Below are 245,286 nucleotides of genomic sequence, written 5' to 3'. Positions count from 1 at the left end.
CCTACTGTCGAGATACAAAAGTAATAAAAAATATATAATTACAATACTTATTTAAAATGCTCATGTTAAAATAACAAATCAATTAACCTATACATAAAAAGGATAAAAATATAAATCAAAATATAAAATTTCAATTAAAATTGTCAAATACAACATTTCTCTAAAATAACAGATTAGTGTAAATTTTAATACTACAAAAAAATTTAAAATTAAAACAATGTGTTTAACAAAACAACAAAAAACATTTTTGTTTTCTTCAACATTTACCTATCTCACAAAATAAGTAATCATGACCGAATATGGTATAAGATCTGTTATAAGATGGCATACATATTGCTTCAGTCACTCATAAATATATGTTTCTGGTACAGTCATTACATCTAATTCTTTAAATTTTCCTTTACAGGAATCTCTAAATTTCAAACCAAGCAGTATCCTAACTATTTTTTTCTGAATAAAAAATTGTTCAGCTTTGATATTTTATCTTCTCAGAAAATTATCCCAAATCTTATAAGTGAGTAGAAGTTTTCCAAATAGACAGTTTCTTCTAATTTTACACCTAAATATGATGATATTACTCTAAAAGAGTAATAAACTGATGTTAGCTCAGCGCATAATTTACCAATCTGTATTTCGAAGTCTAAATTCTGGTCAATATGTATACCCAGAAATTTGGCGTTAGCCACTAAAAATACTTCCCCCTCATATATCTGAACATTCTTTGATATAGTACTGTTGTTCATTTGAGTTTTGAAAATTATATAATTTGTTTTCTCCTAATTCGCTTTCAATCTGTTCATGTTGAACCACATCTGAGGCTTCTCCAAAGTCTCGTTTGCAATACCCATAAGGTTGTTTAAATACGATCCTAAGATCAATATATTCGTACAAATAGTAAAGGACCTATAGTACTGCCATGTGGGATGCCTACAGTAAGAGAGCTCTCCTCGGAGAAGTACTTGACTCCTTGACGTTTTATAACTACTTTTTGCTTACATCCTGTTAAGTAAGATTTTATCCAATAATAAGCCGGTCCCCTAACACCATATTTTTTTAATTTCTCCAGTAAAATTGGATGGTCTAAACTATCAAAAGCTTTTGCCAAATCTAAAAATATTTCTAGAAAAAGATGTTTATTTGTAAACAGCAGTCTCGGTTAATTTTTCCTTTAGATAGCCATGCTGTGCATAACTTCAAAAATTTTGAGAATAGAAAAAGGTCAAATATCTTATAAGTAGACGAGTTCTTCAATAAAATAGCTGCACGGTACGTAAACAACCAGGGAGATGTATCAATATTTAAAAACATTCCTTCTGATTACACCCATTTTCTGTTAAAATAATTTTCAAGAGCTGAATTATATTATGCTCTCAACAATCGCGCTAACACCCCTCCAGGATAAGATGCACTACAATATCCTATGATACAAAATTTGGACCTAAACTGGCTAAAGCTTATCGAACGATATCATTATTATCATGCATATTAAAGACCCTTGCACGGATGATTTAAGACTTAGTTAGAATGGTGGCTAATTTATCAGAATCTTTTATCTACTAATCAACATGGCTTTAAAAAGGGTTACGAAATGTTAGATTCCATAACAAGTCTAGTTGTTTATATTTAGAAAGGAAAGGCTGGTTGGTTTATATACATATCGCAAAATTTTTTTTTGATATGAGATGCATATAAATAATAAAAATTCAATTTTTAAATATAGTTTCATTAACGGATGATAAACGTGTCATTGAATTAAATTATAATTTGATGAATTATCAAATAATTAAATATAAACTTTAACAACTTTCAAAATCCATTCCGTAACAAATTGTATATTTTATATTTATACTTTTATTATTTTGCTTTTCATTTATTGCAAACAGTAAATTAAAATCAAAGTAACATGATCTAATGTTTAGTTTGTACCAAAATTAACAATACCTATTCTAATTATGACGTGGACTTTAATGTATGTATCTAATTTGCCAAGGAACATTTCCGGCATTTACAAAAAAACTTGTAACTTTTCCTGCTTCGCTCTGGCAGTATTGAATGAATGGTTGCTACCTTGATTCCCAATACTATGAGGGGGCTGAATTTCGTTTCTCCATGAACTTGCCACTTGCCAGAAAATTTCCGTTTTCATCTTCCCTATCTTTCCAATTTGGAGTGAGATAAGATTTTGACTTTTCGCGTAGCCAAATATAGAGTGCACAAGCAGCACAAACGATTGCATCTACTGTGTCCAATTTAGTAGGTAAGAATTTTTCAAATATCCGAAATCTGCTTACTAAGATCCTAAAAGCATTTTCTTTTATACGTCTGGCACGTGATAACCTATAGTTAAAAACTTTTTGTTCTACATTGAGATTAACTCCTGGAGATGGTTTCATTCAATGTGGCTTTAATGGGAATGCTGCATCTCCAGCAATACCTACATTATTTGGTAATAATGTAACAAAATTGGTAACAAGTCATCTTCCAGAGATTGGTAAACTGGGCAATTCCTTAAAACGTCTCCATCGTAGGCACTACCTGTTGCGTCCACATCTATGTACGAAAAGCAGTAGTTGTGATCTGCAATAGATAATAATAATTTTGTAAATAAAAAATTGACTTGTATCTGTATTAGAAACCTAAATATAAATGTCATAATTTAATTAGTTTTTTATGGTATTGTTTTTTTATTTCTTTTGTTTCAAAATAACACACAAAATAGTAATTATGCTAGTAATTTATCTAAAAGTCAAGTTGGGCCACATTCATCTTGGTCGGAAAATGAGTCTCAGGTTGAACATCCAAGTACAGCATGTTCTAAAAATGAGTTTAAGCTACTCTACCACTTACACCACCTTCAGTATATGGGTCACCTGTGGAAAAACTGACACCGCCTTTAAAATCTAAACGCATCAAATTATCACAAATGGCCTTAATGATTAAGGATTTAAAAAATATGTAAGAGAACAAAACGATCTTGATATTTTTGGAATGAGTTTTGTATCATTATTAAAAAAGTTATAATAGATGAACTGTAGATACTGAGTCTATACCACTGGTACTATAGATACTGAGTCAATGCAGACTTGCTGATTTACGAGCAAAGACGTTAAATGCTACTAAAAATTCGCAGCTTTCCGAACTGATGCAACAATTTTCCAAATCGATGCAACCTTTTTTTGAAATACTCAATTTTAATGTGATCAAATTCTTAATCAAGCTTCCCACTAGCTGTAAGTTGTTTATTGCCAGAAGGTAGTCCATCCAATACAGCAATTGCTTCGACTTTCATTTTTCACTTCAAGGAAGATAGCAGTGTTTCGTCACCTATTGAAAACCTCGATGAAGTAGAAGAGATTTCTAGTAATCTCATTAAAGTTTCTTTTAATATTACCAATTGTAAATAAAAGCAATAAATACTTTAAAACCTTTCTATTAGAGAATGTAGTTGGTCAAAATTTTCTGACGTAAGTCGTAATTGTACTCTGTGGGATCTTTTACTCCTAGTTGTTGTCGTTTTTTCTTTACTACTTCTTCCTCCAACATATTAGTCAGCTCCTCCCTTAATAGATCGGACATTTCCTTAACACATTTACTTTTCAACAACTGCTTTTGCTCCAACTACATTTTTGCAAGAGTAACACGACACTGACAATAACAACAAACAACTGACTTCACCAAGTAGGAACTGGCGTGCCAGTTACTAGTTTGCGTCAGATACTGGATACGTGTAAACGTGCCTATCCAGCGCTATCTTAGTCAAGCAATGGCATGCCAGTGAGACTGGTGCCAGTTACTGGATACGTGCAAACTTGGCTTAAATAATATTACTATTTTGTTTCATAAATTTACTGCGGATATCATTAACTGTTGTTGACCTGCATTAAACAAGTGTGCATAGAGTAATCGTTTTGCAAATACCTTTTGCAAAATCAAATAATAATCCACATCATTTAAATAAGAATTGTGGTTATGCTTATATTTATTTATTTTATGCATATTTATAAGAAATAATTGGCAATAAAAGAAGCTATCGAAGGCAGTAGAAAAGGTCGTCAAGAGGTAAGCAGGGTGCCATACTGGTGGAGTGCGGACATCAAAAAGCTTAGAGATGAATGCAGAGCCATGAGGAGAAATATAACGACGGCAAGGGGCAGAGCAGGGATAAACCCTGTTGTCTTCGAGAAAATCCAGCAAATCAAAATAGAATACCACGCACGAAAGAGAGAACTCTACAGAAAAATTCGTACAGGAAAAAAGGCACTGAAGAGAACTGTGTGACAAGCTGGATGAGGACATCTTTGGTCAGGGATATAGAATCGCAATGAAAACATTTCATGCGTACCCTCATACGAAATGCCACTAGACAAAAAACTTAAGGTAACAGGAGAGCTTTTTACGTCCGACAGATGACATGGAGTTTGTCATAATTAGTCGAGGCATTAGATGCACTCAAGACAACGATTGAGAGATCAAGACAGGAGGATTATTCCCGAGACAATTCGGATTCTGCAAAGGGAAGAGCACAGTTGACGCAATTAAGAGGTTAATCGAGGCATTGCACAACATTAGGGAAGAACAGCGCTGGTGGGCTCTGCTGCTCTTCTATGTTAGAAGAGTGTACTAACTATGTATATCTTTCTGATAAATGTGATAGCGGAATATCTTTCCGAGAGAAGGATCGTGGTTGGGAAGGACACGCTCATTGACGTAACGGCTGGAGTCCCACAGGGATCGGTCTTGAGTCCGACGCTATGGAACCGACGGTGTCATGAACTGCGAATGCGGAGAAGATATAACCCCCTTCGCTTTTGCTGATGATCTCGTGCTGGTTGTAGTGCGGGACGAGCCGGATCCCCGATTTCGGGTAAGATATACGGGCAACATCGTGAAGTACTGGATGACAGATCACGGACTGGAACTCGCGACAGAGAAGACCGAAGCCATCATTCTGAAGGATAAACGGAAAAGACAAGGGATGGAATTTTAATGTGCAGACGCACAGCTAACATCAAAGAAATGCGTAAAATATCTGGGAGTGACGCTACACCAATATGGTGGATGTGGGGAGCATATACGGGTGGTAGCCCGGAAGACAGCCAAGAGTGCGGCAGCGCTGGAGAGGGCGATGCATAACATTGGGGGACCCAAATCAGAAAGAAGGAGGGCCCTTCACGGTGTTGTGCAGTCAATAATCGTTTACGCGGCACCAGTCTGGAGTGGGAAGGTAGAGATACAAAGCTACAAGGAGCTCATGTTACGAGTGGACAGAACGAGCTCCTCTGCATGTGTTAACAGTAGAAAGGAGACGGTTCTATGGGAGAAGAAAGCATTTGACAACAGCCATAAAAAAAGGAAAGATCAATGGAAAGATGGCAAGAAGAGTGAAACAATACGGAAGATGTTGCCCAGTGTACTAAGATGCTGATTTTGACCTAAGGGACCGGGTGAACTGTGGTCACAGGCGACTGGATTACTTACTCACGCAAGTGCTTATAGGACATGGATGTTTTAGGGCGTATTTTCATAGGTTCAGAAAGACAAATACAGACAAATGCCTATACTGCCAATACTCCAATACTGTTACTTACACAATGGTTGAGTGTAGTAAATAGACAGTGGAGAGAAACTTGTGATTGTATGATAGATGATCGTGAAAAGCACATTAAGTAAGTGTACACAATTACATCCGAGCAGTCACTAAGAAAAAAGCGAAGAAGGATAGAAACAGCAGCCAAACCAACGACAGAGATAAGATCTAGATAAAAGAAGGGAGTGCTCCGAAAGTGTCGTCAGCCGTACAGCGGCCATCCCACTTTCGGAGTACGGTTCGTGCAACAGTCAACTGCGCGCAAGTAGGAGATGATGGTTTTGGATAGTAGGCAGTATAACAGGAAGGCATCCGTTTGCAGGACCTTCTTATAGGGGTAAATGTGCTTAGATGTACTCCTCTACCTTGAATCTAATGGATGGGTTAACCTGTTATGGTTTTTAAAAATTTTCACCCTCAGAAAAAAAAATAAAGGTTCAAGGTTTTATGATAGAGAGTCTGCAACTTTCGAGTTCATCTATAAATTATCGGTCGATCCCAATAATAATTTATTACGTATAATTAAGTTATGATTATATATTTTAATGATTAATTGAATTTCAGTCTTTGTACAATATTTTATGGATAATTAAATATATGGATAATAAAATATTTGCAATAAAAACTTCTCACGCGTATTGAAATTTTTTTAATTTTTTGTATAAATATGTCGCAATTAATTTTGGGACATGTCGAAATATCTATTATGTTCAATTTTACTGATATAGTCCGTTCGCTCAGCTTGGGATTATTTTGAAAGATTCATTGTCGGAAACGTACAAGACACAAATTGCTACCTTTCAGTATTAATAGCTCAAATAAACCTTGGTTGTAGACTTTTTCATCGAAAAAAGAAAAATAATAATGAATAATAGGGGGATATAAAATAAACTTTAGTTTTGATTCATGCAGTTTTATTTTGTTAATAAACTGTATGTGAACGTTTTCTGTTAAAATTGTAATGTTTTTATTAATTCTAATTTATTTATTTATTTATTAAAGGTTCTATTTATAACACTCACAAATTTATTAAAGTCTTTATTTGTACTAATTTATTTTACAATGAATTTATTATAATACGTGCGTTACAATTTAAAAACGCGGCGCGCGATCTTCACATATTAACTGTCTCTCCAAATAAAATGATTCATTTATATACACAAAATGCCGTTATGTAGAAGGATCGATGACCTTCTTCATTAGAACGGGACCCCGTCGAATAGACTGGTTTTTATCCGGCCTGCTTGGAAACCTCGAGTCGTGGATGACTCATCATAAGTCAGGTATAGAGGTTTCTGGTAAATAAGCGCCGAAATGACTAGAACAAAAACAGAATTAGTCATAATATATTTACAGTTCTAAACGCCATAATTATCGTAACAAAATATTCGCTATAAGCACCTATGTTTTGTTGTCTATAGAAAATGTCACACCGAGAGTGCAGTACGGCTAATATAGGAATGCACAATTGCCGGATTTCACGCCTTGTGCTTGGCGATACAAACAGGTCCAAGTGGTAGTCACAGAACCGTGCCCAGATCTCTACGCCGGGCTCTGTTATTTATTATAAAATAATATATTGATAAAATAATTGCCTTCAAGTAGCCAAACAAGAGGCATGAATTTGAATAAAAAGACCTTAAGTTTTTAGCGAGAATTTTATTATAAAACTGTATACTTTATTAAACTAACAAATGTATTTTAAATTACATTTCTTGATAGCTATAAATATACCGGGTGGAACCTCCGGTAACTCGATTTCCGTGCACCCAGCCCAATATCCAAGAAAAACTTTTTCTTTTGTAAGTATGTGAAAAATTATCAGGAATGGGAATATCGAAAAAGCTTTGCACATTTTTTAATCCCGGCGATGTTATTAAAAAAACATGTTGGGCACTTGAATCACTGCGAAATTTTAACACCTACTATGAAATTTTTTTTTGTGGAAATCTGAAGTGCAGTTTTTGTCCTTGTTAAAACATAATGCAGTCTCGCATTTTTTACACACAACATAAGTTTACCTAGTTCCTTGGCATAGCAACCTAGTAGTTTTCAGTGAAACCTTGTGTTATTCCATATGGGATAATGGTTTTCCTTGTCCACACTTGACCAGATGAGCAGGTATAAGGTTTATAGTGTAAGTTATTTAACATTATATTATATTTATACTTTATTAAACTAACAAATATATTTTAAATTACATTTCTTGATAGCTATAAATATACAGGGTGGAACCTCCGGGAACTCGATTTCCGTGCACCCAGCCCAATAACTGAAAAGCCCATACTCTGATTGGACTGGTAAATGCATTTTATTGGTTATACAGTGTAAAATAATCGAGGTTACTCACAGATATTCAATTAATTATACTAAAGTCGTCCTCTACATCCGAGATGTCGGATTCGCTTTCGCTACTCTCCCCTGTGTTCGCGTGTATTATCAATTGGTCTACGTCATCTTGTAGGTTGTCCGCAGTCCTCAACAACATGAGTGACATAATTGCGCCAATTTTGCTGTGTGACGCGTACGAAACCGTCGTCGATCAACTGGCGTACCTCGTCGTTTTTAAAAGTGGTATTATCGGTACCTACATATCGCTTAACTTGGTTCCACACCATTTCTATAGGATTAAATTCGCAGTGATATGGAGGAAGCCTTAAAATATAAACATTATGTTGTGAAGCATACTCATCAAGATGATACTTATCGTATTGATCTTTAAAAGCACGCGCTGCTTCTAATAGCTCAGATTTCAAATTAACACTCCTCGAAAAAAATGTCTTTTTCCACTAGCCATTCCTTGATTGCAGCTTTATTCCAGGAATTGTTAGGGAATCTCTCTTTACGGGAGTGGTACGATGCATTGTCCATTACAATGACATTCCTGCGACCATTATTTGGTAAATTTGATATTAATGTCTCCTTAAACCACGACTCAAAAAATGCGGCATCCATTTCATCGTGATAGTCGCCATCATTTTTCTTTGCCAGAAAAACACGCTGTGTGCCAGGAAGGAAACCTCCTAAAAAACCTGCATGCAATAAAACATATCGTGGACCTCGTTTAGTAGGTGCTTTTAAGTCAGTACTTAAACCTTTGAGAAAAGCATCACGACTGTTTTGTATCGTAGTATCGCACCATTCGTAATTTATAGATTGGCCAACATTAACCCACGATTCGTCCAAATATATGATATTGCAATGGTCTTTTCGCAAACATCGTATAGTTCTCAAATAATTATGGCGCCAATGAATAATACCCTCTCGCTCCACCATGATGCTTCTTCGGCCACGTTTCTTATAAACAAATCCAATATCTTTCAGAAGTCTGTATAAAGTAGAAAGAGACAACGGCTGTATATTCTCATTACCTTGTATAAAGTTATGTATATGCTTTAAGAATGGCGGCAAATTTTTCATGAAAAATTCACAATGAACAATTCTCCGTAGAATACTTCTTACACCCTCGTCATATGTGAATATTCTAGAATTTGATTGACACACTCGTTTTTTACGTTTTTTTGGCGATTTCAACGTTCCACTCTGTTCTTTTTCTTTTTTGAAATTGTAAATGCTTCTTTCGCTAACACCAGTCATCAACGAAGTACGTCTTACAGCAGCACTTACATTAAGTTGTTCCGTATTTTGTAAAAAACACAACACATTTAACACTACTAGTTTAGCGCAAGCGTTAAATAATTCACCGGATTTAAACTTATGAGACTCCATGCTCTCTGTTGAAACTCGGACTAAATTTTGAAGTGTAGTTTCGTTTTCCAAAAGCACTTTCGCTCTAAGGATGGGTAGGGGGTGAAATAGGGAAAGCTTGGAGTTTATCAAATACTAATTATGACAAACAAGTTTATGGCCATATTTAGGTGATTATGTTAATGATGGTAATTTGTAGCAGAAGTTTTACAAAAGACATGAAGACCTATTTATAGAAACAACATAACTGTATTTTTAATATTTTACATACAATAGAAAAAATCTAATTTCTATGAAAGAATTGGAAATTTGAATATTATATATAATATCTATAAATAATATGATTTCCAAGTTTCCAAATTCTTTCCTAGAAATTATGTAGGTTTTTTCTATTTTATGTAAAACATTAAAACTACAGTTATTGTATGTTGTTCTTATAAAGAGGTGTTCAAATGTTACTCTTATGAATATGATTCAATTGTAACAACAAAATCCATAGTTTTCGTTGTCAATAACTCATCAATGCCTTTTTATTCTACTGTATACGTATACATGATATAAAATATTTTACTCGTACTGCCGGCAGATGCATTTTATCCAAGCCGGTCCTGTGAGACAATGAGCCATCAACAGCTGGAGAAAACCGACAATCCTGAGCGTTTATTCTCCATAAGAAAAGCATTGCCGTATCTTACTCGTACTGCACTCTCAGTGTGACATTTTCTTTAGTAATTTCCAGCCACTAGACATTACTACATTATTATACAGTTTCTACTGGGATCAGAGAACCAAGTATAACTTTGTTTTTCGTAGAAGATATTGAATACATCGTTAACATTGTTAATATGAATACATCGAACAATATACAGAGTGGATCACAAGTCTGGAAACGCCTAATACTTATCTCTTTAATGACTGGTCTGAATTATACAAAAATCGGGATTTGCTGATTCTGCAAAACGGAGATTTCAAATTCTATAATTGCAACGTAGCTAGATTTAAAAATTTTCTCATATAATTAGTCTCTTCGGATTTTTAAATACAACACCATGTATTTTGTACATTTATCGAAATATCTACTTTAATACCACTGCAACCCTATACAATACTTTTGATTTTATATGGTCAGGAACATCTTAAAAACATAAAATAGAAGCCTAGAAACTCCTAATCGTCTCAATAAATTTTTTGATTCAAACAATGTAAAAACTAATTAAAATATAATAATTAAAAGTTTACTACATTGCTAAATTCATATCTACCTATTCAAGTGTTCAAAATGTCCTCCATGGTTAGTTTATTAGTATCCTAAACAATGGTAGAATGCGTTATTACATTTCTCCATATTTCTCTAAATATATATGTTCGAATAAGCTGTCTTATTCCTCTTCTTCTTTAATTGTTTATGTGTTTAATAGATTCATCTTTTCGTCCATAATTCGAAATATACTTATGCTTAGATATTTGTAATTCGTACATTGTTTTATTTCTTGTTGCTATTATTCAAGTACCATACTTTGTTGTTATCCGCTTATACACTTGTTTTACGTTTTTTCGGTGTTTATATCTCAGCCCCACTTTTTTGTATTCTTCTATTAATTTTCGCATCATATATTCAGCGTCTTCATAATCTTGCGCAAGTACTATCTGGTTATCTGTAAAGCACAAAAATAAAAATCACTTGTATGAACTTCTGCCAAAAATGCAAACGTCGGACTGATGTGTGACGTCATAAACTTGTGCTTCACTTAGTTTGTTCCCTTTAGATAGGAGTTGTTTATTTATATGTTTAATATCTCTGGAAATATATTTATCTACCTACGAGAACAGTCGGCCACAACAAAAAAAGTAAAAGGTTGTCTCCAAGTAGATACCATATCACCTCACTATCAATACAACGATGGCGGTTGAGGATCTTTTAATTAAGTTTCAATGGTATGTATTTTGTACTTTGGTTATGAAGATGATCTAGTTTAAGTGATTAGTGGTAAGCATGACAATATCTTTGCTGATTGCATGCAGGATAACTTAAACCTAATAACTACCTCGTTGGATCGTCGGATTTCAATAGAAGTTAAGCCAAGATTGCCCCCCTCTTAAAAGATGGTTCCTCCTGGAACCTTGTCTAGACTGGAACTGGAACGGTATGCTGGTATCGGCAACTGGACCCTCTTTTACAACTTCCAGTTGTATAAAAATGACAAGGGACGGTTTTCTCTCCGCACCAGTAACTATGCGGATTGCAACAGACTAACACCTGGACTTCGGTGTCTTTAAAGATCTCCTCCACCATATTTCGGATAACCCTCCAATCTAATTGGCGGCACTCCAACTTTGGGATGGCTAGCTTTTGCATGTCGGACTCTAGTACGTGCTCTCTCAATTGAAGTAAGGCTTCCCATACATCTCGGTAGGTAGGTTGGTCACGGGCAGTGCCTTTTGTTACCAGGTAGAAAAGGTAACGTGATGCATCTTGAAGTTTCACGGTTTTACCGGGAGCTGGCACTTGAAATTGAAGTTCTGCAACTCCACCAAACTTCCTTCGAAAGACGGATGCCAACCCTGGTGCGTCTTTGATACTGGCCGGGATGGTAAGGGCCAGTGAGTAGTCATCCGGAAAAGCGAGTAATTGCCTTTCTTCATTGGGAATGATATATTTTATGCCTTCGAGAGAACTAAAAGATGAAATCAAGGAGAGTAAAATATAACTATGGGTAACACACTAAATTTTTGGGTGTTGATACAGCAACACTGGCGCAGCTTATTGTATCAACACAGTGTGTCAACACTATTATTGTGTCATATAACACAATAAGCCATTGACACTACTTGAAAGTTTAAAACCTTTCCTAATGCGTATGACGTCAATAGAAAGTTATTGCAAACACAGATTTTATTCTTTTATTTTATTCTTTTTTTTTCTTTTATTGTGGCAGCCGTAGCTCAGTGGCTGTGTTACTGGCTTAACAAGCTGGAGGGCCCGGGTTCGAATCCTGACACCGACAAAATTTTCAATTTCTAATTTAACTGAGCTGCCACCGTGCTTCGGAGGGCATGTTAAGCCGTATGTTAGGGGCGCTTGCGCGACCTGACCTTACACGAACTTATTTACTTTATTTTTTTATTTTGACGAATGACATTAAATATTTAAGAATAAGTACCATAACTCATAATACTCGTCGTACAATATGAACGTGCAATTATTAGAAGTAGCTATTTTAGGAGTTGTTAAATACTTTTGCATATTATGGGTATATAAAATACGGAATTTATGCACAATAGATTATTAGGAAATAGTAGATATCCAGTTCTTAACTATCATTATAGAATCTTCAGACAGCAGTTCGAAGTGCTGTATGATCTATTACAAATTGCGTCAAGAATTGTTAATGACAGAGCTTTTGGTATTTTAAAGGGATTTAGCATTTTAACATGTGGAATGAGATGTAAGTTACGTTTTGTTCAAAGAACAATACCTAACAGGTTGTTCAGTTCATTGTAGTTAATAGAGAAAACATGGAAATACTGGGAATAAGAGTGCTGTTGATATTTAAGTGTAGTACTTTTGATTAAAAACTTTTCATTTATAAATACTAATCTATAAGCCATTAGAATTTCAAAAATTAAACCTTTGTTTTATTGTGTTAACCTGTTTATATTGTTAATCCTTTATGTTGGATATCTGTGAAATGGAATACCTAAGTACTCTATTCCACAATATCTGAAGCATGATATTTGTGCATAAAAATTTATTGAAATTAGATACACCTTATACATCTGTTATGAAAATGTCAAATATATTAAATTTAATAAATGAGTTACAAAGATATTCTATGTCTGATCTGTGATTATTAAACACTTTAAAATTATTTAGTAATTACTTATATTTAAATTTATTTTTGGAAACTATTGTAAATATAATAATAATAAATATTATAATATCTCAAGCTTCAATAAAAATGTTCTTTTTAAAATTGATTTGGGTCAAAACATTAATAATCTATATCTGAGTATAAACTTTTATTTGGGATCGATAATTCAAGTGAGTGGCCCATAAAAATAATCTAAATAAAGAGAATGGTTATACCCTTACAAAATGACAATATTTTGCTAAACCATCAAAATAAGGACAGATATTGTAAAAACAGATGAAGAAGCTGTAACATATGTTTTGTATTTACTTAATGGTTGTGCGAGACTCTGACCGAAGTTGATCTTTTCACAAATAAAACCTTTTTGAGAACAAAGGACACAAAGCAAAGGAACACACTTCTCTTTTTGTTGTATCTTGTATCAAATCGCACTATTGCAGTGAATTGCATTGCTCGGGAACACTCAGGGTGTTACGACGGTGTTACTGTGTCATGACACTTTATTGTCGCGGTGTCAATACACATGACGCACCGTAAAGTAACAGCACCAGATCTCTGATCAGCAGAAAAGTGTCATACCACACAGTGTTACACATGCCTAGTAAAATATGTGCAACCTTTTAGGTGTCCTTGGGAAATCTGCGTAAAAATTGAATTTTCTCCTATACCATTTTACGAATAGATAGAGGAGTATTAATTCTATTTTTAAAAATTTTGAAAGATCGTTTTGAGGTCGTTGAAAATCACCTGTGCTTTTTCGTTCATTGTTGTCAAGATTCTCTTTTGTTATGAGTTTCTAAATACTTACCTAATTGGAACGTACTTAGGTATACTCAGAACCTCTCTGTTCATATGGTTCCAGACTATTTTTTTATTGGATTTGCAAGTGTGTCCCCATACGGCCAAGGCGTATGTTAGTGTTAACAAAATTATACAGATTGCCATTATAATCTTTGTATTGAATCTCAGTTTATTCTTCCGACCTATTAATGATGAGTTGATGACGTTAAGCCTAGATATTTGGCTTGATTTGACTATTTGATTTGCGTATCGAATTGGGATAGAACCCCATTTGATCTGCCTCTTCTTTTTTGGGACATAACGATAACGGCCTCTGTTTTCTCAAGGTTGACAGCTATCTTCCACTGTGCACAATAATCTTGTAGTTTGTTAAATGCTTTTTGTAGACGTTTTGTTGTTAGATCTGAATTGGTACTGCTAGCAGCTATCACCTGATTGCCTTAATGTAACCATATTGGTTTATTTTCGTGATGTATTCTGCTAGATGAAGTACCTGAAGTTCACATAAGTGTTCGGATCTGAATCAGAACTGTGCTTTAGGTATTGTTCCGATTTCTTTTAATACTTCTTTCAGCCTAGGTAGTAGTGCTAAGCTAGCTATTGCAGCAAATTTGCTTATTGCTGGGAATAAGCTTATTTGCCGGTCATTCTATGGAAATGTACCATTTCCCCTGTTTTTTCGATCATTATTAAGTGAGCTTCGCTCCATATGCCAGGACGTTAGTACGCTTGACCAACTATCTGACCTCTTCAGGGTAGGCGTGGGTAATACCTATATTGTCCCCTCTTCTTTTTATTTTCCTGTATCTTCTTTTCACTTTTTCTGTTAAGTCTAAATCTTCATCGGGATGATAGTTTTTCCTACATCCTCTTTCTAGCGTATTTTTCATAACTTCCGTTTTGTCTTCTGCTGGGTACACAATTCCATTTTCTCCATGTAAGGATGAAATTGGTTTTTATCTTTTCTTAATATTTTAGATGGCTTCCCGAACATAGCAAATTTATTTGGGTTTAGTTTGCTGGATATAGTTGTCCCAATTTTCGATTCGATGATTTTCTAATTGTTTTTGGACTTCCTTATTTAGCTCAGTAGCAATTCTTTTGTCTTCTTGGTTTCTTGTTCTGTTTGCCCTTCTTCTTTTCCTGTTTTATTTCTTTATTAGTTCTTTTTGTTCGTTGCTGATTTTTCTGAATCTTCCTTTTACTGTTAATGTTTCTTCTTCTATGATGATGACCTCGATAGCATTTTGTATCGTTTTTTCTAGGTTTAGAACACGTCTTTAGTTCTTCTTTTGCTTAGTGTTGTTATTGCACGGATAGTTTCGCTTACTATTCTTTTATAGTTTTACCAACTTGTCCGTTTTTTCTTGTAGGTTTGCAAGCAGTTTTGTTTTTACTGCTCCCAGGGTCAATACAATTGGGTTGTGATTTGATTCACCGCCGTTCATTAAATGTATTTTGTGTTGTTGACCCACGTTTTGTAGAATTGCTATATCCAGGAATGTAGGAAGTCTGTCTTCGCCATGGAAGTATGCAGGTTCTGTTGGTTCTACCACTATGGTGGTTTGTCTATCCTGGAGATAACCACATAATAGTCTCCCGTTATAATTTGTGGTTCTGTTGGACCAATTGGGCGATCTTGCGTTTAGGTCTTCAATGATAATCGTGGGCTCCTGCTTGTCCAAAACTTCGTGTTGAACTTCGTATTGAAATCCGATGATCTATGTGTTTGAAACAAGGACTTTCAATAAATCTTAATAAAGTGACACTTGTCATGTGAATACACACAATTGTTATGGAATACTATGCGTTTATTTCTTCTCCGGACTAACTCTTTGTTTTGGAATTAAACAGAATATATTGACATGTATAAATTTATTATATTAGAGGATGAAAATTACACTCTGTTTGTTATTTCTTAAAACTATGAATATATAAGTTCTGTTATCTACAATTATTTAACGATGTTTCTGGATGGATTTGAGTACAAGAGATTGGACTCAAATATTAATATTAAAATAGCAAATACGGATAGCTTATCGAACAAAGAAATAAGAGAAATAAATTATTATTATTCCATAGATACGAAGTATTAGGTGAATAAACTAGCGAAACTTATTTATTCTAAATAGGAAAATATTTATGAAGAGTATTGATTCTGATTTCTAACAGCAAATAATTATTAGTGATTATACATGAGAACTTTTCATAATTGTAAATAACATATACCAGGTGACTAAAAACTATATAGAAATACATAGATACTTTAATTATCTTACATGTGAGTAGGTAGGTACATTACACCTCCTTTTGTAAGAATGAAAATAATTGTAAAATGAATTTTCATTTAAATGGTATAAAACATTTGTATACATTATTATTTTATTTTAACACATTTAAATAGTTTCTTTTAGTCTCGATAGTCTTTCACTTCGTCTTATCGGTGTAGTCTCTGTGAAACTAGTCTCTTCACACTTTTTGGATTCACTATAATTATTGTCTTTATTATGTTTACAATCTATACTTAAATCTGTCTCATGTACATGTTTTCGTTTACTTTGACATATATTTAGTGTTAAACAATTTGTAATTTGTTGACAACTATGTGACGGATTTCTACGAAATCGTCGGTAAAAATATTTAATTATCCTGTATAAAATATAAAGTAACATACATTTTATCAAAAATAAGATTGCATAAGTGAAATAAGAACTATTTTTTATTGTGTCTGAAAAATTAATATTTGTTTCTGAGGTCATTTTCTCTAAATTATCTAGTTTATGGCTTGCTAAATTTAATGCATCTCGATCGAGATTATTTAATTGTAAGGGAACAAGGTGTAATTTGGATTCATTATTTATCTTAATATCATCACAACAGACTTCTGGAAGGGATAAATCTGGAATGATAGACTGAAAATTACTTTCTTTTGGATTTGAGACAGATATCAAAATAGTTGATCCGGTGTAAGTTTTGCAATTATTCGAAGTAGAAAAAATACCTGTGTTTGAAAGAACAATAGATATTGGCGTACTAGTCTGACAGCTTAAAGTTAAATCTGTTGGTTTGGGTAAAACATATATCCAAGAATTTGGTTTGTTTAATTTATGCCAAATTTCATATTCTGTTTGAATTATACGAGTATCGCAACTAGATGGTATGTTTGTTATTGAAGTTAACAATTCAGTTTCACAAATTGGATTAGTGTGTGTAAATCGGAAAGTATCAGGATTTTTGCAAATAAGTTTTTCTTCATCTAATGAATAACAGTCTTCTAATGTATCAATAGTAACATAAATGTTTCTATTTTCTGAAAGAACAAGATATTTGACAGATGGAAGAATAAAGGTAAGTCTCTTTAATGTTGGATGAATTATAGGAAGAGATATTAGTTTAAAAAGAGAATAAGGAGTATTACTAACCAAAGGTATACTAACCGTAATTAAAATCTTGTTATCAAAATATATATATTTAAGTAAAATGATATCGAAATATTTATGAGCATAATCGATAGTCAATGGAAATGGATAAGTCGATGTACTAGGTAAATGCGTTACCGTTTTAGATAATTCTTGAATTAGTTGCTCAGGTGTTATAACAGAAGGATGAAGGTTATTATTTCTTGCAAATAGAATAACGTTTATTAAAGTAGAATATTCTTGTTGTAATTCTGTTATAAAGAAAGTTAGTAAGGTAAAATGTTCTTCAATTTTTTGTTTTAAATCTAAATTAAAATATTTATTATTCATTTTATCTGTGTAATTGGTAATTGATTCAAAATTTTTATCAAAAATCACTTTGTTTCGGTCTAGATTTGTAATAGAGTTATTAAAATTTGCAATCGTGGCTTTTACTACATGAATTTGTTGTTTTAGTAAATCAAGAAGATGATTTTCGTTACTTTCAGCTTTGTTAATAGCATTATTGAAATTTTCAGCATCATCACTGTCTAAGGTACCGAATAAGGTCCTGAAAACAGATCCAATTGCATTAAATAGAGCGCGTTTTGGTCTAAAATGTTCATGCAGAATTATGTTTTTTAAAGTTTGTTCATCTTGAAAGAGTCTAGGTATGATTTGTCCTAAGAGTTTTAGTGAAGTATCGCATAATCGTAATTCAATAAGAACTGGTTTGTTTTGACACAGTCTTAATGTTTTTTGATAGGTGAGATCTACAAAATTTAATTTGTCTGTAAAAGGTTGTAAAGGAATATGACTTAATATGTTCCAATGAGTTTCAATAAATTGAACATTTTTTATGTGTTCGTAATAGATTCCAGGTGATTTGTTGATAGGAGTATTGGTATATTTCTTGTGAATTTGTTCACTATTTGTCAGCCATATTATTGCATACCTGAAACAAAAGCATGTTTCAATCTATTCATGTGAACTTTTATTGGTTTTTTATTTACTAAAATTGTGCAATTGACAGGAGAATTTATCTCTAGAATTTTATAAGGTCCATTATAATTTTGTGTAAGTTTTTTGGTTTGACCCTTCTTTGTTTGCTCATTTTGGAGATATACTAATTGTCCTTCTAAGAAAACGGTGTCATTAATCTTTTGGTCATAATATTTTTTACTGACTACTTTAGATTCTAATAGATTCGTTTTTGCTAACTCATGAGATTTTCTAAGCTTAAGTGTTAAATTATCTAAATAATCTTCATATGTATATTTGAGTTCTACTGGTCGTATTATACTGCTAGGTAGATTAGGTGTATATCCAAATATTAGTTCATATGGTGTGAATTTGGTTGAAGTATGATTAGTTGTATTATATGAAAACATAGCAAAATCTAGCCATTCGTCCCAATCGGATTGATCAGCTTTAATATAATGTTTAAGGTAGTCTGCTAAAGTAGCGTGACTCCTTTCTAATGCAGCATTTGATTCTGGATGATAAGCAGTACAATTTATATGTCTGATTTTAAAAAGCTTGGCGATTTGAGAAAATAATTTGGAAGTAAAATCTCGGCCTTGATCAGTAACTATTATATCGGGTTTTCCAAACTTGCAAATAAATCCACGAACCAGATTTTCAGCGATAGTCTTGGTTTCATGATTCGGAATTGCATAAGCTTGAGAAAATTTTGTTAAGTCATCTTGTAATGTTAATATGAACTTATTACCTGACTCGGTTAAAGGTAAAGGACCTACTATATCTAAAAATATTTTTTCTAATGGATTTGAGCTTGTTGTTGTTATCTCCATGGGCTTTACGAATTTTTTTCTAACGAGTTTATTTTTCTGACAAGATTCACAGGTTTTTATAAAGTTTTTAATATCATTTTTCATATTATTCCATTTGAAATGTTTTTTTATACGATTGTATGTCCGATGAAAACCAGAGTGTCCAGCCGTAGGACTAGTGTGATTCTCTTGTAATATTGTAGTTATTTCCTCAGGTTCAGGATTTGTTAGTATATCATGATAAATGATAATAGATATATCAGTTTTTCTAAAAATAAATCTAATCATAGATCTAATTTTTCCCCAACTTAATTTATCGTAGCTAAAAGTTATTCTGGGTAGGCAAATTTTTAATATTTTATCGTTTAATAACCAGTCTCTTAATTTTATTAGGGAATTAAATATATCTTCATAAGAGGTATTGTCCCAATAATTATTTTTTATAAATATGTAATAAAAGTTTTTATTTTGATCAGAAATATATATAATGTCATTTAGTCTTGGATTTTTGGCTTTCAATTTTTCTATATGACTGAATTGTTTATTTATTTGTTTCTGAACGATCTCATTAAAATTTAAATCTACGGAAACAAACAATGCTAAATTTTGTGAAAATGATGTAATCTTTTCATTTGTTTCTTTTATATTATCATTTGTTATTAATATAGTTTCGGATTTAGATAAGAACTGTGAATAAGTGTCATTATTTTCTTTACTCATTTTGTTTATTTGTAAGGTGATTGTTGCCGGGTTTTTGTTTTCTTCGCAAATATTTGTTTCAGATATGGTTAAAGGAGGACGACTTAAACAATCAGCATTTTGATTTAATTTACCTGGTTTATAAATAATTTCATAGCTATATTTTTCTAATGCTAATCTCCACCTAACGAGTCTTGATCCGGGATCTTTTACATTAAATAGCCATGTGAGTGGTTTATGATCCGTATAAATGAAAAATTTATTTCCGTACAAATATGGTCTAAAGTGTTTAACACTCCATACAATTGCAAGTAATTCTTTTTCTGTTGTGCTATAGTTTGATTCCGCTTTGTTCAAGGTACGACTAGCATAAGCAATAGGTAAATCATCTGGTACTTTACCTTGAGAAAGTATGGACCCTATTGCATAATTACTAGCATCCGTTGTTAAGACAAAGGGTTTGGTAAAATCTGGATACTGAAGTATTGGTTCTGAACAAAGTATTGATTTCAGGTTCTCAAATGACTGTTGTTGAATGCTTGTCCAATTAAATTCAACATTTTTCCTCAGCAGTTTTGTTAAAGGTTGTGTTAAAGCACTGAAATTTTTTATAAAGCGTCTATAATAACCAGTGAGACCCAAAAAGCTCTTAATATCTTTTTGTGTTCTGGGTATAGGAAAATCTGTAACAGCACATACCTTTTTTTCGTCCGGTTTGACACCAAATTCAGTTATTAAATGTCCTAAATACATTACTTCGCGACGAAAAAATTCGCACTTATCTGGTTGTATTTTTAAGTTGAATGTAGACAATTTTTCGAATACTTCTTTTAATCTTTTATTATGATTTTCTAATGTATCGGCATGAATGACTATATCGTCGAGATAGACAAAACATCTGTAATTTTGTATTCCTGAGAGGACAGTATTCATTAGCCTTTGAAAAATACTGGGAGCATTTTTTAATCCAAATGGCATTCGTGAATATTGATAATGTCCAGACGGAGTTGAGAAAGCAGTCTTTGGAGAATCCTCAGGATCCATTTTGATCTGGTGAAATCCTGATGTTAAATCTATTGTTGAAAAATATTTTGAATGACCCAATTGGTCTAATATATCGACTATATTCGGAAGTGGAAATGAATCTCCTATAGTAATATCATTTAGTCGTCGATAGTCTATAACAATTCGCCATTTCTTCTTTGCTGAAGCATCGGCCTTTTTTGGCACAACCCAAAGGGGCGAATTCCATGGCGAAGTTGATTCTTCGATAATACCTTGATCTAGCATACCTTTTATTTGAGTTTCGACTTCATGTTTGTGTACTTCAGGATACCTGTATGATTTAGTGCTAATAGGTACATTAGAATTTAAAGGAATTTTGCAAGTTATGGCATTTGTACTGGTAAGTTGATCTCCTTCCAGATAAAAGATATGATTGTACTCCTTGCAAATAGAAATTAAAGATGATTTTTCTTCACTATTTAAATGATCTGTTCTCAAGGCATTTTTTAATTTAGCAATTCTGTTAGAATTCGTATTATCTTTATAAGAAGACATTTTTCGTATATTTGCATTGTTTTGTAAATTTGGAATTTTTTCTATTGCTACTTGAATATCGTTTAATTCAACATCCGTTTCAGTAGTGTTTACGATTGAGGTTAAAAAGAAATCATTTTTTACTTTAACAACACTAGGACATAAAAATACACCTTTAAAGATTTCGCGTTCGGGACATAATCCTTCGCTTAATTCATTATTTATTACTTTAATTTGAACAATTGTTTCAGTTCTTGCGGATAGAATAGTTTTATTACTTCTTGAGTTAGAATTAGAGTTTTGATTTAGTATAAGATCGTCTGAACAGGATTTTTCTTCTGAACAGGATTTTGATTTATGATTTCGTGAAGAGTTACAAGTTTTATTTGTGCATATCTCAGTGGATTTTACACATTTTGGACTTGAATTTTCTTTGGATTTAGAGTTAGATTTAGATTGAATTGGATTGGATAGTAGTTCTTCACTACTTAAGGTTATTTGGATATCATTGGTTTCTAAATAAGAATGATCCTCTATGGATTTAGCATCATAAGGAAATATTTCATCGATATTAGAACTTGTCTCGATATTTTGATCTCTCAGAAATTCGTCATTGTCATTGTTTAATGGAGATTTTATATATTCGATTGAAATAGAACAATTTTTAAAGTTTAATTTATTTTCTTTATAATCAATTTGGCATTTATTTATTTCAAAAAAATCGCTACCTAATATACCGTCGAAATGAAGAGGAAAATCGTCTTCTACGACATAGAAAACATGAGTTTGGACAAAATCTTTTATCTTGAAATTTACGTTACAACTACATATAGTTTTATTTGGATTTAAGACATTTTTATCAATGCCTCGTAGAGTAATAGACTTAGAATAAATTTTTGGAATGTTTAGTATTTTTGAATATTTAATTAAAGAAATATCTGCGCCTGTATCGATTAGAAACTTGCAAGAGGATGGATTAGAATTATTTACTAAGGGTAAATCTACATAGGAAGTGACTGAGAAGTTGATGGTTGTGATACGGCCTGAACTGAACGAACTCCTCGAGAATCGACCGTTGGTTGTCGAGGATTCTGGAAGTTTAAAGAATTTGTTGGATTTTTGTTTTTATTGTTAAATTCGCGTTTTCTACATTCTTCTATAACGTGACCTGGTTTTTTGCAGTATCTGCAAAAACGTTGGGAAGTGTTGGTATTTTCTTTTCTTAAGTTTGGAGGAAAATCAGAATTGGAATTTGAATTTGAAGGTTTATAATTTTGATTTTGAGAATTTGACCTTTGAAGATTTGAATTAGGATATTTTGGGTTTTGAAAACTAGAATTTTGAAGATGTCTAACATTTCTATCTGAATTGTTTTTATATCGACAGTTATTTGAGGAATGGTTATTTCGTTTGCAAATATTACAGAATGGTCTGAAAATTTCTTGTCTTGATAACTGTTCTTGTTCTTCGGCAATTGCTATAGCAACAGCTCTTTCTAAGGAATCTGGATTTCGGGCTTTGATTAAAATAGAGAGGTCTTTGTTTAATCCTCTAATAAAGACATTTAGTGCTTGAGTTTTTAAGAGTTTAGTACATGCATTTCTTGCATCTGGAGATAAGTCTGGATCAAGTGTATTTATTAATTTTATATAGCAATTTTCAACTTTATTTGCAAATGACATTACATTTTCACTGGGCATCTGACGTAAGGAATGTAATTCCAATTGCCACTGACCTTCAGTTCGGCGTTCAGAATAAGCATCTAATAAGAAGTCTTTTAAATCTTTCCATTCGTCAAATGTTCTGTTTCTAGTTATGGCCCTAGCTTTATCGGTTAATTTAGTTTCTATAATGGCTAATAAGATGGGTTTGGATTGCGGATTTACTAAATTGTATGCTTTATCACAATTGTCTATGAATTCGTATAATTTTGATTTTGTACCATCAAATCGAATGAGAAGTTTTTCAGCTATTTCAATTGATACTGACATTTTATTTGAATTAGAAGTAGAAGAATTTGAAAGAGAATTTGAGTCGGGAGAAGGTATTTGTTCGTCAAATAAGTTACTTATATCAGGATATAAAGTAGACATACGTTTACAAGATTTTTAAAATATGAGACAGAATTTAAGATAGAATGTACTTACAAGTAGAATATTGTTGTTGGTCGCATAGTCTATTATTCCACGGGTTCACCTCTACTTCCGATGGAACTACAATTGGGTTATGACTGGAACTGGATTTCGAACTGGATGTACTGGACCCCAATGTAATTAGTTGTAGTGGCGATTTTTCCACACTGACAGTTTTTTTTTGAATGATTCCTCGAAGGAAACAAGTCAATTCAAAAATTCCTCAGCTCTCCTTCTATCAGCAATCAGAGGAACTCTGCTACTAATATCCCACGTTCTGACACCAAATTTTGTTATGGAATACTATGCGTTTATTTCTTCTCCGGACTAACTCTTTGTTTTGGAATTAAACAGAATATATTGACATGTATAAATTTATTATATTAGAGGATGAAAATTACACTCTGTTTGTTATTTCTTAAAACTATGAATATATAAGTTCTGTTATCTACAATTATTTAACGATGTTTCTGGATGGATTTGAGTACAAGAGATTGGACTCAAATATTAATATTAAAATAGCAAATACGGATAGCTTATCGAACAAAGAAATAAGAGAAATAAATTATTATTATTCCATAGATACGAAGTATTAGGTGAATAAACTAGCGAAACTTATTTATTCTAAATAGGAAAATATTTATGAAGAGTATTGATTCTGATTTCTAACAGCAAATAATTATTAGTGATTATACATGAGAACTTTTCATAATTGTAAATAACATATACCAGGTGACTAAAAACTATATAGAAATACATAGATACTTTAATTATCTTACATGTGAGTAGGTAGGTACATTACACAATATTAAATTGATAAGATTTTAAAATAATACTTTCCATGGCAAACCAATTTAAAAATATTCTTTCAATATTTTTTTGTAGACCATGATAATAAAAAATAAAAAAATGTGCGGTAAAAATCTCGTAAATAACAAAAATATCGAGGTGTCTTTATCTCACATTCGATAGACACATTCACACATTCGTCTATATTATGATTGCACATTTTTTATGGTAATTATTATTTGATTATTAATTGAATTTATATATTTGTAGTGCATTATATGTAGGTTTTTGTTTATGTAAAATAAAATTATGTTTCCACTAAAAACGTATCAACCTGATTTCAAATGTCCTTAGCTCTCAGTTTATCAGCGCTTAATTCTGGGTCATGTCGAAATATATTTTATGTGTGCTTTTGCTGTCAACTTTGCTTTTCCTAAAAGGTGTTGCTAAAACAAGTATTAAAGAGAAAAAATCTAAAGTATACTCTGCGAATCCCGAGGAAAACGGAATTTATTTTGAGGGCGATATCGTATTACCTGAGATGTCCTTGCGAAACGGCATAGTTGGGGGTATATTTAGATGGGATAGAGGAATCATTCCGTATGAGATAACCGGGAGTTATACTTATAAACAAAAGGAAATTATATATCGCGCATTTGCCACGTTTCATAAATATACATGTATCAAGTAAGTTTATAATTTGTTTAATATTTATAGGCAACATTTTTTACGTTTTAAGAAATCGCTGATAAGTAAAAAGACCAAATACTAAACATTAAAAGTGTATGGCAATCATCAACCACAAATCTATGACAGAATAGACTAACATACAAAATAAATACAAGTAAAACTTGTAGACGGCATAGAAACAGCATGGGAACACCAGAAACTTTTAAATTTCCAAAAATGAAGCTTTCCAGAAGCTTTCCAAATTTCAGCAGCATCTGACAATTCCAACAATTTAAATTGTTGGAAGTGCATTCTCATGATCTTTCTAGTTCTTTACACATAAAAAAAACCTTAATTTTTTTTACATAAGTTTTTATAATAACTTTTTTATATACGTGTATGATTATCACATGTTCTTTTGCTATGCTAATTTTGTTAATTTGTAAACTATACCTATGGTATAATTTCACTATTTGAGAGAGTGAGTCATCGTTTAAAGGCCCAGAAATGCGGAAAGCTGTTTGGAAATCCAGTGACGTACACTTACTGTTGGAACTTTGATTGATCTCCAACAATTGTTCGGGAGAAAGCTTATTAAATTCCTTTCCCCGTGCGTGTACAGTACCAAATATTTTAGGACCATGGACTGTACAAGAGTTTCCTTCGATATAGATAAGCAGACTTCACGGCGATGGTTCAGTATGTGTTTGGTTTTATAGGGGTTTGTACTTAGAGAAAAATAAGCGTAACTAATCGATACTACACATTTAATAACGAGAAAATATTTACAAAGGCACTATTACTAAATAAAGAGTTCGCTTTAATAAATTGTTCATTTTTATACCGGCGTTTTAGGGGCGCGCGACTATAGAGAAAACTAAATGCACTTTTTTACCGCACTTTTGACAGTCTGTCAAATACAGTCTGTCGCATAAGATAAAATTCAACATTTGTGGAAACGAAAAATAAACTGAAATTAATATAAAATGTTGTTTTTACAACACTTACTTTTATTTTAACGTTAATTATATTTTATTTTTCAAATATTAATGTTCGAAATAGGCCACAATATATTTATTTACAAGTTTTTACTGACGTTTCGATCTCTATATCCAAAGACCGCTTTCAAAGATATAAATGGTAGTTAAATTTATTTTATTTGTTTATTATTATATATTTTTATAATCTTATATTGTTTATTTTCTTTTTTTTCTATTTTTAAAAACGGAATAGAGATCGAAACGTCAATGTATTAAACATGTAAATAGATATATTGTGGCTTATGTCCAACCTTCTCCCTAAAAATACAGAATGCCACAAACAAGCAGCTATAGAAAAATAAATATATCTGTCATTTGTGTGTTTGAAAACGGTCTCTTTATAGAGATCGAAACGTCCGTAAATTAAACATTTGAATAAATATATTGTGGCTTATTCCCAACATCGTTTCTAAAAATACAGAACGACAAGCGAAAAGCCATAGAAAATAAATAGTACTATCATTTGTATAATTGAAAACGGTCTCTGGATATAGAGATCGAAACGTCAATAAATAAACATATGAATAAATATTTTGTGGCTCATTCCCTACATTCCCCTAAAAATACAGAATGCCACAAACAAAAAGCTATAAAAAAGAAGTCATTTTGCAGAAAGTTTACTGATGCCAACCGGCTGTCGCGGAAGTTACGCTAAAACGTCTTTTGACGTGACCCGTCCTTAAACAGTTACACAATAAATTTTTTTTTAAACAAATTTTAAGACTTTCCTCACCACCCCAGAGGTATGTCTTGTGGCGCGATACTTTTTTTAAATGGGTGTTCGCCAAGAGCCATATTGTCTTATTAAATAAAATGAACAAAACACTTAAACAGTATAAAACAAAACAAAATAAAATCCTATAAAACAAAATAAAATTCTATAAAAACAAAATAAAAATAATGTTTGATGTGTTTAAACACAAACACTATACACACTTACTATGTTATTCTCGTTTTTTTTTGTTTTTGGTTTTTTTATGCTGATGTTCTTATTAAACTATTAGAAAATATTATTCGCTGTCTAAACATGAAGATGCAGTGCTGCTATCGCTGTCATTATCTTCACCACCTGGTGTAATTATAATTGGCTCTAGTAAAACTTTGATATGAGTGTCAATCTAGTTAGAGCTAAATTTTGAGCATTGATTCTTTGTATGCAATCCCCTTTTCTGTAAGCCATTCTTGAACCCTCCCTTTCAATTTCTTTAATAATCACCTGTTTTTTTCAACTCAAATTAAAGAAAACCATCATCAAGAAACCCTGTATCACTTCCTATATGGGTGACGATTAAACGCCGTCCCTTTCCTGATGGAGCTTTTAATCCTGTATATCAGCCTTCTATAAATGCTTCGCATTTACTTTTGACATTTAAATCTTGCCAAACTTTTCCAACTGTATGACCTTTTCCAACCTTGGTTAATCCAGGTTTCATCCAAATAACAAATTTTGCGTATTTCTTCTAAATATTTTCTTCTCCGCACAATAATTTTATTTTTTTCTAATAGCATACTTTTTCTGTTGAGTTTTACATATCGAAAGTTTATTTCACGCATGGTCCTGGTTCAGAATCTACGAGATATCTTGGGTAAGGAGTCATCGTTTTCGAGCTCTTGAGAAATATTTTTCAGTGTTGGAATTTCATTCGGAAAATAAAATGAATGAATTTTTCGACGTATAATATTCTTTGTCTCGTCATCCAAAACAATGCTTTTCCTACCTCTAGTTTTACCTTTTTCTTGCTTTTTATTTTCCGATGTATTTTTAAGTACACGATAAATACAGCTAACGGATACTTTTGTTAAACTGCTACAAATGTCGACCGCTTGGCTAACATTTAATTTCATTTTTCTGCCGACAATTGCTTTATAAACGTTTCGTATTATTACCTTCTCTTCGGACGTTAACATTTTCCGTCTCTTTGGAATCTTTGGAATCAACATCAGAATTTTGCAGTCTTCTCTTGGAACAACTCGGTTTTTCGTCCAACTCCAATAAAACTCAAACCAAATAATCACAGAATATAACTAAACATTTACTATAAAACGACAAACTATAACACTCGTATTATCAATAACACGTTTTATCAATAACACAAACTTATCGCATAAAATACCCTACTCTCAGATACGCCAATGTAAATAACCTATTGTTGATGGGCACTCGCTCGACAAAAACTAGTTTGACGGTTTTCTGTGGATCTGAATTGAAACGGGGTTCCGTCGCTAATTCCAAAGTTGCCAAACGATTGAAAAATATTGTTTTAAAATATCGATTTTTATTTTATAAATTTAAATATGTAACGAAACGGAACATATAAATAAAATTTATTTCATTACAATTTTGTGCTTAACTTTTACTATTGAAAAGATCAGGTTTTTTTGTATTTTTATGACGGTAATAATCGCTGCATGGAAGAATACAGGTTTTGTATGACCATAATCACTACTTGTGAACAAGAATTCGCTACACTGTTCGACAACTTCTGGTCAAGTCTACTATAGAGAAGCACAAATAAATATACTACTTTATATATTCTGTAATTTCTTATGAGGAAACGCAAATTGCAATCGAGAAAACAGGCAGTTTTCGAGGGCCGCTGTGTACATTTAAATTTGAGGATATTCCGCGTTTAAACTATGATATCACTCTTCTAAATTGAGGGTTTCTACTTTAGTTTCAATTAATTGTTTTATACAACTTTAACTCTAAATGTCCAGTTTCGTAAGCTTTTTCATATTTTTAACATCATTGACTGCTACATGTCTTTGTAATGTAACACACATTTTTAACTTCTCTATGGATGTTTGGTTTCATATTGTTCTTTTTAGATGAACTGATGATGCTTTCTGAGCAGAAAGCGAAACGTCTTCAATAAATAGATGAAGTAGCCACCTTCTTAGTCTTTTATTTCTCCACTTTGACCGAAAAACCCACCACTCTTCGAGTGTACCTTAGTTTATTTTGGATTGACGGTCGTACTCCTTTTCTCTCTTTATATGTATATATATATATATATATATATATATATATATATATATATATATATATATATATATATATATATATATATATATATATATATATATATATATATATATATATATATGACATTAAAAAAAAATTGGTTAAAATGGGTTTACAACTTCAAATTTTATAGAGGTGTTTCCAATCTAAATGGGTCACACTGTATATATATATACAGTGTGACCCATTTAGATTGGAAACACCGCTATAAAATTTGAAGTTGTTAACCCATTTAGATTGGAAACACCGCTATAAAATTTGAAGTTAACCCATTTTAACCAAATTTTTTTTTAATGTCATGCAATAAAAGGTTTATTGCGGGACAAAATATGAAATATTTAGTTAAATTTTCAGGGCATTCTATGATTCTTTTTCTTCGTCGAAAATGGAGAATTTGTATTAGCGATTTTTTTATTAAAAAAATTTCTACGCCACTGGATTTAGGGTGGCCTCAAATAGCTATGACAAAAATTTCATTAAAATATATTTATTAATAACGAAGTTATAACAACTTAAAATTTTAAAACTCACTAAGCTACGAGTCAAAAAAGAACACCCTGTACCAACAGATAACCATAAAACTAATTATTTTTCAAATAATTTTAATAATAAACCACTACTAGACAAAAAATGTTTAAAATAGCATAAACATTTAATGCAAGTAAAGCACTTAAAATCTGTCCCAAACCCTTCTTTCAGTGCGTCACTAATTTTGACATAATATAGGATTTTAAGAATGTCGAGAATTATTGCATGTCATTTTAGTTAAATTTGACAGTTGCAGGATCGTAATCCCTCTTTTTCTAATTAAGAATAATATAATATTTAAAATATTTTTATGACAATAAATACAAAATTAAATTTTCACTGTAAAATGTCTGATAATACTAACCTAGAATGACAATTATTTTATCAGTTGACGTTGTGAAAGTACTGTCAAGATCAAGATCTTCTGCGTCAAATTATATTTATGCTCATCATCGATTGGATATCTATTTATAATAGAGTATTCTAAACTCCAACCAATTATACACCCGTAAGTAGAATTAGCTTTACGATAAATAATTTTCTAAGTTCTATGTATAATAATCACAGACTCACGTTTTTTTCTGTCATTTCTAGCTTAATGTGTTAGAGAGAATTCGATCAACTATGAAGCACTGAAAGAAGGGTTTGGGACGAACTATACATTATTATTAACTTTACATGCTACAACTTAAATCTCAGTTGCCATGACAACGATATTACTGTTTGACATTATTTGTGTCATACAAATTGCAGTGCTAGCATAAATTTATGCATAATATCTGCAAATTATACGTCTTTTGGGAGATAACGATAGAAGTGCCAGGGAAGTTTGTACAATATTTAATGACAGACATGCGGATCTTCCAAATATTAGCTGCGGTACGGTAAAATAAATAGAATATTTAATGAATATGGTGCAGTATCAAAACTAATTTTAAAAAATAACCCATTACAAAGAAGAAGAGAAAATGATCAAATCATTTTAGATCATTTCAGAAATAACCCTAATGCCAGTTTAAGGAATGCCAGTTTATATTTGAATGTGCCTCGAGAGAGTATTCGGCGATGTCTTAAGATAAATAATATTAAACCTTTCAAACCAAAATTCTTACACACATTACAAGAAGGCGACGAAGCAAAACGTTTAGAATATTGTTTATGGGCCCAAGGGGAATATTTAAACAATATAAATTTTCTAAAAAACGTGTTGTTTACCGACGAAACCACTTTCACTACAAATGGAGTGGTATCATCACAGACTTGTCGCTATTGGACAACAGATAATACCCATTGGGTAATAAACTATAAAAGCCAGTATTCTCAAAAAATCAATGTCTGGTGTGGTATACTCAACGAGCGAGTTATTGGTCCTTTCTTTTTTGAAGAAAACTTAAACTCACAGAACTTTTTAGAATTTTTAAACACCGAGTTGTGGGATGCTCTTCATGAGCTTCCAATTAATGAACGATTAAATTTGTATATCCAGTTAGATGGGTGTTCTGTCCATTACGCCAGAACCGTGAAGCAATGGCTAAATGAAAATTTTCCGAATCGTTGGATAGGCCGGGGTAGTCCGTTGATAGATTGGCCACCCAGATCGCCAGATCTCACAATTTTAGACTTCTTTCTCTGGGGAGTTATCAAACAAAAAGTTTACCAAACCCGTGCAAGAGACGTAAACGAACTTCGTGCAAGAATTCGACACGCATGTGCAGAAATTACTCCTCAACAACTAAGAAATGTAATTAGAAATATTCATAAACGCTACGACAAATGTATCCAATTATATGGTGGATTTGTAGAGGCAACTAGGATTTAAACTAAAATTATGTTTCCATGTTTCTGTTAATACAGAGTGTTTTTTTAACGTTAATACAGAGTGTTTTTTTAGTGAGTCTTTAAATTTTAAGTTATCATAAGTTTGTTATTAATAAATATATTTTAATAAAATTTTTGTCATAGCTATTTGAAGCCACTCTTAATCCAGTGGCGTAGAAATTTTTTTAAGAAAAAAATCGCTAATACAAATTCTACATTTTCGACGAAAAAAAAGTATCGTATAATGCCCTGAAAATTTAACTAAACATTTCATATTTTGTCCCGCAATAGACCTTTTATTACATGACATTAAAAAAAATTTGGTTAAAATCGGTTAACAACTTCAAATTTTATAGAGGTGTTTCCAATCTAAATGGGTCACACTATATATATATATATATATATATATATATATATATATATATATATATATATATATATATATGTATACATGTACATACTTTTAATGTTTATATTATATTTAGGTTCATTCCTCGAAGGTTTTATGATGACAATTATATTAACATTACTAATGAGGATCGATATTGTTTTACCTCAACAGGAAGAGTATCAGATGGAGAAGAAATTGTAAATTTGGGTAACCCATGTTTTAAAAAATTCGGAACCACTATACACGAGTTAATGCATAAAATTGGTTTTTGGCATGAACAAAGCAGAACTGACCGAGATGACTTTGTTGACATTTTTAAACAGAATATTCGAAAAGGCAAGTATTTTAAATTATATTTTACATTAAATATTGTATTATTATGTTTAATGAGAACATGTACATGAGGACACATATAAGCTTCCTAGCCTGCCAACCTAGGCTATAGCTCTCTTTTTACTCCATAAATCTAGAAGGCTTGGTTATTCTCCTACCTGATCTAGTTTGAGGTTGAATCTCACTTTCACTACTATCACTTGAACTGCATGATTATGGAAATTGTTATCAAGTTTGTCTGGTGATGTATTTGACATATTTTTATAAGATTCTCTATAGGCAATTCTAAACTAGGATGCAATTCAGGATGAGTATTAAAATGATGTGGGGAAGATTTTATAAACGATGAGTTTCTTCTATATTTATTATTTTCGAAATCCTTTACAGTATATGACCTAGGACCCTCATGTTTATCTGTAATTGATGCGGGCACTCAAACCCTGTCTTTCTTAAGCATTATACTTTTCTACTAAAATGCATTTCTTTCTTTGACCTGTCTATCATAATAATGTTTCCTGTCTACGTTTCCTCTTTAGGTTTGTCCTCTAAGATTTTATTGCATACTGCTAATATTGTTCTTAACAGTCTGTTATTTACCAATTCTGACAGATAAATATTTATTCGTGATAGCGACGAGGTCCTATATTCTAAAAGTGCTAGCTGTACAACATTACCAGAGTCATTACATTTTTTATTTTGCCCTTACAGGTCATATTAAAAAAAAGCTTTCACAACATTTTTTGAATTCACAACTGCTAAATGGCATACTGTCTGCAACAAGACTGCTAGAAATACCATGTGTTGAGAACAGATTTCTGAGTTTATCACCCACTTCCTTTGCTCTTTTACATTCCAATGGAATTAATTCAAGCTAATTGCTGTAGTAGTCGATAACAGTTAAATAATCGTGGCCTGCTAGTTAAATATATCTGCAGCTACTTTTGCAAAAGATATGTCTGGTCTTTCATGTTGCAATGATGGTTCTTTTTGAATATTGTGAGTATATTTTAAGCAAGTTTTGCATTTAGAAACAAATTGTTCTAATTCAGAAGCTAGCTACGGCATTTTTCTAGCTCTAGACTTGGTTTTTTTCTATAACAAAATTTTCTACATGTAATTTTATTAACGTTATAGATCCTAACTTAAATGGTATAAACAGTTTAAAATTATTATATAGAAGATTACCAAAAACATGTTATTTCTTATTTTGTAATACATTCCAACTTCGAGACTTATTTTCCCCTGTTCTGGCCAACCATTTTCACAATTACCTATTACTTGCTTTAAAATCACGTCTTCACCTGTTGCATCTTTAAGTTCACTTATCCTTGCTTAAGAAATAGGTAATTTAATTTCTACAGAGTAAACAATGTCTAACATGTCTGGATCGTCTTTTACTTTATTTCTAATAACAGATCTGGAGAGTAAATCTGCAATGTACATATATTATTTTGTAGGTAAGTAGGTTATTGTGTAGTCATATTTGAGAAATTTTAATTTTAGTGTTTGTAATTTATTGGTAAGTTTACAAATATCTTTGGTGTATATGCTTACAAGTGGCTTATGGTTACTTTTTACAAAACTTCTTTTACCATATATGAAATGATAAAACTTACTTAGACAGAAATTTATTGCAAGATATTCTTTTTCTATCTGTGCCCACTTTATCTTTGTTTCCGTCAAGCTACCGGTTTTTTATTCTGCAACAAGCAAACACCACAATACCATTTTGACTAGCAACGGTTTGAACTTCTATTGGTGAATTTTTATCAAAGATCTGTAAAGTAGGTAGTTAAGCTATAAATATTTTTATTTTTGACAAACATTGTGTATGATCAACAGTCCATAACCATCATCATCATCATTGGTGCTACAGCCCTATAAAAGAGCCTCGACCTTCCCAAGTCTATTACGCCAGTCAGTTCTATCCATTGCCAACTGTTGCCAGTTTGCTGCGCCTATTTGTCTACCATCCTCATCTACACCATCCCTACATCTGAGTTTTGGCCTACCCCTACTTCTACTTTCCACAGGTTGCGACATAAGGATTCTTCTAGGAGGGTTGTTCTGCTGTGATCTTGCCAGATGCCCTGCCCATCTTAGACTTCCTATTTTTATAAAGGATACTACGTCTTTACCACCAAATATATGTTTATATCTGTGATATATCTCGTAGTTGACCTCCTTCTCCAAACACCATTTTCACAGATGCCACCGAATATTCTTCTCAGGATCCTTCATTCAAATATAAGCAGAAGATTTTCATCTGCTTTGGAAATGGCCCATGTCTCCGACCTATATGTCAACACTGGTTGTATAAGGGTTTTGTATATGGTTATTTTTGTTTTTTGGCTTAAGTTTCTGCGTCTCATATGTCTACTCAGTCCAAAATAGCATTTGTTTGCTAGGGTTTTTTTTTTTTTTTTTTTTTTTTTTTTTTTTTTTTTTGGTGGTAAATCTTCTAAAGACCGTACCAGGCCGTGTCCCCGTTAAGGATGACCTGGCCTGAGTTGGATTCAGGGTGGAGGGATCCATCCGCACGCAGTCCCCCCAGAGGAGTCGTGCTCACAGATACACCCATAGCTCCCTGCCTGCCAACTAAAGTCCACCCCCTTTTATACAGGCTACTCATGCGGTAGGTCCTCTTCAGACCGGTGCATCGCATGAATAGCCCATCCCCTCTCTCTCTCTCTCTCTCTTTCGCCCTCTCTCTCACTCTCTTACCTACCTTTGCTGTAGATTCCTCTCCAATATCTCCTTCTTTCTGACAATTTGAGTTACTGCCTCCAATATTGCCTTGTACTCAGTCTCTCCTCTCATTGCTACCTGCATTAGGGTATTTGTACTTACCCTACCTAGCTTTCTGTACAATTCGTTTCTGTCCTCATCAAATCTTCTGCACTCGAATACACAGTGCTCGGCCGTGTCAGCCACTCCACAGTCTGTGCAATTTCCATCCGCAACCTTCCCTATCCTTTCTAGATAGGCCCTGAAGGAGCCGTGCCCTGTTAGGAACTGGGTGAAAAAGTAATTGGTGTCTCTGTCCCCGCACTTCATCCAGTCTGCGATATTTGGAATTAATACCCTCGTCCAGGCCGCTCTATGCTCATTTGTCCATTCTTCCTGCCATTCCGTTATGCTCCTATTCCTGGCTATTATTTTCTCCTGCTCATCCTTCCCGTAGGTTTCTGCCCTTTCTTTCACCATCAAGTGGATGGGTAACACACCCGCGATCACTTGTATGGCCACCGTTGATGTTGTTCTGTATGCACGTGCTACCCTTAGTAGTGCTTTCCTTTGGGCGTTCTCTAGCATTCGTCTATATTTCTTGATGTTAAGCACTTGTTGCCATACCGGTGCCGCGTAAAGTATAGTAGAGTGGACCACTTCCATTAGAATTCTCCTTTTGGCGGTCCCCGGACCCCTCACATTGGGCATTATCCTTGTCAGCGCCGCAGTCCTCACCTCTGCCTTGCTAACGACATATTTCACGTGCTCGCCAAAAGTTCGCCTCGTATCTAGGACTACTCCCAAGTACTTCACTTTTTTGGCAGGTACGATCCTTTCTCCCTCCAGGACAAAAACTATATGGTCTCTGGCCCTCGGACCCTTGAGAATCATAGCTTCAGTTTTCTCGGCCGCTAACATGAGATCTCTGCTTCCCATCCACGTCTTCACTTTGTTGAGGGCTCGATTCCCTCTCTGCATGATTGACCAGTTTTCATCGTGTTCCACCAGCACCACCAGATCATCCGCATATGCTATTGCCTGTACGCCGGTGCCCAGGTCGGTCTCCAAAATCTCGTTGTAAAGAACATTCCAAAGCAATGGCCCCAGTACGGAGCCTTGCGGCACTCCTGTCGTGGTTCTCATAGAGTTACCTCTCGCAATGTTGATGCATCTATCTGTGAAGTAGTTCCTAACCAAATTCTGCAAATAGGAAGATATCCCCAAGTCGCCCAGTAGTCTGACGATAATTTCCCAGCTAGCGCTATTAAAAGCATTTCTTATATCAAGGAAGAAAGCCACCATCCATCTGCTCCTACATATGGATATCTCCCTCTTGATCCTGCTTATAGCCTCTACCGCAGATTTCCCTTTCCTGAACCCATACTGCCGGTCGGATATGCCACCCCTCTCCATTATTTCCCTCTCTAGCCTTGTCTTCACAAGAATCTCAAAGACTTTGCCTAAGGTATTTAACAGGCATATAGGTCTGTACGCCCCGGGCTCCTCTAATTCCTTTCCTGGTTTAGGGATAAGTATGAGATTTGCCGTTTTCAGGTCTCCTGGGAACTCTTGTCTTCTTAGCAGGTTGTTCATAATATCCTGTACCCATTGCACTTTATCCTCAGTGATGGTTTTTATTATCTCGGGTACCACTCTATCCGGTCCAGGCGCTTTTCCTGCTTTGAGCGTTTTGCCAGCTTCCGTCACCTCTTCCCTTGTGAATTCAGTCACCGGTGTCTCTAATTGGAGTGGTATAAATCTTACTTCTTCCCTCTGTGGGAAAAGAGCCTCAGCCAGTTCTTTCCTTCGACTTTCCTCGATCTTAAAGAAGCCTCCTGTCCCTTTAAAACTCTTGACAACTATTCGGTAGGCGTCTCCCCAGATATCATTTTCAAGATTTTCGCAAAGTTCTTTCCAACATCTCCTTTTTTCGCCTTTTATTTCTCGCACCAGCTCTTTCTTCATGGCTTTTAATCTTTCTACCTCCTCTTCCATCACTCGATGCCTCCCTCTGTCCCTCGTGACTTTTCTTCTTAGCTCGATGTAGCCTCTTCTTATTTCTTCAATCCTCTCCGTCCACCAATAGGGACGACTGTTTGTTCTCCTTCCCCGCGGACTGCACCTTTCTGCTATATCTTTTATTTTCTCGTATCCCTCTTCGAAGTTTCGGGCCTCACCTTCCATTCCTTGGATTTCCTCTTTAACTCTTCTTTTGTCAAGATATTTCGACCTGCCTACCTCCCTTGGTTTTGTTACGTTTCCTCTAATTTTAAGCAAAATGTATTTGTGATGAGTGAATATTTCTCCATCCAGAACGTCCCACTCTGCCACCTTTCTACTTATCGGCGTCGTTGCCATTGTGACGTCAATATGTGTCTGACTTTCTCCTCTGACGAAGGTCGCCTTACCGTTGTTGAGTACCACCAAATTTAGAGTCTGGATAATCTCATTCCACATTTCTCCCCTCTCGTCATTCCTTGGCGCCCCCCATGAAATAGACTTTGCATTCAGATCCCCAGCAACGATTAGTCTTTTTTTTCCTACTATGGTTTCTGCTATTTCCTCTACCAGATTCTTATAATCTCCTAGTGGGATATTAGGGGAGATATATGTCGCCACTATTGTGACGTTCCCAAGATCCTGGATCAGAAATCCGGCTTTCCTCTGGCAGGTGTTTACCCCCAGCTCTCTATTTCTAATCTAGACTGCTACATCTTGCCTTTTGTCCGTGATCCAGCCTCCTTGGGCTGTAATATTTTTATTTGGCTCGGACACTATCAGCAGGTCCGCTTTTAATTCCTGTCCCCTGATCCTGAGCAAATCATGTGCCGCCCTACATCTCCCCAAATTCACCTGCACTATTATCAACCCTTTAAATTCATCCCCCGTAGAGTCGAATTTAAAGGCCGAATCTTCCTCCTACCGGCGCACTTGCGCCTCTTCCCCTAGAGTCTCTTTCGGCTACGAGCTTCCTGAACTCAGGACAGTATTCCGAGTCTGTCCTGTGGTCCTCGCTGCAGATTCCACAATGTGGCGCATTGTTGCATTCACTGGCGTTGTGCCCTTCCTCCCAACAGTTCAGACATTTGTCCCTTGCAGCCCTTTCTTTACATTTGTCTCTGGTATGCCCGAAGTGCAGACACGAGTAGCAGCGTATTGGTCGGTATCTGGGTGCCATGACCTTACAATTCACCAGTCCTATCAGGACCTTTCTCTGCCGTATCAGTGCATCAGCTGCTGTTCTACTAGCTTTGACTACTACCGTATCTCCCCCAAACCGTCCCTCTTTCCTATTGCAGATTTCAATTGATGCTCCTCCCTCTCTTGATCCCACAGTGTTTCCCAATGCCCTTATGACTTCCCCATCTTCCAGTGTTTGGTCAACGTCGTGTATTAGCACCAGCTTTTCCTGAACTTTCGAGTTAACATCCAGGCCTGTTTTTGACGCGATCTGAGTCGACAGCTCCGTGATTTTTTCCCTGGGTCCTATCAGCTCCAGACGTAGGTCTCCTTGTGCTGTCTTTCTCATCTTTTTGATGTCTACCCCGCTGTGTTTTACATCCACTTTCTGTCTGACCTCTTTTACCATATCGGCGTACAACTTCTCGCCCCCTTTGATGGTGATGTTTCCTCTTTCTGTCCTTCTTCTGCAATTTGAAACCACCAGTGTAATCTCCGCTTCAATATTCTGCAGGCCATATTCCAGCGCCTTTCTTAGTTCTACCCAGGGCATGTTCTCTCCTACTACGCAATAGAGATGTTGCTCGCTCTTTCCCTTGTTCCCTACCTCCTTTATGGCCTCTACTAAATCCATGGCGCTTGTCAAGCTGTTTAATCCTCCCTGTTCGATCGGGATCGTGTAAGCGGCATTTATGGTTTTTCGGCTCCTTCCTCCCCTCATTTCAGAGGTAAACCAATTTAGGACATAGTTTGTATGATCCTTACCTTGTTCTTTTACTAGTTAATCCAATCCCGTGTGGCTTTGTGTCCACTCCGCGATGTAGTTGTCTACTAATTCGTTTTTCTCTCTTTTATCCAACGCAATTATCACATCTTTGTTTCCTGTTGGGACAATTTCCCTTCTCTCTGCTGTTTTTGTCCTTTTAAAGCCATCCTCCGGCCATTCTTCATTTACATATTTCTCGTATTCTTCCTCGCTCATACCTCTCTCTAAACAAGCGGCAATCTCCCCCTCCATTCTTTTTTTCCTCCTTTCCATGTCCTTTTCTATGTCCTCTATTTCCACTTGGACACTCATGTCCCTTTTCTCTATTGTTTCCATTATGAGGATCTCAGGTTTTTCTTGGTATTTTTCCATTTTGGTCTGTAACGACTTAGACATGTTGTGTAGGGCCGTTATTGCAGTCTTAATTTCAACCTTGGTTTTTACGTGCTCCTTTGCCATGTTGAGGAGTGCCTTCGATTTCTTTAGGACCTCTTCCACCGCCTTTCTTATCGCGCTTAGTTCTTCACTTTCTCTCCTCTCTTCTACAGCCTTAGCTTCTCTTAAGTCGTCCATATTCTTACTCTTTTGCTCTTCGGTCCCTGCCTTTTTTCCGATTATCCCGTTCTCTCCCAAGCTATCAGTCCTCGCAGGTGATTCACCTATGGAGTCTCTTCTTCCCAAAATCTCCGATTCTCTCTGTTCATCAAACTGTTTCCACCCCGTGTCCTCGTGCCGGTCGTCATCGTTCTCCTTGTGTTTTTCTCGTTTCGTATCCATGTATGTTCCCACGTGTCGGGAAGAATAAAGGTCCAGCTGGACAGTGCTCCCTTATCCAGCTAAGGCATTTATCGCCCCGGGAGGGTGCCAGGTATCCCGGGGGCACCGTTTGCGACTGCTTTCCGCGCAGCCATTCATCCCTTGGTCACGGTGGCTCACGAGCCGGGATTGCGGGTTTTTTATCGAGGTGCGCTCCTCTTGATTTGCCTCGGTTTTCTCCGGTAGCAGTGGCAGCAACGCTCGTATACCGCCTGGTGTTCCTCAGTGTAGCTGCTTACCCTACACTGTGGGGAGAAAGGATAATGGATGGATAAGAAGTGGGTGATGCTATCTGATTGTACTCGGAGTTCAGGTCTGATGTATTTTGGATATTTTGGTCGTTGACCATTTGGTGACTGTGATTTATGCCGTAGACATGGAGGGTGGCAGTGAGGGCCTGAGGGCCTTCAAATTTTTGTCAGGGATTAATACAATCAGATGAAGGATTTTGGGTGGGGGGAGAAGGCGCAGCAATTGGGAATGATTGCTGCGCCTTTCAGCGTCCGGCGGCGGAGTCCGGCGACCACCCGGTGCACCGACGCCGGACGCTAATTTGGACTGTTCTTGGTTTCATTGGTCGTGCTCCCCTCACATTAATAGAGACCAAGACCAATTACTCGGCCTTCCACCACGTCGAGGTCATTCCACAGTCCCGGAAGGTGTTTGCTAGGGTTACTCTTTGCTTGATTTCTTCCATCGTGACGTTCTCCTTGGTGATCAGGGAGCCTAAGTATGTGAATTTGTCCATCCACCACTTCAAAGGTAGAATTATTAACCGTGAATTGGTGGCCGATGTTTCTGGCTCTATTGTTGGGTGTTGATGCCATTATCTTAGTTTTATCTTCATTTACTTGCAGGCCCATATTTTTGAGGCGTTTGACAAGGTGGTATACATTTCTTTTAGCTTGCGTGTTGTGCGGGCAACTAGGTCGACATCATCTGCATATGCCAAAATTTGGGATGATTTATTAAAAATGTTTTCTCTGTTGTCTATTTGGACATCCCTGACCGCCTTTTCCAGAGCTATGTTGAAAAGGAGACACGCCAGCGCATCTCCCTGTCGTAGCCCAACATGCGTTTCAAATGCCTGTGATTGTTCGCCCTGTATTTCGACTTTGCAAACAACTTTACGCATTGTAGCCTTAACCAATCTTATCAGTTTATCGGGGATGTGGAATTCATCCATGGCTTCATACAATTTATTTCTTAGGACACTATCATAGGCCGATTTGAAGTCTACGAAAAGATGGTATGTGTCGATATTGAATTCATTGGTTTTTTCCAGTATTTGCCTTAGCACAAAGATCTGGTCTGTTGTTGATCGACCAGGCCTAAAACCACTTTGATATTCGCCAAGAAGCTCCTCTGAATATGCACTCAGGCGACCATATAAAATACTCTAAAATATTTTGTATGCTGTATTAAGGAGGGTTATTCCCCTATAGTTTATGCATTCTAATTCATCGCCCTTTTTGTGTAGCGGGCAAACGATCCCAATACACCACTCTTCTGGGATTTGTTCCTAATTCCAGGCTCTCAGTATGATTTTATATATATATGATTAGTCAGAGTAGCACCTCCACATTTAATAAGTTCCGCGGGTATACTATCACTTCCTGGAGATTTATTAGTCCATAACCAGTGAACAATATTTTTTATTCGATTTCTTAGAGGTGTAAGAATATCTGAAAGATTAGGCAGGAATTTAGTTAAATAATTTATCTTCCCTAATATCTTTAAGAGTTCATTTTTATTTTTAGGTTCTTCAAGGTGTACTATGGCCTGAACATACTGAGGGTCTGGTTTAACTCCACTTTCAGAGAATATTTGACCTACATAACTAACCTCTTTTACTTTTAATTGCACTTTTTTATCATTCAATTTTATTCCATACTGTCCAGCTCTTTCTACCACTTCAGCAAGAATCTTATCATGTTCTGCTTCATTTTCACCTGGAATAATAAAATCATCAAAATGGTGTTATAAATGTAGAATATTTTGTACTGTCTCTATCCAACTAAATATGGTAAAATCCTTATTTTAAATCTAAAACATTTATGGAATAGATAGAATAGAATACTTTCTTTCACCTTAGTTTTGACCCTAATTCTTTTATGGTAGAGGGAATAGATGAGAACAAACATACATATTTAAATGTAAATGATCTAAATACAACATTAACTTATAGTACATCCACTAATAATTTTCCAACATAAACATGTCTTATTCTGGTATCAAAGAGACCGCCTTTCAAATCAAGGTTGTCAGACATATTTCCTAAAATTCCTAAGGTTATATTTAAAAAATATTCTCTATTTTCTATTCGTTATTATTCAATTGCTAGTCAACGAACGACACTCTTAAAAAATAATATGAACTTATTCTCAAAAATATATATATAAATTAATTAACTAGGTACTAATATTTCCATGGACTCTTCACTAATGAATTAAAGCAACCGTGAACTTTGTATATATTACTTATATTCTAAGTAATTTTCGAATATTGGCAACATTGTAGTCTGGAGAGAATTTGAACGTTCGACGTTGCCCTGTTGGTGAATTTAGCGGTAATACTTTTATAGATATAATGATCGACTTTTAAGAAATCAGACAACTTTTAAGAATCCAAGTTCTCAAAAACGGTTTCAAGAATTGTATTATTTTTTTCCAAATTTCATTGATTTTATACCTTACCTGGAAACATGAAAAATTGCAGATATATTAATAATGGTATTAAGGTTATATTCACTAATTTTAAACTCATGCATTATGGCAACAGCGCGAAGCGCAAACCAATAAATTCTAATGAACACCTGTTGTCTGCTATGCGATACCCTAAAATATTTCCTATTGCAGAGGCGGAGGCTTATAAGGTATAGGTAATATAAGTTATAAGTAATATTATATTTTTCTAGGATGGCATTTTTTAAGATGCATCAACTTCTGTGTTATCAATAAATAATGACAATTATGTTAATGACAGCTCTGAATTAAAAAATAAAGATTTGCACGTACAATCCCAAAGAATAGTTTTAAATATGTATGAGTGATTGAAAAAAGAAAATATTGGGATGGCTGATAATGCAATTGTTTCGAGAATTCATGTATTAAAAAAATCGGGTATAAGACGATATATACAATTATTAAATTAGGCACAGTTACAGATCATTCCTTAAAACGAAAGCGACCAAATAAAAAATTGGGTAGGATTGACACTGCTGCAAAAGACGTTATTCAGCGAACAGTTTACAATTTTACAGGCACACTGACGATTCTTTTCAGTCCTTCTAATTAATTTCTTTACAGCTATCGCGATGCATCTTGAACACTAGTATTCATTATTATACAGTGTGTCGCATTTAAGATGAAGACAACTCTATATATCAGCTACTAAAATACATACAGATTTGACATTTTGCACAGTCATACATGTTGTTAGTGCACATTTTTTTAAGATAGTCATCTGAAATTTAAATTTTAAACGCGGCTTACTGCGAATCCACAAACAGGGTAAATTTTCGATATTTTGCTTCGCGTTAGAGAAATCGGAAAAACTTATTTGGAAAAGTTGTTCCACTTATTGTAAACGCACATACCAAATTTCATGACAAAATTCGCAATTTTAGTTTTTCAGTATTATTTGTAATCTCGATCCTAAATCTACAATTGGCTGTCTAAAGATGCATCTCGGGACAGCCAACTGTCCGTTTTAGAATCCTGACTACAATTGAAGAGCTTATTTCCAAAGTGTCTTACATCCATATAATGAAATCCATGAAATTACAGATTTTCATACAAATTTAACATACAAATTATACAATTTTACAATTTTCATATGCACTTTTAAATGGTAAATAAGAAGTTGTTTTAGTTGTTTGTTTTTTAAAGTTTAAAAAAAGAAAATTTAAAAAATCGAAATTTTGGATTTAAGACACTGGAAATAAGCTCTTCAATTAATGAAAAAAGTAAAAGTGCGAATTTTGACATAAAACTTTGTTATGTGGGGTTAAAATAATATTTGGAACATCTTTTCCAAATAACTTTTTCAGATATCTCTAACTCGAAGCAAAATATTGAAGATTCACCCTGTTTGTGCATTAACAGTAGGCCGTGTTTAAAAATTAAATTTCACTTGACTATCTTAATTGCTGGATAGACAATGTTTTAAAATTTTCTGACAGAATGAGCCATTATTTACAGATAATTGTAAAAAAATATTATGGTTTATGTAAAAACTAAATAATAAGTCCAATATTCTTATAAATCACTAAAATTAACAAGCTTTAATTTGAAAGAATTAATTTGTTATTTATTCGGTGTTGTGAGCCCGCTCCCATTTGAAAAAAAAACTGATTCTGTCCTTTGAAGAGTCCTATTCAAAAATGCCCCGTTTAAACAAATCGAAGGTTGAAGGGTGCCGGACATTTTTGCCGGAAACAATTCAAATTCAAAAGATCACCTTTTTCTGCTACGGAAAATATTGCTCCGATTTCTCACCAAAATCAATGTTGATACTTTAGTTTAGATACTCTTGAATCTCAAAAATACTCATTTACATATTTTTCAAGCCTCGAAAATGCATATTAGGTATCGCATTTTTCGGATTTTAAATCGCTTATATCTCCAAAACTATTAACTTTTGAGAAAAATGACATAGATCTTATTTAGAGTCACCCAAAAACCTAAAAAATATTTTTTGGAGCACAAAAGGTGATATTTTGAATTTGTTTAAAAAATTGTTTAAACAATTTCTGCCCAAAAATTGAGAAATTTTCCTGAATATAATTATGTAAAAATTAATAAAAATTATATGATTTTTCTTGAAATATGCATTTGATAACTGATCCCTTTTCTTAATTTCCACGCCAATGGTCGGCATCGACATCAAAGAACCTCAAAAGCCGACGCTTGGCAAATTGACAATGGAAAAAGTATACCATCATATTTTCTATATCTACTAAATAATTAACCCATTCTGTTTGTTCATCCATTTTCACTATTATATCCCTGTTTTCAAGGTCATCAAGGGCTAATTTTAATTTTGGTTTTATTCTTTTGGACCCTCCTACAAGGACTTACTAACATGTTAGCATTATTTTTTAAAATAATCTAATATTTGAAGGATGCCTTACCAGTGCTTTGAAAAATATCTTTGTTCTGAGTTATAAATTTACTGCGTTCACTTTTATTATCATTTATCTCATCTATCTTTTTTATCAAACCTAACTTGACACATGAATTAAGGCTTAAAATTGGCATACTGTCGACATCGACCAAGACAAACCTGATATTATAGAATTCACCTTTTATTAAGCGTTTTAAGATTACTTGACCTATGGTATTTAACTTATTGTGTACCATGTATAAATTCCTTATAACTTTCAAATATTTAAGGTATAAAATTTTTTTAGCACGCTCCTGGCTATGCATAAAATTCTTTTTAAAAGTTGTTTACAAAAACGTGTTTGCGACGCATTCAAGAGAACTGCGTAATAAAATAATTCATATTTTAGGTTTTAAAAGAGATGGTATACCACCTACAGCTGCGTCATAACTATCACGTGCATGTGCAACCTCATAAACTCTTTGATTAGTACTAACAGACCTAGAGGCTACTCCGGCATTAGTTAAATTAGGAAACTTGCATGCTACCTGGACATGATTTTTTGGTTTATGACATATTTTGCATATTTTCTTGGATCATGTCTCACACATTTTAAACAATTGTAATCTTGATTGTTAGTTATTTGCACCTATATTCCTTACAGCACGATTTTTAAAACTGTTATTTCTTCTGCTTCTTAGCTGTTAATTTCCATTTCTTTCAATTCAAACTTGCTTACTTCGGCTGTTTTACAGTGAGTCACTGCTTGAGTCAACTTCAAATTTAGAATTCTTAATAATCTCTCTTACATTGTGTGGCAATACCACTCACTATTTTATCACGGACAAGTGAATCTTCTAGAATTCCAAGTGAATCTTCTAGTATTCCTAACTTACATAGCTTGGCTAACATTTTAATGTCTGTCAGGAAACTGTCACATTCTTCATCTTCACATGGACTTCTGTTAAAGAATATATCTAACATATATTTCGTTCCGAAGTGCAATACTCCTCATCTGCTTGTATTACTTTATCTTACTTTTTCTTTTACATCAATAAACTTTAACGTTCTGAAAATGTCTTGAGCGTCTTTGCCAGCTAAATTAAAGAAAATTGCAATTTTGGTTTCGATATCTTTGTTACACGGTCCAGTTGCCGTTAGATAGTTAGAGAAACTACTCATAAACTTCTCATAATTTTGACTGATATGCTGATCAACAACACCTTTTGGTGCCTTGGCAGACTCCATTTCATAGATTCGTTACAACTGGATTCACATTTTTAGGGTTCTTATAGACCTGACATCATCTATTATTATGTTTAATGAGAACATGTGCATAAAGACACATATAAGCTTTTATATTTTATTTGTGGTACTTGACAACATCTAACTTGATGTGATCTAGTCAACCTGTTGACTGACTGATGACATGTCTGCCTTCACTGCTAGTGCTGCTAACCTAAGCTATATCATACAATATACATACATGTTTAATACCAGCCTTTAAGCATAGTATCATACATCCTCATTAACTTAGCTCACGAAGCATATGCTTACCTTCTCTGTCACTTATTTAATAGCCGGAGTGATAAACCTGCTTTTATGCGAGAAAAGCAGCAATGTCCATTCTGTCAGACGGCTGCAAACAACGTATTATCCAAAATGGGTGGCTGAATACAAACTTAATAACGCAAATGAGAAGTGCGGTGTTTTAACTGCCGATAAATCCCACGATAGAAAATTTTGGTAAAAAACGAAACATATAATGAAGGTTGCTAATAAAAGAAAGATTTATCAAAAAGAAATAGAAAATGTCCAACTCATTGAACATGACAGGAATATATGAGGCAACAAGAAAGGAAAAAGCTTAAAGACCCTTAACCCAGTTTAAATAGTCACGATATATCTTTTAAAAACTTCATAAAGTAACAACAGATCAATTAGCTTACTAACTCTTCCTAAACGAAACACTGAACTAAAATTCATAGAAATAAAAGGAATAATTAAGTAAAAGTCTCAATTTGAAATAAATTATCTCCAGCTATCTTTTATTATTAAAGAACAAAACCAAACAAATGGCTCAATGAAGAATAGCAAAGTCAGCCTGTGTGTGAAATAATTAAAAAAATTGTGCATATTCGCCAATACCTGGATCCTTTAGGGCTCTTTAACAATTAATAGAACAGCGATAGCTAAAAGTAATTTTAGCCGGGTAAGGACCCAGACTGACCCAAAACCATCGACTAATCTTTCTCCTATGCATGTTTCCAAGGTATACGAAAGACTCGTCGGCCAGGATCTCATACTAAAATAGTTTGGTTCAGATTAGGTAAATCATGCACCTGTTAAATTCTCAGCTTCATAGGATATATACAAAAGGAATACGAAAATAAACGAAATAAATAACAAGGTTTGCAGTGTTCGACCTGAGTGCCGCCTGCGATACAGTGAATCACAGAAAGTTGTTAAGAAATGAGGTTACTTATCAGACCACCTAGTAAAATAATATATATTTCTGCATTGTTTCCAAATATCACTTTCTATCTATTGATCATATTGTCATATCATATTGTAGTGAAAACATGTTTACTCTAGATCATAATTTTTCAATTTTTAGCCATAGCAATTCAATTTATGAAGCATTAAAGTATTTTAAGAATTCCAATGACAACTCCATAATAATTGCATCTGATTCTTTGTCGGTTCTTATAACCATTGTGACTATATCTTTTTCTAGCAAAAGCACAAATATTTACATCCTTCTAATAAAAAAAAATTATTTTTGAATTAGGTACATCAGGAACAAAGAACAGTTAGATTTTTGTGGATTAGAGCTCACATACGGCTTGAGCATAATGAGTATGTAGATATATTAGCTAAGAAAGCCATTGATTCTGGTACGAAAACAGATTATAAGCTTTGCATACCAGATGTATTTTTAACAATCAAGAATATTGTAAACAATCAGTGGAAACAAGAATATTATGAATATAGTCAACACTCTAACTTACAATATGCACTCATACAACCATCGAGCAAAAAGATAAAAGAGGGAATCTTATCGTTATGAAAAGGCGACCAAAAAAGTGGCCTCTGATGGCGGACATATCCGGAAATGCGAATGCGCCAAATTTAAATTTTCCGACACTTATTAACAGTAGCTATAAAATAGTTTTCAGAATGTGTCTTAGACGAGAAAATTTTAATTAAATATTAACGATAACAGTCTAAAATGTGAAACAATTGTTAAAAAACTTCAATATAAATAAGATTTCATGTGACAGTTGGGACACATAATAACATAACCCAACTAAATTTGATTTCTTAAACAAGGAAAGACTCTCTTTCCTTGTTTAATTTGGCCTCTCAAGATGGCACTTCCTGTCTAACAATATTTTTGCCCCCACTACCTTTACATTCCCTCTTTTGTCTTTTTGCTCGATGCATACAACTCACAATCCCGAGTGAATTTTGGTTTAAAAATTACATCTATTATCAGAATCAGGACACGCATGTTATCCGGCTCATCTGGCAATACTTAAAATTGTAAATTCCAATTTATGTGGTTTGTCAAAAAGAAGCAGATTTAAACCATTTTTTCTTTGAATGTACAAAATATATACAACAAACTGACGACTTAATAAAAAATTTATTCAAACATAAAATCTTTCCACCCTATAACATTTGTTACCTTTTGTCATTAAATAACAAGATTGTATATAACTACTTACAGAATTTATTTCGAAAAGTAACCTCAATTTGTAAGCCCAGTTAAAATAGTAACCTTTGTTTTATCCCATTTGTTTTAAACCTACTATCCGTGACCCAGTCTAGTTTATGTTTTAATTTAATGTCTTGATGGGTCCCTAGACGAAAAGCGAGTAACCATGTTTGTTCCTTTACTGATAACCAAATATGCATTGCGATAATTTTCTTTTCTTTGCTTTGGGAAGAACCGAAAAAAGTTGTGAGTGGCTGAATGGAAAATGACTATGCAAAAAAAAGAAAAATATCATATTGCCTCCTTATGACAAATTAGCTGTTATATTTATATCTTTTTTAAGCCTTTTTTTAACATACAACTTTTTAAATTATTTTCAATTGTTATAAAAAACAGAACTAATATACATACGTACATTGTTTTTTTAGGAATGGAATCTAATTTTGACAGAAAAATTAAAGATATTAATTTTAATCAACTGTATGATTATGCATCTGTAATGCATTATTCTCCTAAAGCGTTTTCTAAAAACGGTAAAAACACAATAGTGCCAAAGGTAAGTGATCTATTAGTCCATTGAAATTTTTTATGTCTTAGCGTGCATTTCCTAGAGGACGCAATTTTATTTTTGTAGTTATACCTACTTCTATACGCACGGTCGGCGTTGGAAATTTGCATGAGAGTGAATCTGTGAAACCATTACATATGTAAGATAATGAGTAAGAGAGAGAGAGAGAAGATATATTTTCTCTCTCTTCCTCTCTCGAGAATAAAAATGTTCCTTTTGTATATATATTTAATATTATATATTATATAATATTGTATATATAATATTATATATAATATAATATGTATTAATATTATTATTTATGTGATATGTTTTGTATTATTTAAAATTAAACCTTTATAATACTTATTTTAGGCTTTTGTATTTTCAAAATAATCACTGTTTTACCGAACTGTCAATTTTAAAATTCGTTAATGTCATGTCTAATTGGCAAATCCTTTACGTATTTGGTTCATACGCTGGTGGTTGTGAGTTCGAATCCCAATTATGAATTTCCTTTTTTATTTTTGAAATATTTAAAAACCTCACGTTAATCTTATTAAATATATGTAATAAACGCAAAAAACATGAATTTTAAAATAAAATGAAAATTTACAACATAATCCGAGTTGTTGGGTTTTTATTTTTATCTTCGTAAAGTAAGTTATAAATGTATATTGGCAGTTTTAAATACTTATGAATATTACATTTTCATTTATATTGTATTATTATATTGAATTATCTTGCAGTGTATTTATTGTATTGTAATTTTTATATTAATCAAAAACAAAATAAACAATGAATTTTACTGCAGAGTATGTGTAAATTTTTTTTTTTTGCATTCAACTCCTTTTATACATGTATAAAAATAAAAATATATATATTTTCATTAAAATATTGATACAATCCTTCATTTACTATACTCCTATTACAGGTCAAATGTTTATATACAGCAAACGATGCACCATATACCTATATAACTAATTCTTTTTCTCTTTCTGCTCTCTCTTACCTATAGCATTACATATGTAATGATTGTGCAGATTGACTCCTATATAAATTTTTAACGGCGAACGCGTGTATAGAGTTATAACTTCTACCGGCAGTCCCACTGGACTTCCACACCCGTTTTTATTTTGATTTGTTGAGAGAGTAAGTATAAACTTAAGTTCAAGTTTGTGGGCTCACCACCCTTGTCCGCCAGTCACTATCTTGGAAAAAGGAGGGAAAGGATTTTCACGCTGTATCTCGTAAACTAGTAACTCTACAAAAAATTTTATTAAAGATTATTTGTAGCGAATTAAATGGTTTATTACTTTTAATCGTAAAATGGAAAATAAAAAAGTTATAAACAAAAATAACTAAAAATTTTCTTTTGGTCCTTATAACTTTTCTCTGGTAATTTTACAATAAAATGACATTTAAGCATTATCATAGAGGCTTTTTTATGTAATAATTTTCACTACGAATTTGTTTTATTTAATTAATGTCTCTGGATTTTACAGGGCTTCGAAGTTGGCCGGGTTCTTTCTCGCTGGAATATGGGGTCTAAAGGGTTTTTGATCTGTATCTCGTAAACTATGGTTCGTTTTTTAACCAGGAGGAGTAAACTAAAAAGACAGATTCACACCCAAGAAAGTTACTAGAAAAGTCACCAAACACATCTTCTTTTTTGGTTGATTATCTCGGCCTTGCTTTAATCCAGTAATCAGTACCCGACAACCCCATACGTCGATTCTAACCTAACTTTGTTTGTTTTTGCAAGGTTTATGCACAGTATAGACAACACAGTATACTCTGGTTTATGTTTGAATATTAATTTTTATATATATTTTTTTGTTTTTCTAATTAATGTTGGCTTGTTATGAAGAAGTTGAATAATTTTTCATAATTTATATTATATATATATATATATATATATATATATATATATATATATATATATATATATATATATATATATATATATATGATTTCTTGAGTCTATGGTATTTAATTATAATTTAGAGAATATTTTGATCGGGAGAGTCAATAATGTTACAGATCTAAGTATGGTTTTTCACAGAAATGTGTCTTTTAATTTGCAAACAGATCTCATATGCAACAAAGCTATGAAATGGCTTGGTTCCATTAAAAGATAACAGAAATTTTTGTAGGATTGCATCTCTAAAAACTTACACTTTTATCTGCTCTCAAGTTGAAAATTCAACCCTGTTTTGTTTTCCATTTACTCAAGCATGTATCAAAAGGGAGAGAGTTAAAAGATTTCTGAAATACTGTTCTTTTAAACTGCATTGACCATATTCTTATTCTGGTGTGATCAATTTCTTGAATCTAGTTTTTTTTCTTACCAGAAGAGTTAACTTTGACTTAATCACTATTTTTAAGCTTAATAATCCAATCTCCTTAATTGCTTCAGCTAATTTGTTTTACATATTCCTTCCCTTTCACTGCTATAGAATTTATGTTTTCATGTTTCTCATCACAGAGTTAATTGTGGTTCAAGTATAGGTGTGGTCCGACTTCTCATGCATGCTAATCAGTGACCTCATTAGATAGATTTGTTTTTATGCATTAATATCTTTAGGTTCTATTTGAAGCACTAAAATGCAAAATGATACTTTGTATAAATAAGTGTGTACTTGCAATTTCTTTAATGCTGGATTCTTGTTTAATTTTGACAGTGGGTTTGTTCCATTTGCTATCAATAAATAAAATTTACTAAAAAATACTGGATTTCTGTGAGATAATCAACAAATTTAATCTATTATGGTTACATCCTAGCATAATTTTGCATTTTTTTTGTGATCATCTACAATCAGGAAGAACAAAACCAACTGTATCAATACAGCATAAAGGTACGAATACCAAAACCAAAGTCTACAGGCTATGCCAATGATGCGAGTAACTAAAACACAACATTAATTTACTTAAGTTCTTTTATTGTGATGAAAACAAAATGAAAATGCTTCCCAACAAGTATACACTAAGTTTAAAAGATAGTTGCCGTTTTTCTTATGATAATTAGATATAAATAACATACATTTATAAATTTATAAACATTTTAAACTATAGTTAGTATAAATACCATCTAGAAAAATATCACATTAAATACTTTTCGCATGTCATCAAGTCAAAGTTATTCCAACTTAAAGAGTCAGACATCGATTTAAATATTAAAGGAAAATAATATTCAGTGCATAATATATATTCGAGATGTATGTAAAAATAAAAATTTAATAATTTTATTAGTCTTCCAAAATATCCTCACCATTTATGTCTTGGTGAGGTTTATGAACAACTACACCATTTTGAATTTCTTCATTTAGTTTTTCGGCAAAAACAATCATTTGAGCAAGAAAGTTTTGTTTTTGGTCAGCAATTCAATGTATAAACCATTATTTGAATAATTTCACCTAAAAAATAACTATGATAAGACATTCATAATATAGACAATAAATCAATCATCCTATAAACAGTAAGATAAACAATCTATAGTACAATTATGCTATGCAATATTTGTTGCAATGAATCTGCTTATATGTAAAGTAAAAAATATTCCGTTTTTTTTCTTTTCTTCACTTTTCCATGTTCTTATATCTGTTGATCCAAAATACTTGACAACATTCGAATAGAGTATACAATTAAAAACTTAAAAATTTATTTTTTTAATAATTTACTATTTATGAGATCATTACTTATTATACTCATCATCAAACATACCAAGTATAATATCTTTAAATTAGAATGGTGAAATGTAAGTACATGATACTTAAAATGAAAATATTTGTACACTGGTATGTTTGCAAAAACATGTCACACAAAGACTGTTCTACTTATGTCTATAAATAGGAAAAATATTTTGATCAAACAAGAAGGGTGCAATTACAATCATTTCTCATTAGCACCTAAAATTAGCACATTAATTTAGTAAGTCTTGATTTTAACAATAACTATTCTGCAAAATTCATCATCCATTCTGCGCTGGCTGCATTCCAATCCTATAATTCTGTGACCGTCATAGCAGAAGACATTGATATTCTTGTCTTGCTCACGGCATTAGAATTGGAGCAGTCCAATGTTGTGTGCCCAAAGTATTAAATTTTTTTAAACCTTCAAAAGGGTGTAAGTCGCGTCAATTATACTGTAGTTTAAGTTTTATATACAGCGACGGTATTGCAGAGAATTTGCTGTTTTTCCATGCTTTCTTAGGATGCAACACACAAGATTGGCATACTTAAATTCATCAAACTTTTATAGAAACATCCTGAGTTTTTAGCGAAACAGTATTATATCTCAGTGAGAAAACCTAGCCATATCTGCTCACTGTCGTTGGCGAACGTTTTTTCGTCTCTTGATATGATGGAAATAAAGGTGATTCTCTACCAGCATGATATGCAAACGATTTGACAAGACAGTAATCAAAATTACATTTAAATTATCATCGCTTCCGCCAACACAAGACGCAGCTCATTTACACAGTGTTAGAGTTTGTCACCAGGAAATACTCCCATTCTGAAGAGTGGGACTGGAAAAAGCATGAAAAAATTTGGATACCAATCAAAACCTTCAAAACTCCAGCATCCCCTGAACTTCTGAAATTAATTTTCTGCAGATGCAAGGGAAACTGAGAAAGTATGTGTGCTTGTCAACGAGTAGGCCTCAAATGCTCTGCAGTGTGCCTTAATTGTTTTCGTGAACATGCAGTGACAACATGGAAATATTAAAATTAATCGAAAAATTCAAAGAATTCGAAGACGAATTACCCACAATGACGCCAATTCTAATTTCTGTTCTTTCGCAAAAATTCACCTTCGATACTGAACTAGTCCTGAATCGTAGCCTGGCCATCAAAGAAAATAAAAAACATTAGCTGGAAAACAACTTTTTAAATATATAATTATGCTCAATATTATCTCGCCTGGAAATTGTCAGTGAGTTAAGCCTAATGGGGATACCACTTAAAAAAAATGCGCCTCCAGACTCTACCTTATAGGTGGTCGAGAAAAAGGTCGATAATAAACTAATAATACCATAGAAATGTTACCAAAATAATAAATTATATAAATAAAAAATATATAGTAAAAAACTAAGCCTAATAGTTTATATTTATCCTATTTTTATGAGTATTCAAGAACCCAGTTAACTTCGGATAGCTGCAAAACCCAGTGAAATTAATGAAATTAAACAAATTTGTAGTGAAAATGATTCGTTGAAAACCCTCTATGATATTGCTCTAATGTATTTTTATTGTGAAATAACCAGGAAAAAAGTTATAAGGCCCAAAAGAAAATTTGTTCAAAAATTTGTTTTTAGTTATTTTTGTTAATAACTTTTTATTCCATTATAAAAATGTTTTGTAGGGTTGCTAATTTACGACCCATTGCCTCCTTTTTTAAGATGATGGTCGGGGGACAAGGGTGGTGAACCCAAAAAACTTAAGCTTAAGCTTCTACTAAGCACTATCAAACAGGGAAAAAAATTGCGTCCTCTTTAAAATTTAATTTCAATGCAACTTTTTAATGGATTATATATGTTACGAGCAAAGCGCGAAATTGGACAATCCTAGCGTTGTACGGAAATTATTATCCACTTCTAGCATTGTACCCCCAAACTGTACAATGTCCGAAATAATCAAAATAATTGTCAAAACGCTCATCGGTTCGAATCGATTATTATTGACAAGCGACACACTAAATCAAAAATCGAATCGAAGAAGAAATTGTTCTACAATAGAGATTGTTAGTGAAACATTTCAAAGCTTCAAGAGATAGATACATCACTATAATATAAGGAAGATGTTTGTGAAACATCTTAGATTTTCAAGAGATATGTATGATAATTTAAAATAATTTAATTCTACGAATCCAAAAGTCAAAAACGCTGGTTAATTATGGATTTATAACCTCAATTGATGTTTGTTTGTCGTTAATAATAAATGGGGAATAATCGTAAAAATCGAATTGAATCGATATCTGATATATTATTTTAAACTTTGACGCATGGCTACTTATTGAAATTCGAACATTGTACAGCAATTCTTTTATACAAAGTCCGCCGATTATATATATTTCGGAGATTGTACAGTAAAGGGGTACAATGCTAGAAGTGGACAAGATTGTTTGTACAATGCTAGGATTGTCCAATTTCGGACATTGCTCGTAACATATGTAAATATTGAGTAGTAAAAATTGATGTCATTGTAAAGTTGTCATTCTGTAACGTCTCTTTCATTTTTAAACTTATAATTTTTTCTAAAGTTATGTAATGATAAAAGAACGTAATGCTAGGTCAAGATTACTACGTTAACAATTCTACTGATCCGAATAAACTTCATGTCGACTCTGACAAATACAATAATTGATTAATTGTCTTTTTTGTTCTTCATGACAATTTATGAAAATAACCAGGTTTTTTCTAATGCTATGGGGTCGATCAAAGCGTGTGTTCATTAAATGTTGCGAGACGTGTGTTTATTTACTTGTGAATGTTAATGCCAGATGAATATTGACCTGTCGGTTCAATCGCTTTTGACTTAATTCCAGAGTAAATAATCTAAACACAACTAAATGTAGCCATAATGTGTCTCCAAAAATCTATTAGTTGGTACGAATCGGTAGAAAAATATTTGAAGAATGTTTGTTTACATGAAGACACTCTTCTTTACGAGTAGAATTTATCGGATGTTTTTAATTTCGATAGCCCACATCCATGCATAGTAGTGTGATCTATTAAGCAACTATGTTTCTTTTAATAAAAAACAGTGATTGTCTTGAGTGTTGATGTTTTACCACAGATGATTTTTTACAGTGACCAAATCTTCTTGTATTTAGTCAAACGAGTATTTAAATTACGTTTTGTTGTTCCAGTAGGTACTAAACAATAACTGCAGGGAATGCGGTACATTCCTGGAGTAGATAACGGTTCTCTTGAATCTTTGACCGATCGTAGACGTTCTTGTATAGTCGTTGTTGATTTAAAAATAAACTTAAAGTGATGCTTATCTAAGATTTTTCCGACTAGACCTGTAGCATCTTTATTACACGTCAAGAAATCTTTTCCTTTTGGTTCTTGTTGTTAATTGATATTGTGGTTGACTCTTTTTGGACATATAGATAGAACTCTTGATTGACTCTTGGAATATAACTTTTCCGTCCCATCGTTTTTTCTTAATGTTTTAATTCTGCTTTAAAATATTTCGATTCACATATGTTAATAAATTAGTGCAATTTTTAAAACTCTCACGTTTACTCTAAAAACTTTTTTTTATTCTAAAAAATATTTTATCTTTTGTCCATGACTTAATCGCTGAGACGGCTTTTTTGTTTTCTCATGATATATATGATATCCCTGGCCAAACAAGCCATAGTAGGAAATTGATTCTGGTTGTCTTTCCACCAAAAGAAAAGGTTCTCTAACTTCTCATTCTTCTGCTAGATATGGATACAGTTCGTCGTCAAGCTGCACTCTTTTCTTGTATAGTGACAAAATTTTGAGATCTTTCTCGCCACTAGAGGACCCGGAAGAAGATCCAACTTCCTTGTTGCTTCCAGGTTAAGGCAATTTTTTGCATATTTTCAATATAATTCTCTGAGTTTTTTCTACGTTTCTTGTTTCAAGGAACGGTTTCATTCCGATAAATCGAAAGATATGCAGTACACCCAATTCATTTAATTGCAGTATTTGATATTATTCCTTGCTGCTATAAAAGAGTTTTTCAGATTAAATTCCTCGACATTTTTTTGGTCTTGAAAAAAGAAGAAGAGAAGAGAGCTTGAAATAGTGTGTAAGTATGTAAATTTTTTACAGTTTTTTTTAAAAACTGTCCTTCTATTGATTTTAGTAAATCCCAATCTGCTTCTTGGATTCTGAATGGTATTGATTTTGAATTACATTTTTCAAACCTTTACCTTTACCATTAACCTGATTGGTTACATTCCCGAGAGGGGGAACCTGTAACCCTAGAGAGCGCGTCCTAAGGTGGCGGATAGGGGAATGCCCTCACCGGCCTGTTTGCAGCTAGGCCGGCGGGTAGGTGGGAAATAAAATACCACCCGCGGACCAACAGGTGGGGTAGATAGGACTCCTAAGCCGTAGAAAAGGCAACTTATCTAAGAGAAGGATACTCTGATTTAAAACCCTGGTCCTCCAAGTTGGGGGTTGAGGCATCGGGCCAACTCCTCGATACTCGGAAAAAATGATCAAAGGTTAAAAATTTCAGCAAAAAGCCTTGGAATTCGGACGGATTAAACTATAAACGAAATTCGCAAAGAAAATGGATTATAAATTTGGGTGCTTGGAACATACAAGGAATAAGGACAAAACAGGAGGAGGTCTTCCGTGAACTGAGTAAAATGAAACTAGACATCTGTGTATTAACTGAAGTAAAGAAAAAAGGAAGAGGAAATCATGGCAAGAAATAGATGAAAGAATTATCATCATGGAAATTAAGAAAAATGGTCATGAAATAGTGGTAATTGGAACATATGCACCTACGGATGACTCAAGGGTTGACAGCAAGGAAGAGTACTTTAACAAGTTAACAACTGTTCTAGCCACAATTAATAAGAAGAAAGAAATTTGGATCTTAGGTGATCTTAATGCAAGACCTGGAAAGAGCTCCAACAGTGAAATAATAGGGAGATATGGAGAAGACATTCTGAACGACAATGGTAAAAAATTAATAGATTTTTGCGAGGCACATTCTTTAAAAATATTAAATGGTTTCTTCCCCCATAAGAATATACACAAATTTACATGGACACAGCCTACCAGGAATTTAAAATCAATAATTGACTATTTCATTCAGCGTAAAGATTCTAAACTAAAAACGAAGGACGTGAAGGTGTTTAGAGAGCCAGAATGTGGAAGTGACCACCATATGATTATTGCAAAAGTAATGGTGACATTTAAGAGAGAACAATCAAGTCACAAAAATGATGAAGTAACAGACATAGGAACAACCATAGAAAACATAAAATTTAACCTGGAAAGCTTTAAACAAGATTCGAAAAAGTTCTTATATAAAATTAGAATAGCCCAGAAAATAAAAAATATAGAAACAAAGGACTTAGACCCTGAAAGTCTGTATGAGGTAATTAAAAAATATATTCATGAAGCGGCAAATGAAGCACTGGGAAAAGTTGAAAATCGGAAAAAAAGAAAACCTGAATGGTTGTCAACGGAACTAGAAGAGAAAGTTCTCAAGAAAAAACAAGCATATCACATATGGCTTCAATCCAAAGATCCTCAAGACAGAGAAATATACGCTAAATGGAATAGAGAAGTTAAAAAAGACGTAGATAAGGCAAAAAATATAAACTGGGAGGCTAAGTGTGATGAACTGGACAGATTTATGGGTGGAACAAAAGTGGGAGATTGGAGAGATAGGAAAAGATGGAGGCTGAAATGCGGGAAGCGGCAATCGCCGTAGGACCCCCGTTATATGATGATGATTGATTTTGAATTACTGACAGAAGAAAATAAGGAAACGAAAGTTCTTGTATTTATCACGTTCACTGTTAGATTCAAAGGTATCATCATCTGGTGGTGTCGCCTTAATGTCAGGTGATAATTTATTTAAAGGACCTAAATCAAAACAAGTTTTTGCATACCAGGTGTGTATAGTAATAAATAAAAGAAAATGCCGAAAACATTTTAAAATTTTCTGTTGTTTTGGTTTAAATGTACCAATTATGTTTCATCAATATGAATTATTAAAACAGAAAAACTTTTAATTTTTATAAAGATGTATACGTTGCAAACATAATGCAAGTACGTGTATAAATTGATTTAATAAATCATTCCGAAAATAATAAAAGTTTCGTTTTTGTCCGACTTTGAAGTCCCGCAACACAAAGCGCCAGTCCAGTCCCGTGTCCCGTCCCGCAAAAAATCACTGTCCCGTCCTGCAGTAAAAGTCACTCTCCCATCCCGCGTCCCGTTTCCCACCGCGTGAAAACATGCGGGGCAAAGTGCAATTGCAGATACATACAGCGAGAATCATACAGTATCGAAATATTTCAATTTCATTTTTTGTTCGTTAAGTCTAAGTATGAATCTATTTTGGACTTATTTTTTTTTATTTTAATTATTCTGGTTTGTAGGATATATCATTTATAAAAAAAATGGGTCAACGACGCGGATTAACGAAGAGAGATATAACTAAAATAAATCTTATGTATAATTGTCCTGAAAGGACCAACGCCATTCATGGCAACAGAAATATCTATTTTGCAGGAAAAAATGAATATAGAAATTATTTATATTCTAATAATTATTAAAACTGTTTTATTTAATTGAGATTACTATTAAAGTTTTATACAAATTTTGTTTTTACTTCTGAATCTTAGGGGATAATATATACATGGTGTCTCAACGAACATTTGTACCCCTAAAACTGGACAAAATAATTATTTTGACAAAAATCGACAACCCGGTCGATCTTTATATTTAGTGGGACCAATTTTACCAAAAAAAAGAATTCTTGGAATTTTAACCCTGTGCTGGGGCTTGCAACCTCACACAATTTTATAAATAGAGAAATAAATATTTTTCGATTGTCATTTATACACTAAATTGTAAATTAGCAATATACTAATAGTTCATTTTTTGTTAAATCAAGACAGATTTCAATTTTTCAAAAATGATTTAAAATTGTGTTTGCTCGTTTGCAGCGTTTTCTATCCCAAATAATTTTCCGCGTACAAAAGTTTTGAAGACCAAAAACAATTTGCTAAAAATTGACATCGTTATGATTAGCAGATTTTTCGTGTATAATAATGTCAGCTCATCGGAATTCCACGATGTTGAAATTGTTTAAGTTATATTACATATCTTAAAGTTCAGTGCACTGTACCCTTCAAAAACTAAACTAAACTCGTTGCTAACCTGGTGGAATTCGGTGCGATCATATTTATGGGGACTATACTAAAACAATTTTTAATTAAAGGTGATTACTTGGCAACATCGCACTTACCGAAGCTCTTAACGATATCTTTTCAACGAAATCATATTCCACTGATCAATTTTGCAGAGGCGTACCAAAAAAAGGTAAATTAAAAGTAAAGGTAAAGGCGTAATTTATTTAAACACATAAGTAATAACCTAAAAATTAAATCTAAGATCGATATAATTATTAAATTATTATGTGTCTTTTGACAGGTATATTATAGTTGTCTAACAAATTAAAGTAAAATTGTATTCTTATTAGAGAGTACCTAATACAGAACTTCAAAAAACAGAAAACTTTGAAAAATACTTATTTTTTCATTAGGCTAAACAAGCTGAAATTTTAACATTCGATCTTGTCATTGCACATAATTCTCTATAGAATTTCTGAGTGCTGTAAACGTTATATACAGGGTGGTCCTTAAGTAATTGTACAAAAAGAAACAGTAGATTCTACACTTTAAAATATTACGATTTAAGCCAAATTGCTTTAATAAAATGTTGATATTAAGAAAGATACAGGGTGTTAAATTGCAAAATTAAAATTTTATTTTTGGCTATAACTTTTATGTTTGTAAACATTTATGTATAAAAATTTACAACTGGGTACTTTTAAATATGAGAAATTTTAATTTGATGCACACTTTAATGTAACTGATACAGGGCGCTACTTATGCCACATATCTGGTATAAATTTGCACTTATCTTTTTTGTTCTATAAGTTACCTGTACTTGGGATAAAAAATATGAAAGATACATTATTTTAACAAAAAAAGGTATACTTGTTAATATTTTCAAAACTCAACAGTTTTCGAGATAATCGCATTTTAAAAATCAGCTGTATAATTCTGATCTAAGGCAATTACTCCAGGCAACGAAGAAAAAATAGACAAAAACATTAATACTTCTGAATTTTTCGTATAAAATACCTTTAACTAAAGTTCATAATTAACGAAATATTAAATAAAATAAATATATCAGCAGGATAATTAATACTAGAATTTGACAAAATAACAGAATAATGGAATTTTACATCAAACATTTTACGTTTTATGTTAAATTAAAGTCATAAGAAAAACATTTTGTTTACAAACCAAATTAAGAAATAGTTAAACTAAATAACATAACTTTTTGTCAAAGTAAGTGTTAGATATGTCCACCATTTTCTTTAATTCATTTGTCAATATATTCAATAAAAGATCGTCTCATATTAAATAGCATCATTGGTTCTAAAGAAACTGCTGCAGTATTTATTTCTTCCCATAGTTGGTTGCGAATGTTTATGGGATTCTTATAGACACGTTGTTTTAATGCGCCACATACACCAAAATCAAGCGGATTAAATTCGGGGCTAGGTGGTGGCTATAATGTATAATGGATGAATATATTATTTTGGATACATATCGAAATCTTATGGTATATTATGAAACTACATCTTATTTGTTGCAGAAGTTAAATAATGTATTAAACTGTGATGTATCTCGTTCATTGGTTACTTATATACACACGGAATAACCTATTGATGACATTACTTATTTATATGATTACGTTACAGCTTACGAGTAACAATAATTACATTTCGAACAAATGGACTATTATGATTTACTAACGAACTAATATTATGCTGAAATAAATTGCCTGTGTGTTTACTCTATTTATAACAATATCGATTATTAGGACAATGATGATGTTTTTGTAAAAATGCTGAATCTTTCAAAATGGATTTGTAGCAAAAGTATTATGAAACAGGACACATATGTGTTATTCAATACCTGTGCTCTAGTTTCTATTTGTCCTAATAAAAATGGGTAAACAATTTACGTAGTGAACAATAAGTATTCTTTTCGCATTTTTTATGAATTAAATAATTATATCAATATCTCACCACATTGCCAAGGAATATGACTACCACGACCAATCCAAAGTTCTGAAAATTGTATTTAAGTATGTTCTAACTGCTTTCTCTCTAGAATGTGGTGTACCATTTTGCATAAACCTCATATTTTGGGTTGTTAGCATTTTACAATAGAGAAAAAGTAATACAACGCCATTATAAAAACTTAAGAAGCGATAGCAAAGGGAAATTGTAAACATGATGACGGCCAACGTCTGAATACGGACACGGCACCTAAAGAAGAAGATGAAATATATTTTCTCCAGTAAGACATTTAGCACGCATAACAAAGCATTTTGTGATGTAACATTATCATCTTTGAGTTGTTTTAATAAGAATAAACTATGAATTATGCTTATCTACAGGTATTCAGTGCTTTACCGCACAAATATCAAACTAAGAATTATTGTGCAGCTGACTTATAAAATGCATTTATCTCGAAAACGGTTGAATTTTCAGGTTACTAACAAGTATACCTTTTCTTTGTAAAAATAATGTATCTTTAATATTGTTTAACACAAATAGAGCTAATTTAAATTTTAATATAGAGCAAAAAAGTTAAGAGCAAATTTATGCCACACATGTAGCATATGTGGTGCCCTTTATTAGTTACAGTAAAGTAAGTGTAAAATTATAATTTATCCTACTCAAAAGCATTCAACTGTAAATTTTTCGCCAAAAATATTTACTAACGTAAAAGTTATAGCAAAAAATTAAATTTTAAATTTCTACTTTAACACCCTGTATCTTTCTTAATATCAACATTTTATTAAAGCAAGTTGGCTTAAATCCTAATATTTTAAAATGTAGAATCTACGGTTTCTGTTTGTACAATTACTTAACGACCACCCTGTATACATTTTTAACTTAATTTGAAAGTTTCCTTGTGTTTATTTGTTTATATAGATATAAAAATATATTATGAAGTCCATATAAATTAAAATGAAGTAAGCTAAACTATTATCATGTGAATGCGTGTACCTATATAGTAGTGCATTTGTTTATTTCAGTAAATTCTCGAAATATGAAATGATGATGGCACTAACTACTAAAGAGTTAATAGCTTTGTTAGAAGAAGACTCAGATTGTGAAAATGCTGATTTACTTAATGTGGTTTATTTGCCGCCGAGATTAGATTAGAAAGTTTCTGATGTAGAAGACATTGATGATAATATTATTTGTGAAGAATCAATAAAATAGGATATTGCAGGTACATATAAATACAACTGATTAGGAATTCTGACGATTCTGATTAAGAGATTCCTTTGAACCACATATAAAACGTCCAAAAAAAAACCAGGCAAAATAGTAAATCCAAATTTGTCTCAAGTTGTAACAACAGATACTCCTTCGTGCTCAGTAGTAATTCAACATCAGTCTGATTGATATTTAGATAATTAAAAGCCACTCATGAAAGCAAGTCATATATTGAAGTTTTTTCACTCTTTTTTGATAAAAAAGTAATTGAGAGCATTCTATATTTTACAAATATTTATGCATCGCAAAATAACCGTCACTAATAATCTGATTCACACTCTGCTTCAAGTTGATATGCATTGATCAAAGGATGAGGATAAAGAGGTGCACATTATAAGAGAACGCATGAGCTGACATAGATTTATATTTATACTTTATAATAGCGAAGAAACCGCTATAATACATTAGTGTCAAACTTAGTACATGGACGTCAATCTAAATTTGCTTCACCAGATGAAACCAGATTCGACAATATTGACCACATTACAAAAAGAGCCGAAGTGCAAGAATGTAGGATGTGCAAAAGTAATACTATTTATTTATGTAAAAGGTGTAGAATGCATCTACACTCCAAACGTTTCCAAAATTTTCACCTCAAAATTTAATTTACATTTAGGATACAATATGTTCCTTTATTAAAAATTGTACTGTTTTCCTTGAAAATGAGAAAAAAATCTTTTTGTTTGTAAATTAGTCTTAATTTATGTGTTTTTAATTCAATCTAATAAATTAATTGTCAAATTTCTCTTTGTATATTGAGCCGCAGTTAATGGGTTAATACTATATAAAGAATAAACTTGCCTCAAATTTACTTTACTTACCTCAAAACTATTTGAAAGTTAATAATAAAGTCCATTTAATAAATATATTCCCAAGAAATAGAACACACTACGCCTATGCACATATAAATGAATATGCGGAACGAATAAACTAAAATATCATATTTCTCTCATTCCCATTCTTTCTAATAACGTAAATATATATAGAGCAGCAAAATATTGATAAGTTTACCGATCTTTCAAACCATTCAATGAAATTGTCTCACTATACACATAGTGAATCGCATTATTTACGAGGGCAAATTTTATGTGAATTATCTTACTCTTTCACTTATTTACATGGGCGAAGCATACACAATAAAAATGACCCAGGTAAATATTTACTATTGACATTTTACTTGGTTTCCGCTACCGTTTAGTTCAATTTGTAGATTAGTCACCTTTAATTGAAAATTGCCCGACTATAGCCGGTATATTTTGATTGCACTAGTTCACAGACCACTTGATTTGTGCACTAGTTTTTGGCTTCTCGGCATCACACGATGGTGAGAAGCAGCTAAAGACACAGTCGTGCTCTCCACATTGCGCATGAATCAAAATATTTACAACGTTGTCGTGTTGTATCACATTGACATCGCCTGGAAATCTAAAATGTTAGCTGATTGATTACTTACTTAATTTCAGGAACAAAAACACATTTCTCAGTACGAAGTTTATTGCTGATAAAAGTATTAATCTATATCGGCATGTAAGTAATATTTATTTAATTTTGCTAAATCATTTTTCACTTTGTTATTTAATCACTTTAAATTTAAATTTAATAATCGCACACATATAATATTGGCATATTTGCTATATATTCTGTACCAGACAGCACCCTAATACGGGTTATTACATTTTCAGCATTTAGTTTACCATGTACCGTTGACCTGAAGATGCATAGCAAATTATAGTATGCAAAACGTAGAATAAATCGATTGTGAATAAGTCATATTCTTATTTATTTTTACCTATTTGCAATGGACTTACACAGGCAATATATTTAAGATTTTCATAATTATTAACTTTTTTAGAATTAGAAAGAACTTTTTAATGCGATTTAATGTCTCGTGTCTGTGTCACAATGTATTATTTAAATGTCTGTTCAATTTTCTTTGCAAAGTAAATAATTTTTGGCAATATTTACACATTACCGCCATAGTCACCAAGTTTAAAATTATTAAACAAAAACAATCACACAATACTGCACAATAAAGACAAAGTACAAAAAGCAGTCTGTACACCTACACCTCAAACAGAATAATATTCGAAAACTCGAATTCGTCTGTCAACAACTAAATTGATAAATATCAAACTATCTCGGAAATGGCAACATTGGAAACCACTCCTGTGCAAAACAGGGAGCATGACTGTGACTCTAGCCGTTCGTCACGACCATCGAGTTAGAATCTATGGAGAGGGCATCACGTGAATAAAAACGACCTCACTTCGGCCATATTGTTAAGATTGTTTTGACACTTTTGACAGATCGTATATATTTGTTTACGTTTGTTGTTTTTCGAATATTTTTAGTTTTATAATACTTTTATAGAAACTGTAATAATAAATACTTCAGAGAATAAATTAACAGTATTTGACTGTATTAATTTATCTTTATGTATAATATATCTTGTTTTTAGTGTTTACCGCGGGATAAATAAATCATAGTTTATTAAAAATGTATTGCAATTTTTTTAGATTATGATTAAATCTTCTGAATAACTAGTCATATTTTTATAGTAGTTTTAATATTATTGAGTCCGGCCATGACCCCAAAGCCATATTGGTATCATCGTTAGCCACGCCTACCTACGCCGTTTTTAATACACACGTTAATATGCTCATAGCTTCTCCATAGATTCTAACTCGATGTTCACGACCGTGTGTCAGTGCGGGCCCGGCACGGTCACGTGAGACCTGGCTTTAATGATGTCATTAAGCAATTATTAAAAAATATTAAATTTTTAATAAAACTTTCAAGAATATTATTAAATTTCGTTAAGACAAAATATATAATATTTTATTTAATAAAATATTGTCCAAAGCCTCAGTTTCGTATAAAAGCTTTGTATAGTGAATATCATAAAATTAGTTTAGCAGTGGTTAATAAAATGTTTCCTCCAAACTTCTCAAAATCAGCTGTAAACTTAACGTTAGTAACTCATGGATTAACTGCAGTAGCTCATTGGTAAACATTGGAAAGAACTCTTGGATCTGATCATTATATTATTTCCGTTAAATTAAATATTGATGTACCTTCTACCATTGTCTACCCAACAAGGAAATAGAGATTAGAGAAGGCCAACTGGGAATTATTTCAAAGCATTCTTGAAATGGAATTAAAGATTGTTGTATACTCTGATAACTGTCATGAAATTGCACTTACTTTGGAAAGAGCAATCAACATATGCGTCAAAGCTTCTATTTCAGAAAACATACCCTTCATTCCCAAATATAGACAAAAATCTATTTGGTGGGATGATGAATGTGTCACACAGTTACAGTTTAAGAAGAATGCGCTTAAATTGTACAAAACCTCATCCACTCTGAATAACTTTCTCGAATACAAAAAGATAAAATCTACAACTTAAAAAATGTTTAAACAGAAAGCCAGAAGCATACGGATTCATTTTTGTTCCAGTCTTAGCTCCAGTTGCTCATCAACTCAAATATGGAAGATGGTGAACAAATTGAACAACAAAAACACAAACATTAAACGTGCTACCCCTTCAGTTGCAGAAGATATTCTAGAGAAGGTATGTCCACCTTTTGTTGACAAACATATCCCTCACCCAGGTACACTTATAGAAGAACATTATTTACTAAAAGAAATAACATCATCCGAACTAGAATATGCTATTAAGATATCCAAAAACATAGCCCCAGGTCCAGATCAGATTTCGTATATTATGTTAAAAAAATTAGTATGCTGGCCAAAAGATTACTACTGCATATTTATAACTGCTTCCTAATCTTGCAAACTGGAATACTTCCTTACAAATTTAATGATGGCTTGGTTATATTAATTCTAAAACCGGGAAAAATAGAGATCTTTCAGATTCATATCGACCGATTACATTGTTGTCATGCATTTTTAAAACATTTGAAAGAATTCTAAAATTGGTTACAAACAAGGCTGTGTTCGACGGATGCAGTCGTTTGTCTGACGACAGATGTTCAAATTGTCTTTTTTAATTCCATGACAACAAGTGAATTGTATATCGACATAAAAAGTGCTTATGACAATATTGATTTAAATATACTGTGTACTAAACTTCTGTTTTTTAAAGTTCCAAAATCTATGGCATATTTACTATCAAATTTATATAAAGACAGAAACGTATCGATGCGAGTAGGTCATAATATCATAGGACCAATGATCACATCAAAAGGCATTCCACAGGGAGCTGTTTTAAGTCCACTACTTTTTAATCTGTACACATATGATTTGCACAGTTTATGGTCTCCCAACATTAGTTGTTTACAATTTGTTGATGATATTGTCATCTATTCACAGAAGAAAACGTACATCGAATGTACTACTGAGCTAAAACATATAATATACAACTGTGATAGCTGGATTTTGTTAAATGGCTTTACTATTTTGTACCAAAAGTGTGTTGTAGTATTTTTTTCTAGAAAACACCCTATTAAAGATGTCACTCTATCCTTACAGGGTAATGCCATACTAATTGTTTCAGAATTCAAATACCTTGGTGTAATACTTGACAGAAAACTGCTTTGGACTCAACATATTAACTACATTACCGATTCGAACTTCGTACAATTAGGACGTTAATAATTTGCTCCGTTTATACACAGAACCAACCGGTTTTCGATTTAGTTGGGTTTTTAGTTTAGGTGTTTGTAAATAAACATATACATTTAAAGTTATACAGTTTGTTTTAAAAGACTCCCCTAATGGGGGAGTCTAGTGACCCTAGGACTTGTGCGGGTGTGTTTTTGATAAACAAAGAGATCAGTGCAGTTGAAAATCAAATTCATATTAGTAACGTAGAAATGGACACGGATATAAACTCATTAAAAGGCAATCAAAACATGGGAGAAAAAACTTCTGATAAATCACACACAAACGAAACTCGTCTGTTCAATATTTTGTCAGATAAGTATAATTTTAATATTGTTCATGTTTATATAGAAAGTATCAACAATGACAATCTAGGACGTTTACATCCCTTATCAATTGGCCATATCCTACATAAAAAATTAAAAGTGCCAAATATAATTGAAATAAAGAGTATTGGTAGAAATAGGATTAAAGTTATATTAAAAAATTTAAAGGATGCAAACGACTTAGTACAAAATTGTAATTTAAAAAATGAAAATCTAAGAGCTTATATACCGAATCATCTGTTGGAAGTAAAGGGTGTTGTACGAGGTGTAGATACACAGTTTGATATGGATTACTTGTGTGAAAACATTGAATCGACAGCAAAAGTACTACAAATTAGGAGAATGCACCGCAGAGTAGAAGAAAATAATGAGATAAAATATAAACCTAAACAAATGATTATTGTCACATTCGAAGGAAATATTTTACCTGGACAAATATCTATTAACAGAGTCTTTTTTCCAGTTGAACAGTTTGTTGGTCGTGTAACACAATGTTACAATTGTTTGAAGTTTGGGCATGTATCCAAACAATGTAAAAGCACTTCTTCCTCATGCATTAACTGTGGTTCAGAAAAAAATCAAAATCACAAATGTGAACAAAAAGATAAATTCTGCATACATTGTAAAACCAGTGGACATGTATCTATAGATAAAAATGCCCTTATTATGACAACCAAAAGAAAATTAAAAACATTATGTTTAATTATAAAGTTTCATACACTGAAGCAAAATCTTTTAGTGAGTCTTCTTTTGCCGGCTTTACAGGGAATAACAAATTCTCACTTCTGACTAACCTTGATGAAAATTTTCCTTCTTTAACTGCAAATCAACAATCTCCTTCATCCGAACCTATTTGGCCAAGAAAACATCGTTTACAAAATAATATGTCTCTAAGTCAACCTAGTACATCTAGGAATATAGATCATTTTGAAAGCACTAGAAAGAAACGTAAAGCAGGATCTCCTATCACGTTATCTCCCACTCAACCTCCTTTATTTCCTTTTCAATTTGGTCCATCTAAATCACTATCATCCAATCCACATAAAACAAATACTAATGATATCGAATTTATTAAAAATAACTTGTTTAAATCTTTATTTACATATTTTGATAATTTTTTTAATAAAATACAAACTATCGATGATATAAAAAATATAAATAACGAAACTCTTAAGCATGATATTAGTCTAGTATTGGAGGATACTTTTACAAATAAATAATTTTCTTGAAGATTATGCAATGGAATGCACGTTCTGTAATATCTAATAAAAATTCTTTTATCCAATTTTTATCAGAAGAAAATGCAGATATTGTTTTATTGAGCGAAACTTGGTTTAAAAAAAATGTAGTGTACAACTTTAAAGGTTATAATCTCATCCGGAAAGATCGTGATGATGGCTATAGTGGAGTAGCTATTCTAGTTAAAAATACTCTCAATTTTAAAGAAATAAATATCCTTAGCAATTTTAATGATGAAATTCTAGTTTGTGGATGCGCGGTAAATTGTGGGAAAAATTCGATTAATTTTTTATCAATTTATCGAGCACCAAAAACTAAAACTAAAACAGATGATTGGGTTAAAGTTTTTTCTCAAGTAAAAGCTCCCCTTATAATAGGTGGAGACATGAATGCACATAATGTATTATGGGGATCTAAAAAAAGTGATAATATTGGAAAGCAACTAGAGATGGTTGCAGATAATCTAGAGTTAGTAATATTAAATACTGGTGGACCTACATGTTTAAATCGGCCTGGTGTTAATGATTCTATGTTAGATGTTACTTTCAGTTCTTCAGATATTGCAAAAAAAATTACATGGTCTGTTTTCTTAGATACACTTGGTTCGAACCATTACCCTGTTTTAATAACAGTTGCCAACGCCTCCCATTTAAATGAAAAAATTTTACCTAAAAGTAAATGGAATATTAAAAAAGCAAACTGGAAACTGTATACAGATGTTGTAGACTCTCTCTTTGAGAATAATATGGAATTTGAAAACACTGGCGAAAAGTATTGCTTTCTTATTAATAGCATAAATGAGGCTGCAGAAAAGGCGATACCTGCTTTTAAACCTTTCACTAGCAAAAATCATCTTCCGCCTCCTTGGTGGGATAATGAATGTAGTAATGTTGTGAATAACAGAAGACAAGCTATTAAATTATATAAGAAATCTCCTACAATGGCCAATTACATACAATGTCAAAAACTCGTATCAGAAGCCAAAATATTTCTAAAAAATAAAGCCAAAAAGAGCTGGATTGATTGGTGCTCAAAGTTGAATAAAAATATACCATCAGCAAGCTTATGGAATCAAGCTAGAAAATTAAACAGAAAACCAATTTCTTCTATAAAATGTTTTGACGATTCCTTAGAAGAACAATTTTTCGATCAAATTGCTCCACCGTCTGTAAAAAATTGCAAAACTTTTGAATATTCTTTCAATAAGCAATATCATTTTTTGTTAGAATCTTTTAGTACATTAGAATTGGAATTTGCCTTAAAAAATCGAAATAGTACTAGTCCAGGTTTAGATAATATTAAATATCCAATGTTACTATATCTTTCCAAAAGTGCCAAAATTTTACTATTGGAAATATTTAATGATATAATCATGAATAATTCAGTAATAGCTCAATTTCAAGATGTAATCATTATCCCCATACTCAAACAAGGGAAAGATCCTAATTCCGTTCACTCATATAGACCTATCTCACTTATGTCTTGTGTACTGAAAACTTTGGAACGGATGATTAAACATAGATTGGAATGGTGGTTGGATAAAAAGAAGTTACTTCCAGATTTGCAGTTTGGATACAGAAAGGGCTGTGGTACCATAGATGCACTTGCCACATTGGTAACGGACATTCAGAACTCCTTCTCAAGTAATATTTATTTACCGACAATAGTATTAGATATAGAAGGAGCATATGATAGTGTTTGTCTCGATATTTTAATGGAAAAATTAATAAAAAATTTTCATATACCACCACAATTGGTAAACACTATTCTTAACTTTTATTCGTGCAGAAAAATTTACCTGAGAACAAACAATAATAAACTTATAGGTCCTCGTTATAATAAACAGGGACTACCGCAGGGATCAGTTTTAAGCCCTCTATTGTTTAATATCTATACTGCAGATTTGCATAACATTTCCATTAAAAATCTCAGCTTTAAAATGATACAGTATGCTGATGACTTTCTTATGTATTCTTCTACCAAAAAATACGATAACTGCATTCAAACTTTAGAAAAAATACATGATAGATCCAAAAATTGGTTCAAACACAATGGGTTTGAAATTGCATCAAGTAAATCAAGTATTACTATTTTCACTCGACACAATATCCCAAAACTAAATCAGATAAAATTGAATGGGTATGATTTTAATTTCAGTTCTTCAATTAAATATTTGGGAATGATTCTCGATCGCAAGTTAACTTGGAAACTTCACGTTGAGTTTATGTTGGATAGATGTAAGAAGGGTCTAAATTTCCTCAAATCAATTACAAAAACATGGTGGGGTGCAGATGTGGAAACGTCTTTGCTTTTCTTCCGATCTTATATTAGATCAATTATCGATTATGGATGCATATTATATGGTTCAGCAAGTAAACATATTCTGAAAACAATAGATGTGTTTCAAAACGCAGCATTGCGTATTTGTTTGGGTGCCATGAAATCGACGCCTATTAATGCTCTACATGTGGAAGCTCTAGAAAATCCCTTGGGCTATAGAAGAGAATACCTTAGTCAAAAGTTTGTTATTAATATACAAAATCGAAACACTACTCTCTACTCAAATATCAGAAAACTGAACGAAGAAGATTTAACTAATCGATATTGGAGACTTAAGAACTCACCTCCACTTTGTGAGGCTTTTAGAAACCTGACAAATTTTGATTATGACTTCAAATCAGAGGATAATCTTCACATCGAACATTTTTATTCGTGCTTGCAACCCATTACTGTGATACAACCGAATTACCATGTAAATTCTTCTGTTAGCTCGAATATTTTGAGGTCCTGTTTATCTAGTCTGTCAGACTCTTTAGTTATTTATACGGATGCCTCAAAGTCTATGTTTGGTACTGGGTGTGCTTTCTACATTCCATCAACTAATACAGAAAAACTTTGTCGACTAAATCCTAGTTTTACAATCTTTAGTGCTGAAGCGGTAGCAATATATGAAGCATTAAGATACTTTGAAAACACTCAGAATACATCTGTTACAATAGTATCTGACTCATTGTCTGTTATGTTAGCCATTGAAACTTTAAGTTTTCCTAGTAACAACTCAAATATATATGTCTTTCAAATTAAAAAACTTGTTTATGACCTTTATAAAAACCGAAGAGTTGTTCATTTTGTGTGGGTTAAAGCACATATAGGTCTTAAATACAACGAACATGTTGACCTATTAGCTAAAAAGGCCATTGATACCGGAACGCAAGCTGATCACCAAATCTGTAGACAAGACGCCTTAACAATAATTAAAAATAATATCAATAGTAAATGGAAACAATCTTGGCATATATATAGTACGCAGTCTTCCTCGCAATATGCTTCTATACAGCCTTTAATCCCAAGTGATTATTGGTTTAAAAATTATTCCGTTCCACGAAGGTATATAACATCTATAATTAGAATAAAATTTGGACACGCCTGCTATCCTAGTCATCTGTCCAAACTAAAAATTGTAAATTCAAATTTATGTCCAGACTGTCAAAAAGAAGGTGATCTAGATCACATTTTCTTCGAATGTAAAAAATACACAAAACAAACTGAAGATCTAATAAAAAATTTAGTCAACATCAAAATTTTTCCTCCGTACAATATGTGCTATCTGCTATCTCTAAATATAAGAGCTGTAAATGAATGTTTGATGGAATTTATTTGCAAAAGTAAGCTTAATATTTAACTGTAATTAGAATCCTAACCTCTGTTTTACCCCATTTGTTATTACCTTTTATCCGTGACCCAATCTAGTTTGTCTTAAAAGCAATGTCTTGATGGGTCCCTAGACGAGAAACGAGTGTCCATGTTTTATCTTTATCCTATCCTTAATAATAATTTTAATGCTTAAAATTTGTAATGCTACTTAAGTTTGTAATTTATATTATCTTTTTATTCTTTCTGGGTAGAAAATTTTCATGTTGTGACTGGCTGTATGGCACTTGCCTATGCCATTAAAACAAAAAAAAAAAAACATATTAACTACACAAGTAGTCGCTGCGAAAAAGGTATTAATTTACTTCAAATGCTCTGTAAAAGATCAAATTAAAGGGATGCCGATCAAAATATTGCATTTAATTTTTATCGAACTTATACTTTACTTTACTTTACTTAATCAGTAGAACCCATTTGTACCTTTCGGTGTTGGGCCTTCGAACTTATATAAGACCTATTATAGATTATGAATGCTTGGTATATGTTTGTTTGTTTGGTATACAATTTAAAGCTTCGAAAATTGTGTTGGGGTTAATGAAAAGTGCTTTAAATGAAGCCACACTGGTTCTAGCCGCTGAAAAAACACTCTCATTACGCACAGAGTACCTGGCGAGCAAATACTTTCTAATCCAACATTATCGGTGCACCTATAATGCTAAAATAATTAATAAATTAAATACAGCCGATTAAACAACTACAATCTTCTAAAAAAAGAATTCCCTACCACTGCTAAAGCATTTGTAACTTGCAATGGACTTAAGTTAATAAATTCTCCTTATAAAAATATTTTGGAATGGTTGGACATACCACCCTGACAAGTGTTGTTTGTACAAACATTATTATTCCTAAATACCAAACTGAATTTTGTCATAATACTCTCAAGGAGATCTTAAGTAACTGTTCAGATTAGATTGCAATCTATAGAGATGGGTCAAAAATAGTAACATGTACAACCATTGCTTACTTTGTACCAAAAATGAAGACTAAAAAAAGCATTTACTTTAAATAATCAATCCAGCATCTTTTCTGCTGAAGCATGTGCTATATATAAAGTCCTTGAATGGTTTTGTAAAAACCAGTGGAACAAAATTGTCGTGTGCACTGATTCATTATCAGTATTAAATGCATTATAAAACTTTAAAGTCACAATTAACAGCAAGATATTCAAACTAAAAATATTTCAACAATTAGTAAAATTATCAGGTTTATCCTATGATGTTAAATTCGTATGGATTAAGGGACATTCAGACATATTGGGTAATAGTATTGGGGATTTAATAGCTATAGATAAATTCACATTCAGATGGCAGCGTTCCAGAGATAGGCCTGTACTTTCTATATGCCAGAAATAACTACATTGTTGTCAGTTTTTAATCGTACCTACAATCGTACGTTATGGGCCGGCTCCTATAAAAGAATTATAATTTCGTAAATATTTATGAATGTGAAACGGAAAAATACTACATTTTTTTAATTATGTAATTTTTCTGTTGGTATTTTAAAAATAGAAAGTTATATTTCGGAAATCTTGTCTTTTCGGAATTATATCGTCTGTTCAAAATTGTTTACAATTCGTGGAAATGAAATAATTATTTGTATAATCCGTTTTTGATCTTAATGTCCTTTTAATGACACACTTTCTCTACCTGCATTTACAGTTACAAACATTAAAAAATAATTTAGAATTAAAAAAATATACCTATTTATAAATTCAAAATTATTGTCTAATGCCAGCAATTATAAATTCAGGTAAATACTTGAGAGTCATTAAAAGAATTTTCAGTTGATATCAGACGTTTGTGTCGTGTCAGTGTCAAAATGGCCGCGAGTGTAATAAAATTCAAAAACGGTAATTTGTTAAATAGTGAATGCAAAAAAATAGTGTTAAATGTTTTTAACTATTTATCAAACAGTAATAATGATAAAAGTGTATCAACAATAGTGCGGGAAGTTTCTGCTATGACTGGAGTCTCTGAGCGAACGATATTCCGATATAGAAGTGAAAGTAAAAATGGTCCACTCGTAACTCCTATAAGAAAAAAAAGAACCGGTTATTTGAATAGTCGTGAGAATAGATATGATGAAGCAACTCGGTCTAGAATAAGACAAGTAGTGCACGGTTTTTTTATGGACAATATTCCTCCAACCATTGACGTAGTACTAGAAAAAATTAAGCAAATGGAGCATCTTCCGAATTTTTCCAAGAGTACGTTGAGAAGACTATTGCACGACATGGGTTTTATATATGGCAAACAAGGTAGAAATTCAATATTAATAGAAAAACAAGAAATAGTCGCTTGGAGGCGTCACTATCTCCGGGAAATAAAGAAACTGAGGAACGAAGGAGCCAATATCATTTATATGGACGAATCATGGGTTAATACTGGAATAACCAATGGGCAAGTATGGCAAGATACAACAATAAAAAATAGCCGACAGGCTTTCGTAAATGGACTTACCACAGGTTTAAAAATTCCGACCGGAAAAGGACCAAGATTTGTTTTAGTCCATGCAGGAAACAAAGACGGATTTGTTGAAGGTGCTGACATCACTTTTCTTGCCAATAAAGGTGCTGAAGATTACCATGAAGAGATGGACGGAGATCTATTTGAAAAATGGTTTGAAGAGATGTTAATACCGAATCTCCCAAAAAATAAAAAGAATGTCATTATCTTGGACAATGCATCTTATCACTCTAGGAAATTAAATTTTCCCAAACAATATTGGGTGAAACGTCAAATTAAGGAGTGGCTCTATGAAAAGGACATTTATTTTAAAGAAGATTACTTAAAAAATGAACTTCTGGAAACTGCTAATGTATTTAAAAATATTTATGACAAATACAAAATTGATTGTATTGGTGAAAAATACAGGAATCACAGTGACTAACAATGCCGCGTAGATGTACATATCTTAAGACTTCCGCCTTATCACTGTGAACTGAACCCAATAGAAATGGTGTGGAGTGAAGTGAAACGGTACGTGTCCTCTAAGAATTCAAGTTTCAAACAAAACGACGTTAAAACATTGATTTATGAAGGTTATGATAAAGTACAGAACAATGGACATTGGAAAAATTACGTCAACCATGTTATAAAATTGGAGAATAATTTTTGGACAGTAGACAACATTCAAGATGACATTGAACCTATTAGAATTTCATTAAACGATGACTCTGAAGATGAACTAGATTATGAAAATGAAGATGATTGAAAATTGTTTTTCGGGGGTATTCTTTTCTCAGTAAAGGTAATAAAATATTTAGTTGATCTGGTTGAAATGTAGCACACTTAAATAACTCATTAATCGACATAATTTCAAGTAGTTATATTAGACGTCATTATGCAAAAAATAAAGTTATGAACATTTAATAAATTAGTGCACAATTGAGGCCCCTAGAACACAAGGGGTATAAGTGCCAAAAACAAAGTTTTGAAAAATCTTTGTTCAAAGTTCGATATAAATTTAAAAACCTAGATAGCACTTTTTCAGTTTTCAGCATGTTTTCAATGACATGTAATTTTTGATGGTGTTATTGTTGTTAATGTAGAAAGTTTGAAGCCAAAAGTACGTGCCTGTTGTTAGATATCACTTGCTAAGTGATAAGCAACTGCACTTACACCCTTGTGTTCTAGGGGCCTCAATTAGGGGTTTTTTGCAATTATCTCAGTCACTTGTTTATGTATTTTAATTTACAAACTAAAAAATTAAAAAACTGTTTAAGATCTGCAACATTTATTTGAAACATTTTTCCCTAAAATGCACGAGGAACAAAATAGGCAAAAAAATGATTTTTTCCAAACTTCATCTTTCTTTAAAAAATAAACAAAGCAAAATTGGCTGTAATTCTTCAAGGAATTATCATCAGTTATCCCTTATCTACCGTTTAGAACATTAAAAAACCTGTAGAATATTTTTCATATTTTTTTCCCTATTAACTGCGGTATTATGTATAAAAGCATTGTAGGAATTATTACCATTTATTTCATTCACGAATTTTCTATTAACAACTTTAGCTTACCTAAACATATCTTAGTTTACCGTGAGTTTGGCCCTGCTTATTTTACAAAAGTAGCAAAACTTACAATGGCAGTAGAATTGGCAACGCTGTTATCCTATATCCGTACACTGCCATCTCAACGTGACTTTATCTATAGAAATCCACTAAAGCACCCACATATCGTCGCCGTGGATGTGAAGATAGCTAACCAACAAAAGTCAGTTTCGAGATAATGAGCATTTTAGATTACCATGACAGGAAAAAATACATTTTAGCTTATAAGTTTCCTGTTCATTGAAGTATTCCTAAATTTTTTTTAGGATTTATCAAACAAAGTGTTACCTACTTTGTACTAAACCAAACATTGATAAAACATTGATTTATATGAGAGTAGAAGGGTTTCGTTCACTTAGCTCCATTCACCACTAGATAACTTTTCACGAGTCATACTGTTTTTTGTTGTGTGAAAAGATCTAATTCTACGAAATTAAATAATACAAGGTGATATTATGCTTAAAATGTTTGATTTTGGATACAAAAATAACACAAAAGTATGAGAAATTTAATTTAGGTTTTAGTCTTAGTGGCTGGGATAGTACCTGACCTACAAAGATCTTGTAGATCTTTTAATTTCTTAGGCTCTAAAGGTTTCTTCCTAAAGCAGAAGGATACAGTTTCGGAACCTCACTGAAAACATTGTTGTCAACTCGAGTGTTTCTACGAATGCACAATTGTTTGAAGTCTACCTGACTAAGTTGTGTTTTATAGAAGATTATATCAAGGCGTTTTTTTCTATATTGTAGCCATTTGATATTCAGCCACTTCATAACATCGCCATCGACTGTCTTCATTTTGTTAATAATTAATTTTTCGCTGTAAGTTTTAAAATCTATCTAATCTTAAAAATGGCTGTAATCTAATTCCTTAACGACGTATAGAGGGTGATTTACTTTGGCTGTTCTTGCCACTGTGTACCACCCGTCAGGCACATATTTATTTTTCGTCCCCTACTTTCAATCACAGAATGAACGCTGTCGCATTCCATTTCGGAATGTCGGGATTCCATGAACTTTTGATTAATAATGTGTAAATTATCAAAAGAAGACAAAGCTTTTATAAATATTGCAGATAAAATGGAATTTCTATTTAGACCTGTTGCAGTATCAGAATAAAATGGTACTTCACTCACTTCAGATGGTATTGTTCTGAAGCTATTTTCTTGTGGCATTTTAAATTAATTACTATTTACTAAATAGTATTTACTAATACTATTTACTAAATAGTAATTAATTTAAATTAAATAAGTAAATAGTAATTCACTTCAGATGGTAGCTCAGAAAGCATGTTCCATACGCATGTAGCTACTTCTGATGATCCTTTTGTACCATTCAATTCATGGCACATGTAGTTAATGACAACAGTAGTTTTGAGATTATACACAGTAAAATTGTAGGCTTTTAGTTTCCATTTATAATATAATTGCCCCATTTCTAATTGGGGAGTCAGTAAAAGCTTTTCCATATCCATAGTGAAGGTGCTGAAAGTATTATCAATTTTAGCACTATCTTTGTCAATTTTCTTATGCTCTCTAGCCTCCTTCTTTCGAAGTTAATGTAGATTGTATTCATCTTGAGGTTTTTCTTTTTCGTCTTCGGTTTTATTTGCGAATTGTATGCAAAAGCTACATTGGTCTTTTTTTGGTTTGTGGAAACCATAGTTAAATTCGGTGCTGAATTTATGTTTATAATAATAAAACGACACTGAATCTTCCTGATACTCTTCGCAGTATTTTAAATAATCCTGGTAAAGTCGTTTTTCAGACAAACCAGAAGGTAAGTATTTTCTCTTGGTTGAACTTCGACAATAGTGAGAATTAATCACCGGTAATGATTTGATGTGATTACGTACTACCTCCTTTTGATTATCTGGAATTTTTGTTAGGGGGAACTTTTCGACCTCTCTTGTCCTCCTCTATGATACCTGACGACTTTGACTTTTTTAACGCCGTTTTAACTTTTTTTTCCAGATATATCAAATGTTCCCAGAAAAAACTTTTTACATACTTGGATGTTCTCGTCGTCCAACCTCGTACTTTTAACTATTTTTTACTATTTTATTGAAACACTACTTATTGTAAAACTACCGATTTAAATAAACGTATATATTATATATATATATATATATATATATATATATATATATATATATATATATATATATATATATATATATATATATATATATATATTAATGTGATATTAAAAGTCAGAGGTGCGCCAAACAATTAATTAGCTAATTAATTAATTAATTAAACTTATTTAAATGATGCAATTATGATTTTATCACACTATTTAATTCTCTTATCTCAGGGTTATATTCTTGCTTCAATATCTATGCTTTACATATGATAGGTAAGGTCTAAGGAATATCGGAATAATAGTCATATATGATACAAAATTATATATTGAAATAAAATTTACACTCAAATATCTTAAACAAAAAATATCTCATACAATGATTATCAAAATTTTGTTCTACGTACGTGAACCTTTAAAAATTAATGTTATATACTATATAATTTAAAATTTCAAATCAAAATTGTTGTTTTATATCTCCTGATAGATATTTCTATCTTTTCTGAAGCAATTAAAAGAAAAAACTTTGTTGATAAAGAAAAACTGACGAATAAAAAAAAACTATCTCACTGAAGATGAGTTGTCCAAATCCTTGTTCCTTGTAGCCTACACTATCTATTCTTCGCAGTTCCCTAGGTAATCAGCAATCTTACAACAAATTATTGCGAGCCTCTCGTCTTCAATGATCTCCTTCAGATGCACGTATCGTTCAAAAGACGCTAGCCTCTTCTCCTCTCGATAAACTGAATCTCTCGTTCAGGCCTGAACAGTGACTCTTGGAATATATAAGTAGAAAAGTATGACTTACAATATTTTACTGAATCAGCTTCCGTCAGGATACACTTAGTCCACGAAAACTCACTTCTAATGTTTACTATCACTTGGGAACCACCAAAGAACAAAGACTGTTCATATTGCACCCTTGGAAAACAACTGATTCTATTTTCTCCCTCAAAAATCCAGCTAAACTCTCATTCCTACATAGCTATCTCTTTTTCAATGTCCTCCAATCAGAGTTCCTAATACTTCCCACCATCTACCATTTAGATGACAAACAACAATTTTACCTACAATTATAAATTTCCTACAAACTATTAACATGCTAATCGGTTTCTAAAAATTCTTAAGAACTAACGGAGAAATATAATTTCTAAATTCTACCCTATTGTCTTTATTCACTGTACAAGTCCATTTGGAAAACCCGGTCGTATTGTTCAATTCACTACGTTCACTCAAATATATTTTACAAAGAAAACAATTTATGCATATCTTAAATTTTGTTTACTACAGGTAATCCAAAGATACTGGACTTTCATTTCTTTGAAATATCTTTCATAGTTTATCAGTTGAAATATTTTGAATTATTATATTTTATAATTTTATAATATAATATATTAAGAGCAAACCAATAATATTTTTAATTTTACATAGCATAACAACATATATATATATATATATATATATATATATATATATATATATATATATATATATATATATATATATATATATATATAACGAGTTTATTATAGCTGCCGTCGTTTCTCGCAACCTAGCTTCCAACGCTTGCGATCGTTCCAGTCATCTACTTGTAGACCCCTATCTTCCATTGCATCTTTTACTTCTTGTCTCCACGATCTTCTTGGTCTTCCCTTTTTCCTGCGGTTGGTGGGGATCCACTGTAACATTCTCTTTGGCCATCGTTGATCATTCATCCTTTCTACACGGCCATACCATTTCAGCCTTTTGCATTCTATAGTTTCCAGGACGTCAATGTCTATGCCCATACGTTCTCTGATTTCAGTATTCCTTACTCTATCTCTTCTAGTGAGTTGGCAACATCTTCTCCAATAATTCATTTTCATTGCTTTTATTTTGGATGCATCATTTTTATTTATTACCCAAAGCTCTGAACCATATGTAGCAATGCTTTCTATGATACTTTTGTATATCCTAATTTTTGTGTTTCGGGTGATGTGGTTATTCCAAAGTATAGCTTCCTAGTTCTAAGTGCTTTCCTTCACCTCCCACTACTACATACTCTGTTTTTGATGGAATAATTGATAAGCCCCACTTAGTATATTCTTCATCTATTTTTCGTAACATGTAGTGGATATCATCTTGATCTTCTGCAAGTATTACTTGGTCATCAGCAAAATGCAAGCTGTACAGTGTATGGTCTCTAATTTTAACACCCATAGGTTCACATTTTCCTTTCCCAAATTCCAAACCCCCCCCCCCCCAAATAAATCCTAAAGAGTGTAGGTGCAATGCAGAAGCCTTGGCGAAGTCCTTTGGTCACTTTTATCTTTTTTGTCACTTTTTGTCCAATTTTTATTACACTCGTCATATCATCGTACAACTCCCTTACAGCATTAATGTAAATCGGTGGAATATTCTTGTCTTCTAGCACCTGCCATAGCTTGGCTAATGGGACACTGTCATACGCTTTTTGAAGATCAATAAATACCATATGTGTCTCCATATTATGTTTCAAACGCTTTTCTATTGTTTATTTTAGGCAGAACACATTGTCTATACAAGAACGACCAGTACGAAAGCCACTCTGATCTTCAGCGTCTTCCCAGCAATCTTCAATTCGGCTTTTAATTATCTTCCCGGAGACTCTACAGATTGAGTTAGTTACACTCAATCAGTTATTATTAGATAAATAATTTACCTGTCTCAACTTCATGTGTAGTCGTCAGTAAATTCGTTTTCGAATTAACCATCTCCACCATTAATTTTCCACGTGATGAATACGACGTTGTACGTTTTTAGTTTGATTAAATTTTTCTTTGCAACAAGATTTTACACTCAAATCAATGTACCCAATCAGAAATATTATTATCATCTACAGATCGTACACATACACTCACTTGTCTGAAACCTAAGCTCAATTCCATAAAAATTGTATATAAATTATCTTACGATTATAACTACTCCCAGACAAAGAAGCTTTCAAATAAAATAAATTTAATACTTGTTACAATCATGAGTACCGTGAGACTTTGCTGTAACAGCAAACCCCAGCTAACTGTATTGCTAATAATTTATCGGTCTGTTGTTATTTGCAGACTAAGCTTAAGCGTCTGACAGCTCTGTTCACCACTGAAAATATGTTCAGTACCCGGTGGTGGTAAGTGGCATAGATCACTTCACTCAAAAAAATAAGGATTGCGAATTCACTTAGCGTCCTTTCACACTTTACAATATAAACCATTTGAAACAACATATTCACTTAGATCTCTTCACTACAATATGAAATCTTTCTTTCTGATTGCGATGCTGCAGTTAGCTCATTTTTAAGAAAATGTGGGTTAGCTCTCTTCACATCCAAGACGACGATATATTGATTGAAGAATTTAACACATGTGATCTTCTTGCATATGTAAAACAGCGTATTAAATTTAAATGTGATAGACGTTGGATTCAATTAGGTAAAACTATAGGCACTAATTTGTTTAAATTACAACCAACAGTGGCTGCGAACCAATTTTACAAAGTTGTTGCACTAAGTAAAAATACAGTGTTAACTAACTGATTTTTTCCGAAGCATCTACATAAAATCGGAGTTCTCCCAACAGACAGATGTGAGTGTGGATCTAGTATAGCTGATCTAAATCACATATTCTTTCACTGTCTCTTAAGGTGGGTACACATATGCTCCGAATACCGTCTCGAACCCCGTCGCGTACAGCGACGCGATCAACAGAAGTTCGCGACGTTGTTACAGGGGGCATTGAAATAAGTAACGAACCGAACACCGCTTCGTACTTTGTACCAAACATTTTAGCGTTCCAGCAGTAATTGAGTTGAATTTGCATGTGCAAGATGCAAGATTTTCTCTCCTTAATCCAGATAGAAGATTGGTCATTTTTTTTACACTCATCCACTGTAATTTGCATTTTAGAAGCAATATCTTCTCATGCATCGTTTTTTTTTTATTTTATTGTAGTATCTGGGATTATTTGTATCCCATAATATCTCTTTTTCCCAATAATTTTCGATTAAGAGTAAACTATTCTCTTCCGCCCATTCCATCTTGATGCACTCAACTTTAAAAACACCTTCAACCTTCAAAATAACAGACTGACTATTTTGAATGACTGGAGATTCGATAAAAGATTCGCAAGCTAGTCCAAACATGAATTCGCGGTGTACATTGTCGCGCTCAAATTTCTTTTGATGCGAAGGCATTTTACCGACAACCGATGGATCGCTTCGATGTACGTTGTTGACGCGTCGAGGTACGGTACGCGGTTGCATGACTCCGTCCACACTTGAGAACGCGACGGGGTTCGAGACGGCATTCGGAGCATATGTGTACCCACCTTTACATGTCAACACAAGTACGCGGCTGCTTTAAGAACTATGGTATTTCTGCAAAAAAATTAAATTAATGGTGTAAATGAATTTGATCGTTTGAATGGATATTTTCTGTGTATGTATACCCATGTGTTGCCCACCTATCTAACCGAGGTTTATGTCTTGTGTGTTATTATTAAGTCGCTCTGATAAACACCTGAGCGTGAAAAGTGTCCTCCCTGTACAATCTTGAATAAATGAATACTAATATTTGTATGTAATTACGTGGCTAAAGGTTCTAAACCAAGGCTAAAATACAAAAAAGGTTAAAATGTGGTTTCTTAATTATTCTACACTGGTTGTTTTACTTTTTGGTAGACACACTCTGGTGAAGTTAGCCTGCGGGCTAGGTCTTGATCATCTAAAAGTTCCAACACTTGCCTGTTTGTATGGTTGTGGAGTCGGTTTTCGTGAACCTTGGCAAATCTTCTTCATTTAAGTTGAACTAAAATAAATTCATAATATTTCGATTAAAAAAATTATTGTATTTATAGTTTCAATGAAAAAAAAAATACTATTCCAATTTCTTCGCAAAGGGTGCTTTTTATAAGAGTAGAAATTATGTGCTAAAAAAATAAAACAATAAAGAAATCTAAATTTAACATCACTGTGTAATTAAATAATTCCAAATTTCTTGAATAATTTACAATTATATGATTTTTTTATAATATAAGTAGTTTTCCCTAATAACCAACGCTACATGTCCAATTTTGAAGTGGACGGTAAATATAAACTAAATCCAAATTTTCATGCAAATCAGTAGAGACAAAGCATTCAGTGACATTGATTTAATTATAACAATTCTAGGGAGTGAGATTTAGGGCTAACACTGTGATCAAATCTTAAAATATGTTGTTTCATGTTAATTGTCATGCATTCACTTCATTAAAACATGATTTAAATCAATTAAGCGCTTTAATTTACAATTATACGATTTTTTCGAATAGGGGTAGTTTTCACCCCTAAAAAATATAAAACAACCAACGGCACACAAGTCCAAAAATAAAGTGGATGATAAGCAGACCCCAAATTCAAATTTTCATGCAATTCGGTGGTGACATGAAAAATTACACAATATCGCCGTATTTCACGTTCATTTACTGGTCTAAATTGGTAATTGCTTTTTTATATCCCATTACGTTAATAACTTTTAAATATCACTTTAACGATACTAAAACCTGATTGTTTTAATATAATCTCATGTTCAATTATATTTTTTTGCTCAAGGCGCCAAGGTTCAGTCCACCATAAACGTTTAGAGACTTTCCCTTACGATCCCTTTCCACAATATTTAAATACAGAAAAGGCTAAAAGGTCGGGTTCGTTCGGAAAAATATTCCCATGAGATTTTTTTGCCTACCTACTCACTTTCTTAAGATGCCCGAAAATAAGATTCAAGAGGTCGTTTAGGCGAAATGTTGTACAATTTTTTTAGGGTTTTTGTATGTTTTTGGTTTTCTCTAAAGCTAAAGTTGATCCTTTTCGAGTTATAAATACTTTTAAAACTAAAAAAACGCAAAGTCTTGATTTTCAAGTCATATTTCTGACATCATTAAGTACCTAAATTCAAGTTTAAGTCTTTTTCTATCAGATCCCGATGAACATTCGAGGTTTTATTTTAAAACCTTGTTTTCTAATTGTTAATAAAGCGCATATTGCAAGGCGGGCGCTCATTTATATAATGAGAATTGAAACCAGCTAAAAATTTGTGCCATAGATCTTGTTGCTCTCTCTTATACACGCCACAGCCCGAGCGCCCGTCCTGTTGAAAATTGATAGAACAAGGTTTGAACTTGAATTTAGGCCCTTGGTGAATTCAAAAATACCATATTTTAGTTGTGTTTTTGAGCGTTGTAAATCGTAATTTTTTGTTTTTTTTTCAGTTTTAAATTGTGTATCACTCGAAAACGATCAAGTTTACAGAAAAATTACTAAAAATTGGGAATATCGTGGGAATATTTTTCCAAACGAACCCAAGCTTTTTGCATTGTATAAATTGTTTTAATTTAATCTTTTTTTTTTTTTGGAAAGGCGCCCAGGTTCAGTTCACCTCAACAGTTCAGAGATTTTCCCTTACGATTCCTATTTACTTAAATAAGAATACAACACTTACCAATATATTTGAAATAAAAGTTTCCTTTTTTTATTTAATAAACTATGATCACTATTATCACAAATGATCACTAATTGTTTTATAATGAGCTCGTCTTGAATGTGTGTTTACACTACAAAGTTTCGAATAATACTGAAATGGAAAAGTATAAAAATTAATAAAAGAGGTGTTCTATTGGTATCATCGTTCTAACGAACAATGTAGAAATCACTTACCTCAAAAACACCTCCAAAAGTTCTCTTGGTGTTATAGATGATCTCCAAAATGGATCTTGTCTCTTCAATTTGTCTTAAAGTTTCAGTTCCAATTAATAGAACGTGTACATGTACATTCTAAAACATTCATACTATGTCGCTTCCTCGCACTTTATATAAGGTAGCAGTAAAGGGCATTGAGAACCCACATTTTTCTTTTATTTCTGCGATGAATTATTTTCCTGCCATTTTCTTCCATATCCTACTAAACCCTTTTAATACCTTAAAATTTTCTCCGCGTGATAAAGGTTCAGAAAATGAGCTGCTGTCGCTTCACAAAGAATCCTGAGACCGACACTTCCTTGTGTTGATGGGATCGGGTCCGGTCATCTGATGTCTGCCCTTTATAATGTCATTAATAAATTACCAAATATAAAATTTTTCCTAAAAATTCCAAAAATGTTTATAAATTTCGATGGGACAAAATATTTAATACTTTATTTAATAACAAAATATTGTACAAAATCTCAGTTTGATATAAAAGTTTTACATCGTTACAGAAAGTAATACAGCAGTGCTAAAAACACGGTTTCTTAATTATTCTACACTGGTTATTTTTACAGAATGAAAATAGTCTTTTATAAATTTCTAAAATAAAAAATAAAAAAAAATTGCTGCGTCTATCTTCTTTTTATCTGATGTGTTTTTGTAAAAAAATGACCACATTTCAATCTGAATCTTAATCTAATAAGAACAGGGAAATATAAATTCACATATTAACTTCTTCCAGTTTTCTTAGCTCATATAACTCATATCACCATAGCAAAGTGGACTAACATCCTCTATTTTTAAAGTAATGTTTTTTGGGCAACTTCTTAGCTTGAATCAAAATTAATTGAGTTGGATTAATTTAGCCTATTAATATCTGGTTTAAACTTAAATATATCTTTCGACTACTATATTTTTTTGGAAGTAAACCACTATAATTGTAAGTACAACCACATATTAAAATAGAGAAAAAAATTTAACCAAAAAACTAGCTCCAGTATAGCAAACATAATATTTACGATTAGGTTATATGTATTTATTTGCAATTACTGTTATTTGTTATCAGAAAATTTAGTAGTATAATATAAAATATGTCACAAGAAAGCATCTTTACAACAATATTAAACACGTACTCATACACAAAGAAATAACTGACAAAATCCTTTGGAAATTTAACAAATAATAAAGGTAAAAAGGTTGCAAAAAAAGAATCAATTAATTGATTATTAACACTAAAAATCACCAGATTGTTCACGACAAATGGAAAAACCGTAACAAATAAACGTATTAACAAATAATCGAATAAATCACTAAAGACAATTATTCAGAAGTACTAAATATTTGTTATTATGGTATACAGATTAATTAAGATATTCAGTATTAAACTCAATACTCAAATTAAATGACAATAATCAATTACGCCCCTCGATCATGAATCAGAACAGCAAAATGAAATTAATCAATTGGTGTGAATATCCTTTTACTATACAGGGTGGGCAAACGAAAACGAAAGATAGTCGTTATCAGGACTTGTGTCAATCATTATGAAACTTTCAGGAACCCTACTACCCCAGTCAAGGAAGAAGAGAAGCTGAGAAAACCTTATACAGATATTTGAAGCTTCTAAATAATATAAGAGGGGTGACTGATAAAAAATCCGTGAAGACGTACCTACAGCTAATAAAAAGGAAAAAAAAAATTTTTCTGTAGACCATAAAAAGTTTTTTTTATGTGGTTTTCCAAATTAAAATACATAAATAATTGATCGAGATAATTGGAAAAAGTCCTTATATTTGTAGTAATTTATAAATGTTCATAACTTTGCTTTTTGTATAATGACAGGTTGTAATCTCGGAAAACTTTTTTGGATGGTGCTAGAAAGGTCACCAATGGAGACACTGCGAACGGCAGCTAGATGGTTAGTAGAGAGCGAGTCGGGTGTTAGAAACTAGCTTTTGGAACCGGGAATGGATCCAACAGAAGAAATAATAAAGATAAGACAAGATAAGATAGATTAGAAAAGACAGAAATATAGATAACAAGAGAGATAGGTAAAATTACCAAAGATAAGAGAAAATAAGAAAAAGGATGCCACTTAACTTTTTAAGGTTACAAGAGAAAATTTAGAAACCTTAGAAACGAAAAGAGATAAGGAGAGATAATTAGGTTCTGGGACCAAATACAAGAAAAGGTATTAACAGTTAATTATTGAATAACGGTAGTCAACACACTAAAAAAACAAATAATAAATAATATGTTCGGTGGAATTCGTCCACCTACTTACCTACAAACATATATACAGCCCGATCTTTCCCCTGGTCGAAGATATCGTGGTAGTTAAATATTTTGATTAGCAAATATTCAGATATACTCGATTATCAGGATACTTGTTAGGAGTAGATAAATAAAATTCAGTAGGTAAACAAAACAAAATATATTTAATAACTGAATCACCAATAACACGGATTATGTTGTAAATTCCAAAAACAAGAAATACAAATAAATCTACCGTAACATGTAAAAAAATGCAAAATCCTTTAATATAATAGACATAGATACATGCACATATAACTAAAATATAACGTTAAGAAGAACTTGATGTTTTAAAAATATTCCAAAGAGTAGATCATATAAATATCTCTCCTTGTCTCTCTATGTTTTAGGTTTATCTCGAGATAATTGGCTTTAAAAGTCATAATTTATAGCAAATACAAAATAATACTAAAGTAATTTATAAAAAAGTTGCAGAAGTACAGAGACAAGATTATAAAAATCGGTTCTACCAAAAATTAAAATAAGGACTTGGTTCACAAGAAGCTACTCACACAGCTTTTATTTAAATAATGAATGTTAGTAATTAATATTTGTTAATGAAAAGATGTGAAAGTTAATGAAAGTTCTGAAAAGTGCAATTGATGAAATCGTTGGTCCTTAGAGGAATTTATTGCATCGGTCGTTAGGTTTAACCACCGATCAGGAAAATGTTGTCGAAAATAGCCCGTATCTACTTTGGAGATAATTGGAGCTAATATTAATATTAAGACCACTTACAGTAACTCTGAATGATGTTGCCTCTTAAGTCGCACTGAATTTAAACTGTACTCAACTTTAGTATCAAACACTGAAGTTAATTTGTGTACCCCGGAGGTAAAGGACACTATGTCCATTTTTATCGAAATTTAGATTATTGCACTTTTGAATATAAGTTTTCTGGCTCTACACATAGGTAAACCATACTATGTCCAGAGACAATTTTACGGCAAGTTACCGACTTTTTAATAAACACCAAGTCCACTTCCAGTCAGAGGTAAACAACACCATGTGGACTTGGTGTTGTTTACCTCTACTATATGTCGCTCACTGGATGCAATAGTGGCACATCTCAAATTTTTACTCTTTTGAGTTTTAATACTTAAAATACCTAGCTTTTGAAGCTCTACCTTCTAAAAATACTGGCATATACATAGCTCTCTCATTCCCCGGTAGATAGCGCAAATGACGTTATTGACTTTCGCGCATTTTTGCCACATCTGAGGAGCAACACCGGCTCAACAGTTTAGTACGTCGACAACCCTCTAGAAGTGCACAAGGTGAGAGCGTGCAATAGTGGCATATTGATTTAGTTGGGTAAGTTTTAACAATTATCATAATTTTATTGTGACAATAATGGCACTTTTAAAAGTGCCGCTATTGCATGTGTATATTTATATTAATAAAGATTTATTTGTGAAGCATCTTCAATAATTGTGCCATTAATGCTAATATTTTTAGAGACTTACTGTTTACAAAGTAGATATTTATAAATTGTGCCACTATTGACAATGAAATTTAAATAACTTTTGACAAAATTTTAGTAACTTTGTTTTAGTAATTACTATTTAATACATTCATTTTGCATAATATCTTATTTCTTACTGTAAACAAAATCACACCTCAAAGCCAAACAGGGTCGTACTTTTTTACACAATTTAGAAATTTAAATGATACTGTGAAGTTTAGTGAAGCATGCGTGTTTAAAGTTGAAAGAGATAATTTGGATCAATTTTACTATAAGACATCATTCGGTCAGTCTGAATATAGAGCTGTTAGTATTAAACCAAGAAAAAATGTGCGAACAAACAACACTGCCTCTCTGAATTTTAGAAACATAAAATTAGAATGTGCTTACAAAGCGCCTCTAGAGATACCCAAAAGAAAATATGAAGACCTAATCGAATTATTGCGGACCAATGCTATTAAAAAGTGCCATGCACATTTTTACAACAGTCTCAAACCCTGTAAAGAATAATAATCAACCGCAACAAACTTTGCGTTGTTGTGTTGAGATTTTTCCTATTTAAACAGAACAAGAATGCACTATTTTTATATTGTGTTTGTTTTATTACCTTTTTTGCAAACTATAACTTTAATGTATTGTCGCACACTTAAAAGCTGTAACAGTGTGTTCAAAATAAGTTAAAAACATATTTTAAAGGGTTGATTTAGTTGTTATCCAAAAATATTTTTAGGTAGTATTTTTCTTTTATAGCTATAGTTGTAGCTTTTTGTTTTTTATTTACTATACTAAAAGAAACTTATGCAGTCATTTTTTTCAAAATAATTAGGTTTTTTATTGTTAGAGTTTGTTTCTTTTCATTTTTCTAGAAATAGTGTATTATTACAGAAACAAGTAATATTTTGTCGAATAAAAATCCCAATAAAAGCATTTTTTATTTATTTTTATATTCTTCGTCTTCAATTTGTTACTTATTTTAATAACTATTTTAAAGAAAATATAAATGGCAATAATGGCACATTTTCAATAATTTAATTTTTTTTCTTAAAAATAAAAACAAAAAAAATAATTTTTTATCATTTTACATGTAATTTTTTATAAATAACAAGATATGAGAAAAATATTTACAACTGACATAAAAATATTCACGAAAATCTCAATTTACTATTTTTAAATTACAAAACTTTAATTTCCCACAAAGTCTAATTTATTAGATGTGCCATTATTGCATCCAGTGAGCGATGTGTGCACCGTCATTTACCATCCGGACATAGTGTTATGTACCCTTGTACACTTACCGTCATATAAAAATGGTACACTTTTTTTCCCAATGTATCACAGATAACGGAATTGCACGTAATCTAAATAAAAAAATAACGTTCAAAAATGTGTTTAGATAAATATTATTTTTATTATTAACAACAAAAAACGGTATCTATTACATTTAATAACCAGAGAGATGGTTGAGTTAATGTCCAAAATGTTTGAAGAATTTTTTAATAATGGAGATATGACAAAATACTATTATTTCAGCAGTTTCGAATTATAATACATATATGTATTTAAATTCCACACTTGTTCACTGTAAAAGTTATTCATTTTGTATTAATTTCAAATTTAATTTTTAATTTTTCCAGTGTGTTTTATTTATTCTAGTATGCCACAACTCAATACAGTTTTGTGCTACACTTTACGAGAAACGAATGACAGCTCTCGATTTGAAATTAAACATAATAATTTAAAATCATGTCTAAATTTTTTATTTTTTAACATTATTTTTGAATTAAAATATTTTCATAAATTATAATAAAACACGATTCAAGTCCTTCTTTTAGCTGGTTTGATATAATATATTCGTTATAAGAAAGAAGTAGACGAAAATAAAAATTTGTTTGGAGATGAAGATTCGGATATTGATAAAATCTATGAGCCTCTAAGTGGTGAAAGCTCAGAATCGGACGACAATGATATCAGACGTATAAGTAAACCAGCGAAAACAAAGGTAAAAGAGAAAGCTATTATTACTTCTACGATTAGTGGGACACTAAAAAAAAATCTTCTTCAGGACGATTTATCCCTAAGCAGTGATGCAGGCAATTTCAATGAACATAATGAAGTTTTTTTAGAAGAAGAGAAAAGTGTTGAGAAAAGTGTTGGGAAAAGAAGTGAGAAAGGTACAAGATATAACTAAGTGCAAACAAAAAGGTAAAAAACTTGTAGTAAATGAACAAAATTTTGCCTGTAATGTTCGCAAACGAAAAATAGCTGGTGGGAAAGAGTATCTCAGTAAAAGAGGCAAAGACATGCCTGCAAAAATGTTAAAGCCTCCTAATGCTCTGAAAGATTGCCAGAATACGAAAAACAAAAAAATTTTCAACTCATACTGGACTGAGACAAACGTTTCAGATCTTAAAAAGCAATTTATCTTCTCATGTATCGACATCCAACCTACTATTCGATCAATACAAAAAGATCTAAATTCTAACAAATCTAAGAATAATACACTACACTACCATTTTACTGTAGTAGTAAATATGTTGAAAAAAATTGAGCCAGGAGGTTTAATAAAAGCTGATCAAAGAGGTAGACACACGCCAACCAATAAAACTCCTTCCGAAACCATAAATAGTATACATCAACATATTAAATTATTCCCAAAATACGAGAGTCATTATTCCAGAGAAAGGAGTAAGAGAGATTATCTGGGCACAGAACTTACAATAGAAAAGATGTATCAACTGTATATTGATGAATGCAATGAAAGACATGTAGATCCAAAGCTCAGAGCAAAAAAGTGGTTGTACGCATAAAGACTTCAAGTTGTCGTTTAAACCGCCCGAGACATTTGCGATACATGCAGTACATTCACCGCTCAATTAAAAAATAATCTTACTGCAGATGAACTAACCAGTGTACAGGCTGATCATGATGCTCACCTAATTGAATCTAAAACTCGGTATAACTTAAAACAATTGGACTTTATAATAGCTAAAGAGTCACCAAAATACAAAGTACTATCTGGTGATTTGCAAAAATGTTTGCCTTCACCACTAACAAACAATTGTATTAGTTTCTACAAAAGGAAGCTTTGGACATTAAATTTTACATTACATGATGCCAGTGATTCTTCTGTACAATGTATAATGTGGGACGAATCGAAAGGGGCCCGAGGTGCAAATGAAATTGCCTCGTCAATTTTGAAATGGGCTAACAATACAATTCCAGGTAGTCAAGTAGAGGACATCACTCTTTGGACCAATAACTACTATGGACAAAATAAAAATATAAGTATTATAATGTGCTATTTTTGGATACGGCAAATAAAGACGATCACTCAAAAGTTTTTACTGAAAGGGCACACACATATGAAAGCAGACACTGTTTATGCTTTAATCGAAAGAAAAAGAAAGAAACTCTCCAATTTGGCGATTTTAACACCATGGGACTGGCAACAACTAGTTATGCAAACATCACGTAAATACACAGTGCACAATACGGAACTTGCAGATTTCAAAAACTTCAAAAGGCTGTTCGATAAGAAATTGTCATCTAACCCTCATTTTGTAAGTAGAAAAAAAATGTTAATAAAGACCCTGTTCTACTGTCAACATGTGTTTTTCTACAAGTCCAACAAGAACACATTGAAAAGTTCTTTTATAAGACCGATTTCAATAATCAAAATATGTATGAAGTGGACTTCATGAGGTATCGAAGACAGCAAGTAACGTTTCCAGCCCAATTAAATCAAGTCTCAGTAATCCCATTACCAATCACAAAACAAAAGTACAATTACTTAATTACACTACAGTCTTTTGTTCCGTCAGTTTGTCATGCGTTTTATCAAAATTTAACACATAGCGATGTAGCCACAAACGATTACCCACAAGAAAATGAAGATGATATGGAGCATCTTTAACAATTTTGAAACTTGTCGTCTATAATTTTACTTAATTATTATAAGATTATAATATTTACCTCTAATAAAATAATAGTATAGGCTGTTTAATGTGTTTGTATTGTTTATTTCGTAAAGACCTTAACATGCAATGTCACATTATTTAAAAAAGTTGTTAGAGGTAAACAATACTATGTCCAACTACATATTTAAAAAAAAAATTAAATAATGAACGGTAAACCTCAGGTATATAACACTTCATGGAATGAAAAACGATTATACACACCACAATAATAATATATTAATCTTGGTTAAATATAAGAAACATTTGAGTATTTACTGATTACAAATTTAAAAAATTTTAAAACTGCTCTCCTGAAAAAGTAAGAAAATGGACATATAGTATATTTGAAGAGTAAGCTGGAGTAAATTCTCAGAATACTAATCTTCGCACCTCGAAATACATAGGCGTGCACATCTAACTAAAACGTAATCTTAAAACAAAAGTTCGCGTTAAATTTATTTGGATATTTAGAACAAAGTAATTAATCCAATCCAATACTGGTTTAAAATAAAAAGATATACATAAAAAGAATAAAAATTGTATTATTTGTGAAACATACAGTTAATATAAAATAATAAAATACAATAAATTATACTGAAATGTAAAATACATACACAAAAACTGTAAGTTTTTATATATTCCTATTAATAAATAATAATATTCTTAATACTAATAATATTGGAAATAAGAATGAAAATTATATTAGCAACAAAAAATAAACAATGAAGTTGTCGGCAATTAGTTCAAATGTAAAATAAACTTCTGAGCTACAGTTTAAAGTTAAGCTTCCTCATATTCTGTTTCAGACGAAGTGTTATCCGATCCGGGATGAATTATGATAGGTTCTATACTGCTATCTATTATATGATCAAGCTCCCACATATTTTTCTCAATATCCATAACGTGATTAATACATTTTTGCCAATGTTCAGTCGTTACTTCGCATATTGATTTATGAAAAAGAATAGTAACATCTGACAATTTAAAAGTTGTATTATTTCGAGCAACGTTACTTTTAACTTCGGCCCATAGTAATTCAATCGGATTTAGCTCGCAATGATACGGTGGTAGCCGAAGTATTTCAATTCCTCGTTTTTTGGCTATTTCCTCAATGACATATTTTTTATAATTTTGTTTATTAATTTTAGCAAGCTCTAATAATTCTGTTTTTGTCATTGTATCGTCAAAGATTAAATTCTTAGAAGTTAACCACATTGAAATTTCATCATTCCTCCATTGAGTAGTTGGTAAACGTTCAACTAATCTAGAGTGGTAACTTGCACTGTCCATCACAATAACTGAATTTTTAGGTATGAATTCAATCATCTGTTCGAAATATTCTTCAATAGTTTTGTCTTTTCAAACTCTCCATACAGTATGCCCTTCATTAACCCACGTTTCATCTAAATAATAAATGTTCTTATTTTCTGTCCTCATTTTTTTTTATTTTTCTGAGGTAGTCTCGTCTCTAACACACAATTTCTTCGGAATCGATAAGCATTGACGGTCTGCCCACTTTTTCATACTTAAAGTTTAACTCAGCAGACCAATACGAATTAAATTCCAGTGTCGAAAATTACACTGATAATTTTAAAATACATAAAAACAACGTAGAAAAAAACATTTTGGAATTCGACGGACATGAGATTCACAGCCTTAACGTTCCTTTTTCCTTCATAGAACTTGCTGAAGCCTTAAACTCTTCTAAAGATTCAAGCCCAGGACCAGACGGTATCCCCTTAGCATTTCTACTACATCTACCAGACAATGGAAAAAATTTATTACTAGACCTTTATAATTTTATCTGGAGTAACCAGGTTTTCCCATCAACTTGGTCCGAAGCAATAATACTACCACTTCTTAAACCTGAGAAATCCCGGACATCACCTGAGTCATATCGACCAATATCTTTAACCAATATTATATGTAAAGTGTTAGAGAAAATGGTAAATAAAAGGCTGAGATGGTATTTAGAACAACAAAAACTCCTTATTCCACAACAAAGCGGATTTAGGCAAAATAGATCCACTATAGATAACCTAATAGACTTAGAGTCAGGAATACATGAAGCATTTGCAAATAAGCAAGATTGTATTGCAGTTTTTTTTTGATATTAATAAAGCTTATGATACTGTCTGGCGATACAATATCATATCAAAATTGCAGAATTGGAATATCAGAGGCAATATGTTAAAATTTATTTCCAATTTTCTTCATTCTCGCAGCTTCATAGCTCAATCAGACAACGTTAACTCAGATAAAAAAGTTCAAAAGAACGGAGTACCACAAGGATCAGTTATAAGCTCAACCCTTTTTCTAATAGGCATAAACGACATACTTCAACAATGCTCACCGATTGTTAAAGGAAGATTATACGCTGATGACTTAGTTTTATTCGCCAAAGGAAAAAACTCTTCATCTATTCAAAAACATTTACAACAAACAATTAATCAGTTAGAATTATGGTCTAGGACTATCGGATTACAATTTTCACCAACAAAAACTAAATGTATTTTATTTACACGAAAAAATAACACTCCAACTCCACATCTAAAGCTATATAATCAAACCCTTAGTTTCACAAATAATATCAGATTTTTAGGTATGGTTTTCGACCAAAAGCTCACCTGGAAAAAACATACAGAAGAACTTAAAAAATCATGCCAAGCAGGACTAAATTTTATGAAAACTATTTCCAGCAAAAACTGGGGAGCAGATCAAAATACGCTATTACATGTATATAAATCTTTAATTAGATCCAAACTCGACTATGGTGCGATAGTTTATTCATCAAGTAAAATATCAGTATTGAAAACATTAGAAACTGTTCAAAACACAGCTCTACGAATAGCTACAGGTGCGTTTCGAACGACACCAGTTGAAAGTTTACAATGCTTAACAGGAGAACCACCACTAAGTTTACGATGCAAATACCTTTCTCTCTCATATGCTTCTAAAATAGCTAGTAATAAAGAACACCCTACTGATACCAATACGTTCACAGATCGATTTCAAGACACTTTCTCTACAACAAGACTAGATCCACCATTTTACGAAAGAGTTAGAAGAAACCTTCATGACCTACATCTTAAATTTCCTGAAATTCTCCCAACAAATTTCCTAACTTCTCCACCTTGGTTAATACCAATTCCCAAGATTAATACTAACCTTAGTATATATATAAAACGTGAGACTATAACAGACCTGATCAAACAATCATTCTTAACAGAAATGGAAACTTATAAAAATCACTATAAGATATACACTGACGCATCCAAATCTTCAGACGGTGTTGGTGCAGCAATTCTTACACCCAATACATCCTTAAAATTTAAATTCAAGCCCATTACTTCGTCATATACTGCGGAGTTGTTTGCAATATTACAAGCACTTATCCACATAAAAGAGTCGAAACAGTCCCCGTCTCTCATAATAACCGATTCACTAAGCTCACTTCACACTATCAAACGTTTATATACCAATAATCCAATTGCCTCACATATCAAATCAGAAATAGAGATTCTAAATAATAATAAGATCACTGTTGACTTCATGTTTGTTCCATCACATTCAGGTATACAAGGAAATGAAGAAGCAGATGAACTAGCACGCTTAGCATCCTTCAGCCAGGACTCCATTCTTATTAATGAGGTTTGTTCAGATGACTTTAAGTCAGAAATAAAACATAAAGTGTTAAGTGCGTGGCAAAATAAGTGGAGTTCATCACAAAATAAACTCAAGGAAATCAAACAATTAGTGAAACCGTGGCTCCAACCCACAGCGAATAGACACGACCAAGTGAGAATAACACGTTTGCGACTAGGACACAGTAACTTTACACATAAACACCTCTTTACGCGAACTGAGCCGCCAATGTGTGAAAATTGTCAAGCAACACTCTCCGTGAAGCATATACTAACTCAGTGCAAAACATATGAAGCAGCAAGAAAGAAGCACACTATCCCAAATAATATTAAGGAAGCCTTAGGAAAAAACATGAACGTTAAAAACACAATCAGTTATCTTAAAGACTCAGGACTATATCAATTATTGTAATTTTTTCTAACTTTACCCGTATTATATTTTTTAGGTCGCTAATAACCCTGGTGGTTACAGCGTAAATAAATAAAAAAAGTTTGTCTCTACCGGTAATGGCTTGTAAAACTTTATCTAAAGTTGGTATTTGTTTGTTAAAAGAAATGAGTGGACCATTCTACGAATTGCATTTTTGAAAAATTCATCCACATTCACTTTCGACAATTTTGGTCTTCCAGGTCTCGGTTTGGGTGGCGTTATACCAGCTGATTTTTCTTCTTTTAAAATGTTATATCCAGTTGATTTTGAATATCCCATTACTTTAGACGAAACTTCAACTATACTATCAACAGTACTGGAAGGATTGTGTTGCTTAAAATAATTGTAGACGTTAAGGATAACACTCTTTTCGTTAAGTGATAAATGATTCAACTTTATTTTTTTAACTGATGTATAATCACACGTTTAATTCCATATTCTATAAACTCACTATTCACTCTTGCAAAAAACAACTGTGTCAGATCTCTTCACTCGCTTATAATTGACTAAACAAAAATTTTCTGATATTAATGAATTACTATTTAAAGACCATTAAACATTTTATTAATCATTGGTTTTCCAAACAAAATCGAAATTTATACTATTTAAGATAGCGTTCACATTTATCAGAAACCATCTTTCGCTAATCGACTTTTTCTATCTAAACTATCAAAAGACCATTAACTAAATACCTATGTATTTTAAGAGTTTCTTTATTTCTTGTTATTTAATGGTTATTATCATAACGACAAAAATAGCCATAAATAACGTTACTAAAATAAACAGATTTATATAAATATAATATGCTTTGAAAATGGTTTAAATATTTAACAAACCGAAACAAATAATGTAATACCCTTAAAGTACGTCTATGACCAGCTGAAAAAATCCTAGCCTACACAGTTCTAACAATAGCAGGTATTTAAATTTAACGATAGTCCATGTGATATGGAAAAATTTCTATCTAAATAGTCAAACCCAACGTAAAATAAGCTAAAATATTGACGTTGTACGAAAAGCACACGTACTAAAATTTGCTTAACAATTTAGTTTTTTTTTCTGAGAATTTACTCCAGCTTATTCTTCAAATATACTATAGTGTCCTTTACCTCCGAGGTACCGATTTATAATGTATATTTAATCTACTCGGGTGTTAGATTAAATTACTTGAGCTACAATAGAAGTGTATATACGCACTTATAGATAAATTCCCAGAGAAACAAATACGTCCAAACTCTTAGACAACGCTACTAAAAGTCAGTCTAATCTGTTAGACTACCCAACGAAAAGTGATCCTCTTTTTTTCAAATTGGACAAACTATCTCCTATAGTCGGACAATTTTCAATTAAAGGTAACTAATCTACAAATTGAACTAAACGGTAGCGGCAACCATGTAAAATGTCAGCAGTAAATTCTTACCGGGTCATTTTTATTTTGTATGCTTCGCCCACGTAAATAAGTGAAAAAGTAAGAAAATTTGCTCCCGTAACAATATAGATTGGTGCGATTCACGAGTGTATAGTGAGACAATTTCATTGAATAGTTTGAAACATCGGTAAACATAGGAGAAATATGATATTTTAGTTTATTTAATCAACATTTCTTATGTACATAGGCGTAGTGTGTTCTATTTTGGGAATATATTTATTAAATAAACTTTATTATTAACTTAAAATATATTCTTTATATAGTATTAACCCATTAACGGCCGTTCAATATACAAAGAGAAATTTGAGAATTAATTTATTAGATTGGATTAATAACACACAAATTAAGACTAATTTACAAACAAAAAGTGAAAATTTTCGAAACATTCAGGGTGTAGATGCATTCTACACCTTTTACATAAATAAATAGTATTACTTTTGCACACCCTACATTATTGCACTATCGTTTTTTTTTGTAATGTGGACAATATTGTCGAATCTGGTTTCATCTGGAAAAGCAAATTTAGATTGGCATCCACGTACTAAGTTTAACACTGATGTAACGTTTTCTTTACTATTATAAACTATAAATATAAATCTATGTCGGCTCATGTTTTCTCTTATAATGTGAACTTCTTTATCCTCATCCTTTGACCAATGCATATCAACTTGAAGCAGAGTATGAACCAGATACTATACATGTGCTAATAATTTTTTTTAAAACTATGTTATTCATTTTAAAATCGTGACGGCTATTCTGCAATTCATACCTATTTGTAAAATATAGAATGCTCTCAATTACTTTTTTATCAAAAAAGAGTGAAAAAACTTCAATATATGACTTGCCTCCAAGGTTGGCTTTTATATCGTCTAAATATCAATCAGACTGATGTTGAATTTGGATTTACTATTTTTGCCTGGTTTTTTCTTTTGACGTTTTATCTGTGATTCAGAGGAATATCATAATAAGAATCGTCAGAATTTCCAATCACTTGTATTTTATATGTACCTGCAATATCCGATTTTATTAATTATTCACAAATAATATTATCATCAATGTCTTTTAATTCAGAAATTTTCTAATCTAATCTCGGCGACAAATAAACCACATTAAATAAGTTAGCATTTTCACAATCTGAGTCTTCTTCTAAGAAAGCTATTAACTCTTTAGTAGTTAGTGCCATCTTCATTTCATATTTCAAGAATTTACTAAAATAAACAAATGCACTACTTCGTGTATACACGCATATATATATATATGCATAAATATACACGCATTCACATGATAATAGTTTAGCTTACTTCATTTTAATTTATATGAACTTCATAATATATTTTTATATTTATATAAACAAATAAACAAAAGGAAACTTTCAAATTAAGTTATATATATATATATATATATATATATATATATATATATATATATATATATATATATATATATATATCGTTTACAGCACACAGCAATTTTATAAATAGAGAATGATGTGTAATGACGAGATCGTATGTTAAAATTTTAGATTGTTTAGTCTAATAAAAAAATAGGATTTTCGATAACTTGATAACGAGTTGACCATTATAAATGATGGTTCAGCAACCTTGTTTCAGCTTCCCAACAATATTATCAGTGCTGTTGATTTAACAATCGTGAGTAGCAATCTGGCTTTATGTACCAAAAAATCTGGACTGCGGCAATAGTAGGTAACCATTTTCCCACATACATAAAAATCAACGATATTGAACTATCAGATACAACTTTTGTAAAAAATTCTAAAATGATCAACTGGTTTATCCTCTTGCATACTAAAAACTTTAGAAATCATTATAAAAAATAGAATAGATTGGTTTTTAAAACATAATCTCGTTTTCAAAAATACTCAGGCAGGTTTCAGAAGAGGTAGAGGAACTGCCAACAATTTAGCCCTCCTTCATACCTTCATTTCAGAAGCCTTTGAATCTTCCCATTCAGTCCTTGCCGTCTTCATTGATATTAAATAGCATATAATAATGTGAATATATTTAAACTTTACAATAAATTACAAAATTTCAATGTCCCTTGTCCTATAATTAATATTATTTTTAAAATTTTGAAAAACAGGATTTTATATACTAGATCCAATAACGGTGACTTTTTGGGCCCGTCTGTAGCAACTAAAGGTTTACCCCAGAGTTTACCTTTAAGTCTTATCTTATTTCATATATACATATTGGATCTATTTTCCATTCTTCCTAAAGATATGCTATATTAATGGATATGCTTACGATTTGGTTTTATATGTTAAAGGAGCAGTTATCCAACAAATAGTTAATAAAGTTAATATGGCATTATACAATGTACAGAAATGGTTGTGAGAACATGGCCTAATATGGCTCAAGTGGGACAAACATGTTGATAATATTTTAGTTAAAACAAAGCAAAATATTAATATTTTACGTGAAATTTGCAGAGTATGGTGGAGTGCAGACCCTAGGACTCTTTTAATAGTCTTTAATGCTTTAATAAGATCTCACTTAGACTATGGTCCATTCTTATTCAGACCTATATCTCGGAAATGTATTAATAAACTTAACACAGTAATTTTTGAAGGCTTAAGAATTTCTTTAGGTTGTATGAAATCTACCCCTCACTTGGCTTTGCTAGCAGAACCGCGTAATATATTTTAAAACATGGGAGGTTAATATTAGCTACTAAATTTTTAAGTAAGATCGTTAATATCAAAAACCATCGTTTGAATTTATCCCTTGTTGACTTACGGAATAAACAAACCTAATTTTTATAATGAAGAACATTCCTTACTTAGTTTCAACACTAGAATGCTTTTTTCCATATTTTAACAAAATATATTGCCCATAGTATGAGATGGATTTTGATCCAGTAAAAACACTAAATTGCAAAATAACAAAGAATTAATATATGATTAGAGAACAATTTTCAATATTTACTGAAAAATATATCAATGATTTTACTTTCATTTATACGGATGTCTCAAAAAATTGTAGCAAAGTAGGTTTTGGCATTTATATTCCTAGTATCAATTACAAATTTTCATCCAGACTACCTGATGAACTGTGCATATGCAAAGCAGAAAATATGGCTATATATCAAGCAGTTAATTTGTCCATTAATAGACAGATCAATAAAGTTATTATCTTTTCCGATTCTCTTAGTGCAATTTCTAAAATTAATAATAGTAATAATTCTGCTTCGGTATATTATTGGTGCCTTAAAACAAAAAATCTTATTTCACCTGCAAATAGAAACGGGTTAAAAATACTTATCTCATGCATACCGGGTCATTCCGATATATCGGGCAACCTACAAGCTGACACACTGGCCAAAATAGGGAGAGATCTTAATATTTCTTTGAATATGAAATTAGATTCCCAAGACTTGTTACCCATAATTAAGAATAAAATTAAAATCAAATTCAAAAACACTTGGAAAACTTTAATTAGCAAAAAATAGTATCAGTATTACAGAGTAAAAAATATTTTTCCTAATAAGACATGGTTTCAAAACTTTTCATATAAAGATAGGAGACACATTACTATTATAAGAATGTGGACCCGTTATTGTTTAACAAGTCAACATCTTTTCAAACTAAATTTGGTGGACAACCCTTACTATCAATGTGGCCTAATAGAGAACCTAAATTATATATTTTTTGAATGTCCCGTAAGGATCATTCCGGGTTTTGACCTATACACAAAATTCATTTATATGTATGAATTATAATTCACCAATTATAATTACTATATATTCATTCCATTTTAAATAAACTTACTGAAGAATCAGTCAGCATTTTGATAAAATTCCGTTCAATTAATAAATTAAATTTATAATCGACAATGCTCAATATCTTTTGTAGTGTTTACTAAAATAACCTGATTCTTTTAATACCTTTTCCTACTGATTTACTAACCTTTTCAAACTGATTTTTAATAACGAATTAAATAAAATGTTCCAGTTTTTTAAAATATAGGTACCTTAAAAATTATTAAAGAGTGCTAAATATCAACCAGATCTACCAAATAGTGTATAAGTTATTCAATTTATTTATCCCGGAGAGTGACTCTACAAGTATTTTGTAAATTCCAATAGATTTTTTGAGGCTTTATTTTTAGGGTATATTAAAAAAAACTTAAACATTTTATTACCTTTTTTATTAAAAACCAGTTTAAATAAGAACTTTTTTTATTTATATTACTTTTGATATTTTTTATGCCACATGCTTATTAGTAGATTCAATAAAAACCTGGTGAAAAATACACTTTCAAAAAAAACCCTTATATGACCAATAAGCACCAAGGCAGCTTTCTTGAAATCATATTTATATTGTTTATTAACATTAAAACTGTGTACTGTGATCATTTCTATAGATATGATAGCTAGGAAATTTGGTATTTATTTTTATTGTTAACTTTGTTTCTTGTAAAGCTATGATATCTAGTTCGAGTGAACTGATAGCATACTGAAGACTGTTGTCATTTTTGTGAACATTGTTGCGAAATTCTTCATTTGTTCGTTGAAACACGCATCACGTTTCTCTGCGTCATTATGTACCTTTTCGGTTTCTTTCTCTTTTGTAGCATGCACGCTCTTGTTAGCAGAAGCATTCAGAAGTGTGTGTGGTTGGAGCGTTGGTAGTTATACTTCTTATTATTTTAAGAGTGTTATTTGTTTTTGTTTTTGGCACTTTAGAGCAGCCCCTGTAATTTATGAAGTGCGTTTCACTACATTTTATATATTTGAGGTCTTTTGTCTTTTTGATATTCGCTGCTTTGGTGCTCCTCTCCGCATTTTACAAACTTGAAGAACAGGGGGAGATTTTTCCTGTCGAATCTTTTAGCAATCATATTTGCCTTTGCCTTGTAGTTCCTCCATAATACTTTTTGGGTCTGTGGATTCGTGTAGGCTTCTGATTACCAGTCTTTTGGTTTTTTTTTTAATCAATTTGATCTTTTACGTTGTATTTGTCTAATGTTTTGGCTAGATTGCAAATCATGGCTAGATAGTCCCCTCTATCGTTAGTTTATATAACGATTAACCTTCCTGATTTGGCAAACTTATTTGTGGATATTACTCCATTTTCTGCTGCCTTTTGTACTTAGGATTTTCTGGCTCTCACCAATAGACTTTAGTATTATTAATGGCGGTTTTGTCTTCGTGGCTTTGTCCTTCTGCGTGTATGTTTGGTTTAACGTGTTCTTATCCTTGATTTGTGTCTTGGTTGGGTTCTTTCCTATTTTTTGTTTTTACAAAGTTTTGGCTGCGGTGGCTGCGAAAGTTTGTTCGTTTCTCTCGGTCTTGTCGGTTCCTGCTCCTTTTCTAATCTTTTTTGGATTCTCTAGTTTTTTTGGTTTGAATCGTCCCTCCAGCTTCGTTTGCGTCGGTTTCCATCGTAAATTTGCTAGTAGTAGGCTGCTCGTCTTGTCTAAAAACAGTTTCTTTCACCATTTTTTCGATCGTTGTCGGCTTTTCTTTTACTGGTTTTCCTTTTTTTTTTGCTCCTCTGCTTTTTGGCTATTCACAACCATCTCCGATATAGAAAGGGGGTTGATTTATTGTTACAAGAAACTGTCTTGTCAGCATTTGATTTTTTTTCTTCCTTTCCCTGATTATTTTCTACAGCTCGACCATTTGTGCTTAAACGGTATCAATTCTTTTGCCTTAATAATGATGTATATGTTCTCCTGCTACATTCTCTTAATCTGCTCGACCAGATTATTCACTAATCGGGCTATTCTGCTGAGTTGCAGAGCATTTTCAATAAACTATTTATATGTAATATATTTCTATATAAGGTTCTCTTTTATGGGACAGAAAAAACAAACAATTTCTAAAGTGCATATTCTTACAGTACTAATATGGAATGCATTAAATATCAGTTAATTGCAGTAATAATTTTATTATGTATATAGTTTGATTATAAACATTTATGTTTAATTAAAATCTTAACTAGGATAACATTGTATGAATAGTGTGTAGGTTAATGTTTAAGTAAAAGCAAGCTATATTGGCAAATAAAAACATTTTTCCAGAATTTAAGAATCTCTAATTTTGAGTTTATAAAAAAAATTATTTTTATTTCTGGAACATGTCAAAATATATTTTACATATAGTTTTATTGATTACTTTGATTTTCGTTAAGGATATTGTTAATAAAACCGTTAAAAAAGCTTCAGCGAATTATACGAATCCTGAGGAAAACGAAGAGTTTTATGAGGGCGACATCTTAATACCTGAGAGCTCATTGCGAAACGGCATAGTTGGGGAGACATTTAGGTGGGATAAAGGAATTATTCCGTATGTAATAGCTGGAAATTTTACTGCTGAACAAATAAAAATTATTCATCGTGCATTCGCCACATTCCATGAATACACATGCATCAAGTAAGTTTAAAATTGATTTAAATTTTTTTCGCCATAAGTTGCCAGTTAGGAATTACTATTTCTAAATTTTTTAATATTGTACAAAAGCTCTTTTCTTGTGGCATCTTAATGCAATTACTATTTTTATTGGGAATAAACCACAATTTAAGTTTAAAATTTTGTTCTTGTTACTTATTGACACATTCTTCTAATAATTTCATTCGTATTGTCAATTTACACATATATTATACATTTTAAAGATTTATTGTAAGATAGTTCATTGGATTACATGAAATCAACTTTAACTTGAGAATATCTGTCATAAAAATCATAGCATGTGATTGGTCTTTAAAAAGACAACCACATGTAATGATGGCAATAAAATTCTGCTGTAAGTTATTTAATAGCAAGTCATGAGGAAAAAACCAGAAAAAAACCTCATAATACTGTCCCGACATGTCCAAACAAGTATTGGGTCTTACATTTAGTTTACTCTCAATAAATACTAAACTCTGCTTTTATATGTGTTATTTAAAAACATAAATGATGTATCCTCGATATGTTATTGACTTACTAATAATGGTATTTTCTTTTTATTGATTTCCTCTGTCAGTAACTAGATCCTACTGCATTCTTCCGAGGAATTTGCGATGCAATTGGTCTCATTTAGCATAATTAAAGCGGCTTCTTTGATTTTTTTAATAAGCTAATTATTATCAATTGCATCGCAAATTCCTCGGGAGAATGCAGTAGGATATGTGTTCCATATTATTAGAGAAAATCAATAAAAAAATACCGCTATTAGTAAGTCAATAACTAGAATTAGACAAAAATGCAAAATACACATATTGCATATTTTATGCAAATATCTGGATATTTTGCATACATATTTATACAAAAAATTTCATACAATGCATAAGAGTTAATTTATTATTCTTGGTATTTTTTAAATTCTTAAAATTATAGTTAATTATAGTTAATATAATTCCTCAATATTCTGTTACAATAATTATTAAGAAAACACGGAAATATATTCTTTTATTGTCGATATATTTCAACTCGAATAAATCGAGTTTTTTTGTCTCGTCCGACTCCCGCTAAAACAGGCTACTTATTTTAATATTCAACACACTTTGATATTATTTTACCGCCAATTCTCCTCTTCTCAATATAAAAAGTTTTCATTTTTACGACCACAACTGCCAACCGGCTCGCTAATTCGTTACAAAAAATAAATTTTTTTATAACGAATGTTACGGTCAAGGATAGTTATCCATTGTCATGTATTGATGACACCATAGATGCTGTGACTAGAGCGAAATGGTTTTCAGCATTAGATTTGAAAAGTGAATATTGGCAAGTCGAAATAGGTTCAGCATACAAAGCCAAGAAAGTGATTTTGACTAGCTAAGGTTTATGGTAATTCACTGCTCTAGCCTTTGGTCTTTGTAATGCCTCGGTCACCTTTGAACGTTTGATGGAGACAGTGTTGAGGGGATTACATTGGAAGATTCGTCTCATCTACTATGACGATGTAATCGTTTATAGCCCAACTTATTTTAATAAAAATATCCATTTATTTTATGTCTAAATTTATACATATGTCTAAATTTATACATATGTATATATATATATATATATATATATATATATATTTTATCTCGAGCTTTCAATTGTGTTTACAATTATTTTTAAGAGCTGCTAAAAAATACAAAATATCTTAAAAAGTGGAACTAGAAAAAAAAATTATAATAACTCTAAACTAATAAATTGGTGCTAAACATATTTCAAAAAACTTATCTAAAAATTTTCTTATCTAATAGGTAAATGTTTCTCTTAAACTTTGTAATATAATTTTTAAAAACTTTTTTAACACAAAAACAATTAAATTAAAAAAAAAAAAAATAGAATAGCGACAAACATTCTTTAACAGGTATATGGAAAATTAAATCAAAATGTGATATTTTACTGGTTTTATAAATAAACTATAAAAAATAATATAATTATAAATTTTAATTTTCGAAATTTTGAATATCGTCTAGCTATGATGACTTTGTTGGTTGCTATACGGAATAGCTGTGTTGACGTCTTTCTAAACCATGCTCTCAGGTTAGCAAGCCACGATATTTTTCTTCATTCTGGGGCTCTTTTTCCTTTAATTTTACCTTGCAAAGTGCATTGGAGTAGCGTATATCTGCCTTGATTTCTCATTATACGTCCCAAGTACTGTAGCTTATGGCCCTTCACGGTGTTGACTAAACTATAGAAATTATTGTTAATAATAACAGAATTTGTATTTTTGGCAAAAGTTTAGAAATTACATCAATATTTTACTTACTTTGAACATCAATTTAAGAGCGTAGGCGCAAAATTTCGGGCCAATGCTTTTTAAATGCATTCATTTTTTTCGAATCCTGTGAAAACTAATAAATATTTCTTAAAAATTTAAACTCAGAATGAAAGAATACATTATTACCGAGGACCGAAAGTCCCTAAAAACTTCTATAATGTTTATTTTAATAAGTTACAGGGGTAAAAAAAAGAGAAAATTTAGTGTGATTTTTAATTTCAAATAACTCATTCAAAAAAACTTTTTGTTTATTCTAAGGGACTTTCGGCCCTCGGTAATAATGTAATCTTTCATTCTGCGTTTAAATTTTTCAAAAATATTTGTTAGTTTTTTCAGAATTCGAAAAAAAATGAATGCATTTAAAAAGCATTGGCCCGAAATTTTGCGCCTACGCTCTTAAATAAAACATTTTAGTGTCTCGTATACAATAAATTATTTATTTAAAGCAGTTTATAAATTTTGTTTTATTCTATGTTATAAAATATGTATAAGTATTTTTTAGGTTCATACCGAGAAGTCCTAACGATCAATATTATATCAATATTACTGATGAGATTAAATCGTACTGTTTTTCCTTCATAGGAAGGCAATTGTACAGAAAACAAACCGTAAATCTTGGAAATCGATGTTTTAAAAAATTAGGAACCACGATACACGAGTTAATGCATGCAGTTGGTTTTTGGCATGAACAAAGCAGAACTGACAGGGATAAATTTGTTGACGTTGTGAGAAGGAATATTAAAAAAGGCAAGTATCCAAGTTTAGTATCGTTTCTATCTTGGACCTCATCATACATAAATTATATATATATATATATATATATATATATATATATATATATATATATATATATATATATATATATATATATATATATATATATATATATGTATATATATATATATATATGTATATATATATATATATATATATATATATATATATATATATATATATAATATAAATTTAGTATTTCTTGGATTTAGGTTCAATAAAATATATGTTACATGTTGAACTAGATTTTAATTTCCATTGCAATCAACGTTTCGGCAAGAAACCCTTGCCTTTGTCAAGATTCAAAACGTAAAACGGGACATAGACATTAATGAACTGACCAGGGTTCATTAAGGTCAATTCATTAATGTCTGTGTCCCGTTTTACGTTTTGAATCTTGACAAAGGCAATGGTTTCCTGCCGAAAAGTTGATTGTAATGGAAATTAAAATCTAGTTCCACATGTAACACCAAGAAATACTAAATTTATATTAAATATAGTACGGTTCAAGAAACTCAAATTTAATATATATATATATATAGTAAACTCTTAAATATTGGGGAAATCTGCAAGAAAGACTCTAATGTGTATCAATTGTTTCGCCGAACGTTTTCGCCAAAGAGAATTAATTTGGCTTCTTCAGGGCTGAAAGAGAATAAATTATAATTAGCTACCATATATTATCTATTAAAACATTATTGATCTTACCGTAACTTAGAATTGTAGAGTTCGAATATTAAAAAACTTTGCTAGTAACATAGTGGTGTTTTTTGTTACTATGTGCAAAAAAAGTTTTTTATAAGGTTCGAAACGTATGGTAGCTTTGAGCTTGACACGTAAAGGCTTACCCAAGGTTAATCGAAAAACCCAATGTAACTACATTTAAAAGGAGGTAATTCTTTGAATTGTCGGCAATAACTAAATTTTTGATTTTCAGACAGTTAAAAGTGAGGTTCTGTTTGAGCCAGAACGCAAGCGCTGACAACTTCATTAGTTCGTATGAATCTTTATGTCGTTAAGGTTCATTGGTAAGAAACGAATGAATTTAAATCCCAGTAAAGGGAAATATTATTTTGATTTTCTTTATTTAATTATATTATATTGTTCATGTACTATTGAATCTTATTGAGATGTATCTAAGAAAAGCAAGGGAATGTTATATCTTTTTTATACATAGTAACAAAAAACACCACTATGTTACTAGCAAAGTTTTTTAATATTCTAACTCTACAATTCTAAGTTACGGTAAGATCAATAATGTTTTAATAGATAATATATGGTAGCTAATTATAATTTATTCTCTTTCAGCCCTGAAGAAGCCAAATTAATTCTCTTTGGCGAAAACGTTCGGCGAAACAATTGATACACATTAGAGTCTTTCTTGCAGATTTCCCCAATATTTAAGAGTTTACTATTTAACTAATCTGCAAAGATTAAATTTCTTTTCTATATATATATATATATATATATATATATATATATATATATATATATATATATATATATACGTCAGTCCAATATAAACTAAGGAACACTCGAAAAGTGGTGGGTTTTTCGGTCAAAGTGGAGAAATAAAAGACAAAGAAGGTGGCTACTTCATCAATTTATTGAAGACGTTTCGCTTCTTAATCAAGAACCATCATCAGTTCATCTAAAAAGAACAATATGAAAAACCAAACATCCATGGAAAAGTTATTATAAGTGGGTTACCTTAAAAAGATATATAGCAGTCAAAGATATAAAATGTGTAAAGAAGCTTATGATAATGGACATTAAATATTATGTTATATAGACAATTAATTGAAATGAATAGAGTTTACAAATTAACTCAACTCAGCACAGCAAAAGACATGTGGTAATGGTACATGTATATAAAAAAATTATGTGAAAAAACTTAAGTAAAACACATTAATTTATAGAGAACCAAAAAGATCATATGATACACTTCCAACAATATATAATTATTTAAATTTGATTTTAACTTTAGGTAACATTATTAAAATTGAATTATAGATATTTAAAAAAATATATAATGAAGTTACCACTCTTAAGCTTCTCAGTCGCTGTCGGTGAAATGCGACAGGAATTTACGAGAAAAGACAGTAACCTTAAGGTCAAAAATTTGACAGAACAGCAAGGTATTTTTTAAAAAGTTAATGTTGTGGCAGAATAGCCAACAACAGGTGAAGATTGATTCAACCTTCATCAGTCCAAGGTTCATACATTTTGAACTGAGAATAATATAGATTCTATGAATGTATTTTATTATTATATTTTATTAAATTATTTGAGCAGAAACAATTATTTAAATATGTAAAAGTAACATTGACAAAATAATCTATAAAATGTAAGTTGAATAAATCTTAGTAAGTAAAGTAAGAAATTATTTTATTTTATTTGAAATTATTTAATATGAAAATATGATAGAAACTACACCTTATGGGACAATTTTTAAAGTTAACAACATATCAAGCCTAATTCTGCAATATTAATGCATGATAAATTTGGCTTAAGTTACTAATGTCCGTTCTCTTATTGAGAGCGTTAGGGTGTTTAAGTATTGAACACATTTCCAAAAACTGTCTTTTAACGATATTGCGTTCATTGCCAAGAATCTTAACTTCATTAAAGTCCACTTTGTGTTTAGTGTTAATAGCATGCTGGGCAAGAGCACAAGTATGCTTAGATAAGTTGATATCACTGCGGTGAGTCGTAAGACGCCCTCTCAGTGATCTTCCTGTCTGCCCGATGTAGCATGAGTCACACTCAGCACAAAGTATGTGATAGATGACATTTACTTGTTCCAGAAGGGACAAGGGTGTTTAAGTTTTAGAAAACAAATTCCTGACAGTCTTAGCATTTTTAACTCCAATTCTAACCGGTACATTTTTCTGTTTGTACAGTTTAATAAGTTTTTTAGTAACTTGAGGAAAATAAGGTAGAGATGAGTAATAGGTGGTTGGAGTCCCAAGTACAGTATTAGGCAGAACAGTGTTATTAATTGAATTATTTGATATTATTCTAAGTTGGTCACCATTGGGCATGTCATTTAAAGAGGAAACATAACTCTGTGCATAAAGGTATTTATTAATGAAGGATAAAGGATACTAATTTTCAATTAGAATATTTCTAAGTTATTGGAGGGATTCCCTTCGATTAACCGGATGTGTCAGTCTATTCAGCCTACAGCTCAAAGCTTTAATTAGGTTTACTTTATATTTGTAAGGATGACAAGAATGGTAGTTGAGAAAACTATTAGAGGCCATTGGTTTCTTATACCAACTTGTGGTTAAGGTGTTATCTCCCATTCTAATGACACGCATGTCTAAGAAGGGAATAATATTAGTGGTAGGGTCATCAAGTTCAGCAGTGAACTGTAAGTGAGGATCAAACTCGTCGAACAACGACAAGGTGGCCTGTATCTTGTCTGGAGGTAAAGCTAATAATAGGTCATCAACATACCGCTTAATAAAAGGGATTTGAAAATCTAAAAGACCCACACGGTCAGATACTAAATAATCCAGTACAAAATTAACTAGGATGGGAGAGATTGAGGAACCCATAGGTGTCCCAAAAATTTGAAGATAATATTTGTCATCAAAGACCAAAAAATTAGTGTCAAATACAAATAGGAGATCACAAGGTGTATTACTCGGGAAAAAGTGATGGATCACATGACAAATATAAAACCATAAATATATTAATAAAAACAAAAATCAGAGAAGCGAAAGAAAAAAAAAGCAAGGGAAAGATGCGAAGAAATTGAGACTCTGCAGTCAAAGTACGATAGTCACAATGTACATTGTGACTATCGTACCAACAATCTCGTCTCTCAGTCTCGTTCCAACCTGTGCTGGAGACGGTCGCATAAATTTGTTTTTCTAGTACAAAAATATCTATTATTATAGTAACCAGTTCTTATTGGAAACTATATCGTTAATTACTAATATTAATTATAAGTGTTCTAAAAACGCAAACAAAATAAAACAAGTGCTATTTCCAAACTCCAAATACCGGCAAATAAAAGTCATAGGCGTATCATAAATAATTGATCGTGATGTATAAAATATTTAATCGTGATACAGGATGGACATAGACAATCCGTTCTTAAATTCAAACAAAGTGAGCAGATCTCCACCGAGAAGTTCAACTTCAGAAAAACACATTGCTAATCTGCAAATAACTACCACGCAACAACCATCGAGCAACAGAACCTTGTCTAGCGAACAACAAAGCAATGAAAATTGCTCAACAAATATACTACTCCAAGAGACAAAGTCAACTGAGAATCAACATGAACAACCAGGTAACTCTTTTCTTTCTAATCATGCTTCTTCTTCTTCTTATCTACCATCACAAATATACATCGCTAATCCACAAGATCGCCAAGAAAACCAAGATCAAGAATGGAAAACTGTTCAAGCCCACAAACGAGCAATAAATGACAGCCCTGGAGATGATAAACAACTAAAACAAACAATAATGAGCGATTACTGGCTCAAAGCACCCACACCAACGTCTAATAGATTTGCTAGCTGAGATAAAGTACCTGATGAGACCAACCAAACCAGAACTGATGCAGTTAAAGAAAGTATTCAACCCCCACCCATATTTGTTTCAGATGTAGGTGATATACAACCTCTTCAACAATTGTTAGAAACAATATCCCCTCTGGGATATTCCATCAAATGTCTCTATAACGACCAAGTAAAGATCCAGCCCTCAACTCCTGCATATTACCGAAACATAACCAAAGCACTAAATGAGAAAAAAACACATTATTACACCTACCAAACAAAGGAAGAAAGAACATTCCGAGTTGTGCTTCGTAATATGCATCAGACAGCAGATAAAGACGCTTTAGTACATGAGCTAGGATTAATGGGACACGAAGTAACCAACATAGCTAATATATAAAGCCAAATAATAAAGACATATATGATGTGAGAGCACTCCAGAACATGATTGTGTCCTTCGAACCACCATATCCTAAACGTCAGGTTCCCCAATGTACCAAATGTCAACGCTACGGTCACACACAAAAATTCTGCCATATGCCTCCAAGATGCGTAAAGTGTGCAAGTAATCATCTTACTTTACACCGTCCACGAAAAGAACGCAGCAATAACGTAAAATGTGTACTTTGTATGGGAAACCATCCGGCCAACTATAAGGGCTGCAGCGTATACAAACAAATACAAAAAGAAAAATTCCCCCAACTCAAAAAGAATCAAGAGACCCACAGAACAGACACCTATGAAACCAATAGTCAAAGAGTAACCCCTGGTATTTCTTACGCTCAAAAAACTTCAGGAAATAGTCAAGCGGATGAAATCACAAATCAACAAACTAATGTCGGCTCAAACCATTCAACGAAAATTGCCAACCTTAAAAAACTGATGACAAAACTAGTAGAGAGAATGGACACTATGCTTAATCTTCTTATGACTATGATTTCCAAAATGAACTAATGCAACACAGACTTAAAATAGCCGTCTGGAACTCAAATGGCCTAACGAACCACATCCAAGAAATAAAAATTTTCCTCGACGAGAAGAAAATTGATGTTATGCTTGTATCAGAAGCTCATCTAACAGACAAAAACTATATCAAAATTCCAAAATACATTGTCCACTACACAAAACATCCAAATGACAAGCCACACGGTGGCACAGCTATCATTATCAAATCTAATATAAAACACCATGAGTTAAATAAGTTCAGTGAAAAATACCTGTAATCAACTAGCATTGTCATCGAAGACTGGCTGGGCAACCTTACCTTATCTGCGGTCTACTGTCCTCCTGGTCAACCAATCAACGAAAACAACTTTAGGACCTATTTCAGTTCTCTTGGACACAAATTCATAGCAGGAGGAGACTTTAACTGTAAGCATCATCACTGGGGCTCTAGGGTAATTACAACAAGGGGTAGACAACTGCTGAAGTCAATAACAGGAAACAACCTACAACACATATCTACAGGAGAACCAACTTATTGGCCTACAGATCCAAATAAAACACCAGATCTCTTAGACTTTTGTGTGATTAAAGGTATCTCTCTTAACTATTTAGCAATAGAATCATGCTGGGACCTCTCTTCAGATCATTCTCCCATTCTAATTGACCTAGACTCCAAAATCATAGTCAGAAATAAGCCTCCAGTCCTAAAAAATAATCAAACAAATTGGAAAATATTCCGAAGCGCACTAGCAGAACAAATACCAACGAACTTGCCACTTAAAACAGAATTACAAATTGAAAATGCGGTACAACAACTTACTACCTCCATACAAAAGGCAGGTTGGATTTCTACTCCTGAACAAACAACATGGAAGGAAAGCATAAACTGTTCGCAAAGTGCAAAAAACCTGATCGATGAGAAAAGAAAAAGTGGCAAAACACACACGTTCCTATTGACAAACAAAATTTAAACAGAATTACCCGAAGACTTAAAAATCTATTAAAAGAAGAGAAAAACAGGGGGATCCAAACTTACTTAGAAAATTTGACTCCGTCCAAAGACACCAATTATTCTCTATGAAAGGCGACGAGAAAGGTAAAAGGTCCACAAGACGCCATACCTCCTCTAAAAAATATCAAAGGTAAATGGGCAAGAACAGACACAGAAAAATCTGAGACATTCGCTGAACATCTTCTACAGTATTTAGTCCATTTAACAGAGTAGTGCCATTAGAACAAGAAGAACCATTTAATTCTTTTCTTGAGGCTCCATATCAAATGGAACTACCAATCACCAAGTTTAATATTAAAGAAGTAAAACAGATAATAAAGAATGAGATACAACCCAATAAGGCTCCGGGATTCGACCTCATAACGGGTAAGATCCTCCGGGAACTAACCAATGACTGTTACAGAATAATCACTATGATCTTCAATGCTATGCTTAGTCTGCATTACTTCCCTCTGCAATGGAAAGTGGCACAGATTATACTCATTCAAAAACCTGGTAAAGATCCAAAAGATGTCAACTCATACCGACCGATTAGTCTACTCCCAGTCATCTCTAAGGTCTTCGAAAAACTTCTGCTACGAAAAATCAAACCAATATTGGACGAAAAGTGCCTCATACCTGACCATCAATTCGATTTTCGTAACCAACATGGTACAATCGAACAAGTTCACAGACTATGCACAACAATAAGAAGTAGTCTCGAGAACAAGCAATACTGTACTGCAGCCTTTTTAGACGCCTCTCAAGCTTTTGACAAGGTGTGGCATACAGGACTTCTGTACAAATTAAAGAAAAATTTACCTTACCCTTACTTTAAACTGCTTCAATCATACCTTACAGAAAGGAGATATCTGGTAAAATATAGTGAAGCCTATACAAAACTCCACCCCATCCTATCTGGTGTACCTCAGGGTAGTGTGCTCGGACCGATTCTGTACCTGATATATACGGCAGACTTGCCAATAAGCAATAACCTAATGCTTGCAACATTCGCAGATGATACTGCTTTCTTGGCCTCTCATAGCAACCCAATAATAGCATCAGAGAGACTGCAACTACATCTGAACAAAACAAATGAATGGCTTAAACTCTGGAGAATTAGAGTAAACCCCTCAAAATCCACACAAATTACATTTACTCTAAGAAGAGGTACATGTCCACAAGTTAACCTCAATGGACATCCTTTGCCCCAAAAGAATGACGTAAAATACCTAGGTATTCACCTTGACAAACGTCTAACTTGGACCAAACATATATGGACGAAAAGGCTTCAATTGGGAATTTTATATAGAAAACTTTACTGGATGTTAGGAAAAAACTCTCACCTATCGATTGACAACAAGCTGCTGATATACAATACAATAATAAAACCCATTTTGACATATGGCTCAGAGCTCTGGGGTTCAGCTAGCAAATCTAATATTATGATAATACAAAGATTCCAATCCAAAACTCTGAGAACAATCGCTAATGCACCTTGGTATATCCAGAATGATGCAATACATAGAAATCTTCAGGTACTAACAGTCTCTGAAGAGTGCAAAAAATCTTCTGAACAATATCAAAACAGGTTGCGGGTGTATCTTAATACCCTGGCACACAATCTTCTCAACAACCAACAAGCGAAGAGATTGAAGCGACATGACCCCTTGGACCTACCTCACCGATCCTGACAGAGCCTACAGCAGTGTGTATGTGCGCATCCTACCGGTAAACAGCCAATTTGTGTCATGATGATTTGGTCACTGGACCTTACATCTCTCTGTCATGTAAAGACAAAAAATTTGACTTATTGTTTTCACTGCAAAACAGATTGTAAAAATCTTAAATGTTAATAAAAAAAAACAATGTACATAGGAAAGTTAAAGAACTCACAGGGGGACTAAGACGAAGGCAGAAAGAAAATATAACTGATTCTGACGGACACATCATCTTGAACAAATAGAGTATAATAAGAATGTGAAAAGAATATTTATAAAAGCTATTTGAAGATCAAAGAGATAACACCTTTGAGCTAGAAAAAGAGGTAAATGATGGACCAAAAATATTACAGCAAGAAATTTACTCCGCAATAATACAGTTAAAGGATGGCAAAGCGACAGGCCCTGATAATTCTATTCTATAAGATATTCAACAACATATACAACTCTGGAGAAATACCAACAGAATGGCTGAAATCTGAGTTTATTGCACTTCCAAAAAACCAGGAACCAAAGAATGCAAAGATTACCATACTATAAACCTCATGAGTCATTTCCTAAAATTGTTCCTAAAGATAATTCATAAGAGAATCTACAAGCAGTGTGAAAGTTAAATGTTTCCCAACCAGTTCGGGTTCACAAATGCTGTTGGTACTAGAGAGGCTTTGTTCTCAGTACAAGTCTTATTCCAGAGATGCAGAGACGTCAACTGCGACGTGTACGCATGTCTGGTTGATTACGAGCAAACGTTTGATCGAGTACAGCACGCCAAGTTTGATTAAAATACTAAAAGAAACAGGAATTAACAATCAAGATCTAAAAATAATTAGAAATCTTTACTGGAATCAGACAGCAAATCTCAGAGTTGATGGTAAACACACTGACTATGTGAAAATCATGCGTGGAGTGAGGCAAGGCTGTATTTTGTCTCTTCCAATCTTAAATCTGTACTCTGAAAGAATATGTATCGAAGCTTTGCACGAAACTGAAAAAGGTATTCTACTAAATGGTTACCGGCTAAACAACATCAGATATGCAGATGACACCATAGTATTTGCGGACAACTTAAAAGACCTACAAGTTCTTATGAAAAAAATCACGTATTAGAGTCAAAAAAATGGATTCAATATAAACGTTAAGAAGACAAAGCTTATGATAATTAGCAAGAAAAGGATAACAGAAGGTCAGCTCTACGTCAACCAATCCCCTGTAGAAAGAGTGACTTACTACAACTACCTCGGCATCATAAGAAATGAAGAATGGACCAACAACCAGGAGATTAGAGCACGCATCGGCAAAGCTAGATCCACCTTCAATCGGATGGGGACCTTCTTCAAGAGTCACAACCTCTCTCTTGATATAAAAGTAAGAATACTGCGTTGCTACGTCTTCTCTGTCATTTTTTATGGTGTTGAATCGTGGACCTTGAACAAAGATATGTGCAGAAAACTGGAATCATTTGAGATGTGGCTATATCGGAGAATGCTTAAGATCCCGTGTACTAACCGAGTCACAAATGAGGAGGTCCTCAGAAGAATGAATGAATGAATGAATGAAGTACCGAGAGGTACTGACCACCATCAAATCTCGAAAGTTACAGTTCTTCGGACATATTATACGAAATAAATCCAGATATGCTCTCCTTCAAGCCTGCAAGGAAAAATATTTGGAAAACAAGGTCCAGGAAGAAGAAGAATATCTTGGTTAAAGAATCTCAGAATCTGGTTCAATACAACATCTGTGCAGCTTGTTCGCTCTGCTGTAGATAAGATAGAGATTGCCATAATGATCGCCAACATTTGTAACAGATAGGACATCAAAAAGATTAGCACATAACATAATACTTGTATTTATAATAAACTCATACCATTTTCTGCAAAACCTATCGGAAATAAAGAAAAATTCTAATAATATAATAGTCATTTTTGACACTACAAACCAAACTGAATATATCAGCTATAATGGAGCTATTGGGACTATGCACAGACACCTAGTTTCAACTAGATGATGATGAGTATATTAATGACAATAAGGATACAGGCTATGCAACCAAAGTCTACAGAAAACTAACCCTTACCAAAAGATATTTAAATTATCATTCAAACCATAACATAAACATCAAAAAGGGAATTAACAAATTACTATATGACAGAGCCCAAAAACACCTGCTCCAATAAAAATGTATTTCAGGAAACAAAATCTGCTAACAAAGGTTTGAAAAAAAATGATTATTCATTGCCATTTATAAACAAGGAATTTCAGAAGATGACAAAAAAAGGATACAACATAAAACCATAAGCAATTTAGAAATGCTCACAAAAAAAATTCTTCTTTTTCTTTTCGTATGTTAGGCCTTAAGACCTATTATTTCCGGTCTGATTTAGCAGTATTTGCGATTTTGACTGCCAGCTATCTTGCAATCTTTTAGGCGGTATGCCTTGTGATCTTTTACCTTCTGGTTTTTCATCTCTTACTATTCGGGCAAGTCTCTCTTATCCCATTCTGTTAATGTGTTGGTTTCAGTCTCGTCTTCTTTGGCATTCCCATCTGACGACATCATGTACTTTATACATTTCTGATTTGTGTATTAAGGAGTCAGTCTTTTAAAGTTTTACCTGCTATCGCTGTCAGTATTTTCATCTCTGTTATTCTTAAGACTTTCTTTGTAATTGTTATTTCTGCTCTTGTTTTTATAGCATAGGTTAATATAGGTCGTACACAAGTCTTATATATGCGTGTTTTTTCTTCTCTCCTTATGTTCTTATTTCTCCATATCACGTCTTATAGGCATCCTGATACGTGCGCTGCTTTATTAGATTGTATGCGGGTTCACTGGCTCACTGGCTCCCTAGCAATAACGAGGGACTTTGTTTTTAGTGCTAATATTTTCAGGTTAAACATTTCTGCGTTAGCTTTCAAAGCGTGGACCATTCGTTATAGGTCATCTTCATTATTTAATATTATTAATGCGTCATCTACGTAGCATAGAATCTTTATTGCTCTGTTGCCCATTTTGTACCCTGTTCCTGACTTTTTAACGTTTTTCATTAGTTTGTCCATTATGAAGGTAAACAATAAAGGGCTCAAGCTATCACCCTATCTTATACTTGATATATCGCTGTTATAGTCTCTCTCTGTAAAATATCAATCGCACTTGTAATCTAATACATACAAGGTTTTAGTGAGGTCGATGAAACACACGAATGCAGGCGTATTAAATTCTACTGCTTGCTCTCCTATTTGTCTTATTATGAATATAGCATCGACAGTTGATCTGTTACACCGAAACCCTTGTTGTTCTGTGCATATCTGATACTTTCAATTATTTTCTCAGCAAGTACATATCAAAGGGAGCTATGAAATAGTAGAAATAATATTAAAAAAAATTGGCTAGTCTGCTCATAGTTGGATGATATGTGGCGATTTAAAAGTAACATGTATGCTTCTTTGTCAGCAAGGTGGTTTTACCAAATTTCATTATTTCTTGTGCGAATGGAACAGTAGAGCTGCGGATTAAAATTGGTACAGAAAGAACTGGCCCGTAAGGGAGTCTTTAAAACTCAGTGAGATGAACATTCTTCGCAAAAATCTTGTAGATCCTAAAAACATTCGTCTACCACCTCTACACATAAAGTTGGGCCTCATGCAACAGTTTATAAAGGCATTGCCTAAAGCTAGGCCTAGACATATATCTAGATAGATGTTTCAAGAAATATCTTTGCCAAAAGCTCCCAAACCTTTTAGAAGCCAAACTTAAAGAAGGCGTCTTTGTAGGACCCGACATTCTAAAAATGATGTTCGACGTTAACTTTAAACCACCATGACCATAAATGAGAAAGAAGCATGGGTATCGTTCAAACAAGTTGTTATAAAATTCTTAGAAAATGCAAAACACCCAGAATATGGTACTATTGTAGATAAGATGTTAAAGAAGTTTAAAAGATTAGGATGTTTGATGAGTCTAAAAGTTCACTTTTTGAACAGTTATCTTGATTACTTACCGAAACATTTGGGGAAATCTCGGGAACCATCCCGAGAAGCGGGATGAGCGTTTTCGCCAGGATATTAAATTAAAGAAAAAACGCTACCAGGGGCGATGGAACACCAACATGATAAAGGGTCACTTCACCAAGACGCTTCACAAACGACTTATCGCAGAAAAAGCTACGCAAAAAGCTTCTAAGAAAAAAGAGAATGGAAATATAAACCAATCTCTCTGACTAGTGAAACCTATATTAATACACTATAAATTTAACTAACCTACTCTAAATAAAAATCAAAATTGTGATTTAATATAGCATTTCAATAATTTTATTATAATAAAGCAGGTTGCTCAAAAACCATGTGTGATACAAAAAAAATAAGACGAGGTTTGATTACAGCACGTAAAAATTGATAAAAATCAACTATTGAAGTTAAAAAAGTTTTCAACTAAAATTTGTTGTTGGCCTGTGTTATTTGTCACTTTCCTCCGATTTCATAATAAGTTTACAGTTTGGATTTTTTTTTTCTAAACCTCTGCCTAATAATCGATCCCCGACATGTGCTTATTATATCCATCTATCTCACAGGGTCTTTGTTTTTCGATACCATGCCTATTTTTAACAGTAATCATTCTTGGCTTGTACGCTGTAGTTATCATATACACATCTCGTTTGTCTTGCCACTTGCTAACATATAAGCTAACATTTTTTTTTTTCTCCAGATATGTTCACCTTTTCTAAGTTTTTTCTTTACAACAACTGCAGGGTTGCCTACTCTATTAGACCTTAGTGTCCCAGTAGAGTGGGTTTTGTGTGTTAATAATTTAGATGACAATGTTACACTATTGTAAAAATTATCCATAAAGACATGATGACCCTTGTTAACGTAGGGTTCCAGTAATCGTAAAACAAGCTGTTCAGTTTTGGAATTCTCGCATGATTTTTTCTTTCCCCTCGGTGAATTACGGTCACGACCCTGATAAACTTCTGTATTTAAAATATATCCATCATGGGTAGTAAGTTCATAGAACTTTATCCCGTACTTTGCCTTTTTGTTTTTGATATACTGTTTAAAAATGAGTCTGCCTTTAAATAGCAACATTGACTCATCCAGCGCTAATGTTTCACATAGCGAATAGACAGAATTACTATTTTTTATCACCATATCCAATAGCGTTCTTACTTTATGAAGTCGATCTTTTGTATCATATACCTCAGGCGTAGCATTGAAACATCGAAGTATTTGTTCAAATCTACGCCCACTTAACGTATGTAAGAACACTGGGTGATAATATAAAGAAGAGTAGGTAAACAACTTTCTTATAACTGGTATTTTCACCATACTTTGCAAAAGACACAATCCAATAAATTTATTCATTTCAGTTTCTGTAACTGGATGAAAGCTCCGCGATCGGCTACTTCTAGTTTTGGGGCGATTTATTGCTACAAGTTTTTCACCGTAACTGTTCGTACTTGTAATTAAAAAATTCGTAACATCATCATTCCATATTTTTTGGAAAACTTCTATGGGTGACATACTCTCTATTTCAATAATTTTAATGCCGCTTTGACTGATATCAAAATTAAAATTGGGAACTTCGGATTGCACCTCCTCCCAAGTGTCTTCAGTCGCAAGTTTTTTTGTTAAATTAATGTTTTTCTCACCTCTGCTTCCAGGGGTTGCTCCGTCCCCAAAATTTTTTGTGAAATTTGAGATTTGCTCACCATTGTCTTCAGGGTTTTCGTCTTCATCTTCTAGGATCTCATCATTTCCAGACACACTCTCATTTAATGAATAGGATGAATTGGATGAATCGGGCACATAATTTTCATCATTACTACATTCTCCATCATCACTGTAGGGTTCAGATTCTGATGTATCTTCATTTACATCACCGTCAATTTCGTCAAACCAACGCAATAACTTTTGTTCTTCAGCAGCATCCATTATTAAATATGCAAGTGAAAATAACACTCAAGTTTAGTTGCTCACTAACTATATTGATTAAATGTTCGAAGTGATGACTACTAGTGTCAGTAAAAAATATAATTATCTAATTAAACCATTTAAATAAATAAATTTTAAGCGATTAAAAATTTAAATAGACAAATAAATACATAAATTGAAAACAAAATCCGATCAGGGAACTGAAACGTTAAATAATTAATTTATTTTAAAATCTTTGCATTATTTTCAACAAAATATTTGATAAACATTTCATATTGTTTTTGCATTAACTTTTTTAGGTATGGAAAATAATTTTCATAAAACTCGAAACGATGTTAATTTTGGTCAACCTTATGATTATGAATCCATATTGCATTATAATCCTAAAGCATTTACCACAAACGGTAATTACACAATAGTTCCAAAGGTAAGGAATCAACATATATATTGATAAGTAAAAATTAAAGCACAGAATACACCACCCAACAAGAAGCGAAACGAAGGGCTTTTTCGCAATCCAAATTTCTGTGAGAATCCGCCATGTTCTAAATAGTTTATCTGTCAACCTATAAAAACTGAAGTTTGTTTACGAATTGAGAAGAAGAAGGCAGCGCTTTCTCGGCCGCCTTTCGCCTTTAGTTATTAGTAACAGTCGATGTATGATTGGTGACGGCTAACGATAGAAAAAATTGTAAATTTTGTGCTGATTTTTTTCTTTGTTGTTTACATTTTGCCGCAATGGAAGAAGCTAGTGAAGGAGCGTCTTGTGGGTTTGTGAACAATGTAAAACGCTGTATTTGTATTTTGTGTTGTTTATTAAAAAAAAAGGATTTTTAAGTCGAAGTTATCAAGAGAAACTGGACATTATGAAGTCTAGTAGGTCAATGAATCCCAATTTTCTTCTTCATGTTCCGCTCCTATCGGAGATTGGAAATCATTCTGGCAATCTTGGATTTTACCCTGCATTATATTTCTTAGTAGTTCGTATTTTTCACCTCTCATGATGTGCCCCAAGTATTCCAATTTCCTGATTTTTATGGAATTTAAAACTTTGCATAGTTTTCCTAGTTGTTCGAGAACTTGTTCGTTTGTTTTGCGATCCATCCGTGATATTTTCAAAATACGTCAGTAACACCACATTTCGAATGCTTCTAGGTTTTTAATGTTGGATTTTTTAAGTGTCCAAGCTTCAACCCCATACAAAAGAGTAGAGAAAATATAACATCGAAGCATTCTTATTCGGAGCAATATATTGATATCGCGATTACAAAAAAGTTTTCTCATTCTATTAAAAGTTGACCGTGCAATTTCAATGCAGCATCTTATTTCCTTTGTCTGATCAGTATCTTCTGTGATCCATGTTCCAAGGTATTTGTACGAAGATATTTGTTCAATTTCTGTATTATCTAGTACTAGCTTAACTTTGATGTTTTGTGATTTTGTAAATATCATGCCCCTGAAGACGATCTAGGGATCGAAAGTACTTGGGCAAGATTAAATTAAACTGTGCTCGATATATGCCTTTTATTTGATCAAAGTTCATTTATCTGAGCATTCAACCTTATATTTATATATTTAGTTGTTCAGCAAGGTGTTGCAGTTCTTCTAGTGTTCAGCATATCTTATGTTATTAAGTGGCTCATCATTTATTATAAGGCCCTCACTGACTTCGGCAAGCGTTAATTCTGAGATGGCTTCACTGTATAAATTGAATAACAAGGGTGATAAAATACACCCTTGGCGGACCCCACGGCGAATCTGGACATCTTCGGTTAGTTCGTTTTCAACTTTCACTTTTGCTGTCTGGTTCCAATAGAGGTTACATATGATTCTAATGTCTCTACTGTCTATGTTTTTATTTAATAAAATTTCTTTAAGGCGATTAGGCTGCACTCTGTCAAATACCTTCTCAAAATCAATGAAACAGGCATATACTTCCTGATTTATATCTAAGCATCTCTGCGAAAGAACACTTACTGCAAACAGTGCATCTCGTGTTCCCAGTCCGTTCCTAAATCCCATTTGTGTATTACTTATGCCTTCATCTAATTTCTTATGTATTCTATTGTGAATTACTTTTAAAAACAATTTCAAGACATGACTCATTAAGGCTATGGTGCGATGTTCATTGCACTCCTTTGCATTGGCTTTTTTGGGTAGCAGTATGAATGTTGATTGGAGCCACTCTTTGGGTATTATACCTATTCTATATATGATATTGAATAGATTCAAAAGAAGATCAATAGATTCAGTATTCACAATTTTGAGTAATTCGATAGGAACTTCATCGGGCCAGGGAGATTTATCATCATCCCGATAATTAGAGACAAAAGTTAAAAAATCGGCTGAAAAAAAAAGAAATTAACATGGTTTTTATGAGAAGTATGAATACCTCGTTTACTTTTTAATACAAGCGAAAAAATACATTGAAACTAAGTTGGCATTACAGATTTAAATAATTTTAGCAAAAGCATAAAACGATATGTTAATAGTAAGGGCCATTTAAGTTCTACAATTAAAGAAAAAACAGCCGTGACATGTCGTGTTAAACATAGTTTGAACAATCATTTGAAAATAAGCCACGTACTTCACAATGAAAGGGTATAAAAATAGAGATCTGTTAAAACGATTAATTGTTGTTTTTTGGGAGAGTATGAATTAAGTTTTAGGAATTATAATGAAACAAGTGAATCAGTAAATCAAGGAAATTATATAGACCTTTTAAATTAAAAAAAAATAAATGATGAGACTCTAAAAAATCATTTTATTAATTTGACAGTTTTCCGAGGTACCTCAAACAAAATTCAAAACGATTTAGTTTTGACCACTGCTGACATTGCAATTGATCCCATTAAAAATAAGATTAAATTGCACTTTATATCAATTGCACTTGATACAATTAACATCATACGTATAACTATTTTTTGTCAGTTATCCATTGTGCGATATGTGGTTGCTGGCATTCCTCAAGAGCGATTATTTGAGTTTTTATACATAACTAACGATCGAACTACAGAAAATGTTTAAAGTTGTTTGTTGTACTATTTCGAAGTTGGAATATGATACCAAGCTTGTCGCCCAGAGCTATGATGGTGCTGAGGTAATGGCTGGTCAGTAAGAAGGTCTTCAAGCGAAAGTAAAGGAAAAATTTAAACTCACACTCAATTTGGTTTTATCTAGAGGCATGGAAAATATTAAATATGTTAAACCTTTTTTTTCGAACTACAATAAACGGTTGTTTAGTAGTAAAGAAAGAAACCGTTATGGGCCCAACGTTATTCAAAATTTTCGGAGATTGGAAATTCTTTACATGATAGTGTTATTGCTGCTAAGGGCTATTTCCATTGGCATAAAGGAAATGTCGATTTTAATTTTTTGCTTAATCTTTTTGTAGAGATTTTTCCTGTTACTGATATTTTATTTGGCATTTTGCAGACGAAGTCACATGAAGTGGCATTTTGTATAAGGCAAATTGATGACTTTCAAAATACGATAATTAAAAAACGAGAGTAGTTTAAAAATATTTGGAATAAACCTGAAAATATGGTGTCAGAATTAGAAAATATGGTGTTAAATTGTAGAAATGTGCAATTTTGCTCACGTAAGTGTCTTTTATGGAACAACTGGCATTAGTGATAAAGACATACCCAGGAATCGGTTGAATTTTTTAAACACTACTGGTTTAAATAAGGTGCTCTGTGAAGTGGTCAAGTTGTGTGAATTATTACTGATCATTCCAGCAACAAGTGCATCAGTCGAATGAAGTTTTTTATTATTAAAACACATTAAAATTTTTACAAGAAATTCAGTAAGCAAAGACAGACTTTCCAAGTTAAACCTATTATCCATTGAAAAAGAGTGCATTAAACAATTATCGGAAAACCCAAAATTTAACGACGATGTTATAGACAAACTTGTATGATATTGTTGAAAGTTGTGTGTTGTGGAAAATTCTTCGGAATATAAAAATAATTTTAAATAACACTCTTTTTTTTAAGTTTAAAGAAACCAACGTTTTTACAGGTAATTTTGTATAGTTTTTGTTTTTAGTCCTTATAAGTTAACAGGTAGTAATTGTACAAAAAAGGGTGTATAATGTGAAATTATTAATATAATTTCAAGGGTTGGAGGTAAATAAGGGTTGGAGTAGGGTGTTGATTTTAAAATTGAGGTGGAAAATGATAGGAATTAATATTGAAATGTGAAAAATTGAACATACTGGTTGCAGGCGGGAAGAGTTACGCCACTGGGATAGGGCATCAAATAGTTACTTCGATAACGAACGCAAACCGGTGTACATTAGAGACATTGTTGTAAAAAAAGATATAACTAAGAACTATTTAAAATCTAGTGAAAATACAGTCTAAAGAAATTATATATTTATCTGAAAGCACCACTATTGGTTAAGCACCACCTACTGGTCAACATAGCTACTTTTTTTTGTTGACCTAAGGTATTCGCCATTGTGAATGGGGTGAATACCTAATGGCGAATGCCTAACAGTTCGAGCAAGAGAATCTTTGCCTGGGAGTAATTTGATGACCTTTACCAGAGGCCGAAGGAGTGGGGTAGTCTCTTTATCTTTAATTAGTACAACATTACCCATCTTTAAAGGACCAGTAGCGATGTTCCAACTACTTCCGATTACTTCCAATACCCTTCGAGATATGTTGAAAGAGGGAGAGCCGTTTCTGTGGATTTCTGAGATCTCTGGTTCTGGTGGACTTGTGAGCCTTTTTCCTACAAGGAATTAGCCAGGCGTTAAGACTGATAATGATTTGGGCAATTTTGAGAGCTGAGTGATAGGTCTTTAGGAATAGGATTTGATAGGAATTTAAAATGGCATCGATTTAATAAATTATTGTATAAAAAACTTCAAAAGGTAAAACGAAGACAAGAACAAGACGATAAAGATGGTATTTGGCACCTTTAATCCCTACCTCATGCAACCTAAATTGAGAAGGGTTACGAGCCACTCCAAATTTAAAACGAATAGAGTTCTCAGACTATATTCGTGTTAAATTAACTCCGCCTGACGATAAATTTTTTTAAGGAGGAGAATAAAAGCATCAGCTGTTAAACCGGTGACAATTTCGATATGTACACATATTGTTATACCCTTATTGAATAGCTTCCCTTTACGAAAATTTCATCGCACGCCACTGTACAAAACAAAACAAGACTCCAGATTAACACAAAATAACTTAACAGAAAGTAAATATTAGAAACTCAGAAGTCCAACTTGAAATCAGTAAATAATAAATAAAGAGATCTCTATAAGAAGTGAAACATTACAAATATCCTGGAAAATATGGAAAAAAGTGGAAACTACAGAAATTCTTTAATATACACTCTCCATACTCTTTTCAATTAAATATTATAAGAAAAAATATTTTAAATAATCCATGAATCCATTATAGATCAGTGGCTTCAAAATGGGATTCAAAGCCGATAAGTAATTAGCAAAATATAAATACAGTAGAATATACATAAAGATTTGAGATACACTGATTTATATTCCAGAACATCAATTCGGCTTCCGAGACAAACACGGAGCCATAGAACAAGTGCATAGGCTAGTCAACAAAATAAACAAGGATTTTAACGCCAAAAGATACTGTTCTGTTGCTTTCCTTGACATATCTCAGGCTTTTAACGAGGTATGGCACCTAGGACTACAAATAAAATTATAAAAGCTCCTACCTTATCCTCACTTCCAGCTCTTAAAATCCTACATAGAAAATAGACACTTCCTGGTGAAGCACGGTACCGAGCGCACTAAGATATATCCTATTCACTCAGGCATCCCACAAGGCAGCGTTCTCGGCCCAATTCTATATCTTTTCAACAGCATCAAGAAATTTTCAATCAACTCTAAATAGAATTCAGCAATGGATGAAAGTATGGCGCATCAAATCTAATGGAACTAAGTCAATACATGTTACATTCACGCTACGTAGAGAAACATGCCCCCCTGTATATATTTATAATTGTCTAATTCCTCAATCCGAGGACGCCAAATATCTTGGCATGCACTTGGATCGTCGTCTAATTTGGAAAACACATATTTTTAACAAACGAAAACAGCTTGGACTTAAATTGAGACATATGTATTGGATTATTGGACGCAATTCAAAACTATCTTTGGATAACAAAATTTTACTCTACAAGTCCATCCTCAAGCCCATATGGACTTATGGGATTCAGCTTTGGGGCACTGTTAGCGTCTCCAATACAAACATCTTATAGAGATTCCAAAACAAAATGCTGCGTGCCATAGTCAATGCGCCATACTATGTATCCAACGAGGTGATTCAACACGACATCCCCCTAGAATCCGTGAAAGAAGCCATACAACGTTTTAGTGCTAAATACTGTGAACGAGTGCTAGTGCATCCTAATGCTTTTGCTCGACTCGACAACTAAATGTGCGGAACGTCTTTGAAGTGCGTAGACTAAAACGGCAATTACCGTCCGACTTGTCCAACTGAACATAATAAGTGTACTCAAACTAATAAAATTTTAATTTTAGGATTGTAAAGAGGTTATTCACTGGAGTAACTCTCTACATGTCTGCATTTTTTACCATAACAAATGATTAATGCCTAATAGGCAGATTGTTGTACTTAATGTAGTTAATAAAAAAATAATTCATATATATATATATATATATATATATATATATATATATATATATATATATATATATATATATATATATATGTTAGATCACTAATCACGTATTTGACTTTTTAAAAAAAGAACTTTATTTGTTACAAATTAAATATTAAATAATAGTACAAAATTAAATTAATTTAAAATGACTACAATAACTGGACTGGTCGAAGTTGCAGCTAAGAGTGATTCCGGCATCTGAGAATGGTAATTTATAGGTTTGGTATGAAGTGCTGAATTGCTGTTCTCATGAATGTTGGCCAACGGTTCGTACAAAGTTCTAATGCGTGCTCAGCGGTTTCTATGGGAATGGGATGATGAAATCTGAAGTCGGCGAACTTAAGCTAGTTCAAGGTTAATATTTTCTCATATAACATATATATATATATATATATATATATATATATATATATATATATATATATATATATATTATATCAAGAGGCCTACGGATGGCCTAATGCAGAAAGGAATTAAATATTTAAATTTATACTGTAATGGCATGTCTCGTAAATAGAAAAACAAAAAACAAAATAGGTATATCGATGGAAGGCAACCGTACGGTTCTTCATATGTTTTTCCGATACCCAATTTTTATTTTTCGCAGTCTGTCCATAGGTTTTCCTCTATTTTTTTATCTCCCAATTGATGCCTTCTCTCCAACTAAGATGAAGTCTTCCTCTTTTCCTTCTACCATAACGTTGCCATATTAGGATTTGTTTTTAAAGTCGATTTCCCTGCCGAACGTCTCAAGAAATCCATTTCCATTGCCTAAGGTTTTTACTTATATCAATATTTTATCTGCCATACTTCACTGTTTTAGACGATTATAACTTTTATAATTGTGTTATCCTACGTTTGTTACTATTTGTTATTGATTGGTCTCAAAGTATATTATTTGGAAGGAATTCCTTTTTTGGCCTAGCTGTTACTTTCTTATATCGTTCCGTCTACATTCTCTTCTTTAGATGATGATCATACTTAAGTAATTATATGTGTCGCAATGTCTGATAATTTCTCTAATGCGAGGTCCTGCTGTATCCTACTAATACACATACAATCTGTCTCCAATACTTCCAATAGTTTATTTTGTGGAATACTGTCATTTATCTTTCAGTAAAGTCTACATACAGTAAATGTACTTCGGGTTAATGGCAATTTTTTTTCAATAATGTATGTAAGGCAGAATAAATGGTCAATAGTTGATCTACCTGCCCAGAATTCCGCTTGTTCTTTGGCTGCTATATTTTAGTCATTTTCTATTGTACCTTTAATCACTTTTTGGAGTTGTTGCTCGGACACCGTCGTTGTCAATATCAGTGAACTACCTGCTAAGAGAACACCCCCTTAACCGTGAATTACCGGCCGGATCGCCCTTTAATCTCGCCAATTATCATTCTGTATTATCTTCTCGCTTGCTCCTGGGCACCATGTCTCCCTTCGGGTCGCCTTCCTTCTTGTTCCTTTTTCTCCAACGTTCTCTTTACATAGCTCTGAAATTTTCTCAGTGCCCGATATTTCACAGTACATGCACTTGTCATTTTTTGTCTTTGCCAATCTGTAAAGGTATGCTCTAAAGCAACCATGTCATGTGATCATCTGCGTCAGGAAGTAGTTCAAACTCCGATGCTCGCAGTCCATTCATTTTCTCAAATTAGGATTCAGCGACTTCGTCCACTGTGACACCCTTCTCATTTTGTCCCATTTCTCTTTCCACACCCTAATGTACCTCCTCCTTTCTTCTTTTTTTAACGTTCTGCTCTTTCTCTTTCCATTACTAGCACGTGCATCGGAATACACACGGTGAGAACTTCCAGCGCCTCAACAGAGACTGTTATGTATGCACATGCCACCCTTAATAGACTCTTCTTATCTGCTCGGATGAGCTGCTTTCTGCACGCCTTTGTTAAAACCCCAGATAGGCGCCGTAGCGTAGAAAATGCTCGATTGACAGAATGAAGGGCTTTCCTTCTCGCCTCACGCATTACTTTAGAACCATTCTCTTTCCTGCACATTTAAGTGTTATCCCGTCCCTTTTCCTTGATATCTTAAGAAATATATAGCCTCTGTCTTAACCGCAGCTAGTTCTAGATCATACATTTTGATCCATTTTTCGGCTTAGTCGCATGTATGCTGTGCACGGAAGATCAGATCCTCCCCGTCTTGCGCGACTACCAGCATAGCGAGGACATCCGCAAGTATGAAAAGGGTGACACCCTCTCCGCATTGTTGGTTCACAACTCCGGCATATACCAAGTTCCACAGCGTGGGTCCTAAGACCGACCCCTGCGGTACTCCAGCCGTTACGTCAATCACCACTCCTTTTTCTACCACATTTTTCTTTCCTCTCTGAGTCGGAGACCAAATTCATCAAGTACCTCGGACATCTTCTCTCTCGTAAAACTTTCATTACCTCTTTCCATTTTAACATGTTGAAAGCATTTCGGACGTCAAAAAACAATAGGATCGCCCACCTCTGGTTAATCCCCACATCACGCAACTCCCGGAAAACTTTCATCACCGCATCCACCCGTGATCCTGTTCTTTATGAAACCGTACTGCCTGGGTGACAGTCCGCAGCCCCCCTGGCGCTTCAATGACTGTGTCTATTCGCCATCTTCGAAGCCTCTCGTATAATTTACCTATGCACGAAGCCGAAGCTGGTGAGCGCATTCTCGTATCGATCAACTGGGGGCTTCAGAGCCCCCACCCCCGCAGAAACATTTTTCTTTTGCCTTCTGTAATTTTTTGTTGTTATAAAACTATATTAACTTTTCTATTTCATAAAAATTAATATAAATTTATTTGTTTAATTTAAAAAAATATTTGTTAAATTGTTAATGACTTCACTGTTTAGCTCGTCAATACATATTTTGAGTAAATATATATTTTTTTTTAATTTACAATGAATTTGGTTTGTAGGATAAAACACTAATAAGAAACATGGGCCAACGAATAGGATTGTCGAAGATTGACATAGCTAAAATAAATCTTATGTATAACTGTCCTGAGAAAACAAGAGAAATTCTCCATAGACCCGCAAAATTTTTTGTTGCAAGAGGAAAGGAATAACTAAGGCAATACATTGGTTTTGAAACTGATATACTTATACAAATACTGGAATTTAGTAATTATATATAATTATATTAGGTATATAGCATTTTAGAGTTAAAGCGTTTTGCTACTTAAATTTAATTGAAATACTTTTACATTGAACATATCTCGTATATTTTTTGATCTTTTTATAATATATTAAATTCCAAATATAACTGTTAAACCGGGCTTAGTATCTTTATTTAATTAAATGCTTAAATTATATTGTTCGTTCTTTTGATAGTATTTAAGATAATTTTGAAGTTTTTGTATAATTTTAAGACATTACACACTCTCGGGATTTATTTTCTTTATAATGTTTTTGAGATATGCTCATAAAAATAATCTCATGGTAATAAATAAGAGTATCCTTCTTGCCGCTCAATTTAACCACTTCTTCCTATAGGTACTAGAGGGTTCAGAACAGAAGTGAATCAAGTTCACTTTATCTACATTTGAGCTACAGAGGTTTAAAGTTAAAACTTCATAACAAAATTACCCGTTAACATTTTTAAAAGGTAACATTTAAGAAGGTCAAGAAGTAACTTAGACATTTTCATTGCTTTTATTGGCCACATTTGATGCAATAACCCCAAAAAAAATGCAAAAATGTTGACTTGGTTCAAATATATTCTGAAGAATTTTAGGAAGATAATGAACAAACTCCAAGTGTTGTTAATACACTTAATTTTTACATCTACTTCGAGATCATATTAAAAATATTTAAACAAAATATCACTTTTTAGGTGAAAGAAAACGGTAATTGACATAAAAAACGAATCGTCACCGTCGGTATCATTTCCTTTAGTCGCTTCGTTGTCCTGGGTTTGATGAGTTGGCTGATTCCCTGAAAGATTTCTGAAGTATCCATGTTAAATATGTAAGGTAGCAGAGAAAACATGTCCTCCTTTTTTTTAAACTCATTTGTCTTCTGGTTGGGTAAAGCTGATCCTGTTGTACAGTTAACAAGGTCTGCACAACAAGTCTTCCAGGCCGTGTTTTACTTGTCTTTTTCGAGATGTCCAAGTTTCGAAAACTAGAAATTTTACTGAAAGATTTGTTTATTTTTATTTGGAAAGGTACTTCTTTTTTAAAATTAATTTGCCTACCTTCAGTGTCCTTTTCCTGTTTGTGATTAAATCTCCGAGGGATTTTGTGCTCAAAAAATTCTTCTCGTTTGTAGTTTTTCAACTTCAAACTAAGGCCTTTTAAATTTTACAGTTTTAATGATGTACCAGTCATCAGTCACAATGATGGCTTCTGATGTTTCTTGGCTGCTCTCTCTATTATACCGAACTCAGTATCATTGGGAAGGAATGAGTGGCCTGGTATCATAAATTTGAAATCAATTGTTTCCACATCCAACAGAGAATTCTAAACAAATTTCAGTAGAGTAAGGCTAGTTTTTACATTCCTATTTTGCCCAGCGCATGAGTCAGAAAACATAACAATGTATTCGAGTGTTCTGGCATTTTGATACAAATGTTTCCTAAGGCATGAAACCAGATCTTCAGAACCCCTTCCACTATTAGTCTCATCCCAGACGTGCATATAGGCAGTGTTGTTATTAAAACAATGAATGCCAAGTTGTAGATAGAAATATTTCTCTTATAGTAGGCTATTGAAGTTAGGAGTTTGGGAAAAGTCAATGCCTTTTGAAGGACAAATATGCAAATATATTTATCCTGCAGAGCTTCCGCAGCATATTTCTTCAGTTCTGCGCGCGCTTGTTCTGCTCGCCTTAAGTGCAGTTCTCTTTCTTTCTTTATGTCGGCTTTTTTTTTCATCAGTTTCAGCACGGATTTTTTTTTAAATAACTTGTCACCGTTGCTGTAAGTGTTTTTTGAAGGAGGTTTAAAGTGCAAGGACAATTTTTGGCTAAAGACTTGGTAGTGATATTTTCACAGGATTTCTGTTATCACTTTCACATTTCTCTTTGTATAAATCATACATTTTTTTAATATTCAAATCTGTACTAAAGTATCTTTTCTTTTCATTGTCCTTTCTTGTATAGTGGCTTTGGTAGCAGGTAAATTACTTTATATGGCCAACAACATCTGAGTCGTTAATTTTACGTAACGCTGCTTTTTCCCTTGCGTCAATAACGGAAGTAACTTCTGTTTTATTTAAACATTTGTATAATCTTCCCCAAGTTATGTGTAACATGGTAAGAAAGTAGGTCTTACAAAACTCTCAGCTGATTATTATGTTTATCTGGAATAACGTACTGATATATCTTTGATTTTGCTTCTCCTATCTTCGCTTATCTTCGAAATATCTTCGCTTGCGTTACCTTATTACTGCGAGATGTGTACTCTTTACCGCTGTTTTGATACAACTTCCTTTTTGTTAACTTTCCAGTTTTCAGGCGCTTTCTTTCTCGAGAAATCTTTTAATTTTCCCAATCTGAATGGACAGGGGGAAAAATTATGTTGCTGTTAGCTGTATCCGCGACAGGTACGATGTCACCTGGAGCTCCTTAAAACAAATTAAATTGTAAAAAATATTTTCCCATACAAAACATATCTATAAGATAGTCAAGAGAAACAAATAGACAAAACTTTTTGTTTGTAAATATCTTGCACAGTAACTAATTTATTTTAAACATTTGATTTCATCGTTCGCTGTCATCAAGCATTAAAATATTCTTTTTTAGGCTTTAGGCATAGTTAAAAACTTATTGTAACAATATTTCAGGGATCTAAATACCTTTCTCTCTTAATGTACTGGGTTAAGTCAAATCATGAAAAATGTTTTCGGTTAGAAGGCTCTAGGGTGGACAGCTCCGATTTGCCTTCCAACTTTACCGGCAGAACAGTCTTGGTATTGTCAGACGAAGTATCATCCTTTAAAAGAATATATCAAATTAGATGTTTACTACAATAAGTCAGAATGTGATACACGTTTCGACCAATATCAAACACTTTGAGTAGCAATGCTAAACTAAACTATAGCAACATTGTATTTACCTGTATTAAATTCACCTAGCAACTACTTTTCAGCTGATCTAGATGAAATGTTTATCGCATAATACAACTAGTCAACAAAAATAATTTGTAATCAACTGTCAAAAGCTATAACTAAAGGTTTTAAAGCACGTCAACACTGAACTGTACACATTAAACTAACACTACCTGAACCAGGTTCAGTGGTATTCTGACAGAAAATATCAATCTGTCAGTAAACACCAGAACTTACTGCTGCCTAGCGGATATGATTAGAATTAGAACTTGGTTCATTATTAAATGACTATTTCACTCATCTTAAAATTTTTACATAATCTGACCAATCACAAACCAAATACAGCTTGTGTTATCGCGAAAACACCAACTGTCTTTCAATTCTGATTGGTCGTTTGACGTTTGCCAAAAAAATTATTGTAGCTGTATACGTCAAAATGAGTCGTTTCGGTGGTACTTCAAACGAAGTTATAAACCAAAACATTGAAGAAAATATACCGAGTAACACAAGAAAATCTAAATCTTATATATGGAGACAATTTATGATGTTCTGTGTGGATCGCAACTACAAATTAGATGCAGAAAATAACAACGAAAGACTAACCTCCTTCCTCTCATTCTACTGAATTTTTGACCTATCACTTTGTTCATGAAATAGTCTAATAAAATACCACTCGTGATTTAATTTAGCTTATAAGTCTGTCTTTAGACAGACTTATCGCGAAAATTGAATCACTAGTGGTATTACTATTGAAAAGTTACCTAGTTGGTGCATGTTATAGCGTTGTTAACTTGTAAATGACAAAAGTGAACTTGGTTCACTTCTATTCTGAACCCTCCAGTGGTAAAACTTAGTTTCAATAATATGGAACAACAGCATTAAAATGTAGGGACAAACTATTTTAATAAATTCAAACTATGTAATGGTCTTACAAATCTAAATAAGTTGAAATCGGTCAAAATTGTCTCTCATAAAAAATGAATCAATATCAATATCAGAATCATCTGATATTTCTTATTATTTTAAGCGAATTTATAAAAACCAACCTATGAAACTCGTAAATTCTTAAATAATAAAATTGAAATTATTTGTTTTAAAGAGCAACTTGTACTAGCTGTATGGTGTTTTGTGGATTATCTCAGCGAGGTCTAATTCTTTTTTTAAGCATATTCCACAAGTGCTCTATAGGGTTAAGGTCGGATGAGCATACAAGTCACTACATAATAATCTTCTGCTTTAAGGAAGACTGTAGTGACTCTGCTGGTATGTGGAGGCGCATTATCATGCATGAAAATTAAATTTTTTCCCATTGCACTTTTTTAGAGTCTAGGTAGAGGTTTTAGAACCAAATTAATATACTTTTGAGCTATTAAAGTTGGTTGAATGGAAATTAAAGAAGTTTTTTCACCGACCATATTACTTCCCCAGAACATAACACTTTCTTCTTTAGGTCTGTGAACAGATGTGGCCGTTTCCATTCTTGTTTGTCTTCCACCCCTTTAAGTACACGAATTCACCAGTCATATAATTTTACACAAATCCTGGTTTCGTCTGAAAATAGCACATTTTGCCAATTTACAATGTTCCAGTTTTGGTATCGAAGACCAATTTAGGCGATCAATCTTGTGCTGTCTGGTTTATTCAGGAATCCGTAACTGTCTACTGATGTATAATCCTTGGGCACAAAGTCTTCTTCTTATCGTTTTAACTGAATCACTTACGTCTGTACCTTCCAAAAGCTGCTTTTGGAGTTGCAAGTGACAAATTGTTGGGTCTCTTCTAACTACTGGGACAATAAAACGATCATGACAAGCCGTTGTTACTTTTTGGCGAGTTTATCTTGGTCTATTCTTAAGCGTTCCTAACTCCTGATACATTGCATAGGTTTTTGACACAAAGTCCTGTGTTACGCCTACCACTGTAGCTATGTCCCTATGAGACATTCATTGCTCTACAAGACCAATAATCTTTCCTCTTTGCATATCCGTTAACCCCACATAAGACATATTTTTCTTTTTGAAAGCCCAAGTTAGTTTATTTATTTTCGTTCAATTTACAATTAAAACAAATATTCTATACCGTGCCGGACAGTATTATCTGATTTGTTTATTTTCAATAAAAACCTTTATTCTTCGCAACAATAAAAAGTTTTTTCAAAAGAAATAAATATTAGTTTGAAATACATGGTGATTCCATATAAGTTTGGTTGTGTGTATGTACATATTCTAAAAAATTGCATAAAATACATTCTTATCTTAATATACAAAAAACATTATGTTGCTACAATCATCTAATAAATCAGGCTTTTTGCTTGTTAAGGACGAAAAAAGTTTACTCTTATTGAGTACCATCATTGTATCACCCTAACTAAAGCAATCTCTATTTCACAAGCCATGCTATTAGAATTAGCAACGTTACAATCGCAGCTTAAGAAGGCCGATCTGCTGACTTCTCCTTGTGGTACAATATAGACATTTTTACTTACATTTATAATTGCATTATACTCTGAAAACCTGGCAACTGTTATATCTAGCGCACATATACAGGTGATACAAAGCAGGTCCAATTGCACATCCCTAGGAGACATTAGTACATCCCCAGGAGACAAAGAAAACAAATATACCAACAAACATACATTTGGGAAATATACCGATAGAAAAGGTTGATAAATACAAATACCTAGGAACCTGGATTTCAGACAATATTGATCAAACAACTGAAATAAGAGCAAGGATAGAAATAGCAAGAAATGCGTTTGTAAAAATGAAAACAATTCTCTGCAACAAAGACCTTAGATTAGAACTGAGAGTAAGAGCACTGAGATGCTATGTGTTTTCGATAGTGCAATATGGACTTGAAAGCTAGACATTAAAGCAAGAACACATAAATAAGTTACAGTCCTTTGAAATGTGGTGTTACAGGAGGATGCTTAGAATAACATGGACACAGAAGAAAACTAACACGGAAGTAATTAACTAACACTTGCGAGAAATGGGCAAAATATGCGAAATAATAAACACAATAAAAATAAGAAAACTACAATATCTGGGACACGTAATGAGGGGACAGCGATATGAACTGCTAAGGCTGATAATACAGGGAAAGATAAGAGGAGGAAGGAGTATAGGAAGAAGGAGAGGGTCATGGTTGAAGAATTTAAGCGACTGGTTTAAATGCAGTTCTATAGAACTCTTCAGAGTAGCAGTAGATATGAAAAAGATAGTGATGATGATATTCAACCTCCGATCGGGAGACGGCACTTAAAGAAGAAGAAGGAGACATCACTGATACTCCGTGGTTCATTCCAAACACAGATATTTGTAGGGACTTGAAGATTGAAACAGTGAAGCAAATTATTGTTAAAAGCAGTGATAAATATTTTAAACGACTGGAAAAACACTATAACGAGTTAGCAGTAAATTTATTGGACAGCTCCACAGACAACATTCGAACTCCTCTTGACTTACCATTTAGAAAATAGGTGTCTAGACTTAGTTTTAGTTATAAGTAATAAACTTACTAGGATTTAATAGTCATTGGACTAAAACTCGTACTTACATATTATGCTCGTTCAACAAAAATGTTGTGTTACTTGTTTGTATGTAACATATTGTATTTTAAAACAAATAAAAAAAAATAATACCCTGCATGGGCACATATCTGATTATTCGTTAAAAACTACCTATCACCTCTCTTGAAGATCTTGTCACTTGCAAGTAATTTGTACTTCCTATTTTTCATTAATTGATTGTTAACACTTGGTGGATCAAGTCCTTGTTCGAGCTGGATATTTGTACTTTCATCTAAAATGTAATCCTTAATCATCAACCTAGTGTTACAATAATTATGTTTATTACCTTAATTATCAGAACATTATCAGAATCAGAAGAACAAAACGGATTCAGAGCAGGACGATCCACAATAGATAGTATTTTCTGCTTATCCCAAATACTCGAGAAAAGAACACTGAGATCTCGAGAAATGCATTTACTTTTAGTAGATTTAACAAAAGCCTATGACACCGTGCCTGTTGCGAAATTGTGGGAAGTATTGGAGAAAATCAGTATTAGCGTTCCACTAATCGACGCTATTAAAGATCTATATAACAACACAATATCAAAAGTAAAAATGGGAAATAAGGTTTCCAATGGTTTTCAGGTAACAAACTGAAGCAAGGTTGTTCTTTATCTCCCATACTATTCAATATATATATATATCGACGAAGCACTCAGGCACTGGAAAAAGAAGTGTAAAGGGATGGGGCTGTCTATTGGGGATGAAAAGTTATACACGTTGCACTATGCAGATGACCAGGTAGTTATTGCCCAAGATAAGGAAGACCTGGAGTATATGGCTAGAAAACTAATGAAAGAGTACAAAAAATGGGGCCTGAAAGTAAATTTACAAAAAACGCAATATCTTTGCGTAGGAGGAGAAATACTGCAGATGACCTCGACTTAGAAGACGGGAAAATTAAGAAATGTGATCAATGTATATATTTGGGGGTAAAACTAACAAAGACAGGAAGAACTGATGAAGCCATCAAAGACAGAATAAACAAAGAGAAACGAGTTATAGATGCATTGAATTCAGTACAGGCAGAAAAATATAAGACCGGAAACAAAAAAAAGAATATATAATACCATATTGAAACCAGTAATCGTCTATGGCTCAGAAGTATGGCAGTTATCACAAAAACTTAAAGGTAACCCATTGGCAGTTGAAATGGATTTTTGGAGGAGACTATGACTACTTCTACTAGCTTTTAATCGGGTGCTTTTGATAAATAAGTTGCAACCTGTCGCAAAATCAATCGTACGCGATCCATTCTCATTGGAATTGCCATTTAGGTTATGTATTCCTGTCACTGGTATTACTTTGCCTACTTTTTTATTTAACTCGCATAATATTATTTTGATGTCATGATTAGGACCTTATTTTTACGATACAGATTTTTTCAATAATTGTTTTAAATAAATACTTTGTTATATCCACTTAATGTGGAACTAGTACAAAACCGTAAGGACATAGGTCTAGTTGATAATTTAGATAAAACTAAAGCTCTAATACAAACAAGAAAACAAACAATATTAAAAAATTTGACAATACACGACGTAAATATCTCACATACCTGAAATTATAGATAACTAAGGACGGCATCGAGGAGGAGGCAATACAGAGAAGGATAATGCTTGTTAACAGGGCATACGCAGATGTCTTAGATCCAAAGACATCCATAGGAAAGTAATGTTCAACAAAAATAGGAAAGTAAAGTTTAGTTCAGAAATCATGACAGAAAACCTTCTTCTTCTTCTTTTTCTTTTTTTTTATGTAAACACGACTCTGTCTGTGTTTCAATCAGTAAGTTGTTCCATCGTTTTCGTGCTCTTCCTACTGATGATCTTTCTATTAGGGGACCGTCTCTTGCCGTCTTTACTACTCTAACTGTTGTCATTCGGCGTATATGATGGTTCCATTCTACTCTTCTATTTCTAACTCAGTTCTTGATGTTTTCCACCTTGCATCTATGTTGTATATCTGCCCTTCTGGCTCTGTCCCATAGTGTCTTACCGCCAATTTTTTAAGTATGTTCATCTCTGCTGTTACTAACATCCGTTTTCTTCTCTTTGTGTCAGGTCATGATTCTCCCGCGTATGTCATTATTGGTCTGATGGTTTTGTAAATTCTGCCTTTCATTTCTTTCCCGATATTTTTATTTTTCCACATTGTTTCATTCAGGCAACCTGAGGCTCTCCGTGCTCTATTCAGTTGATCTTCCACCTCAGTCTCGAGCTTTCCGTAGCTAGATAATGTAATGCCTAGATATTTAAACTACATTTTAGTAAATTTGCTATTATAACCATGCATAGTGTCTTTTTCAGTTCTTACTTTTGTATTATTTCATCCTTAAACAGGTTGAACAATACAGAACTTAGGTAATCTCTCTGTTTAATCCCATTGTCAGCTTCAATAGTGTCGGTTACTTCTTCTACTTTTTCTTTTATTGTGTTGTTTTGGTAGATATTTTCGATCATTTTGATTATTCCTAGAGGTATCTCTCTTGCTTACAATAAGTGAATGACGTCCTTTAATTTAACCCTATCAAATGTCTTCTTTATATCCACAAAACATAGATATGCTGGTTTGTTTTAATCTAATGATTACTCTTGCACTTGCCTTATTATAAATATATCGTCAGTGCATGATCTTTCCGACCTAAAACCTATAGTGTTGAGAGAAAACCTATAAAGCCGTATTAGTACTTTTAAAATAAAAATATCAACAAGGATATTAGGACCCATTTGCGAAAATGGTACGTAAAGACTTAGGTTTAACCAGATGTTATATCAATAATTTAAGAAGCTCCACAGCAAAGAACCAACAAAGATTGCGATGGGAAGGAACAGAACACCTAATAGAACGATTAATGGAACTATAGTGGGACGTTGAACAGTACGAAGACGAGCGAAGAGGTGAATAGACGAAGAAATAACCGATGCTAAAGATATATTGAGGGTGGATAACTGAAGGAAAGTAGCCGAGGAAAGGGATACTTGGAGTCGGATGCTAGAGAAGACCAGGGCCTGACTTGAGCTGTAGTGCCATTTGAGAAAAAGGATTAAAGTTCAATGACTCTGATTGGATTCTTTCAGTTATTACACACCCACATCATTTCTCATGTCGGGTTTGATGCCTAAATCACAACATTACGTACTTACCAACGTGTATTATTCCTGACCTTGTCCATCTTATTGCTTGAATGGCTTTTACGTCATACATATTTCAGTTCTTTTAGTTATTTTATCGCTCTTGTAGCGATACCAGGTCAGTACCAATGTAACACATTCAATCTTAGTAAGAAAAGACTAGTTTTGTTACACGAAAAACTCTAATTGAATCATTTATTATTAAAAGGGGGTAAGGGCCATTTTCTACTTTTCAAGAAACATATGAAATACCTTTTATTCTGTTTTACTTTATTATAACATTTTTCTTATATTCATCGTCATGTCTCACACCTCTCTTTCTGTGTTTTACTTTGGCTTGTTCACTATTTAAATTTTATCTATTTTTAGTTTTTTAGAGAAGGGTTTTTACTATAACTCGAAACAGTAGCAAATTACACTTACTCCCTTTCAAAAATAAACGATTAGTTTAGTCAAAAATAAACCAAAACATATTCAAATACTTAAATATTTAATTTCTCGAGAAACTTTTAGTTTTTTACATTATCGCAATAATATAACCATCTAAAAAGTAAATTATTTTAAAGTAATGCCAGTTATCATTTGGCTCATCACATCATCCTATTAAAAAATAAGAGTGGTTGTATATTTTTATGTTTAATTTAATTTTTACCGCTGCCTAATAATGTATGAATGGTATGTAGGTTTTTGTTTAAATAATAGCAATTTATATTTTCAATAAATTTTTATATCCAGTATTGGATTCTTTATCTTTTAGTTTATATGCAAAGATTTATTGTGGGATATGTCGAAATATATATTGCATGTGGTTTTATTTGTAGCTGTGCTTCTCATTGAGGATATTGCTAACAAAAGCGTTAAAAAATCAATATCTGATGTAAATTATAAGAGTCCAGAAGAAAATGACGACTATTTTGAAGGTGACATCATATTACCACAGGATTCACTGCGAAACGGCCGAACTGGGGACACATATAGATGGGACCAAGGAATAATTCCATTTCAAATGACTGAAAACGTTACTGTTGAACAAAGGGAAAAGATTTATCAAGCATTTGCCACATTTCATAAATATACATGTATAAAGTAAGTTTAAAATTTATTTAATATTTATTGGTAATAAATAAATCTATTCATCTATCTAATCAGCCAATAACATCGATCTTTGGACATAGGCATTTTTCCACATTTTCCTCCCCGCATTTTTTTAGAGTTTTTTATCTGGCACCACATGCACCACCTCTCTCCAGAATGTTCTTTTATGTCATCTAACCACATAAGTTGTGGTCTCCCTTTTTGACGTTTATAATTCCAAGGTCTCCAATGTATATTTATTTTAGTCCATCGGTCATTCTTCGGTCTTAGGGTATGCCCAGTGGTCGCTCCTGGTGGATGACCTGAAATCGCTCCTTGACGCACAGGGGGTAAAAGTGCAGTACTATGTGGATGATTTAGTAATTATGGTAAGACGAAAACACAGTAATATTCTATCCAGCACCGTCCAAAGATTAATAAATATCCTTACTAGGTGGCGTGATAGGGAACACCTCTCTGTCACTCTTAATAAAACAGTAGTATGTAGTCAGTTTGGCAAGGAAGCGGAACCTAGATAAAATCTGAATGCCTGCTCTATATGGAGACAGTGCGGTGTCTTGATGGATGGCTTCATTGGTTATGAACCATGGAACTCCTAGTATTGTTTTTAATATTATGGATTGAAATATTTGTATTATTTCAATAATGGAATGTGCGGCAGTTCCCCGTAATTCTAGTCCATTAGTCCAAATTGTCTTCAGGATGGATTTGTAGATTAATATTTTATTTTCACTTGATAGTTTTGATTTTCTGCCTATAAACCAATACATGTTCGTGGTATTCCTTTACCGTTTAAGGTTAGAGTCGGACATGTTTCCTTACGCGTGGTAAATGTTAGATTTAGTGATTTGTTTTCATTTAGTTTAACTCTCCATTTTGTCACCCATTGCTGTATTTTATTCAAATTATTTTATAGGATTTTTGAGGCTATTTTGGGAATTTTGTTAGATGCTAGTATTATTGTTACGTCATGAGTGTCCCGCAGTTATTTTCCGATTCGGATTCGAAAAATACAAAATTAAATTTCTAGTACAAAAAAATTACTTTCCTATTAGTGTGGCTTTAAAGTTTTATTTTAATACAGTTTGCTTTGGTGGTACAAATTCGACTAAGTATATCTACGCAATTCTAATATTATTAATATGATGCACGATACTCCCTACATTTTCAGACGAAAAAGTCGTAAAATTTAATTGCCTCACACTAGCACTCAGCTGGAAAGACTATAGGCTGATTAGTATTTTTTTAAACAAACATAATAAGTAGTTACTTGACATTCTCCCACCTTGAGAAATTTGACATAATTTTTCAAAAAATGTAAAATAAAGGAGTTTTTTCACCATCCGGCCACAACGTGTATATCTTTCATTTAAGTCGGGTGCTCTGATTTTTTCCCTCCCGCACTCTTTTCACTTGGTTCTTCTCAAATCAGAGTCGACAAACGTTTTCTTGAGGTAACCTTTCTGAAATCATCTCACTTCCACAGCGTAGAGTATTACCTTGGACATTCTCGCCAGTAATAACTGCCTCGACGACTTTCACCGGATAAAGCCTTTGTAACGTTCTCACAAGTTGTCCTTGTGAAGTCGCAAGATGAACTAACCGTACCTGGTCATCCCTTCAAGGTATAAGTTCAAAACCTTTTCCTAAGGGCCATTGAAGACGCTTGATGTTGTCATTGCCGACTAAAACGACATCCCCGATAGACACTTTATACACCTTCGTCTTTTTCGTTCCTGATTTGAGTTGAGCCAGATATACATCACGAAATCTTTTTCGCTAATTATTTTTCAACTCTTGTAAATGCCGTATTTTGCGTGTGAAAAAATTCTGCTCTAGCAAATTGCAATCCAGCAACTCGTATTTGACTTGTTCCTGTAAAAACATACTTGGGTCAGTGCGGTTAAATCAGTAGGATCATCCGAAAGATACGTTAACGAGCTGACTATACTCTTAAAATCACACAATAATGTCAATAAGTCTTCATAATTGAGAGACGCTCGACCTAAAACTTTTCGCAAAAGTTCTTTCACAAAACCTACTAATCGCTCCCAAAATCCAACCCACAATGCAGCTGTAGGGGGATTAAAACGCCACTTAATACGTTATGTAGAACTATATTCCGCGATAGTATTTCAGTCCAATTGCTTAAACGCATTCTCGATTCCCGTAAAATTTGTTCCGTTGTCACTATAAACTATTCTCGGGCGTCCTCGCCTTACAACAAAGTGAAGAAAGGCTTGAATAAAGGCATTTGTTGACAACGAGGTAACGAGTTCTGGATGAACTGCACGATAAACGGCACAAGTGAACAAACAAACCAATGCTTTCTCGTCCGATTTCAAGTATCTTTACTTGAAATCCACTCCGGAAATTTAAAAAATTGTAGCATCCCGTCTATCAACCGAAAACGAAGGCGTTTGTACTTCGAACGATTTCCCTTCTTGTCTCTTGCATACAATACATTCTTTTAAAATGGACCGCACAATCCGTCTACACCCTTAAGTTCAAGATTTTTAGCGGAGCAAACTAAGTAGTCCTTGTGTGGCTACATGACAAGAGCTTTTGTGTAGGCTCAAAATTACCTTACGTAGTATAAAATGTTCACCCGGAAGTAAGACGGGCAGATGAAAATCTTTCGTGTCAAGTCTCTCAGTAACGCGAGTTTTTAAAGTCCAAATTCATCGACAAACGTGTTTAGCGAGGAAATTCGTTTCGTATCTAAACCGAACTCTTCGTTCTGCACTGGCTTCAATATAAATATTTCGGCTTTATTGATCTCCTCGGCAATCAATTCACCTGTATGTTTTTCGTTTGAATTTCTTGCATTATAACAAAATTGTAGCGCCCAAGCTATCATTCTTAAACTGTAGTTTAATACTACAATTTTATGTACTGAGAAAAGTAATGCAGATGCCAGTCGTCTGACGTCATATTCAATAGTGACGAACTGGCTTTTTTCTTCTTGTCGGTACAGACTTCTTCTTCATCAACTTCTACATTTTGTTGGAGCCATCATTTTCTTTTCTATACAACCATTCCGGGCCTTCCCACCATCGAGATTCAAACAGTTGCCGGTTGAAGATGGGCAGGATTGAGAGTACATATTTCTAACGCTCAGGATTGGCTAAATTTTTAATCTCCTGGGCTCTATTTAAAACAAAAACAGACCAGTCATCCTTACGTTGAATCCAAGAAAGAACAGTAGTGGAACCACTCTAAAAATAAGACTCAACATATTGAGGAAATTGTCTTTTTCCTGACTGATAAAGTCTAGCACCAATAGTGGCTGCCAACAGTTCCAGTCTAGGTATAGAAATCTTCCTTAAGAAGGCCACACGACTCTTAACTGCTACAAGGAAAATTGAGACATCATCATACCGAACAACTCTTAAAAATACTACAGCTGTATAAGCTTTCTTACTTGCATCTGAAAACGTATGCAAGGTCCAATGATCAGCTTCCATGGGTCCAGCCTGAATCCAACGTGAAATCTCAATACTCGACAGTTCAGGAAGATGAGTAACCCAATTACAAAATTCTTCAACCATATCCCATGAATCCACTGGACCCACTGGAGCATCCCATCCCTGGCGCTTCTCCCAAAGTTTATGTAGCAATAATTTGGGGAATAGAGATACTGGACAGGTAAAACCAACAGAGTCAAATATACTCTGAGCTATAAAAAGCATCAGTCTCTTAGTTATGGGACGTTTCTATTGCATTCCTTGAAAAGTTTCACTATTGATTTTCAGAGATGTTCAGAGCGACGCGCTGATTGGGGAATTTTTTAAATAAACATATTAAGTAGTTACTCGGCAAAAGTGACTGTGGTGATATTTGTATCTGTTGGTAGATCAGCAATGAATATAACGTATAATATGGGTCCTAGGACGCTTCCTTTGGGCTTCCCAGCGAGAATTTGTTGTATGCTTGTATATTTATTCTCATCCTTTACCTGGAACTTTCTGTTGGTGATATAGGACTTTAAAATTATATAGAAATGTGTTTGTAAATTCTGTTTTAGTTTACATAAGTTAAATGCCTGGCTTATGTCCAGGAATACCGCTGAACAGTATCTATGATTTTCAAAGTCTTCATTGATTCTCTCTACACCTCTACGTATCTGTTGTATTGTGTTGTTGTTTTATGAACCCAAATCGGTGTGATGATATTAGTTTTTTTGTTTTCTAGTGTTGGCATTAGCCTAGTAAATGTCAGCTTTTCAAAAACTTTAAAAACGACTGGAAGAAGACTAATAGAACGGTAGGACTGTACATTTTCTGGCTCTTTTTCTGGCTTTAGTATTATTTTATACGTGCTAACAATTCCATTGTGGTCGGAAATAACTTAAGCTCATTATGGAGTTAAATAACTGTGTCAGAAATTGGAAGCCTTTCTCTAAAAGTTTCTGCAGAGTTTTGCCAGTAATAAGGTCTATGCTGGGGACTTTTTGCATCGATGTTGTGTTGTATAGTATTTTTTACTTCATTTTTGCGAATCTTTTTTCAAGAAGTATCAGTTGATAAGATTTTGCGAGTACTAAAATAAGCTTGTAACGTAAGCAAAATATTTACTTATGTACACATACAATCTAGGCCCTTCTGCTCGTGTTGGAAAGAGGTTGGATGTGTTTCTTTCAAAATTCTTATACAAGCTGTTTGTACTATCTTTAAAATTAAAATTAATTGGGCACCATTCCTTAATAGTTTACTCTAGTAAGGAAACGAGCTCAGACAAAGAAATAAAATGAAAAGTTTAAAACAAAGCTAACCTTTATTATTTTGTAAAAAACAAAAAATGATTAAAATGTTCTATGTTAAAAGGTTACATCATCCCAGAAAAGAAATAAACAGTCTATGTTTAGGTATCAAATTACAAATTTCGAAATCCGTTCACATAAAAAAATATATTTATATATTATATAGATATTTATTGTAATTAAAACATCAATAATAAATCACTTCACTGTTATTAAGTTCATAGATATTCTTCACTGTTCAATAAAAAAATATATAAAATTGATACAACCTGAATTATCCAAATGCTTGTAGGCTTGTAAAAAAGATATAATTTTTACCAACTAGGTACTCAGGCTGGGATTTCAGAACGTTTAATCTATCAGGAGAAACATAATATCCACCATAAAAATATATAGGATTGAGCGGCTAAGCAAACGGAATATTCTTCTTGGTTTCAGAACACATACCATAAATACATAGCTATTTAGATAACCCCGGGCCAATAAACATAGTTCTGGTAAATATTAGGGCTTACGGTAAGGGTCTAAAATAAATATTTATTTTAAAATATAAAAGAGAAAAGGAATTTTTCGGCTTACCTCGTCAAGAAACCACTCAAACAAAATTTCGTCCTATCTGTTAGACGTTCAAAGAGAGAAAGGGAGATGAATGGTGGGGAGTTTAAAAACGCTCGAATTTTGAAGCCAAGGTCGGAGCTATTAGGAACTGCGGCCGGAAGATGGCGTGAGCAACATTGATGTGAATATTTACTAGGAATTATAATTATAAATTTTTGAAACTTTGAAAAATAATTTGAAACTTTTGAAACGGTTACAATCTTTTCTTCAATTTGTAGAGTATTTACATTTATTTATTTATGGAGTATTTTACGTCTTTTGGCGTAAAAACTTCGTTAAGGTGGGTTGCAAATGTTTAGGCTCTTTTTAGTGGACTTTTCGCCCAGTTCCTGTTTCTTTTCGCCCATAGTGGTGGGATTATATAGTTCAGCCTTCGTAAGGTTGTTGTAGCCTTATTTAGGTTAGAGTGGCTTGGGTTGTATCTAGTTTTTATAAGTATTCCTAAAAAAATGCATTTTTTTTCTGCCATTACTAGTTTTTAGTTTTTTTTTTAGTTTTTAGTTTTTAGTTTTTAGTTTGTAGGTTTGTACTCGTAAGTAATGGTGTTGAATTTCATGCTGCTCCCTGTACAACTGTATTAAAATGTGCTACTTCATGTTAGATCTGTCTATCCGTCTTTAGTGGACTGTGTAAATTGATTTGATTGTTTACTTGATATCTAAAATAACTCCAATTTGTTTTATTGTTGTGTACTATGGAGCTCTTTTCTGTTGCTAATATGTTTTTACTTACGGTTATGATAACTGGTAAATGTCTCCTAACAATATTTCATCATCATCATCATCAATGGCGCTACAACTCTTCGTGAGTCTTTGCCGCGTTTACTATTGCCTTCCATGTTTGTCGGTCGTGTGCCAGTAATTCCCATTGTCGCACTCCCATTTTCTCTAGATCTTCTTTGCCTGCATCTTTCCACTTTTTTCTAGGCCGCTCTACAGACCTTCTTCCCTCTGGCCTTTCCCAGAACACATTGTTTCTAAGGCGATTGTCGTTACTGCCTATCACATGCCCTGCCCATCTGAGTCTATTGGCCTTTATATATCTGACTAGATTTTCTCTCCCGAATAGAGACTCTAGCTCGTTATTGTATCTGCCCCTCCATTCGTTTGTCACGCTATATCTGCAAGGGCCATATATCATTCGAAAAATTTTACGTTCCCACACCAGCAATTTATTTATTTCTCTTTTTGTTAACGTCCATGTTTCGCTTCCATACGCGACTGCTGGTCGTATTATGGTCTTATATATCCGAATTTTTGTTCCTCGTGAAAGAAGTTTTGACTTCATTAGATGTTGCATTGCAAAGAAAGATCTGTTTCCTGCCATTATTCTCGTTTTAACTTCTCGCTCTAATTTATTGTCATTTGTGATTGTTGCTCCTAGATATTTATATTCTTTAACCACTTCGAAGTTGTGATCATTTAGAGTAATGTTTTGCCTTATTCGCCGTCGTTCTTGTTTTGATACGACTATGCATTTTGTTTTGTCTTCATTTATTTTTAGACCGATGTTTAATGCAGCTTCTTGAAAGCTCGAGAAAATATCCTTAATTTCTAATGTTGATTGTGCTACTGCGTCTACGTCATCGGCAAAGGCGACTATGATTTTTGCTCCCCGAGTAGTTATGTCTGGTTTGATTTTTGGACATATTTTTCGCATGACATATTCTAAGGCCAGGTTAAACAATAATGGGGACAACGGATCTCCCTATCTCAGTCCAGAATTTACCCAGAAAGCATTTGATATTTCTCCCCCTATTCTAACTTGTGCAAAAGAGTTACTTACACATATTTGTGTTACCGCAGCTAGTTTCTTGGGTAACAATATTTGTCAAATAAAACTCGCGTAGAACAATCATCAATCTATGGATTTAAAATAAACATGACACTTCTTTTATATCTGCCTAAATAAAATAAAGCTGTGATATTATTTCATACATCACAGAGATAATCCAGTTCTACAACAACACAAAAGGGGGAGTGGATAGTTTGGATCACTTATTCTACTTATTAAAGAACAAGAATTAAAAGGCCTATGGCTATTTTTTATCAATTGATAACCAGAATAATCGTACAAGATTTCGATTTATTAAAGAATTAGATACTGATCTAATAACACCACATATAAGACGATGATTAACCAACTATCATTTGCCGACAGAGTTAAGGTCAATAATTAGTTCAATTTTAAAAGAATCAAATTCAGTAGTGACGATTCCTGCTGCCGATAATATAATTATAATATATTATAATAATATAATACTGCCGTCACCAGTTGAGGGTTAAAAGTATACAATAATAGGATGGCAGTTGCAACACCATGTATTATAGATTGTAAAACTTAGTTATCGACTGTGATAGCTCTTTCTTTGGCCATTATTATTTCGCTATTTTGAAGATTATGAGGCATAAGACTATTTTATTTAGATAGATACATAATTATATTAGATAGAGAATGTAGGAGTCTTTATTATTCTTTCACAGATAATTCTTTAGTTGTTCTTAAATGTGTTTTAAACCATGTTTCGTTGAGATAAACTATTGGGCGATTTTCAGAACAGTATTATCTTATTGTAGTTATACACTCTTAATATCATATTTGTATTCTATGACATTTCATAATAACTCTCATTTTGCAGTTTGTGCGATATAGGAAACCAATACTTTTCCAAAATTCTCCACAGACTTGTAGACTGCAGCTTAATTCGATTTCGTCAATATTGAGTCGTTGTTTAAAAGTTTTTTTAAAAGTTTTTAATATAGTTATTCGTTGCTCTTCATATATGGTATAAACTTTTCTTCTTATTAAGTATTCGTCAATACAATTCAATCAAGTCCTGTTTTAAGTAAGGTATATAAGGCAAGCGAGAATTGGCTTGTTGCTAAACCAAATTTTACATTATTACATAATTCATTTTTTCTCTGATCGTCATGCGAAAAAGATCGAAATCCTAACGTTAAATTTATTGCAGTATTGTCAAATATCTAAATATTTTTTTGAATCGGAACGGGTAAATTTTAGACTAAAAATGGAAAGTTAAGGATTCCCTCCACGAGAAATTATTTTTTAAATGTTCAAGTTTACTACAGAACAAGCTAATTCTGATACACTATTGGTAAATCTGAAAAAAATACATAAATATGTGGGTTATTTTACAGGTAATTAACTTAATAATAAATCAAACATAATGCGTCATTATGAAACATCATTATACATTAATATACAATTAATATTATTGAATTTAATTATTCAATTTGCCTTATTGGTCATTATTTTTAACTCTTAGAAGCAATGAATGCTATTTTTATTTTAAATAAGAAAAATTTAACTTCAGACAATCAACAATTATATATTATTTACAAACGCGAGCTTAGAGAGTCAATAAGGAGGCCGGGAAATAAAAAATGGTAGCTCAACTACAAATAAGTTCTATTTTCCGTCTCAAAAAACAAAGAGTATCCAAAAGCTTGTTACGTTGGTCTGTTATAAATTTTTACCTAAGAAAAAATTATCCCGAAAGTTAAATAACTACATACAAAGTTTGTAGAAGATATGTGTTACACAGGTAGTAGAGAAACTTTCAGAAACGAGATTCCTTATATTCGCTCCGTGCGTGACCATGGTAGGGGTACCTTGAAACGATGCCAGCGTGCGTAGCGGCGAAATATGACAAAATTGGCCCTACCTTTTTACGCATAAATTTTATCAAAAATGTGTGCAAATACATATTGCGTATTTAATTGTGCTAATTATAGCAAAAATAGTAAGTGTAGTTTTTATAGGTTCCCAAAGATTATATATAAATTAGAGAAAAGAAAAAGATGGATCCGTGCTATTAATATGAAAAAGTAAATATCACATTACTTCATTTTTATGCAATTAAAATAGGAAGAATTTAAATAATTTACCTTAAATGATATTTTATAAGGCTTCAAGCTAACTGCAGAGTGCCTGATGACTTTAGCTTTTATATTATAACTTTTACTATTAGGTACTGTTTTCAAACATATGCTCTTTCACGTGAAAAACTTGATTTGTCAGTACTAGATTTTTCCCTTTCTTTTCCGTTTGTGGTTGAAAAGATATATTATGATGAATTTTGAGAAACCCAGTTTTTAATACTACATTTATTTTGTACATAAACTAAAAAAATATAATTAAAAAGTTAATTATTAATAACTGTCAATTTCGCATGTATTTAATAATGTCAAACATATGTCATATGTTTAATCTGAAAATTGGTAGGTCCAAAAGTGTCAGATGAAAGCGGTAGGTGTCGCGTCAGTCACGCACGGAGCGAATAGGATTTCGTTGGAAGCAAACCAAAAATAATAGATACATCGTAATGAAAAAGCACGATGCACACAAGTGAAAATTAGATTATCTTTGAAAAATTAAACAATTTCGTAGAGAAAACCGAACGCCAGCTTCGAAATGACAAGGATTAATTATTTTTGTCGCTAATTAGAATATAGTAGTTCGTTATTCGTATTTGAGGAGAAAATCAAAATTTAAAGCCAGTGATTATTATGCTGATGTGAACTTCGATAATAACTACAAGTGGCTTGTGGATTATACAACTGTACATAATACAATGAACCATGCCGTAATAAACAAGGTGATAACCATTTAACTTCTACATCTAAAATGGCAGATATGAAACTATTGCTTCGGAAAGAAATATGGGATACATTGATAAATTGCCTCATCGAGAGTTATACTGGTTGATTAAGGTGCATAAAACTCGATTTGTTAACTATTTAATTAATCATATTATTAGAAGTTTTAGACAAAAGATAACTGACACCCTACAATCCGGATCTGAATCTGATTAAACTGGTTTGGGCTGCACTTAAAAATTTTGTTGGCTAAAGAAATTTCAGCTTCAAATTAAATTACGATATGTAATTGACTTGGTACATTTCCTGTTAAAACATTTTAAAAATGTGATAAATTCGTTTCAATTTAGGATACCTTTATGTCAAAAGAGCCTTTACTTATGCAGTGTTTGATCAAATTATAATTGACCTGGCTAACGACTTAGCAAACAGTGATTCTGATGGAAAGCTTTATGGACCTGATGGATATTGTAGGGACTAATTTAAACTCAACCACAGCCTTTGAACAAATATTGCCTAAAATAATAATATTTATTTTTTTTTTGTAATTTTAATATTGTGTAATATTCACTTGTATTAAGAAATTGCTATAGAATGGGAATGGGTCGTTGGTGTACCAATATAGCAAACTATGAAATGTACTTTAATGCACCAATGTAACAAAAAAAAAAAAGAAACTATGAAGGTAATGGAATGTAGTGTTGGGATATTTATTTAACTGTTGTCTTTATTCAATGTATAATGTCTTTATTAAAAGTTTCTTATTTTAATTTATTAAAAAGCACGATAACTTATATTAATTTATTTAACTACTCAATAATACATAATTTATTGTTAAGTTGTTCGAAATCATCGGTCTCCTCTACGGCTATGGTCTGAAGCACATCTAAGGCATCTCCTCGAAGAGCGATAGTCAGGTTTACCGCCTTTTCTTTTTCAGACCATCCATTTGCTCTTGCGGCTGATTCGAACTGTTTCATGTAGTTGTTCCATGACGATTTTCCATCGAAAGTTGGAACTTTCACATGGACAGAACCTCCACTTCCTTCAAATTTCGGCCGTGTTTCCAACTTACATTTCGTCTCGTCTTCTTTTGTCTCTACTGTAATTGGATTGTTTCCTCTCTCTGCCGTCCCTGTTTCCTCCATCTTCCTTTCGATCTCTTTCATCTTTTCTTCGAAGGCCAACTTATCGGCAGCAACTTGATTTTTTAACGAAGATATTCTATCGTCCAGGGCAGACATCTCAGAAGTGACTTTAGAGATTTCCGAAGAGATGTTAGCAGAAACTTTACTTTCCAGGGACGAATTCTCGTTAGAAACTTTGTTTTCTAATGACGCGATGTCACCAGAAACTTTGGCTACATCAGAAGAAACTTTCGAAATATCGTCAGAAACTTTGTACTCTAATGATGCGATGTCACCAGAAACTTTGTTCTCTAATGATGCGATGTCACCGGAAACTTTGTTCTCTAATGATGCGATGTCACCAGAAACTTTCGAAATAGACGAGAGGACAGCATCTTCAAATATATAAGTCTCTGGATCTAGTCCTTCTTCTAGCAAAGCGTTCTTTAGTCGTTGGACTAACTCAGCCTTTTTTCCGGTAGAAGCTAATTCTCTGTCTTCGAGATGTCTTCTTAAATTAGTCACTGTCAGCTCATAAATCGTCGTCATTTTCACAATTTACAAATATTCAGTTATTTATTATGTAATATATATGTTATGTAATTTATTTTCGCAATTTATCTTAAGTATTCCACTATTCTGACACCATTTGTTGGGATATTTATTTAACTGTTGTCTTTATTCAATTTATAATGTCTTTATTAAAAGGTTCTTATTTTAATCTATTAAAAAGCATGATAACTTATATTAATTTATTTAACTACTCAATAATACATAATTTATTTTATACGAACGCTACAATTAAAAATCGCGGGCGCGAGTCTTCAGATTTAACTGACCCCTTCAATGAAAAATCCATTATTATATATGAAAACACAACTGGCCTAGAATTCAGGAGAATCCTCTGATTTAGACTAGAAGGTCAACCCGGGTCATCGTTTCGACCTTTTCTTTCCGGTAAATTTTCTGCCAGCCGCTAGAATTATCTGGTACAATCTACAACATAACAGAATTAGTCATAATATATTTACGGTTATTTTAGGCCAGGATATTTATCGTAACATTGCCCCCCTCTTAAAAGATGGTTCCTCCTGGAACCTTGTCGGGACTGGAACCGGAACTGTATGCTGGTATCGGCAACTGGACCCTCTTTTACAACTTCCAGTTGTATAAAAATGACAAGGGACGGTTTTCTCTCCGCACCAGTAACTATGCGGATTGCAACAGACTAACACCTGGACTTCGGTGTCTTTGAAGATCTCCTTCACCATATTTCGGATAACCCTCCAATCTAATTGGCGGCACTCCAACTTTGGCATGGCTAACTTTTGCACGTCGGACTCTAGTACGTGCTCTCTCAATTGAAGTAAGGCTTCCCATACATCTCGGTAGGTGGGTTGGTCACGGGCAGTGTCTTTTGTTACCAGGTAGAAAAGGTAACGTGATACATCTTGGAGTTTCAAGGTTTTACCGGGAGCTGGCACCTAGCATTGAAGTTCTGCAACTCGACTAAACTTCTTTCGAAAGACGGATGCCAACCCTGGTGCGTCTTTGATACTGGCCGGGATGGTAAGGGCCAGCGAGTAGTCATCGGGGAGCGCGAGTAGATCTTGCTTTTCTTCAGTGGTAACACCATGTCTTGCTTTACCGGTACCTCCATAGGCACCCATGAATTCCTCAAACGTGAGGTCAGACACGTCTTGGATTTGGTTTACTTCCACTTCTTCATCTACGTCGTGGTCACCTTCGAAAGACGCCAGCCGGTTATGGTGTACTATCATCGGCTTTCCCCTCGGAATCTTGCTTATTCGGTAGATGACATCGTTGATCTTCTCCATAATTAGGTATGGGCCTTCCCAAAACTGCTGCAATTTGGGAGAACAACCTTTTCGCTTCTTGGGATTATACAGCCATACTTTGTCGTTCTTCTTAAAGCAACCTTTTTCAGCTTGTGTATCGTACCGTTTCTTCATTCGGTCGCTAGCGATCTGAAGGTGGGAACGGACCAACTCATGTACACCGTCCATTCTTCTTCGTAATTCGATCACATAATCTTCACTTGCTAGATCTTCTCCAGGTCGACACCCAAACTCTAGATCACAAGGTAGTCGCATTTCGCGTCCGAATAGGACTCTGGCTAGTGTCTGGCCTGTTGATTCGTTAACAGCAGATCTGTAGGCCATTGTGAAGAACGGAAGGTATTGGTCCCAGTCTCGCTGATGATCGGACACCATCTTTGTCAAATACTTGCCGACTGTCCTATTCATCCGTTCTATCATACCATCAGATTGCGGATGATATGCTGTAGTTCTTGTTTTCTTCATGCCTAGTCTATCACATATTCCTTGGAATAGATCGCTTTCGAAGTTCCTGCCTTGGTCACTATGTATCTCCAAAGGCACTCCAAATCGGCTGATATATTCTTGGATTAACTTATCTGCAACGGTGGCGGCCTTCTGGTCTGGAAGTGCGTAAATCTCGACCCACTTAGTAAAGTAATCCATTACTACCAACATGTACTTGCCTCCATTTTCACTTTCTGGAAATGGCCCAGCAATGTCCAAAGCTATTCTTTCAAACGGGCTTCCAACATTATATTGTCTCATAGGAGCTCTCCTTTTTCGGTAAGGCCCGTTACTCGTAGCACAAATAGTACATTTCTTACACCAGTCTTTTACATCGTCGGAACTGTTTATCCAATAAAACCGTTCCCGAATTCGCTGAAGGGTTTTCTTTACACCAAAATGCCCTCCCGATGGACTGTCGTGTAACTGACGAAGTACTTCCATCATACAGATCTTCCATCATTACAGATCACCAACTGTCTTCTCTTCTCTGAACCGTCATCATTTTCCAGGACTCGTTTGAGCAAGCCATCTTCGATGATAAATGAGTCCCACTGGGCCCAATACGTCTTAACTACTGAGCATAGGTTTGATATTTCCTGCCAAGATCGACGGTTTTCCTCTTTCCATTTTCGGATTTTCTGTATAACTGGATCTCTGTCTTGTTCTTCTCTGATCTTAGTAGGCGTCCAGTCGTCGTTGACAATCGTCGTTCTTAACACTGCTGCTTCCTTGGATTCCGTTTTGTTGCAGTGGGAACATTCTGCTGGACATGGAATTCGAGAAAGAGAGTCAGCGTTTCTGTGGCTAACTCCGGCCCGGTGCTCAATCTTAAAATCCTATTCTTGGAGTTGTTCGATCCATCTGGCTATCTGACCCTCTGGATTCTTAAACTGCATCAACCATTTAAGGGCGGCATGGTCGGTTCGGATTAAAAACTTCCTTCCATAGAGGTATTGATAGAAGTGCTCTACTGATTTCACTACTGCCAGAAGTTCTCTTCTCGTGACGCAATAATTCCGCTCAGGTTTTGAAAGAACTTTACTAAAATATCCGAGGACTCGTTCCTGTCCTCCTTGAATCTGAGACAGCACTCCTCCAATTCCCACATTACTTGCATCCGTATTTAAGATGAACTCTCCTTCTGGCAGTGGATACCCTAAAATTGGTGCTGTTATTAGATGTTTTTTTAAGGTCTCAAAGGCATTTTGGCAGTCTGTATCCCAGCGGTATTTTCTTGTTTCCTCCGTAAGTCGCGTTAATGGCTTAGCGATATCTGCAAACTTCTTAATAAACCTTCGGTAGTAAGTACATAGTCCAAGAAAACTTCTCACTTGGTGTTTGTCAGTTGGTTTTGGCCATTCCTTAATGGAATCGATTTTTCCCTTATCCACGGCCACTCCTTCTTTACTGACTATATGACCCAGATAATTGACTTTACCTTGAAATAGCTGGCACTTCTTGGGGTTTAGCATCAATTGGGCAGCTTTAAGTCGATTAAAAACGTTTTCTAAATTCCTCAAATGATCTTCAAACGTCTCCCCCAAGACGATTATGTCATCTAAATAAACCAGGCATGTTTTCCAAGATAACCCTCTTAACACATTTTCCATAAGCCTCTCAAATGTCGCAGGAGCATTACAGAGTCCAAATGGCATAACGTTGAATTGCCACAATCCAAATCCTGTGGTGAAGGCTGTCTTTTCTTTATCTACTGGGTCCATTTCTACCTGCCAGTATCCAGACTTCAAATCCAAAGTAGAAAACAATTTACTTCCAGCCAATGTGTCCAATGTGTCATCGATCCGAGGCAGAGGATAACTATCTTTCTTGGTAACGTTGTTCAGCAAACGGTAATCCACACAGAACCTCGTCGTTCCGTCTTTCTTCTAAACCAGGACCACCGGAGAGACCCATGGGCTCGTAGAAGGTTCTATCACCCCGTCTTTCTTCATTTCCTGAACAATCGTTTCAGCTTCCTCTCATTTCGCCTGTGGTAATCGTCGAGCTGTTTGACGAATTGGCCTAGCATTACCAGTATCAATTTTATGCTTAACAACGGTAGTTCTTCCCGTCTTTCCTCCTTTCGGTACGAAAATATCACGATACTGCCGAAGAAATTCCCTTAATTTCCTTTTCTCCATCTGATTTAGAGACTGTCCTGCAACTGCAACCATTTTGTCGAATTTGTCGTTGGAATTATCAGATGTTGTCGCCTGACGGATTATGGATGTCACAGGTACACAAGTTACTTTTGTCTCCTTCTTTATGGTCACTGGGTAGTCGTTGACATTGATAAGTCTCACAGGAATTTCTTTAGCCGAAGTCACCAATTCCTTTCCAATTATGATTCCACGGCCAACCTCATCGTCGTGGTTCCAAGGCTCCATCATAACAGGTGTCTACAATTCCCTGTAGTCGCGCTACTATGATCGTTTCGCTTCTTGCAGGCACGACTGTATCTTCTGTAATGGCTGCTTGCACAGTGTTGTCATTATGTGGATGAAGAAATACCTCCTCGTTGCCAACTTTGATTACCTTATTCTTAAAATCCAATTGGAATCCATGCATATTCATTACGTCCATTCCTAATATAACATCCTCTTCGATGTCAGCAACTATAACAGTATGGACGAACTTTTCTGCTCCAATTGCCAATTGTACCTGGATTTTCAGTTTTTACAGTTTTAACAGTTTTTACAGTTTTTTTTTTTCAGTTAACAGTTTCAGATTTAACAGTTTCTTTCGGCTGTTTATAACTGTTGGGCGTATAATGGTTCTGGTCGCTCCGGTATCCACCAACAACGTATGTATTTTACCATTTATTTCTCCATCTACATATACACTATCTTTACGACATTTCAAAGAAGCTATTAGTATAAGAGGGTCTTTGGAAGAATTCCGGGTCGGAGCTGCCCCCCTAAGGCTGACCCGTTCTAGTTTTCCTGATGGTGAGTTTCTTGATTTGCGTCGTACCTAGGGTATATACAGGAGCTTCGTACGTGTCCTATTTCGCCACAATTCCAGCATCTGATGGTCTTCGTTTTCTTATATGTCATGCTTTTCATCATATTAACGAGCTGGTCAAGTTTATCTTCATCTCCTTCCTCTTTTACAGTCCTAATTTTACTGTACCCGCCAGAGGCCTGCGTAGCTGACTCGTATTCGAGGGCGGCGGATAAGACATCAACCAGCGTCTTGTGACGAGCTAATTGCAGTGTTCTCTGCATTTCATGATCACGAAGACCATCAATAAACGTTTGAACGGCCAATTTTTCCATCATGTCTTCGGGAGCTGTTGGATAAGCGTATCGTACTAATCTGGCAATATCTACCTCGTATTCTTGAAGAGCCTCATCTTTCTTCTGTCTACGATTTTTAAGCTGTGACTGATATACATGTTCCAAATGTTCGTGGCCATATCGCATATTTAGCCTCTTCTTGAGTTGTTCGAAATCATCGGTCTCCTCTACGGCTATGGTCTGAAGCACATCTAAGGCATCTCCTCGAAGAGCGATAGTCAGGTTTACCGCCTTTTCTTTTTCAGACCATCCATTTGCTCTTGCGGCTGATTCGAACTGTTTCATGTAGTTGTTCCATGACGATTTTCCATCGAAAGTTGGGACTTTCACATGGACAGAACCTCCACTTCCTTCAAATTTCGGCCGTGTTTCCAACTTACATTTCGTCTCGTCTTCTTTTGTCTCTACTGTAATTGGATTGTTTCCTCTCTCTGCCGTCCCTGTTTCCTCCATCTTCCTTTCGATCTCTTTCATCTTTTCTTCGAAGGCCAACTTATTGGCAGCAACTTGATTTTTTAACGAAGATATTCTATCGTCCAGGGCAGACATCTCAGAAGTGACTTTAGAGATTTCCGAAGAGATGTTAGCAGAAACTTTACTTTCCAGGGACGAAATCTCGTTAGAAACTTTGTTTTCTAATGACGCGATGTCACCAGAAACTTTGGCTACATCAGAAGAAACTTTCGAAATATCGTCAGAAACTTTGTACTCTAATGATGCGATGTCACCAGAAACTTTGTTCTCTAATGATGCGATGTCACCGGAAACTTTGTTCTCTAATGATGCGATGTCACCAGAAACTTTCGAAATAGACGAGAGGACAGCATCTTCAAATATATAAGTCTCTGGATCTAGTCCTTCTTCTAGCAAAGCGTTCTTTAGTCGTTGGACTAACTCAGCCTTTTTTCCGGTAGAAGCAAATTCTCTGTCTTCGAGATGTCTTCTTAAATTAGTCACTGTCAGCTCATAAATCGTCGTCATTTTCACAATTTACAAATATTCAGTTATTTATTATGTAATATATATGTTATGTAATTTATTTTCGCAATTTATCTTAAGTATTCCACTATTCTGACACCATTTGTTGGGATATTTATTTAACTGTTGTCTTTATTCAATTTATAATGTCTTTATTAAAAGGTTCTTATTTTAATCTATTAAAAAGCACGATAACTTATATTAATTTATTTAACTACTCAATAATACATAATTTATTTTATACGAACGCTACAATTAAAATCGCGGGCGCGAGTCTTCAGATTTAACTGACCCCTTCAATGAAAAATCCATTATTATATATGAAAACACAACTGGCCTAGAATTCAGGAGGATCCTCTGATTTAGACTAGAAGGTCAACCCGGGTCATCGTTTCGACATTTTCTTTCAGGTAAATTTTCTGCCAGCCGCTAGAATTATCTGGTACAATCTACAACATAACAGAATTAGTCATAATATATTGACGGTTATTTTAGGTCAGGATATTTATCGTAACAGTAGCAATGTCATGAAAATGTGTAAATATAATAAAATAGGAACATAGAAATGTAACAAAATTGAAGATTGGCTAACAGGCTATGTTGAAGAATGACTACTTAATAGTTAAGGAAGGATTCGGCCAATTTGCATGTCCTTCAGAGACAGTTAAATAAGAATAAATGTGGAAAATACATAAAAATGTATAAATTAATAAAAATATGAATAATGAAATAAGGAAGTTGCTCTAATCATAGTATGAGCGGCAGAAAAATATCAACAGATACTTCTCAAATTATATTATACTGCTGTAAGGGTTGTTCAATTGTTGAAAGCAAACAAAGGTACTAATAAAACATCTAGTATGCACAACCCAATTTAATCACTACTTAACTTTAACAATATTTATACAGCCAAACTAGTTTAATAATAGTAATGAAATCTTAAATTTATATACATACAACGCCAAACTTCCCCGTAATAATGAATCCCTGGCTTTAAATTGTAATGATTACACAAACGAAAAGAGTAAAAAAACTAACGATGAACAAATAGTTAAGTAACGTTTTAGTAAGTTTTAGTAACTAGAAAGAGTATTTCTGTAACTTTGGCGTTGGATCTAAGAAATATCAGCAAGTAAAATGGAGATCCTACTTTAACTGTTAAAAGTCTTTAAAGTTAAAATAATTATGACACTATTGTAATAATTATAAGAAATAATATAATAAAAAATCGGTTGCCTGTAAAGTCGGTTTTACGAGCGAAGATTTTACGTGACAACGTCGTTTTCTCCGTAGAATATTTATTGATATGAATATTATTAAATTGCACAATAGGAACAAGGAATTGAATGACATTAATAATTTACTTAACACTATCAACATTTGTCAATAGTATGACATAACCTATAAACTCAGTTTCTCAACTTTTGTCTTAATCTAACAATTAATCAATCAATCATAGTTTACGATAATGAAATATTAGTGTACAATTATTTACCTTTATTGTTGTAGTTGTTGTAAATGACGAATCTAAGCACTCCACATTTTCACTACAGACACAGCTGACGATACTTTAACCACACGTGTGAACTTGTATTATGACGCTTTCTCGGTTTTCCAACGCCAAGAACGCTCGAGAAAGACAGAGACACAAGCACGCACCGATTCAACGCGCCTAATTCTCTAGTGCTGTGCGCGCAGCGGACCGATCATGTTTGAGTGGGAGAGAGACGCAAGGCATTCGCCGGTCCGGCGGGCCTCTCTCTCGTTCGGTGACTCATCGTAACAGACGTGAGCGGGCGTTACACTTTTTCATGAGTGACTCCGAGCCACAACCTAATTTAAGACGTTGTCACATCAAAAACAAAACAAAAAAATATTTGTGAGAAAGAATTCTGAATTGAAGCAGTTGACTGGTTTGCCCGATATAGACACCTTTACAGTTAATACATGGTATCTCGTAAACAATATGTGATTTTTTGAGTTTTGGAGTTGTGTTTTTAATTAAGAGAAATATTTATTTAAAAGGTTATTGCCTTGCTGCCTTTGTGAGCCACTGTTATGTTATGTTTGGCTAAAAAAATTTTTAGTTTTTCGGATAAACCTTTTATATATGGAAGAGTTGTATACGTAGTCTTGATAAGTTTATTGTTATTTGTATTTTTGTAAAATTTATTAAGTTTTGATTTGCAAATAGTTTCGGTTAGATGTTCGAGATATGCATTATTTTTGCTTTTTTTTTATTGCAATTGGTCGGTATTTTGGATCTGTTAGTTTTATAGATTTATTAGCAAGGCTTATAATTACAGACTTTTTATGGGAGAATGGATGATGAGATTTGTAGTCGAGATATCGGGAGACTAATCGGGAGACTATGTTTCTTTTGTAAACTACATGGTTATATATATATATATATATATATATATATATATATATATATATATATTTAATTTGATATTATCTATTTAGATTCAGACGTGAAAAGCCTGATGATAAATATCATATCAACATTATAAACGAAAAAAAGAAGGTCTGTGCTTCCTCCGTAGGAAGGCAACCTGCTGGAACACAAAACGTAACGCTGGGAGACAAGTGCCGTTTGGGGAACATTATACATGAATTCATGCACGTAATTGGTTTTTGGCATGAACAAAGCAGAAAGGATAGAGACCAACACGTTAACATTATACACGATAATATATTAGAAGGCAAGTATTAATTTTTAATTACAAATATTTTTATTTATATATTATATATTCATATATACATATATATATATATATATATATATATATATATATATATATATATATATATATATATATATATATATATATATATATATACAGTAAGCCGCATGCTTGTAGACACACGGGCAGATTGAGCTGGTACAGTCCTGAGCCCTTCCCCTTGTTGCACTGTTACGCAGAGAAGTAAATAGTTCATAAAAGTAAATAAACAAAAACCGGTTTTGTTAGTTTAATTGACCATTAGGCTCACTGTACTGCCCTCATAAGCTAAAAAGCCCTATCTCCAAAGAACAAAATTTTCAGGAGACAAGGAAAACCAATTTTTTCTCCAGCATCACAATTTTGATATTTTTAAATGAATTTAATGTGTAAATGGTTTTGTTTCAATGTTCAAATTATGTTTTTAACGCTAACATAAGAATATTTAAATTTTTTAGGAGAAAAGTGGATTTAGGGCTTTTTATTTTAAAGTTGGATGCTGACATATCAGATTCTAAGAAGCTCTAACTCCCTCGTATAGGCAGTTAAAGCTAAATTAACTAATTTTATACATACTAAACATAAGAGGTTTATTACAAATACAACTTATGTTTTTAAGAACTGTGTAATATCTAAAAATGAATAAAAAATTTGAAGTTATGAAATAATTTAAAACTAAATAACATAAGGGAAAAATTGGTTTTGTGACTCATTCAGCGTCAGTCAGTGTTTAATAAATCTGGCTCCTCTGACTCTTGAATTGTTAACCAAAATCCAGGGCAATTAGATGGAATAAGAGGGTACAATTGTTCAACTATTTCTTTTTTCTTAGCTTTATTAAATCCTTCACTCCTTTAGTTTTCTCAGGCATCGGAAAGTTCTTAATATATTTAGCTTGTAAGAAATTTAGTACTTTGGTATTAGATTCTTGGTAGTCAGTGGATTATAGTAGATTTGTATTGCCTCGCTTAGCTATTACTTTTACAATGTCTGTAAGATACGGAACGCTATCGTTGCCACAATGCTTAAGTTTTGGCTTTAAAGTGTAGTCTTTCCAATCGAAAAGATCCTCACCACTAAGCTCCTCTGTTTCCACTTTCCCTAAGTTTGCTTCCTGAACACACTTAACAAAATCTTAGTAATCGTACACTTTTCCACTATGCTTCATAGCTAATTCTACCTGATGATGAAAGGAGTTAGCAGCCATAAAAGTGTGACCTGGTTCGAAATAAAAAATATTAATGGCGTCGACAGAAATCTCCGGACAATAATTGACAATATACACCAAAAAAGTAAAGAAAGTCCAGTTTTTATTTTGTGCTGAGCAATTGTCGAGCCATATACAAATATGTTTTACATCTCTGAAATGGTAAAAAAACTAGTAAAAGGCATTTAGGATGTCTTCCCTTTTTCTTCCACTTACTGCCTCATGCCACAATAGCGCGAGAGGTTTGGTCTTACGTTAAGTACCAATAGGTACAAAACTTTTATTAAATACTACCATTCTTCGAGTAAACACGACTTCTTTAAAGGAATCCATGCGTGGCAACATAATGACTTTTTTAAGAACAGCACAAAAGAACATGGTGTCATTGGAAGACTGTAGTTTTGTATGCTCTTTATATAATTGTCTTAATTCTGTAGCTTTTGCAATATGGCTCTTCCAACGGACGCAAACCAAACAATCTGATGATAAGTTTCCCTAACTGTGGTCTTTATTATGTTCTTTAAACTTGAAGCACATGCCACATTCTTCATGACCGAGTTTCGTGAATGATATATTGAGTTCATTAGCAACTTTTCTGTATAAATCATAAGAACAGTCACAAAAGTTTTCACTTTGTCCAAAGTCATCATACATCTTTTGAATGGTCACATCATTTGGGAGATATCGGCGATTTGGTGCATGTTCTCTTCTGTAATGAGCAATACTTGAGTTGTAACTCTCTATATGATTTCGAATGACACTTCTGTCCATTTTCGTATAATTAGAATGCTTTCCCCTTTTGTCGGTCACACCTGACGCCGTACCTGTGACATTTATCACCACAAGGATCGCGCGTGGGATGATCTTCTTTCTACTTCTTTATTCTGTTTCGTACTTTTTCTTTTAAAGTTGTACTTGTTTTCTTCTAAATCTAACTACTGTTCTTTTTCTTGAGGTTTTTCATTATGATTTACACTATTGTTTGCAGTTTCTATTTCTCTTTGTACTCGATCATTTTGATCTTGAAAATTTTGGTTTAAATTTGATGAATTAAAAACTTCTAATGTCGTGTCAATGCACTGTTTTTGTGCTTCGAATTGTCTATTTTCTGTTAGTATTTCTTCTTGTATAACCGTGTTATTTAAAGTTTCTACTTCACTGCGGACTGGAACATTTTGAGATGGAGTAAATACCTGAAGTGTTGTGTAAATTAACGTATTTTCTTTTTCCTCGTTACATTTTGAAGAATTCTGTTCTGGATTATTTAAATGTTTCGCAGGTTGCAGAAAATTTAAGGAGTCCATATCTTCTTCAATCACTGGATAAGCAGGTATTATTTCGGTTTCAAATTGAGCCTCTATAGTTAAGGAAGTTGCACTATCATCTGCCATTGGTTGCGGATCCTTTTTTAAGTTGGATTCAGTTTTATTGTTTTAATCTTAATGTTTAAAATTAAAAACAAACTGCTTGTGTGGCATAAATAAAAGGCAGTTCTTAACTTCTATTTCATTTTAATTTAACCCAAGCATGTTGTAGCAAATATTATTTATGTTTGAGAACCACTGAGAGAAGGAAGTCAGGAAGAGTCGTTAGTGGGCATTAGTACTTAAGCTACCCTCAACACAAAAGATGGATTAGGCTAAGTAGTAAGAAGTGACGTTTATTTTAATACAAGTTTGCAAAGAAGTATGGCATCGATGTTGTGAATTTACCCTGTACAGACTAGTCACATTGAGACAATCTATAGTAGACACACGGGTACCTCATCGCCAGACATATTTGATGTACTGGGCTAATCCGGCCTGTTCTCACATGTGACTTTCAGCCGTCGCTCACAGATGGCGGCGCATGGTGTTTAATTTGTGACTGATTTCTGCTAAGAAGGACGTGGGAAGCGAAAATATTTAAAATTGTTTTTCGATACAATTTTTTTTGTATTATTCATTGTATATTTGTTGAATTAGGTTTTTAATTTGAAAGAATTTCGTTGTTTTTGTTGCAAGAAATAAACACATCAGAAAGCTTATTTTCATATTCTTTTGATAAATTACCGTAAAACGGGGTGAATAGAAACAGTGGGGTGAATAGAAACAAAACTTTATTTATATTATGCAATTTATTTCGTACATAACTATGGATAAATAGTGGCAACCATTATTTTTTTATGTTGCTACACTTTAGGCTAAAAGGAAAATAATGTTTTGTTTGGTTGGCAGCACTGGTTCCCGTTTGTTTGTCTTGTTGACATTTACCACGCGATTCTTGTGTTTTTTTTTATCCACTTAGAACTTTCCAGGTAAGTCAGAATACGTAGTGTTCTTAAAAGTAAATAGCTGCACAAAACATAGTTTAATTATTCATACAAAAGATTACGGCTTACTTTAAGCTTTAACTTTAACGATACTATTTCAAAAACCATTTATATTTTTTAGGTTATGTTTTCAGAATTTATGGGGTAAATAGAAACGCATAATTTTTACTGGTTCTATTCACCCCACAAGAAAATTGTAATACTAAATCACATTTATACTAGATAAAATACATATTGTGTGTTATATATTTATGTTAGACACTTAAATGGCATAGCTGTTTTGTTTCAGGGCCCTGTAAAATGCCAAGAAAGTACAAACCGGTGGTTGGAGGGGGCTACAAAAAGCACTATCCAAAAATAATCGAAAATGCATTTTCTGACTTACAGAAGGGACTAAACCTTCGGAAGTCTGCTGAGAAACATGGTTTGCATTTTAGTATTATATATCGGCACTTGAAAAGAGGCCTCAATGTAAAGAAACATGGTGGTCAGACAGCTTTATCTTTCGAAGAAGAACAACTGTTTGTTGAAAGGCTAAAGATATGTGGCGAATGGGGCTATCCTATTGACACTTCAACTCTACGACTCCTTATAAAAGATTTCTTATACCGAAGAGGGAAAGAAGTTAAGAGGTTTAAAGATAACCTTCCTGGCCGTGACGAACTGACAAATGAATTAAAGGATGTGCCCTTATCTAATATTGTTAACTATGATGAGCCGAACCTAAGTGATGACCCTGGTAAACGAAAGGTCATTACACGTAGAGGGACAAAATATCCAGAAAGGATCATAAACTCATTAAAGGCATCTACGTCTGTGATGTTGCTCTGTTGCTCTTCCATACCTGAAAAAACAAACGGGTCGAAAATTTCTGATTGGGGACAATTTGTCTTCCCATTTATCAGTTAAATCTGTGAAGTTGTGTAAAGACAATGCTATCAATTTTATTTTTCTCCCAGCTAACTCCACCCATCTGACACAACCTCTGGACGTGGCATTTTTTCGGCCATTGAAAGCAACATGGCGACAGATTCTCGAAGAGTGGAAAAAGGGCCCAGGAAGAGCGGAAGCAACTGTTTCTAAGGATAAATTTCCAATGTCATTGAAAAAGTTGTGTGATTCATTTAAGAAAGAAAATGTGATCGCCGGTTTTAAGAAGTGCGGTATAGCGCCTCTAAATAGGAACAAACTGCTGTGTATGCTTCCACAAATTATTGATGAAGAGGAAAACCAAAATCCCAAAAACATTCAGAAGAACCACGAAGCTGTTGACAATAGTTTCAAAGAGCTCCTTCATAGTCTTAGAGAAGATCAGACTCCTAAGATAAGGAAAAAGAGAACCAAAGTTAATGTGAAACCCGGCAAAAGTATCAGTGTTGAGGACTTTGTCGACGGCGATGAGAACATAAATCCCCAAACTTCACTTGCTAGTGACCAAAACCCATGTTCCTCCAAACAGGTTCAGCCAAATAAAAGCCGAAAGCGTGTGGAGTTATCATCAGAAGATGAAGATGACTTGTCAGTGCAGGATACTGACTCTTCAGATGCCCCTGATCTAGATGAAAGTACTGACAAGGCCTCAGGCGAAAACCTCGTCATCAATGAAGATGACTACATGTTAGTCAAAGTTTATGGTAAAAAAAAACATCTTTTAGATGTTATATAATGCAAAGTTGCTTTTCTTGAAGATGACGGTTTCGTTGGAATATTTTTGAAAAGAGTGCAACAAACTAATAAGTTTACCATAACTGAAGAAGAATCACTTGTATCCAGAAACGACGTCATCCTAAAACTATACTCCCCAGTATTTTCCTCAAGTACGCGATTTAAAGACATGATATTTTTCGAAGATGATCTGTCTAATTTCACAATTTATTAATCATTATTTAATCTTATTATTTGTTTACTTACAGTTATGTAATTTCTTTTGTTTGTATAGCTACCTACTTAAATAAATCATTATGTTGAGGTATTTATCCATTTATAAATTAAAAATACCATATTTAACTGCTTGTATTCACCCCCAATTCCTTTCAATAGAAACAAACATAAAATTAAAGTACTGTTTCTATTCACCCCCCTTTGAGGGGTGAATAGAAACACCATGTTTTAATTTTTTTTCTTTAAAACAAAATAAATTTAAAAAATTTAAATACTATAAACAAATAGGTCTAAATAGAAACCTGTGTTTGGACAAAAAATTGTGTATATAGAACAACTACAAATATAAAAAATTTTAAACCAAAGTTGAAAATTGTTTCTATTCACCCCGTTTTACGGTACTTATTGTAATGTACTAGAAAATAATAATATACCACCCCGAAAATATGTTTTGTTTAATAAAATAATATAAAGTAGGACACATATTTTACAATGCAAACTTTTGAATTATAATACAAATACAAATAATCGACCTACACTGCCCTCATAAGCTAAAAGGCCCTAACTCCAACTTTTTGTAAATGTCTTTTATATGCATTAATGAATCGGCGTATAAAAATACACCTATAAATGTCATTAGAAAGCCTTAATTAAATCCATCAAAATGACGAGTTATTGTGAAATATATATTGGCCCTAAATCAAGTTTGGTGTCATTTTTGTTACAAGAAAGCCCTATGTAGCGAAAAAGAACTAAAAGTACCCCAAATCCACAAAAATTTGTATCTAGGGTCTTTTTTCTTTAAATTACGCCTATGCATACGGAATTAAGGCCGTCTACTGTGAAATACCGCGGAATAGTTTTTGGAGTTAGGGTATTCTTTCATTAAATGTTATGGCATGACTGGCTGTTTTGACGTGGCTTTTGCAAGTTTCATTGTCATTAATTGTTTGACGCTGACAAGTACTACTTCTTTCGTTTGTGGATTTAATTGTGTTTAGTTGTAATTTTAAGATCCCGTTTTCCCAAGAAGATATAATATCCATTTTGTTTTCCACATCATTTAATCAGGTAAGTTTATTCATATTATGTATTTAAAGATATTCAGTTATCAGTAAATTTGTACCTACGTTAACCTCAAAATGTAATAGTCTAGGTTCTTGAATCTAATTTTTATTGACCAATTTCGACACAGTTTAAAAGTTGCTTGCTCAAAAATTGAAAACATAATATATATAGTAAAAACAGAAGATGAAACTTCTAAAATTACAGTTAAAAAAAAATGGGAAAAACTAACTTTATAAAAAAAATTTATTAAATGAACATCACACAAACACTAAAATATTTTAACAGAAATTAAAATTGCGTTTCTATTTCTTACTTTAAAAAATTTAATAGTATTAGATTATCTTCCTGTCAGTTTGGATTAAGAATTTTAAAGAATTTGTTTATCTTTTGTATATTCTTTATGTTTAGTTTTTGTATTAGTAACAGTAGTAGCAGTAGTGGGCGGATCAATAAGAATTTTGACACTTTAAAGAGTTGTAGCAATGATACCTAGACGTAATTTATCAAGAGGAGCTTTAATGCTATCGATGTTGTCTGAACAAAATCAACAACTCAATGATAGTCTCAATAAGACTGAATCCAGCTTAAAAAAGGATCCGCAAGCAATGGCAGATGATAGTGCAACTTCCTTAACTATAGAGGCTCAATTTGAAACCGAAATAATACCTGCTTCTCCAGTGATTGAAGGCGATATGGACTCCTTAAATTTTCTGCAACCTGCGAAACATTTAAATAATCCAGAACAGAATTCTTCAAAATGTAACGAGGAAAAAGAAAATACGTTAATTTACACAACACTTCAGGTATTCACTCCATCTCAAAATGTTCCAGTCCGCAGTGAAGTAGAAACTTTAAATAACACGGTTATACAAGAAGAAATACTAACAGAAAATAGACAATTCGAAGCACAACAACAGTTCATTGACACAACATTAGAAGTTTTTAATTCATCAAATATAAACAAAAAATTTCAAGACGGAAATGATCCAGTACAAAGAGAAATAGAAACTGCAAACAATAGTGTAAATCATAATGAAAAACCTCAAGAAAAAGAACAGTAGTTAGATTTAGAACAAGAACCAGATAGAGAAAATAAAGAACTTGGTATTACATAAAGTGGAACTAAAAGGATACGGAAGAAAACAAGTACAACTTTAAAAGAAAAAGTACGAAACAGAATAAAGAAGTAGAAAGAAGATCATCCCACGCGCTATCTTTGTGGTGATAAATGTCACGGGTACGGCGTCAGGTGTAACCGGCAAAAGGGGAAAGCATTCTAATTATACGAAAATGGACAGAAGTGTCATTCGAAATCATATAGAGAATTACAACCCAAGTATTGCTCATTACAGCAGAGAACATGCACCAAATCGCCGATATCTCCCAAATGATGTGACCATTCAAAGGATGTTTGATGACTTTAGACGAACTGAAAACTTTTGTGACTGTTCTTACGATTTATACAGAAAAGTTGTTAATGAACTCAATATATCATTCACGAAACTCAATCATGAAGAATGTGGCATGTGCTTCAAGTTTAAAGAACATAATAAAGACCACAGTCAGGACAACTTATCATCAGATTGTTTGGTTTACGTCCGTTGGAAGAGCCATATTGTAAAAGCTACAGAATCAAGACAATTATATAAAGAGGGCCGGGTTCGAATCCCGGCACCGACAAAATTTTCAATTTCTAATTTAACTGAGCTACCACCGTGCTTCGGAGGGCACGTAAAGCCGTCGGTCCCGGCTACGAAAGTAGTCGTTAAGTCATGTTAGGGGCGCTTGCGCGACCTGAAAACCCAAACACTAGACTTTAGCCAGAAGGTTACACGAACTTTACTTTTTTTACTATTAAAAACCAATAATGTATAGTATTATGTAAAATTATTAGCAAACGATATTTGTAAATTACATAAAATTGTACGTGAGGACTTGTTGAGAACTCCTGGTTTATTCCATTTATTTTAAAAGATAGACAATAGAGAACGCCATCGCTCACTGGATAAAACTGGCAACGTCTTGGCGAAATTTCCATAAGGTTAGCATTGCATATCCTACTATCTACAGATTAGTCATTTTAAGACGATGTATAGCGTTGCGCGTACTGTATATATATATATATATATATATATATATATATATATATATATATATATATATATATATATATATATATATATATATATATAGTGAGGTACAAAATTCTGGAAACGCCTAATTATCTCTTAATTGGATGGTCCAAATTGTACAAAAACCGGGATACGCCTATTTTATAATATGAGGATTTCAAATTTGATGCTAGTGTAATAATAAATTAATAATGTTATGATGAGGTGCCTTTTAGGCTTTGTTAAATGAATGCATTTTAAATTCACTGTATTATTTGATTTATTGTGTTTATACTTACGGATACTAACTGGGCACAAATGTAAACAATAACAGCTTATTGACTAGCGTGATTCACAGCTTCCAATATACCATAATACTACAATGATTCTGCTTCTACACTGTATCATACGTATTAATATGCAAAAACTCCTGACCACCCAATATTAGCTTATGTTTATATTTATGTACAGCGGCCACTTTCGAGGGTCAACAATATTTTTAACCCAGGTTATCAACGTTTTTTGTGTGTAATATTTAAGGCTGAATTACCTTCATACACTTGCAATGTTGCCAGATTAACCATTTTTCTGATATCATTAGTCATTATGGTTTTTTATATACAGCATTCTGTACATTGTATTATTGGAATCCTCACTTAAATACCAGTTTAACTATATATAACACCTGGTGTTTTATCTAGTCACAAAGGTCTTAAATAAATAAAACTTCTCAGTAACAAACAGATTTAAAGTAATTTAGTATATATAGAATGCTGTAATTTTTACATTAATTAAAAAATTTACAATAGCTTGTCGTTTATTCAAAGTTTTGGATAATAAATTGTAGTAATAACTAAAGCTGACATTATGTTTTGTCTGTTTTTAAAATGGGCTACATCTTATAGTGAAATTTTTCAATTTGTTCAACGATTCTTTCCCAAACTACTCTTCTGTCGATACATTCTTACGCGGAACTGCAAAAATAAATGATGTAGGTTATTCTTTAGTCTTGCATGTATTACATAGGAATTCATTTAAACCCTACAAAATCCAGTTGTTGCAAGAATTAAATGAAGATGACTACGATCGAAGATTACAGTTTAGTAAGGTAATAATGAATAAAATTGTATTTGATGAGAACTTCGTAAACAAAATATGTTTTTCTGACAAAATAATATTTACACTGAATGGGAATATAAATGTCAAAAATTTAAGGTACTGGAGTGAGATAAATCCACACTGGATACGTGAAAAGCATACTCAAAGAGCACAGAAACTAAATATATGGTCGGGTATAGTGGGTACTTAGTTAATTAACCCGTTTTTTAAACAAGAAAATTTAACAAGCGACAATGAAATGCTACTTGGAAATGAAATTGTACCGGCCCTGCAAAAAAAGTTCGGAGCTAATTTTAATGAAATATGGTTTCAGCAAGATGCATCTCCGGCTCATTAGGTAATATACCTGCCTCCTTGTTTACCCGATTTGAATCCTAAAGATTATTTTTATTGAAGATACTTAAAAAGTAGAATATATAAAACTAAACCAGTAAGTGTTGCAGGGTTAAGTCAAAGAATTATCTCGATAAATCCGTATTAATTTCTAGAGAGACATGAAGAAATGTAATAGACGCATTCTATCATCGTTTAGGATACCGTCAAATTAACGACGAAAGATATTTTGAACACTTGATTACGTAGATATTAATTCAGCAATGTAAGAAACTTTTAATCGTTCAAATTTAGTTGTACATAGTTTGCATCAAAAAATTTATTGATACAATCAGGCGTCTCTAGGATTTTTTTTATTTTATCTTTTTATAATGTTCCTGGCTACATAAAATCGAAAGTATCGTATACGGTTGAACTGGTAATAAGGTGAAGATTTTAATAAAGGTAGTATATGTATATATATACATATATATATATATATATATATATATATATATAATATATATATAATATATATATATATATATATATATATAATATTTATATATATATATATATATATATATATATATATATATATATATATATATATATATATTGTAATGTATTTAAAATACCAAAGTAACTAATAATTTCAGATAAATGGTAAATCTGACAACATTGCAAGCATCAAATTTGAAATCTTTATATTGCAGAATAGAAGTATTCTGACTTTTGTATAATTTGGACTATCTATTTAGGAGATAATTAGGCGGTTCCAGACTTTTGCTCCACTCTTTATATATAAATTAGATTATTATATAAAATATATTTGAACTTTATATATTTAACTTTACTTATAGCTTGAACTTTGTAATTTTTGTGCACTACCAAATATTTTAGTTATTACAATAACCTAAAAAGCTAAAATAGAATGAAAAAGTTAAGCAGCCACTCTTGTTGATTTTCCCTATAATGTATGGATATATTTGTCCAGATTCGTATTCATTCTTTGCTTTGGTTTCATTAACAGGTTGGAATCTATTACTTTAACGTTACTTTTTAAGTATTTCCATAAAAATCAAGGGATGGTAAACCTGGTGACATGGAGACGATTTTGTTGATCCCCTTGATATACCCATCGATTTAGGATGACATATAAGTACTTTTTCACCAAGATAACGTATGGTGCAGGCCCAACATTTTGTTCTTGCTACAAATTACTTCTGTTATTTTTCGTAGTTAGTAAAATTATCAATCATGAAATAATAATAATTGTTCTTTAAAAATATAATTTAGCTGTTTAAGAAACATTTAAGTCAGTATCTACATACACATATACAGTAAGTAAATTCAAGCAACCCGAGGGTTGCTCCCTCTGCCGGCAAATGGCTAAATAAATATACTCTAAAAGATAATATATGTATTTCAAATGTACCCATTTAACTAAAAACCAAGCATTAAACCAATTAAAACAACCATAGACAATTATAGAGCCCTCAACTTATCGAACAATTATTTTGGAAGCTGCTAAAAACATAAAGTAATTCAAAATCAAATAATATATTGTGAATTAATTATAGATTTTTTTGTTTTAAAGTAGATTATAATGCCTATATTACAATAGTGCTAGTGTAGGTAGTAATTGTGAAGAATATTATGCAAAAAATATAATGTTAACAAAATGTGATATTTTGAAATTGTCACGTGATACTTTAAAACTTGAAAGCATGGACATTAAAGCAAGTGCATCTGAATAATTTGACCGTCTTTGAATTTTGTTGTAAGAATTCTACGAACATCATGGACTCAAAGAATGTCAAGCGCAGAAGTTACTAGAAGAACAGGAAATGAAGCTGAAATAATATTGACTATCAAAAGAAGAACACTTGAGTACTTAGCCCATGTTATGAGAAAGCAAAGATATTCATTATTGCAGCTTATTATGCAAGGCAAAATTCGCGGAAAGCGAAATGTGGGAAGACGAAGAATATCGTGGCTTAAGAACTTGAGGGAATGGTTAGAATGTTGTAGTGCAGAACTATTTAGAGCGGTAGTCAACAGGGTCCGCATAGCCATGATGAGTTTCAACCTTCGACAGAGATGGAACTTATAGAAGAAAAAGACTTAAAAACAAAATAAATGTGGTAAGTGATACCAAGCTAGAAGTCTTAGATGATTTAGTAGTAATAATATATATATATATATATATATATATATATATATATATATATATATATATATATATATATATATATATATATTGTCATACTTTTTCTTTCCCAACCAAAGAAAAATAAATAAAATATCCATCGGAATAAAATTTTAAGAAATCATTATAAACAAAAATGTATATATTAATTTAAGATAAGATTTAGTGTAGATAAGAATAGAAATTTGTTTGGCAAACGACCTGTTTCCGTTGCAAACAAAATTATCAAAAAACCTTTGTTTAGAATTAGAAGACATTTTACCTGCAAGTTAATAATCTTTTCATTGTTTGTATAGTCGAGTATTAAATGACCATATTTTAATCTTTTGAAATATGTATAAATGATGTATTGAAAAAAAAACCAATTTTAAAGTAAGCTATTTAGTTTTCTCTGAAACCGAAATTAGGCTTTTCCAAAATCATGATAAACACAATTTAAGCTTTTTGATTGGACGGTCGTTTTTAAAATGGGAATTTGGTGAGTCGATCATGAGAGAGGAGAAGTTAGTCATATTTTGGTCATCGAAAGGAAACAGTCGTGTGTCTCAAGATAGGGTGTGGTTCGTGAGTTTGGATACCGGCGTAACGAAAAGAAGTGAATAGTTTGAAGAAGGAGATAACAAGTAGATTAAAAGAGGTCCTTGTATCTACCGTGGGAATTTTATAAAGTATATGTGAAAGTATTCTTACGGCATCAAGTTGACAAAAGGAGGTCCTGGTGTCATAAATAAGTAGCGGAGTTTGGAGAAGTGAATCAGGTGTTTTTTGTGTAGTCTGAAGGAGGTTTGCAGAGACGTAAAGAAGGAGCCGAGGTGCCAAAGAGGGGAGATCACATCTTTGAGGAGACTGGACTTTTCTGGGTATGTTCCAACATACAACTCAAGAAGAAAATAAACTGTAAGTGTTTGTACAATTGAATTTTATATCTGTGAAGGATCGTTTCGACATCATGGTCATTAGCATTCAAATTTAAGAATTGAGGTTTTGTTAGGCTAATCAAAAGTTTAAAGTTTTGTGGTTTGTTTTTTTTAAGTAAAGAAAATTTTAAGTAAAATTGGTTTTTCACGAAATATAAATGTATGTAGCTTTATAATCTTAGTATCATAATAATTTGATTTATTTTCTTGTATGCTGATTGATAAGATAACGACAAAATTTAATAATTGTTTTATTCGTTCATATAAAATAAAGAAACGTAAATCTTTGTAATATAATATATTTGTATTATTATCCTTTCTTCTCTCCCGATAAAAGACAACTAGAAAATCTTTTGAATCCATCGAACACAGGTAATATAAGAATTATTTTACTTTTGATAACAGATAAGCTATAATTTTTTTATTGGCTCAATAAACTAAGTTTGAACTCAAAATAAACAATCATAACAATATATATATATATATATATATATATATATATATATATATATATATATATATATATATATATATATATATATATATATAATATATATATGTATGTGCTATTAATAGTAAAAACAGGAACGATAGAGTCATTAGTTGACTATATTTTATATAGGTCATGGTTGTGTACTAGTTTAAATGGGGTCATGATTGAATACTTATGTATAACAGAGATTGTGGATTTTAAGTGCCCAATCAGCTATGAGAGTGTCCCTGTAATAGGTTTTAGTGAAAACCAAAGTAATGTTACTTATTTAATTTGGGAAGATAATATGTTAAAGAAAGTCATCCCTATTACACGCAAATGCAGTGCCAAATGTATGTAGCAGGTATAAGTTCGTGTGACTTATTTATATTTTCGCCTATTCCAAATGATACTGAGTTATTACTCAGCGCAATAACGTATTTTTAAAACAAGTAATAATTTTTGCTGGAAAATTTTACTTTAAGCAATTTTTGCTTACTCTTAAACAAAAAAGTGTATACTGATAAAAATATAGTAAATAAAATTTAAAAAAAATTATTTATCAATAATTGTTATTTTCAAAGCTCACAGGAAAACTTAATAATTATTGTTTTTTTGTCCCTGTATTTTTACAATGTACAACGTAAAAACTCCTTTAATATTAGAGACATGATTATTTGGATAAGTAAGTGCTACTTGCTACACTGTTTTAAATTGTTTACCATCCATTTGACAGTAAGGATATGGCCGCATTGGGTGCTACTACTTACCTTCTATCCCCCTATGATAAACACATAGAAAACGTTGTTACATGTCTAGGCGCCAAGTCATCGCAATGGTCAAGCCCATGGTACAAAGAATAGCAGTTATGATATTGTGCAGGCCACTCCCCTACTGTCGACGTAGTAATGAGAGTTGCCGCCATTGTAATACATCTGTTTATAATGGGAATTTTATCAATGTTTTAACTTTTGACGTCTTTAATAAGCTTGTAGAAGATTTTATAGTGTTTTTGTGAGAGTTAAGTTGATTTGTAGACTTTTTAGTAAAAAAGAATTATTATTAAGAATATTTTCAACTCTCTATACGAGTTTTTTGAGTGATAGTGGCTTTGTAGGTATACTTACTTGATATGGACAACATTTTGGTCTTTTAGAAACCTTAAATAAGGTATGATTAATTATTATTGAGTATTTAATATTCAACCATACTTATACCCATCTTGTATTTTTTAGGGGGGTTTTGCGAGGAATAGTTTATAACCTAAACATATGCGTTGTGCAGTAGCTAGTTGTTTAAGTGATAATCAGACAAAAGCTGCCGATAAATCTGTTAGGTTTTATAGTTTTCCCAAGGACTCGGTAGTGGAAAAACTGTGGGTTATTGCTTGTTGCCCTAAAGACAAATTTAATACTAAAACTTTAAGGATTTGTTCCAAACACTTCAAGCCGGAAGACTTTAACAGAAATTTGCAGCATGAATTGCTGCAATATGAATCAAATAACGGACCCAAGCTGAAATGTGATGCGATTTCTTCTCTTCATCTACCACAATCAAAATGCTTATCCATAAATCAACTTAAAAGGCAGGAAAGATCTTCTAAAAGGGAGTCAAAGAGGATTGTGGAACAGATAATTACACAATCTAGGTAAACCGAGTAAGGCGGTCTAAGGAAACCTCCAGAAGAATTGGTGGCAAAAATTCATGAACTTAATATTATTTTTAATAATTTCAATGGGTCTGAACATCAATTAAAATCAGGCAAAAATTATTTACCACGAATAATTGACTTATCGGAGAACATTGAATATGACTATAAAATCAAACATCTTTTCTTCCGGTCTCGAATGTATTTCAGAATTAAGAAATTAAACCTAAAACTTAAAGAAGATATAAGAAATAAAAGAAAATTAATAAAAATTGTAACTTAAAACTTTGTGTTTGATTTGTTTTCCGATTTTAGTGCAGATAATTAATGATCAATTATTTTCTTCTGTTCACGTTTAGACGAAGACTTTTTTCCTTCTCGATTCTGGCGCCAAATAAGACAATACAATCAAAAGCTGGCTCGTAAAATTTACGAAGATTACCTTTCTAGGATTAAAAAGCGAAAAACACAAAAAAACTCATTTTTCACTCAAAAAAACTTAAGACTAAAAAAATTTATTTTACAGATTTATTTATTTTTTTTTCACTGTATTATTATTTTTTTTAATCAAAATAAAATACCTACATTTCAATAAATCCGGAATAGTTTAATAGAAACTCTATTAATCCATTAAAATGATTTTTTATTGCCAATTAAATATTAATTGTGTTCTGATTGCTAACGTTCTTACGGGGAATATTTAAAATTACTCTCATTGTGACGTAATGCGCGAACTCGTCCCAATTTCTCTCTCGGGAGTATCATACCCTCTCTTGTCTTGGTTATAAATTTGTTCCGTTTTTGTTTGTTTTTTGATAGGTAACATGAGAACAAGCGGAATTTGACATTTCGATAGAGCTACTTACGATTTTATCTAGATTTTAAATATTAGCAAGCAGTTGTATCCATCGATGGTAGACATCGTACCCTACTATGATCTAGAAGGATGTACTGAAGAGTTAGGGTCAGCGTCTGTTTGACTTAAATACTTCCTAAAGTCAATCGGTTCGTAAATTTTTGTGAACAGATATAGGCCAGGAACTAATAAGAGAATCGGCCACGAGAATTGACTTAATGACAATAATAAAGAAATAAGGTTTTTCTTAGATTTTGACTACAAAAACAATGCCACATGAAAAACTAGAAAATAAAAAAAGAAGAATGAAATAATTTAGTGTTCAAAATTTAGAATAACAGTTTAAAAGATATTAATAGATTCCTTTTTGAACGGCTATATAAAAGGACGAAGCCAATTGTTATTAATATACTAAAATTGGTATGAAATTATTAACTAATACTGTTTTAAATTATTATTTTATAGGAAGCCGTAGGAATTTTGAGAAAATAATCGATAACAATTTTGGCCAATATTATGATTATGAATCCATTATGCACTATCATTCTAGAGCATTTACCAAAAACAATAATAATACAATAGTTCCAAAGGTAAGATATATAAGGTAAGGTGGGGCACATTGAAACGAAAAATATTACTTAGACTAGAAACTTAACCCTCTAAGCGGTATGACCGTCTGTAGACGGTGTTCACTTTTTTCGAAACAGCTTTCTTATCGAATGCTACGAACTAACCGGTGCACGGCGGGGCGGTGGATCGCACAGAGGTGTGAAAAAATCAAATAGACTGTAACGATTGTAGTGACAGTAAAAACTGTAACGACTGTAACGAAAATAAAATAAAATAAAATAAAATAAAATAAAATAAAATAAAATAAAATAAAATAAAATAAAATAAAATAAAATAAAATAAAATAAAATAAAATAAAATAAAATAAAATAAAATAAAATAAAATAAAATAAAATAAAATAAAATAAAATAAAATAAAATAAAATAAAATAAAATAAAATAAAATAAAATAAAATAAAATAAAATAAAATAAAATAAAATAAAATAAAATAAAATAAAATAAAATAAAATAAAATAAAATAAAATAAAATAAAATAAAATAAAATAAACTAAAATAAAATAAAATAAAATAAAATAAAATAAAATAAAATAAAATAAAATAAAACAAAATAAAATAAAATAAAATAAAAAAATAAGAAAAAAATAAAATAAAATAAAATAAAATAAAATAAAATAAAATAAAATAAAATAAAATAATATAATATAAAATAAAATAAAATAAAATAAAATAAAATAAAATAAATAAATTAAAACCATTGCTCCTTGTTTAGACGATAAAAAGCTATGCTTCCCTTTCCTCCGTCACTTTTGGACTGCCACATCCCGTTTTTCTACTTAAATACAAAATTGTAAATCCTTTAAAAATAGTTTAGTTGGTTTTGTTTTATTTTTAATGACTTTACATGTGCACATTGATCAGCATTTGAACAATCATTGCTGTCCTGTTTAGCAGGTATAAGCAGTTGCTTTTACTCGTAGTCATCCGTCAAAATAGGTGTACAAATTATTGTAATCTAAAAGTGAAAAAGTGGTTTATAACGTCATATTTTGTTAAAAAAATTACTGTAAGTACATCATAATATTATAATATATTTTTGGAATATATTATTGGTTTTAGAATAATGATTAAAGTAGCTATAATTTTTAACATTAAGGTCAATTCAAACAAATCAGTCACGTCACAGTTTCGGCGCCGAACCGGCACCGTCACGTCACAGAACTAGTCGTTTCTTTTGTTCGGACTTACCCGGAATACATCATTTGTCGGCGACCAATCTGTTAAAAAGATGGCAAGATTTTCGAATGAAGAAACAACAGTAATTGCTAGACGTTTAGATGAAGAAGTATGTTTTTTTTATATAGTGAAATAAATATATTAAAGAGAAGTTCATTACCTTTTTTTCATTTCTTCTCTGATTTCCTTCCATATATTATTTTTTAAATTATTAACGTACATGAATTTTGCATGCAACAAATTACATAAAACCTTATATTTTCACACACATTTTCCTAATTGTTCTTCGTTAATTTTATTTTGTTTATTTGTACAGCCCGATATCTTTCCGGCAAAACCAAAAATATCGTCGCGGAGATTATAAAATAGGTCGGACGTTAGACGAGCGAAACCTGTCTGTTTGGAAATTGTTCGACAACGGATAAATATGAACGCAGGCGGTATATTTCTATTAAAGAATATTTTTATGACGGATTGTTCAGTTCGACTCCAAAACTGTGACGTAACGGGACTGATGTGTTTGAATCGACCTTTATAATTGATGACCGTCTAAAGACGGTCATAACGGTTTACTTCAAGTTGTTTTTTGTAACCGTATTTTTTGAAGCAAAATTATTTTTCATTTTGTTTTTGCAGATGAATGTCAGTTGATAAATTTGGCCATAAATATGGATCGCCAGTGTATAAAAAAAAGTCATAATCTGACACTGATGGTTATTTTGATAGAGATGATAGTGACGGAAATCCCGACTTTCGTCCTGAAGACTCGTTACAACCCAAATATGACATGATTACCATGTCCGTTGTATCTCATTGTCTGAAGGAAATGGATGCTGCAAATTCCACGGAAGACTTTATAAATGCTGAATTTAAGCAGTGTTGATGAAAAAGCTGTTCAATTAACATCATATCCCATTATGATTACCATGCAGCACCGATCTGTATCAACGAATGTCACGAAAAAGGCTTTGTATTTGCTTAAATCTCTGATCTAAATAGAGCAGTTTGTTATTACAAAAAAAGCAGTACATTGACGTGGACTGTCCGCAGATCATCAAAGAATACAACAGTCATATGAGTGGTGTTGATCCTATGGACGGTCTAATGGGCAGGTACCACATTCGACTGAAGACTCGAAATCCCATGTTACGGATATTTTGCCACCTAATTGACATGGCAGTAACCAATGCCTATCTTTTGCCTGCAAATATGCACCAATCCGTGCTGTAGGAAGACCCTCGAATCGGACGACCCAACCAAACCCAATATTTCTAGGACTGGAATAAAGTCGCTTCGTCCACCACATAATTGCGATATGACGGTATAGATGATGATCCAGGTATGCATGACAAAACCGGAAAGAGAAGGTGCAAATATTTTAAGAAGTTTAATACTCACGTGTATTGTATGAAATGCAATCTAAAAAAACTGCTTCTATGACTTCCATCATGGATAGTTCACTATTTTTTATATTTTGTATAGTTTTACTTTCTTATTTTTATATTCTCTTACATTTTTGTTTTTATTTCAACAATAAAAATAATTTGTTTAGCCTTTCTATTCAAATAACACCTCTTCTAATTTTTTACATCTAAACGTTTATGACTGTCTAGAGACGGTTTACCTTCTTTCTCATCTTGAGGCCAAACTATAATAAATAATGACTAGAGACGGTTTACCTTCTTTCTCATCTTGAGGCCAAACTATAATTAATATTAAAAAACAGAAATCAACGTGAAATTAGTTCTAACACTCAAATTAACCTAATTATAAATTATCAGATATTTTGAGCAATTAAAAAAAACGGTTAGAGAGTTAAGTATTACTATTTATAATATTTTTTTAGTAGGGTTGTATATTTGTATATATTGGGCATATCTTATTGGTTTTAAATCTGAAAAAAGTAAAAACCTGATTTTTGATTATTATTTTTTTAAATCGTATATTTTGTTTTATTGTGCACCCTTTCGTGGGGTAGTATGAAACAAAGTAACGAGCACAGTGAAACATTAGGAATTTTCTAATACCAAAGTGAAGTGAGTTTTAAAACTAAAAATATTTATTATAAAATATGACTACAAATACAGATACATAGAAATATCTACCTATATATTAACATACATCTAAATTTAAGAATGACGTTTCAAAAATTAGAAAAGTCTGTATTCTTTTGGTCCCTTGTTTGTGTTCTGGATTAGGTAATATTAATTAAACATAATTAATATTAACGTAAGCATCTTGGGGGTAGAAAAAGCTTGAGCCACTTTAACACTTTGTCTTAAAAATTAAATATATACATTACCTTTGCCATTTTTTTTTAGTCAATATAATAATCAAAGCCAATATAATAAATTTTTTTCTGATCTGTAAATTCAACCAATACAAATTCATTAAATTTTAGCAACTCTACTGGACAACATTGTTCTGTTCTATATCGTCATTGTTAAATTACCCTCCACTTGAGGAAGTAGCAGATCATTTATCAAGTAAATCTTCTTCTAGATTCTTGGACAAATAATTTTTTTGTTTCTTCTTTTTTCTTCTTGTTTCTTCTTTTTTTCAGCAGCTTCAGCAGCTTCGCGTACTGCGTTCTCAATTAGATTTTTTTGTCAGAAATATCCATTGTTACCAGGCTTCTTCCAGATTTTCTTTTTTCCTACTCGCCTTTCTAGGGCCAACTTTTGGATACCATTTGAATTCCGCAGGACTTATAAAAGTTTGTTTATCAATTGTTTTTATCAACTTGTGTACTTTTCAAAACATCTTGAAATTTATTTAGTGAAGACTCTTTTAGAGATTTTTTTATATAATACCCAACCTCAATAATTGTTTTATATCCCCACGTAACTGAAGTAGCTGCTGCTGACTTCGGCATCAATACGACAGCAATACTATCTGCCCTCTTCAGTCGTTGTTGGAATGGTAGTATTTTGATTTGCTTCATATACACAACCAGCAATGTTATATTTTAAGAAAACCGTTCATGCATTTTATTTTTGTCAAGAATCTACGGCAGCAGCATAATATGTTTTGAATGAAACATAATATGGAAATCAAGTAGTTAAAATTTTACATTGCAATGGGGGACTATTGTTATATCATTTTCTTTAGCTAGATTTATGACTTAAATGCATAAATATGTCTGTGTATGTACCTACCCACTTTTAGTTGCCAATGGCGAAATCTAAGAATAAAGCAAAAAGTAAAAATCCTTATTTCTACTTATTCGAAATCAAAATTAAAATTTTTACTTAAATCTATGCCTTTTACGATTTACTTTCACGTTTGTGTCTTTAGTAAGTTATTTTATTATTAGTTTCTCTTTGGGAAAGATTTGATTTCACGTTTAGGGCTTCGTACTCAGTCACTCTGATGAGTCCTGAAAGGACGAAATACGTATTGCCGAATTGTAGAGGCAGTATACGTGAAATCAAATATTAACTATCTTTGCTATATCTCTGTTTACTCGTATTTTAAGTATTAGAAGCTAGTTGAAAGGTTCTTGTTTAGATATAATGTGGAATGCAATTTTAGATTTCCTATGTTGGTCCACTCATCGTCTATTTGCTTTGTAAATCCTAGAAGGCACAGGTTTAAATAATAATTTGAATTTTGGTTTTAAACAAGAAGAATTCTTCGAATTTTTACTTTTTGCTTTATTCTTAGATGTCGCCTTTTGCGTCTTTAGGAACTTATTTCATTGACGGAAAAGATTTGATTTCACGTTGAGGGCTTCTTACTAAGTCGCTCTGATGAGTCCTAAAAGGGCGAAATGTACTATATATTTCACTATACGTGAAATCAAATCTTAAATGTCTTTTCTACATTAAAAATAATGTCTCGTGTTTGAAATCCTAAACATTAATTTTTCACTGAACTTTCCATTTTAAGTCCAAAATGTGTACGTTTCACTTTACTATAAAGAAATATTTAAATACTTGACAACTCTGCAGTGAATTTAAAATTAGTAGTAAACGGAACCATATCTTCCAACCAAGTATCTTCCTCCAAAAACAATTGTATATCTGTTAAACATAGCAAACGCAATACTAAGATACTGGCTCCTCCCAAATAGTTGCAAGGAAACCAATGTAATCATGATAACAAAAGCCAGGAAAGAATGACATATTTCCGCAAAATTACAGGGCGATTAGCTTACTTCCAGCAGTCAGTAAGATATTAAAGCGGGTCATCCAAACCAGACTCCAACAGAGACAGACAGGCTAGGGTTAATCCCAGAAGCACAACTTAAATTTAATAACAGAAGAGATAACCCATAAGAAACGCAAACAATGCAAGACAGACCCATCGAATGGCAAAACGAAACTAAATACCTAGGAGCTACAAAGGATCAAGTTCCAGCATTCACACCATATGTTAATGCGACAGTCCAGAAAATAGCAATGGTCAGAGCCGTAATAAGAGAACTCACGGAAGGAAGAAGCAAATTTGCTATGAAACAAAATTAAAACTAATAAATAGCATCATACTACTAATAATTACAAATATATCCCTTGAATGGGGACACACAAGTCCCAGTAACAAAAAGAAGATTCAAGCAGCACCCAACAACTGCCTTAGACGAGCTGCAAACGTGGCCAGATACGTCGGTGAACGGTTCCTATGTAGAAACCTAAAACAAATAAGGGTACTGGATATAATGGAGGAAAAAGCCAGAACAAAATTCGCTGAATTAAAAGACCACCCAAACCGAATTCTGCGAGAGATATTAAGGTATAATGTGTACCATAAATGGAAGCACAGAAGACCCAAACAGAAAACATTAACAAACATATAATAAATAATTGACTAATGTTGATTTTATATGTTACAGACAGCCCACAAAAATCTACAAAAAACACAAAAAGCGGTTTTTGCCATCAAAAAAATTCATAAAACACTAATCAACGAAGAAGAGAAGCCCACATGCTCGAGTGCCGAGTCACCGAGCTGGGCGTAATCAAGAGCGATGACCCGAAGTCCGAGGAAGCAATACAGATCGATGATAAGTCACTAAAAATAGCGGAAATAGAGCGTCTTACGCTGGCCTGCATTGTTCGGGGTAGGCCTTGTACCCAAGACTCCCGTATGACAAGCACTTTGCTAATGCGAGAGCCTCTATATCACATCAGAGCGCTATGGGGGAGAGTGGATAGTCTGGAGTCCATTGGGGCGGGGTAGAGTGATTCTTGATTACACATAATTAATTGTATCACCCTAATGCTATACTTAAGAGGTAAAACAAGTTTTTCAGCCTGGTTTAAAGAATTGCTTATTTATAATACATTACACTCATTTCTGATTACCTAAAAGTTTTCTGTTACTGTTCTGCGTCACGTAGTTCTTCACTACATTACTCTCCCCTTTATTATTAGGTTCATCAATTTCCTCTTTATGTTATGGGAAAGGTCCAATATTATCTTTATCATCTGCGGTATTTAGATCCAAGAAACACATGTAATGCACCGAAGGAATGAACGGTAGCAGATCGATCATGTCTTGCTTTTTCACTAGCCAACAGCTCTTGTTGATGGATAAAGTTTTTCGTATGGCACATTCTTTAGAGCCTTCCTTTTCTTTTAGTCGATTTTATGTTTAGGATATTAAAATTAACCATATTCTGCAATATTCACTTGTACAATATTACGTAAGCATTATCTCTTTGTAGTGTGATCTATTGAATTTTCAACCAATTCACAGGACTGTTGTCAGTGCTTTTTTCCTCTTGCTACTATTTCTCTATAAATTAATAGTTGAAAAATCTTTATTTGTCATTTTTGTTTACAATGAACCTTTATTTATTTCTACACTTGATGCTGCCACGATGTCATGCCGGTCTTTTGATCTATGACCTCAATACTTTAAATAAATCTCATTAATGCCAAACATATATTCATGTTGCAATTTTGAACTCCCAGAGATATCGCTTTAAATAGTTCTCTCTTTGTCAACCATTTTCCATCCACTCCTGAATGTAGGTCTCTCCCAATTACTTACATCTTTCTCTATCTTGCGCCAAGCTAATCCACAGTTTGCCTGCCACTGCTCTTATGTCATCTACCCTTTTTTTTTTGAGGTCTACGTGACCTGCCCAGCGCCATTTCATTTTTGTAATTTCTTCCGCAATATCCATAATCTTCGTTCTACGTCTTATCTCGGCGTTTCTAATCTTGTCTCTCAGTGATATTCCAAGCATGATTCGTTCCATTGCTCTTTGCGTTGTTTCTAATTTTTTAGCAGATTTTTTGGTAAGGGCTACTGTCTCCAAGCCGTAGGTACAAACTGTTAGTATGCATGTGTTATACACCTTTTTCTTTAAGTTTACAGGCATGGAGGTGTTTTTCAAGATATATGCTAGTTTGCCGAAAGCGCCCCATGCCAGTTGTGTTCTTCTTTTAACTTCAGCGTGGTTTAACTTGATTTGGTTTTTCTAGTTTGATGACATGACCTAGATATACATAATGTTCAAAATTTTCCATGGTATAATTTTGTATTGTTATGTTTGTCTGGTGTCGGCTCAGTATTTTTGCTGTAGTTGATTTTTAAGCCTACTGCTCCTGAAACTGCTTTTAATTGTTGTAACATATCATTTAGTTCTTGGATATTATCGGCTATTAAAACTATGTCTTCTGCGAATCTCACGTGGTTTAAGTATGATCCGTCGACGTTGATACCCTTGTTGTTCCATTCTAGTTTCTTAAAAACGTCTTCTAGAGCAAGAGTAAATAGTTTAGGAGAGATGGTGTCTTCTTGTCTCACTCCCCATTGTTGTCTTATGGAATTAGTTTTTGTGCTTTCGGCCAGCTTTATCTGCATGGTGGCATTTTCATATATGTTTTTAATTATGTTAGTGTATCTTGAATCTAAACGTACATTTTCTAAAGATTCAAGCACTGCCCATAATTCGATGGAATCGAATGCTTTATAGAAATCGATGAACTCCATATGAATTGGAACATTATACTCGGGGTATTTTTCTATCAGTGTTCTTATGGTGTGCAAGTGGTCTACGGTACTAAAATGTTTTCTGAATCCAGCCTGCTCAATAGGTTGATAGAAATCGAGCTTATGTGTTAGGCGGTTGGTTATGATTTTAGTTAGTAATTGATACAGATGTGATAGCAAGGATTGGTCGGTAATTCTCGATGTTTGCTTTGTCTCCTTTCTTGAATAGTAAAATGACTTTGGAGTTGTACCATTCTTAAGGAATCTTTCCTTCATCAATTACTATATTAAATAAAATATTTTTTTAAATAATTACATGCTTTTGATTATTTGCATTAAGTGTCGAGTGCATTATTAGGTGTAAAGAAGTATATTTTGAGCCTCTTTTGGCTGTGGTTTTATTCCACACATAAAAATATCCAGATTCTTTTGTAAATCGTGTACCACGAAATTGTAGCAGTAGAGGTTTCATTTGTAGTAGGCACTTAAAACTATTATTACTGGGAAGGGTAAAGCTTTTTGCAAATCCATCTTTCATGCAATCTCTGTCTAATTCAGCCTTCCTTAGGTGAAGTTCATAATTCTTTTTGAGTATTCGCTTATCTTCTATTATTCATTTATATTATTATCTTATTTATTCTACAGAAAATGGGAAAACAACTATTGGGAAAATATATTTCAGAATAGTGAACTCACAACAGTTTAAAGTGTTTTACTGGACATTACTGACTCAGATATCATCATCATTATCAGTGGTACTACAGCCCTCTTTGAGCCTCGACCTTCCCCAGTCTATTTCGCCAGTCGTTTTTGTTTATCGCCAACTGTTTTATTTGGCGTTTCTAGGTCTATCTCTGTTATGTGAACTAGTGGCCACAATTTTGATTTTTGGGAAAACACGGTAAAAAGCATCTTCTTTGAGTCCTTGCGTGGTGCTTTTGATCAAATCCAAATCATTATCGTAAGCTATGATCTGCGTTGATTTATTAATGATAGTTGTTATTACAATTCTTATTAGTGTATGGGGAGTGTTAAGTTTATTCATGACTTCATATAATTATTAGACTTAAAGTCCACAAATAAATGAAACGTATCAATAATTAATTCATTGGATTTTTCCTAAGATTTGACATATCCCAAAAATCTAATCAATTGCTGACCTATCTGGCCTAAAACCGCTTTGCTATGCACTAAGGATTCTTCCATGTTTGTACTTAAACGGTTGTATAGGGTTTTGGAGAATATTTTGTCCTTTTTGTGCAGTGGACACATAATTCCAGTGCACCATCAGTTTTTCCTCCTTTCTGAGTTCTTTGTATGTTTGCTTCTTATCTTGTGTTCTTCTTTATTGCATACGTTTATTATGCATTATTTTGTCTTTTACTGATATATTTACATTCATCATAAAACCAACCGTTGCGTGGAATGGGTCTTTCTGGTTCTAGGATGCCATGACCCGATTCCTTAATTGTTCCTCTACATATATCCCATTGCTCGCTATCTGATACTCAGATATCACCTCTATAAAATAAGCAAAGTGCACAGAGCAATATGCAAATTCTGATAAAATTTGGTGTCTCCCAAAATATACCCTATAAAGAATGGGATATTCTTCTTTTATTTTTAGTCTGTTTAACATGTCATATTTATTTAATTTTCTTTAAATCCGTGTTAATTTTCTGATTCAGTAATAATACTAGTGTTGCCCAAAATCGGTCTTGGTCTTGCAGTCTTGGTCTTGTTCTTGCGTTTTCGCAAGACCAAGACCAAGACCAAGACCGCCTAATTTTAGCAAGACCAAGACCAAGACTGACCGTGCAAGATTTACACAAGAACAAGACTAAGCCTGCGAGACTCTTGCGTCTTGCAATTAGGACGGAGTGTCGTTTTAGCGAGTATTGTAGTTCGGGTATATGCTTAAATACTCTATGAGACGCAAAAAAATATGTAATAACAATTTAAAAAACTGGACTTATGCGCATTACGAACAATACCATAAACATACATCAAAGTCATCAATCAAAATATTCATTAAAAACAACACATTTGACACGTGCTCAGAGATCATAATTACAATGTAAAAATAAAATATTTTGTACATTCTTTTCCAGCATACGACTTCTTCGCTCTGAAATTAATTGTCCAGATTTATAGTCGCCCTCTAATCATAAAATAATCTTGCATTGATACGTCGACAGTAATATCGTATCGAAATTTTTTAAAAATATGTCACCTTAGCTATAAAAAATATAACACTTATTATTACGGACACCCACTTAATAATTCAATTTTTTCCCATTATAATTTAGTTAGGAGGAATCTAAATAAACAAATCTTATCGGCCTAAGACTAAACATTGTTTCTGCTGAGTGTGCGATGAGATCATTCGGTTAAACCAAATTTGCTGAAAGAGCGCGATAATATTCAAAAGTTTATTAATAACAGGTAATGTAGCTTACCGTGTAAACAAAATACCGAAATATTTAGAATAACGAAGTAACGATATATAATTCTCGGTTTGTTATTAGATACTTAGGGTATTGAATAGTAACGGACATTTATAGTAGTAGGTACTTTTTCGACATCACTAAACTTCATTTGACAAGTTTACAATTTGACATGGGGGACAAAGATTCAAATAGTATTAAAATAGTCGGAGTAGTGAGCGTTGGAATTATAGATATAAAAGACCTAAAAGCAAATTTGATGAGTTTTTCGAAATAATTTATGCATCTCAAATTGCTTTGTTTGGATTGTGCCTACATAGAAAGGTTAAAATGAAAATGAAAAACAGAAACACTTCAGGTGTAAGGAAGCATCTAATATATTTTCACAAAAAATAATTACAAATATTTCTTCCTGAAAAACCAAAATTCTGGTTCCTAAAAAAATATTCCTACTACTTTATTTTGGTAAATTAATGTATTTATTAAGTAGATACAGTCTATCCCAAACCCTTCTTTCAGTGCGTCACTAATTTTGACGTCATATAGGATTTTAAGAATGTCGAGAATCATTGCATGAAATTTTAGTTAAATCTGACAGTTGAAGGATTGTAATCGGCTAAATGTGAAAAGGTTATTTTTTGAAAATGTGCAGTAAAAATTTTAGGAATCCAATTTTTTTTTTAATTTACATATTAGAGGTCCCGTCCTGTATAAAAAATTTTATTGTGCATTATATTGGAACGGCAGTTTGTCATAATTCCTATTCTATACATTCCAAGGAAAGTGTTTAATTAGCTAAGATTTATTTATGTTTTTTTTAAACGTATGTTTAAATGTATTTAAACTACTAATATGAATATTTTTTAGAATAATTTAAAACTTACTTCACGAACGGCAGAAACTGGTAATAAAGTTGTCCCAGCCTCTTTTTCTAATTCAAAATAATTTAATAATTTTAATATTAGTCTTTGTTAATTCTTGGTATATCTCGGCATATTTAAAATATTTTTATGACAATAAATACAAAATTAAATTTTCACTGTAAAATGTCTGAAAATACTATCCTGGAATGACAATTATCATTTTATCAGTTGACATTGTCAAAGTACTGTCACTATCGAGACCATCTGCGTCAAATTATATTTATGCGCATCATTGATTGGATATCTATTTAGCGTATTCTAAACTCCAACCAATTATATATCCGTAAGTAGAATTCGCTTTAATATGCAAATACCCGTGAACGATATATAATTTTCCAAGTTCTATGTATAATAATCACAGACTCACGTTTTTTTCTGTCACTTCTAGCTTAATGCGTTAGAGAGAATTCGATAAACTGTGACGCACTGAAAGAAGGGTTTGGGATGAACTATATCTCCTTAATTTAAAATAACTTCTTTTGATTATCATTGCTTTCTTACCTATTCTTTATTTTTTCAAGTTAGTTTTTTATATAAAAGTAGAGCTAAGATTGTTAATAACATTTATGTTGCTTTAATAAGTGGATTATAGTTTGTTATCTTATCACCTAAAGAATATGTGCCCTTGATACCTGTATTTGGATTTTTGCCACGTACCAATCTTTTTTAAGATTTCCATTTCATATATGGTGGAGGTCCATCAATACTTTTCTAGACAGAAAATGTTCTTTAAAATACAGTCAAGTTTATGTCATTAATTTGGTTTTTTTGTGTTTTAACCATGTTTGATTGACTTTCATGGGGCATGGTAGATAGCTGGGTTAGTTAGAGCATAGGCACGAATCGCTTAGATCGTGGGTTCAAACTTCCCTAGTAACGTTTAATAAATAGCAATAGGCTAATGGGTAACTGCAAGACTTGCAAGACTCTTGCTGCAAGACCAAAACCAAGACCAAGACCGGGAGTGCAATACCAAGACCAAGACCAAGACCAGGTGTATTGGCGCAAGACCAAGACAAAGACTATCTAAGTCTCGTCTTGCTCTTGCATTTGGGCAACACTAAATAATACTATCATAAAGTAGTCAATTTACACTTTCTACTTTATTTACTGTAAAGCTAACTGGCTGAATGTAATTTGATCGTTTTGCGTAAATAGCATAAGTCAATCAGATTAAAAAGTAATTTTCAACTCTGATCACGTCGTTTTCGTTTCGGATACTATTAATTCTTTTGGGAGCTTTGTATTTGTAACAATATGATTCATGACAAATTATTTTATAAACTAGACCTAATTTAACAAAAAGGACAGTTAAGATTTGATTTCACGTGTAGTGCCTCTGTATATTCACTTATCTGTATTTCATCCAAGCAGGAATCATCAGAGCGACTGGTACAGAAGCTCTAAACGTGAAAACAAATCTTTTCCGTCAAAATAAGCAACAATAAAATAGCTTCAATTTGGCTTTGTCTATAGAAATCTTCGGATTTCTACCTTCGAGATTTAGATCTAATTTATTGTAAGTATTATAAGCAGACATGTTATATTGTATTGTTACAATGTAAAGTTTTTTCTTTAATTTTAATAAGTCTGATTTGCAGGATACATCATTCCTTAAGAAGATGGGCCAGCGAAGAGGATTGACGAAGACAGATATAACTAAAATAAATCTTATGTATAATTGTCCTGAAAAAACAAAGGCAATTATTGACAGTCCTAGAAAATTTTTCGTTGCAAGAATAAAGGAAAGCAGAAGATATTTACACCATAACCACTAATTAAATTTGTTCTGAAAAACTAGTTCAATTAATTTTGATATTAAAGATTAATCAGAAATACACCAGATTCACTATTATTTCTAAATAACCTATGAGATATATGCTATAAGTCATGGGATGGGGGGAGGAGCACTCGTGTCACGCAGTAGTACGGCGGAGTCTATAGCAAGCAGCACATTGGGACGCAGGTGACACAGGTGACGCAGTGCAGAGCAGGTTACACAGGTCAGAAAATATACGTGTCACGCAGTGTGAGAGCATATTTGGAAGCAGTCTTCTTGAAAATTTTGAGGTGCGAATATCAAATATATTATATGAACATAGAAAGAGAATTTTATAATTTAAATAATGGCGTTATTTCTGGACAGTTCCGAATCAGAGTCAGACACAGAATTTGAAAAATCAGTTTTATTATTCAACATGTCAAAGAGAAAAAAATCATTTTGGAAAAGCAACTGTATGAAAAAGAATGGGGAATCTACACTATCATCTGAATTCTCTGAGTCTCGTTATTTAAATTATTTTCGGTTAAGCAGAAAACAAGTTGATGAAGTACATAATATAATAGAAAATAGTATTTATTCAGATGGTTGTAATGCCCAAAAACCAATAGGAACCAAAGAAAAACTAGCTGTTTTTTTATGGTATTATTTTTATGTTTTATTAAAAAATACAAAAATATCATTTTAAACAATCATAATTCTATACTCTATAATTTTCCACAAAATTACGAATATTTCCGGTATTAGCGATTTGAGGAGATGTCTCAGCAACAACCTGGGGGTGAGTGTAGTAGATGAATAATTACTGGTGCTTCTAGAGTTGTAATCATTTGAGCATAAAAAAGAGTTGTTGGGAATAGGAGCTAGAGGATTATTACAATGTTGATTCTCAGTATGCTGGCTACTGTGACTGGAAGAGGTGTTGACGAGTAAGAGGGCTGCTGAATAATGGGTATTAACATATGCACCTGTAAAAACTCTTTGTTCACTATGAGTGTAGTTTTCTTGACTGGGATCCTGAATTTCTAGATATGCAGCTTCCAGCTGCGATATAGCTTGAAACACATCATTTCTTGTACGATGTTGAAATTTAGGAGGCGTTTTTTTGGTTATTTTGTACATCGACATATAAAAATGATAGAGATCATCATCCAAAGGCTTCTGTGCTGCTCGTTCAACTGCTCTTTCTTCGGCCCTTTTTTGACGTTGCGTAATTGACTGCTTTATCACTTCCTGTATATCATCATTTTTAAGTTTCTTATTTTTAGCTGATTTGGTTGTGATTAATTGGTCTTAAGTTGCCTTACGTTTGGCATTTTCTTTTTCGTTATTTATTTGTATAACAATACCAGACGTAGACGGCTCATTAACAATGTCATTTTTAACACTCTCGATTTCTGAGGTATCATGTCAATTGTCGCTGGTCACCTCGTCAAAAATTTCACCGTCTGGATCAACTATGGAGTCTTCCTGTTGTGGGTCTTCATCTTCACATTCTTCTTGTAAATTACCTTCACGTGATCTGTTGGACATTTATGGAATCAAAAAATCCATCTGTTTTTGAAATTTCCATTTTTTTATGATGACAGAAGCAGCTCCGCTTTTTCGACACTTTTTCCCAAGCAGCCCACTTGGGAAAAGAATGATGAGAAAAACTTTGGGTCTTCCACAGTCGACTTTATTTGGTACAGCTGAAGTGCATTTACCATACGTTTTTGTGGGCGATAAGGCCTTTCCGCTAACAGAAAATTTGATGCGACCTTATCCGAGACAAAGCGTTATTGGTAATAGTAATCTTGAAAATAAAATATTTAACTTTTATTGGTTTTCTCAGGATTCATTTCTCAGGATGCAATGAATGCATTTAAAACACATTTAACATTTTGACGGGCGACATTTTGCGCCTATGCCCTTAACAATAACGTAGTTATGTACCTACTTACTGTTCTGATATAATTAATATAATTAAAAGTATTTGTTTAACCTACCGCTTTTTAAATTTAGCTTTTTTTCCTATTTCATTCCATAATTCATCCTTTAATTTTGCTTTTAAATAATTGGGATCGTTGGTATCGTAAGGAATTGTTTGACTTCTCACCAATTCGATTATTTGTTCATTCATTTCGAATATAACCACACCAAATTTTACTAGAAATTAACAAACTGCTCTGCACGTGGCACAGGAATCTGTGTCCGGACGACTGCGCTGGCAGGTTTTCTTAAACACAGTTCTGTGCTGCCCTGCCCTGCATTCCAATTCGCGCGGGGTAATGTAATTGTACGGAAAACAGAAACCTGTGCTGTCCTACGCTGTGTTGCCTGCGTCACCTGCGTCTCAATGTGCGGCGCGCCTATACCTCGACAAGAAATTGGGGAGGATGACCCATAAATGTAAATTAATCTACTTATTGTACCCAGGTAAAAAACGAATCCGTCATTTTACATAAGAAAATGAAAATAATATCAATTCACATTTTGATAGTTCTTCGTACATTTTAATAGGTAATATGCAGTTCTTTACAATGAGCCAGCTGTAACAACAGGCGTATTCACGATACATTTTAGCAAATTGAAATTTGGTCAGCACAAATTATCTGAATTCTTAATTCTTTAGATTTATCAGTGGCGTTTTAGATTTATCAGATAAGTGCTAAACCAGTTCTATTTCTAAGCGAAATCTTTAGGCGTTTAAGCCAAGAAAAACTACGTTCTGCTGTTGCTGGACTAACTGGCAGTGTAATTAATATTTGCAGAAATATTCTGATATTTGGATATATACGAATATCGCAGTTTTTTAATACTTCTAAAATAGAACCAGGAAGTTTTCCATTATTTTGCAGGACTCTTTTCCACTTTTGAATCCACAGTGAAAACTCTTGATCAACTGTGGAATATGCAGTGGATGGTCCAATAATATCCTGAAACGTGTCAACAATTTTTTTAATGCAACTTTATCTTCTGGTATGTTATCAGTTTTAGGTAAAACAACTCATAAATAGATTCATAACTTTCGATGAAAGTCGTTCTTCTAAATCAGTTAAGTTATTGTGTAAAAGGGTAAATAAATAGATCTTCGGAAATATTTTTCGAAGAGCTAGCAGGTTAGTTTTGAGGACAGGTTTAACGAGAAACTATACAAGGCATCTTCAATTCAATGTTTAGTTGTTCAGCTATTTCATTTACTTCATAGTAAAGTTTGCTAAAAACAGATTTATCATTTGATCTTTTATTTTGAAGACTGCATTTAGAGTACTTTAAGGCCTCAGTAGCCTTCTTCAAATCTAATTTTGGTGACTGAAGAAGATGACTAAGTGATACAGTTGTACCTAAAACATAACTAAGACAAACTAGTGAAATGAGAAATTCTGGGCTCTTAGTAGTTTGCATTAATTAAAATGCATCAGATGACATTTTACTGCCCTTCCACGTAAAAATTGTTTCAAAAGCGTTGTATATTTTGATGACTGATTCACCCTAGAACTGAAGATGACCTTCATGCCTTTCAACCCAATGAGTTTCACAAATACCTTGGACAGCAGCCCCCAGTTCCTTTATTTGTATTCACAACAATATTCACTTTGATATTTATTATCAATAACTTATAAATTGTAGCACACACTCTTAACAATTATAATACATATTCAAATTACAAACAACCAATTCGTAGACAAAACTGAAGATAAGAAATACCTAATCAAAAATAAAAATGTGCTGATTTCGTGCAAAAAGTCATGTCCTGTACGTTGAATAAGCAATAATGTGTGGGCGGTAATTCTATCTCATCGATAATCGAACGATTCTCTGGCACTCAAATATCGAATTGACAAAATTTAAAAATCGCGTAACTCTGAATTTACAGAAGTCGGGGTAGCGTTAGTCGAGGTATTACTGTATTCAGAATTGTTGATTTTTTTGAAGAGCAATATAAAAAGGCTCACCCCTAGAATAAACGAGTTTGAATCATTTTAACTATTGACTTCCTGCTTATAGAGTTGATGGGTTTTAAATTATTTTTTTTAGGATTCTTTGATTGATATTTAATTTTGTTTGGGAGGGGGGCGGTCATGACACCCGTGATATCCCCTTGGATCTGCCACTGGTTATCAGCGACATAACTACTGTAACTACTGGAATAATTACATTAAGAGTGGATGGTGTGTTTCCGAGTTGTGTTGGCTGAAGTGAGTAGGCCGCTTTTCTTTGGTTGCAAGGGTCGTACATTACACATTTTTCTACCCCACCAACCCGTGTAGCCAACGTGGTGGTATATGGCTAAAACCTCTAAAAATCAAAATTTTCGATTTTAACAGAGACTTGGAAGGTACCCCAGGTGGGTAGGAACTTTATTCCACAATCCCACAAAAAAAGATGAAAAACTCTACGAACTAGAAGAGAAATTGGGGAACATGAACTGGGACATATTTATACTAGGAGAAGTTAAAAGAAGAGGTGGAGGGTATGTAGATACATATTCAGGCAACAGGCTCTACTACAAAGGTAAAGAAGATTATACATACGGTGGAGTAGGTTTCTTAATCAACAAGAAGAGAAAATCACAAATTCAAATTTTTCATAGCATCTCGGACAGGGTTACAAACCAGAATAAAGATTGTTTAGGTTTATGCTTCAACTGAAAAAGCAACAGTTGATGAAATAAATATTTTTACGAAAAAAGCTAAAGAAAACAACAAAGAATCTAAAATAACAATAATGGGAGATTTTAACACCAAAATTGGACAAAAAATTGAAGACTACGAAAACAAGATTGGAAGTTTCGGATTTGCACAAGAAACGCAAGAGGAGAAAAACTAATGGAATTCCTGGAAGAAGAAAACATGATGTATGCTATAAATGCCTTTTACAAAAAGAAACCCAACAGAAAGTGGATATGGATCGCACCTAACGGAACTACCAAAAATGAAATAGAGTATTTTCCCTCACACAACAAAATAATATTTAAAGACGTCACAACAATAAACAACATAATAACTGGTAGTGACAATAGTATGGTTAGAGCGAAAATAAATATTAACATGAAAGAAAAGGGAAAAAGGATCTTTAAAAAAACAACGCGGATAGATGCCTTTAAAGTAAAAACACATGAAAAGGAATTCTGAAAGGTCTAAGCAAAATTAAATTCTTTACATAATCAAGACCAAATTGATGAAATTAATAAAAATCTAAATAAAAACCTTCTCGAAGCCGGACTACAGCTCCAGGACACGACGGTATAATTTTCAAGCTCGTAAAAACAAGAAATACAGTAACAATCTCTATACTAAAAGAGCTATTTAATAGCAAAGACCCTAAAGACTGGAACGAGAGTCTAGTAGTACTCTTACACAAAAAATGAGATAAATATGACTTAAAGAATTATAGACCTATATCGTTGCTCAGTCATGTATACAAACTGTTTATGGAAATTATTAACAATCGGTTGACTTACAAAATGGATAATTACCAACCACTTGAACAGGCTGGCTTTCGCATAGGATATAGTACATCAGACCATCTGCTGACAATGAGAATACTGATAGAGAAGGAAAATGAGTACGAACACCAACTACCCGTATTTCTTGCCTTCATAGACTATGAAAAGCATTTTATAGTATCGAGATGTGGGCTATAGAACAAGCTATTAATAATTGTAGAAAAAATTCGAGATATAGGCAACTAATACATAATAGATATAAAAACGCAACTATGATAGCACAACCAGACGCAAATACAAATCCCATCCCCATTAAGAAAGGAGTTATACAAGGCGACGTAATATCTCTAAAGCTTTTTAATCTAGCCCTAGAAGACGTCTTTAAAACTACAAATTGGTCAACATATGGCATCAACGTTAATGGCAACAAGTTAAACCTCGCGAAAAACTCGCGAGCAGCTCCCAATATGTCGGCCTTAAAATAAATATAACAAAAACGAAAACAATGGTCAACACAGACGATCCCAGACGTATAACTATAAATGGCAGTAAGATAGAACAAGTCCACGAATATATTTACCTAGGCCAAATTCTGAAACTTGACAAAGAAAACCAAAGTGCGGAAATCACTAAAAGAGCAAGACTGATATATGCAGTATTTCAAAAACTCAGTTGGATATTGATGAACCGCAAAATACCTCAGTACTTAAGGAGCGAAATGTTTATCCAATGTATCATGACATATGGATGTCAAACCTAGCCCCTAACCAAGGCAAATACGAATAAACTAGCCACAACAGAAAGAACAATGAAAAGAGCAATGATAGGTATACGACTGTCAGATAAAAAGAGGAATGACTGGTTAAGATCAAAAACAAAAGTTGAGGATATCACAACAAAAATTGCCAAACTCAAATGAAGCTTCGCAGGTCTCTATGCTAGCCAAAAAGTCCAACGGTGGAACGCCACAAGACAACATTGGAGACCTTACAACGGTATACGACCAAGAGGAAGACCACAGGTGAGATGGGTGGACGACATCAAAAAAATAGCCGGAGATAGAAAATAAAATAGTAGAACAACAAAATGGTAAAAAAAAAAACGATTTGAAAAATCAAATCGTACAACAAAACAATTTAAAAACTGATTTAGAAAATAAATTAATACAACACCATAACGATTTAAAACAACAACAAAACGATTTAAAATATAATTCAGAAAGACAAATAGTTGATTTAGAAAGAAAAATTTGGCTATATAATAGTACTGTCTTCAAAACAAAATTGTTCACTAATAGTATGTATTGGAAAATATTGCACTGAAAACACGACGTAGGTCCGATGTCTTCAAATGTAGAGACAAGACTGGAATCTACCAAAAATCTGCCAAAAATTAATATTTTTTGTGATTGATCCGAAAAAACTAAAACAACTTTGACAGTTATTTTGACTAATAATGTTTAGTCTATTTTATTTAGGTACTAAGAAAAATCTATGATTTCTGTTTAATTTACTTTATTTCGTTTACAAAAATACAAAAGTAACGTAAACAATGAAAAATAAAATGGAGGCAAGTATTACAAAGCGTGTTTATAAATTAGTGAAACAATGAATAAACTTTGAACATGCATTTTTTGCAATAATTTAAATATTTAACAGTTTTTTTAATATGTAGGTTACTTCCTATTGTTTCTAACAGCTTCTTTTGGTGCCTACGCAATAAAACTTAAACTGTATACTTTTGACACCAAATTCTTACTACATTTTGATAAAAATATTTTCTGTGAGCTTTTTTAATCAGTTTTTAAGTATAAAAGGGAGAAAAATAACAAGGAAAATTTAGTTGCTTATAAAAATTAAGCTTTGGTTGTAGTTGCTGCAGGTTCTTCCGGGACAGGTGCAATGGTTGGAATTTCTGGGTATTCTAATTTGGCTCCTTCTTCACAGCTAAATTGTGGACAGCAGTAAGGGAACTGTGCAGTTTTGTTGGTTTTTTCTGAAATAAAAAATGAATATTACCAAATGATACATATCATTTTTTTTTAAGAAAAATTCTAGTAATGTATACAATATATTAGGTACTTTACAAAGGACACCGCACAAACCTTATGAAAAAATGCATTCGGTTAAATCTTTCCTAACTTTGCGATATTGTAGTACTCTATGTGTCGAACAAGTCTCCATGGGCACAAGATCCGAAAACCAAAACTTGAGGGCGCTTAAGTTTATCAAAGTTGTTATTTACTGCAATAATTAAATGGCGTTAGCTCGTTCCTGCAGATGATACTAAGTACTGTGTTTAAGTAATGTATATGTTTATACTGTAAGTAATGACTTTAGGAATGTAATCAGCGAAGGTATTTACTCTCTCCTTGAGATTAATTATAAAACTCACTTGGAGGTCAAGATGGCTTCTTCATCAAAATCAGCATTTCTCTTTATATTAGAGCTATACATTTTTTCAAAGATGTATCACAAGATTTGGTTAAGACATATATGGCTTTTTGGGATCACTATTTCCAAATTAGTGCTCATTTAATCTCAAATCGAGTTCGAAGACATTTTAAGGTTTATCTGAAGTAACTTGAAAGTCATCTCAATGTTAGATTGAGAATAAATAAAATCATAAAATGTATACGTTAGTCATGCGAATTGCTCGTTATCCGTATGGCGTTCCTGGTATTATTATAGAGACTTCTCGGAATACCTTTTAAGACGGTCCAAACACATTTACGTATCATCAAGACTAGACGTATTGCCTGGTATTTTGCACTCGTATGTTGTTACAATATCGACTAAATCCCGTCCCCTTCTTCTGCCTCTGTTATCCCCGCAGAACTACCATAAGACATTACTACACGGGAGAGGGGGGATCTAACTATTGATCTTTTTTAATGTTGTCAAAGTCTTTGCTTCCCTTCTTCTAACTGTCTCTATTTTCAGCTTGCCTCATTTTAATTCAGCGAAGATTCTGGAGGACTTACATCACGAATCTGCTACTATGGTCTCTGGTCGCATTTCTCCTACTATGGTCTCTGGTCGAATTTTTTGTTTGATAACTGCTTGCAGAGTATTGCGCTGCAAGTTGAAATAAGAACACACGAAGAACACGTGGTCCGCGTCTTTACTGACCCAGTATAAGACGGGCACTATGGAGAATCATCATGTTTAAGACGATAAAGATATGCTCGAAAGCATCCATGTCCTGAAAGCATCTGCTTCAGATAGTAGTTTACCTTTTTATGTTTGCGGTTCAGCCAAACATTCATGTATGCTATAAGATAATGCGTCCACCTGCCCATTGTTGCACTTCAATTGCCATCGACGCATGATGTTTTTCCGTTCTCTACTAAGTTTATCTAGCACATGTAATAGTAGTTGACTCTCTTTCTCGATAAAGGGTCTTCCAATCTTCTGCTAGCATTTCAATAATTAGCATCCCGGCAAGAACGTATATTGCGTCCTCAGATACTTTGTGGAATGCGCTGGCAACTCTTTAAGTGCTTAGGCGATATACTGATGCGACCTGCCTCCGTGATTCCTGGCTTCCGAGGTTGTCAGCCCAAATTAATATTCCATATATTAATACTGATGTGACTTCTTCTTCTTCTAAAGATGCCTAACTTCTAGTGGTGTTGGCGACCACAGAGACCTATCTTATTCTATTCACAGTAGCTCGAAGTCGATCAGTTGACGTTAGACCAGTCTATTTCCTAAGATTAGCCAGCCAGGATATACGTCTACGTGTTGTAGAATCGACTGTAGAAGTCGCTATTTACTATTACGAATAATGTGGTGGAAGTTTGCCAATTTTCTGTTCTTTGCGATGTTAATATTTTCTTTTATGGCATTTTCTGTAAGACTTTACCTTTCTACTCCTAGCTTTCTAATTCTTGTTACCACTGACGACAATGTGTGGAGAATAGTGGAATGTGGAGAAGACGATACAACTTCGAACTTTATAAATATACCAGGAACCAGATATCGTCAAGCATATTAATATAGGACGTCTGAGGCGGATAGGGAATTCAATGTGGATAGAACAAAATGACCCAGCTAGAAAAACGTCCCTTGATAGACCCGTTAGTCAGAGTGGGAATACGTGGTTGGCGGAGGAAGCCGATGGATAGGGACGACTGGAGAGAAATTCTTGACGAGGCTAGGACACAAGTAGGGTCGTAAAGCCTAAATAATGATGATGACTGACAACAATACCGTCCTGCTTTGTTTTAGGCTACCTACATTCGACATTAGCCGTGACAAGGCTGCTTTTATGACTGACGCTTTACCACTGAAATGCTTCACTTGATGCTTAAAGCTGAGTCTGGTATTAAACAGCACTTCAAAGTACCGAAAAAATGGTTTTGGTGTGACTTCACGTTCTACAATGCTCAGAGGTACGGTTTCCAATTGTTTCCAACTAGTAATAAGCACTGCCTTAGTTTTGTGCTTCGCTGGTTTTAATAAACTGTGTTCATCCACTTGCAAATTCTCTCGAAGATGATATCGAACGTGAGATTTATTTCCTCAAGGTGCTTTGCGACGATCAGCACAACTACGTCATCGGCATATGCTGCCAGCCTAGCATCCCTTGGTAATCTTTGGAGTCCTGTTGTACTCTTCCAGTGATTTTATATTTCTTCGGTCCAGACTTTGTGTCATACTTCAAAAGTTGATCAGTAAAGTAGTTACTATTCTCCTTAGATATGTCGGTACCCTCATTTCGGTTAAAGCTCGCATAATGCAATCCAGTTGGTGGAGTTGAAAGTATATTTCATAACCAATGTGGCTACCAGACAGTACTTTTTTGTACCACTCTTTCATCTGGTCTCTACGATCACCTTCTTAGCTATGTTAACGCCAAGATTAATCGCTGCTAGTGTTGAGTGCCCTTTTCGAAAACTATAATAATTGCTGTTGAGCAACGCCAGCGGTTTAACTGCTGCTTCGATTCTTTGGGATGACCTTCAGGTTACTTCAGATACACCTTAAAATGTCTTTGAACTCGATTTGACAGAGATTAAATGACCACTAATTCGGAAACATCGATCCCAAAAATCCTTTTATGTTTTAGGTAAATCTTGTATGAGATCTTTGAAAAAATGTAGACCTCTCTTACGTAGAAAAAATGCTGATTTTCGTGAAGAAACCATTTTGACCTCCAAATGATCTTTAGAATCAATCTCAAATACAGAGTAAATACCTCCGCTGATTACATGCTGAAAGTTCAATTATATTTGTAAAAGTGATCTTTGTAAAAAATGCTCCCAAGTTTTGGTTGTTGAGTATTGTGCCAATTTTGTTCATAAGGTTTATGCGGGGTGCTTTATTTCTATAAATATTAAAGTATGGCAAATATTGTAATGGTTGATTTAATAAAAAAATTGGTGAAGAAAGTCATTGTGATGTCACATGTATATAAAATATAATATTCGAATTTCATTGTTAAATATTTAATTTTAAATTTGATAAATATTAATCGGGGATTAAATGAAGGTCCTATATGTATTTAGCCTTTTTGTACATCAGCCTAACACGATTTTTGTATCAACTAGCATTACTCTATTTGAAATCTTGAATGCCGCAATCTGGCTAAGGTAATCAGCTTTGTATAGATTTGTATGAACCAACTTTGTATGTTTTTCCATTTTTGCATAAACGACACTTCTGATTTTCTAACTTGCCTATCTTAGTCAAGTAATACTTCAGATAGTGAGAAGGCTTGATGTTAATTTAATCCCTTTTAATTTAATTTAACTTCACAATCTTTTTGTTTGTCTATGAACAATTATGTATTTGGTCAGTGAGGTTTTTGGATTTCCAGGTATATAAAATGTGGGTACTCCTTATTTTGTCCAATTGTCCTGGGAAAATTATTGCTAGTGTCTCGTTTAAATCAATGACCACTATAACACTCAAAATAACATGCATTTCTGCTATCTAGGCGACAATGGTATGCTCTTGTTTGATGTGCATAAAATTTATTTTTATTTTAACTTTTGTATTAGGAATTATCTTTGTCTTATCCACAATTTGTATTGCCTCTTATACCTCTTGTAATATTATTGATTTCCAAAAAAAGCAATAACTCTTTAATTAATGCCTAAATTATCATTCAAAGACATCAAAAAAACCCTCTTAAACTATTAAATAAATCAAAATACTAAACAAAACAAAAATATAATGTAATTTTTGGATCCTGAATTCCTCTTCAATTAAAAATTTTACTTTTCTTTATCTAAATATATCATTTATTGAACAATACATACCTTCGTCAAGTTTGCATTTGGGATTAGCCAAAGGAAGTGGTCCACAATCTTCTACCAATTCCAATAGACGTGGTGGTTTGTCTTCCGAAACAACGCAGGTTGAGCGACCGCAGAATGGTGTAAGGTCCCATGCTTTACCTGGTTCAACTGTTGCGCATTTGGTGGAGGCAAAGCACATTCCAGGGAAATCTAAAATACAATAGTTTAAAGTTAGTAATGTGTTTTTAAAACTCGAAGAATGAAGTTAACAGAAAACTTAATAGATGTAATATACACGATTTCCAAATAATAATGATACTATAGTAATATTTCCAGCACATTATATTAAATATGTGTTTATATATCATATAAATTCTCAAGCAACTAATCTAATACTTAGTCTTTTATGGCAGGCAATGTGAAAAAAGGCCAACAGATCCCGTTATTTAAAAAAAGTTACCCTATGTAAACGGCTTAACTAACAGTATAAAATATTAAGCTGCTGAGTGGATTTCCTAATATAAAAATAACTAAATACAACAGCATATCCAATTACAGCTTATTCTCAAAGCTTAAAGACTAGACAACTTCTCTAAATCAGAGTCATTTCATTTACCAACTTTTTTGTCTCGAATGTCATGGGCAGTACATAGGGCAAACATCGCAGTAATTAAAACAAAGAATAGCGCACCACAAAAGTGACAGAAAAACAAAGAAAAATTCTTGAGCAATAACACATAAACTGAACAGGCCACATATTTAATTTATCAGATGTCAAAATCTTGGATACAAAAAACAACTATAAAAAATGACTATTTCTCGAAATGTACCACCTCAACATAAACAAAAAGTCAATTAATATACAGACACTTGCAAGTTAAGCGACATGTAATGACGGACCTAATGACACATGTAAAAAACAGACCGAAATCAGTGCTACCTTGTATGTAGAATAACATGTGTCTCTCGGATATAATTTAATCAGAAATAATTTAACACAATCCCGTAATGTTTTAGAACATACTTGCACGATCAATAAATTAAGAAGAATATGATAATAATTAATATTTTTTTAAAATGTTCGCACTTAATTTTATTATTAGAAACTGCCAAGGGTATCAAGATAGAAAATTCTTTATTAAGATGACTAAAAAGTTACATAATATCTTATAGTTATAAATATCCAAAAGGATATAGATACAATTTTATTATTATAATTTAACTGGTTTTTCAGTATTCTAATTTAGTTCAAGTTGACAACATTTGCAAAAATTTGAATCATTTATGAATAATTCATGAAGTCATATATAAAGAGACTAATATTATCGATATTTTACCTACAGATCTAATTCTTTTAGAATATAAAGAGTCAGAATATATATTTACTTCTTCGTTGAACTAGTTACAAAAATAAATAACATAATATGTCTATATGTAATAGAGCTGCTAAAAGAGAAGAAAACCAGCACGAACATCATAAAAATATTACTTGGCTTAAATGTAAATAATACCACACAACCTAAAGCAGAATCAACAAATAATTTAACCACACCCTAGTGGCAAATTAAACAAAGACACAGTTTTGAGTCCATTACGTTTTAATTTATTAATATTTTTTAGATGACATATCTTCTTGTAGTGCCTATCCGTTTCATTTGTATCATGAAATAGACCTGCGGTCACCATATTAAACCAAGTTCTTATATTATGGAGATCCGTCGTTTTCCTGAACTTTTCTTGCCAAAGACTTTACCTTTCCCAAAATAACAGAAACAACCACATCTACCATTATTTCCGATAATATGTCCGATGTTCCGATAATATGTATGTGATAATATGTAAGTATTTTTTATTGTGATAAGCACTTCCCGTACTTTTCCCATTCTGTGGAGAACATCATAACTACATTCGATCAATCTTTGTCTGTAACACTTCATCTCAAAAGCCTCCAGCTTCTTTGTAGATATCCTTGATGGAGCCCAGGATTCTACAAAACAATTCTACTGTAAACCTGCATCGATAAATTCCGGATAAATACGTAGATCGTATATACGATAAAGCTATCCCGTTAGTATACCGCACTCTCCTTACTTAATTCCAACTTCCTAACCCCGGAAAGGGCGAGATTGGTTTTTGCTGTTTCCTAATCTCATTTCTCTTTTTCTTCACATATTATAATGATAAAAACACTTAAACGATAGGAAAAGGACATCCCAACCACCATTTATCCTCATTCTCTTTGCCCTTTATCCCTATGCGGGGTCAGCTTCCCTAATTACATTTCTCCATAAATCTTGGATCCATATTATTACCCTTTACCGACTTGACCAGCCTAAGCATTTCCCTCCGGTCGTTTTTGGCCTTCCCCTCCTACTACTTCCAGGAACCCGAAAATCAGCAATTCTTCGTATTAGGTGATTAACGTCCCCACGTTGAACATGATTAAAATATTTTAACCTATGCTCTCTTATCTCGGCAATAATTGGTGCCACCCTTAGACTTCCCCTGACATACTCATTTCTAATTTTATACTTTTTTGCCACTCATATATCTAAGCATTTTTATTTCCGCTACATGCATTCGTTATTTCTCCTTCTTTTTAACTGCCTTATATCCTATTCCGTATATCATAGCTGGAAGTATGTCTGTTTTATAGAATTATTCCTTAAGCTTGATTGGAATATTTCTGACACACAACACACCACTCGCTTAATTCCACTTCATCCATCCAACCCTAATTCTACTGCATACATCTTCATCTATTCCACCATTACTCTGTAACACCGATCCTAGGTACTTAAATTTATTACTTTTTACAATCATTTCATTATCTAAATATATTATTCTATTTTACTGACTCCAGCTTTAAATAAACATTCCAAATACTCTGTTTTTGTAGTACTTAGTTATAAACCTTTTTTCTCAAGGGCTTGTCTCCACTGTTTTAGTTTTTATTCCAAGTCGCTTTCATTATTTCCTACTAACACTTCCTCATTAACATGTATTAAGCTTCTTTATGTGCCGTCTTCTACCGAAGGTTGGCGACCATCAAACGATAGGTTTCTCTGTTGCATTAAGCACCACGCAATATTTCCCTGTAGTTGCGCTGTTATTTTTTCCAGAAGTAATGAGAATAAATAAGGACTAAGCAGCGAGCCTTGGTGCAATCCTACTTTCACATGAAATTAATCAGTCTCTCTCACACCTGTCCTAACACTAGTTGTTACTCCCATATACATGTTTCTCACAATCTTTGCATATTTACCGGGGACTCCTTTCTTATTGAGTGCCCATCACAGAATCTCCCGAGAAACTATCACATGCTTTCTCAAGATCAATAAATACTGTATGAGTGTTTGTTTTTTATTCCTGTATTTTTCCATCAACTGCATTATAATGAAAATTGCGTATGTTGTTGATCTTCCTTGCATAAAGCCAAACTGTTTATCAGATATTTCGATTTCTTCACGTATTCTTCTATCAATTACTTTTTCCCATCTCAATAGATCTCAATACGAAGGAAAATGACATCACAATAGATGGCTGAAAAATAAACAACCTACGTTTTGCAGATGGCGCAGTCTTCCTTGCAAATAGTCAAGAAGAGTTAATTGATCTCATACGACTTGTTGAAAACAAAAGTCAAATATTTGGTCAGCAGTTAAACATATCAAAGACAAAGATTAGATAGTGGATAGACTACATAACAATCATCCACATATTATAACCACGATCGATTGATTTGAGGTTGTGAACTCATATTTAATTTATATCTGGGATCATTGATCACAAACACGGGATCACTACAGGGAGAAATAAAACATAGACAATATCTAGCAAAAGTCGCCGTGGGAAAGATGGCCAAAATATGAAAGGAGTCTAAAATTTCACGAATTCTAAAAATGATGTTCATCCAGTGCTTAATATTTCCAATACTGACATACGGATTTGAATCTTCGACACTACGACAAGCGGAAAGAATAAAAATAGACGCCACTAAAATGTTCTGTTGGAAAGGAATGTTACGAATTTCGTGGACCTACCACAGGACAAATAATTTAATTCTAAATGAACTAAAAGTCAACAAACGTTTATCCAGCAAAGTCCATCTCCAACAATTAGAATACTTTGGACATTTTATAAGGTCAAACATAGAAAATATGGAAAAACTTATCCAAGGAACAGTAGAAGGCCGAAGACCGCGAAGAGGATCCCTAACATGACCGATCTATCAAATTACAGGAATATGCAAACGACCTATGCATAAGTTAAAAGAAATGACCAAAGACAGAGATCTTTAGGGACGGACAATATACGACATCACGATGTCCACTACACTCCCTCCAGGGGGTCACGATTGAAGAGAGAGGATCTCATTACATAATCATACCTATTCGCCCTGAAGAAATAGCTGCAACTATTTCTTCATCAACCTGTAGTAAAAAAATCCCCTATTACTATTTTTTTTTGTAATATATGGTTTCACTTTAAACGCTTTCGTAACTGCTAAGCAGCTTCTCTCTTTTCCGATTTAGAAAGTCACCTCGGACAACACACCACATATGCTGCGCTCTAACAAAGTCACAACACTTTACTAGAACGGACTTGAACTATGCAAAAAAAAAGCGAAACAATAAGACATAAAGGCAAGGATTAAGACATTAATAAAAATAAAAAATAAAGTGGAATGGACATATTAACAGATATTAAGAAGGAAGTGTGGTGAAATTCCTCGTGATAAATCAGTAGTAGGGTACCGGAAAATGGAAAGAGGTGGAATGGTGGCTTAAGAACTAGCAGCTCAGGTTGGGAAGATAAAATAGCCAATTTCTCAATAAAAATAAAAATCAAAAATTATTAAGAAGAAACATACTTTGACATATTCTCTGGTCCTGAAAAACCTTCCTACCATAATAACAAAAATCGTTGTAATAAAGAAATGTTTACAGATTTTCTATTTACTAAAACATAAAAGAATAACCTGATTACAAAATATCATTTTAATTACGGATATTAATCTGTAAGGGGAAATGGTAACAAAAAGCAGCATTGAGTAACCGGTGAATTACGAAAGCTACTGTCTACTATTAAATTGCTTTAATTTCTCGATTGGTAGATTCATGGTATATATAAAGATAGTGTTCTTTGTCAAAATATTACATAAGTTCAGGTAATACTGCTACTAATGTCTATTTGCCATATTAAACATATGGTGGTGTATAATATAATCGTAAAAGTTGTATTATGTATCTCGAATTATAATGTTTTCAATTTCTGGTTTTGTTATATAATAGATAAAAATGTTAAAAATTAATAGATGTAAATTTTAAAATCAATTGGTACATTTTAATTTAATTTTGATTTGTATTTTAAGAATTCAATTAAAATTGTGGTTAACTCCCATTAAATAGTTTAGATAAGAATTTGTGCACATACGTAAAAGATGCTAATTACTAGAGCTCATTTAGAAACTGACAGTAAGGAAAATATAATATACATTTTGAGAGCTGTGAAGAAGCTTCAACAGAATGAAATGAAAATTGTTTTCTTGTGTCAGGTTACCTACTAAACATTTTATACTTTAAAAATAAACTAATGGAAATGAAGATTTAAGAACAGAGACAAGAAATAAAATAAAGGCATAAAGACAAACACGTGTAAACAAACCAAAATAGCACAGTGGAAGTGGAGGAAGCACAAAAAAAGAAAAGCTGCAGGCATGGACGGCATGTCAAATGAAGTAATAAAATATTGCGGAACAATGATGACAGATCAATTAGCACAGATCATCAACAAAATATTACAACACAATACCCAAATAATGGAAAATAATCGTACTAATCCTGATGTTTAAAAATATGACAAAAAAGAACCGGAAAACTATGGAGGAAACAATCTATTAAACACCACGCTGAAACTAACGAAAAAAATTTTTAACCAAATTAATAAACGAGAGAATATCACTTGAGGATGAACAACAGCGGTTTCAAAGTAAAAGGTTATGTACAAACGTAGTATGTATTATAAGGAAAATCACGGAAAAGGTACTCTAAAATACAACCGATCAGTGTTTCTTTGCTTGATTGACCTAAAGAAAGCCTTTCACAGAGCAAAGCTGAAGGACGTTATTCACCTTTTATACAATAGACAAATATACAGACAGATATATACAAGAAAAACAGATAGACACCTGATAGAGGAAATAAACACAGATACAGGTAGGCAAAGGCAGGGAGACTCCTTGAGCTATCTTCTCTTAAATTTCATAATGGATGAAATAACTAAAACTGTGAAGATAGGTAAATGTTATAAGATGGCAAATAAAGAAATCACGGTCCTCTACTAAGGAGACGATGTCATACTAACAGCAGGAAATGAGAACGACACACAAAGATTGTATTGCATTACATTAGTCATCAGTAAAGAACTGACCAGATGTTAAATAGAAATTGACGGAAGCAACGTTGAACATATTATGGAAATCAACTATTGGTGATGTAGAAACAGAGGTAGAAAACAAATATAAAAATCCAATAGAACAGTAGGATGTCAGAATACATTATGCAGGAGCAAACAATCTAGGATGGAAACTAAGACAAGAATTTATAAAGCGGCTATAAGACCAACAATGACATACACGGGAGAATTAGATCTGATACATCCAAAACACAAAGGATGCTAGAGATAAAAGAAATGCGAATACTAAGAAGAATCACGGGAACTACACTGAAGGATCAAAAAAGGAGTGACAAAATCACAACAGAATAGGAAGAGACAATGGAGCAAGCATATATACAGATGAACAGACGACAGAGAGCCATAATAGCAAGAGACACCTAGCCGTTGCGGTGTGTAGAAAAAATATGGGTCGACCACGTAAAAGATGGAGTGACAATATAACCTGAAGGAACAATCCAAAAAATAGGCAGAATTGCCTTATAAGAAAAAAGAAGACAAAGAAAATAAACCACAATGATTGTATTAAAATACATGTTTTTTTGTTTTAACATTTCGATTTCCACTCCGGAAATCGTTCTCAAAATATAAAATTAAAAAAATATTCATCATCATTATCATCATCTTTGACTCGAAAATCCTCTGCGGACTTTCAAAGGCTGTTTCCCTTTTTTCATTTGCTATAGAATCCTTAGTAACCAACATGAATTTGGTTTTACCTTCGTTGCTGACTAGATCGACCTGTTTCGCCGCCGCTTTCAATTCTAGGAAATATTGCTTAACATCTTGTTTGTTCCTTCGTATTATGTCAATGTCATCAGCATATGCTTTGATTTGAACAGTTTGTCGATACAAATCAGCTAAGATTTGTATCGACAAACTGTTCTCTTTCCTGTGTCTCAAACTGCCTTTTCCAAGGCAATGTTAAATAGGAGGCAAGCCAGGGTACTCGAAGTGCATTTGCAAATGAGGCAAAATGCACTTCGAGTAATGAAGAACAATAAATCCCCAGTGAAGACAGGGTAATGACCGAAAGCCTAAAACTAGGAGGAAATAAGCTCTTACTGACACTTGCTAAACTGTTCAATAAATGTCTGTGCGAAGCGATTACACCGACGCAGTGGAACAACGAGGAAATAATCTTACTCCATAAGAAGGGAGATATCAGCGACCTTAGAAACTACCGCCCCATTAGCTTGTTGTCACAAGTATATAAACTATTTACAAGAGTTATTACCAACAGGCTAGGAAGTAAGTTGGATTTCTATCAGCCAAGAGAGCAAGCAAGTTTTAGAGCAGGATATGGCACGAATGATCATTTACAAGTAATTAAGAACTTAATAGAAAAGAGTGTTGAATATAACAAGCCATTAGTCATGATATTTGTTGACTACGAAAAAGCTTTCGACACAATAAGTCATCAAAAGATGTTAAAAGCCTTAACAGAGTGCCGTATAGATCATCGCTATATAAACATGATAAAATACATCTATCAAAATGGGACAGCAAGTGTGAAACTGGCAGATAAAAAGACCAACGTATTTAAAATAAAACGGGGAGTGTAACAGGGAGACACAATTTCTCCAAAATTGTTTACAACATTATTAGAGCATATGTTTAAGAACGCAAATCTGAGTGAAAAAGGAATTAATGTCAATGGAGAAATGCTTAGTCATTTGAGGTTTGCTGACGATAGTGTCTTTTTTGCTGACAGAATCGATGATGCAGTATCGCAACTGGAGAAACTATACCTAGCCTCCCTACAAGTAGGATTAAAAATCAACCACACAAAAACACAAATCATGACAAATCTTGTGTTAAGCGAAAAGATTTCAGTAAATGGCATGCATATTGAAGAAACCACCTCATATAAGTACTTAGGACATGAGATACGCATAGGAAGAGATAGGCAAGCTAAGCTATGTTCTTAAATCAGAACTGCCTATGTGTCTTAAAAGAAAAGTCTTTAATCAGTGCGTTTTGCCAGTACTTACATATGGTGCAGAGACATTAACACTAACCAAGAAAGTAAGAAATAAAATTTGTGTTACCCAAAGAGCCATGGAACGATCGATGTTAGGCATTTCTCGTAGGGATCGGATCACGAACAAGGAAATAAGACGGAGAACAGGAGTGACAGATGCCATAGAAAGAATTATGACCCTTAAGTGGAACTGGGCGGGGCACATAGCTAGAATGTCGGATAACAGATGGACACAGCGAATAATACAGTGGAGACCGAGACAAGAAGCACATCGAAGTAGAGGTCGTCCACCAACAAGATGGTCTGATGACATAAAACGGATCGACAAAAATTGGATGCAAACAGCACAAAACAGAAATACACAGAAAAGACTGAGGGAGACCTATATCCAGCAGTGGATAGATCCGGGTTAAATGATGATGAAGCCAGGGCACCCCCTTGTCTTAGTCCATCCTTTATCTCAAAGGAATGAGAATTCTCCTCCTGTATCCTAACACTGGCTTTTAAGTTAGACATTGTTATTCTCGTTAATTGGATAAGTTTTTCTAGTATACCAAACTCAGGCATTAATTGGTATAGTATTGTTCTCTTGACACTGTCTTATGCGGCCAAGTCGACGAATAGGTGATGGTTTCAATGTTAAATTATAATTTTTTTTAGAGAATCTGTCTTATTGAATAAATCTGGTTAATATTAGATTTTTTTGAAGTGAATCCGGCTTTTTATTTTCCCACTATACCCACTGTGTAAACATGTAGCCTTTCGTAGAGAATATTTGCTAGTGTTTTGTAAGCAGTTGTTAATAGGGTTATACCTCTGTAGTTGTCGCACTGGAACTAATTGCTTTTTTTTATTATTTACTGGTAGGAAGGTAGTAAAACTGAAATGAAAACAGTCATCGGGCAAGGAAAACGCTACAGATGGTCAAAAAAGAATATAGAATGTGGCCTACAAGAGGAACTGAAAACAACCACCAACCATCACCTGAAAACAATACATACATAATCTCTTTGATGACAGTACTAGAGTGGACGCTGTCCTGGTAACACCCGAGTCAATATTATCTATATCAGAGGAAGAAATTTCCATAGCTATAAAACAGTTAAAAGACGGGAAAGCTCTAGACCCCGATAAAATTCAGGCACAACTGCTAAAGCTACTTGACGAAAAATATTTCTCAAGCTTGCCTCCAATCGATATTTATGGCTTTACCTAAAAAGCAAAACGCAAAAAAAAATGTGAGTATTATCAAAAAATTAATCTTCTGGACCATCTCATTCTTAAGGCATTCTTAAAAATCATGCACAGGAGACTATATAAACTAATAAACCACAAAGCAGTTCAATCGCAGTTTGGTTTTAGAGAAGCACTAGGTACAAAGGATGCACTATTCGATATCCAAGTATTGCTACAATACTGCAGGAATTTCTGTACAGAGATACATGCATGCTTTATATGTGCTCGAATGCGTTAGACATAAAAAATTTGAAGACATTCTTAAAAGAGTATGCGTACCAGATCCAGAGCTTCAAATCATTATAAATTTGTATTGGAATCAGTCAGTGGACTTAAATGATGATAGGAAATTGTAAGAAACTATGGATGTTAAACACGAAGTACGACAAAGGTGTATTTTATCACCATTATTATTTAATATTTGCTCTGAGTAATTCTTCGAGGAGGCACTGCATGAGACGTATGAAGGCATTTTAGTAAGATGATACAGTCATATTTTCTGATAGTCTAGAAGCTTTATAACTTAAGACTAGATCTTAATACTGAGGAAACTTAATAAATAAGGATCAGCAAAAATAACGCACCAACCGAAAGACTAGAAATAAACCGGAAACAAATAGAAACAATTAAACCATATACTTATCTAAGAACCAATGTTTGTTATTGAACCAGTTAATGCTAAACGGAAAAACTTGAAAAGATGTAGAAATGAAAAAAAAAAATAGAAATGCCCTCATACGGATGCAGCAATTATTTAAGAGTGGAGACTTTAATCTCAATAGCAAAATACGTTTACTTAGATGCTGTGTATTTTCAAAATACATGGATTCTTAGATTCGTACTTCTATACAGAGCAGAAGTATTTACACTGACTAGAGGTATCAGTTAAGAAGCTTAAGGCATCTGAAATGAGGCTGAATAGACGTATTTGAAGAACATCTTCAGTGGACTATACTTCGTAGAATGAATATACAACCTGAAAGTATTCTAAAGGCACGTAAATTGTAGTAGATAGTTGGGACATATTATGCGCAACAACGAACGCTGTGGACGCTTACAGCTGATCTAATAATGAAAAGTAATGGGAAAAAAAGGTCCCGGATGCAGACGGATCTCCTGTCTTAAAAATTTACGCAAATGATTTTCTATGACAACTACTATTAGACTATTTCGAGCAGAGGTGGATAAGTTATAAGTGGAGTATGATGATTGTCAATATCCGAAACGGACAGACACCGAAAGAAGACCAAGTTGACAGACTTAAAGAAGATAACAGGAAACTGAATTTAAATAAGTGGACATAAATAGCTAAATAATAATGATGACGTTATTTTTATAGCTTCGTTGCATTTTATCTATTACATAGTTTATTAAACTCTGGGCTATGTTTGCAACACTGTATTTATAGGTCAAGTAACAATATCTAAATAACAGTAGAAATTCGTTCAATTACGTGACTAGATTTCCTTAACAAATCGCAGTAATAATTATTTTTATTTATCATCTACTCCAGTCTAATTTACTTCAATTATGTGTCTTAATTAGTGGCGTGCAGTTTTTTTTTGTAACTTTTTATACGCTGTATTGATAATTACACGCCCTTCTTATTTTAAAGTGTGATCAAAAGATGATTTAATATTATTTTTTAACAAATATAAAAGTTAATTTTTATCAGAGTGCATCTTTTAATTAGATATACAAATAGATGTATCAGACATTCACTTTTCCATTATCGACTATAGAAAGTGACTAAAAAACGAAAAGAAAAAACGATTGCACCCAGTACCCATTCACTTTCTGGTCTACACAACTGGTCTTCGACGAGTTAAATTATAAGGGCCTTGATTCACTTTCGCCAACTTTTACTTAAATTTTAATAGGTAACACACCGTATGTGCATCACAACTGTATATGGCACACTTATTTTTTAACAGTAGTATTTTAATACCTTTAACATTTATGCATGCGATTTTACATGCAAATTGTGTTGCAATTTTTTGCCGTCCAACGTAACAGTTGGCAGGGAGAAAGTAGAGAGGATTTGTTGTAGGTGTGTCTGAAATCAGTTGAGTTTTATTTACTACCAGCCAAACGATGTTTCGTGTCACACCCTTCAATGTTACCCAATATTAATGATATCACGTATACTTATGCATTTAGTGGATCTCGTCAATTCCATAGACGCACAAATATATTACTTATTTTACATTGAAAAAATCAGTTTATAAAAAAAAAATTTAAACTTTGTCTCGCTTTATATCTATATTCGGCTTGTTTTTAAAGCTCTATTTCTTATTTTCTACGGACTTCTATATTATAAGTTTGCAAAATTAAATACTTTTGCAAAATGCAAAAAGAAAAACAACAGTAAAACATTTAACTCCAGTTTTGAATGTCTTTCTCTTTTAAGCCCTTCTTCATCTTATCAAGCCATCTTTTTCTAGGTCTTATTTACCAACTATGTCTCAATTTCTTTGGTACCCATTCGATATTCATTCTTTCCACATGATCTTGGCTACTTTGGCTATTGAAAGTGCCCCATATAAATTCATTACCTCAGTATTAGTTCTTTTTCTGTCAAAGTCTCCTTTGCCGTCTCCTAGAATTCTTCCTAAAATGTTTCTTTCCCATAAGATAATGTTTTCCTCTTCTACTTAGGTTAAAGTCTAAGTCTACCCAATATGTAACACCCAGCACTGTCTCATAGATATGCAATTTTGATTTCCTTGAAACATCCTTTGATGTAAATATCTTATGTAACGCACCAGCTTTTTTATTTCTTATTTGTAATTTTATTGTGTTGTATAATATTATATAATAAAAGCACAAATAGAATAGGCTAGGAACATGTACAATAAACTGAAGCAAATTATTTATAGCCAAAAACTAAGCTTGGACATCCGAATTAGAGTTATTAAATGCTACCTTTGGTCAGACTTTCTGTATGGAGTTAAATCTTGGACAATAAAATTAAATAGCAAGAGATGGCTGAAAGTCTTTTAAATGTGGCTTTATCATGTCATGGCTTCGCAATATCATAACTTGGACGGGCATGAACGTTTAACAATTACTAAGAGTGACTCATAGAATAGAGAACATTTTCACGTAGTGATCGCAAACCTCCAGTAATGGAGAGCACAGAAGAAAAAGAAGAATTTTTTTGTTAGTTCATGTTCTTCTTTTCCATTTTCAGATAAGTGTAATTTCTAACTAGTTTGAATTTTGTTTTATTTCCAGCTTTTCCTATCAACAATTCTTCTGCTTCATTTTTACCGTATTGTATTATTGTTGTTTTCAACAATTTTGACTCCTGTTCATTAATGTTCAAGTTTACTTTTTCTACGGTGAATTAAAAAGTAGTGCATATTTCTTTTACTATGTCCCTGGATCTTGCTAGAATTACGGCTATTTCTCATTATCCATTCAAGAATTATGTTGAACAGAGTCGTAAACAGGTGATTTCCTTGTTTTAATCCTAGTTTTGTTTCGAAACATTTTGACTGTTTCCCGTCATACATGATCCTTATCACAATGTTCCTTATTGAGTACCATAGGAATCTCTAAAGTCTATGAGGCCACTTGTAAGAGTATCATATTATGTTCCTAACACATCCTCTCTATTTGCCTTAACGAAGATGTGGTCAGTAACTGACATCACTTTTCTAAACCTTAGAATAGGAAAAGACAATCAAATCTTTGAGACTAAGCGCCGTATAGGTTTGGGTCTGCATTTGTTAAGATGCGACATATTTAAAACGAACACTACCGATTTGCTTAAAAAAAATTACAACGAATGCCAAACATTGTCTAAAAAATCTGGTAGTAAATTAAGAATATCCTGAAGAGCAAAAATCCCAAAAAGTGAAAAATCTGTTAGTAAATTAAGAGTAAATCAAAGGGCAGTGCAGGGGATAACAAGAAGAGATATAATACCAAACAGGATAGTAAGAAAAAGGACTAAAACAACAGTTGTCATAGAAAATATTACACAAGACAACTGGAGATTGGTTGGCTATACAGCTCGTTTAAATGATAAAAGGTGGACCTATTGACTCATAGAATGGAGACCTAGAAAAAAACAAGAGGTATCGAGATAGACCAACAATAAGATGGATAGACAATTTATGAAAAATAAAAGCAGGAAATTGGACGCAAAAGCACAGTGGAAGAGGATAGAGGAGATCTATGTCCAAAGGTGGATGCAAGAGTTTCACAGATAATCTGCATTCGTGTGATTGCTTGTATACAATAACTAACAGTTTTTAAATTTTAGTGATATTTTTTCACTTTTTTGTACAAATCCACCCATCTTTAATTCATTGAATAAAAATTATGCATTTATTTTAAAAATATATGTAGTATTATTTAATACTTCAATTGGAATGTAAATTTCCATAATTTATTACTATTATCAGCAATTATTGTATAAATATATATATTTATACAGTGTAGAAATATATAAATTATATAAAGAATTTATAAAAATTACCTTCACCTTGACACTAGAACATTCTCTTTGAAAACCTTTCGCTGGAAATTTTAAATATCGTAAATTTAGTACCCGGAGATTCTTTTTTAAATTATGAGTTTTTATCTGTTTGTTAAATATAGAATTAAATTTATAATTTATATTAATATCTTTTTCTTCTTGAAGTGTTGTATGTATTACTCCACATTGTTACGTTAGCTATTACATTAGCGATCGTTAACTTATTAAAGACCCGTTTACACGGGTAGAATAATGATGCAAGTACTTGGTAGAGTAGAGTAACTCTACCCGTAAAAACGCTCAGCGCAGTAGAGTAGCAAGTAGAGTGCATAGTACGTGGTAGAGTAGAGTGACTAGCAACATGTGGCAAAGTAACTCTATTCTACTACCACCCCCACCGCCAAAATATCCACTCGCCTGCGCACTCTACCCATGGAGCGCGGTCAATTCTGGTAGAGTAGAGTAGGTAGGAGAGTACATAGGGACGCTGTCATTCCGTCTGGAGTTGTGTTTTGTGTAAATAGTGAAAATTAAGTTCACCGAAGATGAACTTCATTTCACTTTCACTTTAAAACTTGTAGAGATGTATGGCGAATACCAGTGTTTATGGAATTTAGGTAGTGTACACTACAGAAATAAAAGTATGAGACAAGCTGCGGAGGATGAAATCGTCGAAAGAATGGCAAAAGGGAGCTTTGGAGTAAACGAGCTCAAGCAAAAAATTAAGAATATAAGGTGCACTTATAATCAAGAATGTTTAAAAATACAAAAATCAAAAAATTGGGGTTTAGGTTCAGCCGATGTATACGTTCCGAACGTGAAATGGTTCACTCCTATGGAAGCAATCATGAAAGGTGCAAAAAGAAACAAGAAAACTGAAGGCTCACGGGCAAGTTACAGGTTTTTATTACTTGTTAATAAAAAATACAATAAGAAATAAAAAATGTATTCTTATCAAGATAAAAGAGCTGAGGCCCCGTGTGTATTCCTTCTTTTAAGCCACTCTCTCATCCACTCTTTTCTTTGTTACAAAACGACCTCAGTTACAAATGCATTTGCAACAGTAGCTAAACAATTTTGAATCAATTTTCTTTTTCTTGAATTCATTTTGTACTAAACAAACACCTACTTCACAGTATACTAGCATAAGTACTATACTTGTTACTCTCCTCGTGTGAACGGTATCAAGCCATTTTTGGTAGAGTAGCGAGTAGAGTCGACTCTACTCGCTACTCTACTCTCCTCACAACTCTACTCGTGTAAACAAGTCTTGATCCCGGCAAATATAATCGATCCTTTGTGCGAAATTAATACATTTAATTGCAAATTTTGCGCTTCCACGTAATGCGCAATATTGTTGTAGTTCATGCTTCCATAGAAAAGCTCTGGAAACACATATCACTTTATTATTCAGGTTTTAAGATTCAGATTTATATCTTTACAAATAATTGTTGTACTTAAAAAATGTTCTTGATTAGATAATGTGACAATGAATTTATTTTGCAGCCCAGTAAGTTTTATTGTCAATTCTTTGAGGTGAATGAGCGGTAACTTGTCTGCCGCTATTAATAATTTGATGTTAGCTCTATTACTTCTATTACTATTACTCAACATTTTTACGTTTTTGTTAACGTCTTTTTGTTTTTTGGTATTATTTTTTGTGTGCCTGCTTTTCTTTAGATAATTGCTAATAGTGTTTTTATTTTTTTTATATTTCTGCACTTGTCTAGTTAGATTTTCTCCATTTATTTCTTGAACATCTTTTTTTCATTTGCTTATATTCTCAATATTTGTTTTTTAGTCTTTGGGAAATTCTAAGTTTAATTTTTTTTGTTCTTTATAGGTTTATTTTCTTCTATTTTTTACTTAATTTGACAACAAATAGGTAGGTTACGATTAGAAGTTTCTGGTTGTGTGTTATCTTTTCCTAACAATTTTCTGTGATCTACTAGGTGCATATTCTGCGTTATTGCATATTAAAAAAGTACTTATTATGCACGTATTATTCTATATGCAGAATTCTTCAAATTTACCCCTTCTGTCTTTTTTAACTACTAGAGTACATAAGCTTTATTGACCGTCTTATCATTCAGTACACCACTAGCAGTAGTCAGTACCAACATTACAGTTAGACATTAATATTACGTGCCTTTAATATTGTTAAATAATGGATTATAACATGTAAGCTGTTGTTGAATCTCATGAAATACAAGAAGGGTAATATAGACAGTAGAAGGATCATTTTTCTTTCCTTTTTTTTTCAATAAAACTTGCTGAATTTTGGTGAGTTGCACATTTACTTCTACGATGCCATCTACTGTTTCACTTGATTATATACTATTTATACTCATTTAAAAATTATACTTGTTAGGAATCAAGTAACAGAACTTTAACTACCTTAATGACAATGACCTCTATTGCTAATTTATTTAAAAGTTAAGCTGTTGTAAGTTGTCGTTTGTAGTACAAATATCACGTGTAGGCATACTCATGAAAGGCATTGTTTAAAATCAAACTTGCTGAAACAACGAGAACAATATAAAACGGGAAATTGTACATTCTAAATAAAAGAGTTGATACAGATCAGAGACCCAATCAAATCCACCAAAGCGGAACATGTGGTTCTCTAGTATGTTATTTTTAGTGATAGTTTATTTGGCAGTCCCGTAACCGTTATTTTGTAATAAAATTTTATAATTAAGCTATTTAATGCTACAAATGTTACAGTTCGAAAAGTTAAAAATTACACCAATTATCTCCATATTAAATATTGAATAATCGTTGTAATGAGCCCAAACTTTCTACTCTTTATACAATCAAATTAACAATATTAGCAGTAAATTTGAATAAAAAGCTGTTAAGATGTTGATTAATATTTTTAATATTCTTATCTAGATAATTAATACAGGAAGGAGAACTGAGTTGGAAATTTGAAGAGTTCATAAAACAAGATATAAAATCTTGGAGCGACGAATTAATCTTTGACTATAAAGGTTTTTTCATTTCCTAAGTGGAACAAAAGCCCATTTTGTAGTGCAAAATTGGAGAAATGTACAAAAATCCTATTTTCATCGTTTTTTAGCTTTTCAAAAAAGCTTACAAATGTGGTACGGTCCGCATCAGTTTATTTACCAAGTGTACATGTAACAAGCCACTAAATATTTGGACAAAAACCCTTAAAACGGTACAACATTTGTTATTTGGTACATTTTTGTTAAAAAGATGTTGTGATGTTACAGTTTTTAACATACTCTGCATGGCAACGTAAGACTCCCAATGTTGCTTGCTTCTGACCCTGAGACAATGTCTCTGTATGGGCTCTAGATGGCAGAACCAAAAGCTTCTGTGATACCTACGGTGAAGGTGAACGACCAGGCATTGGGGTATACGATATCATACAATTACACAACCCCTTGTAAAACACCTGATTTAAACAACCAAAAACAAACTAATTTAAAACAAATAAAAATAGAAATATTATATGTATGAGAATAGACAGATTTTGTTTCAATTATTTCTTTTGAATAAGTATGTATGTATATTTTATACATATAATATTAACATACTAATTTGGTGACTCTATATAGTGCTGAAAACATCGTCAGACAGATAAAAGCTAATCGAATAAGATGGGCTGGTCATGTGGTAAGATCAGAGGAAGACAGTGTGCTAAAGACAGTGTTTTTTGAGAGACCAGACGGTAGAAGATCAGTAGACCGTCCCAGAAAAAAATGGAAGAATGATGTTGAAGCCGATTTGCCCAAGATTGCGGTACAACAATCGAAAATGGAAACGCAAGATCATAGAAGATGGAGGGCTATAATGGATGTAAAGAAGAGTCACCCCGAGTTGTAAAACCAGTCAAGAAGAAGAAGAAGAAATAAGTATGTGAACATAACAATTTTTTTTGTCACTGAATTTATTTGTCACACTTATTTTATTAATTATTATCAAAAATATTCCCCATAAAAAATTTCCAATTGGAAAATTTTGTTTCATTGGTAATTTTAAATACTGAGTTTTTGACTTTATTTTTAAGTTTAATTATTTTCAAATATTCTACTAAATGTACTAGTTTTTTTTATATTTATAATAATTTTTTTTATTTTAAATCAATAGTATGGTTAGTTTAACATCTTAAATTGTACTGTAATTAAATATTGACACAATAATTGAAACTGGTTCTTCGGATGGGGAGCTGGCTCTGTGTTTAACTTAACCATTTAATGTTTTATAAGAGATGTTATGTACACTCAAACTTCACTTTCTATTTAATTTTTGTGACTCTGAAAATACTTTCTTCTAACATCTTTTACACTGAGTATTATATTTTTTAAAGGTAATAACAATAATTGTTATTAAAATTATATATTTTTAACGTGACGGAAATTTTTTAGCAAAATAATGTGACCTTGAGATTAAAATCTGCTTTAGGATTAAAATATCCATAATTTTATAGATTCTTTTTTATTCTTGATATCCATCAACAATTTGCGCAATAATTCCAATCCATGAGGCCATATGGAAATCACTTTATCTACATAACTCCACCATACTTTTAGTTTTAAATATTGTTTGTAAATAATGTTTTTTTTTTTTTCAAATTCTTCAGCACTGTTTACAAGCTTGCAACAGTGCTGCCGTGGCCTGTCTGTCCAATGAAAAAGTTTTTGTCATTGGTGAGTTTTGAATAACGCAAGACAGAATCAATATTGATAATCTTCACATTGAAACGTTGCGAAAGAGTGTAGGAAACAAATGGATGAGGAAATGGAGAACTTGGAGACGGGGGAAAATAAGTAGGAATTGTGGACAAAATGTAGAAACATAATAACTGTAAAGCCAACGGAAATTTTAACCAAACCAGTTAAAGAATATGAATGGTCTGACAAGAGGTGCCAAGAAGCAACAGATAACAAAAGTAGAGCATACTGGACCCTAAGAAGAGAAGAAAAGGTCGTGTACAGAAGCAATATTCGTTATAAAGCAAATTACTGAGAAATCACTAGAGTACTGGACGAAAGATCTGTGTCGAGCACTGGACTAAGTAACGCAAGCTTATATGTAGCAGTGTATGAAATAAAGGGTTACGATGCCAAGCATTGGACGTTCCATTAGTGAATAGAAGAAGGTGACGTGAGACGAAAAAAAAACAGATAACCTGACGAAAAGAGACGAAAAAAAGAAATGACTCGACTTGTCAGTGAGCTTGACGTCACTTGAACACCTGAGCAGGTGCAAACATCAAAGGATGCCGCTTTCTCCCACAATCGGTAAAATTTTTCCAGTCCCAATCGGCGCAACCTCTACTAGAAAAATTTTAGGAAAAGCAGTTAGAAGCATAAAATGGCTAAGAAATCAAAACGAAACTCGAAAGTTTTACAGGAATCTAAACAAAATGAGTAAAGGGTTTAAGCCAAGAATAAGAAGCTGTAAAGATGGAGACGGAAATAATCTAAGTGACACGGACTCAATCTTAAACATATGGGTTGAATTTTTTGACGCAAAATTTAATGGTCATCATATCGAAGAAGCAGATAACACCCTAGCAGATTCAAATGATTGGAATCTATATAATCCAAACGAAAGAACATCTACAACTGAAGAGTGGCTGCCCAAAACAGTGAGCACTATAAGAATGGTAGCGACGCCCTGGTACAAACACTGCATAAAATTTAACTTCTTGTCTGGCAAAATAAGATCATGTCCTGTGAATGGTCTAAAGGAGTGATATGTCCGTTACATAAAAAAGAAAATCAGTTCCAGTGTGCCAACTACAGAGATATAACCCTGTTAACAACTGCTTACAAAATAATAGCAAATATTATCTACTAAAGGCTACAAGTTTACACAGTGGGCATAGTTGGAAAATACTAGGTCGAATTTACTCCAAAAAAATCAACAATTGACCAGATTTAATTAATAAGACAGATCCTCAAGAAAACATTATATTTAACATTAAAACCCATCACCTATTCGTCGACTTCAAGGCCGCATACGACAGTGTCAAGTAAACAGTACTATACTAATGAATGCTTGGGTTTAGCATTCCAGAAAAACTTATCCGATTAACGAGAATGACAATGTCTAATTTAAAAGCCAGTGTTAGGATACAGGGAGAAAATTCTCGATCCTTTAAGATAAAGAATGGACTCAGGCAAGGGGATGCCCTGGCTTGACTATATTGCCTTGGCAAAGGCAGTCCGAGACACACGAATTAGAGACGGTGGTACTATTTATAATAGATCGATGCAAATTTTAGCAAACGCTAGTGACATTGTCATGATAGGGCATAGCAAGCGAGATAAGTACTTTAATATTTCCTTGAATTAAAAACGGCGACGAAACGGGTTGATCTAGTCATCAAAGAAGACAAAACCAAGTACATGTTGGTTACTACATATCCTATAGCAAATAAGGAAGTGGAAACAGTCTTTGGAGGTCATACCTTTGAACGTGTTAACAGCTTTGCATACCTTAGCTTGCTTGTGACTACCAAAACGAGTAAAGAAATTAAAAGACGAATAAACCTTAAAAATAGGGAATACTATGGACCCCAAAAACGATTCCACTTAAATATCCAATGAAAAACTAAAATTGTTATATACAAAACACTGATAAGGTCGATCCTCACACATGGAGCGGGGACCTGGACACGAACGCAGAAGAATGAAAGGCTCTTGGGAATATTCGAGTGTAAGATACTCCGCAAAATATTTGGAGCTATAAACGATCAAGGGCAGTGGCGCAAAAGATCTAATTTCGAATTATACTAACTCTTTAATAAATCAGATGTCGTAATGTTCATTAAAACACAGCGACTTAGATAGGCTGGACACATAATACGAATGCCTGACAATATGATTACTAAAAATCTAACGACAGGAACACCTATAGGAAGAAGAAGCAGAGGCCGACCACGAATTTGGTAGTTAGATAAAGTTAAGACCAACTGGGATAGATGGCGATTCGTCGCCAGAACAGAATGGAAATCGTTGCAAATCTTAGAGCAGGCCAGGATCCACAGAAGATTGTCGAGCCAAAGATGATGATAATAAGTTTTGAATTCAAGTCTCAATCATCTGTGTGAAAAACTGAATAGAAGGATAGATGTACTATTCATTGCTTGTTGATGTAATTATGCACATAAGTATATACGCAGTAATTAATTAAATAAAAACTTTCAGTCGTGGGACTGAAAGAGAAGAAAAGTTCCTAAAAAGCATTCAATCCATCTAGACCTAAGTGTAATATTAAACTTGCGGGAAAACAAGACCCAAAATTCATTATTCCATAATAAAAATCCTAAATAAAGCTAACACAAGCGAGATCTTTCAAAATTGTCTTTATTCGGTCAAGTTTAATTTTCAAATTTTTGCCCCCTTATTTTTTTTTTCGCCAAAAAATAGCGCCATCTAGCCGGCTTTAATTCTGTCTTAATAAGATCATAGGGAGTTCGACCTTTAGGTTATTTAATAGAACTCTTTTTCAACAACAAAAACAAGATACCGCCAATCAAATATGTTTATTTTATACTGATGGGTAACCTATTATTTAAAATATCGATGCATTTCGTATGTTTACAATAAATATATTTTCAAATTATTGACATTTCATAAAGCCAGACAGGACCTAGTTCTTAAATGTATAATTATTAAACTCGTCTAATCAAATGAATTAAAAAAATTTAATATAATCACACGCTACTAGTTTCTTCTATTCTAGTCTTGTTCAGAATATCCTGTTAATTTAGCAATGTAAACCACCTAGCCCACGTACAAGAATCGCTTTTGTAACGTTAATAGTTTGACTAGGTAGGTTGGTGGAATATTTAGATTAAAAAACGTGGAGTCATTCAAGTAAACAATAGCAATTCAGAAAACTTTCGTAATGCAAAATTTAACTTGAACTACTTCCTTTTCATCCTTCACATTTAGTTCACTAAGTGTAAAAATTGTGTAGAAAATGAGATCACCTTAATTTACTACACAATGAAGGTTATGCGACACACATTTCAAAACGCAGAACATGAAATCTACATAAAAATAGGTGCATATAAACATACATGAGAAACTAGTATAAATGCCTACTCCATTTCAAAGTCAAGAGAGACACAATTATTATGTTATTAAGTAAAAAATGCTGGGTAAGTACGTGTTATTACGTTAAGAATGCAGAAATTTATTAAAAAAAAAAGAATATATTATAAAAAACACCAGATACAAACTATTTAAGCAGTTTATTTGAATTCGCTATATTGTTACTTAAACTTTATAAACGTCATTAAAAACTTACCTATAAGATATTTTTTAAACAAAAGAAAATCATAATAAGGTTCTGAAACTGTTTTCTTATGGCATGTCTAAGTTCAATATTGTGTTTTTATGGAGCTAAGCCACAACTGTTTTTTTAACTAAAAATTTGACGTTTCTTTACTTCTCATTGAATGTCTGTATTTTGTTAAATATTTTCCATGCAGTTTTTAATTTAAATCTGCTTAAAATAAATATATGATTACTAGAAACGAATTGATCGGGAGAATCAATGTAAAGAAGCGCTATTTCGTGACGCTACCCGTGACTCCTTCTTGTGGCGCAAGTTCCGTGACGCCCGCCTCAGAATTTTACCGTAAAAAAGTAATACAACACCATTAAAGAAGCTATGCTTTAAAATGCAGTTTAAAAATAATCGAGGCTTTCGAACTCTGGTTATATCAAGAGTATTAAAAATATCATGAAATGAAGAAGTACTGGAGAGAGACGGTAAAGAAACACAACTTTCCACCACTATACAAATAAAAAACTTCAATACCGTGAAGTAATAAACGTGAAGAGGGGACCAAAATATAAAATTTTGAGACTTATAATACAGATTCAAGGAGGAATATCTGTTGGCCTAAGGCAGAATTCTTGGCCTAAATGCGAAAGTACATCCACAAAAAGTTACAAAATAAAACAGATTTTACAACTTTTTTGTCTGTATTTGTTTCTAAAATCAGTAATTTGCAAGATATGGCCACTGTTTTATATGACAAACTAAAATAATACAATATTAATTTTCACAAATACCTATCAAGTTTATAATTCGAGTATTCAAATTGTTGTCACTGTCAAATCGTGTTCTCACTTTGGACAATAGTTTGACAGTTATTATGAACAAAAGTTGTGATTTAATTAATTTGATTGATAATTTTTCAACTGTTCTAACAACCATTCAAATTTCATCATTTTGTGTCATGTGGAACAATTTCACCCAATCATGTCAACATTAGACTGATAATTGCATTCAGTGCAATTTTCAATCCCTATGACAACACGATCGAGTTTGACAACTTCGTCCAAATAAATTTCAAAATGTCACGTTTCGGCAATGAGAATGTTCAAAGTATAAATGCGCTAATCAAAGAAAAAATTCCCAGAAATACAACCTACAGTCACAAATATATTTGGGGAATATTCATGGAATTTTGCTGCGGACGAGAATATGAGTTGAATGAACATAGAAGCTTAGAAGAATTGGCGTTGATACTAAAAGATTGGGCCGTCAATATGAGAAAAAAAAAACGGGGACGAATTAAAAGAGGCAACGGTGAAGACAATGTGGAACGTTTCGTGCAAACTATTGCAAGAAAAGTACTATAATGACTATAATATTATGATTGACCCGTTTAACAATATAGTGTTTAAACCAGCCCGAGATGCCCGCGATGCAATCAGGAAGAAACTACAAGCAGATCCATGTAAACATAAGGCCAGTTCAGTTTCGTTAAATTGGTGTGAAATTAACAAAATAATATTGCCTTGGGATGAAGATACCCCTGAAAGTCTTATGCGTAAATTTTACTATATTGCTGCTGTAGAATTAGCGTGGCGAGGAGGAGAGGCAGTTGCTTGTCTGGTGGATTTTTTTCAAATCGAGAAAAATAACGATGATGTAATGAATGCAAAACCTTTATAAACTAGGTTTTAATATACAAGAAATTAGCATCGTTTTGTTTGAATGAATAACATGACAATTACATATGACAGTAACTAAAACTAAGATAATAAATGACAAACACAGTTCACAGACCACAGGACAGATGACACTCCAACAAATCGCATTGAATACAATTCGGTATTCAGTAAAACGTGCCAAGGTGGTTCTAAAAGCTGTGCAAGTAGTAAATGGTTGGTTATCAATAGTGAGAGACAAAGATGCCCGGTACGTCTTTTTCATAAACTCATATCAAAACGAGGCGACAATATTACCTCACCACGACTGTTCTTAAAACCAAATCGACACTGGAAAAATGAAACTGACAAATGGTACGATAATGTTCCTGTTGGAAGAAATACAATAAATGGATGGACTAAATCTTCTGCTGAAGCAATTGGCTTGAATGTAAAGGAGAAAAAGATAACAAATCACTCGAATAGATCAACTGCTGTTAGCGAATTAGCAAAAAGTGGTGTAGAAGTACAACAATTGCTAAAAATTATTGGTCATGGCAATCAGAATTCTATAAAACCATACTTGACTCTCGATCAAGAACATCACAACAAGATTATAAATATTATGCGTGGTAATAGATCTTCTATAGTAGAGAACAGCAACGAATCTAATGTTAACTTAAATTTTAATAATTGTACTTTCACTAACTGTACTTTTAATAAATAAATGTTTCGTTATGTAAGTTATGATTTTTTTTTTCGAAAAATTATCCGCCGAATATCCCTCGGGCATTGATGAATGCCTCATAATTTCATGACAAATTTCTCAAGCTCGTTGCTTGGTAACAGCACTCAGCCTTCGGCTTCGTGCTGTTACCAAGGAACGAGCTTTCGATTGTCATGAAATTATCTCGTCTGTTATCAATGTCCTAGGGATAATACTACTGAAAATGAATAATTACGGTTTTTCTGAAATGGCAGATATGCACTTAGTCTTAGGTAAGAAAAACAACTACTGAAATGTTGATCATAGCTACAATTTTTTTAATTTTTTAATTCGGTGAATGTCAAGGAAACGGTGCAACAAGACATGTATATAAGCACTCTTATTTTATTCTCTAAAAATCGTGGTATAATTTTATAATTTATGACCAATTTTTTTGTGAGATCCGTATATATTTAAATGGGTAAAAGTATGAATATACACTTAAACCCCATAGCCACTTTAATTACATTTTAATCAATGGTTCGATACTAACAGAACTAGTGAATTCAGTTTTCGCGTAAAGGTTAATAGATCAGTGTAACCAGTTTTTAAACTTTTATATTTGCAATATCTGACATTTAAAATTCTTTGAGTTTAGGGCGTGGCTATAATCGAAATCAATGTTATTTAAAATATTAAGTGAGTCAACTCTTATGTAATATATATTTAACAATTATTATTCTGTGTTAGCGTTGAATACGTCAGAACTCTTTCTCAGACTGCTAATTGGCAAATTCAACCAAAAAAGGATGGTGACGAGCATTATTATTACCGAAAGGATTTCCTCATGATCTTCTGATATGATTATTAAATCAATAGCTTATTGTTATGCACATACATATAGCAGTTATATCTTAAAATTTATTGTTTACTGACATGGTGTAAATTACCTAAGCCAACAATTAATAATTATATGCGAGTGAAAGACGATTTTAATTAGCAATCGAAATTAGTAAAGGATACATAAGTAACATGAAAGGTTTACGTTATATTTTTTCGAAAGTAGGCTTTTTGGGATTACAGTGTCTTTTTTAAGTGTTTAGATCTTTCTTTTTTAAATCTTAAGAATTCTAATTATAAGTTATTTTCAATAAAGCCAGGCGGTCGCCGCAGAAAGAATGCTCAAACCATAAATCTAGAATATTTACTTTTACAATAATGTGTTAGAAACATTACAAGGCTGTTTGTAAAACTTTTTTTCTGATAATCAAATTTTGAATAAAATGTTCAACAAATACAAAAACAACTAAAGTTACGAACCAAAACTCCACCACGAGAAAAAAAAGTATCTCACAGCTTTTAGCCAACTAAAATCCCACAAACATGTAACTAAAATCTTGATATTAACAAGGTGGCCACTCAAAATACTCCACCCTAATATTTGGCAATATTTACTGGATTTTGTGAAAATGCTGGAAAAAGGTCGATTTTAATTCCAATGCATCATCTTTTAACTATATAGACACTTACCATTTGTCAAACTCTTCCCTTCCAGTACCACAAACCTTAATTTTAAATAGGGAATAGACCATGTGTGGCACATTATTTGAAAGGGTACTTAACTGGAAAATCAGACATCCATGATTTTTTTTTATATATTAATTCCGTTCTTGCGAAAAAGTATCAACCTATTAAAAGTTTCTCTTAGAAAACTCGCCGAAAAAACGGAACGCCTATGTTTTGCTAGTGGTAATGCAAAGTTTTTTTGTCACGTTAAAATCTATTTCAAATTTCGTGTACAAACTTCCCCCGTTTCTTCTTGTTTCTTGCTAATTTCTTGATTAGCTCTCCGCTGACTCATCATTTGTCTAGGATGGAGGATATTTTATCATCTCACATCTTTATGGACCTCCCTTTAGTCTTTTAAAGTTTCTGCTCCGTTTGCGTAATTTTTTCCCTGCTCTTTCTTGATTCATTCGAACAATGCAGCCATACCATCACAGCTGAGCTTTTTTAATTATTTTATTTCTTTTCAATTCATTCTACCTAAACACGTTCTTTTATTACCTCATACCGAATGCTCTCCATCTCGGTATACCCTGTACTATTCTTTAGTACTAAATCTCCATGTTTTTTAGTTTTAATCTACCGGTGAGCGTCCAGCTTTCATTTCCAAGGGTTAAGATCGGTACATATAGTGTGTTGTATATGCTTACCTTAACTTTTTAAGATACTTTCTTTTTGAATATAAACGTACTTTTAATTGTGTGATCTATTTGGGCAGCACTTGCTATTCTTTTATTTATTTCTACTTCTTGGGAACCTCCATTCTCTAATTGGACTACTAAATATTTAAAGGTTTCGACTTGTTCAAATTTTATTTTTGTACGTTTTTCTGTTTTTTTCATAAATCATATCTGTTCTATTTTCATCGATCATCAGATTATGTTTCAAAAGTTTCTCACTGTATGTTTGAATGTTCCTCTTGAGTAACTCCTCGTTTTTTTTCAAATAGAACTGGATCGTTTTCAAATATACATAATTTCATCCAATGCAATGTTAAACAAGACGAACACAGATTGTTCCTTGTCTTAGTCCATCATTGACTTTAAATTCTTTTGATTCGATTTATCTATTCTCAGTCTGTTCCTTGTGTCCTTGTATATACTCATAATGACTTTCCTGAGTTTAGTGTAAGAAGGTGTGACTTTTGGTTATAATTATCGCGATGTCTAGATATCATAACCGCCTACGCAGCGCAACAGCGTGTATTGTGTATGGTTCATTGTTAAAAAAAAAAAAAAATAAGTCTATATCGTTCGAAAGTGGACGGTTTTGTCAGCGAAATTTTGACAATTATAAGAGGAAACTAAATAAACAACAAAGTATGTTGATACTTCAACAGTGTCTTATTATCTGTTCTTTAAACTCTTGTCGATTTCTATCCACGGGGTTATATCTATATCTATATTTTTAGATCTACAAAAGCCTGGTTCAATTCCGTACTTTAATGTCGTGTTTTCTGTATTAGCTACTTGAGAGTGAACTGCTCCAGTTTGTTGTCTACTTCTTTTAAGAGCACTCTTTCATATACTTTGGACGGTATTTTTGGGTGGGTGACATCTCTATAATACTACAGTTTTGATTGTCACTTTTTCTTAAAATGAGTAGGATAACCACTACTTTCCAGTCTTTTGGTATCTTGCTCTCATCCCATGTCTTGTTACGTACTTTCAGAAGCATTTCATTTTCTTTTTCATCCATACGTTTAAGCATTTCGCTCTTATTTTATCTTAGCTAGTTGCGGTTAGATAGAGTTGAGACCGACTTACGGATACTAAAAATCAGAAGATGGCAACACGTCACCAGAAACCGAAAAGTATGGCGACGAATCTTAAAGCAGGCCAGGATCCACAGAGGATTGTCCAGCCAAAGATGATGATGATGATAATAATGAGTTGTGTTTCCTGTCTTTTGGTGACATATTATTTCTCTTATTTTATCTCTTTTCATTTCGATTCTATTTAGATTCTTATGTGCATATTCTTCAATATTATCTATTTTATTGTATGCATCTTTTTGGGTTAATAGATTTTGAAAATATTCTGTCTATCTATCTATAATACTTTCCTTCTCGCAGAGACCGTTTTTGTTTTTTATTTGTTTTGGCATTTGTTGCCTTTTCTCTGCCCTTAAATTTCTTACAGTTTTGTAGAATATTTTTTGGTTGGTGTTACAGTCTTTTTCAGTTTTATTACCAAAGTCCTCCCAGGTTTTCCTTTTTGCTTCTAACACCATGTCTTTCACTTTTGTTCACATCTGCTGGTATTTTTAACACTCTACTGCGATTTGGTTCTTAGGTAGTTACTACACGCCAACTTCTTTATTTTTACCTCTTCTTTTACTTCACTACTCCTCTAACTTGTGCACTTCTTATTTTTATCGATTCTCGACATTCCGTAGATTTGCTAATCGTAATTACTTATGAACAATTGCCGAATTAAATTATTCACTGGTCCAAGCTCTAATTTGTCATTTATCTGCGAGAAAAGTATTAGAATATTCACAAGGAAACTAAATTCCTGTAGCTGGGCTGTATACCATGTATCACAAGAAAAATATTTAAAAATTCCTTTATAAAAGGTATATATTAATAATATATACCTTTTATAAAGGAATTTTTAAATAAATTAGAATATTGTTCATAATTAAAATCGTAACAATGATGAAAACTCCGGAAAACATGGAACCGGATATAGTAATTTTTTTATTTAGAAAATTTTGCAGAAAATGTTTTTTAAATGCATAATAATATAATTTTCCTTAATTTATTTATGCGATTCGTAATTTTCCTCAATTTAAATGCAATTTTTTTAGTAGATACAACTATTTTAATTTATTTATGCGGTTTGTACAGGATGTTCTAAGTTCAATGGTCTGTATCAATAATTACAATGCGATATTTTCAATTGTAATTTACATGTATATTATCAATTTTATTAGCCTTATTTAATTAATTTATTATAGTGACACTAGTCCACTAAAAAAATCTGAAACGTTTAAAACATTTCTATCTGATTTGTATATCCTATTTTGTAACATTTAAAATAATATATCTCACAGACGGTTTATAGAAATCCTACGGTTCTTTCTTAATTTATGTGCCGCAACGAATTTGTTGGAAAAAAAAATTTTCAAAAAATTTGCCAAAATCCGTGTGAACTTAATGCCTTTAATGTCGTTTTGGAGATTGGATTTCTTGTTCTTCTTATAGTTCCTTCTCCTATCGGAGTTTGGCTATCATCACAGCTATCCGTACCTTATGGCGGCTGCTCTGAAAAGATCTACTGAGCTGCAATTATACCACTCTCTTAGGTTTCTTAGCCAGGAAATTCTTCGTCTTCCTATGGATCTTTTACCCTTAATTTTACCTTGCATTATGAGCCTTAATATCTCATATTTCGCCTCTCTGGTAATGTGGCCTAAATATTCCAGCTTTCTTGTTTTGATGTGCTTTATGACCTCGCAATCCTTTTGTAGCCTTCTTAACACTTTTGCATTGGTAACTCGTTGGGTCCATGGTATTTTCACAAATCTTCTATACCACCACATCTCAAATGATTCCAACTTCTTTATATTATCAACTTTTAGTGTCCAGCTTTCCATTCCATACAACAAAGTCGAGAACACGTAGCATCTTAAGGCTCTTATCCTCAGCTCCAGAGGAAGGTCTCGATTAACAAACATTGTTTTCATTTTTATAAATGCTTGTCTTGCAATTTCAATGCGTGTCCTTATTTCTCTACCTTGTTCATTATTTTCATTTACCCAGGTTTCCAGATATTTGTAGTTATTTACTCTTTTTACTTGTTTTTCCTGGATATCTAGGCTTCCTACTGTATGTTGCTTAGAAATAATCATGCACTTGGTTTTCTTAACGTTCATTTGTAGTCCATATTTTATACTGACATGACGTAATCTATTTACTAAGCGTTGCAGTGCTTCTAGACTATCTGCAAAAACAGCGGTGTCGTCTGCAAATCTTATGTTGTTTAAGATTTTTCCGTTTGATTGGAGAAATTGGACTTAAACTGTGATGGGGCCAGCTCATAACCCTGTTTTAGTCCTTGTGTTATTTGAAATGGATCGGTATCTGTAACTGAGCCACTGTGTCCGTTATCGTCATTCAGATGAGCCTAACTAGTTTGGACGGTATTTCAAATTCACTTAATATTTGATATAAATTGCCCTGTTTATTGAGTTATATGCTGGTATAAAGTCGACGAAAACTTTAAAGACATCTATGTCATATTCACAGGCTTTGCCTAGAACTTACTTAACCGTGAATAGTTGGCCTTCCTTGTCTAAATTTTACTTGTCTAAATTCAGCGTGATATTTTCCGATGATGTTCACTGCGAGGGGTTGTAGTCTATGGGTAAGTATACTGGTACATATTTTATACTGAAAGCACAACAAAAAAGTTTCTCTATACTTTTTACAAACGAGTATGTTACTTTTTTATGGATTGGGTAGATCTCTTATTCTACACTTTTGGGATTTTATTTAGTTCCATACTCTGTGTATGGCCTAATATAAAAAATAAATACTACGTATGGTATAAAAATAGGAATTCTGGCATAGACAGGGCATCTATAATGATAACAACAAAATATGACCAAATAAGCAGAGGTAGGCCAAAATTTATATATTTCGCCCACAAAATTAGAAGAAATTCGCTCGAAATCCAGTTTGTTGTATTTTCGAATACTGCGTGTACGAATTTTTTCGTAAACGGCGACTCGAATGGGTCTGAACCATTCGAATTTCGGTGTTAGTATACGATCCAGGTCATTGTTGTCATTTCAGTTCACTGGGCACGTGTACGTCAGATAATACTTCAGCTGATAGTTTTTGTTCGTTGTATAAAGATTTTTACATTGAACTTTATTTTCATAGCTAGTTTAAATAAGTTTTTAATAGAACGAATTTAGATCATGCCCTTGCAGATGCGGAAATATAAGCGAAACGGAGAGGCAGAATTTACTACCCCATTCTTAACGCTCTAGAGAAATGGTATATACAATTTTAAAAATTGTACAGATTAACAAAACCCCCCACAATGCAATTGATAGGCTTGAATGACTCTTTTTTTGTTCGGCCGGCACAACCACCATATTTCATGCCTTTTTTACTCCTTTCAGCTAAAGTACAACAAACGAATTGTTTAGATGACAAAATGACCATAAAATAGGTTAAGTAAAACTGTCAATTATTCTTTTTTTATTATTATTTGAGTTTTGCAGATTCGTATACGGAATTTTTCATTCGAGTTAATATACGAAAAAATTCGATAGAATTCGCAAATACGACCCCAGATGAGGACGCTAGTAAAATTGGTGCAAAAAACTACCACTCTTAAGAAGGTCGAGGATCTACTCTAGGTCGATAGAATCAGTGATGGTGATGAGTGATGACGATAAATAACAACCCCTTCATTCTATAACATATCAATGAATTAATAAATGACTTGTTTAGTAATGGTTTTATTATGGGAGGCACTTGAAATCAAACGGTGTCTTTATGATAAAGTGTAAGTTACTTTATAGCTAATTTAGATATTTTTAAAACATGTTTATCTGAAATTTCGCCTAATAAATGTTAAAATTTTACGTCAAGATAGCTGCAGATTATCTTTTACTGAGCAACTCTCATGTATGTTGGATAAGTAATTTAGTTGATAATTTTTCGACTGTTTTAACAACCATTCAAATTTCGTCATTTTGTGTCATGTGGAACAATTTCACCCAATCATGTCAACATTAGACTGATAATTGAATTCAGTGCAATTTTCAATCCCTATGACAACACGATCGAGTTTGACAACTTCATCCAAATAAATTTCAAAATGTCACGTTTCGGCAATGAGAATGTTCAAAGTATAAATGCGCTAATCAAAGAAAAAATTCCCAGAAATACAAACTACAGGCACAAATATATTTGTGAAAAATGAATCTGACAAATGGTACGATAATGTACCTGTTGGAAGAAATACAATGAATGGATGGACTAAATCTTCTGCTGAAGCAATTGGCTTGAATGTAAAGGAGAAAAAGATAACAAATCACTCGAATAGCTCAACTGCTGTTAGCGAATTAGCAAAAAGTGGTGTAGAAGAATAACAATTGCTAAAAATTACTGGTCATGGCAATCAGAATTCTATAAAACCATACTTGAATCTCAATTAAGAACACCACAACAAGATTATAAATATTATGCGTGGTAATAGATCTTCTATAGTAGAGAACAGCAACGAATTTAATGTTAACTTAAATTTTAATAATTGTACTTTCACTAACTGTACTTTTAATAAATAAATGTTTCGTTATGTTGAGTTATGATTTTTTTTTCGAAAAATTATTCGCCGAATATCCCTCGGACATTGATGAATGCCTCATAATTTCATGACAAATTTCTCAAGCTCGTTGCTTGGTAACAGCACTCAGCCTTCGGCTTCGTGCTGTTACCAAGGAACGAGCTTTCGATTGTCATGAAATTATCTCGTCTGTTATCAATGTCCTAGGGATATTACTACTGATAATTTTTCGACTGTTCTAACAACCATTCAAATTGCGTCATTTTGTGTCATATGGAACAATTTCACCCAATCATGTCAACATTAGACTGATAATTGCATTCAGTGCAATTTTCAATCTCTATGACAACACGATCGAGTTTGACAACTTCATCCAAATAAATTTCAAAATGTCACGTTTCGGCAATGAGAATGTTCAAAGTATAAATGCGCTATTCAAAGAAAAAATTCTTTCACTAACTGTACTTTTAATAAATAAATGTTTCGTTATGTTGAGTTATGATTTTTTTTTTCGAAAAATTATCCGCCGAATATCCCTCGGACATTGATGAATGCCTCATAATTTCATGACAAATTTCTCAAGCTCGTTGCTTGGTAAAAGCACTCAGCCTTCGGCTTCGTGCTGTTACCAAGGAACGAGCTTTCGATTGTCATGAAATTATGTCGTTTGTTATCAATGTCCTAGGGATATTACTACTGAAAATAGATCTCAACAGGTAATTGAATATATTTATAAATAGGTAATTCATAAAAAAATGGTTCTAAATGTTAAAATTATTAATTTTACCTTTAACTCTCCTGCTCTAAATTGTTATATCTACCAGGAATTTGTGATATACGGTAATAATAATAAAGTGTGTTAATTAAATTTTATAATAGCTTCAATAACAAACAAAGAGAATAAAAAATATTAATTATCTTTTAAGTTGTTCAGGTAATTACATTATAAACTTTATTCGGTGTCTTAACGAGTGATAAAAGTAATCAATAATTTACAAGCTTTCACTTCTGGTTAACGTATTGCCTGGTTGTTTATTAAGAAGTAAATAAACACTAATTACAATTTTTTATTTATTGTTAAAGCAAAACCAGAATTAATTGAACACATTGTGTTACACAAGAATAATATTTATACCTAATGCAAAAAAGGAAATGAAGGAAATAGTTGTACTGACATTTACTGGCTGACCTTCTATCTTATAGCAGCCATACAACGAGGAAATTGTAGAATGTTCAGTATTACTATATATTTATTGTAAACCATAAAAAATTAAGAAAAATCCAACGAAATTAGAGTAATTAAATTTTAAAATTTAAAAGGAAAATTCCCAGTGGTTTGCTGTATACCATAATTAAAAAAAAATTGATGAATCAATGAAATAAAAATTTCTTTTTGTACAATGGTATAAAATTGTATTGTTAAAATTTATTAAAAATGATCGAAAATGAATTTGTAAATTGTCAGAACGTTTTCAATCCTATCAGATCATCCTCAGTGAAAAACGTCTATATAGTATTTGGAACTAGCCACATGATGAGGTCAGATGACCCTTAAATTATATATTTTTAGTAATTAACATTATAAATAATAAGACACTAGGCCGATGATAAAAGATTACATTTTTTAAGGAAACGTACAATTTTCCAGCTCAAAAAAGAGAACCTTATGCCCTGAGAGGTGAAAACCCTTGTTGTTGGATCGTCCAATATATGATAAAATAAACTTTGGTGTAATATTAGGTATGAAAAAGAATCCTAGAATTAATTCAAAGCAAATTGTCGCTCATATAAACATGTTATCAAAATCCACGGGGATTCATTCAGCCCTATGCTCCTCAATTTGATCATGGATGAAATCATCAAAAACGTTAACAAAGAAAGAGGATACGGAATAGAAAACAAAGAATTTAAAATACTCTGTTACGTAGAAGACACAATATTAATAGCCCAAGATGAAGATAGTCTGCAAAGACTGGTCCACAGATTTAAAATTATAAGAGCAAAAGAATTTAATATGACAATCTCATTTCAGAAAACTAAAAAAATAGTCGTCAAAAAAGAACCAACCAGATGTAAAATAGAAAATGATGGCATTAGTATTGAACAAGTAATGGAAATAAAATACCTAAGAATTACACTGTCTAGCTATGGAGACCTGGACAAAGAAGTGAGACATCAAGTACAAAAAGCAAATAGATTGGCAGGATGCCTTAATAACACTATATGGCGAAACAGACACATTAACACTGAGATAAAGTCAAGATTTTATAAAGACAGTGTAAGACCAATAATGACGTATGACTCAGAAACAAGACCCGATACAGCCACAACGCGAAGGCTACTGGAAACGGCAGAGATGAGAGTACTGAGAAGAATTACAGGAAACACGTTGGGAGATCGAAAGGGAAGTCAAGATATAAGGAGAAAATATAACGTACAGTGTATAAATGAATTGACACAAAATAAAAAAATATAATGGAAAAACCACATAAGTAGAATGGAGGATACCCGTGTTGTCAAAATAACAAGAGATAAGTCACCAATCGGCAAAAGAAGTATCGGACGACCGCGCAAAAGATGGAATGACAACCTTCCACAGAGGTATTAATCCGCCAATTAACAAGCAGAATTACTTATAAAGAGGAAGAGAAAGAAGAAGAAGGAAATCTACGATTCATTCGTCAAATCTTTTTTTATGAAGCCAAACTGCTCTTGCAGATAAATAAGATAATAAAACTGCAGATATTGGAGTAAAGAGAATCAATCCTCATTGGATGATTCAGGCAGATCCTAATCACCATAAAATCAATGGATCCAATGGACCAATGGATGGATGGGGATTTTCAAGTATAGAATTATAGGCAATTTTTCTTTGAAGAGTCTCTTACGGGATAAAATATATTGATTTTATTGATCGTAATTTGTAAAAGCAAGATCCAAATTCATCAAAATGAAAAAGTTCTTAAGCAACCGTTACCTGAGCGTTAACCTCCGATGGCGCGCCACGAAATGCTACGTACTCTCTACGCTACTTTACGGAGTTGAAGGGTGGACGTTAATAGCAGCAACTATAAAGAAGTTAGCGGCTCTAGAAATGTGGCTGTATCGACACATACTGAGAATACCTTGGACAGACAGAGTGAGCAACACAGAGGTATTAAGACGAATTGGTAAAGAGGTGAAATTGTTAACAACTGTTAAAAGGAGGAAAGCGTCATACCTGGGCCATGTGTTCCTAAATGATAAGTACAGTCTGCTACAGCTTATCGTGGAAGGCAAGATTGAAGGTAGAAGAGGTTTGGGCACAAAGAAGAAATCTTGGCTGAGAAACTTGAGAGAATGGTTTGAAATACTAGAACATAATACGCGAACATAGTACATGCGGCACAAAACAGAGAAACCTATCGTTTAATGGTCGCCAACCTTCGGTAGAAGACGGCACATAAAGAAGAAGAATTTGTAAAATGAAAATATAATAAGACGGGTACACCTCCGCACTTTTCACTTCCTGCTCGTGATTTTTAAAATATATGTTTTTCTGGGTGATGGATTGGTAAACGAGAAATAATAGAGGGACCCCAAAATGTCCAGATATTAAACTACTTGATTTTTCCTATGGATTTACTTAAAATCAAGAGTTTACATCGATCAACCACAAATTTTACAAGATTCAAAAAAAAAATAATTAGATTAAACATTCGTAATATAACTTCACAACTGATCCACAATTTTCAAGGATATTTCCGTTGTCGGTTCAATTACTGCCAAGAGGCAGGTGGCAATTTGAACATGTAATTTATCGAAAAGCAATTTTTATTTGTCAAATAAACATGTTTTTTCTGTTTTCTGACACCACTCAAATGTATTTTGCATTAATTTTACATTAAATTAATTTAATTCAAAAATTAAATATTTTTGTGGCCACTATGTACCAAGAATTATATTAATGTTTATATCACTGGATTAAAAAACCTATCAAATGAGGTAGCACATGACCCCTACCCTATTTAAAAAAAAATCATTAATTACGACATCACGACCAGATGGATACAGTCACTATGATATATATGCCAAAAATCATATTTTAAAAATTAAAAATCGACTTGTTTTGGGATTTTTTGCTAAAGTCTCCTATTCTCAAAAAAAAACGATGTTTTCCATATTTTTGCTCCCCACTGTATATTGCTGTCAGAGGAAATAAACATTTTGGCTGAATTGAAACACCCCTCAACAAAAAGAGACATTACTAATCACGCAAACTCTTTTGGGATTTTTTTTGTATTACGGGAACATAAACAGGACATAAATACATACCTATCTCATAAAAAAGTCTAAAATACAGAAATTTCTATTTCCTGGTAAAGTCCAATGAAAAAAATCTAAATTAAAAAAAAAAAAATCCAAACGATCTAAGAAAGATATAACGAGCGTGTAATAATTGAACAGATTCGTTTGAATATACCTACTTATAACTATGAAAATAACTGCCAATATTATTCATTTTGGAATAACATGAAAAAAAAAAGAACATTAATAGACACTTTTATTAAAAGTCGAGCTTTCAAAACAGCTTAGTTACTTTATCCTGCTTAGTTAAATATATTTTAATTATTTATATATTTAATATATTTTAATTATAGTTTTATGACATTCTATTCGTAAAAAGTACTTACTAAAAATGTTGAATAGTTCGCAATCCATATTAACATTTAGTAAGTACTTTTTGCGAATAGAATGTCCTAAAACGAATTATAATATATTTTAGTGGTCTTGATAAAGAAAAAAAACAGTTTCGAAAGCTCTACTTTTAATAACATTTACCTTACTAGCCGGTCACAAACAACTTGCATATATATATATATAAAGTGCACTCGTAAGTAAATGGTTATATTATTATTACCATTCACTTACGAGTGCACTTTTTTTATATTAAATTAAACGGTCATATTCCTTAAAGTATATATATATATATATATATATATATATATATATATATATATATATATATATATATATATATATATATATAGTTTTATAAAAAAACTAATAAAATTGGCAGTCATTTTCAAATATCGAGGTCATCTTCTTTATTTTAGGCTGTTTTATATAAGTTATTATAAATTTAAATTTTGAATGTGATTACCATATTTATTTTACACAATCCTACCGACTGCATTTCTTATTATTTAATCATTTTACCTTACAATATAATTTTATTATTAAATAAGAAGTAATAAGAAGTGTTTTTGATGTATGTGTCAAAGTTCGAACTCACCCCTAAGAACGTCAGCAGGGATCAACCTCCTGTAAGTTTTCGGGCCATCAGCCTTGGCTTCTTCTTCCGCAGCAAAGGCTACGGCCAAAAACATAACAACGAGCACTACGAAGCTGTTCATTTTTGAAAAATTAGGTAGCAAGTTGTTCAGGGTGCCGACCCCTTAAATTATATTATTGCGAGTTATGAAAGGACTGAGTCAAAGTCGGTTGCATATTGTATTATATAGGGTTTTTTAGTCGATGGTATATGCCCCACTATCGTACTATCCGACTCGTCGCTGCGATGCTGGCGTGTGATCGTGTTGTTGAAGAGATACGGGAGTAAATGGATATTTTCTGTGTAATTATTCATAGCGAAAGATAGTATCTTATGTTGAGTCCAAATGAAAGTGGTTTTATGATTATTACAGCGGTTATTAAAAAAATATGATTTTGCTGTCAATGAAGTGATCTGTGTCGCATAAGTCAGATTATGTAAAAATTTTCAAAATTTTAGAAAAGAATAAATCACTATTTTTATTTCCTGATATTATAACTACGTCTAGTATTAATATATTAAGTCTTGACTTGTTATATCAGTTATATCAGTTTTGACTTATTTAGACGAGATTAGAATATTTATTTAGCGTATGGCTTACTTCTCAGAAAATATTATTCAATGACACTAAAATTCTCCTGTAAAATCCCGTAGTAAACCATGAGGCAAACATCAGGAAAAAACCTGTAAGTATTTGATCTTCCATTTAGTTTACTCTTAATATTAACACCAAACTCTGATTTTATATGTATATTATTTTAAAACATAAAAATGATGTATTCTTGATATGTTAGTGACTCACTAATAGTGGTGTTTTCTTGGGTCACCAGATCTTTTCTTTTTTCCAGATTCATTTAACATAATTAGAACCGCTTCTAATTATATTAAATTAAACCTCACCAACGCTTGGAGAAGACAATGGGAGAGCGACTCACCACAGGAAGCACACCAAATGGCCTGTATCGATCAAAAATCCTCAGTCTTTGAATTTACCCGCAATACATGGACAACGCTAAACAGAATAAGAACAAGGCAGCGCAAGTAAGCAAGCAATTTAAGTAAACCCAGCTTGTGAGACATGTTCACCCCTAAGATTTACGTTCGGGTGTAACAATTCATTGGAGCGAGGTGTATGAACTCGAGTTAAAAACAGGAGTCACTCCACTGCGCTCCAATGCTCTAGACCATTCCTTTCTTCCCTATAGCACTCTGATCCGCGATAGGGGCACAACTATAAGCCAAATGCTCTGCATGTGTGAGTCCTGGGTAGTAGAACTCTAACATAGATAGAACAAGCAGCGGTTGATGTGCTGATAGCTTATATAGATGGGGAAAGGCCCTTACTCCTGAGTGTGACTGTGGTACGCAACGACAGGCCGTCCGTCACGTTGTTGAAGAATGCCTCCGAAGGCGATTCACTGGAGTTTTCGATGAGTTCTTGAATGCGACCGAAAATGTTTTACATTATATTAATAATACATTAGATGTTCGTTTGTATTACTCCATATAATGTTTTATATTGATTATTAATTATGTGTTCTTATTGTTTGCCATACGATAAATAAATAAATAGAGCCGCTTCTTTGATTTTTCTCTTTTTACCATATATTTCTTTTAGGACTATACTTGACTCTTTCCAGTGAACTCTATATTCATTTTACCATGCGTGTTTACATATTTGAGATCTATCAAATTCTCTATTTTTAATGTAAGATTCGCGTTCACAAGGTGTTTTATAACTAATTAATCATAAAAAAAAACATAAATGATGGATAGTCGATACGTTATTGACTTAATTAATAGTTATTGTTAGGGTTAGACTTATTGTTAGGGTTAGTTTTAGAAAAAAAAAAAAAAAATGTGTTTGTTGTATTGTTATTTTCCTCGTATTATTTCTTGTGAATGT

The 245,286-nt window shown here is 32.9% G+C and overlaps 4 protein-coding genes across 4 annotated transcripts; 3 read left to right on the top strand and 1 right to left on the bottom strand.

Annotated features, from left to right (window-relative positions):
• The first annotated feature begins 24,684 nt into the window (after positions 1–24,684).
• Positions 24,685–59,309, top strand: LOC140434608 (hatching enzyme 1.2-like). Its single transcript, XM_072522994.1, has 4 exons — positions 24,685–25,005; positions 31,884–32,125; positions 48,870–48,997; positions 59,095–59,309. Exons 1-4 carry the CDS (start codon positions 24,704–24,706, stop codon positions 59,269–59,271), a joined length of 849 nt encoding a protein of 282 aa, XP_072379095.1. The 5' UTR covers positions 24,685–24,703; the 3' UTR covers positions 59,272–59,309.
• A 45,753-nt stretch (positions 59,310–105,062) lies between these two features.
• On the top strand, positions 105,063–132,646 carry LOC140434607 (hatching enzyme 1.2-like). Its single transcript, XM_072522993.1, has 4 exons — positions 105,063–105,482; positions 108,314–108,558; positions 122,990–123,117; positions 132,288–132,646. The coding sequence occupies exons 1-4, from the start codon at positions 105,187–105,189 to the stop codon at positions 132,435–132,437; spliced, it is 819 nt and encodes a 272-aa protein (XP_072379094.1). The 5' UTR covers positions 105,063–105,186; the 3' UTR covers positions 132,438–132,646.
• A 10,213-nt stretch (positions 132,647–142,859) lies between these two features.
• On the top strand, positions 142,860–193,780 carry LOC140433315 (zinc metalloproteinase nas-6-like). The gene is made up of 4 exons (XM_072521345.1): positions 142,860–143,212; positions 163,439–163,677; positions 180,278–180,402; positions 193,533–193,780. The coding sequence occupies exons 1-4, from the start codon at positions 142,911–142,913 to the stop codon at positions 193,707–193,709; spliced, it is 843 nt and encodes a 280-aa protein (XP_072377446.1). The 5' UTR covers positions 142,860–142,910; the 3' UTR covers positions 193,710–193,780.
• A 6,859-nt stretch (positions 193,781–200,639) lies between these two features.
• LOC140434606 (uncharacterized) lies at positions 200,640–243,547 on the bottom strand. The gene is made up of 3 exons (XM_072522991.1): positions 243,342–243,547; positions 205,411–205,599; positions 200,640–201,137 (listed from the first exon to the last, which is right to left on the bottom strand). The coding sequence occupies exons 1-3, from the start codon at positions 243,460–243,462 to the stop codon at positions 200,998–201,000; spliced, it is 450 nt and encodes a 149-aa protein (XP_072379092.1). The 5' UTR covers positions 243,463–243,547; the 3' UTR covers positions 200,640–200,997.
• Between the last annotated feature and the right edge of the window lie 1,739 nt (positions 243,548–245,286).

Source organism: Diabrotica undecimpunctata, chromosome 2 (genome assembly GCF_040954645.1).
Source record: "Diabrotica undecimpunctata isolate CICGRU chromosome 2, icDiaUnde3, whole genome shotgun sequence".
Lineage (NCBI taxonomy): Eukaryota > Metazoa > Arthropoda > Insecta > Coleoptera > Chrysomelidae > Diabrotica > Diabrotica undecimpunctata.
Note: the sequence above shows the minus strand (reverse complement) of the source record. Positions and strands in the feature narration are given on the sequence as shown.

What these genes read in the sequence shown, in the direction of transcription:
- LOC140434608 (XM_072522994.1), top strand. Translation starts at nt 24,704, where the DNA reads ATGTCGAAATATATTTTATGTGTGCTTTTGCTGTCAACTTTGCTTTTC. An exon ending in CATAAATATACATGTATCAA is followed by an intron (nt 25,006 to 31,883) that starts GTAAGTTTATAA and finishes TATTATATTTAG; the next exon opens with GTTCATTCCTCGAAGGTTTT. An exon ending in AAAACACAATAGTGCCAAAG is followed by an intron (nt 48,998 to 59,094) that starts GTAAGTGATCTA and finishes TCTGGTTTGTAG; the next exon opens with GATATATCATTTATAAAAAA.
- LOC140434607 (XM_072522993.1), top strand. Translation starts at nt 105,187, where the DNA reads ATGTCAAAATATATTTTACATATAGTTTTATTGATTACTTTGATTTTC. An exon ending in GAGAAGGAATATTAAAAAAG is followed by an intron (nt 108,559 to 122,989) that starts GCAAGTATCCAA and finishes TAACTTTTTTAG; the next exon opens with GTATGGAAAATAATTTTCAT. An exon ending in ATTACACAATAGTTCCAAAG is followed by an intron (nt 123,118 to 132,287) that starts GTAAGGAATCAA and finishes TTTGGTTTGTAG; the next exon opens with GATAAAACACTAATAAGAAA.
- LOC140433315 (XM_072521345.1), top strand. Translation starts at nt 142,911, where the DNA reads ATGTCGAAATATATATTGCATGTGGTTTTATTTGTAGCTGTGCTTCTC. An exon ending in CATAAATATACATGTATAAA is followed by an intron (nt 143,213 to 163,438) that starts GTAAGTTTAAAA and finishes TTATCTATTTAG; the next exon opens with ATTCAGACGTGAAAAGCCTG. An exon ending in ATAATACAATAGTTCCAAAG is followed by an intron (nt 180,403 to 193,532) that starts GTAAGATATATA and finishes TCTGATTTGCAG; the next exon opens with GATACATCATTCCTTAAGAA.
- LOC140434606 (XM_072522991.1), bottom strand. Translation starts at nt 243,462, where the DNA reads ATGAACAGCTTCGTAGTGCTCGTTGTTATGTTTTTGGCCGTAGCCTTT. An exon ending in CCCTGCTGACGTTCTTAGGG is followed by an intron (nt 205,600 to 243,341) that starts GTGAGTTCGAAC and finishes ATTGTATTTTAG; the next exon opens with ATTTCCCTGGAATGTGCTTT. An exon ending in CAAATGCAAACTTGACGAAG is followed by an intron (nt 201,138 to 205,410) that starts GTATGTATTGTT and finishes TTTTTATTTCAG; the next exon opens with AAAAAACCAACAAAACTGCA.